We start from the raw sequence: 288,358 nt of genomic DNA on the forward strand, positions 1-288,358 counted from the left end.
TTGTTAAGATAGAGCAAAAGAATTGTTGGGTATTAATCTTATCGAAATTCATTTTATAAGCTAGGGCCGCGGTTTTATAGGAAAAGGGATTTGCGCGTTGTACATTATATAGGAATAATTCAGTTTCAGTTATATTTTGAACAGATAGGATTCTTTTAATAGTTTGCATTTGAAAATTATTTCTTTGGGTAGTTAGGTCAGAGAGACCGACCCCGCCCTCTTTGCTTGGTCTGCATATTATATTTAAGGGTAGCCAATGTTTTTTGTTGTTCCAAATAAAGTTTCCAGTGATGGTTTTGAGTTTATTTATGTCCGAATTAGAAATATTAATACATGGCAGATAATACCACAATTTGCTTAATTCATTGTTACAAAGTAGTGCTCTACTTTTATATGATAAATTTTCAATAATGTTAGATTTTGAAGATAATTTAGTTTCGAAGGTGTTAATGAAATTTTCTAAAGTTTGTTTTTGCCAATTTTCGAAGGGTGAAAACACTAAACCGAGAATTTTTATGCTTTTATTTGACCAGGATAGATTAAGAGGGCTGTCTTTCCTAGCCGACCAGGCACCAAGCCATAGTCCGTTGCTTTTTTTGATATTAAAAAGTGCGTTACTGACCTCACAGTACCGTGATATTTCATTTTCGAGTATAGAGAAACCCTTGTTTTCAGTTATTAATAAGTTTAGGTCATCGGCGAAACAAAGACAAACAAGGGGGGAGGTTAACATTGGTGGTCGAAAGCTATAATCCGATAGCGATCGACGGCAGTGGCATAGAAACGGTTCTAGCGATAAGATAAATAGGAGACTAGATAGGGGGTCACCCTGTCTAATCCCGGATTTTACTTGAAATTTTGAAGTAAGAGTGTTATTAATTTTGAGTCGGGCCGAGGCATTATAGTAGCTTAATTTGATATAGTTAAAAAGTTGACCAGAGATACCAATATGGGAAAGAGTGTTAAGGAGGTAGTCGTGATCGACACGATCAAACGCTTTGGTCTGATCGAGCGAAACGAAGGCTAGTTGTTCGTCAGGATTATCGGATATATAATCTAAAATGTCCCTAATACTATTAATATTACTATGGATTGTTCTGTTTGGTAAGGAGTAAGTTTGATTTTCATGAATTATTTCTTGTAAAGAGGGGGATAATTTTAGGGAAAAACATTTTGAGAGTAGTTTGCTATCATTGTTTTGTAAGTAAATCGGGCGGAAATTTTGTAAGTCACTGGGGTCACCATTTTTATAAATTAACGTAATAATGGAGGTAGTAAAACTTTGGGGAAGTGTGTTGTAGAGCATAGACGCTTGAAATACTGTATAGAAAATTTCTCGAATTGTGGGCCATATAAATTGCAGTAGTTCGTTTGTAATGCCATCTGATCCCGGTGATTTATTTAGACTTAAGGTCTTAACTACTTTATCTATTACTTCGATACTCAAATTACTGTTGCTATATATTCGGTTTTGGTCATTTAGTTGGGGAAGAATTTTAACGTAATTAGGAATTTTGTTAGGGTCGATTGTTGATTTTTCATATAATTTTGAGTAGAATTTTGTGGCTTCCTGGAATAATTCTAAATCATTCGAAGTTTGATCACCGTTAGATTTTCTTATTGATTTAATTGAATTTATGCTTTTTTTAGAATATTCTAGGTTGAAAAGGTATTTAGAAGGGGTGTTAGTGAGGACTTGGTGATTAATTTTGCACCGTATGATGCTGGCTTCTGACTTTTTGGTTTCGAGAGAGTGTAGGTGAGTTTCTAAAATTTTACTGTCGGCATCAGACAGATTGGGATCTAGTAATTTATTTTGTAGTTTGGAGATTTCGTTATCGATGTTTTTACTTGATTTAAAAGAGTATTCCTTAACAAATGTTTTAATTTTGGATTTAAAAACATCCCACCAATTTATGCAATTTTCGCAGAAACCGGGGAACGATTTCGTTTCATTCTCGAGAAATTGATTAAAAAGACGTGTGAATGGGCTGTCGTTTAATAAAGAATTATTGAAAGCCCATATATCTGATACATTTTTAAATTTTTGATCGTTGGTAGGGAATTTTAAGGTCAGTATGACCGGTTTGTGATCTGATTGCGACCCTCCGTGTAGGACCCTCACCTCCTGTATAAATGGTACAAGCGATGGGGATACATACAAACGGTCGAGTCTAGCTTGCATAGATTTGTCCGCCTGGTTAGTCCAGGTCATATTATAATTATTATTACTTGAAGAAACGTCGTGTAAAGTAAGAGTTTGAATTAAGATTGATTGATAGTTCGCGAGAAAGTAATTATATTCTATAACTATAGAATTATATTCTATAACTATAGAATTATATTCTATAACTATAGAATTATATTCTATAACTATAGAATTATATTCTATAACTATAGAATTATATTCTATAACTATAGAATTATATTCTATAACTATATAATTATATTCTATAACTATAGAATTATATTCTATAACTATAGAATTATATTCTATAACTATAGAATTATATTCTATAACTATAGAATTATATTCTATAACTATAGAATTATATTCTATAACTATATAATTATATTCTATAACTATAGAATTATATTCTATAACTATAGAATTATATTCTATAACTATAGAATTATATTCTATAACTATAGAATTATATTCTATAACTTTATAATTATATTCTATAACTATAGAATTATATTCTATAACTATAGAATTATATTCTATAACTATAGAATTATATTCTATAACTATAGAATTATATTCTATAACTATAGAATTATATTCTATAACTATATAATTATATTCTATAACTATAGAATTATATTCTATAACTATATAATTATATTCCATCGCTATATAATTATATTCTATAACTATATAATTATATTCTATAACTATATAATTATATTCCATCGCTATATAATTATATTCTATAACAATATAATTATAATTATAATTATATTCCATAACTTAATATAATATATATATATATAGAAACTGTCCTTGGCCTTACTCCTGAACCATTATTCTGTAGTGGTTTTAGGCAATCGAGTCGGGTACCGAGTATCTGAAAACATATATAGGATCCTTGGCTCACCACAAACGAACCCAGGATTTTAGGCTTAGCTTAATTTATTTATCATGGAGAAAAGAACTGACAAGGAGACTACCCGAGGTGATTACCACCGATTTTGTTGAAACTAGGTGGGTAGGTAGACCTTATGGTAACATGAAATTTCACTAAGGGAAAAGTTGCAATGGGCATTAGTTTTTCCATGGCAACCCAAAATGTTTTTGACAACACAGTACGTCTATTTTCCATTTTTCCTATTGAAAATAGCATGGGAATCTGAGCACTTCTAAAAAAAAAAAAAATTGAATATTTCAAAACCAAAAAAATAGATCAAAATTGACAACTGAAATTAATTTATGATATTTTGATGAATTCTGGTCAATTTGGTCAAATAATGAAAAAATTGATCAGAATCGGTAAAAATGGAAACAAGTCGGCCAAGGCCGTAATATTAGTTCCACATGGATGAATTAATTAATTATTCTCTAAGCCTTGGCGCGTGTTAAAAGGCTTAAGCATAACGTTAGACGTTACTAATAACTACATTCAGTTTCAAAGTAATATCTCAAATCGCACGCGAATAGCGTTAAAATTGGGCCAGAAAAATTTAAGCCTTGGTTAAATTAAAATGAAGTCTGGTAAAATATCCGCAATGACCATCCTAATAACTACATTCAGTTTCAAAGTTATATCTCAAATCGCACCCGAATAGCGTTAAAATTAGGCCAAAACAAGCTGAGCTTTGGTTAAATTAAAATTAAGTCTGGTAAAATATCCGCAATGACCATCCTAATAACTACATCCAGTTTCAAAGTTATATCTCAAATCGCACCCGAATAGAGTGTCCCACTTATTTGTTACTTCTGGCCATACGCGGCTTCGATAAGTAAGTGTCACACTTATTTGTTACTTCTGGCCATATGCGGCTTCAATAAGTAAGTGTCACACTTATTTGTTACTTCTGGTCATACGCGGCTTCGATACGTAAATCACGCACTCTAAGTGTCACACTTATTTATATCTTCTGGCCATACACGGCTTCGATAAGTAAGTTACGCACTCTGCGTAAGGCAAAAACGAACGTCAGCGGTAATGTGGTTTATGCGGCGCCCATGGGCCCCTAATTTTTCTAGGTCACCGAAACCTGGCAAACCATTAGAGCTAAAGTAAATACGTAATTTAAAAAAGAAATTAAATTTTTAAGTCACTCAGTTGGGTAATTATCAGCGTGCGTAAATCAACGGCCACAATCGGAAAAGGGGGGCTTTTGCGCACATTGTAGAGGTATAGCGGTTATATAGATTAAAACTTAAACGGAATTTAAAAGTCAATCGTATCCAAAATTATAAGACTGCGTATTTTGTTTTAAATGTGCCTAAGGGGGGTCGGATAGAAGGGGCTGGCAAAGCGCCGCTAACTAAATTTAACCCGTGAAACTTGGTTGTGCAGATAGTGGAAACCATGTTAAGCATTCTTAGAAAACACGGCGGGGTTATGTCACCCCGTTCAAAAGATATGGAAGATGTTGCAAATGTGGACGACGACGAGGACGACGAAGAGGACGACGACGCCGACACTTCACAACATTCTAACGAAAACAATGCGGCTGTCCCATGGCAAAACCTATTAACCAACACGATCGTAATTTTGAGATATTTGACTTTTTCAAAACCTAAGTTATAAGATTTTAACGTGGTTTTTAATGCGAAAATTATAAAATCCAAAACCATTTCTTAAGTCATAAATAGTTAAAGGAAAAGTCCAGGTTTGGTAAAACTTGGGTCTATTTGAAAGATCATGTTTAAATAAACTCAAAAATATCAGTCGTAAAATTGTATCTTTTTTTAATGACGAGAAATTAATTTTTAAACGAGCGAAATTTACCGCCAAGCGATCTGCCATTTTTTGTTTCGGGGTGAGGTTTTAGGACTTTAATCACGCGCTGCCCGCGCTATAACAGGTTTTAACAGCGCTCTGTTCCCCGCGCGCGCTTTCTCCGCGTGCGGTCTGTGGAGGGAAGGCGAAAGAAAATGGCAGCTCGCTTGGCGGTAAATTTCGCTCGTTTAAAAATTAATTTCTCGTCATTAAAAAAAGATACAATTTTGCGACTGATATTTTTCAGTATATTTAAACATGATCTTTCAAATAGACCCAAGTTTTACCCAACCTGGACTTTTCCTTTAAATATTTATGACTTTTACCTGAAACTTTTACAGTTCTCTTGTACAAGCCTTAGTAATACTGATGCCTAAAAATCTAATTTTTCAAAAATTTGGTGGTTAGAAGGTTTTGCCATGGGGCAGCCGAATAGTCCCACTCTATATATACATATAGATGTGGAACTAAAAAGCGAAATATAAAGATAAAAAAGTTGTATTTGCCAACATATCGCCAAATCGACGATAATAAATGAATTATAACAATAAATGAATTGTAACAAAATTAATAAAATGGAATTAAGTTGTTTTGAATTTGATCAAAATTAATAATTTTAATTAAAATTGGTCAAAATTGGTATAATTTGATTAACTTTGATTTATTGCCTAAAATCGGGTATAACTAGATAAAACCATATGTAAAATAATTACTCAAAAATGCAAAAATGCTTATAATCCTTGCTCTATTGAAAAGGTTACCATGGAAATGAAATCATGTGATCGCGAGGCACGAACTCAACTTGACATGGGCAAAGCCAGAAACGCGCGAGGAATTCTCACTAACTTCCGTTTCCAATCAGTAAAGTTGATGACGCGTATTTCGTCACGGAATTGTAAGTGACGTAATTTACGTCATATCCCGTGAACAAGGTTTCATTAACGAAATTGCTTTTATGGCATACTTATGAGTGATTATGTTACATATGATAAAACTGATATATTTTATCAAATTTTGGATAAAATTTGATCAATTTGATCAATGTGATTAAAAATTGATCAGAATCAATAAAATGGAGAAATGCGAAAGATAACGTTTAAAAAATGTAATATTGACCATTTTATCATCAAATTGATTTTAGTAAATTAGTTTTATCAAAATTGATAAAATGGAAATAATTTGATCAAAATTGATTTTAGTAAATTAGTTTTATCAAAATTGATAAAATGGAAATAATTTGATCAAAATTGATTTTAGTAAATTAGTTTTATCAAAATTGATAAAATGGAAATAATTTGATCAAAATTGATTTTAGTAAATTAGTTTTATCAAAATTGACAAAATGGAAATAATTTGATCAAAATTGATTTTAGTAAATTAGTTTTATCAAAATTGATAAAATGGAAATAATTTGATCAAAATTGATTTTAGTAAATTAGTTTTATCAAAATTGATAAAATGGAAATAATTTGATCAAAATTGATTTTAGTAAATTAGTTTTATCAAAATTGATAAAATGGAAATAATTTGATCAAAATTGATTTTAGTAAATTAGTTTTATCAAAATTGATAAAATGGAAATAATTTGATGAAAATTGATTTTAGTAAATTAGTTTTATCAAAATTGATAAAATGGAAATAATTTGATGAAAATTGATTTTAGTAAATTAGTTTTATCAAAATTGATAAAATTGAAATAATTTGATCAAAATTGATAAAATGGAAATAATTTGATCAAAATTGATAAAATGGAAATAATTTGATCAAAATTGATTTTAGTAAACTAGTTTTATCAAAATTGATAAAATGGAAATAATTTGATCAAAATTGATTTTAGTAAACTAGTTTTATCAAAATTGATAAAATGGAAATAATTTGATCAAAATTGATAAAATGGAAATAATTTGATCAAAATTGATTTTAGTAAACTAGTTTTATCAAAATTGATAAAATGGAAATAATTTGATCAAAATTGATTTTAGTAAATTAGTTTTATCAAAATTGATAAAATGGAAATAATTTGATCAAAATTGATTGGGGGAATCCATAGCTTGACCACCTGAGGAGGGGACCCGTTAGGGGAAAGAAATTTCAAAAGTGGAGGCATATGTAGTACTGGTAGTACGGCCGTGGTGGCCGCCACACAGGAGATTGTCGTGAAAGAGTGTATACCCCGACAGAATATTTATTTTTGTTTTATTACATTTCTTTTATATAAAGGATCCGATTTGTCGGTAAGCGCGGAAACTTAACTTTCCTCGGCCATTTTCGCGACTAACGAATGCATGGATTTTGCAGAAAAACCGCGAGAGGCGCATTTATACAAAATAAATTCGGCAAATATATGGTTCTGCTTTTTTTTATGGCAGATAGCGCATGCGCAGTCGTTCTTTTAAATCTATTAGATAATCTACCCCCCTGCATGGTCACTGGCGTTGCCCTTTAACAATTCATAGATAAGTTGACTGATTAACTGTATTATTAAACACTAAGTAACATAAGCCTAACGGCGCCGTAACCGCCAAAACGCCATCCGAACTCAAGGAGAAGAAAGCCATATACATGTAGTAATATCAGAGCATCGCGTTGAAATTATGGCGGCGGAAACACAAAATTTTGTAAAATATTCGTCGAATAGTCGAGTACCCGAACATGATGGGAAAAATAATAAGCCAGCGAAACCAACAAGGCGTCTTATTCGAGTATCCAAATATGTAAATTTTTGATACTCTGAATCGAGTTACGAGTTCGGGTATCCGACCCAAAAATATGTCCTAATATTCTGTAAACAATGGACATCCAATTTTCGAGCTACCAATTCAAGTTACCATAAATTAGTAAAAAATGTCGAACTCGACGAAATTGAACTCAACATGGTCGGGGGGGGGGGGGGGTGTTATAGAAAATCGCGTGACCATAAATATGTACAGCATGATGAAATTGAACTCAACGTGGTCGGGTGGGGGTATCGAAATTCGCGTGACCGTAAATATGTGCAGCATGACGAAATTGAACTCACCGTCACACCGTGGTCAGGTGGGGAATTCACATCTACTACTAGGTGGCTCTATGTAAAATAAAAAATTTAATATTTCCCCCTAGGCAAATAGGAAGTTTTAGAACCCATAGCAAAAATTTAACACGCGGATGACAAGAAACTGACACAGTTGTGTTATAAACGTATGCCACTAATAACTAAGGTTATTTGTAAAAATGTAAACACCAATGTATGAATTCCGTTTTTTTAATTATTTTTGAACACCATGGAAGGGTACATACACTTATAAGATTCTGTTTTGTTCACATTAATGTTCTCCACAAACAAAAAAAAACAATAAACATTTTTCTAACTGTATATTATTAAAAATATCAAAGAACCTTTTCATCCTCTTTTATTCCACTATCTAAATAAAGGGGTTTTGGTGACTTTAAAAATTGCACAGAAAAAGTTTTTTTTTGCATAACTTGCAAATGCAAAATACTAAACAGGTAAGAAAAGACATTGGTGTCATTCCAAAACAAATAAAATAATAATAATAAATCTATAATTTCTAGCATAGTTATAAAATACGCACAAATAAAAAGTATGGCTGATGATATTTTATTATCTTTTTAATATTTTTTTACTTTGTTTCAAAACAAAAATCTAAATAAACTGGGCTATTTAAAATGTTTGTGTGATGTACAAAATGAATAATACATACTTTACACCCAATATATAAATGCTAATTAGTAATTAATATAATTTGAAAATTATGACATTCAAAAAGAAAATCGCAATAAGAGTCTTAAATGGAAATCATTCATTTTAGGGTATTACTTTTTAGCTTGTCCTTGGATTGATCAGATTCCATTTAGTCTCAAAGCCAAAGCCCAAAATTACAAGTAAATTTATATACGTAAAATTACATCAAATAAATTTCAAATAGATTCATATAGTTGTTAAAAACTTATAATTACAGAAGTTCTCGGAGAACGAAACTTTTTTTTAAATTATGTTTAAATCTGGTTAAAATATCTGGTAAATAACATTACTATAAATGATATTTCCAAGATATATTGAGCCATAAATACTACTTAAATTTCCTAGGTTGAAAAATTCTGTTTTTAGATAAAGCGACATTTCTACGTCAATAACACATTATCTGGCCGATAAACTGCATGGTAGGCATTTCGAAGAAGCGCGTATGGAAAGCAAGACTCTAATAGGTCCATTGTCAGGAAAGGTGATTCCTGCACAATCAAATCTAGTAGTAAATAAACCGACTCGCGGTTACGCACCGCTTCTCTGTCCGTTTCTTGGCCTAAACGTAACAAACTGGATGAAGCAAGGGCCAGAAACTCTTTCAGCCTTTCCTCAGTGTCCCCATGACCGCATATTGTAAATAGCGCTCCGGCGATCCCATTTACGGCGAGAGCAAGGCAGTGAATATTGTTTGTGTGACCTTAAAAATGATTAAATTTGTTTGACATGTATAAAATTAGGTTCAATAACTATTTGGAGCAAGAGATCAACCGATGGTTTCAAAAACCAATCAATTTAATGGATATAAGAGGTTAGAAAGAAATTCTGAAAAAATTGACGCCAGTCCAGGTACCATATTTCAAAGGATGCTATCAACAGCACAAAGAAACATTCAAGCTATAAAGATATGATAACAAGTTTGACAGGCCCATTTACTGAGGCTGCCAAAAAGGTCAAACCACTACACAATATGTAATACCAAAACAAAATTAATAGACAGGTTAACCCTGTACTAAAAAATGAGTATTGGTGTGGAGTTTATTGGTGAAATCTCTACACACCTATATTCAACAGGGATTGATGGTTGAAAAACATATAGAATTTTGGTCTTCATGGACAAGGTTTCAATTTTAATTCCCCATTTAAAAAAATATATTTAAAGTTTATACCAACCTTCTAAGGCTGCTTTATAGTAGGAACCCTCATTTCGGGCTAGTTTAGGTAGAGAAACGGCAACAAAAACCATCAAAAGGCAAGTTATCTGATATTCGTCCTCTCCAAGTTCTGTTTAAAAAAATATATTATAGACAATAACATAAGTAACATTATAACTTAAGTATGGCACTGAACCATTTGGGTTAATCGCAGAGCGATTGCGAAGTCGGAAGTCACGTAACCCAAACTCGCCCCTTTTTTCTCACTCTGCTGGAGAAATTACTGGCAAAATAGTTTGATGGCTATAAATATGGGCGAAAACGCGTTCAAGTCGTTAATTTGAGAATAACTAATATAATCGTAAATTCAATAGTCAGTAGCTTTGTCAGTCTTTAGCCACATAATGATTTACATGGTCATTGGCGAAACAGACTATCATTAAAGAAGTTAACATTGTGAGAATAGGAAGTGTCATACTTATGTATATTATATTACTTATGACAATAATAATATCTTGCAAATAAAAATCCAAAATAAAAGAACACTTACCAGCTTTTTGGGACCGAAGAGCTGCAACTAAGGCAGGATCAACTTTGCAAGGCAAACCAGCGGCTGAAGCCATTTCACTAACAACCTGTTTAGAAAACAATAATTTTATTAAAAATTCACCAAAATCTAGTCACATTTCATCATAAAAAGCAACGCAACCATTACTATTTATACAAGTTAATGAATAAGTAATTAAATTAAGCAAATAAAAACACTTAAGCAAAGACATATTTGTTTGTTAGTTACAACGTATCAGACAAATTCGAAAATAAAACAAAATTTCTCTTGAAAACAAAGTCTAACCTGATGCCGAACATTTTCCAACTATATTTTAATTATTAAAAGTTGGAAAAACGAGTAGAAAAAGATAGTGAAAATGAAGAAATAATAGAGAAACCAACCCCAAAGGAAATGAGAAAAAACAACGTTAAATAAAGACAGTAGTGTGGTATTATTAAACTAAACCTACCATGGAGTCACCATTGGGAACGTTGTGCTTAAAGTCAGTCACGGAACTTAATAGAAATGGAATTCTGTCGCTTAGAACCTGAATGGTAACAAACCAGTAATTAGCCTGAAAAGTCACAATTTGATCAACATGAAAACTTACGTCATTGAGTGCATCTTGGGCCAGTGAACGAAAACCTAAAATGACTCCAATGATAGTCATTCGTTGGAGAACATTATCTACATCTGTAATATTATATAACTGGTTTAGTTTTAAGTTTAAAATGTTAACAATTAATTTATTCATTTACTTAATCTTATTAACATGCATTAAAAGAACGGAATTTAAGATTTAAGTGATAGAGAAAGAAATGAAGAGAAAAACAAGCGTCTTACTTTGAGCCGTTTTAGGTCCTGAAGACAAATATCGAAAGCAAAAACAGAAATATATATGCAAAAGTTAGGCTACTTTTAGTAATTTTAGTAAATTTAATTTAATAGGTATTCTAGACTGAGAAAAAAAAATTGTTAGAGAATAATAAAATTAGTCGAAGAAGAGTAGTGCAAGCTTAAAAAGTCAAAAGAAAATTATCACATGTAAACGAATAAGAAGTATTAATCTCACTAAGCTTCTAGCATTGGGTATTAATAATATTAAAAATATCTTACGCAAAAGCCTTTTAAATAACTCCCTCATTAGTTCTGGTTTGTCGTAATTAGAACGCAACGTATTCAGAAGATCCTTATTCATTAACACCAGTTTCTAAGTTAAAGAAATTAAGGCATAAAAAACAGTGGAAATACTCAAAATAATTTGAAATGAAATAGACGTACTTTTAATTCTGTGACTTGACTAGTAATGTACCACATCAGACTTTCATTTAAATATTTCATTCCATAAGGACCAATTAATTCAGCGAGTGCCCTTAATTCTGAATAAAAATATATATTATTCCTCTTTATTTTGAAAATAACCATTCAGAGTTGCCAAAAAATTTTTAGATTCTATTTCCCTGACTATTTAAAGAGATTTTCACTGACTTCCTAAGGTCAAAATTTCTATTTTATATTTTACTTTTATCAGAAGTTAATAAATATGTACACTTAAATTAAAAAAAAGGTTATTGCAATGTTGAAAAAATTAGACAACTTTCACGGAAATAAATGATAATTATAGAATATGTCATAGATCTAAAGTGAAATTACCTTCAAAAAGTGTCAAGATAAAATTTTATCCTCTGACTTTTCCCTGAGTTTTTACAAATTCTTAAAATTCCCTGACCTTTTATGCCCAATTTTAAGTTCCCAGAATTTTTACAAACTTTTAAATTCCTCGACTTTTCCCTGATGTGTGGCAACCCTGCCGTTAATAAATTCCCTTACCATTGATATCAGAGTATTCTTCAGCACTGAATGGCATTTGAGCCTCTGAAATCAGCGTAATAAAAGCACAATGGTTACGAGAGTAGCAAATATGGCCACTGCTAACTCGTCTGAGTAAAACCTCAGAATACCAATTGGTGTACAAAGCGGTTATCGTTTTCTCTCCGTGACTGTCCTGGGCTTGAGTTTGCTGAAGTAACACATTGTTGAATACTCGAGTGACATCAATGTGTACTGTCAAAATTTAATATGGTTATCAAATCGTCCGTCGTAGACAATCAATGACGAATGAAGTTTACCATAATTTTCTATACTCTGTAGAACATTCATATAGGACCTGACACTTGTTAAAAGTTCAGAGGGTTTGGCAATTTCATTGTTTTCTGGGTTGTACATGACCATTCCAACTAATGCTCTAGTCAAGATACATTACACATTAAGTATAGAATCACGAGTATATTTAGCATAGAAATTGATTACTTGTTAAATCGGCTCTCTAAATGCTGTGTTAAATATTCCCGAGGGGCAAAAGTGTGGTCCCAAACGTGAATCGTATTACAATAATTGATAGCATGGCAGAGTTCAGTCAACGCCATGTGTAACTTGTCCATCCTGCGAGAAAGAAACGTAATAACGAATATAGTGACAGAATACACTAAAAAAAAGATTCAAGTCATACGTCGTAAGCTCTTCTCTAGATCTACGGTAACTTTCAAGCCCTGGTTTATCTGGTTCCTGGATTACTTTATTCTTCTTATCCCTCTTCTTTTTATTTACAACACTGGCAATTTGCGGCGCACAGTGCTTTGGTAAGAGCTGTGAAGAATGTTCAATATAATTAAGAATTAAAATGATACAGAGAAATGATTTGAGATAAATTACTTTGTCACTCATCATGCACTGCTCATCACATATTGTTGTGATGATGTTTTTTGCTTCTTTGGACATTTCCTCCAAGAAAGCGTTAACCATGGTTAAACTTCGGTCACCGATATGATGCCTCTGCGGGGAACAAAGCTTGGATTTTAGGTGGAAAGCAGAGTGTTGGTGGTTTAATGTCGCCATATTTACCTCTTCAGGGCAGAGTTCATGGGTGCAACTCATAAAATGAGCGCATATTAATGGAAATGCCACAATGTAGCGGGTTTGGGCGGGAAATTCCAGGCACATATGGAATTGTTCTTCAAACTGTTTGCTGAAAAAACTGATGAAGAAAATGTGGTTCAAACTCTAACGGTCAGGTCATTAATTTTATTTTACAAAAATTACCAAAAAATTGACAGCTCTGAGGTTTCAGTCAACATTTGATCCAAATAGTCAACCATTTTTGTGTGGAAGACTATCGTATTCATCATTATTGCCAAATTCCGATGATCGTGAAGATTGAGGGAATATTTACTGACACTCGTGTATGCCTAGTAAAACATTTAAAACAATTAACTTGAAATGTATAAATATTTTAAAACCAAAATATATTCAAAGACAATTGCAACATTTAAGCCCTTATGAATTGGTCTAGAGTTTATACACTGATACAGGTATACCCTGAACCATGCTACACAAATTACAAGTACACCATCACACAAAAAGAAGTATCGCAACTGCCTTAGAATTGAGTTAGAGAATAGGAGAGAGTAAGAAGCGTACCATTAAGCCCTCAAAAATGAAGCGGATAAAAGAGTTAATACATCAACAATAAGACAAGAAGCAACATCAAAGCTCACCAACGGAGATAATTTTAGAGATTATATTACCTGCAAACGAAACCAGTCCAGTCTCAATCCACGAAAATCAAAAACTTCATTTTCCTCAACTACAAATAATGAAAATGTGATTAAGTAAAATACTCATTCTTTATAAATGTAATAATGAACTTACTTTGCTTTACGCTTAAATTAGCTACAGTATTGTAAATCGAAGACAAGATGTCCGAGTCATCTTCAGGCATAACAGAAACATTCTGAATCAACTCGTTTAACATCAAAGCGTCATATCCATACAAATACTGAATGTAATATCTTTGGATAACTTGGTTGTACTTTCTGACTAAGGCTGAAACGTTACAAAAAGGATGTTTAAAATCATTGGATGATGGCTAGATAATGATAAAAATTGCTAAACTCACATCGTAATTCTTCGATATGGAATAGAAGCTCCGGCAACTGTCTATCAATTAGATCTTCAACTTGACTTCTTCCCTTTGTTTGCCTCGGTGGTAGATTTTCAGAATGGCGGAGTAACCAATGAATTTCATCTCTCGCGAGAGCCAGTCCCATGAACACCAATAAAGCCTATATCAATTTAGAGACATTTAACGTAATAATAAAGAAGTTGATGGCGAAGCAATGAATACACACTTTAGGACCTAAAAGACCAGGTTGATCAGTCAAAATTAAACCCAATTCTTTCAAAGCAGTCCTCAAAAATTTTCTTCTTTCTCGATGTAAGAGTGTCCTAATATATGAACAAAGTTTAGCAACAATATTGGGTGAAGTAAACTACAACAGCATTATTGTTTATTTTATTTTTTGGCTTTATCCTTGTAGATCTTGTCATGCAGATAGTGGGTATATTTATTTAAGATTTAATTTTTTAAATTAATTTAAACGTTTTGAAAATTTTGGGATTTTTCACATTTTTGGTTGTAATTCTTTTCATGGTGTGTTTGCCGACACCACAGTTAATAATAATCAGCTAGGCTAATACCAAAGGCACCACATTAGGCCCAAGTCATCGAGCAACTTATAATGCCTTAAGCAGGTGGTCGGGTTACAATGCGTAGGAGGGTGGTGGAAAGCACTTCATGCCATGTGAGCCAACAGCTCCCTACACTCACTATTACCATTAACCTCTCAAAGTTTTTACGGAAAGGGGAAACCAAAGAAATTGGGGGAAACCCCTTGAACCAGTGGGGAGAGAACTTGCAAACTCTACGCAGAAGAAGTGGTTCCGAGATTTTCACCCAGTGCCATAAGCTGGAATCAAACACGGCTCCTCTTGCTGCGAGGCGAAAGTGCTAACCACTCCGCCACCCCACATTCGTTTAGTTACTATTGTTTTGCTTCGGGTTATTAAATGCTTTGAAACTGTACTTTTCCTTCTCAATTAATGGGGCCATAAAGGCTATTCTTAAAAATTTCAGTAGATATGATTTCACTAGTTACGATTCCAGATGGACTAACGATATAATATAAGTTTGGGGCAGCATGAGAGGGTTCTTCTGTCAATCTGTACTATGCTTCATTTTATTATGTTGCTCCGATCGGTGCCTACGTCATTTTTCAAACAATATTTATGATTTCTAGCAAAATTTTTAAAAAGAGTGTGGTGTCGGGTAATTCACAACAGAAAGAATTGCAATAAAAAACGTAAAAGTTCTAAATAAAAAGGCTTTATTTGCGGCCAAAAAAAATACCCTCTAAATCTCCTTGTTAAATTCTATCGTATCCGCCGAAAAAAATAAGGCAGCTGTACTTTAATTTTCCCAAAATATTTTATACGAAAATTGTAAAGAATAGGATGACACTTACGCAGTTTGTAGAACATAATTATAGGATTCTTTTATTTCAGCAGACTTTTTATTGTACCTGTTCAAAAAAAATTTTACAATTAGCGAGTTCCAAGACACAATTAATACAATTATATTTGTTACCCTTTGATTCCCTCAAAAAACTGTTGAATATAGGAATGAATTAGAATGACTTCGTCTCGGAAAAGAGTGACGACCCAACCACCACTCAACGCTTTGGAAAACAAATCTGCAGCTTGCGGTTGCGACAGTGACTGATGGATCAACATTAAACCAACTATTAGGAATAAAACTCCCAATATTAGCATAAAACAGCAAAATCAAACAGGTAATTGTAAAAACACGTACATATAATCCACCTTTCCATAGCTTCCAATGACAAATACTCGCACGATATCTACATAAACAACCAAATTTAGTGGCTATAGAAACTACAATGATGAAATTAAGACAATATACCGTATCAGTCTGTGCTGGATTGAGCATTTGGGCTGGATTAGCTACTAAACTAAGCATTTGCCCTTTCCTCCAGTCATCGGCAGTTACGTTTCGTCGTGGAAAAACTTGTTGTAGTGACATAATTGCTTGGTATAACAATTTGGCATGAGGTATAAATTCTTCAGAAAGTTTTTTCATAGGTGGATCATAGTCAACTATCAGTTGTCCAAGGCGTGGAAAGCTACTATCGCTGTATAAGATATGATTTGTCAAATTCTATAGATTACTTGTACAGTCACATAATCGGATACCTACCTTTGTCCATGAGTCATTTCATGAGCAGTATTAAAAAGTCCTAAAACTGCTTTTCTATCTTCTACTTGTGATAAAAGGATCATCAAAGAAACATAGGTAACAGTTAGGTCCAAATAGCCCTTTGTCAAATCAAAATTAACAGACTAAAAAGGAAATTTAAAATGTTATAATTGGATAATAAACTACTACCAAAATGAAAGTAATTATTACAATATCTAACTGCACTTGACAAGCATCCATGGTAGTTAAGAGCTCACAAACATGATCCTGATATGTATGATATTATTAATTAATTTATCTTTGGATTAGGATTACTTTATATCATACCTTAAAATCTAATAGATCAACAAATGTGTAGTAATAAAGAGAAAGTGATTTCATGATATCTTGTCTGATACCATAAACTGCATTTAGTTGGCTCTATGTATTATTTGGAACATCAAAAGTCATATAAAAGAGTAAAAATAATTAATTACTTACACTCGTTCCTCTAGAATCAACATTAGGAAACCTTCTAATGACATGTTTGATGGCAGATTCTAAGCTTTTGTCAGATAAAAAGGATGGCTTGGACTTGCTATCACCACATGCTTTTTTAATGTTGTAAATACGCGTTAGCATACCAAACCCACGGTCATTTAATATTGTCAGTTTCTCTGCGAGTTTTTGTTGGCTTGGTTGTAATGAACGAGACATCATTGTAATGTTGTCTCAAAAAAGGTCAATGAAAAGCTAATCGTTGTAATTGGGTAATAATGGGTGTGTCATCACGTACATTTTTGAAGCATCACGTTAAAAATTTCTATAACATGACAAATCGAGACTACTGGAACGCAAATAGTGAACACAGGGCAAAGCAAGTAAGCAACCAACTTGACCAAGGCCCGATTATTTTTTAAATACTAATAGAAAATGAACTACTATCTACCACTTCAGTCTATTAAAATTTCAGCTTTCAATAAATTATAATAAAACTAAACGGCCACTGAATTTAAGACAAACTATATCGGAATATATTCTTTTGGACAGAAAGCATAATTTTTTCATGAAAGCTACAAAAATTATCAACCATCCATGATCCTAAACTTGTTTTTCTTTTAAATGAAAATGGAGACTATGGTAACATGGTAACAACCGAAAGCCTAAAACACCAAACCGCATAAGCCTAATAGAGTTAAAAGTTAAAACTACAGACTGAAATGAATTTATTTATTATTACATGATCCTAGTGGAAATAATAAATTCATTACAAGACTCATTTGAAAATTTGCATTGGCCCATGATAAAAGTTACCTATCTTGAAACAATAAAGTCTACAGGGTGAGTGCGGTTTCATCCAAAGACTATAAGACTATATAGTCTTTGGTTTCATCAGTAGCTGCTGAACGCATGAAACCCCGCCCTCGAAATTGGGGTAATTTTCAGACTTGTAAATAGCGGCAGTCCACGCGTCAAAAACCCATGAAAAAAATCACGGGACTCCTAAAAAAATGTCTGTAGAAGGGGGTAAAGAGTCCACGGGACTCCCTAAAATTATATCGTTAGCTGTGTAAAAAGAGGGAAAATTTCGAGAATTAAATAAAAAGTTGAATTTTTTCTCTCTTTGAGGCATATGTATAATGTATACTGACCGCCACTATTTCAGCTCTCCGAATATTAGTCGGACTCCCCACGGACTCCACGGAGCTAGAGCTCCCCTATCTACTTATCTGTGAGGCCTATAGAAATTTACAATGACCAATGAAAAATTTGGAAAACTTGGGCCTACCAGGGAAAAACCTCTTTCAACTTAAACAGGTGTGGCCCGTGTGGGGAATAATTTCCATACTTCGTTAGTCTAAGATTAACGAACTATGGAAATTATTAGTCCATAATTAATAGTCTTGCTCTGTATTCCATTAGGCACAGTAATAATACAGTGCCATTGAAGACCAAAATTTTGCTTTATTAAAATGAATAAAGGTAGAAAACAAAAATTTAAGCTCTATGGGTTTGGAATGAAGACTTTAATGGTTAAATTAATTGTGATCATATTTACGAGCATTTTAATTTACCGGATCACGATTATATATGACAATAGAGTAATGGCACTCCGTAGCTTTGACCGTGGTCGCCATTTTGGTCGCGATTTTTTATCTATAGGAAAAAGCATGGGTGACGTGCAGTGACGTCACACTGCCATTACTCTATATGTAAACTTTGATGCTGTAGTTCAATTACTGACTGTCTCTTTTATAATTACAATAAAAATTTTATAGGCTTTGCCTGGTTAGGTGCCATTTATTTTCGAATATAATATGGAGGAATAAAGAGATATTAAAGAACTTATAAATTTAAACAAGGGGGGGGGGCGAAGAAAGAGGAAAGAGTCCTGGACTCGTCGAAAAAATAGATCGGCGGAGGGGTCCGGGTCCAGTGGACTCTCTTAAAAATATACACTATTTACAAGTCTTTCACCTGGCGTCATGTGTATTCCGAAAAAATAGTTTTATCTTTCGTATGTGGATGTCATCAGGTGAAAGTGAACCTGACTTCGAAGCAATTACTCAGAGAGATAAACTCCACAGCATGATCATCCGGTAACTCCTGTAGACTGGTCCAAGAAAGATCTGAAAAATCGAATGCACTAAACCAGAAAAGAGCGCAGTGAGTTCCCAGATTAGAACATACATGGATCATAAGCCACGATAAATCTAATTTGTCTAATCAGTATGGTCACACTGGTACGGTTACTGATAAATGCTTCAAAACCATTGGGCGGATTGGTTGGTTATGAATTTTTATTTGGAATTTGTCTGATTTCTATGGTTTGAACATATTGGCTGGATGTGTATCCAAGGTACTAATGATTATCATCCCAGAATCCGTTGAGGATTGGGAAAAAAGTAAAATTTACGTGTAAACAGTATTGTGGACGAGGAAATATTTAGCTTTCTAAATCTAATTTTGTTGTTTGGTGTCTAAGGCTTTTAGGTAACACCATAAACTCTTTTAAATTTTTACACAATCAGTGCAAACCATAGACATGTGACATATGGTGCACCGTGCAAACTCTTAGCCGATAAATGGTTGGTGTATATTTTCTGGTTATATTTTCTGCTTTGCTTCCACCTTCCATTGAAAAATCCTCAGAAGTTTGAACCTTCGTAGCCTTCTAATTTCAATTTAATATAATAAAGCCAAGAAAATGTCACTATATGATGGATTGGGCCTGGATTCAAAAGAGAAAGACCACAGAGACCAAAAATCTGACCAGCTAGGTTAATAAACTTGCAATTTATGATGACACAATATTTGATAATGTATTATTTTTATATATAAAGCTGGCTGGTCCTCTGGGATAAAATTACTTCAGTCACAACTTCAGCTTAAAAAAGCAGCCTTAACACAAGCAAAAGTAAATGCTTTTGTCAATAATAAAATTTTACAAATTGAAAACAATATGAATTTATTCTAATAGCGCGATCAATCCCGAAAAGGTGGTACAGTTCTAGCACCGGTTCTTGATCTGAAATCTAGAAGAGATGAAATTGATGAAATGCCACCACCTCCGGTTGTTATTCCAAAAGGAAGAGATAGCATTACGACTTCTGGCACGTCAATGTTGGGCGGTGATTGGGATCTTCGTTTGGAATATGATCCTCTTTGGCCCAATGATTATGAAAAAATAATAAGGGAAAGACGCGAAAAGAAAGAACGAGACAGAGAGGAGGATAAGAGAAGGGATGCTGAAGAAAGGGATAGCCATAGAAGTAGTAGAAGAAACAGGGAGAGACATGAACGACCGAAAGAATTAGAGGCCAGAAAGACATCTGACGATGAAGAAATGGAAAGAGAAAGAACAAGACGAGCTCCTAATGCTGGTGCCGCCATCGCACCTCCTCCCTCTTTAGCCGAAACAATTACAGAAAAAGAACCTAGGTCTTCCTCCCCTCCAAGTTTCTCTGGTCTGATACCAACTATTGGTAGCTCAGTGGCAGCCAGAATCATGGCAAAATATGGTTTCAAAGAAGGGCAAGGATTGGGTAAACAAGAGCAAGGAATGAGTCAAGCCTTGCAGGTGGAAAAAACCAGCAAACGTGGAGGAAAGATAATACACGAGAAAGATATACCTAAAGGTTATTATCATCCATTTCATAAAGTCCAAATATAAAAATTTATTATGTAAAATATTTCTCAATTTCAGTTGATACCCCACCTCCCCAGCCTTTAACTCCAGAATATGTTCCACCAGAATCTCCATCATCTCAAAGTCCTCCTTCCGCTTCTCAACCTGATATAACGACTATATTAAAGAACCCATCTAAAGTGGTCTTACTGAGGGTAAATTTGTTTTAAGTTGCTGGAAATACCATTTTTTATCTTTGTAAACCAACCTCTTGTGGATATGTATATAGAACATGGTTGGACCTGGAGAAGTCGATGAAGACTTGGAACCGGAAACCAAAGAAGAATGTGGCAAATATGGGGAAGTTCATAAATGTCTCATCTTTGAAATTCCCGGTGGAAATATATCAGATGAGGATGCTGTTAGAATTTTCGTGGAATTCAAGAGAGTGGAATCAGCTATTAAAGGTAACATACAATTTGAATTTAAAATAAAATAAAATTACGTAATAAAAAGACTGGATACTTCATGGCTAAAATTTATATATTTTTATTTACATGGGCGAGCTTTCGGACCGTGGTCCCTTTTCATTAATTTGTAATCCTCGGCTTGAAAAGGGACCACGGTCCGAAAGCTCGCCCATGTAAATAAAAATATATAAATTTTAGCCATGAAGTATCCAGTCTTTTTATTACGTAATTTTATTTTATTTTAAATTCTAAAGCCATGGCAGGTAAAACCTTTCAAATTTTAAAATACAATTTGAATGTTTTGTTTAATAATTTTGAGATTTTTATTGAGAATGTTAAGGAATTTAGATTTTGAGGTCAAAATTTGTTTATTTTAATTTTACTTTTGGCTACAATATTCTCAAAACCAAACTCAACATTAGAAATGACAGTTTAATGTCCATTTCTACTTATGATTTTTTTTAAAAGCAATTTAATGGGATATTATGCTAAAATCAAAGTGAGATTAATTAATTAATCTTAATTTGCACAGCTCACTGTTTAACAGTAGTTGTAATATTAATGTTTAAAAGCCAATTGGCCATTTTATTGGAATCTGTTGAATCTTGGTACTAAAAATATCCTCCAAAACAAAGTGAATCTAAAGGTTTATGAAAATATTTTTGTTCAGCTGTGGTGGACCTAAATGGTCGCTACTTTGGTGGACGCATTGTAAAGGCCGGGTTTTACGATGTGGACAAGTTTAAGAGGCTCGAACTGATGGAATGAAATTCATGCGCTTCACATTACATTCAATATCATAAATTCATTCGCTTCGCAATTCATTCAATATCATTTCCCATTTATATTTAAACTCATGATGGTTATGAACAATAAAAAACCATTTTGTTTATACGTACTCCATGAATGAATTATTCTTTAGCTCTCTTTAAAGCTTATTCTTTGATTGACACTGAATGCCAATTATGCAAGTTGATTTCAATATATTTGTCCCCCCCCCCCCCCCACATTGTATAAAAATAAAATTTGTCAATACAACTTGATTATTAACCCTCGATCAGTCTCCCCACAATATGGATCCATAATACCTCTTTCTTTATAATCAACATTTGGTTTATTTGGCTCTTTAGTAATTATATTTTTACATAAACATTGTGGCACCACTTTCTCAGAGTTATGTGTAGTGAGAAAGAAAGGGAAATATATCAAGTTCTTCCTCATTTTTTTAAGTTTTACCTCACTCGCGCAGACTTATACAAAAAATTCCTGAAAAGAAAGATGATTTTTTGGTTGAGCTTTCTGTATTTTATTATACAAATACCACCAGGGTTTTTTCTTCTCCATATGGGTAAAAGGAAGCCTTTGACCATTTATTTATCGCAGCTTTTCCCCGCAATGTTAGTAGGAAACAAAACCATTCGTTGACAGCCATTTAACATAATCATCTTTTTAATACCTCGCTACTCTGTTCTTTAAGAGGATGCGTTAACATTTTCCAAATATCAATTGGTATAGTAATGAAATTCATAAATATGCGACAGCACTATGCCCATCCACCATGAGCTTAAAATATTGTTTACAACTTTTTTGATTACTATCCCCTTGATAAAATCAAACCAAATAAATGTGGCGTCCCAATTTATTAAACTGTCTAACAATGTTTTTGATTTCACTAAGTGTTTGTATTTGTTTTTGTTTTTTTTTGTAACTTGGCACTGCGTAACCCCGATATATTTTTTCTCTATTTAATACCCAAATCCTTTTGGGTGTTTGGGAGTGTTCGGTAAATAACTTGGGCTCGGCCACATTACGCACGGCGACATAATATATCCCTACTTTAATTCTTTAAATATAAAGGCATATTTGGTTTAAAAACAGTGGTTATTTATTTAAAGGATGTGGTTTCTCGGATTTTGATATGATGTTGGCCTTTTATTAGTGTTTTCCTAGTTGGTAAAATTATTTAGCATATTCCGGCGTGCTGGTACATTTTTCCTTTTTCATAATGTACCGAATGCTTGTCCAGATTCTCATATATATCATTGACTGAGAGAAAAGGACTTTCATTGCTCCTTCCTTAAATGGTCATATAGCCTTTCATATTACGACGTCAAGATTCTGTGCAGGGTTGTGCATTCGTCGACGTTACATATTGCGTTAAGTTTACTGGCTCGCCTTCCATTAATATAGAATGAAGGCAGCCACGGAAGAGGTCGTAATAAGGCTTTGGAAGGCCTGGTGGAAGGTTGGAATTCCCACCTATTCAACATAAATAAAATATTAGCTATAAATATAAATTATAAATCATTGTAGCTACCAATCCCCACTTGCTAAAGTTGTAGATAATAACGCCGCTGAGTAGCGTTTATACCACTTTTACCGCAATTCAGGATCCGAATTACACATTTACTTCGCTACCCACATAGGACAAAAAAATAACACTATTTCCTCTTACGTACAAGAAATGCTACGTTAGTATTTGGGGATGCGGTTACTCCTCGTTCATTAAACAAACCTATCCACAGTATTCCATCGGTGTTTAGCTCGGTTGCTCCTGGCTCGGACATTTTACCAACTGGAGGACTATTATCCACTTGAAGGGTGGCAATTCTCTTGTTTCTTAATTGAAAAAATTAGTCTCAATACCTACATTACGTAAGTGTAAAACTTAATACCTGTTAATGGACACTACGTGCCAGAGACCATCGTCAATTTTAACGGGGTTCCTAATGACGAGAAGGTCTCTTTGCTTCCCCAGATTCAGACTGAGCTCGACGTAACCCCCGTTGACGGCCAGCGAGAGATAGTCGGCTCTGACCGTTGTACCTTTATGCGTCCATAACAAAAGGCCATTTGAGCTTGTTGTGCGGAATCGTATATCGAAGCGATTTGTACTTTGAGCGTCTCTGAAACGGTATTGTTATACCTAATTAGCGTGGTTAAAATTCTTGATTCCGCAATCCACTTTAAACCATCGTTCAAACCCGGCAAAATGTATTTACTTATCCGTTACCTGTCTTTTTCTTTCATAGAGAAAGACAGCTTTATAGCACCATCAAGCGAGATGGAGTAGTCCCTCCCACCATTCTGAATATCTTTGGTAAAGACGAAAGGTTTCAGCCGGTTATCAGCGCTTACCGGCTCTAAATTATCTGAAGCTTACATTTTTCGCATTTGAGGCCGCTATAATTTAGTGGACATCGGCAGTAATATTCGTTCAACTCGGGTACGCAGACACCGTCGTTGAGACAGGGTCTCTCCCCACATGGTGGCCCGGTGAACTTTCCGAGTTGATGAACCTCGTGAGCCCTGGACCGTAAGGCGTCCCAGATATCACCATTGACAATCAGTCTTTGGAGGGCCCCACTGAGTCCGGTTACAATACCAGAATGGGGGTTAACCATACTTAAATGTTTGAAACCGCCCAAATACAGTGGTTGATCCAAATTCAGCTCGCTCAAAGGTGTTTTAGACTCCCCCGTCACAACGGGACCGTCGTTCACTTGTAGAGTTCCCTTACGACTTATCCTGGTAACTAAAACGGTGTGCCATTCTTCCAGCGTCACTGGGCTTGGACTCCTGTAAGAATCACGTTTATTATCATTCAAATCAAAGATAATTTAAGCAGTGACGGATTAACTACCACCCGGGTCCCTAAGCTCAAGCTTTATTTGGGCCCCTTGACCTTGCTATGGATTGGTCTCGGATGGAACCCTTACCTTTTGGGCCAGCTCCAGGCCCCTGGGCTTAATTCTACTCATCCTATTTGTTAATCCGCCACCGAATATAGAGCTCATGGCCTAGATTCGAATACAAAGCTTTCTGGTTGACGGTTTGGCAACGAAGCATTTACCCATTTCCCGCTTTATTGGTTGGTGTAGTACGGTATCTATAGATTATTACCATGGTAACTGTGGAGTTAATTTTTTCGGAGTTACAACAGGAAGTTGGTAAACCCTATTGACTAAGCGCGAGGGAGGTTTTTCGAATCTGGGGTAAGAGGTTGATATTATCTTTATTCAAATTAACGCTGCAAACGAATAATAGTGCCGACAGGCGGCGCAACTTACGTTAGCACCACCAAGCCACTGAAAATAACAAATTATTTGATCAGTAATCGTACAATTGCGCCATTTTGAATAGGTACGGTACGTACGAAAGGTTGGCGATACCGCTTCCCAGATCGTATCTGAACTGAACGAATCCGTCCACTAGATTCACCGATATGAAATCCCCTCTGCCAGAGGCGAGTTGTCCGTTGTACATCAACATCCCGGTTTTGGAATGGGCCAGAAACCAAATTTCGATGCCGAATGATTGGCCGACATTTTGGAGGGTCGGGAGTTTGAGATAGGCTTGTCCGTCGAAATAAGGGGTGAACACTTCTTGAAACTCCCTGTGATCTGGTTCGATTAAAACTAACGTTACGGGGTAGGTTTATGGACGTACAACACGAACGCGGCTTATCTTACGATGATCGCATATTTTTCCTTGGGGCCCTTTAGAACAACCGCAATCGTAACTTCCGTCTTTTCGGGACGTGCATTTTGAACCCTTGGCACACGGATTGCTCGAGCACGGATCCTTTTGAATCTCACATTGATTTCCTGAATTTAAAACACGTTTATATTCTTCAACCCTTCTCATTCCTTAAAATTGTCATTATTACCGGTATATCCCAAATTACAAAGGCACTTGTAACTATCTTGAGTATCGACGCAAGATCCTCCGTTCATGCATGGAAGACTGGTGCATGGCGAATCCGCGCATTCTCCTGTAAAAGAATCGCGTTTTAAATCCGGAAATTATTTCGGTCATCCGCGCCAAATCTCACTTATTTTCTCGGCTCCGATGATATCTTTGGATTCGGGTAAACTGAGTTTCATGTCTTTACTGCCGATCCTCAGCCGTCTTATGCAGCCCACCAATCCATTCTTGGTGCCGATGTTTTCGAATATCCTGCGGGTACAAAGTGGACCCGATATAAAAACCCCGTTGTTGATCCTTCCCATTTCTTATCGCGGCTATCTATCGCTGGCGCCATAAAAAAAGAATGACGCGTTATAGACTCGTACGTTTTGCTCTCGATGGGAACATATCCAAGGAAAAGACTCTGCCCCAAATCCAGGGACTTGAGAACGCCCTCGCTCCGGCCGGAAACGTCGATTTTCCCGTCTAGGGTCAGGGTTCCGTCTCTCAGATATCGCTTAGCAACCAGTTTGTGGAATCTCCCCGTCTGCAACCGGTGAGGCGAACGGAGCACCACCGGACCGCTGCCCAGATTGTACCTTGAAAAGCGAAAAATGTTTTAACGCTAACGCTCAACTTGACTGCGTGACCTAGACGATTCTACCCGTTTCGCGAAGGGTGGTTTTTACCCAATCCTCAACTTTGCCTTTAACCCCTAATCATTTCTACTCCTCGAATAAGAATGCCGAGTATTTGGGGGAAATTTCGATTGAGAAATTTGTACCGGAATTCGACGTATCCATTTTTAATGGCCAGCGAGACGAAGTCGCCGATGCCGGACTGCGTTTGTCCGTTGTAGAGTAGAATGCCGTCGTTGGCGTACGATTTAAATTCCAGTTCGAGGGAGAGGCGGGTGTACGCGTGCAGTCGCTGCAACTCCAAATAGGATCGTCCGGAGAAGCCCGGTGTTTCGAATTGCAAGGCTAGATAGAAAACGATTACTTTTGGCGCGTGTTTTCGATCGGATGGAGGGCGAATATTACCGTGTATGGATGTATTACCATCGATTGAAGGCCTTGCCGTCGTGGGCCCCGTGCTCAGGAATAGACCTTCTGATAAGCCGAACGTAATGTCCCTCGTTGATCGCGATTCGTACTGTTCCGACGTGGATTTCTGTATCGTAGAGCGTCGTACGGGGCCGACAGTCGGTTCTACACCGTCTGAAGTGTCAAGTTAGGCGTCAAATACACGTTTTAAGTAGACACTTACAGCGTATGGAACGAGGGACTTCCGTGATTGACTTAAAGGGGCTCCAAAGTTCGGTGGCAAAATGTGTGTTAAGTCGGTAAAGTGCGAAATTTACGGTTGACTCTGCCCGCCTCTGCCAAGGCCGAGTGAATTGTTGGGGGGAAGGAAAAGCATGCTCAATTTTCTTTTTTATTGCCACCGAGCTTTGGAGCCCCTTTAATTTCCTTTTGTAAAACCATAAGTCTACAATTAATTCCATAAGTGTGTCAGTTAGTCGAAATAATTACTGATAACTATGTTTCGATTGACATCAAACCCGAAAATATTAGCGCCTCAAGCGATAAAAATACGCGTCTTTAAAACAAATTATACACGCCAGTCCTACGCCGCGACACAGAACCCTTCGCTCGCTCACTAATAGCGTTTTCCATTTGATTGCTCGAGATTCGCTCTGAATCTGTCTCTGACGTCATAGATCTCGCCCCAATCGACTAGAGTAAAAAAGCAAATGGAACATTCCATGAACATGCTTGTAATTTGAATTTTCGCGTCTTGGTCTGCTATTTTGCCAAAAAATCTAAAAGGAACACACGAAAATTTGCTCCGATCTCGATCGCGATCCGTTGATCTGTCGAAATCGGCAGATCGGTTTTGGGCGATCTCGGAGCACCCGAGAGCGTGAAATGGAACACGCGAAACTTGATCGGAGCAGTTCCGAGTACGCTAATGGAACATAAAATGTTGATCAGAGCGATCTAGAGTGCTCGAGAGCAGTCAAATGGAAAACGCTATAAAATGATGAGGCAAAGAACACTTATTACGCCTAATAACTTCGTGTCAAGTACACCAAAAATATAAGGTAATTCTAGAAATTACTCTCAGTAAAAATTGAACACGCAAAAGATTGAGAGCTGACACAGTTATGAAATATATTTATCAACTTTGGGTCATGGACAAAACACAAAATGTTTTAAAATAATTACGCTGAAGATTTCCTTCGTTCCAAGAACATCCGTGGAGCGGGAATATCGGCTCTTACCTATTTTGCACAATCCGAAGGCGCGAATGTTAATTTGCTTCTGGTACCTGCAGCTGAATATTCTTAGTTGACATTCGGAAGTGTAGGCGACACCATCGGAGCCGCAGACGGGATTTTTGGGTTCGGGATTACAGCGTATGTCGCAGACGCATTGAGATTTCCCGTGGCCTCTCTCCTGACATATGGCTCCGAAGCGACATCTCAACTGAGAGCATGTACCAGGAACCGGATAGGCTATTGACGCTGCGCCGCAAATTCCAGGGTTGCCGGCCAAGGAAGAAACCAGAACGGAAAGAAATCCTTAATTCTACAATCAAAATTCTACCACAACCGCCCTGCGCTTTCAAGCCGACACTTGGACTCAAAACATCCTCAATAATAGAATGAAGGGTAACTTTTCCAGCCTAGACTCCGATCCTGGGGCGAGAAAGAGGGGGGGGGGGGAGCCCCCATTTCCCAATATCCTCAGACTTATACGTGGCACTTTATTAGCGCCGTTTTTAATTAGAGGGTTTCGGCTTAAAAGTAATTACAAGTTCGTTTAATTTGTAAGGGGGCTCTCGCCTTTTGGTTTCTCGCATCGACGCTTCTCATTGGTTAGTTTTTTGCCGTTTCCCTCCCCCCTCTTTTCACCCCCCGTCCATAAACGGCAATCGCTCGCGCGTCCTACTTTTCAAACCCTTAATCGATTTTGGAGGAAAAAAATAAATCGTGGGTGGCTGGGAAGTCGGATATATATGTACCAAAAACAATTTTTGGGGAAAGCCGTACAGCGCCACTCTTCCAAACTCGCGACGGGAAGGAGAGTTAGTTCACGCTGGAGAAAAAAGGTGGCGCTTTTTGGTCCATTAAAAGCGCATTGGGAAATTTGGAGCCAGTCCAAGATCTTGGGGCTGCCTCCTTCGGCCCTAATCGTTAAGGCGTGTTTTAATTAATAACACCTCACGGGCTGCCATTAACGAGATTCGAATAACCCAACTGCGATGAGCCCGGCTGAACGAAAGACGACTTCGCTCCCTTTTTCGGCTACCGGGATTGCCGGCTAAATCTTCTCGTCCCCCTCTTCCGCCGGAAACGGACTTGGACAGACCCATTTAATATCTAAGAAGGATGGGGAAGGAAGGATGGATGCGGCAGCCTTCCAGACTCGAGCTTCCGCTGATAAATGGGACGCGGTCTCTACTCTACTCCGGGATGAGGATGGAGAAAAGGGAGGCAGCATCCATCCCGAATATCTTTCGGTGAGGTTCGCCGCTCATCCGAGGGGATGATTTTTCCGTCGGTTCGTTTTAAGGAGCATTTTTGCGAGAGGTAGGGATGAATGACGCTACTTACCGTCCGTACATCCGTCGTTCGTGAGAACTGTTCCAGACGGACAAATATCGCATTTCATGCCTTGAATTCCGTGGCGGCAGACGCATCTTCCGGTCATCTGCTCGCAATCGTCCCGTACCGATCCTTGTTTATTGCAGGCGCAAGCTACGAATATAACAGATATCATACGCGAATGTTCTTCGTAGTATAGTTTATTTTCGTATGAAATCCTATAATTTTGATAATTTGCCCATTTCAGATCCCAACACTCACAATGTCAGTGAAATTGCTAGATTTAACTTTAGGATAAATTACTATATAAAAGTCATTCTAGTCTATACTTTGGTTATTGTTAACTAGTTGTTATTGTTAACTAGTTGTTATTGTTAACTAGTTGTTATTGTTAACTAGTATAGTTTTGTGATAAAACGGTTAAATAGTTTAATAATCAGCTGGGCTAATATCCAAGGCACCACTTTAGGCCCTAGTCATCTAGCGACTTTTAATGCCTTTAAACAGTTGGCCGGGTATGTTGTAATTGAAAATCCAAGATTTATTTCACTAAATATGGATTTTATTTTTAAATGCATAAAGTTAGTAAATTAAATAGCATATATAGTCCTATAAAATCCTATAATTTCGAAAAAATAGTTCTATAAAATCCTATAATTTTGAAAAAATAGTTCTTAATTTTGAAAAAATAGTCCTATAAAGTCCTATATTTTTAGAAATATAATCCTAATTCTCCTATTAAAAAATTGAAGATTTGAGTGGGGGCCCTGTACGCGTTTCTAGCGAATATCATTATCAGTATAGACATAAGTAACATAATGTAGATAAATATGGCACAGAAAGAATGTGGTTAATGATAGTCTGTCGTAAAATAGGAAGTTCCCGAACAGGAAACTCGTCCCTTCCTACCCTTTCCGTTGGCAAAATAGTTGGCTAGTTTGATGGCGAGAAATACGAGCGTTCACGCGTTTAGGTTTGAAATTCGAAAAAAACTAACTTCCGAAATGGAACCAGTGTTTATAATAGTTATTTTTATCTTCCGGTTCAATAATTCATCATTATTTTCCACTTATGGTATAGAGAGAAGAACGCTTCTATCGTAATATCAGAAGTAAATGAACCGAAGTTATTGAAATAGCGCTCAGAATGGGAGGGCGTTTTCCTTATGAAAATGATGAGAAAATCGAGTCAAATAAAAGCTAATTTCCATCCCCGTCTTTTGACGTGATAAATTGCACTTGAGAATTGTTGGTATAGCTATTTATATGTATAAATAATGGTTTCATAAAAACAAAAACTTTTTTTCGGGCTAGGAGCGCGCAAAATTTCAAATTCGAGGTAAAATTGTAACTTCATAAGGAAAACGCCTCCAACATGGGGAGTATAGCAGTCTGATAACTTTGGTTCATTTACTTCTGGTAATATTTAATGTCGGCATATTTTATCAGAGCTTCGCGCGGGCGTTTTCCGTGGCCGTTCTATTTTACGTCATCGGAATCAATCCATTTGGGCATCTAATTGAATGAAACAATGGCTCCGCGTCCTGTTATTTTGGGGAACGCCATTCCGTTTTCCGCTAATTAAATAGTTTATCTGGTAATTAAAAGCGCTGCTAGAGAGAGAAAGACTGCGGTTCGCCCTCGACATTAGGCCATCAAAATTGTGGCGGCCGCGATTTTGATTAGATTAGACCCAAAGAGGCATTCGCAACAATAGTCTATCCCTAATTCGAAACTGAAAAGATAAACTCTTTAATTTCGGCAGCCGTTCTTTCCAGACGGCCTTTCGCGGGATTTGACTGAATCCTAATTAGACTAGCCCAAAATGTATATTTACTTTATAAACAAAGTGGCCCTAACCTTACTCGAACGTTTCTAAAGGGCCGCGGTAAGGGTGGGAGGGGGGGGGGGGCTTATCCTATCGTCCTAAAAGCTTGGCGCAACGAAAATCACCGACTTTAATTCAATATATATCGGAAAAGAAAACTGGCCGGGAAAAAAAAGGGGAAAGTTGTTGTTAAAACGAGATAAAACAACGGACGGAAAGAAGTCCAATCGAATTTTTCGTAGAACACCAGACGTTAAACCAATTGTGTCTAAGTTCGTTAGAACTAAGTGATCATTGGTTAACGAGCGGCGAAGATAAGCTCGGGGATGGGGTAAAGTCTATTCGTGTTCGAATAAAATCCCCTTATCCGGCGGCTTAGTTCAGTTTATATAATATGGAAGGCGCCATAGATTCGTTTCAAAGATCCGCGAGGGTAACTTTTCTGCCAGTGGCAGTTCAAAGGCAATAAGTCGGGCTGACGCGTTTTATCCGTATGTCTGTCCGGGCGTTGTAATTTTGGAAATTAACTTACGGGAACAACCGTTGTTTCCGTCGGCAATTTTATGAAGACCCCAGTAGCCCGGCTCGCAGCGATCGCATTTCAGGCCGCCCACTCCGGTTTTGCAGTGGCATTGTTTGGTCGTCGGGTGGCAGGTCTCGGCCACGGAACCTAAACGATTGCACAGACAGTCGCCTGTCGAAGAGAGAGAGAGAGAACCATGTTTAATCGCGTTAAATATACTCTAGGGCTTATACCAATTAGTTATTGAAGACGAATCGAGCGAAGTGAGCGAAGCTTCGTCAATTGAAGCGTAACGCTATTGCTCAAATGTAATGAACCTTTGCACACATACCGAATTCTGTTTTTTGAAATATATGAACGGAGATATTTGACGTCAAAGTTCATAAACTTAAGCCTACCACATCCTCGCTACGTTACTGGTTGGCTCTCATCGTTTGTATTTTGTAAAAAAATGTAGGCTTAGCAAGAATAAAATATTGTTATTTCTTCTAAAAATATTTCAGCTACATTTCACAACTTCTATTCCAGCTTAGGTGTTCCCGTTCCGTCCTAGTTTGCGAATGCGTACAATGGATGCGAACTTACTGGGGCAGCCAGCGTTGGTGGGGCCCAAGGCCGCCGTGAAACCGTCGGGGCAACAGCCGAATTCGCTCTCCATGCATTCCCTGGCTTCCACTCCTGCAAGTGCACCCAAAGTTAATATCAATATTGGTGTACGCGGCTGTCGCTAATTCCCACATATTAAATTAGGTAGTTAAGGGTTAGCTAATGGACGAGGCCCCTACGTTGTAATGTCACTAATTTAGAAAGTATGTCTAATACGATTATTTTCCAGGGAAAAGGCCTATTTTGGGAGAAAACCGCTTGAAGTCGCCTGAAAGCGCAAATCACGTAATACGAATTACGTGGTTTCAGATTTAAGCAGCGTTCAGACTATGTGAAAATATGACGTTTGCGTCGATCGTGTCGGTTCTTTCGATTTCTTACACCGTTCATACTTCTCAACAGAGACTTCATATTTTCGCACGTGTCGTTTACATTTTTTCATTTAGTTTCGGACTGCCTAGATGGGGTCTCGGTTTAAAGCTCAAAACGTTCATAGCAGACAATTAGCCTTATGCCTCATCAGCGCTGACTCTAGGTAGTGGCGACCTTTAGAACCATCGAAATACCATAACCAATCATAAAAATTATTTCAATTTTTCCGCCGTTATTACTGAGCTCTGATTGGATGAACAATCACTTTTTATGTTAATCTCCGTGCAAGGTTGGTTCCTTTCTGAACAGTGAAATGAACGAACCGACGCGACCTACATAACCGAAACGACACGACCAATGCTAACGTAATATTTTCACATAGTCTGAACGCTGCTTTAGAGAGTTAATTAAATTTTATTTCGAATTCTGATACCAGTGTCGAAAAACCGGCAGTCTTTTATCGCCAAATTTAAATATCTTTAAAGCGAGGTCTAACATTTTTTTAAATAAATATTTTTCGGAAATGAACACCAAAAGGTTACGTGGTTTTTGCTTTCAGGCGACGTTATGACTCCTTTTTTTAAAGCCACTTTCGTCGAGAGATAATTACTAAACAAGGCTACTATGGTCGGTTTCGTCTATATGATGACGTTGACCCGTTCCGTCCGCCGCGAAGGTCAACAAGAAGTAGAAGCCCTCAACCCTGATAGAAAGCTTACGCCGAAATCCCGATTACCTCTGTTTCCGTCTTCCCGGCAACATTTGGCGAAGGAAGAGGATTTGTGACAATAACTGTCCATGGGGCAGGGCTGAGATTTGGGACCGTCTCCGCAGAAGTATTCCTTCCCCGTGACTGGGTCCCTCAAAGGACGATCTCCGTCGCAAGGTGTCACTTTGAGCTCTGTCGCGTGCGAGGAGAAGAAAGGAGGCGAGATCGGAAAGAGAAGAGATATAAGATTATGATATTTATATTCCGTGGCTGGAGACACTCTAGACGTCTTTTTTCAAAAGGACGGTACCCGTTATAAGGGAATTACGGGTGTCGGGGGGTCGAGTGATAAGAATGGAACGGGGCTTACTATCGCATCTGTCTATCTGCACGATTCGGATCATTTTCTGTTGCTTGCACGATTCCTCTTGCAGTTTGCATTCGTTGGAGTAGAGACGTCCGTCCGACCCGCAAACCGGGTCCGTCAGCCTCTCGCATTGGAAGTGGCAAACGCAGTGAGACCCTCCTTCGGAGTCCATGTCGCACACTCCACCGAAACGGCAAATCGCGTCCTTGCAAGATCGAGTGCCTGAAAGACATTCAAATAGCGCCTTTTAAATCGATAATTCGCCATTTCGCTTCTCTCATCGATCAAACGAAGGCGTTAAGTACAAGCTCTATCCGCGGGGTATAGCGTAATTTAATTTTTGAAATACGTAATTGGAATCCGAATAAACTTAAGGCCCCTGGTAGGAAACTGTCGAGTAGCGTACCTGACCGCGGGAGTTTTGTCCTATTGGCGACTTATTCGCCTTTTGAAGGTTTTCCAAAGTTGGCTCTTCCGAAGATACGCGCGTTTTTCGGTATACTTATAGAGTCTTTCTGTTTGTTTAAAAATAAAGCAATTACCGGGGAACAATACGCGGCCTGTTTTGGGAAGTCCTTTTACTTTATACTCTTTGTTCGGGCCCCGCAGCGCCCTACAGAGGCTGCTTTTCGAGATAAAGAGGACTTTTGTACGTCGGTCGGGCCTCGGACAAACGAAAGGGAAAAGGTGAATGGGAGATCTCCCGGTGAAGGGATGAATGGCCGAGTAAAGTAGGTCCGTGAAGTTGAGAGACGCTTAGAAGCCGAGACAGAGAGAGATTGCGTTGGCGGGTAACGATGGAAGGAAGAATGTACGCTTACCTGGGCCTATGGGCAGACCGGGAACTTCCTCGCACTCTCCGTAGAACAAAGCGCTGAATTCGTCGTTTTTCAAGCAAGACGCTTTCCTCATCTCGCATTCGTTCGCGTAGGTAGAGCCGTCGCTCGCGCAAACCGGTTCGTACGTCTCGGGACACTCTTTGGGACAGACGCACCGACCGTTTTCGCAGCGAGCTTTGTACTTGCAATGCACGTTCTGACACAGATCTGGCAATTCAAATAAACCACTCGAATAACGATCAATTATTAAAAAGCCCTTTAATCTGGCAGAGATAGGTTACGTTCGACCTAGCTGTGCCGGATTCGGTTCTATCGACGGATGAGGAGTTTCGAGGGAAAGATTTTCTTCGGACACGGAGAGGAAGAGATAGAGAGGGAATTGGAAAGGGTGAGTTTTACCGCAGGGTCCTTGCGAAGCGACGATTATGTTAACCTGTCGCTTGCAAGCGGCCACTTTGAGAGAGCACTCGTTGGGGTAGGTGATGGCGTCGCTCCCGCAAACCGGTGCCTCGTGCTGGACCATTAGTACAAAGAGAAAAAAGAAACGGATGAGGACAAAAAAGAATCACTCTACCCCGTGTACTGTCACAATCAGATCGAGACCGACCAACTGAAGAATAGTCGAGGGAGGAACTCATTTAGTTAAGTAGGCTTTGGTGGTCGCCCACCCCGCGCTATCCTCAATGCCATTGTTTCTTAGCCCGCTCCCTTCGTTCTGGGGAAGGAGCGCCTAACGACATTCACTCGAAGACCCATTCGCACTATTTCAGTCGCGACGGTAATTCCGCTCCCCCCCCCCCCCTTCGCTGTCGGTTCGGTCAAAAACTAATCTGGCTTCTATTTCGAACGATCAAACGTAATGAGACCCCTTTACGACCTAATCCGGGCAGCGTTGCCAGACGTACGATAATTATCGTACACGTCGATAATTTCGATCTCGTTTTTGGGACGTACGATACTTTCAATGGCGTACTATAAAGTACGCATTTTTCGATAATTCCGCTTGCGCGTACGATAATTTTAAACGTAAGTTTTCAATGCGTTGAGTTTAAAGTGTTATTAAAAAAATTATTTAACAAGTTTAACGTCAGTATTTCACAGAAAATTCAAATTTAACGCCAGCTTTCAGGCGTACGATAATGTATTTTTGAAATCGATAATGTTTTGGCTCTGGTACGATAATTTTAGTTTCAGGAACTGGCAACGCTGATCCGGGTCCTTTTGAGGCCGCGAAAGTAACGAAAGACACAGCCGATATCCAGACTAAGGAAGTCTACGTTGATTGTTAAATAATTCTTCATAAAGAACTCATTTCCCCTCGTCAAATTAATGGCCTCGGAACCCAACACCCTTTTAAGTCCAGAAATGAAGTTAAGTTAATTTAATTTCTGTACCGAAGATTAAATCCCAAAGTGACGGCGCTTTTATTTCATTATTTCGTAAGTAATTTAAGCTCGGGCTTAGGAAATGAACACGTAAAAAAAAAAACGGGTCCCGACTCGAAATATCATTTAGTTATCCCCCCCCCCCCCAATCCGTTCGATTTAGTCGATTGCCGTTCTACATCGAAGCTATTCGTCCATTACAACTCCTAAAAATCTTTAATGGTTGTTATAGTAGACGTATACGTTACGGAGTGGCGCGCGACTGTCGAAAGCCGGTTATGATAGGATTACGGACGAGATGGCCTACCTTATCGCAGGAGGTCGGGCACACGCATTTGGCTTTTTCCTCCGCCAGCACCCCTTCGGCCGTCTCGCAGATGGCGTAGTAATCGCAGTGCTTGCTGCCGCAGCCACCTTTTAAAACAATTAAGGGAAAGGTCGTTCGTTAGTGCAAGCCCGGCTTGGCGCTAATTAATAACGATCACGGCCCATCTTCCATCCTCATCCCGTTTTCCACTAAATAGACGCTCCCCGATTTATAAGCCCCGAAATAGAGAGGCCCTGTTTCCCCGAAGGATCGCCTTTCCCGGAATATAGTCACTGGCCCAATAGGAAATCGGAAGACGTATTACTCGTTCGTATACGCCTGCCCTGCCTCCATTCGTTTGAAGTGACAGTTATTGTCGGGCACCTCTGACCCTTTAAAGCTTTTAACCCTACTCAAATCACCCCCTCTTTTTAATAAACGACTGATTGTTTTTCGTTTTGGGGAGGGGGATACCCCGAAAGGAAAAGGGGAAAATAATGGTTTCGGTCCTTATTTTAGTCAGATTACGTTTTGCTTGGGGAGGGGGGGGGATCGGTCAAAAGTCGATTTTAGAATTTCGTTATTGGGGGGGGGGCGCATCCGGGGGAGGGGGTATCTAATAATTCAGTCAAAAGCTTCGCGGCTCAGCAGACATCCCTCTCTAACGAAGTAGGCTTAGCCATCGGGACTTTTCCCATATTGGACCCACTATGAATCTTTAATAGAATAACCTTGTATTACATTAATTATGCTCTCGTAAAAGGTAGTATCCTGGTTGTAGGGTGCGCTTGATAGGGAGTGATATTAGAGGTTTATTACTGACGCTATCGCCGATAGAGCTTCTGGGAATGCGGGGTTTCAAACATAAATTAGCCTAAATATACCTGGATGTTTTGAGAATATTGTACAATATGATAATACATTGGAGAGAAGTATATATTTATCCAGTGTCAGTCAAGGGGGGGGTCGAAGTATGTGAATGTTTAGAGGGGGGCCCAAGGGGGAGGGGTCCGGACCCGGTAAACCCCCCTTTTCTACGGAACTGTATTTCACCATACTGCTAACGTTACTTCCATTGGGTTGGGAATAAATAGAGGTACAACTAAATCTGACTGGCGCGGGACCAATTTCGTTCAATAAGGAGAGTCTAGGAGACTTATTCAACTTTATCGTTCTACCGTGGCGGCATCTGTCGTTAGTAGTGGCAACTATATTGCAATTGAATATTTTCGCGAATCTGATGCGAAATTGAAACGTATGATTACTCGTAGCAAACAAACCTTTGAAGTTGTTTAAAAATAATTTTATTCTGTCAACACGATCCTTTTTAACTCAAGTTACGGTGAGTTAGCTAATAATTATTTATTTTTAGCCATGTAACTTTACAAAATATAGATGGCGCTACCGCCTAATTATAAAGAGGAATTTCGTACAGTCTTATCAGAACAGGTCCCACGTAACCATGGCAACCGAAATCGTAATTGTAATTCTAGCAGTATTATTCCCAATTCAATGTTTACTTCGCTGGCTCCCACTGATTTTTCTAAATAACTTAAATAGGTAACTATCCTTAATGTAGTGTATTTTTAAAGTTTTTCTTCACTGCGTAATTTGCGTCGTACCTACGTTATTTTAAAAGCCTCTAGCACTGGAAATTTCTTAAATTAATTTCTAGCATTTTAGTTCAATATTTCCGTCCACTAGGTTCGCTAGCATCCGGATCCCATTAACTAAACAACAGCGAGGTCACAACTTCCAAGAGTCAATATCCTCAAATCAAATTACGCCGTTGCTAAGTGCAAAATCCCAGAATTTAAGAAAATAAATGTTTTAATATAAATTATTGTTTTGTCTTAATGGAAATGGTTAAACCGAACTTTTGGAAATCCCCTCATTAGGTCCAGAATCAGACAATCATTATTTGTATTGCAGTTCATAGGTTTTTATTCCTAACTTGAACCAGAATCGAACAGCCATCTTTGTGAATCAAAAATAAAGAACCAAGTCATCGCGTCGTTAAAATTTATAATAACGTAGGCAACGGTACGTGTTTCATTTTTACGGTGTAAGAAAATAATAATAATAATCAGCTAGGCTAATACCCAAGGCACCACCTTAAGCCTAAGTCATCGAGCGACTTTTGAAGCCATTAATTCAGGTGGCCGGGTTACAATGCGTAGGAGGGTGGTGGCAAGCCCTTCATGCCACGCGAGCCAACAACTCCCTACACTCACTATTACCGTTAACCTCGGTTAACCGTTTTTATGGAAGGGGAAACCGAAGAGCTCGGGGGAAAACCCCTTAAACCAGTGAGGAGAGAACTAGCCAACTCAACGCGGAAGAATTTTTTCCGAGTAATCACCCAGGGCCACAAGCTAGGATTGAAACCGGCGCCTCTCGCTGCGAGGCGAAGGTGCTAACCACTCCGCCACCCCACTTAAATGTAACCTGTATCGTTAGGACAAACCATTCTTGGCGTTTCTAGGGTTTTTATATCACAACCAGCGCTATAAAAGAACCTTTTTGGGGTACTGAGCTCCGTAAATTTAATGAATAAACAGAGGATTCGCGTCGCTCGAATGGCGTTTGGCACTCGGATTTAAGGCGGACGTATTTGCCGGGCACTTACTGCAAAGTCCTTCGCTCTTGACGGTAATTTCTTTGGCGGTCAGGCAGGATTCTCTTCTTAATTTGCATTCGTTGGTGTAGGATACTCCGTCAGATCCGCAAACGGGCAGGAATTCTTCGGAGCAGCTCGGGCATTCGCAAACCGCTTGACCTCGACTGACCACGCACACGGCTCCGTAGTCGCATTCCTTTCCTACGCACGGACCCTCTTCACCTGCAACACGACAAAACCAGCGTCATTATCATTCGATCCGGAGAATACGCTCTATATACGGTATGTATTTATATTGCCAATGTTCTCCGTTCCGTTTCTCCGGATTCTCAACTTTCTAAAGACGGCTAATCGCTTTCTCTAAAGACGGCTAACGGAACTTTTGACAGCGACGTATCGCCCCCTCTTCGCGAACACCCGTAACTTCGAATTGATTAACTTGTCGTCTATCTCGACGGGCTTCAACGATACAATCATTGACGAAGGTATTTGTAATTAAATATCCCTCATTCCAATAGCGTTGAGATTAAAATACGAGCCGACAAAGTGTAACAGTATCCTATTTTTTTTACTTTGCAGATTAAGTAACGTTTAATTAATTGTAATTTGCGAAATTGTGTCCTACCAAGATTATGTTGACACTTTCCGGCTGTACCATGGTCTAGTTTTACACCTGTCACGAAAAGGGGTTAGGTAAACAGTCACCCGCGTGTATTACAATCGCGTTGAAAGACGTAGCTTTAAGCTAGGAGCAACAAACGCAGCACCACAAACAAGGATAACGCAACCCGTTAAAAGTCGTGGATTTTCTTGCGTACAATTTTCATTGATTAGACGCTATAGCGCCTGCTGCCGTCGGAAGATGATAATTCGGAAATTGTCTTCCCACCGCCCGTAAAACGTTCAGCTTAAAGGTTCGTCCAATGAAATTTGTACACAACACTGCCTTAGCGTGTTTAAAGGCTAGCTGCGTTCTCCTTGTGTTTGTTGCTCCTAGCTTTAAGGAACCAATGAGATTTCGGTCGATTTGATTGCCGTTTAAGGGGAAGTGCATACTGGCAGTCCGTCAGGTGGATTGTTAGAAATGCTTAAAATGTAATTCTCCAAAATTGTAAAAAAATACATTATTGGTCCTAGTGTAGCGTTCACTGAATCTCAGTTATACGATTTTATTATTGACCGAGAACCGACACGTATATAAGCTTTGTCGAACTCAAATGTTTTCTAGCGAATTTCATCGAAAGAACCCTTCTATACGTTTTATAAACTTTACCCCGTCTACAAGTATCCGTCACACTGTCCTTCGAGAGACGAATTGCCCGTATCGACCGAGAATGTCGGAAATAAAGGATGGCATTCAATTCGGGAAATCCTTTGTTTCCATTTAACTTATTCATTTCGTCCGGAACGAAATATCCATTATTCCGCGAAAAAGTTTCCGACGTAACGTATAAACTCAATCCTTTGGACTTACTATTTTGCTATTTGATGGGACGATCCGTTTGTTTAGTTTTGTAAACAGATTTCCCCCCAAAAATGTTGTATCTTTTTAATATAAATTCAAGGCGGGCTTATTACGGCGTTCCAAGAAATACTTCTAGGATGGCTCCAGCAACGCGAAAAGCCATTTATCCAGTTCCATTTTTCGATAAATTCGGATTTTTCATTTCGTTTTCTATCTCATTCTATCAATAAAATATCCTTTTTAAATCGGGATTGTCCCAGTGGCTCCCACTTTTACTCGTCTCCCGAGTGCCCTGTGGCTTTTGCGTTGTTGGAGCTCCGCGTGGGAGGACAAATCCTTAAAAATTCGCTTTTTACCAATCGATTTGTATCTCGCGGGGGAGGATGGGATAAAGAGATTACCGCAAGCGCCTCGGAAAGCGACGGTGATCGAGACTTTCTTGATGCACGAGAATCTCCTGAGTTCGCACTCGCTGTCGTAGGTCAGTCCGTTGGAGCCGCACACTGGTCGCATGACCGGTTCGCACGGAGGTGGACACAGACACGTCGGACTGCCGTAGCGGTCAATATCACATTCGTGGCTCGGACTGCAGTCTGAATTTTCGCAAGGGTTTCCGCCCTTTGATAACAGGCGAAACGCTGTAAAGATAAATACAGATACTAAATGGAATTGTATTAAATACCTTTCTTTGCGCCTTATTCAACCTCATAATAATCTCGATGATCCTGAATTCTAGGCAGTCTTACCCAGAGATACATACACTCTAAAGATTTATATAGAGTGTATGTATCTCTGGGTAAGACCATAAGCCTATAACCTCTAAGTTTGAAACGCGCATAGCGCCCTTTGTACCACCACTGGACGGGCGAAAAAGAAGAAATCAGGCGATAGTATCGGCACCTGGTAGAGATAAATTGAAGCTTCTTCCTTCCCCCTTTCTCTCTCTACGCACCTCTCTCTTACCAAATCAGCTGGCATCATGCATTGCGGGACGCGTTAAGTTTCTCTTTTCCGCCACCGGGTGGATTTAGCGCTGTACTTTCGCCAGTCGTTTGCTTGAACCAACACTGCCTTTCGATTCAAACTTAGGGTTGTTAGGCTTATGGTAAGACATACAGAATTCACGATCCGGCATTGGATAAATCTCTTTTTCTTCCAGAGTGTATGGACCTGTAATAAGTTGCGTGTCTAGGTTCTGAAAACCAGGGGGTAGGCCAAGTATGCTAGGGCTTACTCTGAAAATTAAAAGCCCCCATACCAAAGGCACTCGTAAAATTAAAAATAAGCCAAAACCTCAGGGGTTTGCTTTTAAACTCCTTAAAATTTTACGGAAAATTTTACAGGAAGCAAAGACATTGAAATTTTAAGTATTTTGCTTACCTAATGAAATAAAATGGGACCCCAAAAACCTTCTAAGGGGGTCCAAAAAATTAAATAGGGGGGTGGTACTATACTTGTTCTACCTAACCCAAAACTTTTTCCGCTGCCATTGCTGATAATATGCCGTAATCGGTGTACAAACCTGTTCCTTTGACTGAACTAAAGTAATTACTGATTACCTAATTAGCACCTTTAACCAGTATAAAGATTTTTAGAAAGTTGCCTGCTGAATTTATTTGGGGGGTGCCAATGCCTTGATACTAAAAATCCTAATTTTTAACTACCACTCCTGAAATTAGTAATTATACCGAAACTTACTTTATTTTGATATTTTTAAATTGTGAATTTCGACTTCGATGGAAACAGAATATTTTATTAAAAATACAAGTAACCGATGTTATATGATATTAGTTGGTAGTTGAGTAATCGATTTTTTTGGGTTGGTCGGGTTGGGATGCTCAAGTATTCATTTGGGGGCGCTGAGCATCCTCAATATACGGGCCAAGGAATGCCACCGACTTATTGGTTACGGAATTGGTTTTTAGTGAATGAATTATTCAAAACAACAATTTATTACCTTATTTTAAATTTATTTGGTAACCTGTTGTTTGTTTTTAATTAAATATATTTTTCAATCTTTGTCATCTTATTTTTAAATTATTTGTTATTGGTGTATTTTTTCGAATACGCTTTTGTTTCATTTTTATTCAAATATTTTGTATTCTTCATATCTGATTTTTAAATCAGTTCTTGCCCCAGTCGGTGTCAGCTAAGCTTTCTATTATTTGCAAAAAATATATTAATTATTTTAACGCCCGAAGGTTATGATAAAATAAAATAAAAATTTCACTAATTGTACAATAAAAGTTCTATCGGCTGCTTCATCAGGTCTCTCAACTTTAATATAATGCACGGATGTTCAGATAGTTGTTAAAAACGTGTACGTGTACGTCTAGATTGGACGAATTATAGTCGTACGAGTAGCCATTTCGTGAATAGACAGGAAATCTAGCTACAGAAAACTTGAAGAGGAGGTGCAGACTGTAGACAGAAAGGTACGTCAACACTACTGCCAGTTCCCCATACATGTTTTCGGGCGCCGGCTTAACCTCTTACGTAACTTACCGGAAGCACAGTCTCCGCTGTAGATGATACGGAGGCTTCTTCTGGATTTGCACGCCTCGACCCTGAGCGCGCATTCGTTGGAGTAGGTCTTGCCGTCCGAGCCGCAAACGGGTTTGACCTCGGCCGAGCAAATGGCGTTGCAACGACAAATCGGGTTTCGGTTGTCGTCCAACTGGCACACCTGCGACGCCGGACATTGGATGCCATCGCACGGATCTGTCGTAAAAGGAAACAAAAACAACAAACTTTAGCGATCCCCATTTAATACCGTTCTTCATCATTTGCGCTCCGCGGATTTTACTCCCTTAATCCGCGCCTCCCCCTATCCTCGTTGCCCCCCCTCCTTACACTGCGTTGCTAGGAAATGAGAAACCTCATCCCCCCCTCTGCGTAGGAGATATCCATCATCCGCAGATCAGACTTTCGCCTGAGGGATATGTTGGCCGGCCGCTCGAAGCTAGCGCCAGATATCATAAAGAGTTTGACGCTTCATATTTTATCGTGTCTTTTGGCTTAAAATGGATTCCTCTCGTTCTCTCTTCTCGCGTCTGTTTATGGATCGAATTTTTGGCCTACTCTACGGCCTTTGCCGCGGGGTGGCGCTCGTTGGGCCTTGGATAAAGGTAGAACTAACATATACCCATTGTGAAGCAGTTTCGTCTATTGTTAAACCCGTAGTTTAGTGAGTATGGCAAGCCATTCAGAAAAAAATATAAGCCTAACTTTCAAAATGTAGACCTACTTATTCGAAATGTATTGCTACCTTTTTCGAAATATAGGGCGATCTTTTTAGATATATAGGCCTACCTTTCTCTAAATATAGCCCCACCTTTTTCGAAATATATATCTAAAAAGGTAGCCTTCTACCTCTAAAAAAGGTAGCCTTCTATATCTAAAAAGGTAGCCTTCTACCTCTAAAAAAGGTAGCCTTCTATATCTAAAAAGGTAGCCTTCTACCTCTAAAAAGGTAAGCCTATATTTTGAAAGTTAGCCCTTTATATCTGAAAAGGTAGGTGTATTTTTTAAAAGGTAAGCTTATATTAAGAATTTTGCCCTGAATGGCTCGCCATAAGTGAACATTGATAGGATACGTCGCACCACGTTTGACCAAAAAACCAGGTTTAACAACACCTTCCATACTTTGGTGTATGTTAGTGTTATATTCTTGATGACCCTAAAAAATTAACAAACACTTTTATGGCCTGTATAGGTTTTCATTGTAAAACGGCCACAAAATTACCCTTAAATGTAGCATTTTACGGTACTTTCATTGGGTTTACCCTAATTTAACCATTATTTTTGGAATACCTACATAAATATAAAGTATGTGTCCACCAAGTTAACATATGTGGCAACTTAAAAAATTCCAGGTATGTAAAGGGTTTCATCTTGGTAGTAAGTAGGCCTATCGTTGAGCACACGGGTGTTATACGAAAGTGAAACACTTCCATATACATTGATTCAACTTTAAAATATGATTAACTGATTGCGCACTTTCATTATTACACTTATATTAAATAATTTTGACATTTCTTTCCATAGACACAATGTAATCATCTACATATATGATATTCTCAACTTCTATTCCTCAACCAAGCAAGACACCTTCTCTAAGACGGCTTGTCATGAAAATAAATTTCCCGCTTGCAGTGTTGTATTAACAAAAGACCGCGGAGAATAACGCAGGCGGGTAACCAAAAAAAGCGAGATGGTCGCGCTTCTTATGAATATTTAATCAATCTCACTTAATCTTTATATCATCTTTAATTTAAAGAAGCGACTAGGCAGACCTCCTTTTCTTACATTTATATCGTCCAGGCCTCCCCGACTGCCGCATCCGAAACCTTTTTATTTTCGACATAAATCCTTTAAAATCCTACCAGCTATCCATTTTTAACCGCTAGATGGCAAGGCGTACGAATTTAATCTAGTTTTGCATTTAAATGAAAATGTTGAAGAATCGTATTGGATGATATACCCTATTCCAAAATATTTAAAAAAAAGGTAATACAATACTCGGAAGAAATGCTAGTTTAGTCCTATGTTTCCAAATCAATTTCTGACGCTGCTTTATTTTGGTGCATTTAAAGTTTGAACAAGTTGATTAAGCGTACGCTAAAATGCATTTCACATTCAATAGGTCAAATAGATAAATTGATGGAAATTATTCCATAATTCTTATATTTTAATATGATACAATAAAATAATACAACTTCATTTTCTTTAATTTTAGCGTATTGACAACAATTGGTTAGAAACGAACTGAGAAAGTTTGAAAAAAAAATACACGCAAAGATTATTTTACAGTTTCTACGCTGATCTATATTTATAAATTTATCCTCTAAGACTATTATTTATCGGTAAAATCCTAAAGAGCTATCATGTTTATGAGAAAAAAAAATTACAATTGTAATTCCAATAAATGATTGGAAAATGACTACAAGCCCTGTATAAAAAAATCCAACAAATTTCTTCTGGGTGCATTCATTTTTAATTAGAATGTTTTGAAACGTCACTCAAATGCGTGAGCAGACGAACTCCTAATTATATGGCTATACTACGCATGCCCAATTTTATTCAAAACTCACTGGAAATCGAACGTGTGAACCAACAGATTTCCAAACGCTAACAATCGCAGCGAGATCGAATCGAGGAAAAACGTTTTCGAGGGTACTTGTGAACGTGACTTAAAGGGGAACGGTCAAGCTTTAACCAGTTAGACAGCCCTATAGCCCGTTAAAAACTAAAATTTATGGCGAAAACCGCATAAAAAAATATTAAGTGGTTAATTTTTAAAAAAATAAAGAAATTTCGGGAAATTGAAAAGCGCGCGTCCGCCGCGACACCTGGTGAGAAATCGGTGATACAGAAAACAACGTAAAAGCGCGCGCTGCTGACGACGCAAAAATTTGTTTTGCACGCGCGGCACGTTCCTGTTATACGAGACCTAAGCCTAAATTGCGCGATTTTAAAAGTTAGAATAGTTCGCAAATCGCTCACTAAGGTGCTGCTGGCGCTGGCGATACACCTTAAGATGGCGGCTGAAATTCAACCCCAAATACTTGGCGTTATTTTGCGTTTCAACTTTTTAGGCCAAAAACTATTTTTTCAAGACAAAATAAGGTACGTGTAAGTATATTGAACGTCTTGTTGATCTTTTGATATGCAAATAAGGCGATATTTGGAAAAGCTTGGCCGTTCCCCTTTAAGTTATATTGGTTCTAAAGCGTTAACTGAAATTTGGATCATAAGCGATTCGGAAGTAAATCGTCAGTATATACGATTTATCATAATATATCATATTATCCTAAGTAAGCTATTATAAGAACAACTACACGGGGCATAAATGCATTACTAACGCTGAACTAAAATCGCGTAGATATGTAGTAAAACCCATATTTCGACCCCACAAAAAATCTATATGAATCATTTTTTCATCAAGAAATGCTCTCCTAAGCTATATAAGTCTCGATATCGACGTTAAATATTTTCTGACGCCCGAACTCGAAGGTCACCAACGTCGCAAACTTCACTCTCCTCTCTGTCCTTGACAGCGCTGCCGGGTGATTTAGTACGGGTCTAATAAGACGGAGGAAGGATATAAGCGACGCGAGGAAAGTAACCCGAGGGGGTAAAAATAAATTGTCGGTTTTACTAAAAATATGATTAAATTGTTGTCAAAGTAGGTGATAGATGAGCCTATTATAATATACGTCTTTCACTTGTTGGTGCCAGGCTTCGAGCCCCTTTAATGCTGATTTATTTGAAAAAGGGTATTTTTAAGAGGAATTTTGGAGACTTTAATAATGCCTATTTTCCGCCCTCTCCTTTCCCCCACTTTTCTCTCACAATTTTTTATATTTTTTAAATGAAATATTTAAGATGGAAGGAAACTAGACCTACGAAGCTTCGCGTCGATGTGCGACGGCCGAAATTTGACACTTACGAAATTGATTGAGATAAGGACAACTAATCACTTGAAAATCTATTTCGCTCTTTTTTTTCCTACGCTGCTCCCCCCCCCCCCTCCAACCTTTTTATTCTTTTATTCTTTATCATTATATGTTTATTAAATTGAATTGATGAATTGGTATCGGCTGTAAAGGCGCCACTAGTTGTGATGGGTTTTTTGAGGTCGCGTTTTAACCTGGCCCTTTTCAAGAACTTATTTAGGGCACCGAGAATGTATAAGTGTAATAAAACAAACTTATCAAGATGTCACGGACATTTAAGTACACACAATCCACCCGATGTATTAAATATGTTTTAAATATTAAATTTAAATTTTAACACATTTTCAATTATCTTGTACATTAACTTAATAATCCCAAAGGCATTTTATCTAAAATGAATTTTTTGAGTTACCTAGTTTTGGAAATAATGTAGCGAAACGTGAACGCGTTGAACGCACTCAATGCTTTTTGGAGTTAGGTGGCGCCTATATCAATTGGTACGAAATTCAAATATCACAATAGTGCGTACGTTTGTGGTGGGGGTCCGCAAATTGGACAGAAATCTCACTTAAATTTAAAATTTCTTAATGCAACCGAAAACATAGTTCACACATGGTCAGTACTAACTAAAAATATAAGTTTCAACCAAGTCGGTCTTAATTAAAAAAAATTGTAGATTTAATGTCGCAAAAAATAACTCAAATGGGCAAATAACCAACTTGTGGGCCCCCTATCTTCAAAATTCATAACGGGCTACCGAGGGAATGATATTTCCTTTCGATTGAGATATCCCTGGCCCTTCTAAGTCTAATTCATGGAGAGTTATGTGGAATACGGCGGCGGCGGCGTCATCGGCTACACTGTACGTGAGCCCAGTACAAAAAAAAACCCCTTAGGGATTGTGTGTAAAAATCAGTTAAAATTGGAACTGTAACGCTATCTGTCGCGAACTTTTAAAATACTTCATCTTCATACAATAATTGAGAATTTACCAAATAATTTGCTATTTATGATTAATTAAATTAATTAATTTGTTAATTAAACGGTTAAATTAATAATTAAATAGAACTTCTGCGTACCTAATTATACGCTTTAATCGAAAGATAATATAAAGCTTCTTAGCACCGATACAAGATGGCGCTATGCAATTACGAAGATGGGCTGTTAACTATTAAGAACGGCTATTCGTATGGTAGACGTTATCAGTTAGTTAAATACGTTCTTGCCCTTTTTTTACGTTAAGTCGAAATAAGGAGATAATGGCTCATTAAGAATAGAAGGCGATTGATAAAAGTGGTTGCATTTTTAAAGCACATTGACAGCACTTCGGAGTTAGCTTGTAACCTGGAAGCATTGACAAAGTTTCTAACTTTTCTATAGTCTATACGACGACCGCTAAATTGACTTTATACACCTTTATTTGGAACTTATTTTGGATTTATAGAACGGTCAAACGTAATGTTATGGCTCGAAACGTAAAGTACATTGTACAGTTTGACCATAAACTATATATCCTTTCTTTGAAGCACTCCATCTAGTAAGAGCCCTTTGGAAGTTACTACAGCGGAATCCACGAATTCTTCAAGAACAGAAATAAAAAAAGTTAAGGAAGTTTTCATCAAAGTGAACGACGGTTGGACTTTGGCTGGGTACTGGCTCATTTAGTGGTTCTCAGGAACTCCGAAATCGCGGACGTTCAGCCTTAGATAATCAAATATCTTTCTACGCGTAGAAAGTCAAAACGGTGGCGTTACGGAACAACGTCGAACGCCTAGCATTAAGTACGGAAAAGGGGTGAAGGAGAATAAAGGAATGCGGCACAGCGTCGTTTTTACCTGTATCACTACCTTTCGGGAATGGCGTGGCGGGAGGGTGGTGGACGTTAACGGGATCGAAAAACTAATAACTCCAGTGTGCCTTCGAGTCCTTTTCCGACTTGACAGTTAGCTCAAAGGCGATATTCTAAGTAAAGTCTACGCGGTAAATTGTCAACACCAAGTATCTGTAATACGAAGTAAAAGTGGTGGGTTAAAGCCATTATTATATTCTCGGTGAAAATCATATTAGGGAAGCTCTTCAACCTACTTTCGCCTCCCACCCTATAGGGCCTTTGATTTTATAACCCTGCCCCGGCTATCCTTTTTTACACACAATCCCTAAGGGATTTGTGTCTACTGGACTCACGTACAGTGTAGCCGATTCCGCCGTATTCCACATAACTCTTCGACAATTAAGTCTAGAAGGGTCAGTGATAAGTTAATCGAAAGCATACATATCCTCGGTTTTGTATTTTTAGTTATTACTGATCATTACAGAACTATTTGTTCGGTTGCATTCAGAATTTTTAATTTTAAGTGAGATTTATGGTCAATTCGCGAAACCCAAAAACCCGCGTACACACTATTGTTATATTGGAATTTCTTATCAATATATACAGGTGCCATCTAACTCGTTCGCGTTTCGCTACCTTATTTCCAAAACCAGGTAACTTAAAAAATGTGGTTTCTCTAAAAATTAATTTAAATTAACGCGTTCTTGTTTCGCTACCTTATTTCCAAAACCAGGTAACTCGAAAAATTCATTTTCAATCAAATTCCTCTTGCTCTATTAAGGTAATGTACAAGATGATTGAAAATGTGTTAAAAATTAAATTTAATATTTAGAATACATTTAATACATCGTGGGGATTGTGTGTACTTAAATGTCCTTGACATCTTGTTCCCTCTCTCTCTCTTTTTAAAAACGCGATGAAAAGAGAGTGGTTTTCGAGAGCGTAAATTTGCTTGTAAAAGAAGCGAGTAGGATGCGGCGATTTTTGGAGTCCCTCTTTGAACCCATATTGTTTCGTTTATAGCGACCCCTCCCTCTCTCGAAACGGTCTGGAATAAGACCTATTTCGCTAGATTAGCCCATTTTTTGGGGAAGTTCTTCTTCGGAGAAGCTCCTCCGATGAAAAAAGAGATGAGGGTTGCAAAACAAACACGAAGAAATGAATTGCTTCGGTGCAACCCACCGGGAAATGAAAGGACGTGCAAAGAGTGGAAAGATGAAACACTTTAGCGAAGGAGGGAGGGGTGGAAACATTCCCGGAAAATTCCCTTCTTAATCATCCCCCCCATCCGTGTGAAAATTTTATGTGCAAACGAAGCTTTCTTATTAAGGCCTTTCAATTTCTCTATTTCATTCGGAGCCTCGGAGGTAGTTCTGCTCGTGAAACTTTGGTCTATAAAAGGCCAACGTTAAAGTTCATTACCGAACTCTTTTACTGAAGTCGGCGTGGCATCAAAGATGGCGTTGGAATTATACTCTCATAATTTTAAATTTAATAATAAATTTTGTTTCCAAAGATAGAGCGACCCTTGGAAATCTTCAAACTGGCTCCAAGGGTTTAAAAGGAGAGTATATAAAGAGGTCTTCGTCGCTGTCTGTTCTTGGAATATGTGCGTCCTCTATCTACGGGATTGGATGTGAAATTTTAAAACGTGATTTTAGGAATAAATTAATGTTAACTAAAAATTAGGAACTAAATTAATATTAAATAAAAATTAAGAACTAAATTAATATTAAATAAAAATTAAGAACTAAATTCATATTAAATAGAAATTAAGAACTAAATTAATATTAAATAAAAATTAAGAACTAAACTAATATTAAATAGAAATAAAGAACTAAATTAACATTAAATCAAAATTAAGAATTCAATTAATATAAAATAAAAATTAGAAACTCAATAAAATAAATAAAATTTAAGAATTAAATAAAATTTAAGAATTAAATAAAATTTAAGAATTAAATAAAATTTAAGAATTAAATAAAATTTAAGAATTAAATAAAATTTAAGAATTAAATAAAATTTAAGAATTAAATAAAATTTAAGAATTAAATAAAATTTAAGAATTAAATAAAATTTAAGAATTAAATAAAATTTAAGAATTAAATAAAATTTAAGAATTAAATAAAATTTAAGAATTAAATAAAATTTAAGAATTAAATAAAATTTAAGAATTAAATAAAATTTAAGAATTAAATAAAATTTAAGAATTAAATAAAATTTAAGAATTAAATAAAATTTAAGAATTAAATAAAATTTAAGAATTAAATAAAATTTAAGAATTAAATAAAATTTAAGAATTAAATAAAATTTAAGAATTAAATAAAATTTAAGAATTAAATAAAATTTAAGAATTAAATAAAATTTAAGAATTAAATAAAATTTAAGAATTAAATAAAATTTAAGAATTAAATAAAATTTAAGAATTAAATAAAATTTAAGAATTAAATAAAATTTAAGAATTAAATAAAATTTAAGAATTAAATAAAATTTAAGAATTAAATAAAATTTAAGAATTAAATAAAATTTAAGAATTAAATAAAATTTAAGAATTAAATAAAATTTAAGAATTAAATAAAATTTAAGAATTAAATAAAATTTAAGAATTAAATAAAATTTAAGAATTAAATAAAATTTAAGAATTAAATAAAATTTAAGAATTAAATAAAATTTAAGAATTAAATAAAATTTAAGAATTAAATAAAATTTAAGAATTAAATAAAATTTAAGAATTAAATAAAATTTAAGAATTAAATAAAATTTAAGAATTAAATAAAATTTAAGAATTAAATAAAATTTAAGAATTAAATAAAATTTAAGAATTAAATAAAATTTAAGAATTAAATAAAATTTAAGAATTAAATAAAATTTAAGAATTAAATAAAATTTAAGAATTAAATAAAATTTAAGAATTAATTTATCGCCATGTTCGTTTTCACGAATGTACATGTCGACAGCGGCGGACTATGCTTTACATTTCGCCAACTTGTTTATATAGAATTAGCCAACTTGATGTCCCATCCTAATAAGTTTGATGAATTTTTGAAGAAGCTCGCTCTCCTCCCCATCTCTTCCTTTTTTCTTTAAAGTGGATTTTATTATTAATGAAGCCTTCGTAATTTTAAAATCGTTATTTTTGCAACGTGTCATATTAGCGTATAGCGTCATAGTGAACGCTGTCCCTTTAAATCCGCGATATGCTTTTGACTTTTTCCCCCCGGCGGGAATCGCGAAACCAGGGTTTCGTTAATTTGGTGCTTGACTAACATTTTGATGGGTAGTTTACTTTTATAAATGACAAAATGATTGACATTGAATGATGGAGTGTTAATGGGATACGAGCTCTTTCACTTTCCAACATTTTAATATTAATAATGATGTTTGCGCTACTAGTCGTGGATTTTACCCATTTAAGGGACCATGAAATTGCATATTTATAACGGATTTTCTAATTTTACAAATTTCTGCCATCAGGTTTAACAGAAGATCGTGGTAACTGACGAGAGTTTCGTTACAACCAAGTTCTAGCGCGTGTTAGCAGGTGATTTTTCGATTTAGAATATTCTCGTCACCATCATTTCCACCTTATTTCAATGGGATGTTTCCTTTCGGCTGTTCTCGGACTAAAAGTGTACTCTTTTTACCCTAAATCGTTTCATGAATTCGGCTGTTCTGGGGATGAGATTTACTCTGGCCCGTATTCAATTCGCTTGTTCCGAAGTATTAGGGCTATTTCTACTAGTCCTCAAAAGCAGGAGTAAAGAGAGTAAAGTTTTAAATACGTCCGATTATTCAAATTTATCTTCGGAAATGACCACCAAATGCCTGGGCTGGGAAAATTAGGTGCTTTCTTTTGGCTGGTTCCGGGATTTCCGAGTAGGGTGAGAAGAGTAATCCTATGACGTCATTTTACTCCGATTCTGTGCAGTGGCGAAAAGTTCGAGTCAGGGTAAAAACCGAGGTGCTAGTCACTCCACGTAATCGGTGTACACGCTCGTAACTTTGACTGTAATAATCAGCTAGCCTAATACCCAAGGCACCACCTTAGACCCAAGTCATCTAGCGACTTTTAATGTCTAATGAGAGTACGCGTACTCTTTAAAGCCTGTACCTTTAACCTAGGAGCAACAAACACAGCAATTAGCTTTAACTGTGTTTAGTACGCGTAATCGGTGTACAGTCTACAGGTTAGCCCCTCGGTAAAAACGTTTTCCCAAAAATGTCTGCCTGTGGCCATTTTAACTAATAAATTCTGGATAAGCGGACGCTTTTATCAGTTTACACTCTTTACTCCCGCTTTTGAGGAGGACTGAAAAAGTGAAGCCTCAATACTCGAACATAGTTCACAAGCGAGTAGTTTAATTAACGAAAATTGCGTACACCGTTTGTTCCAGATCAAGCGAAAAGTATCACCTTTGTGAAATTTTATTGATGAGGACATGCGCGGATTTTTTAATAGAAGGAGTTAATCGAAATATGGAAAACCATTTGGCATACCCCTAGATAAACACAGTTCGTAATAAACCGATGTATAGCGCGTAATTATAACTAGTTAACATCAAAAGAAGCGTATCAAAATGAATTCGGCCAATAATCTGCGCTTAAACACGCAAATACCCTATTTTAATTTAAAAAATTTTTCTTCCCTGTCGTAACGAGCGTTTATTTTATCTCATCGTTACGCACGAGGTGAAATCCCTTGGATAAATAAAGCCTACAGGAGTAGCGATTGGCTGGGAAGTTTGGTTTTATCAGTGGCTTCCAGACGGATGTAGCCGGGAACCCCACCCATTCGATTTTCCTTGGCCGCCGAAAATGTTTTTGACCACTTCAAACACCGATTTTCTCGGCTACGATTTAAAAAAAATAATTAAAATGTGAAACAGAGAAAATCCCATGCTTTTTTAAATGGAGATTTTTTTTATTTAAGTGGTCAAAAACATTTTCGGTTGCCATGACAAATCAAATGGGTAATGCAACGTCTCCTTTTGGGAAATTTCATATATCATATAGTTCTACATTACGCCCAAATTTGAACAAAACCTCGGGTACTCCCCTTGTTAGTTTTCCGTTCCGTATATAGATGTCGCCAGAATAAAACAACCGGGAATTCGGTTTGCATCCGTTCGCTACTCCTGTAGGCGTTATTACTCCAAGGAAAAACGAAGGATATTTCATTAATCAGGGAGACGGAATATGTAATCTAAAATTTATCGGAGCGAAATTAGTAAAATAATGTCCGAGCCGTACCACTGGCAGATGTTACTAGCGTAAAATATTATTTCATTATATGGCTCTCCTTAAGCCTCGTCCTATCATAACAGAGAGCCCTAAATGTAAAAGTCCCTCGATGGATGAAAGCTCGCAGCTGCCGGCTCGTTCATTTATCGCTACTAGACCCCGTTGTCGTTCTCGCTCCAAAGGGTAAAGAAACGAGCGCCATCTACCTTGGAACAAAAGGTGTGGTTCTCAGGATATAATTAAAATGTTAGTGGGGCCGGAGCGCTCCTCCTCCCCCTACCCTTTTACTCACGGAATTACCGAGCCGAGTGAAAATGCTCGTTCATTTAAACTTTTAAAAGGGTGAGCCATCTTCGGTCGGACCTCGTCGGGCTATTGCCCTTTTCTCTCTGGCATTCTCTTTTGCATCTTAAGATTGATGTCCGAGATATTTCGGTCCGTTGACCAATCGTCCACTTCTTTGTCTTTCTAGGTCCCGCCACTTGTTTGTTATTATATATCTCTGTTCTTACGCGCTCTCGCTCTCTCTCTCTCGCTCTGTTATTCTACTCCGTTATTTGTGTCGCCATCTCCCGGGACGTAGCGACAGTTCTCTCCGAGAGAAAAGAGATTACTTCTTCTCACTCTATTAATCTCTTTTTCCGCAAATTTACATTTTTAGGTGCTAGATCTCCTCGCTAAGAAAAGTGTTGGTCCCGGTTTCACCCCCGACGGGGGGAGGGTCACAAGTTATCGCGATCGCTATGAGCGCTCTTCGCGTCGTCGCCATAGTGATGGTTTAAAAAAAATATCCTACGCTATTTTATTCGCAAAAATATCCTACACTATTTTATTCGCAAAAATATCCTACACTATTTTATTCGCAAAAATATCCTACACTATTTTATTCGCAAAAAATATCCTACACTATTTTATTCGCAAAAATATCCTACACTATTTAATTCGCAAAAATATCCTACACTATTTAATTCGCAAAAACATCCTACACTATTTTATTCGCAAAAATATCCTACACTATTTAATTCGCAAAAACATCCTACACTATTTTATTCGCAAAAATATCCTACACTATTTTATTCGCAAAAATATCCTACACTATTTTATTCGCAAAAATATCCTACACTATTTTATTCGCAAAAATATCCTACACTATTTTATTCGCAAAAATATCCTACACTATTGTATTCGCAAAAATATCCTACACTATTTTATTCGCAAAAATATCCTACACTATTTTATTCGCAAAAATATCCTACACTATTTAATTCGCAAAAATATCCTACACTATTTTATTCGCAAAAATATCCTACACTATTTTATTCGCAAAAATATCCTACACTATTTTATTCGCAAAAATATCCTACACTATTTAATTCGCAAAAATATCCCACACTGTTATATTCGCAAAAATATTCTACACTATTTTATTCGCAAAAATATCCTACACTATTTTATTCGCAAAAATATCCTACACTATTTTATTCGCAAAAATATCCTACACTATTTAATTCGCAAAAATATCCTACACTATTTTATTCGCAAAAATATCCTACACTATTTAATTCGCAAAAATATCCTACACTATTTTATTCGCAAAAATATCCTACACTATTTAATTCGCAAAAATATCCTACACTATTTTATTCGCAAAAATATCCTACACTATTTTATTCGCAAAAATATCCTACACTATTTTATTCGCAAAAATATCCTACACTATTTAATTCGCAAAAATATCCCACACTGTTATATTCGCAAAAATATTCTACACTATTTTATTCGCAAAAATATCCTACACTATTTAATTCGCAAAAATATCCTACACTATTTAATTCGCAAAAATATCCTACACTATTTTATTCGCAAAAATATCCTACACTATTTTATTCGCAAAAATATCCTACACTATTTTATTCGCAAAAATATCCTACACTATTTAATTCGCAAAAATATCCCACACTGTTATATTCGCAAAAATATTCTACACTATTTTATTCGCAAAAATATCCTACACTATTTAATTCGCAAAAATATCCTACACTATTTAATTCGCAAAAATATCCCACACTGTTATATTCGCAAAAATATCCTACACTATTTTATTCGCAAAAATATCCTACACTATTGTATTCGCAAAAATATCCTACACTATTTTATTCGCAAAAATATCCTACACTATTTTATTCGCAAAAATATCCTACACTATTTAATTCGCAAAAATATCCTACACTATTTTATTCGCAAAAATATCCTACACTATTTTATTCGCAAAAATATCCTACACTATTTTATTCGCAAAAATATCCTACACTATTTAATTCGCAAAAATATCCCACACTGTTATATTCGCAAAAATATTCTACACTATTTTATTCGCAAAAATATCCTACACTATTTTATTCGCAAAAATATCCTACACTATTTTATTCGCAAAAATATCCTACACTATTTTATTCGCAAAAATATCCTACACTATTTAATTCGCAAAAATATCCTACACTATTTTATTCGCAAAAATATCCTACACTATTTTATTCGCAAAAATATCCTACACTATTTAATTCGCAAAAATATCCTACACTATTTTATTCGCAAAAATATCCTACACTATTTTATTCGCAAAAATATCCTACACTATTTTATTCGCAAAAATATCCTACACTATTTAATTCGCAAAAATATCCCACACTGTTATATTCGCAAAAATATTCTACACTATTTTATTCGCAAAAATATCCTACACTATTTAATTCGCAAAAATATCCTACACTATTTAATTCGCAAAAATATCCTACACTATTTTATTCGCAAAAATATCCTACACTATTTTATTCGCAAAAATATCCTACACTATTTTATTCGCAAAAATATCCTACACTATTTAATTCGCAAAAATATCCCACACTGTTATATTCGCAAAAATATTCTACACTATTTTATTCGCAAAAATATCCTACACTATTTAATTCGCAAAAATATCCTACACTATTTAATTCGCAAAAATATCCCACACTGTTATATTCGCAAAAATATTCTACACTATTTTATTCGCAAAAATATCCTACACTATTTTATTCGCAAAAATATCCTACACTATTTTATTCGCAAAAATATCCTACACTATTGTATTCGCAAAAATATCCTACACTATTTTATTCGCAAAAATATCCTACACTATTTAATTCGCAAAAATATCCTACACTATTTTATTCGCAAAAATATCCTACACTATTTTATTCGCAAAAATATCCTACACTATTTTATTCGCAAAAATATCCTACACTATTTAATTCGCAAAAATATCCCACACTGTTATATTCGCAAAAATATTCTACACTATTTTATTCGCAAAAATATCCTACACTATTTTATTCGCAAAAATATTCTACACTATTTTATTCGCAAAAATATCCTACACTATTTAATTCGCAAAAATATCCTACACTATTTAATTCGCAAAAATATCCCACACTGTTATATTCGCAAAAATATTCTACACTATTTTATTCGCAAAAATATCCTACACTATTTTATTCGCAAAAATATCCTACACTATTTTATTCGCAAAAATATCCTACACTATTTAATTCGCAAAAATATCCTACACTATTTAATTCGCAAAAATATCCCACACTGTTATATTCGCAAAAATATTCTACACTATTTTATTCGCAAAAATATCCTACACTATTTTATTCGCAAAAATATCCTACACTATTTTATTCGCAAAAATATCCTACACTATTTTATTCGCAAAAATATCCTACACTATTTAATTCGCAAAAATATCCCACACTGTTATATTCGCAAAAATATTCTACACTATTTTATTCGCAAAAATATCCTACACTATTTTATTCGCAAAAATATCCTACACTATTTTATTCGCAAAAATATCCTACACTATTTAATTCGCAAAAATATCCCACACTGTTATATTCGCAAAAATATCCTACACTATTTTATTCGCAAAAATATCCTACACTATTTTATTCGCAAAAATATCCTACACTATTTTATTCGCAAAAATATCCTACACTGTTTTATTCGCAAAAATATCCTACACTATTTTATTCGCAAAAATATCCGTCGGTATTTTTCAAAGTGAAGATTTATGTATTTTTAATTAAATGACTTTTTTTCAAAGGGCGGGTAGCGGCAATTACAGTGACTTCGTGGTACTTCAGTCATCGTCTCATTATACCTCTCGAACCAAATCATTGCTACCGGAATTTGTCGTTTATGGCGTGTAAAGAACTTTTTTTATTCGTCAGAAATCGTGACTGTATTACGATGTTTGTATACTAAAATTCGAACGCTACATCTATTTTGGGCGAAATTGAAAACATGTCTCTCGGAATAAGTTGGTAAACATCTTTTACTACTGGCGTATTTGCTCACTCGCTGAAAATATCAAGTTTTTTCCTCGCTTTTCGGATGAACCTAAATTCTGTCGAATGTTTACAGAGGTGTAAACAAGTACCAATATTTGTATCTTTACGCTCTATATTTTTAATTAGATGTCATTTTTAATGAATTTTATCTCTTAGTTTCCGTAAACACGTACAGTAGTCTATCTATAATTCTGTTGCGCAATTTTTGAATTACGTCTTCAAAGATACGTGTATAAAAGAACAGATTTTTTTCGTTCGTTTTCAGTTCGGAACGCAAATCGGCTTAAGAAAGATAAATCTAAAACCCCGAATGGACCTAATGTTATTCTTATATTCTTCGGGTATTATATCACGCATCATTTTGAAAGGACAAGGACAGCTTAAAGGCTTAGAGTTGAAATTTAAATACAGAAAGCGGTTGGAAATTCCATTAAACAATCAAGAAATTCGATTAAAGATCATGCGAAACAGAGTGAACCACTGTAGAGAGGGCTTAAGTATTTCTTATACGGCGTTTAACGTATGTCCTTCTAGTATCCTTTATATTATTCTGGTCTAAAGCTGGGGCCATACGTTTTCGGGGATAAACTTGGGAGAAAAGGTTCGAGTCCGAGCCCAAGAAAGCTGTTACCACTTTAGATAACTGTAGGTTTTCGTGGAAAGACTTGGGAGAAGGGTTCAAATTCGGACACCAGAGTCTTTATTACTTACTATAAGTAAACCTGAAAGAAGGGTTTGAATGTTGACTCAAGAGAGCAATTATAAAGTAGAATAACTGTATGTTTATCCTGGAAGAAGGGTTCGAATCTTGTTTTGAAAGAGCCGTTATAAATTAGAATAACTGTATATTTCCGGGGTAAACCAGGGAGCAGGGCTCTAATTCGGGCCCTAGAAAGCCGTTATAACCTGAGATAACTGGGTTTTCGGGGATAAACTTGGAAGCAGGGTTCTAATCCGGGCCCTAGAAAGCCGTTATCACCTGAGATAACTGGGTTTTCGGGGATAAACTTGGGAGCATGGTTCTAATCCGGGCCTTAGAAAGCCGTTATCACCTGAGATAACTGGGGTTTCGGGGATAAACTTGGGAGCAGGGTTCTAATCCGTGCCCTAGAAAGCCGTTATCACCTGAGATAACTGGGTTTTCGGGGATAAACTTGGGAGCATGGTTCTAATCCAGGCCCTAGAAAGCCGTTATCACCTGAGATAACTGGGTTTCCGGGGTAAACTTGGGAGCAGGGTTCTAATCCGTGCCCTAGAAAGCCGTTATCACCTGAGATAACTGGGTTTTCGGGGATAAACTTGGGAGCATGGTTCTAATCCAGGCCCTAGAAAGCCGTTATCACCTGAGATAACTGGGTTTCCGGGGTAAACTTGGGAGCAGGGTTCTAATTCGGGCACTAGGAAGCCGTTATAACCTGAGATAACTGGGTTTTCGGGGATAAACTTGGGAGCAGGGTTCTAATTCGGGCACTAGGAAGCCGTTATAACCTGAGATAACTGGGTTTTCGGGGATAAACTTGGGAGCAGGGTTCTAATCCGGGCCCTAGAAAGCCGTTATCACCTGAGATAACTGGGTTTTCGGGGATAAACTTGGGAGCAGGGTTCTAATCCGGGCCCTAGAAAGCCGTTATCACCTGAGATAACTGGGTTTTCGGGGATAAACTTGGGAGCATGGTTATAATCCGGGCCCTATAAAGCCGTTATCACCTAAGATAACTGGGTTTCGGGTATAAACTTGGGAGTAGGGTGCGATCCGAACACAAGGCAGTCGTTATTACCTACAATAACTATACGTTTTAGGAGCTAATATTGAAAGAAGGGTTTGAATGTCGACTTAAGAGAGCCGTTGTAAGTTAAAATTAGGACCCAAGAGAGAAGTTATTAGTTGGTATAACTATACGTTTTCATGCATAAATGTGGGAGAAGGGTTCAATTCCGGACCCACGGCCAAGAGAGCCGTTATAAGTTAAGGTAACTATACTGTTTCAGGCAGACACTTAAGAAAATGGTTCGAAACGAGATCCCTAGTCTGCGCGGGTCCACGTAATGTTCCGGATTGCACCCCTTTCTGGTCCGGCTTGCGGTAAGTCAGGACAAAGTCGACGACAGTCAGGGCTAGGTCGAGAAATGATAATTGCAATCGCGGGTACCAAATGAGAGTTCAGTCAACGATGCGGGACGAAGACAGGAAGAGTAAATCCTCTTTGCACGGCAATCTGCCCTTCAACGAACTCTCGACTAAGCCTAGGTCTTAACTGTAGTCGTCGTGGGAGTGCAGAAACATATAAAAAGGAGAGGGGAGGTTCGCGGCGTATATTCAAAAGAGATGAGGGTGGTAAATTTTTAAATGAGACTGTCGCCTGGTTGGGTTTGATAAAAATGATCTTTGCAAAAGCAACGATGCGAGAATATAAAGCCTTCTCTTCATTCTCTCTCGCGATTTTTTCTTGGAAGATGAGGATGGGACGGAGAAGAGGGGACAGTGGGTGGTATAAGTTTAGTTTTTCTTTTAAAAGAAGATAAAAGCGAGGATGGGAGATAGAGTTGGTTCTTGTTTGTTTAAATAATTGAATGAAGAGCTCCTGAATTTTTAACTACTTCGTAATTAACGCTTTATAAAACTTGTCGTGAAGTTTCCAGCCGCTTTTCGTTTTGCGGTACGATGGATTATCGCCCAGTGCTCCTAAAAAGAAAATTACGTTTGGGACATCTTTCGCTATTTTAACGAGTGTTTATAATAAACATTCTAGAATAAACAGTATTCGCTAATACCTTACAACACTATGGATTTACTTCGCTAAAGTTATTCATCTTAATTAGTGTTTAGCGAGTAATTGAAATTTCTTTAAGATAATGGGTATTTTGGGCCCAAAAATAACTGGTCTGAAAATTAAAGATACTGAGTACGTTATCACATACCCGTCCTGTGAAATTAATTTATTATACCTGAATTTTCTCTTGGTAGGTTCGCCCTGAAAGGAATTTAGTCTTTTTTTCTATTTTTTAAACATAAAAAACGGTAAAATGGTTTATCGGTTTAAGTGTGATTTTTTTGTTTTCTTTGGAAATTTTTACCTTATCGCCTTACCCAAAATTCCACTTGGTTCTTCGAAGGGGAATAAAGAAGAAAAAAGAGTGAATTTGGTTTACCGGTAATCCGGTATGTTGAGAACCTCTAAAATTAATTACGCGGCTAGAAATCGCGGACGAAATGTAGCGGAAATATTTTACTCGCACTTTCCAGGCCTCATTAAATTTTAGAATCTTTTAAAGATTTTTTTCACAGCCCTCGTCCGTCAGCTACGTTTACCAGTAAACTGCTTTCGTCCGCGCCGGAAACCTCATAAGGACATTTACGTATTTTCAAAGCTCTTTCAACGACGGGATATTCGGGTCAGAAATTTTGAATAAATAGTTTACGATCCAGAATTTCGCTGATTGGGTATTTTGCGTTTTATCGGCTGATTATTAATTTCTTACAAATCCCGTACACCCTAGAGAAAAATTTACTTAATCAATATTGAAATCAACTTGAAAATCATGAAATATGGGTGAAACTCAGTTGAAAAATATCAAAATCAGTCTAAAAAAACCGAAAATCGTGCTCTAAAATCTCAAAACAGCTTATTATTTCTGAAATCACTTTGAGATTCAAAATCGGAGAAGCTCGAGGGGGGGGGGGTGCAAATCAGAATGATTAAACTTGAAGAAGACGGACCCGTGAAAACTTCTGCACGGTCCTGGGGGTGTCACAAAACACTGCCGCCGCCCCGGGGACCCAGCCTTCTTAAGCCGCCACTGCGATAAATAACAGGGACACGTTATGCATTTTGAACTGATGCACATTTTTAAGATTTATGCATTTAATTGTTTCACATTATTAAAAGTTAAAAAGTTTTTTTATTGGTTTTCAATGTTTTCAAAGATTAAACTTAATATATCATATAGGTACTTCGTATTTTTTCAATACAAAATGTTTGGCCAGTTTTTTAAAAGTATACAAATTTAAAATATCGGATAGACCAATAGAATTAAAAACATTAATGCCGTTATATAATATAGAATTTAGTTTTAAAGTACGATATTTATTATAAGTCTCTGATTCCGAATATTATAATGTGTATCGATACATCGATACCAAACGCCCCTTTTGACGCAATAAGCATTACAGAAATTACCGCGATGTCGGTCTAGAACGAACTCGTCTTATTAATGGAGCTTTCTCCTTTTAATTAATCTCGAGTTTTCTCGGAAGGGGAACTTTAAAAATTTATTGGTTCTTCCGTCGAAAAGGCTAGAGAAGCTCAGAATGATTTAGTGACAAAAGTCGGACTCTACTTGTTGTATAAGGTCGACTGACTTTCTGGCAAGATTTGTCTCTCCAACTTAAAGTGTAAAGTTCCATACTAATGACGGATCATCTAATTTCTAATTTCTGCCGCTAGGTTTAACAGAAACTAGGAGTTAAAAAAGGTCGTAGTGCGTGTCAGCAGACGATTTGTTAAGTAATTGCGTAGTGGCAAAACGAACATTGGCAAATTTTTGTTTGAAACTATTTATTTAGTTACTGGGGTTAGACAAGTTCACTGAGAAACGTAGCGTAGTGCGAACTTATCTTCACTCTTCCGTTCAAATTAATGAAATTTCGTTCCGAATGAGGCTTTTTATCCGGGGTAGAGATAGAATGAAAAATGGGATGTTTCCTACAAAAAATTAAAATACAAATAACACGATCTAATAAAATTCGCTCGGTTGACTCCGAACTTAACTAGTCTCTTTAATTTGTGAATTCACAATTTCAGTGATGGATTCATCGAAGTATTATTTTTTTAATATAAGAATTGCTTCTACAAAACCGTAGTTGAGTTGGTATTTTTGGAGAACGGCAACTACGACTATATATACACTGAGACAAAAGGAACGTATAGTTATCGTCCGCGCTAGAGATAAAGTAATGGTCGCTATGATGAACAACCAAACCCTTGGACAGAGCTATTAAATTAAAAATACCATTTGTCATCTTCAACCCGCCTTAAAACGTAAGAAACGGTCGAAATAGGGTATTTTTTTAAATTTGAGGGTGGGGTGGATTTTGGTGTTTTTTAAACCCCCGGCACTGCCAGTAGGGGGCGTGGGTAGCGCGAGTCAACAACTTGTCCTGCCTCCATATGTCATTCTCGATTACCGCCGCAGCGAAGACAAAAGAAGGAGAAAATATACGAGAAATATGGACTACTCGAGATAACCGTTTTTGAAATACGGCCCTAGATGGCGCTACCCGCCTTGTTATTCCTCGCCCCGATACTATATATATTTTTTATTATTGTTGTTTTGACAGGCATCCAGTAGGGCTGAGGAGAAAGTGCGTTTCTCGGGCGGGGCGCTCTACTCCTTTCGCCTTCTGCTTTTCGCCCTGACCTACATTACTTCCGACGAATTATAATGATTGCCGATTCGGCGATTAACGTTTAGGTAATATCTCATTTTCTTTTAAGAGGATTACTAAACTACCGGAATATGACCATTTTTCATTTAGAAAATTAGGTTTCGCTTAGATTATATTTTTTAGTTTATAATATATAAATTTATTAGGTAATAATTTATCATTTTATTAGGTTATAATTTATAATTTTATTAGTTTATATTTTATAATTTTATTAGGATATAATTTATAATTTTATTAGGCTATAATTTATATTTTTATTAGGTTATAATTTATAATTTTATTAGGTTATAATTTATCATTTTATTAGACTATAGTTTATAATTTTATTAGACTATAATTTATATTTTTATTACTATATAATTTATAATATTATTAGGCTATAATTTGTATAATATTATTGGGCTATAATTTGTATAATATTATTGGGCTATAATTTTTATAATATTATTGGGCTATAATTTGTATAATATTATTGGGCTATAATTTTTATAATATTATTGGGCTATAATTTTTATAATATTATTGGGCTATAATTTGTATAATATTATTGGGCTATAATTTGTATAATATTATTGGGCTATAATTTTTATAATATTATTGGGCTATAATTTTTATAATATTATTGGGCTATAATTTCTATAATATTATTAGGCTATACTTTAATAAGGTTATAATTTATATTTTTTTCTATATAATTTATAATATTATTAGGCTATAATTTAATTAGGTTATAATTAGAAAGAACTATGCGTTAATTGGTTAATTAAGTCCAGTATATTATATTAAGCCGTAATTTTGTTTGTAACAACAGATCAACAACCTCTTTTGAGGCTTCCAAAACGAAGCCATCCCTCGAGGGCCGAGGTCGCTGTTCAGGGAGAAGCTAACATTTAGGGGATCAAATCCTGGCGCGTTCTTCGTTCTCCATCGGTAGCAACGCGGGCGACTCGTATATCTTTCTCTCGAGAGTATCTTTCGGACGAAACATAGACCGAGGCTTAGCGGGTGACGTACTAATACAAATATATATAGATATATATATATATCATAAAAAAGAGTGTGTGAAATGGCGTCATCGACGCGGTAATAAGAAAGTGTGACTGGCTTGTTGTTGTCTCCGTATGATTTACGCGACTCCTTATCACACGGAAAGAGAGCGAAAGTGAGAGGAGCTGGCCGCTTTGCCTCTTCCAATTTTCGGAAAGTTTCGCTCTTTCTTGTTCGCTTGCAGAAACTGACAACAAAACGTTTCGTGATGTATCTTGGCATCCATTCCTATATCTAAGGCTTCAAAAAACTTCCATTCTTTTCTTTATATCGTTCGGCCTCCCTCCTCGGCCATCCAGTTCCCACTCTCCAGAAGGATAACTACGACTCCTCGTTTTCCCACTACACTACTACTATACCTACGTACTTTGCTCTTTCGTTGCCAAACTACTCCGAGCGTGGTTGAAGTTTAGGATGTTTTTCCCCTTCTTTCTCGTATAGCTTTTGTTTCATAACCTATCTCGAATTTCGGAGAGCGCACTCGCTATTTTCTCCCGGTGTTTTCTACTTTTTGTTGCGAGGATGGGTTATAGGGATCAGGGGAAAAGTAGAAGCGAGGCGGCAGCGAGATGAAAGAAAATTGAAGTGATCCCCGAAGGATGAGAGATGGAAGGGACAATTTCACTCGCTGGTGGTCACTTTCTCTTCTTGAAAATGTAACCTCCATTTTTCAGCCGAAATGGCGAAATTAGATATCTGTTGACAATTTAGTTTTTAGTCTGAAGTATAAACTGGCTGGTTTCTTTTTGTAAATATATTTGCGAAAGTTTATTGGAAGTTTTAGAGTATATAGCGTAGCTTCGATGCGAATTTTATTTATCCCGCGGGACACGCTTTTCCCTCGGCGGTTTTCTTATTTTCCCGAGTAAGCGGAAGATCTGGAAATACGTATATTTATTCTAAAAAATAAACGAAAAAGGTCAAAATAAATATATATTAAAGCTTTTTCTTCGCGTTATAGACTGATTCGCTAATTTTTCCGGTGGCAAAGTTTTGACCATAATTTAAATATAAGATGAGAGTGTGAAATTGTACTCATTAAGCGGATACATTTTTAAAACAACGTACTATTTTCAGATAAATATCGATATCTCAAGGTCGTGTTAATATTAAATTTATAATATTGCTATATATTGAAAACCTCTGACTAGTCATTTAGAAATTACCAAATTATATTGTGCTTTTATCGCTGTAATTAGTTTCATAAATAACCATGATAGCAGTGTTACCCGGTCATGGTTTTGCCCAGTGTTCCTAAAAAGCCTCCTTTTTGTAGAAAAGTCCAGGCCAGTAGCAAATAGTGGAAAATTGGCAAAAAGTGGAAAATTGGCAAATAGTGGAAAATTGGCAAAAAGTGGCTAATAAAGAAAAATTGCATTTCAAAGCTTAAAAAAGTAATTGGAATTAAATGTTGAAGAAGTGTATTATAAAAATGTCTTAGTTGACACTGAACTTACAAGGTTAGAATTAGTTATTCCAAAATAATTAACCGACTATTCTAATGTTAATTAGAATCTGACCATTGCTATGCATATATATATGCCTTAAAATAATTTTTATTATTTTATAATTTTCTGTGGTAAAAATATTTACTATTTTATTCACTTTTGTCCGGACAGGAAATTTCCACTATTTTCCACACTATTGTCCACCTGGTATTTTTGACCTCGGAACACTGCGCGAAACAAAGTCTATACCCGCGTGACTGCGTGCATTATGGGAATTTATATCGTGTAGTGCGAACGCAACCTGGTCGTTCAAGTCAATTAATACATTAATTAATTAAATCCCATTTCGATATTACGGAATTGGGTTATAGACAATTTCGATTAGGCGTATTTGACTCCTTTGTCAATTTATTGCTGTTTTGAAATTCATTAATCATATTAACCTAATTTTCTTTACTATTACTACTGCCGCTCACCATGTCGACTTTATCCAATACAAATTCGTCGGAGACCCGGAACTTGATACGTTGAAAATATTCGCGTAGAGCTAGACTACGATGTGGAACAATTTATACGTCTTCTATAATATTATTCGGTTTGCCATCATTTATATTTTAGCAGACATTTTGTATATAAATGAGACGAAACTAATTTTGGCTTCTAAGTAAATCCCCCCCCCTTTTTCTCCCGTTAATTAATGACGCTGGCGAAAGATCTAATTACAGTAGCCCGCCCAACGGAGATTTAAATAATATAATATGCTTGAATAATTAACTCTCCCAATCGAAAACTTCCGAGAACGTGACGATATTCTCCAAAAGTGTTTGATGAAATGAAATTATTAAAATAATTTTTAATTGGTAATTTTTCTAATGGAAATTCAAACTCAAACGTTACCGGAGCTCCCTCTTTCGTGTATTTATTTAAAGGAAAAGTCCAGGTTGGGTAAAACTTGGGTCTATTTGAAAGATCATGTTTAAATAAACTCAAAAATATCAGTCGTAAAATTGTATCTTTTTTTAATGACGAGAAATTAATTTTAAACGAGCGAAATTTACCCGCTAAGTGAGCTGCCATTTTCTTTCGCCTTCCCTCCGCAGACCGCACGTGGAACAAGCGCGCGCGGGGAACAGAGCGCTGTTATAGCGCGAACAGCGCGTGATTAAAGTCCTAAAACGTCACCGCGAAACAAAATGGCAGATCGCTTGGCGGGTAAATTTGGCTCGTTTAAAAATTAATTTCTCGTCATTAAAAAAAGATACAATTTTACGACTGATATTTTTGAGTTTATTTAAACATGATCTTTCAAATAGACCCAAGTTTTACCAACCAGGGGCGTGATTCTACTCTTATCGTTAGCTACTTAACGAAAAATTATAATTTCCATGGAGCCAACGAAAATTTTCTTTCGTTAACTCCTAACGATAAGAGTAGAATCACGCCCCTGGACTTTTCCTTTAAAATGGAATTTTTTGTAGCGCGTCGTTCCTAGAATTACATTTTCCTTTAAAAAGGAAATCGCGGGTCAGTATTACGTGCCATTAACGCCAAAGCGGGGACGAGCCAATTAAGACATAGGTTTAAAGTATATCTCGACCGTCGCTGTACTGTCAACTGAATCGTAACTCGACTTTAAAATTTTATTAGTCTCTTTTCTAGACTTATTCATCTCGAAAAATCAAAAGTAAACTTTTGCCGAGACTTTTGCAAGTTTCCGAGGGACTCATCCTTTAATAAAAAATAAAAAAGTTTGCTAAATTATTTACGGCACTTCAAAGTACACTTTTATTTTATTTTTTTAATATTTATTTACTTGAGTCAACTATATTATTTTTGCTAACTTCTTTGATATCATCCGTATATTTATATTTCGTATATTTACCTTAATTTAAGAGCCATAAAACGGAATATTACAGGAAAATAACATTTTATCGGTAATGGTAAAACTCTATAGATAAACATCGATGTAAATTACGTTATTTATACGAACTGCTTTTGTAGGAATTTTTAAAGGCGGGGGGATTTTCACAGAGACTGAATTTAAGAAATATTTTAGGTTTTGGAGGAAGCTATGGATCTTATTTTTCTCCATTTCAATTCCCATTTTTTGGCAGTGTTGGGCATTTTCGTCAAAGAGCCGCTCAGCTCATTCACCGCTCGCACTCGCTAGCATAATATCCGCTCACGCTTACGCATTTTTGAGCGGTAAAATAAGCGCTCTTCTCTTTCCGCTCTTTTTGGAGCTGTAAAATAAGCGCTCCTCTCTTTACGCTCTTTTTGGAGCGGTAAAATCAGCGCTCCTATCTTTCCGCTCTTTTTTGAGCCGTAAAATCAGCACTCTTCTCTTGCCGCTCTTTTTGGAGCGGTAAAATAAGCGCTCTTCTCTTTTCGCTCTTTTTTGAGCGCTGAAATTGGCGCTCCTCTCATTTTCGTTTCGCGCTCTTTTAAAAAACATTTTTCCGCTCATAATAACAACAGCGCTCACAATGAGAGGAGCGGTGCCCATCACTGTTTTTTTGTACCTTTAAGGCGAACCCTCATTTTTTAGCGAAGCGTATACGTTAACTCAATATTTGCTTAAAGGTTGGCCGAGGTGCCGCCTTGAGAATATCGGATGAGAATTGGGTTCTTCCAAAGTGCCGCACGCGAGAGCCCACAGATAAATATATCTTTAAATATTTCCTTATCGTGGATTTTTTTGCCTCTTTTGGAGCCATTAAAAACAGCGAAACAAATTTCGTATGCCAAGTCCCCTTTTCCCCTTTTGGATCAGCGCCTGTTCCTGATTCGCGGGTGTTGGCGGTGTCGCCGTCTTTCACTCGATTGCCAGGTCCACGCGCCGAATATAGCAGCGTCCGAGCTGTAATATCGCGAATCTCACCCGATTCTTCAATTGAAAGGTAGGAAAAGATAATTTACATTTTAACGGATGAAAACTTACGTTCGCACTGACTGTTGTTAAAATTCTAAGATACGTTTCCTAAGCACGCACTCTATGAACTGAAAAATGCAAATGCTGCCGACAATTATAGTAGTCCTTATAGATGGTATTAATCCCGTCAAGGACGAATAAATTAGCAGTTTATTTGATTATTTTCCTGATTGACAGACAATAATGATTCGCAATTAAGAATGCATTTCTTTTATTAATTTATTTTCTTAATAATTTACACTACACCTTTCACTATAGAGTCTTTTGGATTCTGCTCAAAAGTAGCGGCGATTGGTGTAAAATTTCATTCTAAAATTATATCCTAAAGGAAGCAAACCCAAATCCGATCGATAATTACAATCGACAATATGTTATATTGATCCAATTACAATGTATGAAATTCAATTTTATTCCAATTTTATCCAAATTATTTGACACAAACAGAATGAATTCCAGTTGGGTTCCATTCATTTTCGTAAGGTTAGAAAGGAAACTGAACAATTGTTCCCCTTTGTAGTGTGCTATGCAAATTCGTCTACTGTTTCAAATTGGGTTGGCGCTCGCGAGACAAATAAAACTTTAACGAATTATTCGCCGGAGCATTTAGGTTGCACTCTGACGTCCCCTTCGTTTTATTGTCTAAATTCACGGAAAAGGGAATAATTTACGCCAAACACTATTTCTCCGTAGTGTAGCGGAGAAGAATACTTTTAAGGCCACGTGCAAATACGTTCGCAGACTGCGACTTAAAAGCAGTCGAGTATAACGGCGATTCGCTCGTACATAAAAAAAAGTATGGGCTAGTCGGGCAAGAAGAAATATAAGTATACTTGTATGTAGATGGGACACTGTCCCGGAGAGCAACAACGGGGGAGGTAGGGTGGTGAATTTGGGTCACAGCGCGTGTGTTGGTATGTTCTGAATCTTTTATGGCCGGGACGTATCGATTTTATTCGCTGCGCTGGTGTATAAACCACATTCCACTGATCGCGAAAGAAATATCACAAAAAATATCCTCAGAAAACACACCCCCAAGATAGAGAGAGAGAGAGAGAGAGCCGGGGAAAAAGAAATAGTCTGAAATTTATTTTTTCTTCTGTCCTCTCTTCTCGTTCGATTTTTGTCTATCGTCTCGTGGGTTTCTCTCTTTTATATATATTTTCTATTTCGGAAGAAATCATCTGCTTGGGACATTACCGTCCGTTTCTCCGCTTTCTTTCGATAGAGATGAGATATAGTCCGAGTCGGAGATTACCAAACAGCTCGCTCAATACTGTCGAGGTGCTAAAGACGGGGCACTCCCCGCCTTTAACGGCGCTGGCCATTAAACCTCGGTTCGAACTTAGTAACGGAGCGATGCCGAATAAAGAAGAAAGGGAATGGGGAGAAAGTTTTGCAGAAAATGCCCTCGTTTGTTTAGCATTAGTGGTTTTATTTTTTTTAACGCGCGTTGGTACGTTAGGGGGGTATGGTATGGGAATTTTGGGTCCCTCAGCACGTTTTCGGGGCAATTGTACATCAAACGTGCCCTCTTGACGCCGCCCCTTTCTTCGTATCCCTCAACTGGGTAGCGCGAATATCGTTTTTACAAATCCTTCCTTACCAATTCGATTGAGTCTAGCGTTAGTGAACCGTTATGTTTTGCTTTTGTTTTGGCTGAAATTGTTTCCGCGACGTTGTTTAAAGGTAGATTTTTTCCAGTTTTATATCGGTCCATCTGGAGTCTCCGTCGTCTCTTTTTGAGTAAGCGATTACCGTTGAGATACGAGCGATTTGAGAATCTCCGTATTCGGAGTGCGTGAATGAAATTAGAGGGTGGATCCTCTCTTTTAGACGAAAAGAAGGGAATTTAAAGGGGCGACGCCCTGTTCTTAAGACGTAAACCTAGAAGCGAGAGTTTCCACGCCACCAGATTTTGCAACGTATACCTACTTCCTTTCCTCCACTTCAAAAAGAAACCGAAAGATGATTGCCCGAACGTGATTACTTTCCGTTTTCGAGTCCCGTTCGCACCGCTGACGAAATTGTTTCGTCATTGGGAAGCAAAACCATTTAGCATTCCATCTTAAGACGTAAAATAGCGTTTCCTTAAACGAGACTAGTCTATTTTAAAGCTTTGTCAGACGCGTAAACGAGTTATCCAGTTTTGAATTCGCACCGAGGCCTAGGTCTCTATTCGGGAATCAGTCGGGGTAAATTCGTGTGTATTAAAGTTGGGCCCGCGAGCGTGGTTTCGCTCGACGAAGACGTTATATACCGCGAACTAAAATATCCGTTTATTGGAGTGGAGCGAGTCTATCTCGGAAGGCTTCCTTGATGTATTACGGGACAGTTGAATATCGGAAAATTCCCATAGAAACCGGACAATTTCATTTTGAACTCAATTTTGGAATTTCCTTTCATCCGGCTGCTGGGCCGAGTTCTAGTTACGTTTCCTCCTTCGAGGCATTAGGTTCGGGTTCTTCTTCGAGTTTTCAAAAGACCTTGTTAGTATAGGGTGATATCTTCACAAATAAAAATTAATGAGGTGTATTGGGGCCGTATATTTTAAACTTCCCTTTATATTTTGTTTGAGGGTAGATAGAAAATTAAGTTACCTCCACCGCGAGTCCACAATCGCGCCGTTTCATTTCGGATCAAATGAAGTGCGGTTTGTAAGTTTCCTTCGTTGAAAATTCCCATTGAGACCAAACTTCGGAAGAGCCCTTTTGCTATAAAGTTTGTATACTTTCCAAAATTGCCCGTTGGCTCGTTAATTATTTACAATATTTTCGTGGGTATATATTATTAGAAGCGTTGCATTTTTCTTTTAGATAGACTTACATCGATCGTTTAACGTTATTCGCTGGGCAAACCTTCGGGACGAAAAATATCATACAGTGTTTTTGAAAAACTATTACATCGGGAAAATATGATAAATAAATATTTTACATTTTACAGATTGCATATTTTCAGCTATGTTTTAATGTATTCTTCCATGGTTTGGAACAAGCCTCGAGCTTGCGAAGGTACATGTTTCATTTTTACGGAAATGGGGAATCAAAATTGGATCAAAAATTGGACAGATCCAACGGGGATAAAAATATAACTTGATCCAAATTGGATCAAAAATTGGACCGAGCCAAAGGGGATAAAACTATTACTTGATCCAAATTGGAACGAAAATTGGACAGATCCAACGGGGATAAAACTATTACTTGATCCAAATTGGAAAAAAATTGGACAGATCCAACGGGGATAAAACTATTACTTGATCCAAATTGGATCAAAAATTGGACAGATCCAACTGGCATCAAACTATTACTTGATCCAAATTGGATCAAACTATTACTTGAATCAAATTGGATTAAGAATTGGACAGATCAAACGGGGATCAAACGTTTACTTGACCCAAATTGGATCAAAAATTGGACATATCAAGTGGGAATCAAACTATTACTTGATCCAAATTGGATCCAATGTTAGTATAAATTATTTGATGCACATTGGATCAAACGGGGATCAAATTATTATTTGATCAACATAGGATCAAACAACCTAAACGGGGATCAAACTATTATTTGATACACATTGGATCACACGCGTCGATCAAACTATTATTTGATCCACATTGGATCACATGGCGATCAAACTATTATTTGATCCACATTGGATCACATGGCGATCAAACTATTATTTGATCCACATTGGATCACACTGCGATCAAACTATTATTTGATCCACATTGGATCACACGGGACTCAAACTATTATTGGATCCACATTGGATAACACGGCGATCAAACTATTATTTGATCCACATTGGATCACACGGCGATCAAACTATTATTTGATCCACATTGGATCACACGGGGATCAAACTATTATTTGATCCACATTGGATCACACGGCGATCAAACTATTATTTGATCCACATTGGATCACACGGGGATCAAACTATTATTTGATCCACATTGGATCACACGGGGATCAAACTATTATTTGATCCACATTGGATCACACGGCGATCAAACTATTATTTGATCCACATTGGATCACACGGGGATCAAACTATTATTTGATCCACATTGGATCACACGGGGATCAAACTATTATTTGATCCACATTGGATCACACGGCGATCAAACTATTATTTGATCCACATTGGATCACACGGGGATCAAACTATTATTTGATTCACATTGGATCACACGGGGATAAAACTATTATTTGACCCACATTGGATCAAACGAGGATCAAACTATTATGTGACCCACATTGGATCAAACTATTATTTGACCCACATGGGATCAAACGAGGATCAAACTATTATTTGACCCACATTGGATCAAACGGGGAGTAAAGTATTACTTCATCGAAATTGGATCTAATGTTGATATAAATTACTTGATCCACGGGGATCAAATAACGCTTGGAAAATTCTGATGCAGTGTCTATGTACATCTGAATACCGTAATAAAATAAGGTAAGATGATCTGAAATAGTGTAGGCGAAGTAATAAATTTCGTTTTGCTCACTAGTAGGAATAGCGCGTAATACCTTGTCAGAATAGTTAAAAAAAAATGAACAACAGGTTGAGCTATTATCAAAACTTCAACTGTGTAGCTGTATATCCAATGCATTGATGAAGTAGAAGGGTGGACATTTTAAAGAAAGCAAAGCGATGTCTTGGTTTTCTCATTTTTAAGTTTCGAACAATCTTTAACTGATTCACACGTTAAGCTTTGTCACAGGTATGGCTTCTGAAACATGTTATTAAAAAAGATTCTAGTTAAGTTAATTATAATCTGAATTATTAAGATTAAGTGTAAAATTTACAACTCAACTTCCTCTAATTTGATAAAATTAGGATCAAACTTTGATCCAATTTTGATAAATTTGTTGAAATTATATGAAACCAGCCACAGTAAGGCCATATTCTTAATTGCATGAAATCTTGATTTTCTTTCGTTATCTGCCACCGGGTGAAAACTCGGAATAGCCCCTTCTGCGTAGAGTTTTCAAGTTATCTCCCCACTGCTTAAAGGGGTTTCCCATCGAGTTCTTCGATTTCCCCTTTCCTTAAAAACTTGTAGAGGTTAACGGTAATAGTAAGTTTGATCAAGTGATTTTAGCTCGGATTTTCGTAAGGATAGAAAACGTATAAGTAGCTTTATAGCGTACAATCTACACTCGTAATATTTTAAAAATAATTAAAAAAATTATAATAAAAATAATTACCATAACATGGTAAAATGTCACCCTTTTAAATTAGAAATGAGGACAGCCCTGGCTTAGACTGATACGTATGTCATATGAAATATCTTATTTACTTCCGTACACAAAAAATATCTTGGATTTAAAGAATTCCGCGGCAATCTGAGAGTATATTCCGTAAAACCGAAGTGAATCCGATACCCTACGAGACTGAAATATTGTAACATTTTAAGAATAAAGTTCAAAGCGTGGAAGGGGAAAATTTTCGTATATATTGGCGAAAATGTTATTTTTGACGCTGTTCATATTTTGGGCTTTTCTCCCAGTTTTCTGTCAGCATCTGTTTCGCCTATCCTCGCTCCGTTTTTTTTTTTGGGCCCGTTTTTCTTTCATCGCGAATAGTCGTTCGATATTTTATTTTCGTCTACTACAAAATACAAATAGGGTTTCTCTCTTTCCTCCGTTCCTTTCGCTCCGTCTGTTTCTATAAGTGGGGAGCAGCCCGCGCCGCAATTGGAACGAGCCTACCAGGAGGATCCAACGGCAATATTAGATTCCCGACTACATTAGACCGCGGCGAAGGGATCCATTGTTGATTATATTATCGGTTCTTGACCCAACTGCGCGTTTCTCCTCAAACTATAGTTGGTTTCACCTTGATTCATTATTACATTGAATATCGTACGAAAAATAATTATTATCACAAGCAGGAATCCATATCTCTACTTGGAATGCTTATCGCGGCAAAGTTTCGTCCCGATGTGGCTGACGGTTTATTTGACGTCACTATGTTAACTTAACAAACCACGACGTGAAAGGGGAGCGCGCGCAAAGGGGATTTTTTCTCTCGTAGGCGGGGCCAAAGCCGTCAGAGTGATCTTACCATACGCGATACGCCAGGATAAGCATTCCAAGTAGAGGTGTGGATTCCTGTCACAAGTATATAATACGTGCTAAGTATTCATCTAGATTATAAACACGAAACCTTCACGTTGGTAGGCACGAGGTTGTTTTCAATAGAAGATATTTTTCTAATAAACCGCGGATTTGTACACTCAATTTCGGTTTAAAATTTACATATTAGGCTTTCCGTTGCTACTCAACGCGTTTTGAAATTTTTATTGTTTAGGCTTAGTTTCTCTTTTCCGTGTAACAGTCGCAAGCCAGATTTCCCGCACGGTACTGAGGAATTCCCATTAGAACAAAACTGGTCTACCGTTGGAATTTCTGGCTATTTCAATTTATTTTATTAAATTTAGTTTTTTACTGGAAGATCTATTTGATCCGAGTTTTGCGTCTTTATGTTCGCTTGAAGACCTATCAGTACGAGCTATTTGTAAGTTTTAAAATTTCTTCAAATTTGTTTAGGGTTTATCTTTTTTATCAATTTTAATTATGGACTAATCTATTTATTCGCGTATATTATCATCCTTAACATTTACCGGCCGTGTTACTCCGCCTAACGATGTAAAATGTAGAAAAAAAATTGTTTAGGCATATTTACTTAGTTATAAACCGTATTTTCCCGATTTAATAGTTTTAGAATCTTACTATAGTGAGTTGCAGGCTAGGAAAGGCAAAATATATAGTACAATCGGCACAAGGATACCTCAGATCGTTTCCGGTCATTCCACCGCGCGAAATTTGAATTTGGCCATTTTACGGTCAAATTCGAAGTTTGCTCTTTTTGTCGTCTTTTAGCGCCATCTAGAGACCGAAATTGGAATCTTTATTTGTAAATTTCGTAATTGTGGTGGTGAGCAAATTTAAAAGATAAGGCATTCCTATCATTCTTAAATTTAAAATAGTATTTATAATTATTTAATTTTGTTAATTTATTTCTACGTCTTACCAGTTAAATCGGCAGTTTCTTTTAAAATAGTTACCACGCTTTCTTTGGGGTAACGTTGTCTTAATGAGCTATAGACGTTTAAAATTATGTTTTTATCTTTACTTTTTAACAATAAACCTTTATCGTGCTTTTTATAGTAACCTCTTGGGCTATTTAAAATATTTGGAGCTTCAATTATCGAACCTTCTTAACTGCATTCAGTAATTAAACTCATGACAACATGAAATTAAAAAATTGATTCTAATTTCGGTTCCTAGATGGCGCGAAAAAACGATGAAACTCACGAAATTTGAAATTGACCGTAAAGTGGTCAAATTTAAATTACGCGCGGTCGACTGGCCGGAAATGGTCTGAGGTATCCTAGCGCCGACTGTACTATATATTTTGTCTTTCTTAGCCTGCAACTGACTATACTTGATGTATTTTTGGCCCGCAATATTATTTCCTCAGAAATGTATTTTGAAACCCACGAAGGTACATGTTTCGAGCGAATACCAAATTCAAATATTCAAATATTTTTTATTATAAAAATTGTGTGTTTTTTTTGTTACAATTTCTTTAGAGGGCCAAGTCATCATGCGGCTTATAAACCTCTTTTTACGAGTTTACAAAATAAGAGATTAGAGATATTTGGTTAGTTAACAAGTATATTAGAAAAAAAACCTATGCTTTAAAACATAAAAAACATAGATATATAATGTACGTCTATACAAAACTATGCTTTATACATAGATATACAGGGTGTTTCAAAAGGTTATTCAAAAATTATATGGAGTTGTAGGGGGTGAGTGGAGAAGTATGCCCGTTTTCCTCCCATTTTCCTACGATGAGTTAAAAGAGCGCCAGAGACCTTCAAAGTGTGTCCTACTAGCCCCTGGAAGTAGGCTGCGACAAGCGCAAAACCAAGCAGCAGGGAAACGTGAACATTAAGGTTTGGGTTCGTGCGATAGGAAAAGGACTTTGTAAACAAATCGAGGTAACCAGCGTAAAAAAGTAAACTTAAACAGTATTCAAAGTCCCCGCTGCTTGGTTTTGCGCTCGTTGCAGCCTACTTCCAGGGGCTAGTAGGCCACACTTTGAAGCTCTCTGGCGCTCTTTTAACTCCTCGTAGGAAAATGAGAAAAAAACAGGCATACTTCTCAACTCACCCCCTACAACTTCTTAAACTTTGTGCACAACCTTTTGAAATACCCTGTATAATGTACGTTTGTTATTATTAAATATAGGAATTATTTATAGCCAGCGTTTCTACTCGGAGGTATTTTTAAAATAAGTAGAATTACTCGTAAAAGCAATTGTAAGCGCCGCGCCGTTAGGGTGAAAAAGGAATCTCACGTAGCTATCCGAGCTCTCGAAGAAATCGTTTGTTTAAGAAAAATCAAATAACAATCGATTTTTTTTATTTAAATCGGATTTTTTTAATTTATTGATTTTTTATAATTAATGTACCTTAAATTATATAATTAACTGATATTTTACTTTTATCAGTTAGAGGAAATTTTATTTAAATTTAACTACTATTTCATATTTTAGTTTTAAGAACCTATTTTTCCCCATTTTTTACTCCCCCATTGAAATACATTGTGTGATATAAATCAACGATTTTTCAATAAAAATAACTTGATTTAAATCTTGATTTTAATCACGATTTAAATCAATTTGATTTAAAACGGCCAACCCTGAATCTCTCTATTTATGCAAGTTTCCCCTGGTTCCTATTTTCTTTTGAAACGTCCACAATTCCCCCGTGTTGATATAAACGAGGTCTTCACGTTCTTTTTTTATACCTGGCACGAATCGGATGTTCACCTCATATAGGTTGATAGCGATTTCCTGCTCTCTGATTACGCCAGTTTTTCTCAAGGTAAGGGTGCGGGGGGGTGATAGAAACCAGCCTTTCTTCTCTTCCTTCCCCGCATCCCTCTCTGATATGAAGGAAAAGCCCTCCTTTCCGGCGTCTGAGAAAAGCGGAGTAGTTGCCAGTCAGGAGTATTAGTACCGCCTTTTCTTTTTTCTCGCTCGCGCGGGAGTTTTCAGTTTTGCCGTGCCGTAACTGCAGAGGGAGCTGCTGGGTATCAATCATTTCCGCGCACGGAAACGCGTGTAAATGCCCAGAACGGTTTCGCTTACCAATCAAACCCGCCAGTCTCTTATCTTCTTTTTCTCGTACTATATCCACTCTCCGCCGGGATAGCGTTAGTAATTTGTAGCTCAAATTTAAGAGGCTGTGACTCGAATTTGTACGATCGCTTGGGAAAACTTTCAACAATTCTGTATATTTTCGAATATATAGCAGTTTTCAAACACGCCACGTTAAAGAGGTTAAAACAAAGGCTTTGAAACTTTTCAGAGGAATTGCGGAACGCTTTGACAGTACTACAAGCTTTGGCGTAACTCCGTAGATGCTTAACCTCTCATCTCCGCGTACCCATACGTGCTTATTGTACCAGACATCCTTTAAGTCGCTAAGATTATGGAGGCAAAATTTGTTTCTACGGTGACGGTGATGCCGCCCGTACGCGTGGAAAAAGGACTTCACTAACTTTCAGCAGTGGCGTAGCTAGGGGGGCGGGTCGTTGGGGGTGACACCCGACCGTGAAAAATTAAAACCTACACAAACTAGAGAAATTCGAAAAAACGTTTTTACACGTTTTGACTAGTAAGTAGCACACCATGATATCCGCACCGGGTGCCACCCATGCTATCTACGCCACTGACTTTCAGAGGTGTATTAATTATTCTTGTGTATTATTATCGTAAATTATCAAATATTATCCTGTATTTCCTAAATATTTCCTGCATTGCCCAAATATTATTGTGTATTCCTGTCACCAAATAATATCGTGTGTTATCAAACACGATCTTGTTTTACCCATCACTCTCGTGTATTACCAATCTTTCTCTTGTATTACCAAGCTCCAAATCATGTATTATCAAGTATTTTCTTGTATTATCAAGTATTTTCTTGTATTATCAAGTATTTTCTTGTATTATCAAGTATTTTCTTGTATTATCAAGTATTTTCTTGTATTATCAAGTATTTTCTTGTATTATCAAGTATTTTCTTGTATTATCAAGTATTTTCTTGTATTATCAAGTATTTTCTTGTATTATCAAGTATTTTCTTGTATTATCAAGTATTTTCTTGTATTATCAAGTATTTTCTTGTATTATCAAGTATTTTCTTGTATTATCAAGTATTTTCTTCTATTATCAAGTATTTTCTTGTATTATCAAGTATTTTCTTGTATTATCAAGTATTTTCTTGTATTATCAAGTATTTTCTTGTATTATCAAGTATTTTCTTGTATTATCAAGTATTTTCTTGTATTATCAAGTATTTTCTTGTATTATCAAGTATTTTCTTGTATTATCAAGTATTTTCTTGTATTATCAAGTATTTTCTTGTATTATCAAGTATTTTCTTGTATTATCAAGTATTTTCTTGTATTATCAAGTATTTTCTTGTATTATCAAGTATTTTCTTGTATTATCAAGTATTTTCTTGTATTATCAAGTATTTTCTTGTATTATCAAGTATTTTCTTGTATTATCAAGTATTTTCTTGTATTATCAAGTATTTTCTTGTATTATCAAGTATTTTCTTGTATTATCAAGTATTTTCTTGTATTATCAAGTATTTTCTTGTATTATCAAGTATTTTCTTGTATTATCAAGTATTTTCTTGTATTATCAAGTATTTTCTTGTATTATCAAGTATTTTCTTGTATTATCAAGTATTTTCTTGTATTATCAAGTATTTTCTTGTATTATCAAGTATTTTCTTGTATTATCAAGTATTTTCTTGTATTATCAAGTATTTTCTTGTATTATCAAGTATTTTCTTGTATTATCAAGTATTTTCTTGTATTATCAAGTATTTTCTTGTATTATCAAGTATTTTCTTGTATTATCAAGTATTTTCTTGTATTATCAAGTATTTTCTTGTATTATCAAGTATTTTCTTGTATTATCAAGTATTTTCTTGTATTATCAAGTATTTTCTTGTATTATCAAGTATTTTCTTGTATTATCAAGTATTTTCTTGTATTATCAAGTATTTTCTTGTATTATCAAGTATTTTCTTGTATTATCAAGTATTTTCTTGTATTATCAAGTATTTTCTTGTATTATCAAGTATTTTCTTGTATTATCAAGTATTTCCTTGTATTATCAAGTATTTTCTTGTATTATCAAGTATTTTCTTGTATTATCAAGTATTTTCGCGTATAATCAAGTATTTTCGCGTATAATCAAGTATTTTCGCGTATTACCAAGCTCCAAATCCTGTATCATCAAGTATTTTCTTGTATTATCAAGTATATTCTTGTATTTTCATGTATTTTCGTGTATTATCAAGTATTTTCTTGAACTACCAAGCACCCTCGTGCATTATAAAGTATTTTCGTGTATTATCAAGCAATCTCGTCTATTACCAAACACTTTCGTGCATTACCAAACACTCTCGTGCATTAAAAAACACTCTCGTGCATTACCAAACACTCTCGTGCATTAAAAAACACTCTCGTGCATTACCAAACACTCTCGTGCATTACCAAACACTCTCGTGCATTACCAAACACACTCGTGCATTTCCAAACACTCTCGTGCATTATCAAGCAATCTCGTGTATTACCAAACACTCTCGTGCATTAAAAAACACTCTCGTGCATTACCAAACACACTCGTGCATTACCAAACACTCTCGTGCATACCAAACACTCTCGTGCATTACCAAACACTCTCGTGCATTATAATTTTTTTTGTATTACCAAATACTCTCGTGTATTATAAAGTATTTTCTGGTATTACTAAACACTCTGGTATATTATAAATTATTTCCGTGTATTATCAAGTGTTTCGTGGCTAACTCATTCGCCTCGCAGCAAGAGGAGCCATGCAAGTTTGGTTCCAGCTTGTGACACTGTGTGGAAACTCTGAACAACTCCACCTGTGTTGAGTTTGAAGAAGGTTTTCCTTAGTGGTTCGATTTCCTTTTCCATAACACAATATTCCCCTATATTACAAAATATTCTCCTGTATTACCAAGTATTCTCCTGTATTATAAAGTATTCTCCTGGATTACGAAATATTCTCCTGTATTACAAAATATTCTCCTGTATTACCAAGTATTCTCCTGTATTATAAAGTATTCTCCTGGATTACGAAATATTCTCCTGTATTACTAAATATTCTCCTGTATTACAAAATATTCTCCTGGATTACGAAATATTCTCCTGTATTACTAAATATTCTCCTGTATTACAAAATATTCTCCTGTATTACCAAGTATTCTCCTGTATTATAAAGTATTCTCCTGCATTACGAAATATTCTCCTGTATTACAAAATATTCTCCTGTATTACCAAGTATTCTCCTGTATTATAAAGTATTCTCCTGGATTACGAAATATTCTCCTGTATTACTAAATATTCTCCTGTATTACAAAAATATTATCCTGTATTACAAAATATTCTCCGGTATTACGAAATATATTCTGTATAACAAAATACTATCCTGTATTACGAAGTATTATCCTGCATTACTAAGTATTATCCTGCATTACGAAGTATTATCCTGCATTACGAAGTATTATCCTGCATTACGAAGTATTCTCCTGCATTACGAAGTATTCTCCTGCATTACGAAGTATTCTCCTGCATTACGAAGTATTCTCCTGCATTACGAAGTATTCTCCTGCATTACGAAGTATTCTCCTGCATTACGAAGTATTCTCCTGCATTACGAAGTATTCTCCTGCATTACGAAGTATTCTCCTGCATTACGAAGTATTCTCCGGTATTATACAAAGTATTCTCCGGTATTATACGAAGTATTCTCCGGTATTATACGAAATATTCTCCTGTATTACGAAGTATTCTACAGACTCTTGTATTACAAAGTATTTTCGTGTATTATCAAATATTATACTATTATTATTTATTATCGTGTATTATAAAATATTATAGTATTATTATTTATTATCGTATATTATCAAATATTATAGTATTAATATTTATTATCGTGTATTATCAAATATTATCGTGTATTAATATTTATTATCGTGTATTATCAAATATTATCGTGTATTAATAAATATTATCGTGTATTATCAAATATTATCGTGTATTATCAAATATTATCGTGTATTATCAAATATTATCGTGTTTTATCAAATATTATCGTGTATTATCAAATATTATAGTATTATTATTTATTATCGTGGAAAATCAAATATTATTGTCTATTATCAAATATTATTGTCTATTATCAAATATTATTGTCTATTATCAAATATTATTGTCTACTATCAAATATTATTGTCTATTATCAAATATTATTGTCTATTATCAAATATTATTGTCTATTATCAAATATTATTGTCTATTATCAAATATTATTGTCTATTATCAAATATTATTGTCTATTATCAAATATTATTGTCTATTATCAAATATTATTTATTACGAGTATTCTCCTAATATCCTGTATTAAGAAGAATTCTCCTGTATTGTGAAATATTTCCGTATAGTCATCGTGAATTACCAAAATATTATCGTGTGGTACCAAATGGTTTTATTTATAATAATTTTGCATTATCACGTAATTGTAATATAATTATCATTGATATTCTCGTTATACTAATAACTGTGTAATATAAAAAAGGAACTATTTCAGTATTAACAAAAAACCCGAATCCGGTATAATCTCGAAATAATATTGTAATAGCGCGTAATATGTATTCCGGAATAATATTGTAATAGCGCGTAATATGTATTCCGGTGTCGAGTAGTTAACCTCTCGAAATGATCGTTTGAGGAAACCCGCTTCCTCTCCGCCGATAGGCGTCGCTCACGTCCGGATTTCGTAGGTCGCGTTTTGACCGAAGTTTCGCATCTGTATAACTGCAAGATCTCTGATTGTATCCGATCCGCGGACAATAAGCCTTTCTATACAGTCATTTCGCTTGCCGAACTTGTTTTAATGTATCGCTTACGTCACGAGATACGTAGGAGTTCAGTTCTGTTTTGAAGGTTAGATCTTTATAAAAAGGGCGACTCGTCGAATTTTAATTCGTGTCTCGTTCAACTTGTTAAAATGTTCCACGCGCTCTTTAATATTTTAGCGTAAAAGGCTCGCGCGTTTTTTTTTATTTCGGGGATCACGTGCGAAATCGCTCGAGCCCATTTACGGTAAAATATCAAGACGCGCGTGGAACCATTTAACATAAGACATAAATAGCGTTTATGATAGCGTCTATTGGCTATCATATTGAAACGTCACTTCTACGTCACGAGTGACGCGCCCGATACATCTAAATCAGAAGGCCAATGTTACTTTATAGAAAGGCCTATTTGGTTTTATGGGAACATGACGGAGATTGGTACAAAATATATAAAAATTGGATAAAATAATTTATTATGATTTGATTTATATAATTTGAGACCATAAGCTTAGAGCACGTAATTTAATATATAAATAATTAAATTAACACTTTTTGGCGTTTAATATTGACGGTAAATTTAATTTAAACGCGAGATAAATAAATTGAATTTCAATGCTCCGAGGTCATACGCCAAGCAAAAATGTTATTTCTTCATGGGAAATATCCAGATTGCGAAAGATATATTACCACCCTAAGCCTGTAATATTCCCTTAAAAAAGCCCGTTTCATATCAGTACCAATTTTTAAATATTTATCCCGTACAGAAATTTCCCACCAAAACAAGAAGCGAACGTATTACAAACGTCTGAACTTTTCAATTCGAGGTTTGAAAACCGCGGCCATATATCAGCGTACGCTTTTCATCCTTCTTTATCTACGTGTACTTCTCGGAGGATAACCCACTAATTTACATATTTCCCCGCTTTCAAAAGCATTCTTGGAACCCGTCCGCGGTGGTTATATCATATTCCCGTTGCGATTCATTTCTGACCAGTTTTCTGATGTTGTCAGATTCCCCTGGGAAGGTCCGTCGTGTGCTGAGAGATATTGCGGCGGTTCTGGACGCGGGACCTGACAAAGCAAACATTCCTTTGCTGGTTTATGTTAATGCGTTCAAATTATTGACTGAAGAGTCCCTGGAAGAGTGGTAATCGCCGCGTAATCACGTGCTTTACTCTCTCTCTCTCTCTCTCTCGTTGGGGAAACTTTGAATACCACCATTAATAATTCATGGGCGAAGCGCTCATATTTAAATTATTTGCATTGTAAATATCGGAAATCCAGTTTACAGCCGAGATTTTTCTACCCATTACGAGCGCCACAAATTTTGCTCTTAAGGAGCCTCTAAAAGGGGTTATTTTGTCAATCAATAGTTGAGACGAAAACATCTTGGAGTCGATCTATAGTCTATCGTGTCCATGAAACTAGTGTACTCATTATCGCCGAAATATTTTTTTAAATACGTAAAAAACCTAAAACAATTACATTCATTTTTTTAAAGGGAATATAACCTGCAAAGCAATCTTTATGGAAGACCCCTTAAACTTTTCTGTACAATGGCACCTTAGACCAAGAAACACAGGGACGTCACGCGGTAGATATTTCGAACCCGAAGCTTCGTTGCGGCTGCATATTTCCAATTTATCTCGCGCTGTGTCGCTAGTAGCGAAGGTGTGTCAAATTTTTATTGGCTATTTGAGTCACGTGCACAGCCCTACAATCTGTCAGCACGTGCCTGCAACAGCGTGGCTCCAAAAAACGAAATTGCTGGTATGTTTTTTTAATATTTGTGTCCCTAAAATATTAAAAAAATATTAAATAATTTAAAAATATGTAACTCTTAGCTGATTATTTTTTTTCAAGTTCTTTAAAAAACGTTATTTTTATCTCTCATGGATGGCGCCTATTGACTATCTGATGAGCGGGACGTCACTGTGTTTCTTGGTCTAAGATGGCACCGAAGCCAAAGGTAAGAGCGGCAACGTAGGTGTTCCACACCAAACACCTAAGGTTATATTCCCTTTAATGCTAACTTCCTAAAATCCGTAAATTATTTAACAAATCGAATAATTGCGAAATTTAAATTAAACTAGATTTAAAAAATAAATTATTAAGTAGTTGTTATTCTTAATAAATTTGCTTGAAACGTACACTTCTAACTAGGGTTGCCGATAAGAACTGTAGGAACCGGAAGCGAACCGAAATTACTATACTAGACGTTTAACCAACTGCAGACGAAATTTTCTAATAACACTACCGCCATCTCTAGATTCGCTGTTGAAGCACCATTTAGCAGACCAAAATTTCTAGAATATAGAGAACTTTGGTAATTACTAGTTCAGACATGATTAATATATTGATGGGACCACGTATTAGTCTGACACGCGCTAGTGGCCACGACAGAGTGGGATCTGCTTAATATACAGTTTAGGCAACTCATGAAAATGCGTAAAGTGAACGTCTAAGTCTCTCTCACACGTTTGGTTCGAAATTTTGTTAAGCAAAAACGTTTTCACTTCTTACCATCTGGCGCCATCTGCATTTCCAATAGAGTACTAATTTAGTTAACACGACGTGTTGCTTGTTACCCGCTTTTACTAATTTTAAACTTTGTAACTTTACATATTTTTAATTACCATTTCAATCCAAAACTTTTACTGTAACTTAAATAATTATCTAAGCCTATATACGTCTGCTTTTTCAAATGCCGGAATTATATTTCCAAAATACAATACACGTTCGCTGTACCGCATTTTCGTGAGTTGAAAAGCTAACGAAATAGAGCTAAGTTAACTCGCCCCCTAACCCCGTTCTATCCAGTATTCGTAGTCGTAAAATAGACGTAATTTACGAAAAGGGGTATTCAGTAACCGCTGTCAGTCAATTAAATTGATTTTCTGTCCGTAATAATGTAAAGAAAGATAATAACAGACTGCGCCATGTTATAAGAAATAAGATTGGCACTCGTGGGAAAAACCCTTCTGTTTCCTTTTACGGCTTCCAGTCGCTCTTTCTCTCTCAGGCCACTTTTTTTTACAAATTGATAGAACAGCGGCAATTACGTTTAGGTCTTCTTCTTTATAATCTTTCAGCGCGATAAAATTGGCCAGTCGAAATCGATTCCCTCAGTGCGGAGAAGGGGCCATCCCATTTCCCCTTTTTTTATCTCTCTCTCTCGCTTGTATGAGGGTTTTTCTCCTTATTTCAGCACGCGAAATAAAGAATATTAATAGCCGGTTTTATTGCGTTTTATATTACTCGCTCTTTCATTCTTTCGCTGCAATGTCCTTTTTTTTCTTCTCTCCGCTGCCGTGTACTGAAGCAACAAATTTTATGGAGCCTATGAATTTTTGAAAAACCTCCGGCTTATACCGATATATTTTCGCTATTTTAAGGGAGCGTTGCGGAGGTAACCGACCATTACGATATTTTTGACTATTTCTTTTTATATTACTCTTTCGATCCTAATAAAGTGAAAAAAGGGGGAGGGGGATACAGTGTGACCGCATTTCCATACCATTTAAATGAGGTTTTAGTAGGATGGCCCAGCGGAGTTGCTCTAACAAGGAGAGAACCCGAGGTGTTTATTGCCGATTTTGTTCAAAGTCAGGCGTAATGTAGACCGATTTGAGATATGAAATTTCCCAAAAGGACACGTTGCACTACCCATTCGATTTGACATGGCAACCGAAAATGTTTTTGATCACTTAAACCAAAAGTAAGATTTTTTCCTTATTTTAACCAAAAATGTTCCAATTTACCCAAACTAATATCGTATTCCATTTGATTGCTCAAGATGCACTCTGAATCTGTCTCTGACGTCATAGATCTCGCCCCAATCGACTAGAGTAAAACCGCAAATGGAACATTCCATGAACATATTCCCGCGCTTTGTTGTTTTTCGTCTGCTTGTAATTTGAATTTTCGCATCTTGGTCTGCCATTCTGCCAAAAAATCTAAAAGGAACACGCGAAAATTGGCCCCGATCTCGATCTCGATCCGTTGATCTGTCGAAATCGGCAGGTCGGTTTTGGGTTATCTCGGAGCACCCGAGAGCGTGAAACAGAACACGCGAAACTTGATTGGAGCAGATCCGAGCACGCTAATGGAACATAAAATGTTGATCAGAGCGATCTAGAGTGCTCGAGAGCAGTAAAATGGTAAACGCTATTAATGAAATTTATCTAAATGCGATCCAAAATACCCATTTCGTGATTTGAAAATTTTTAAATGGGAAAATCCCACGCTTTTTTAAATGGAGATTTTTTTGTTTTAAGTTGTCAAACACATTTTCGGTTGCCATGGCAAATCAAATGGGTAGTGCAACGTCTCCTTTTGGGAAATTTCATATCTCATATAGGTCTACATTATACGCCCAACTTTGAACAAAATTGGCGATAAACACCTCGGGTACTCTCCTTGTAAGTTGATCCTGGATAGAAAAAGCGCTTTATGTCCTGGCCAACTTGTGTTTTTATAGCTAGGCAATTTTGTAATTTCTTCATTAATCAGGTCCCAGATTATTATCGATCCTCAGCTAGATCGAGACTAAGCAAATTTGTCTTCTTAATTAGAAACGAGTTGAGTATTTGGTCGAACTCTCTCTCTCAGATCGGAATTCTTTTGTTCTCGGAATAATAATATTGGTTCACTAAAAAAACTACTATAGAGGGGAAAAATTTAATGGAAAAAGTTCAGATAACGAAAGAAAGATGGGAAAAATCCCCGGGCTAACTTGAAAACAATTCAAACGAATCGCGAATAAACGTTACTTTTTTTTCGCTTAAAGGGGTCTTTTTCTTCCGGTCGGGGAATATACCACGTCGAAGACTCGAAGCTAAGGATGAAAAAGAGATGGTCTCTAGCTTACGTACAATACGGTCGTTTCATCTTCCTTACCAGTATACAAATTGTATAGTCATTGATCCTTAGTTTTTGAGAACCATCGGGGACAAATATTACTTACGGTAAGATATCTTAAAATTGTCAAGCCCGTAACGTGCTGTTGTAGTATTTTATGGTCAGTTTTTAGTAAGTTTATCTTCGAGCATTTAATTTATTGGGATGATTTTCAATTTAAATGGGCTACGTGTTTTTAATAACTGTATCGCTTATCGCAACGTGAGACGTCATCGGTAAAGTTAAAAATATCTAAATTTGGAGGCGGCCAAGAAATAAGAATAATACACAGAAAAAAATGTGTTCAGATATTGAACACAATACATGAACACCATCATGCATCACTTTTCTGCTCATGTTCAAAACCGAGAACGTGTTCAATTAGAAATATGATTAGGTTTTGAACGTGTTCAAGTGGAAATATGTTCGGGTTTTGAACGTGTTTATTATGCCATGTGTTAAGGGTTAAATAGTGTTCTAAATGTAATGTGTTCAGGTTTTGTACATGAGTTACTGGAAATGTTCAGCTTGTGAACATATTGAAAATCTCCAGACCCTTATACTGTTGTAAAAACCCTTTAAATTGAATATTTATTAATATTAAAAGACTAGTTACAAAACGAAGCTCTTGGATGGTCTTAAACCTAGTTAACTGTTCAAAACTATTTTACTTTCCAGTTAATATAGCCTAAATTATTAGATCAGGGGTTTTCTACACTTTAAAATAGTAGTCACTAACACTTGTAAGTGAAACTTTAGGCCGTGGCGGGAAATAGTAATAATTTTTGCATTTATTCTGTATTTGTAAATTTCTAGTACAATAGTAGGGAGCTTTTGGCTCGCGTGGCTTGAAGGGCTTGCCACCACCCTCCTACGCATTGTAACCCGGCCACCTGAATTAATGGCTTCAAAAGTCGCTTGATGACTTAGGCCTAAGGTGGTGCCTTGGGTATTAGCCTAGCTGATTATTATTTATTATTAGTTTCTAAAACTATTTTTAAGTTTAAACAAGTAAGTAATTAAACAAAAACTTACCAAACTTTGCTATGCGAATTTTTGCCGCGAATTCTGAAACTTTCTAGATAAGAGGCCAGAAATCGTGGTAAAGCCGAATGTAGATTCTATCGCTATTGAACACGAATTCATAGATCATGTCCTTGAATTAACATGTTCACAGAACAAGTGTTCAGGTTTTGTGTTTAGGATATCAATTTTCATCAATTTCGAAGAGAATAACACTAGGAGAATGGCAATGTGTTCACAATAGAACACATTTTAGTCTTCGTAACATTTTCAAGTGTTCAAATTCTAATCGTGTTTACGTATAGAACATTTAAATGTGTTCAAAACCTAAACACAATTTTTTCTGTGTAATAATCAGCTAGGCTAATAGGCAAGGCACCACCTTAGGCCTAATTCACCAAGCGGCTTTTAAAGCCATTAATTCAGGTGGCCTGGTTACAATGCGTAGGAGGGTGGTGGCAAGCGAGCCAACAGCTAACTACACTAACTAACCTCAACAAGTTTTTATGGAAGGGGAAAACGAATAGCTCGCGGGAAGACCCCTTAAACCAGTGGGGAGAGAACTTGCAAACTCTACGCGGAAGGAGTTGTTCAGAGAAAATGATATGGAAGTCAGACTTGTAGTTGAGACCGACTAGGACGTACTGTTGGTCTGTGGGTAAAATATATTGATAAAATGCTTAGAGCATGTTTATTTTTTGTATCTCAATTTTCATGGGTTGACATTTAGCCGACGTTACGCCATGGTAAAGGGCTAGTTTTTTAATCAATCTTAGCTTCACAGTAATAACAACAGATTTCAGTTGAACACTTCAATCCCGATGAACTCCTGACAGTACCCAAACGTCAATGTGTAATCGTGAAACTACATTATGCCTAACCCATCTTGTTTATTTCTTTTCTATTTCGTTCAACAATTTTCAGTTTCCCCCAGTCGCTGGCGAGCAATACACTACCTTTAAAAGATATATACGCTGTACCATTTTCACGCTGGATCATCGCGGGGGCCACTATTCGGGGTCTTTCATTACCCTCAGAAAGGTTATCGAAAACGAAGCCGTTAGGTCTCTCCGAAACGACCAAAGACGGGGCGAATATGGCTTTCAACCTGGAACGAAGCGTGAAAACTTTTCGGGGACGGGGGTATTTTTCTTTATCATGCACGCGCGCGCGAGATATAGAAACAAAGACAAAAAAACAAAGCGACGAGGAAAATGGGTTAGAAAGAAGCACCTTATTCTCGCGGGACTTGGTCAGTCGTGAGGAACGAACAACATCCTTAGATTAGGCAGAAACACAGTCGTGCATAGATACCGAGCTATTTCAAACTCCCCCCTTCTCCCCCCTCCCCAGTCTTTCTATCTTTGGAATTTTTCTTATTTCTTTCTCTTCGCGAAAAAAACCGAATCGGGCATACTGTTTTAGAAGGGAAAAGAAAGTTGAGATGGCAAAAAAATATAATGCATTCCTGAAAAGGGGAAGGCAACTATTTCCATTTGTACTAATGCAGCGTTGACCCTCCCCCGCCTTTCCCTCCTATTGATTCTTATTTAACCACCCACGAGTCCCCCTATCCACCGTTTTCTCCACTTTGCCAAAAAACTCTTCTTTAGCCCCCCAGCCCTATTTCTTATGCCTCCTTCGCGGGCCACCTTTTTCCGTATTTCCATCTTCTTTTATCCGAGCCAAATTTAGAGTCTAGTTCGAACCTTTGTCGTTGTAACTATCGAAGGATGTAGGCTGATACGAAGTAAACCGTACCTTATCTCCGGTCTAGGATCGCGTTATTCGCTAAAGCTTCGGCCCCAAATCTACTCTTTCGCTGGTTTTTTGCACCTTATTTTCTCCATTAGAAAACATTCCTTCTGCAATTCCGCCTCCTCTTTCCCCCCTTCCTTGGAAACGTTTTTCTTTCATTCTTGGTTTTTTCTCTCCTTCGCTCAGTTTCTCTTTTTGGAACTAAAACATATTGTATTTTCTCGTTTGCTTAAAAATAGTGAGCTCTGAGAGGGAAAAAGTGAAATTAAAGGTGAGCTTGACAGTTATTTGGAGACCGATCTGCCGGGTTCGCTGCTACTGGGATTTAAAAATGGCAGGGAAATGAAAATAATTACCAAAAAGCTTTAACTGGACCAACGCGGTTTTCTGACAGTTTTTCCATTTCTTGACATTTAATTAACTGGAGTTGAGGACCCGATTTTTTTATTTCTCCGGCTTCCTAGAGCGAACTCTTCTTTTCCGTTTTCCCCCTCCCCTCCCGTTCGTTTCCCGCCCCTTCCGCACTCTCATTTACGCTCAAAATAATGAGTTGAGAGAGGGAGACGTTTTCCACCCTCTCAACTTCTTTCGCTATTTATATACTTTAATGGAATACGGGCTCTTTCGTTTTCTAAATGAGAAAACATCATATTTTATTAATGTTTTTTATATATATGGTGCTGCTATTGATAGTTCTCTATTAAAATGGTATATGTGTATCAGTATCAGTATAAGTATAAGCAAGAACGTATTTATGTCCCCAAGAACCTTGAAAGTTAACATTGGCAGATGCTGTTGTAATTTGAGAATAGCCACGCCTTAAAATCTGCAGCAGCACCATATTTATGTCCCCAGCAACCTTGAAAGATTGCATTGGCAAATGTGGTTTTACTTTGAGAATGGCCACACCTAAAAATCTGCAGCAGTACCATATTTATGTCCCCAAGAACCTTGAAAGATAACATTGGCAAATGTGGTTTTACTTTGAGAATGGCCACACCTAAAAATCTGCAGCAGCACCATATTTATGTCCCCAGGAACTTTGAAAGATTGCATTGGCAAATGTGGTTTTACTTTGAGAATGGCCACACCTAAAAATCTGCAGCAGCACCATATTTATGTCCCCAGGAACCTTGAAAGATTGCATTGGCAAATGTGGTTTTACTTTGAGAATGGCCACACCTAAAAATCTGCAGCAGTACCATATTTATGTCCCCAAGAACCTTGAAAGATAACATTGGCAGATGCTGTTGTAATTAGAGAATAGCCACGCCTTAAAATCTGCAGCAGCCCCATATTTATGTCCCCAAGAACCTTGAAAGATAACATTGGCAAATGTGGTTTTACTTTGAGAATGGCCACACCTAAAAATCTGCAGCAGCACCATATTTAGGTCCCCAGGAACCTTGAAAGATTGCATTGGCAAATGTGGTTTTACTTTGAGAATGGCCACACCTAAAAATCTGCAGCAGCACCATATTTATGTCCCCAGGAACCTTGAAAGATTGCATTGGCAAATGTGGTTTTACTTTGAGAATGGCCACACCTAAAAATCTGCAGCAGTACCATATTTATGTCCCCAAGAACCTTGAAAGATAACATTGGCAGATGCTGTTGTAATTAGAGAATAGCCACGCCTTAAAATCTGCAGCAGCCCCATATTTATGTCCCCAAGAACCTTGAAAGATAACATTGGCAGATGCTGTTGTAATTAGAGAATAGCCACGCCTTAAAATCTGCAGCAGCCCCATATTTATGTCCCCAAGAACCTTGAAAGATAACATTGGCAGATGCTGTTGTAATTAGAGAATAGCCACGCCTAAAAATCTGCAGCAGCCCCATATTTATGTCCCCAAGAACCTTGAAAGATCGCATTGGCAGACGCTGTTGTAATTTGAGAATGGCCACGCCTAAGTCTCTGCAGCAGCACCATATTAATGCCCCCAAGAACCTTGAAATATAACATTGGCAGATGCTGTTGTAATTTGAGAATGGCCACGCCTTAAAATCTGCAGCAGCCCCATATTTATGTCCCCAAGAACCTTGAAAGATAACATTGGCAGATGCTGTTGTAATTAGAGAATAGCCACGCCTAAAAATCTGCAGCAGCCCCATATTTATGTCCCCAAGAACCTTGAAAGATCGCATTGGCAGACGCTGTTGTAATTTGAGAATGGCCACGCCTAAGTCTCTGCAGCAGCACCATATTAATGCCCCCAAGAACCTTGAAAGATAACATTGGCAGATGCTGTTGTAATTAGAGAATAGCCACGCCTTAAAATCTGCAGCAGCCCCATATTTATGTCCCCAAGAACCTTGAAAGATAACATTGGCAGATGCTGTTGTAATTAGAGAATAGCCACGCCTAAAAATCTGCAGCAGCCCCATATTTATGTCCCCAAGAACCTTGAAAGATCGCATTGGCAGACGCTGTTGTAATTTGAGAATGGCCACGCCTAAGTCTCTGCAGCAGCACCATATTAATGCCCCCAAGAACCTTGAAATATAACATTGGCAGATGCTGTTGTAATTTGAGAATGGCCACAGGGTGGAAGCCTCAGCCGTGGTCCAGCTTCGGTACTTCTCCTAGTACACCAGAGCGCTGCGGGTTGAACACTTCTACAGGCGCTGGTACTCCACAAATAGACCAATGGCATAATTAGAAGCGCATCTTTATCCAATCGCCCGAAAAATCATTTGTAAGATGCGCTTCTAATTCTCCCATTGGTCTATTTTTAGACTAGGAAAAGTATCGAGGCTGGAACACGGCTGAGGCTTCCAATTATCCCATTGGTCTATTTTTGGCCTACCAGAGCCTGTAGAAGTGTTCCACCCGCAGTACTCTGGTGTACTAGGAGAAGTACCGAGGCTCGACCGCGACTGAGGCGCCCTTCCGCCCTGTATATCATGCCCAGCTCCCCACCCACCAATATCAACAGTAAATAGCTTCAATGGCAAAGCCTTTGATACCAAATATATTATTGTAATAAATTTTAACAATAATATACAATGAAATATTACTCTTTTCAAGGGAAATCGTGAGAAGATATTACGTTACATTATTTACATCCCATGAGAAGAACCATCAACATTTTAAGTAATAATTCTCAATTTAACGGGAAGATTTCTTAAAATCTTAACGCGCTCCGGAGTACGTCAAAATAATAAAAATTCTTCTTGAGAATAGAGCTTTCTTCAATTCAATTAATTAGATAAAAACTTATTAATTCTGAGAATTCGTAGTGTTTTGACGCACTCCAGCGACGATAGCAATGGACATTTATTTAGTGTATGTCCTTTACGATAATTGGGCGAATAAAAAACATATTCGCATAACTAACTCGCTTAGGGGAAGTGTGACAATCGGGCATTTTGAGATCAAATAGTAAGAAATTGCGCCGTCAGAGTTTGACACTATAGACGGTGACGTAACACGTTAGCTGCAAAGAACAAATATAATTTTATCGGACTGCTGTATGTGTTTCCGGATGTTGTAATAAAAGACAGGGAAATGGGAGAGTAAGTTTACGCACGCGAAATTCCCGGGTCACGCGACCACCGCACCGTTTCTTTCCTAATGCGTGGCCTCGCTCTCTTAACCACCGGCGAAGTTGTTGTTTCGTTGCGTTTTAATGTCACTACGCATTCCACGCATAGACGCATTATGTTAATCAAATTACTGTTTTATTGAAGACAATCGGCTTAATATACCCACTAACCTATTTCAGTTACTGCCAACTAGGAGCAACAAACATAAGGAGAACGCAGCTAGCCTTTAAACACGCTAACGTAGTGTCGTGTACAAATTTCATTGGGCGAGCCTTTATGCTGAACGTTTTACGGAAAGGGGGAAGACAGTTTACGAATTTTCCCCTTCCGACGGCAGCAGGTGTTAATACCTCTAACCAATGAAAACTGTACGCAAGAAAATGCACAACTTTTGACGGGCTGCGTTCTCCTTGTGTGGGCCTTGGGGTGCCGTGTTTGTTGCTCCTAGCTGGCCATTAGCGGGTTTCCTGGGTTTTTTAAAAAACGCGATACATTTTTGAGTTAACAAAGAATATAATAATAATAATAATAATCAGCTAGGCTAATACCCAAGTCGCGATAATATAGTCGCGATAGGGGCGTGGTTTTATTACGAGGTGAACAGGTTGCTGCCCACATATGGTTGTACTTGAAGTATCTAAGTAATAAGCGACGGGTGGTTCCTTCGTTCGTCAACGTCATTCTGAAACGACGTTTTCTGCGATTTAAAATTCTTCGCTTCTGCGTTTTGGGCTTTAATTATATGATTAAATCGTACGGTATAAGTTCTCAAAGTCTGTGCTGTTCGTTTTCGGATTAACCCTGTAAGGTATTTTATTAAAAAATCGTGAACTTGACGAAAACGCGCGATTTGCAAAGCAAAAGAGCTAGTTTTCTTCCATATTTGACTCTTTGGAGGGAGCGTTTGGATTTGTGTATCGGAAAGTACGATATCGAATCTAGGACATTTTTGTGTCTGATTTTGAATTAACCTATTAGTTATTTTACAAACTAATCTTAAAGATTTAAGTACAATTTTCGAAAATAGCGGAAAAGCAGCCTCCAGCGTAAAAATACAGTAGAACGCCCGTATTATCTTGCCGTGATATTTTTTATACTCAGTCAAAGATAGCTATGATGGAAACTCAATGGGGAGGTCTCGGAAGAGTACAGATTTATAAGCTTCCTACCATTGGCTTCAGTACCTGCCTTTGCCTCGCCGCCTATACTCAATGAAATTTCCAGCTCTCTCTCTTGCTCTCTTATTATTTTTCGCCTAGAATTCGCGAGCCAAAAGCTGACTTACAATTGTTATCAGGACTCGGGAGAGTACAGATTTATTATTATCTGCTTTTGTCTTATTCGCGGTTACCTAGGTTTCGGTAGATCTAGTAGAATGCATAAAATAAAACTATGAAGCGTTATTCTTAGGGATTTGGAGTGATGAAATTAGCTTAACTCTAGTTCAAAATTCATTAGAGCCTCGCTTCATTTTATTAGAAATGTTTTCCGGTTTGCTAGAAATTTCGACACTAAAAAAGGCCTGTGTAATGGCAATAGATTGCTAACGAACGACTTGAAAGATAACCTTATATTAGCGGAAATTTGAACAGGTTCACACAAGGGAGAAGTGCTATTCATTTCGCGAGTTGACCTTTAGTTTACCTCTGATTCAAATATGCCCTTTGATCTAAAGAGAAGGCCATTTCCGGTTCGAGTTGCGTTCGCAATAACTATCAAGGGTCAAACATTCGGAAGCGTTTTAATATATTTACCAGAACCAGTGTTCGTTCGTTCATGGCCAAATATACGCAGCGTTTCCCAGAATTACCTCCGAGTAAAACGTTGAGGTTAAAATACTTGATACAGACTTCAGCGCTCGCTCTTGAAGATAAAAACTAATATAAAAAAACGTTGTATATAAAGAAACTTTGTGAGCAATGTGAGTAAACAAATACCATTATGCTAGAGCAAAACTTAGAAAACCACCGTTGGTTGAAGAAAAAGACCAACAGTTGTTGGGGAAAAATAGAAAAAGACTACCAATTGTTGGTCTGGTGGGTCATTCCATTATCTTTGGCGCATGGCTTTGGCCATTCGGAATCTTGGCACTATCGTAAATTAATTTTATTCCGTCAATTTGAGCCAAGTGAAAACTCATTGATTATAAGAAAATAATTCTAAACTATGTAAACATTTTAAATTATAACAATAACTGTATTGTACGCGATTTTTGTGTTTTTGTACTATATTCTATTGCTTGTGCTGTTCAATAAATATATGATTATAATTTTGATAATTTTTGTTAGTTTTAATCTCCAAAGCAACTAGCTGATAATAACAAATAGAATACATAAAGATGATATACTTTTGATATAATTATCTACGAACGCGCGAGCGTAAAAGATATCTGCTGTATAGCGACCGCCATGAAGAATTTCACTATAAATTGCAATGATCTGCTCACATATAGGGCGCCTTGGATGCATTCGCTTGACACCTTGCCGGCTTCCACCAAGAATGTATTGAAGTTACTAAGAATATTTCAGCATAGCATTAACCCCTGGTATCATCCTCACAGCTTTTGTTTAGAAAGTTCGTCTGCATTTAAGGCGCATTTAAGGGGCATTCAAGGTCATACCATATAGCAAACTTGAATGGGAAAGCAGACGAATTTAAGCTACAAAGGTTGCGAAGATGGGAATCAGAATCCTGTAGTCCAATATTCTTAGTCACTTCAATACATCCTTGCTTCCACTGATTTATCAATTCATTATTATAGTGATTTACGAAAACAATTTCATAGTTTTTTTTTTTATAAAATTCCTGCGGAGTGTTATTTGAATAAATTTTGGGTATGCTTCCGCGGTTTGGCGGTATAACTGAATCGAGCCAGGGATGGTACACCGTACATGTTCAATTTTTAAGTCCTAAATGGATCCTGTTCACTTTTGGCGATACTACAAATCTTCATAACGATCTATCTTTAAATTTGGGAACGTAACCGGTATACGCTATCACTTTAATGCCGCTTTAATTAAAATTAATTACGAAAGTTGGGCGTAAAAATCCATTAATTTTTCCCCAAACTAGAAAAGGTTACGTATTATATATTATCTATCTCGGGGCTCTTAGCGGAATATTATTCCCGAACGTTTAATTACAGCCGTTGCTTTCCGGAACGTGTACCGAAAGAATGGCACATTGTAACCGCCTCTTTGAAGTCGCGACGATTTTTTTTTCGCCCAGTTGCCATTACGGAGGGTAAAAATTGGATAGAGTCAATCCAAGCCGCAGTTGTTAAAATTCTATTAGAGAGGAAAGAGGGAGAGTTATTCCGTTGCGCGCGGTATTAAAGCGAAACGCGCTTCGGTTGAGAAATGAGGAAACAAAGTCATATTTCGTTTCTGCCGACGTGAAATGAATCGCTAATCGGAAAATGGAATAACTCTACCGATATACCACGCGTATCCGCGGGTCTAGCTGCTAAGGCCATCCTTAACGTATAGCCTATGTGGTAGATTGGTCGTGTTTTAACATATTACGCCATGCCTGTCCGCTTGTTACTATATCATCATAAGAGTCGAGTTTTGGCGTTTGGTCTAAAATACCGACCACGGTAATTAAAATCAACTTGAAGGCTATTATAAAATTAAAAATTACTACTTAAAGCGCGTCACAACTTGTTTGGTCGTCCATACGGAGCTCGCTGTAAAAAAGGAAAGTACAAAATCCCACCTTCTAAGGTGTTTTTAGCTTGAGTCATTTGTCGTGTCCTGTTGGAAAAATAAATTACGTATACCACTCCCAAACACGTTTATTAAGAATAATCAACAGACGTTCTTTTCATATTTTCGTCTTATTTTGCTACAATATAAAATATGGCTATTACGATTTCGCGAAATAATATTGCTCGCCAAGACTTGGTTCCCTTCGTATTTATTCAAATCATCTCTAATCCAGTTCCAAACCCTTTGTACCAGATTTTATTTTTACAATGAGGCATTATCAGATTTAGTTGGAACAATTGCTCAGTTTTACCCCGTGTGAAGCTAAAAAACTGTCGGAGTCGCTGTCTTCGTATAAACATAGGTTTTGTTTACATTTCTGAGTAATTAGTCAGTTTTAGAATTATTTCGCGTAGGAGAATTGCGGTTGTAGTGCAAGAAATGGATAGTCATCTTGAAATTAAGAAATTTGGCGAATATAAGATGACGCTACGTACTACTTGTTAGCGGTGATACGGCCAGTTCTTGTACTCTTGAAGACGCGGCATGATACCTGTTAGTGTTCAAGACACGGGGTAGTACTTGTTGGGGTTTACTAGATGGTAATAGTTTAGGTTAAAAACACGTAATGATAGTTTTGAGAACATACTATGGTACTTAGTATTTGTACTGTTGAGGACGTGGACTTAATTTTTTCGGACAACGATATTTCTTGATGTATGCAACTATCAATTCGTGAACTCAAGATTAAATGTACCGTCCCGTGTCCTCAACAACTCAAGTACAAAGGTTTTACTTGAACTTATCAACTTCCAAACCGCAAATTCAACAGTATAAGTACTAACCTGCGTTTTAAATTGTAAAAGTACTTAGTTATCATCAGAGCTAATTAGTATCAACTTTTTCCCTTAATTTAAAAGTCATAGCTTTTATACGTTAAATATTATAATTATATCATTCTAAAAAATTTAACTGAAACATTTTTTTGCGCGTCTTTTAAAACTACCATCATCATCCCAGCCTGGATTGGGCAAAATAAATTTAATTAACTTCAAAAGATAGTGTTGAGTGTAAGAGCTTATGTGAATCTTTTGTAATTTTCATCGAAATCGTCGTTGGAGAAATTATAAAGATTCTCTAAAATCTGTGAAATTCTCAACTTCCTTTCCGCGTCTGACTGCTTTTTAGTGTGCGTTATTTAAAACACCCCACGAACGAACCCGTTCTCCGCTTAATTCAAAGTGAAGTGTCGTTGTATTTTTCTGAAATATTCCATTTTAAGCGTTAATTCTCCGTGCTTACGATATCACCTTTCTTGGTTTCCTTTCTTCTCTAGGAGTCGGAAGAGCAGAATTGCGAGAAAAGAGGATTATAATGGGCCTTTTTTCCCAGAGAATATGCTTTGGCGAATTGTCCGAGCTGGGTAGCGCCAACCTGCATGTTTGTTCCCTTTTCTCGCTTCTTAAGAGCTTAGTAGGAGAATGAGCGCGACTAAAAAGTGGATTCCCCGTCTTTCTAGAAATGCCTGTCATCCCATTCGACACTGACGCTTTCTTCTCTATTTTTTGGATAAAAATAAAGCTCTCGGAGTTATAAATATCCCGACTGCTGATACGTCGGTGATAACATTTCTATACTTGGCTTATTTACTTTCTCCGTTTTTTGAAAGGTTAGAAAAGTTTCGAGAATTTTCTCTGGAATCCGATTTTATCTACGTTTTTCTATTTTGAAACCGCTCAATTTGTAAATAGAAAAATGTCCCTTTAGGGGATTTACATTTCAGAGGGAATAAACTTGTAGGCTGTATATTTTCACATAGAACATGCGATACATTTCCGATAAAAACACGTTTAAAACTTGAACACATGACCTTATGAACACATGACTTTAAAAACATTGATAGGATGAACACCTTGAAACCATGAACACATGACATTAGGAGCACGTTGAAAGCATGAACACATGACATTATGAACCCGTTGAAATGACGAACACAAGACATAACATGTACATGTTGAAAGGATGAACACATGATATTATGAACATGTTGAAATGGTGAACACATTACATTATGAAAATGTTGAAAGGGTGAAAACATGACATTATGAACATGTTGAAAGGATGATCACATGACATTATGAACTTGTTGAAAGGATGAACACATGACATTATGAACTTGTTGAAAGGATGAACACATGACATTATGAGAATATTGAAAGCATGAACACATGACATTATGAACTTGTTGAAAGGATGAACACATGACATTATGAGAATGTTGAATGCATGAACACATGACATTATGAACATGTTGAGAGGATGATCACAAGAAATTTCATGAATATGTTGAAAGGGTTAACACATTTACGTTTGAACACGTTCTTATTTATCAACATGTCTAGGTGGGTGTTGAATGATAGTGTTCAGAGATTTTGCTCAATTTCAGAACACATTTTTTGTGAGAAGGTCGATTGTTCGTATCTTAGCTAGTGACGTAACTAGGTCAATGCACCCAATGCGGGCCCACCAGCTCAGCCATCCGTCACGATTGGTGAATTCGGCTGTCCCATTGCAAAACCTAGTAAAGGCAATTTTATTAAATTTTAGATATTTCAGTTTCTTTATTGTGATTAACATAATTTGTTATGGTAACGTAAGTTTTATTTTCGGGTGTAATTAATCCAGGCATTTTTGGGGTTTGAATTTTTTTCAGTAGGTGTACCATTTGCCCATAGTGCGGCAAGCATTTTTACGAACCTTGCCATTTGCCTATGTACTGAGATTTACTAATAACACAAAATTTTCAAAATTGGTGTTTACTAGGTTTTGCCATGAGACAGCGAAATTGTAAGTAGCGCCCATTTTCCCATTGCGTCGTAATTTTTCTAGCAACGCCACTGAATAACAAAGCAATATTTTAAATTGAATATTTACACAATCAATGAAATATCGTCATTTCACTGCAAACAATGGTTTTATTAAAGATTTAACCAATAAATAATTTAGGTTTCGCAATCATATCTAGGATGGTTGTAGGAACGTGGGATGGATTTTCCAAAATCACCTCCTTCAAGCAAGGATAATATTAAACTGCGTACCCTAGATTCTAATTCATAAAGCTTTACGATTGAGGGTTTGGTAACGAAGCGATTTGCTGCGATTACCCATTTCCGGATCGAGACCTCCGAAAAATCAGCCTCCTTCGGTTGCTGTAGGCTGCTATCTATCGTTAGCTACCATGGCAACTAAGGGGCTTCATTTTCGGAGCTCTAGCGGGAAGTGGATAAACAAAATTAATGCAGTGAATTTGAATCTAGGTTACGAATTCTATATTATCTTTGGGCTTCCATTGGCCAAAACTAGCGAAATCGATTTTTTAAATATTTGTGATGGAGGTTAAATTTAAAAATAAGAATAAAATTAAAAACATTGCTACTTCATGGTTTTAATTTTAATTTTAATTTTAAACTTCTAGAGCTTTCCCACCGTGATCCTTCGTCAACCATGCCATTGAAAGTGAGTGTCTTTACAATATATTTTTATTGTTTTATTATACTGTTTGTTTTAACAATTTATTGAAAAAATCTTTCACTGAAGTAGCAGTGCTTTTAATATTAACAACGAGTAATATACATAAGACCTTTTTTCCCCTTTAGACAGAGCCAAGTCACAGCCAACGTGAGAAGTTCATTAACTGCGGGGTTTTCATTTGCTAAAAAAAACGATTTGCCATTTTCAAACACAAAAGATCTGCTTAGCCGACGTAAATCCATCAATTAGATGACCTTTTCGCTTTGGTCACTGGGTGGCTTTTACTTAACTAAAAAGGCTAACTGGTACGAGGGACAATCTTGCTCATAAAATACTTAAAATAATTTAAATAAAAATTATTATTTAAAAGCGTTTTATTTAGTTAAAAGAATCTAACTAAATAAAAGTCTTTTAAATTGTCAAGTCAAATTCACGTATCTTTTAATAATATAATACCGAAACTACTGGTAAATAATTTTTAATGTCGCTGTAATATAGCGCTAAATCATTACGAATGCGCACCTACAAAATAACATTAGAGATTAATTAAACTTAAATCTATTAAATTAAATCTATTAAAATAAATCTATTAAAATAAATCTATTAAAATAAATCTATTAAAATAAATCTATTAAAATAAATCTATTAAATTAAATCTATTAAAATAAATCTATTAAATTAAATCTATTAAAATAAATCTATTAAAATAAATCGATTAAAATAAATCTATTAAAATAAATCTATTAAAATAAATCGATTAAAATAAATCGATTAAAATAAATCTATTAAAATAAATCTATTAAAATAAATCGATTAAAATAAATCGATTAAAATAAATCTATTAAAATAAATCTATTAAAATAAATCTATTAAAATAAATCTATTAAAATAAATCAATTAAATGAAATCTATTAAAATAAATCTATTAAATTAAATCTATTATATTAAATCTATTAAATTAAATCTATTAAATTAAATATATTAAATTAAATATATTAAATTAAATATATTAAATTAAATCTATTAAATTAAATCTATTAAATTAAATCTATTAAATTAAATCTATTAAATTAAATCTATTAAAATAAATCTATTAAAATAAATCTATTAAAATAAATCTATTAAAATAAATCTATTAAATTAAATCTATTAAATTAAATCTATTAAATTAAATCTTTTAAATTAAATCTATTAAATTAAATCTATTAAATTAAATCTATTAAATTAAATCTATTATGGTGATATGTTAGGGTTATACCTTCCGGTAATGTTACGAGGATAAATTTACGAGGATTTTCCTTTCAGGTGACGAATAGTGGTTATTTAAATTGTTTTAAAAGAAAAGGCAATACAAGCGTTATATAAGTGAGTTTACCATGGAAATATTGAAATTATTATCTTTTCTAGTTGTATATTTTTTTAAGGTGACATCAACTAACTAAGAGTAGAGCCTAGCGGCGCCGATCCAACGCTGCAATCGCCGATATTTTCTATGGCGCCGAACCGCCACCGCCGATTCATTTACTCTTCGGCGCGCCGCCGACGCCGCTGCCGATAAATTTTGTTCCCGCCGCCGAAATTTTTTGAGTTTTGCTGCGTAACTTCTTTCGAAAACATTAATTTTTTTTTTTTAAATTTTCAAAAGGGGATAGACATTTTTTCCCCTTCACACCGCCGCCACCGAAAAAAATCAACGCCGCCGAGGATTTTTGAAAAATCGGCGTGTCCACCGCCGCCGGGTGTTTTTCGCCAAACGCCGCCGCCGTCCGAAATTAAATCGCCGCTATGCTCTAACTAAGAGGGTAATGTAAAATTAATTATTTGATAAATAAAGCGCTTTTCTCGGGTGAGCGGCCCTAATTGAATTTGAAATGTGAGGCAGTCCGAATGAAAGTAGTAATTAGTTGTGAAAAAGGAGGTCCAGCGACTAATTTCATTTCATTTAATCTGAAATAAAACTTTCAGTTTTCTCAATTCTCAGTCATTCCCTCTCTGCAATATTAAGATAGAGCGAGCGGAAAGTGAAGAAGAAGAAGTGGTGCGAAGACGCGTAAATTTCCGTTTGTTTTTCAATTAAAAGACGGAACACGACAAACGAAATTCGAGGCTGCGACGGAAGCTTCCTTTAATTAGATTGGCGCAACCCCGACGACGACTCCCGTTATTCGCAACGTTTTTAATCATTGTTCCAGACGCGAGTAGTTTGTCTCCATTTAGTCAATCGAAGAAAGATGAAACCTCCGCGAAAATGAACGCGCGCTGCCGTTCCAAATCAAATAAAAGACCTGTTTTCCGTTATTTATTAAAATGAACATTAAATCTGTTACATTAAATTTGTTACAATAATTCTATTAAATTAAATCTATTAAACAAAATCTATTAAACAAAATCTATTAAACAAAATCTATTAAATAAAATCTATTAAATAAAATCTATTAAATAAAATCTATTAAATAAAATCTATTAAATAAAATCTATTAAATAAAATCTATTAAATAAAATCTATTAAATAAAATCTATTAAATAAAATCTATTAAATAAAATCTATTAAATAAAATCTATTAAATAAAATCTATTAAATAAAATCTATTATATAAAATCCATTAAACAAAATCTATTAAACAAAATATATTAAATAAAATATATGAAATAAAATCTATTAAACAAAATCTATTAAACAAAATCAGTTAAAAAATCTATTAAACAAAATCTATTAAATAAAATCTATTAAATTAAATCTATTAAATAAAATCTATTAAATTAAATCTATCTATTAAATCAAATCTATTGTGGTGATATGTTGGGATATACCTTTCGGTAATGGTACGAGCTAAGCTTCCTCTTTTGCAATATAATCATCCGGAAGCGGTCACCCAAAAGCAATAGGATTCGTACGCTTCCTGGTAGCTACACTTTCCATTCCTTTCCCATTTTTTCTTTGACTAAATCGTCGCAGCTCTCGAAATAACTAGGCACTCAGTCCTTTTTTTCGCTCGTTCGTTCTTCCTTTCGTCCAATTAATTTTGCCCTTGTACTTTCGCGCGCCGAAGAGGATCGAATTTTACAGTTTTCCTCATTAAAGACGCATTATATCTGAGAGCGCGATTTTCAAACGTCTTTAAGCGAAAGCAAAATGAGGAATAAAGTTAACTTGGTGAAACTTTATACGCGGAATTCGACTCTTTTGTTTATGATCGCTTTCTTGGCGTTAGGCCTAGGTCGTTAAATTTTCCTCCCTTATACCGCTAGAAAATGTATTAAATGCTCGAAAAGTTTAAAACTTGAAATGATCGACGTAGAAAATTAATCCCATCCACCCCAGCGTTCTCTTTTGATTCTAAACATTTATATTTGCATTTTCGAAACATTTTCCGTGCCAATATAAAGGACCAATATAATCCCCGCCTTACAATTGGTCATAAAATATGGAAATAGTTTAACATCCGGCCACTTCCGTATCTTTATGTACGCGGATACTTAAACGATATGAATTTTAATGTTGGACATCCTTCCTCCTGCGAGGCCAATTCCCTGTTGTCTAGTGTGTCCCGGGTTTATTTCGCTGGATTTCAACGCCCGGTTCCTATAAATATACTCATCTATGGTTGAAATGCTAAAATCGCGTATCTGTTTGGGTTGGACTCTTTGATATGTATGTTTGTTAACGGTTAAATTCACCGCGGAATATTATATTGCTAATTCAATAACGAAATAACCTATGGATGATTGAGAGCCTCGCGAATTTAACATGGCTATAGCAGTATCTTTTTATTCAGAGGTCAGCGCACACTCTTTTTTACGTGCAACTCGTTCGTCAGTTTCCAGACGAGACAAAATTATTATTCTGCTCTTTTGCGACATTTATACTGGTATATACAAAACTACATATAAGATATTATAAAAAACAAATTATTTATTTTGCCAATATAATTATTTTGTCTAATTAATTATTTATAATAATATATTAAAATTTTAACAGAATTTGTATAATAGATTAAATACACTCAGAAGTGAACATCCTCTATTCAGACTACCATAATTTACGTTCTAAAATTCATGTTACTTCTATTAGCGGTCGGTAGATGGCACGACGAGACACAGTGTTCTGCCGTGCAAAGCACAAAAGCATTAACGACCTAAACCAAAATATGGAGAAAACCCGCGAAATTCAAACTTTCTTTGCCTTAAGATACCCCAACTTACTTCTTTCAAGTTTATATAGTAGACTTGGATTTTTCAACTCAAATTATATTCTGGTACTAAACAATTTACGGGCCAAACGATATTTCAGAAATATAAAAAAAAAATACTTTTTACCACGTATATGTTGGACTATTTATGTCTTAAAACGCGAAAAAATGCGTCTTGATTTGACTTTTAAAGAAAATAAACACATTAATGCGTTTTTGGTTTGAAAATAATTCAAAAACCTAAAATAATGCGTTTTGCAACAAGTCATTTCTCCAAGAACAAAAATTTTAATTTCGAAAATTAGTTCAAAATTGAATTTAACGTATAAAATAAGGTGAAATAAAACCAAAATCTGTAAATCAAAAATTTGGTCGTTAATGCTTTTGTGCTTTGCACGGCAGAGATATGTTTGCTCTCTATGTATCCTCACACCAAGAGCCGTTCCTTTTGAGGAACGGATTGTAATTTGTCATACCACAGAGATAAAATTTGCTGTAGGTCAAAAGTGTCTTACATAAATTTTTACCGTCTGATGAGAAACAGTAATTTAATTGCGTTAATACTAATTGTAATAAGTTTTCAGTAACCTTGAAGATATTGTTGAAGGTCATTAAAAATTTCTTATTCAATGCCTCCATACTCGAGCAGTTTCCTAAAAGGTTCAAAAAATGTTTGAGAAAGATATGACCAAACATTTTGGCCTAATTTTGTTTTCGATAACAGATTTCGACTCGATTTCACTTAACACTTGGCCTTTTTTTTCCACACGAAGAGTTGCCGAGATTTCGATGGTTAAGAAACCTGCTCGTAATTCCTAAACAAATCTCTTTACTTCAACAAAATACGTCATTTTTCATTATTAAAGGTGGGCAAGATTAATATTTTAATTTAGTTTGGTTTAATCAAAAATATATGTACGAAAATTATTAGATGTACACGATTTTTTAATAACCATATACAATATTGAAAAATGCAGTTTGCGTGGTTAACATAGCCCAAAAATGTATAGGACAAATATAAAAAAAATTATTATTTTTGTGAATTTTGTGAAGCCTGGAAATTGTCGGCATTATGTTTAAACCATTAAACTGTAAAACACTTTTTTACCTCTCCGAGGGGGACTATGCAAATGAAGGCTTTACAATTTATAGCATTATACAGGGCACGAATTATTAAGTTTAATAATTAAATTTTCGAGACACACTAAATTACTAACATAAACGTATAGGAATTTTTATGACATTTAAAGAAATTAAAGGATAATATAGGGTCAGTCCCCCTATTATCGGACAACTTATAGAAAATTCATTTTTAAACTAAGGTAAACAGCAGAGAGCCTTTTTTAAACCTCAGAACTATGGAATATGGAACATTATTGACTAGATGCTTTTGAAATTGTTTTTAAAAAAATATGTAAATTAGTGCTAAATTGAAAAATTAATTGGCTAGTACGAGTACCTATTATCGGACATTTGGATAATGAATCGGACACCACTGGTCCTTTTATCGGACGATGTACGTTTGGTTCGGACACTAGGAGCTAAGAACCGGACACATGAACTTAAGTTTCGGACACCGGTGCCTTTCAACCGGACAAAGGGCCCTTAAGACCGGACATTGTCTACATTTCCACTGGTTCTGACTTCATCTAGCGTGTTTCGGGCCCTGTTAATAATAGAGCTTCGATACTGGTCCTAGACATCACCGGGTTTCATTGCGGGCCCTCTTAATAAATGAGCTTCTTTAAGGCCCTGTACAACATCGGGCTTCGCTGCGGGCCCTATTAATAATAGCTCTTCATACCGATATCATGGGAACTCGTTACGAGCCCCGGTATCAGCAGAACTTTTTATGGGCCCCTGATATCATCAAACCTCGCTACGGGCCCTAGAAAGCTTTGAGCATCGTTGAAGGCCCCAGATTTTATCGAACCTTGTTATCGGGCCCCAGAAATCAATTAAATCGTTAAGGGCCCCACATAGCATTAAACCTCATTACGGGCCCCAGATAGCATCAAACCTCATTACGGGCCCCAGAGAGCATCAAACCTCATTACGGGCCCCAGATAGCATCAAACCTCATTACGGGCCCCAGATAGCATAAAACCTAATTACCAACCCCAGATATCAATTAACCTCGTTACGGGCTCTAGAAGGCATTGGTCCTATATTTTGGCCCCTAGACATCATCGAGCCTCGATAATTCACCTCGGATTACAGGTATTTCGATGTAAAATGATCTGGTTCACACTTCTCAGTTGTAACTAATCTAATCGTTCTAGTAATAACTTTTAATGACCTTGTCGACTTGGTTCAAGGTCATTGTATTTTCGTTATTCAGTGACCCCCTAAGCGAGCTATGCCACATGAAGAGCTTAGTTTTTTCGTGAATTTCAATATCTCTCGTGGTAGTGTCCTAAAGTTAAACAAATACCAAATATTCTAGAGGGAGGTCGTTATCTGGGGGGTTTCACCCCTCTGACGTCGGAAAATATCCTCCCCCCTTATTTAACTTTATTTAATGAATCGGTTCCCGTTTATTTTCCCTTGTTTATAATATTTTTACGTTAAATCCTTATTTCCCTGAACTAATATTCATGATAGATGTCTCACAGGCAATCCGAAAATTAGTGTAAGACGTGTCCGATAATAGGGTTTTAATTACAATACGTAATCGAATTGTTTCTTTGCAATAAGAAAACGCAAAGCCATTTTTACTATAAACATTTATAGTGAAATATTCAGTCTTTTCATTGATACCAAGAATGTATAATTAACAACTACTAAAGCACTTGAAAATAATATCCAAAAACCGGAGGGAAAATAATTTCCTCTCCCCCTTCTTAATTTAAAACAAAGAAAACTTAGTGACCCCGGTTCGATGCTGCTTTCTTCTTGCTACAGAGGCCGGCGCCCCTGTTAACTATTCTGAAATATAAATGGAGATACAACCTATAGAAAATGTATTTTGTTTGGTTTTTCTTTCACGGGATTTTTTGTGTATAATATTAAAAAGAATTCTGTCCGATAATAGGAGTGTCCGATAATAGGAGTGTCCGATAAAAGGGGGACTGACCCTAAAACTGTAGGATTTTAATCGCTAGGCTGCCTGGGTTAAATACTGAAAGAAATAGCCTTTTAATTCCGATATAGCGAAATAAAAATCTAATATTGCGATTTGCTGTGGAAAGTGAGTTCCCTTATTTTTTAAATTTGATATGGCGTTTAATCGTACCGCATTTCTCGCTTGCTTGATAAACATTAAATCGGGGACAGAAAGCAACGTTGAATTACAATGCGCGAGGTTAAGCGCCGATAAGGTGGAAGATATGCGCTCGCTGCTATAGCCCCTACTCCCTAATATCGATAATTCTTGACAATTATAACGTTTTCTCCCGCTACGACTTCCCTCGTGTCGCAACCGACGAAGCATCGAGAATACAAATGAAAGGATAAAAACTCCTCCCATCACCTCGCTAACGCGTTCGATACGACCGACGCAGACTTGACCGTCATCCACGCTTTTCGCGGAATTGTCAAATGAATTCGTGTAAAAACCTCTATAACTCGCACGTTCATACACGCGGTTGGAATTTTATTATTTGCTCTTGTTATTTGAGGGCCTTTTATATTTATGGATCGAAATTTATTACGTGCCTAAGAATGAGGGGGAGGGGGGGGGGGCAGTTTGGTAATTTCGAGGCCCATGGAGAAGGTATCTCTAGCGTAAAGGTTTTGGATGTAATTTTAATTAGCTCCTCCTTCTAATGGAAGAATCGTTAATTTCCATTTGTTTCCCTCGTTTGGGAACCAGGTGGCGCGACGAACAACGTTTGTACGCTGCTCGAGACTAGCGTTGGTCTGTGTCACGAATTCCTACCACGGAATTTCCTAAAATTAGTTCAGTTGAGGGAAATCAAATGATTTATTTGTTTCGTGAGCTCGTATACGCTACGGTTTTGTTGCGCCCAAAGTAATTTAGTCCCTCTCTCTGAATTTTGCCAAACGACGTGATTTAATGTAATCGAATTTGGGCAAATTTTATGTATTTTCATTTACAAAGTCGTTATGGAAGAAATTATTACACTACTGTGTGAAATTTCGTTGTGCTAAATTATACACAATTTTCGTATGGGTGAAATGGATATTGTTGACGACTTTTTTAATTAAATTAGAAGGTGTCGAAAAGAGTCAGTTATCTTTAATAGTGGAACACTTCTCGAGACGTCTTATAAGCTTTTGAGATTATTTACAATAAAAGTTCCGCGTGAAATTTATTTAAAAGTTCAAATACCGCAAAACGCATGTAGGAAAAAACTTTAAATATCATTTTTTAACATTACTTTTATTTAGAATAAAATTAATCTCTCTTAATAAATGTACAGATTCTTAGGGGCTAACCACTTCTGAAAATTATGTACACCTAGTACAGAGAGACAGCCTTTGGTAGTACATAGTACTCTTTTTAGTACAGTCAAAGCTACAGGCTTGTACACCGATTACGCGTAGTGATCAGATTCTTCACGGGCGAAAACTGTCTCCTTAAAATTTTACTTTATTACGAACTCGACCCTATACAGGAATTTTAATGATAATTTTAGTGCGAATTAAGGCCCGCGCGTTTGTTGAGGTCCCGTCGGTGTAAACTTCAGGTAAACAAAACACGGGGCAGGTTGTATAATTAGAATTTTAATAGATTTCCTCCGAGGAATTTAATAAGAGTCATCTCCTCATTCTCGTGTTTATTTTATTCGATAATTACAACTAAAAGTGGCCGCCGAATAAAGACAAATTTTACAAAATTTCGTCTAATAATTGAAACGAAAATGAGGGCTTTAAGGGGGAAGACTACAGTGGACATTGTCTACTTTCGCGCTATTTCAAGCTGAACTCTTTTAATTTTGTAATTAAACTTATAAAATTAATATTTAAGTGTAGAACAGCCTCTTGTTTAGTGCTTAAAATAATTTTGACAATTTTAAATTTAAAAGTAATTAAGTTATTACCTTTTAATTCGGACCCCCGGAGCTAAACAAGTTGGGCAAGCGCCAAAACTACCCTTTAGTTAGGACCTTATATCTCGTTAACTATTAATATTATAATTATCAAAATGATTTTAAGCACTAGAGGAAGGTTCAGCCTAATAAGAAAAATATAATTAAATTATGTAATTGTTAAAACAAAAACGTTCAGCTTGAACGAAAAAGAGGCTTTTACTGTATTCTTCCCCCTTAACTCTTTTTTTTGGTAATATTCTTTTCAGAATCGCGTTTAACACACAATTGGATATACGTTAAGCGCATCTTGATTCCATATTCGAGATCCAGCAGATAGTAGAACTTTTCAGGGGTATATCGAATCTAGGCCACGATCCGAAGAAAAATGAGAAAGTCGGAGGAAAAAACTTATTATTAAAAAGTAAGGGGAATTAAATCTTCAGAAAAGTACCTCTTCTTGCCAAGTTTACTACCGCGGGCGTTTTTAGAAAACTCTTTAACCACGTTAAGGAAGAATGTAGAGGTGTTTTTTGAGCCGAAACGTTTTTCAGTCGCCTATATAGATAGTCGACGTATATTTTAAGTAATTCCAAGTATTTTTTTTTGTCATAGGGACGTCCGTGCTCGGTTAGATAGAATTAAGTTTTTCCCGGGATATACCTTTTCTTCTCTCGATTCATTCCTCCTCTGTACTCTACGAAACGGTGCTGCGGAAAAAGGCGAAATTTCTCTTCCGAACTCTCTTTTATTAAATCAAACCGACTCTCCCGTTTCTGGCAGTGAGGGGCAGCGCGCGCCAAAGGGTTAACGGGAGCTGCGGAGGAAAAAAGAACGGATGCGAGATGGAGGAAGCGCGAGAGCAGAGGATGGAGTGGAGACGTCGGGGGTAGAAATGGACTCCGGTGGCCTTTAAACTAGGAATATTGTGAAAAATCTTGGCCACTCGCCAATTCCTTTTCCGTTTCTTCCCTTCGATTTTCTCTATCTCTTTGGGCTTCTCCTTCTCGGCATGGCCCGCGTGGGATCCCCCCGGCCCCACACTCGGATGTTTCCCCGATGATCCTGAGGCCTACAAAATGGACGACTCAACTCGGAGGCGATTGTAAGGGAGGCCCGAAAATTGTATTTAAATGTAGATCTCGGGTTGTTGGGTGTTAAACGTATCGTCTATTTGTATCATTTTGCTAGCGAAATATTTTATTCCGCGTAGTTGTATCGATCCACGAGCGGATTTCGCTTTCCTTCGCTGACCATTTAAGCCTTTGCCAGGAAAATGTTTTAAAGAAATTGGGTCATCTCATTTTACTAATCAATTTTTCCACGTTTAATTTAGAGATAATTAAACCCGTAATTTCTTAAAGAAAGGATTAAAGCTCCTTGCAAATTTTAAACGTAAATTTATCCCTTTTTGTTTAAACTTACAAACGTTGTTTATAAGTAGTATTTGTTTCATATTGGTCCTTGACAGAGAATATGGTAAGATCATTCTGCATTGGGGGATTTTTTCTGGGTCAATAATGGAAAAGAGCTGGTAACAGCCGAACTTTTACTATTTTCTCTTTTATAACGCGAATGAAAAATATGGAAAACTTTATGTTATTTAATATTTTTATGAAATTATTTTTTACTACATTTGCATTTCAAAGAAAATTAATTTTATTATTTGTATTAAATATGCAATGTTCCGTCTTTCATCTTATCCGTTTTTATTCGAGTTCCTTCATTGTCGGAATCTAAATTGAATTTTTCATTACCGTTACACTATAATCTAAGTTTAGAATTTCAAAGCGTGGGAAAAAATCTCGTGTCGCTCGCTTCCCAATAACAAAAAATTAATCTTTATAATATTAAAGAGAAACGCGATTTCGTGACCTGAGAGGTCGTCGCGAGCTACGAAATAAAATAAAATGGAGTTTCCTGGTTTTAAAATCTTTTTGCGAGTTTCAAATTGGAAAGGTCACGAATCGAATTCTTTTATTTTTTTACACTCTTTTTCTTTAAAGTTTTGTTCTTCCTCCATCTAGTTTTTCCGCTAATACAAATTCTCGGGTAACAGATACTTTTGTCTAGCAATTTTCCTTTCTCCGAGCTCGAGATAAAAAGCATTTGAAAGAAAAAAATATTTAATCTTCGGCGCGAGCCATTAGCCGAATTTCTGACCTCGTATTAGATCTAAAATTGCAGCTACAACGGGAATAGACGATCAACAGCCAGTAGAGATGGACGCCTAAGAGAGGGTAGAGTTTATACGTTACGGAATAGGCCTTGAGCGCGGCACTCGGATAAGGCCACGTTTAATTCGTTGTCGGCGACTAGTGGTATTTGCGCGTGGGAGAATGATGAGAGGGAACGAGTGAACCCAAAAAAAAAGGAACTGAAATGCATTAGTTCGACGAAGGGGAAAATCAAAGATTCAAATTTATCTTTCCTCCTCTTTTAATCATGATTGTAAGGAAAGGAATTTGCTCCTCCAATCATAATTAGATGGCCGCCCAACGAAATTACCTCAGCCTCACGCGAACAAAAGAACCGGAAGAAGGAAAACACTCAAATATTAGTGCCTCTCTTAACATTCTAACCACTCCATACTATAGATAACTGTCGAGTGTAATTATTTTGCTGAAACAAGTTACCAATACTCTTTAAATTGTTATTTGGATAAATTTGACAAATATGAAGCCCCAGAAGTCGAAAATTTGCGATTTGATTTCTAGATGTTACGACTGATTTTCGCCCTGATTTCGGAAATTTCAAGTTGATTGCGAGGATATTTTGGCGCCCGGAGAAAAACACACAAATTGGCCCGTTGCGAGTTTAATATATAATCTAACATATTCATTTTACATGTAAAACTTTGGGCACCCTTTTGGCGCCCCCCTCTCGCTACGCCTTTGCCTTTTTGTATACAGCTTATACATTCTACAATCCCACGCACTGCCTTAACATCTCGTATAACAAATTCTTAGGGATTTCAATAAATTTTGTATAAATTTCACTAGTTTTCTTAAATTTGGGTGGGGGCTCCTGCTCCCAAAGGGTCTCTCCTCTACCTAAAAATGTTTTGGGACTCATCCCCCTCCCAGGAAATAATCCTGGGTGCGCCACTGTAACGAAGAAAAAATTGTATCGACGTTCTAAGATGAAAGACAACGAGTGGGGAATTAGTGGTTTGCATCGAGGGGCGGACGAAGCGGAAGAAAGATGAAAGGGCACTCTGCTATTAAGTGCATTATGACTAATCCTTTTAAGGGTGTATCACCCAATACTTGATCCGCGTATATCGTAAGAACCCCGCGTCATTGGCGAACGAATTCTTTCATTCGCTTCAGTTCATTCATTCGAGGCAATATGCCAAACGGTGCTGATGGGAAACGCGCGTCTTTCCGAATTATTCCCTTTCACATTAACCTGGATTTTACCCCGTCTGTTTGCAAATAGTGTCATCCATTACTTAGAAGGCTTGAGGGTCCCCGCTATAAAATACAAACATATCGATCTTTATCGGTCTACGACCAAGGGGATAAAGGTCATAGGTCGTATATCCGTCACTCCGACATACGCGATATACGAATTAAATTTGATAACGTTGAAAAATAAATCTCAAATCGCGGAATTTTTGCCTTTATTTATGGAGCTAGCGTTTAATCAACCGTTTAAATGGGGCCAACGACGCTTTACCATCCACTGACTAGCGCTTTACGTTCCTGGCGTTCTAATAACATTATCGCGGCTCATTTATCTTGTCAGTAAGGTTTTAATGTCGGCCGGCCTTTCATCCTTAACGCGTTTTCAAGGTGTCGCAAATTGTAGCCACCACCGCTTTGAATGCAAATTCGAGCAATTTATTCGCGATACAGAAGCCGTCGCGGGCTAGTTTAAGCGGACGACAGACTGGAATGAAAGTGGGGGGAGCAAATGGTATAAATATTTAAACGATAGTTATCTCGGGAGCTTAATCTTACAGAAACCAAATGGGAGATGACGTTAGGTTATAAGCGGAACGACGATGTGCCCATCTACCGGATTCCCTTTACTGTAAAGGCAATAAGATATTCCGAAAACTTGACGACCGTGTCTCGTCGAGACCACTAACGCGGACTATACCTCGCTACCCGCCTTCGCCCTCGCTGCCAACTCATCCGCGGGGAGCGCGATGTCCCTTCCACCCCCGCCCAGCTTTCGTATTGATTTAACCCACCTTGGCTGATGACAACTTTTTATGGGCTCCTTTTTTAGCTTTTTTAAGTTTGCAATTTTCGCATCACCATTACATGGTAAATTGACGTTGCTTTTCCCCGTAGCGTGCGCCTGGCGCCCATTCTCGGGTGATCCCAGGAGCGCCCGTACGGGAAACTCCCCCGTTCCGTTCGGGCAATTCTCGGTGTATCGCGGGCAATCGTTTCCCGTACGGAATGGGAATTATAGGCCCTTACGGACGGAGAAGATTATTTCCAAAGAAAATAGTAAACGTTCCCTTTACACGTATGGCCTTCTCGCGGAAAGGATACGCTCGCGTTACTCGATCAACTTTCCTGACAATTTCTTTGCCAGGTATTTTTATTTGCAACTTAAACGACCCCCGTAAATTTCGCGACTGGATACTAAAGTCGAAAAGTGTAACTTTCCCCATTAGGAATGCCTCGCGGGAGTATATATATTAGGGTTAATAACCTTCTTCGGGAACGTATTCCCGGAACGTCCAAGGCGCCAAAACTCGCAATCCTAACTACACTCGCATTTTTAAAACTATTAATATGTTGGCTAAAATGACGCCCTCTTGAGCGGAATTAAACTAGTCTAGTATCTTATTATTTTGGACATTTTCCTTTTTTTTTGGAGATTTTGAATTTTTGAAAATACTTAATTTGAAGGATTTTCCATGTAAAGTTTAAGGGGGAAGAATACAGTAAAAGCCTCTTTTTCGTTCAAGCTGAACGTTTTTGTTTTAACAATTACATAATTTAATTATATTTTTCTTATTAGGCTGAACCATCCTCTAGTGCTTAAAATAATTTTGATAATTCTAATATTAATAGTTAACGAGATATAAGGTCCTAACTAAAGGGTAGTTTTGGCGCTTGCCCAACTTGTTTAGCTCCGGGGGTCCGAATTAAAACGTAATAATTTAATTACTTTTAAATTTAAAATTTTCAAAATTATTTTAAGCACTAAACAAGAGGCTGTTCTACACTTAAATATTAATTTTATAAGTTTAAATATAAAATTAAAAGAGTTCAGCTTGAAATAGCGCGAAATTTTGGAATTTTGGATTTGTGGATTTTTATTAAGTTTTGTATGATATTTTGGAATATTTTCGATAAAATGTAACAGGGGGTACGAGATTTAGAATTTTTGAAAATACTTAATTTGAAGGATTTTCCATCGTTTATGGGCGACAAAGTTTTCGAATTTTATAGTTGTGGATTTTTTGTTCGATATTTTGGAATATTTAATAATATTAAGTAATAATTAGCTAGGCTTATACCCAAGGCACGACCTAAAGCCCCATTTTCATGCTCGCTGTTAGCTTCCGCCACTCGCAAGCGTGAAAATAAAGCTAAAATATCTGTTTGAAACAGATCGACGCGGAAAGTGAAAAAGTGTATAGCTGAAGCGGATTTTGACGATTTTACCAGCTACCAGCGAGCATGAAAATGAGGCTTTAGGCCTAAGTCATCAAGCGACTTTTAAAGCCTTTTAATTCAGGTGGCCGGGTTACAACGCGTATGAGGGTGGTGGAAAGCCCTTCATGCCACGCGAGCCAACAGCTCCCTACACTAACTATTACCGTTAACTTCGACAAGTTTTTATTTTCGTTAAAATATAACAGGGCTGATTAGAAGAATTCGTTTTATTATACTTATATTAAAGGCTTTAAATTGTTCCCACTGTCTGAGAATGTCGTACAAGTACAAAATGAAGCTTCAATCGAATGTATCGCTTCGTAAGAGCTCAACCGCAATAGCGCAATAAGTCGTGGCGAAAGGGCCTGTAAAAAAGATGGATAGAAAAAAGGTAAAAATAATCTAACTTGTCGAGAAGGAGCAACTAGGGAGGCCAATCGCTGCGCGGAAACGTCGCCGAGACTTGGGGGAGCGATAAGCTTTGCCCTTCCGCCTTTCGCCGACATTAAAGATTTGCAGAACCTTCGCTTTTTCTTCTTGCCTTTCTTTTCCGGCCAATGACCAACGCTGTATCGCCTAGCCCTAGCGACGCTACGTAATACACTTTGTTATATTGTTTCCTTCGGTTATCAACGCCAAAAACGGCGCGAAATAATAAAATATTTTGTCGTACTCGCTCCGGGATGTTAATGGTTTTCGTTTCTGCCTCGAATACGAGTACCAAACCAGAACGAATCTAACCATTGTCGCGATTTTAAGGGGTTTTTTTGGGTCAGAAACCGTTTCTATAAGCGTACACGTCGTAAACTTTACTCCGTATTTAGGCTTCGATAGAACAGTCCCGTCAATTTTCCCAAAGTGTAGAATCGAATTAGGGTGCTTCCATTTTGGGCCTTTGCATGGTCCCCAATTTTTATCCCCATAAAAGGTATCGATCTTTACGTTTCCTTTTTTATTGGAACTTTTTAAGTAATTAGTTTAAAAAGCCGACGGGGGGAGAGAGGGAGCTCTTTCCATACTACCAAAGCCGTCGGCTTACCAGGGATTAATAGCGTAGAATTGGGGTAGATTTCGTATTCTTTCGAACGCTTTCAGGTAAGAGCGTTGGAAGAAAATAGCGCGCGTGGGCCGATTTTCTCGCCATAAAGTCTTTTCCCTTTTCGTCCGTTTTTGGGCTTTCGCACCTCTTTTAAGTTTAATAATGGAGGAAATTTGGCCTTCTCTATTATTTAAAGTTGAATAAGTGCGCCATTGTTCGCCTTCCTCGTTTTCCGAGGCCATTACTTTCTCTAATATTGGCGCCGTATTTAAGAGGCCTTCGTTAATTATTTACAACCTCATATAACCATAATAGCCACGATTAAAAGATAAGTTCCCTTAAAAATAACCAATATAAGCACAAAGGAAATACAAGCAATTGCAGTTGCCATACACTCTAAAAAAATAAAAATGTGCGCGAACCATATCCAAAATTGTACATATACCTCGAATATGTAGGTCTCGGCGTTCGGATTAGAAATTTTCCGTTCATTTCTTTTATATCCTTATCCGAAAATTATCCGAATAAAAACTTATTTGTTGCATATTAAATTGTATAATAGTCCCGAATAATATCCATAAATAAACAATTAATTTATTTTCTATGATTAATTGAAATTTTGGCGGTTAATATATCCATTTCCCCGAGCTCTACGAATATGGGACAATTTTTTCAATTTTGAATAATATTTGTACCTAAAAACCATATTTAACATTCTGGACGATTTGGTGTTCAAATCTCTGTATTAATTTCGTTCAATTTTGGATTAGAAACGATTCTATTAGTCCTAATCTCTCCAACGTCGCTATTGTTCGTATTTCTTCAGGTAGTGTTGTAGTCAAGAGACTGTTGCAGTGTCGTAGCCAGAAATCCTTCAAGGGAGGGGTTCAAACTATGTAAAATAGGTGAGGGCGTTTGGACACAGAAACCCTCCCCTTGTCTACGCCACTGGTATGTAGTTCCCACTCACCTTTAACCTATCCATTTCTTAGAATTGAAATAAGACCTATAATTATTTTGTTTAAATTAGTAGAAATGTAATTTTAAACTGAATTTAAAACTAAATTTCGATTTTCTTTTAATGATCATTCGCAAACGCATTTTCGAACTTTCGCCTCGCAGCGAGAGAAGTCGGTTTCGATCCCAGCTTGTGGCATTGGCTGAAAACTTGGCACGACTCCTTCCGCGTTAGTTTGCAAGTTGTCTACCCGTTGGTTAAAAACTTGTTGAGGTTAACGCTAATAGTATATGTAGAGAACTGGATGATAAAATTACCGAATAAGTATAGATTAGTCCATTATGAAAAGGGATAATAAAGCTAAACCCTAAACAAATTTGAAGAAATTTAAAAACTTACTAATAGCTCGTACCAATAGGTCTTCGAGCAAACATAAAGACGTGAAACTCGGACCAAATAGATCTTCGAGTTTTTCACTCTTCAAATTTGTTCAGGGTTTAGCTTTATTATCCCTTTTCATAATGGACTAATCTATACTTATTTGGTAATTTTATCATCCTTTACAATGCAGTCTATAGGTGGTTCCTTTTAACTTAACATTATGTAGAGAACTGTTGGCGTGGCACGAAGGGCTTGCCACCACCCTATTACGCGTTATGACCTGGCCACCTGAATTAATGGCATTAAAAGTCGCTCGATGACCTAGGCCTAAGGTGGTGCCTCGGGATTATTACTATTAAATCAATGAATGAAAAGTTCTAATGTTGATCCAATGTTGAGCGTAATGGTTTGTGTAATAGTGGACAAAAATACGCCCTGTTTCAGTGACAGCACTTTGGATCATTTATCGTCCAAATTTGAAGAAAATTTTCTAAAAGTCCTATATATGATTATCCTGAAAGTACTCGCGTTTATATTCAACCATTTTGCTTCCTAACAATGTTATTTCTAACTTCATTTATGTATGTCATAAACTCCTAACGCGCCGTCCATATCGTACTGTCGTTGCGTATAGTTATGGGTATCTTAACATATGCGGTAGTAAATTTCAAGAAAGTCAGCATTAGTCGAAGCGGGGAATTGTTAGAGGCGTTGTTCGGTCGTAAACACATATTCGCTCGTCTGCCCTTTTCTATAAATAGCTCCCTCTAGCGTCGTGTTATGGTGGACGACCCTATTTTCGCAGATTTATATTCGCAATAATGCTGCTACGCGTTATTAAAATAATTTTTATATCGTTCGGTAAATTATCACAAAGGTCACCGCGATAGTAGCTCATAGAGTTGACATTTTTACTTTGGCCTTTCCCCTTACTTTTTGGTTATTACCGCTGGTATACGCTTTTTGCGTAATTATAGGAAGCGATATTTAATGACGATTTTTTTAAGTCTATTACAGAATTGGACCATAGAGAGTTTCGAAATAGACATTAATATTTTATTTTTCGCCTCCTAAAATTATCCCTTTTTTCAATGGGCATCATTTCCTAAAACAATAAAATTACTTTATCCGAAAGATATTTAGATTTAAGTCTATTTTTGACCTATTTGCGCCTGTAGAAGTATTCAACTCTCGCGACGCTGGTGTCCAGGGACGAGAAAACATCCAGGGGCTCGAACTTTTACAATTTGCTTGTACCTTAGCTGAGAAACTAAGTTAGGCAATACGGATGATATACTAAAGTCCCCGTTATCCAACTACTTTGAAGCGAAACTATCAGGTAACTGGCCAACCCCTTTTATTAGGAAAAGTTTTGGCAAAGTGCGTTATCTCTCAATGAAATTGGATCTGTGGCGATACTTTGTCTCGTTCAGCAGCCAGCGCCGCGGCGCGGATGTCAGAGTAGCCACTTCCCTCGCTCTTCTATTAAGCAAACTTCTTCCCCTCCCTTTACTCCACACAGAGCGCCATCCAGTGACAAAGATATATAAAGCCCTCTCGCAAACAAAACCCTTCTCCGTCCCGTATATCTGCCATTCGAGAAAAAGGTGGATACGCGTCTATAGAAATATATATTTCGTGGTTTCCGCGTTCTATATATATTCTCGTTTTTATATCGTCAAAACCCCTTTAGCCTAATCCGAGGCTGGATAAGCGGGGAGCGCTTACAACAACAAGAACGGAAGCCCAAAAACAATCATCATTATCCGCTATCATTCTAACTAAACGTCAGATTAACGCGAGGGGAACCAAGAGCCTCGTTCTTTTGGTCTTCACTCATCTCCTATATTTCCTATCGGAGTTGAACTTACGTAGCTCCTCCGGTTTTGAGTTAACCCCACTGTTTGCCGTTTCTATTCGTCTATACAGTTTGTACCGTCTGCTATACCGTTGATACCATTGTCGGATGGGTTGGAGTTTCCGCTATAGACAGCGGGATCGCTACAAGGGCCTTAAAGCGTAAAACTTGGCAGCTCGCCTCCTAAATCTGTCTCCTTTAGTTTCGTGTTTATACCGTAGAGGTGCGCTGTTATCGTCCAATTACGTTGATTGCTCCTCGGAATGTATATGGCGTCCTCCACTTTCCGGAATATACGAGCCGAGGCTTAAACACCGGTACCGTAGCCTCGGCTGTATAGTATTGTCGGTACGCGTACCCATAGAAGGCTTCCCTCATGAATAGGTAACATGCTGGAACAAATGAGCCAGCACTTGAATGCTAAGTGCTAAAAGGTAATTTTTTACAACTTTTTTTTTCTATCCGCGGCGATTTCCTTCACCTTTGCCTCTCTTTGATTTTAAGCACCCCCTCTTTTTTAGGTGGCACGCGTTATTTCAGCGCTCCCTGGCGTCGTGTCTAACAACCTCTTTGGCTAGGCTTAAATTCCCCTTAGCGTGCCCGCGTTAAGCCTCGGTCTTTCCCGGGCTACTAGGCTAGAGGCGCAATCTAGTGACCGTTCGGAAGATTAATAGAGGCGTATTATGGCGGCTTTTAGAAAACGACGTATACAGCGCGCGTAAGTGGGGACCCGGGTCCCCTCGTTTTCAAAACAGTCGAGAATGTCCCTCTGAGCCGAATACCGAGACTAGAGAATGAAGTAGCGCCCCGAGAGCAGACGCGGAACGAGTGTTAGATCAAGATTATCGGAATTAATACGCCTTGTTTCGCTTATGACGTATTTTTAAGTCATTGCCAGCTAGGAGCAATAAACGCAGCACCCCAGCACACAAGGAGAACGCAATCCGTCAAAAGTCGTGGATTTTCTCGCGTACAGTTTTCATTGGTTAGACGCTTTAGCGCCTGCTGCCGTCGGAAGGGGAAAATTTGGAAATTGTCTTCCCCCTTTCCGTAAAACGTTCAGCGTAAAGACTCGTCCAATGAAATTTGTACGCAACATTGCGTTATTGTTTTTAAAGGCTAGCCGCGTTATCCTTGCGTTTGTTGCTCCTAGTGGCCAGCCTGCCCCCGCCGTCCGTTTCGTCATTCCTTCCCTCGTGATCGTAATAGCGTGGCCAGACGTTCAACGCGACTTGGTCACGTATCCTTTTCCGTACTGAGAAAAAGGGCGAAGTCGAGCGCAACGAAACAACGGCGTACCTCCTCCGGGGTTTAAATCAGTAATAAGCCAAATTTATAACTCTTTTATTGGTCGGAGGCGTCGCGGCTGGCCCCGGGTTTGTTTGGGAGGCTTTGCTGGTCGCCAACTGATACGCCGTCTTTCCCCCGTCTCTTTAATTCGATTTTCTAATCCTTTCAATTACGGCCGACAACCTTTCTCTCTTTTATTCCTCCTCGTGACGCGGATGTCATTCTTATTTCGACGGAATACGTAAGCCCAATTCTCGAAAGAGGGCTTAAGTACGATTTCGTATCCGAAACTCGTACCGAAGTACTTTGGCTTACGCCAGGGTTCATAAATTTTAACTGGCGCCAGTCGCGATACAAGAGCGTAAAAATATATCATTTTCTCTTTATGTCGTCCGCGAACGACTGGTTTTGGAAATTTTTAATTTAACGTATCTTTTTATAACTATCTTCCGCTAAGTTTCCACTAGCGCGCGTTATAATGTATTTTATTTTACGCGATTAAAAATTTTGTACGTGCCAAAGTTGAGTTAAAGGTCGTTACTGGAAACCAAACTTTACTAGTAAAACATATTCCTTGAGCGTTTTAATTTAGTATTATTTCCCGCGCGGTTTTTATCGTAAATTAGAAAAAGATCGTTTTTAATTTTCCAAAAACCATAATATTAGTACATTTTTCCCGAGCCTAATTCCTTATCGATCCATCAAATTTTTAACAGCGTCATTTCTTTTTCGATTAATTTTACTCCCCGCTAATTACCTATTTGGCTTCGTAATTTACCTTAATTACTTACTGATATAAAAACGAGGCTCTACTTTCCGGTACACTGTTATCGCTTCGAAAACTCGTACATCTACCACCCACCACCGTGGGTTAATTTTGTCAAGCCTTTAAGAATTTTATACAATGCATTCTCGCTCGAATAGGGAGGGAGGGTTACGAAGCTCAATAAAGAGTCTATTCTTAGGCAATTATATTAAAACTAATTTGAAATCTAAAATCAAATCCCAAAGCGGGTTGTCTGCCATTAGTTATTTAAATACGCGAGTTGGAAACCCAACACGGACCGAACTCGGTATACAATTCCGAGTCGTTGATATACTTGACGCGCGTAATATCAGCAACTTCGCGAAAGGGCCTCCCTTCAGAATCGCGTACGGACTGTACCCTCCTTCGTACTTTGGCCTAAATTGTCCAGAATTACGCGCTAGAGTATAAAACGTTTTAAATATTCCCGTCTCTCTTGTATTAATGAAGGGGAGTCGAGATAAGCAAATATTGAAACTCCCTAACGCGAGCCAAAGCTTTTCCGACGGATACGCGCCCGGTATGGAGCGATTTACGCGGTACGAAGCTACCGTAAACGTGAGTCATTAATCCCCCGGACGATCCAAAGGTTAAGCGCTCTACCCTGCCTTACATTGGTATATAAATTCCGTCCCCCCCTCCCTTCATCTTGCTATGGTTGGCTCATAATTTTGGAGTCCGAAATGCTTTTCCACTTTATTTCACTCTCTATTACCAAGATTCCAGATACTTTCTCTTCCTGTTATTCTCAAGTACAAGCGCCTAAAATGGATCGACTTAGGTTCTCCTAAAACTTAAAAATTTTAGGGTGTTGAATACTTAATTCCGAATTTAAGTATTACAATTTTAGAAATGGCTTTTACCGGATTCGCCTGGCCTAAATTCTCCATTCTATTCAAGTTTCGCACTTCCGTTAATTTTCAAAATTTAAATGTAGAGCTAATTAGTTTCGCGTCCCCACAAGGCTTTGTGGAAATCGGAGTCGCTTTGGCCAGAGTTTTGCGTGCTACGAAAGGAGTCGTCTATCTTTAACTATGCCGCGCTACGATAATATCATCCAAAACGTTGGATTTATTTTTGCCGCAACGTCTCAAAATAGCTGGCGCGTTTATTAATTAATTATGCAAATATTATGTCGTTCAGGTTCGCGACGTCTGTAGGAAATGTGACGCAATGTTGGAATTTCCCATTTACATACGTTAGGTCAAAAGAGGTCACGTCTTTAGGAGTGTTCCGAACGCCAGGCAGATTAACTTCCAGGTGTATAAGGTATACTTATACACCTGGAAGTTAATCTGCCAGTCAAATCAATTTTCAGGTGTTTAAGATGTATAGAAATATCCCGACCACCGACCAAATCAATTTCCAGGTGTTTAAGATGTACAGAAATATTCCGACCGCTGACCAAATCAATTTCCAGGTTTATAAGATGTACAGAAATATTCCGACGGCTAACCAAATCAATTTCCAGGTGTATAAGGTCGACCAAAATCACAAAATTAATTTCCAGGGGTATGAGATGTATAAGGTGTATAGCAAGGTGTACAGAAATGTTCCGACGGCCGACTAAAATCACCAAATTAATTTCCAGGGGTATGAGATGTATAAGGTGTATAGCAAGGTGTACAGAAATGTTCCGACGGCCGACTAAAATCACCAAATTAATTTCCAGGGGTATGAGATGTATAAGGTGTATAGCAAGGTGTACAGAAATGTTCCGACGGCCGACCAAAATCACTAAATTAATTTCCAAGTGTATAAGGTGTATAGAAATGTTCCAACCGCCAAACAAATTTATTTGCAGATGCATAAGGTGAATAAAAATGTTCCGACGGCCAACCAAATCAATTTCAAGGTGTACAGTTTATTAAATAGTTTTTTAAATATTTGAAATGGAAAATAAATATTTAAAAAAATTTCTTCGTATTCATTTAAAAACTTTTATTTTGTATGGCAATTATATTTGACGACGCAACAAAGCATCCAGTTTGGGCTGCTCAGTTGAGTGTCTAAACGAGGGATTAGATCTGGGGAGCGCGTCGGTGCGGATTTAGCGTCCTTTCGCTGATAATCAGAAGGAGGCGCTGTAGGCCATTCTTCGGAGGATTCGTAATGATCCCCGCGAGGGAACCTTCTCTTTCCGCGCCCTCGTTTTATTTATTTGGATGTTTTTCTTCTTCTTAAGCGAACCTTTCCTTTCCATAGCGGAGACAATACTCTTAAAAGCGGCGCAGATCGTAATTCCGCCTTCTATATACGTCCCAAATTGGACGTCGCAGCGGCACGCCAGTTGTAAACTTTACTTTATAGGCACGCTTCGGCACGCTTTAAGCTATTTACCCCTAGTCCATACCGACATCCACCCGTACCACCTGATAGTCGCGCCCATGTCGTACAGACGCTAACTTGACCCCGTCTTTGTACTACGACGCCCCGTGTTGGGTGAGTCGTCGCCTGTCGCTATAATTTCGACTAAATCGACAGAAAGCGAAGCCCAGACTGGCGACACTTCTTTATTTATATTGCGAATCGTATTGTTTCGCCGTTGGGCCTTTCCTTGTCTCTGCCTCCTCCGTCTATTCTTAAAAGTTTCCTCGGCTCCATTCTTTTCTCTTTTCCTCCGAGATGGTTCCTCTTTTATCCGACTACTAATGAATCGTATTTCAAAACATTCCTTAATTTACGTTTTCTTCTCTTTTTTTTCTGTTTTGATTTTCCCCAATTTCCTTCGCGTTTCTTTCAATCAGGCGTTTTATATATCGCTACCGTAAATTTTATTAAAGATACGTAGTTACTGAAAATTAGAATGGAAAGTCTAAATTCTTTCTATTTCCAAATGAATAAAGATGTCAGCGATTTTTAAGAACCCAAATCGTTCTTTATTTTTTGGGTAATGTTTTTAGCCCACGGTGTAAATTATTTATTTTTTATTTTTATATCCCTCAAGGTAAAGTTTTTTTATCAGCTAGGCTAATACCCAAGGCACCACCTTAGGCCCAAGTCATCTTGCGACTATTAATGTCTATAAACTGGTGGACGGATTACAATGCGTAGGAAACCCCTTCATGCCACGAGAGCCAACAGCTCCTTATTACCGGTAACCTCAACAAGTTTTTATAGAAAGAGGAAACCGAAGAGCTTGGGGAAAACCCTTTCAGCCAGTGGGGAGAGAACTTGCAAACTCAACGTGGAAGGATTGGTTCCGAGTTTTCACCTAGTGCCACAAGCTGGAATCGAACGTGGCTCCTCTCACTGCGAGGCGAAATTGCTAAGCCCTTCCTTCCTTCCTCTGACGTGGGCGCTGACGTCAAGCCTGACCTCTCTCGCTCTTTCCGAAGCGCGTTGTGTATTTCGGATTGTCGAGGACGAAAATATGTCCTTCTATCTCTCTCGCAACGTGTTGATATTCGTATGGACCGAAATAAACCGACCAATAAAAAATAGCACGGAATTTCTCTGTTCGGTTCTATCATTGAACTGACTGAGCTGTCGTACGTTTCGAAACGCGCGGTGAATCTGGTCCAGTTTGCCCAAATCGATATTTTCCATGTTGATTGCGTTAGTATATTAACGGGTGTCGTTGCGCCGAGTGTTTTGTACGAATTCGCGTGTATACGTGTAATTGCGCGCGACGCCGGGGAACATCTGTTCCATTGTCCTTCTCTCCGCGAGGTGCAGCCTGCACTCGGATCGAGGCGTCGACCAAATGGACCTGTTTTCATTTGCCTTTAATTCTCGAGAATAGCGAAATCGATATATGTATGACGGCGAATATTAGCATTCCGTATAGCGCCAGAGAAGCTTGTCCGAAGGCGTGGATCAGCCGCGGTCGCCTTCTTGTGTTTTCGGAATTCAAGCCGTGTTCATTTTGATCATGTAATTCCTTGATTAAAGCGTGCTTCCGACTTTTTTCGGGGTGTTTTGCGAGTAAGCCAACGATCGCGCAAAGCGGTGGAACCTTCGAGTTTCGTACACTCTTAAAAACGTTGGGTTAAATGATTTTGGTTATTTCATTTTTAACTACTTTTTGAGTCAAAAATAACCCAAATGTAGTTGAAAATCTTGAAACGCAAAATTTGGGTTAAGCAAAATTAGGTGGTTTTTAAGATAATATAATAGCAACCCAAAATTGGGTCATACTACCAAATTTAAAGTTCCCACGCGCCAAAGACGATATGAGCATCGGAAATGTGTCCATCGAACTTGTAGTCTTTGGAAGACTGGAAATTATAAATTTTGCACCATTCTTGCATCGTTTCCAAGAGTGCTTGAAAGGATTCTTAATTTTTTATTCTAACGGTATAGAATATTTTTAATTTAATTTACTATTTATAATTTAAATTTTTCCAATATTTAAAATTTATTTTTTTTATGTTGTGTTGATATTTCAGCGGAAGAACGTAATGATCTCCCTTGTTTAAAATTATTGCAAATTGCCAAGGCCCTACGATATTCTTTCCAGTGTGATCAAATTAATAAACCAAATTAATTGTTAATTTATAACCCAAAATTGAGTCATATATCAACCATATTTTGGGTAACTTATAAATTTGACCCAAAATATCGTTATTAAAATAACCCATTTTGGGTGAAAACTAGAACAACCCAATATTTTGTTTGGTTAAATACTGACCCAACAATGGGTAAAAAAACAACCCAATTTGGGTCAAAAACAACCCAATATTTTTAAGAGTGTATACTTTTCTTTTTCGCCAGTTTAAAGTTACCCCTAACTTCGCTTGACATTAGCTTTTGAAATTGAATCGCGACTTTCAAAAATGTCAACGTCGTTCTCTATTCGGAGTAGCTTAGGTTTAACAATTTACTTTAAAATTTTGGATTTCAATCGAGGCTTAAAGAAATTTGAACCCGCGGTGATAAAAACAAATTTATATATTAAATATATTTCAATAGGTAACCGTGGGTTGGAAACTTATAGGTATAGTATGTAAACTGAAATGGCGTTCTCTTTTAAAAGACCGAAAACTAAACTGAAACTTTATTAAAAAACCGGCCTGCCTAAAACGTAGAGTACTAATCAGTCGATATGAGGTGGAAATTAATCACGGAGCTTTAAGCGTAGCGCAAAGGGAGAAAAGAGATTTTAGAAAATGATTTCAGAGAGTAACCTAAATGCTTTTACGAATATTAAGTGCAATTTTCTCGGTTGATCCAGGCCAATTTGAAGTAGACCAATGAATTTATTTTGCAGACCACTCAGACTCTTTTAGTTACAGCGATTGCTCCTACTTTCAACCAATAATTGGCGTTATAGTGTAAGTAGAGTAAAGCTGCCAAGATATTATTACGAAAAATAGCAAAAAGTGTTCGGTTTTCGCCACACATGTATAACGGTTAAAGATATTGAATAATTATATAAATGCCGAGTATATTTGAAATAAGTGTATTTGAAATAAATTCGAAATAAGTGTATAAGAAACAAATTCGAAATAAATGACTTTTGAAATAAATTCGAAATATGTGACTTTTGAAATAAATTCGAAATATGTGACTTTTGAAATAAATTCGAAATATGTGACTTTTGAAATAAATTCGAAATAAGTGTATAAGAAACAAATTCGAAATAAGTGACTTTTGAAATAAATTCGAAATAAGTGTATAAGAAATAAATTCGAAAAAGTGACTTTTGAAATAAATTCGAAATAAGTGACTTTTGAAATAAATTCGAAATAAGTGACTTTTGAAATAAATTCGAAATATGTGACTTTTGAAATAAATTCGAAATATGTGACTTTTGAAATAAATTCGAAATAAGTGTATAAGAAACAAATTCGAAATAAGTGACTTTTGAAATAAATTCGAAATAAGTGTATAAGAAATAAATTCGAAAAAGTGACTTTTGAAATAAATTCGAAATAAGTGACTTTTGAAATAAATTCGAAATAAGTGACTTTTGAAATAAATTCGAAATAAGTGACTTTTGAAATAAATTCGAAATAAGTGACTTTTGAAATAAATTCGAAATAAGTGACTTTTGAAATAAATTCGAAATAAGTGACTTTTGAAATAAATTCGAAATAAGTGACTTTTGAAATAAATTCGAAATAAGTGACTTTTGAAATAAATTCGAAATAAGTGACTTTTGAAATAAATTCGAAATAAGTGACTTTTGAAATAAATTCGAAATAAGTGACTTTTGAAATAAATTCGAAATAAGTGACTTTTGAAATAAATTCGAAATAAGTGACTTTTGAAATAAATTCGAAATAAGTGACTTTTGAAATAAATTCGAAATAAGTGACTTTTGAAATAAATTCGAAATAAGTGACTTTTGAAATAAATTCGAAATAAGTGACTTTTGAAATAAATTCGAAATAAGTGACTTTTGAAATAACTTTGAAATAAGGGACTTTTGAAATAAATTTTAAATAAGTGACTTTTGAAATGAATTCGAAATAACTAAATAAGTGACTTTTGAAATAAATTGTAAATAACTAAATAAGTGACTTTTGAAATAAATTGTAAATAACTAAATAAGTTACTTTTGAAATAAATTGTAAATAACTAAATAAGTTACTTTTGAAATAAATTGTAAATAACTAAATAAGTTACTTTTGAAATAAATTGTAAATAACTAAATAAGTTACTTTTGAAATAAATTGTAAATAACTAAATAAGTTACTTTTGAAATAAATTGTAAATAACTAAATAAGTGACTTTTGAAATAAATTGTAAATTACTAAATAAGTTACTTTTGAAATGAATTCGAAATAAGAATCTTAGTTTATAACTTATTTTTAACACCTATATAGCCATTATTAAATTATGATTATTTTCATAAATTTTTTATTGCTTGAATTTTACAACAACGAAATTAATTTTTGAAACGTATTTCATAAAAATATACAAAATTCAAGAGACCCGTGCCTCGAATAGTCTATTGTATTTTCCAAATGGCGAGTAATCATTTGCTACACCGTCTAATTAAATATACATTACCACCAATCAACGGGTAGTTTCGATCGAGGTTAGGAACGGGGTACAGGCTGTTCAGCCTATCACTTTTTTATATTATCAGAGCGCGTGTTTCATTTCATTCTAAAGGAAATTGTACCGGACACGGAATTCATCAATTTGTTCCAATGGCGCGTTTATTTTATATTTATTGACGCACACCGGTCTATTTTAAAACCGAAAAACAGCCCGAGTTCGCGGTCGAGAAAAATGTAATTTTCTTTCTTTATTGGAATCGTCCGAGCTGGCGTTGTCGAACGGGATAACCCTAATTACCCGCGAGTCTGGTATATATTCTTCTCTATTTCGTTGTCGACAAAGAAGAAAGTGTAGCGGCCATTTTACCTTCCGCGTCACCTCTATCATCAATTGAGTTTCGCTTTTCCAAAGTAATATACGCCGCGAAAAGGAGCCGGATACGACGTTACACGTTTCTTTGGTCTATTATATTGGGAATCGAAACTGCTTCTTTGTTATTAGTCCCGCGATGTATCGCCTCCCGACATTAGCCGCGCGCTCGAGGAGCTCCCAGTAGGCCACGGTGGCCGCATTTTATATACTTTGTTCGGGAGCGCCAGGAGATAGTGGGGATTTAGTTTACGCGTTGATTTTACTGTCGTCCCCGTTCCGCAGTCTATTGGGCTTTTAACCCTTCCTTTTACGACCTAGCTTCGATATAAATTACCTATAGAAGTTACAATTTGCGCGTAAAAATGAGAGTTCGGGGGTATAAAGTTTACGTACGTATATTCTTCTTGTAGAAAAGCGAATGCATTTTATATTGAAGGGGTACATTTTAATATCGGCTTGGTAAATTTTTACCATTAAATTGAATTAAAATTGCATCGAGTTCAATGTTGTTTAAGCGAAAACTCTTCGCTTTACGTACTTTATTCACGAAGGTTTGCTTTATATAAACTGCTTTGCCTCGTTTTTTCAGATCGGGTTTTAAAGGATTTATATTATATCTAAACCGTAATTAGAAATATTTACGACCAATTTTTTCAATCTTTTCCATACAAATATACAAACATATCTAGTAGAGCCCAATATATTCTAAGTATAAATACGTGTAATTTCACACGCGTAAAGAGAAAATATTCGGATAGAAAATGAAAGGTAACTCACCGCATCTGCCTTCGAACTTGACTCGAATGTCCTTCATTTCCTTGCAGGCGTTCCTCCTGAGTTCGCAAATATTAGGGTAATCCTGTCCGTCAGATCCACAAACGGGTCTGGATCCTTTACTGTCCCCGTAAGTGGCGCACCTTTCGGGGCAGACGCAATCGGCCAGTCGTCCCTCTTTGGATGGTCGGCACTCGGCGCCGAAGTGGCACGCCTTGTCCCGGCACGGGTCCGCGTGACCTGGCGGAAATTTATAACAAGCTTTGGTCAGTGTGGCCAAACAGCCCAAACCCACCACCGAAATGGCTAGAATCTGGGAGCGATAGTTCGTCGACCCTTCGGCCGACCGACGAGTCCTTCTCCCCGTAAACCTCATCTTCCAAATCGACGTCGCGACCACCGACGCTCGACTCGAACTATACCGAATAACGGGACGCGTTTCGCGACACTTTAAACGTTTATTTCGCTATTACTACTTCAAATTGAACCCTAACCAGTCAATTACGCCGAACTGTCCGTCCGGATTTGTTCGCTGAACGCTAGTCCGATTGGTCATGATAACCCGTTCGCTTCCTCCTCTTATTCCGCTCTCACGTTTCCCGGAAAAGCGCTCTCTCGGTCCTCCTTATTATTCTTCGTATACTTGGTCGTATCTATAACGGGTTTGAGAGAAACGGGGCTTTCCTGGTTGAAAGGACGCTGGTATTAAGCTCGGTGCCGCGTATATAAAAACAGGGCCGAATCCTCCTCGAGCCGGGTTAGTTATTTCTCCATTTATACCGTGGCATAAAAATCCTGAAAGCGTCGGAGCGATGATGAGATGCCAGGAAATATCCCCCCTCTCTCACTCGGTCCGAAAACTAGGCCTTCCTCTTTCACTCTTCTCTCTCTCTCTCTCTCTCTTGTACGTATACGAACTGTATAGTTATAGCCGAGGCCTCGCTAAGCCTTACGTCGATGCTCGTGCTCCGAAAAGGGGATGAAAATCTTCTCTATATTCGATTCGGGCCTAAACTGCGAAGCTCCTTTCCCCCTTCTCGCTCTCCTCGTAGCGAAGAGTCGCTTCCAAAAGGGGGAGGGCGAAGGGGATCAGTCTACGCTGGTACTCCACCTACCCATCGATTACGGAGAAACTCGAAAGGGAAGCTGAGGAAGAGAGTTTTAGGCGAGGGCAGCGGCTATTCGGAGAGGTTCGCGGCAGCTCCCTGAGAATTCGGCATCGCCGGCCACTCTGCCGCAGCCCGTACAAAAACATCGGCGCCTCCGTCTTCTCCTTTCTTCTTCTTCTCCGTCCGCCTGTCCTCCTCGCGGCCGCCTTTCCTCGCTAGTTCTTTTATTTCGTGGATGCTGTCTCGCTTACATCCATTACCGCGGGACCCACACACCCCTCGGGCCACTAGCGAAGAACGTATTTCGGGAGTCGCTCCTTAGACTTCCGCCAAGTCCCGCCTATCGACGCTTTCCGAAACGCGTCTCGCGGCTGATAACCTCGCGGGACGGCGATCCAAAGTTTTCTCGCCAGAAAGTACTGATTATTCTACTTTATTATTATTACCATCGACGGTTCTGTTTGTATAATAATTACGCCGTTTACGCCGCCAGAAAATGGACTTTTGAAGTGGGGGGAAAATGAGAAAAAGTCACCCCTTTTTTACGAGCGTGTTTGCTCTTGAAAGACGAGACAATTCTAATAATCGTGAGAAGCCGTTTCACCACCGCGCGCACCAGAGACGAGGTTTTCCCCGACAAGAAACGAACGAGAAATAGGCTCGCTTTAACGATCAAGATTACGTTGAACGAGGAGGTTTTAATCCACGGCTATCCGTCAAGCGGCTCATTCGCGAGTAAACAGTCGTCGCGACGCGATTTTCACCCCGAAATAACCTTCTCCAGTCTCTATTTCCTCGCTAAAGTTTTTCTCCCGACTCGGTCTCCGTTACCAGCAGCGAGGGATGCGGATCAACGGAGCAAAGGGAAACTCGCGAAGAGAGAAGAGACTAAGGATGAAGTATTCGCTTTCGGACCATTAGGAACACCGTGTAGACACATTTGGCTATGGTCGACGAGCGTGGACGAAAACTCGGACTCGGCCGCGCGGAATTCGCGTTATAATACCAAGAATGAAACTGGGCAAAACGCTGTCGGGATGATCGCCGAGGAATGGGGGAACCGAAGGGGGGAGGAGATGCGGGAAAAAAGCATTCCGCGCCTGCGCGTCCCGATCCATTCTCTCTCTTCTCCGAGGAAAGAGAGCGCCAGCTGAGCTCCCGTCTCTCTCTCTCTCTCTCTCGCTCTCTCTCTCTCTCTCTCTCTCTCTCTCTCTCTCTCTCTCTCTCTCTCTCTCTCTCTCTCTCTCTCTCTCTCTCTCTCTCTCTGATTCTGGCGGCACGGTGACATCTGTCGGAGAGACTGGCCTTTAACTCTCCACCCACCTCCTCACCTACATTATAGCACACGCGTCTTCATCCCCATCGCTTCCCACACTCATCGGTAATCTAGTTTGGAGAAAGGGAATTTTAGGCAGATGCATTATGTAAAGGAGAGAGAATATACCGGAGCTCGCGAACCGTATACGTTCGTATCACGCGCGCAATCTCCGAATCTATTTGGTTAAATTTTCAATATCGGTGCCTTTTGAAATTTCTCGCCATTCTTTTGTTTTCTAGCGTACGTGTTCTACTCCGCCGACCAGATAACGTCGGTGGTCGACCGTGCGCGCCCTTAACTATATCACTCGAACGGCTTGAAAGAATATTGCCACATTTTCGAGGATAATTAAATTACCGGACATAAAAGGATGTCGTAATTACAATATTATTTTGTTGATTTATGGGAATGCGGTAGAGCGATATTCATTCCGTATAGCTCCAACCGATATAGCGTCACTAATCGCGTCCTTAAAATCGTTAAGCTCGTCCGAAATTACGCTGTAAATTGGGTTAAACACCTTTAAATTAAATTATAAATTTTCCAATTCATTATAGTCGATGTCGTTAGGGGTTAAAAGCTCGATATAATTTCCAATACTGATCGGAACATATTGGGGACGTGATAGGGCGAGTCTGCCGAATCGTTGATATATTCCGGCTAATAGGCGGCGCTACTGAAAAAGGTCGAATGACCAAATATACCGGTTGTATCAAATAACGGTACGGGAATTCGCATCCCGCGAAATGAACATTGAGGAAAACTTCGGTAAAAAATGCATTTGGGTCGGTGCAATAACGCGAAATAATTATAGAAACGTGTTATGACCGGTTTAAAAGGGACAACGGTTGTGTGGAAATAAATGAGCAGTCCAGCCCTTCTTTTGTGGCGTCCGTCCCTGACACCGGGGCTTATTGCTCGAGACTGGGATAGAATCGTCGATTTGCTCTCGTTGTCCGCGAGTGAGTGAGTGTGAGAGAGAGCTGGAGAGAATGCGGGGAATCAGCCCGGGAATTATGCTAGAATAAATTTAGGTTCGCACTGCATCAGGGCTCTCCGATCTATTGGAATCTGCTAAAGGGTAGCGACCCTCTTTTTCCTGATATTTTATTCAGCGCTATCGTTATCCCAAAACTAACTTGAGGGGAGTTTTCGCTTCACTTGACTTCGGTTCGTGAAGGTTGGAATCTGGTAGGGGGGCCAAAGAAAGCCGGGTCTTATAAAGGTGGCGCTGGGGAGGCGTGGGTGGCTTTTGTAACGTCGGATAGAGGGAGCATCCGTGTAGAGGTTCTTCGCTCCGTTCAATCTCTGGGCTCTCATTTATTTTACACCCGAGACAGTCTCATTTCCAAGCGATGCGCGTTCTCTCTCTTTCTAGGTATATAATTGGCTTTCCATACGGAAATGGCTAACGGAGAATTTCAGATTCCAAACGTATTACATTCCCCTTTTTCTACTCTTTTTATTTTATTTTCCCCTTTTTTGACCTCCTTTTAACCTCTCTGCCGTGTATCTAAATTAGTCACTTGTTTGGGCGGGATCTATATCGGCCAATTAATATATTTGGCGGCTCTTTTTATGGTTTCATTATAAAGACATTTATATCGACCCTTTTACGCTCGTCAAAATATTTTCGTTTTCTCGGTTTGGTTTGTAAAGTCAATCCATATCCGGAAATTTAGTTTGCGGTAAAACGTCTTATTGTATTAATTTCACATTTGTAATATCGGGATTTATTGCAAATTCGTTGTCTTTGTTACGTCTATTTTTGATCTACCAGCGCCTGTAGAAGTGTTCCAAGCGTTACACAAGGAGGTACAGCGTGAAGTATACCACCAGGGGTATAGTCGTAAATTTTAAGTTTACGTATAATAGCATAATGATAATAGACCTTTCCATAAAATGTTCGTTACGGTAAGAGGGGGAAGGAAAACTGTTTTTGCAAGGATGATTTAGATCAACGTTATGTATATTACTCCTTGTTTTTAACCTCTTGAGCTCGTTATGCGTGCTACAAAACACGGTGGATTAAAATTAATCCAAGTGATAGTGTTAAATTTGTTATATCAAATGTTTAAAGTATAAAAGTATTTCGTTTTCTTAACTAGTCATAAGAGAAGAGGATTTAAATATTTAAAATAACGAAACATTTAGTACGGTTTTGATGAGGTTTAACAGTTTATAGCCTTGTGAACTAAGGTTTAACATTTCATTGACCGTCATAGTAGTGTATCAGGTAAAGATTGTTGTATGTCATAAAATACTAGCTAATAAATATCTAAGTATTATCAATACTTTCACAGAGTTGATATGAGTATTGCAATAATAATTTATTTAATTAGTATCGGAAATAAATTAAAATCAGTTTGAACTCGGATGTCCCTAAGCCTAACCCGAGCTCCGTGTAAAATGTTTGGGGAAAATGCAAAAAATACAGCCAATTTATTGTTTAGTTTTAGCGAAATTGGTGGTGTGTGACGTAGAAAAAACAGTGAAAGGACGTAGAAATATTTAATTTTTATTCATTTACGGTTAACGTAAACTAACTCTTAACGTAAATTATAGGAAGATCCTTTAAATTTAATAAGGTACTCTATAATTTCAATTAGGCTTAATGGGGTTTTAACTCGTCGGAACTTCTTGGGAGTTTATGTACGGTACTTGGGAAAATTTTGAACGTGGATAAGTTTTAAGCGTTGAGTGAAGTGAAAGAGATTTCTCCCTCGCTTCCTCGCTCCGTCAACGCGTCCCTATCTCGTTCTATCGGCCATCCAGAAGCGGAGGAACTCGCCCCTGATTTGAGGCGGGAAATCTTTCGTCGTAAATTACGTTATCGTTCGCGAGATTAACCGAGAAATTGTCAAGACTGTGGTTTTGCGACGGCTTATCCGCGTTTACCATCGATCCGAATCGCCAGTGACCGACGAGGACAAGAGCGGGGTCCAGCGCCGCGATCGCGGACCAGAGAGTGAGACTCGCGGGTTCTGGGTCATTCATTATTCGACACTCGAATGACGACGGACTTTCCTAACGACGTTAGCTCTTAACGAATCATAAATTTGGTTTAAATCTTCGTTCCATATTCGTCATCCGAGACTCGACGAGAAGCACCCGGGTGTCGACAGTTTGGCGTATTTTTCCCACTCATAAAATTAGGATTCCTTCCACCCATCCTCCTACTAGAGTCCTACTCTGGGGATTGAAATCTGATTTCTCGCGGTATAAAGACTTACGGTTAAAATCTCGTCTTTTTTTTTTGGTATTCCGTAAATATTTGGCGCGAAAAGGGTAAACAGTCTTACGGCGTTATTTATTGATATCGCGCGAAACACACCTGCTCTTGTCAGTCGACCAAACGAATCCTTTCGGGGGTTGTCCTCTGGAGAGTTGGCAAGCTCATTTCTACGGTAATGCGGGTTAGGGAAAACACGTCGACTCTAATCCTGATCAAGTATAGAAACTTCTTGAAGTAGAAATCACGGGGGAGATGGGGATTCATTTCGTATATTTGTAACTGGGATCTTTATCGACAGAAGAAAGGAGCCTAAAAAGGTTTGGGAAGAAAGTGAAGAATATGCACCTTCTCTGAGAGAGAGAGAGAGAGAGAGAGAGAGAGAGAGAGAGAGAGAGAGAGAGAGAGAGAGAGAGAGAGAAAGAGACAGAAGAGTGTTTGTTCTTAAGGCCTCCAGAGTTCGTCGTAAGGTTAGGACTCTAGACGCGTGCACTGACGTTGAATGATCATGATGAATGTGGAAGACAGCGGGGACCGGAAGCGTTAACCCTTTTTCCCTTTTCCGTATCTTAAAGGGGGGGGGGAGGGGGCGCTGCTGTCAACTCACCGCGTTTTTATTGTCCCCCCACCCACCACTTTTGCTTTCTGAAAAGGCCGGGTGACGATAATGTAGGTCAAATAACCCTTTTTTAGTTTTGTCATCGAGAAAATTATCCCTCGTTTTATTTGTTTGACTTGATACGCGCGCGGACAGCTCGGATAATTTCGACGTTAACTCGACCTCCTATTAATTTCTAACCACAAATATGTACTTTATCGCGACCGTGCCACCAGCTGTTACTTAGAAACCATACTAAAAATCAGAGTCGCCTATATACAACGTTTTTTTTTTGTTCGAGGTAGTGGATTATTATGCCACAATCACCCGCTAGGGGGCTATGTATCCCGGTGTATACCGCGATATAAAATCTCATTATCTGGGTTATTGCGGCTCGTCTACTTTCGTCCTCGCCAACGAAAACCTAATGAACTAATTTGCTCATTCCATAAGCCGAAGAGCGTTATACTGGGTGGAGATATTTTTAACCCTCGCTACGGGACGAGTTTATCTCTCTTGGCAAGTTATCATGCCTAATTACTATCTAATTAGAGTTATCCTTGTCCTTTTAATGAGAATTTAAGTAGGGAACGAGACTACGGTGTTAATTTTAAAACCATTCTCCTTCATTATCGAGTTCGTTGCGATTTAAAATGATTTAAAACGTGACACGCGTTCTCCAACATTATATACATAACCCGACGCGCTAACGACTTCTACCCGAATTCTACCCCCCTTTCCCATCCCCCTTCAACTTTTAATCACCTTACATGGACGTCCGCGTTTGTACTTTGTAGCCAGTTCGACGTTTGCCGGAGAGAAGCCGGAAGACACTCGTTAAATCCCTCATTCCTACCCCGGCTCACTCGCCCCCTTTTCCCATTTCGTCACGAAGATTTGTTTTCGGCGGCTAAATAATCCATGGGGGGGGGGGTGTCCGCTATCGAAATCAACTTAATCGAGATGGCCCCCTCCCTGCCTTCCCTGGCGTCACGGCCCTTAATCCCCGGTCAGGGGTGTGGCCTTCAGACGGTAACGATCAGCATCAAAATCGTTTCCAATCGTTTTTGCTCGCTGTTAAGTACGATCGACGTTAAAAAAGTACCGGGTAGACTATAGCCAGAGCGGACTTTACCTCCATACACGTTATAAATTTGACTGTTAGGTGATGGCGAATCTCGACTCTTAATAGATTTTACGCTGGGAGGTAATGAGGGTCTTCCTCTCCATTAAGTAGCTTCCTATTTAAGCAAACAACAAATTGATGGACGTTATTCCTATTTGCGTGTATGGAGGCTAACCAATTTTTTTTAGGTCTCATTCTCATCTTTAATTGACGCGACGAAAGTTATGGATCGCGTTCGGTTGTGAGTTGTAAATTATACTAGAAATAAATTAATATATTTCCCCTTTTAAAAATTACAGCTTTCGCGTAAAATATGCCTAATTGATTAAATTTCGGTTGGTTTGTGGTTGGCCACATGAGACGATGTTTAGAAATTCCTTCGAGCCCTGTTCGTGTTCGCACCCGAATCGAATCTTTGATAATATCTGTTAAGTATTTATTTGAGATAAAATGATAAATCCAGGGATTAGCCTGAGTAAAAATGGTTTAACCATTAAGAAAAATTAGCACGTTCTTAGGGCATCAAAATATTTTGAAAATAAAAAAATAGGAAAACGTTTTTCAAATTACTTCTAATTTGAATTAGTAAATTACTTCTATTTTGAAAAGGTAAGTTACTTCTATTTTGAATTTAGTAAATTACTTCTATGTTCATTTCGTAAATTACTTCTATTTTGATTTATTAAATTACTTCGATGTTCATTTAGTAAATTACTTCTATGTTCATTTAGTAAATTACTTCTACGTTCATTTCGTAAATTACGTCTATGTTCATTTCGTAAATCACTTCTATGTTCATTTAGTTAATTGCTTCTATGTTCATTTAGTTAATTGCTTCTATGTTCATTTAGTAAATTGCGTTTATGTCCATTTAGTAAATTACTTCTATGTTCATTTCGTAAACTAATTATATGTTCATTTAGTAAATTACTTCTATGTTCATTTCGTAAATTACTTCTATGTTCATTTCGTAAATTACTTTTATGTTCATTTCGTAAATTACTTCTATGTTCATTTCGTAAATTACGTCTATGTTCATTTCGTAAATTACTTCTATGTTCATTTAGTAAATTACTTCTATGTTCATTTCGTAAATTACTTCTACGTTCATTTCGTAAATTACGTCTATGTTCATTTCGTAAATCACTTCTATGTTCATTTAGTTAATTGCTTCTATGTTCATTTAGTTAATTGCTTCTATGTTCATTTAGTTAATTGCTTCAATGTTCATTTAGTAAATTACTTCTAAGGCTATCGAGACGAATATCGAATACCCAATAATTTTCTAATCGAATACCGAGACGAATAGTAGTTTTTGAACCAAATACCGAATAGTGAGGGTTAATACAAATATTACCTTATCGAATATTCGTCGAATAATAGGCCCGAATATTCGTCGAATACTATACCGAATATTCGTCGAATACTATGCCGAATATTCATCGAATAATAGGCCTGAATATTCGTCGAATAATATGCCGAATATTGACCCAAATATTAATTAAAAATTAATATCTAAATGGTAGATTTGTATCAGTTTAAAGTACCATTGAGCATCCCAAAATAAAAAATATATTTTATTTTAAAATATCACTAGAGTACCCAATCTTTGGTACTACAATATTGAAGTATATCTCGATATTAAATAATAACATCACATTTTAAGGTACTTTTTGTAATTTTTAAAAATATCAGGTACATTTTACTTTCTGAAAAGAACTTTTTTTTTAAATTTTGATGATGTCACTTTAAGTTTTAACTTTAAGTAGATTTTGATGAAAAATGACTAGCTGACAAGCTTTCTCGTTTAGCTGTTAAGATGTTTCCACCAGCTGAAAAGAGTCTTTCAGTTCACTACTCGCCGAAGAAGCAGGTGCAGCTAGGTAGTTTTTAGCTAAACAAGCTAGTATTGGGAACCTTTTTTCATTGTGGAATGTCTGTCTATGGCTCCCCAAGTTAAACAGCTATTTCATCAGTTGACCCATACCTAGCTTCGTTTGGGGTAGCAGTTCTTTCTTTCAATTCATCCCACAAACTACTTTGTTTTGGAACTTCCACTGAAGTACTTAGTTGAGACTCTGCCTCCGATGAGTTGTCTGGTTCGTTTTGTTGGTCTTCATGTCTTCTTTGCATATGTATATCTACTTCTTTTTTAAGAATAGAAACGGCCATAGTCTTTTCCTTGGCATAGAAAGGAACACTTTTGAACCTGGGGTCGACCAGCATTGATATTTTGAATATTGAGGAACTCTTATAGTTTGGAAAACGTGACTTCAATTTCGCAGCAAAACACTTGGCGTACGGGTGAGATGTATTCAATTTTTCCAATTCCTTCTTTAGACAGTATAGCGCAGGGAAAACCGTTGATCGTGTAGGGAACTGGTCACCTGAAAGCTCCCGAGTTGCTTCTTCAAAGGGTGATAGAATTGAAACCAGCTTTTTTAAGGCGCTCCACTCTGAAGAGGTTAAATTATCAATTTCAGTTGTTAACAGCGCTGCTCCAACTGGCACTTTGTTTTCTAGAAGGATTCGGAGCATAAACAAGGAACTGTTCCATCTAGTAACGATGTCTTGTATTCGACATCTCTTGGGAATACAATATTCTTCTTGAGCTATATTCAACGTTTTCAGAGCCTTGTCAGTTGCCACTATGATTGAAGTGTCAAACAATAATTCTGCATTTACTCATAATAATTTCGGTGTCTGCGATATTTTTTTTTCATTTCCTTCATCGTATCTTCGATGACAAGTTGCAAAGTATGTGAAAAGCGGGGAATACTTTTGAAGCCAGATCTAGCAATGCCAGCACTCATGTTTGGTGCGTTATCTGTCAATGCATAAACGATGACTAAGTTATAGTCAATTTCGTAACTTTTCAAACATCATCAGGCTTTCTTTTAAGTTTTCACCAGTGTGAGCTTCGTTGTAATGAATGCGTGCCAAGGAAACATTTTTTGGGATAAAGTCCTTATTTATGTAGTGTAAGGTAACCGAGAGAAAGCTGTTCGATGACCTTGATTTGCAAAAGTCCGATGTAATTCCAATAGCTTCAATTCCTTGGGGTAAGTCTTTAGATATTATGGATTTTACTGCAAGCTCTGTGTTGTTGTACAAATCAGGAATTACTTTCCTAGAAAAATGATGCCTACTAGGAATGACGTATCGTGGTTCACAAGCTTTCAAAACTCCTTTGAATCCAAGATTTTCCACTACTGAATACGGTTCAAAGTCGAGGGCCATCATTATGCCAATTGACTTACAAGTTAGTGATATTCAAAGCCTTAGGGTCGTTCTTTCGAAAGGCTGTTTTTAATCTTACAACTTCTTCTAGGGATAGTTGTTTCTTTAAAGGTTGTGCTTTAAGACTTCGTTTATTTTCGTACTCTTCGTATTCTTTCTTGTGTTTCAGTTTTAAATGATTTATCATACCTGAGGTTGAACCACTTTTCCTTTTGATTATTATAGTGCATAGGTTACAGATGGCCTCTACCCCACGTTGTTTGAAAAATTCCCAAACTGGACTTAATTTTATTCTTTTTATACATAGTGTCTCCACTGTGCTATCAGAAGGTTCAGCTTCGTCATTAGATTCCAAACTACTTTGACTAGCGTTTGAGCTGTAATCACTACCATTGTCGTTTTCTGCAGAGGCCTGAGTACTGGAACATGCTACATTAACTTCACCATTATCCTCAAGATTCATTTTTGGACCAGAATTTAGCTAATTAAAATAAGCTTAATTAACTTATGACAATAATTTTACTTTATTAGAAATGAAAAACCAAAATAAAAAGACTACAAACCAAAACTAAAACTATTCTGAGTAGTCTACCTTTACTTTAAAAAAACTGAAGGGAGAATAGTTTTAGATTTAGTTTTGTTTTTTAATTTTTCGTTTTTTATACTAGACTAGTTGTTGTTTCTGAGTCATGATCTCTATTTTTTTAATAAAATAAAAATTGGTCCTAAGTTAATACGCTCGAGTTAATAGAACTTATTTTCATACTCAAATTCGGCGGAGAAAACTGACCAATGACAACGATCTTTTATATAAAATTTCCGTTTAGATTTTGAATTTACTTTAACTAAGCGCCGCCGTCCTATCCATCAAACGCCAATTTCTGATAGCTCTACCGTAGTAATACCCCCCTCCCCACAAAAAAAATAGGTTCGGCCTTCACCGTCTCCCCATAGCTTTCTATGGGGTGGTAAAGGCCTATTCAAGAGGCGGAAATAAGATACTATATTTTCCGAATACCTTCCGAATATTCGCCGAATATTTAACGAATAATAAGGACCGAATAATAAAAATGCTATTCAATATTCGATCAAATACAAAAAAAAGGCGTGAAGCTAATATCGAGACGGTTATTCGTCTCGATATTCTACCGAATTATTCGGTTAATTTGGTTATTCGCCCAGTCTATTTACTTCTATGTCCATTTCGTAAATTACTTCTATGTCCATTTCGTAAATTTCTTCTATGTTCAATTCGTAAATTACTTCTATGTTCATTTAGTAAATTACTTCTATGTTCATTTCGTAAATTACTTCTATGTTCATTTAGTAAATTACTTCTATGTTCATTTCGTAAATTACTTCTATGTTCATTTCTGAAATTACTTCTATGTTCATTTCGTAAATTACTTCTATGTTCATTTCGTAAATTTGCTTCTATGTTCATTTAGTAAATTACTTCTATGTTCATTTAGTAAATTACTTCTATGTTCATTTCGTAAATTACTTCTATGTTCATTTCTGAAATTACTTCTATGTTCATTTCGTAAATTACTTCTATGTTCATTTCGTAAATTTGCTTCTATGTTCATTTAGTAAATTACTTCTATGTTCATTTAGTAAATTACTTCTATGTTCATTTCGTAAATTTGCTTCTATGTTCATTTAGTAAATTACTTCTATGTTCATTTAGTAAATTACTTCTATGTTCATTTCGTAAATTACTTCTATGTTCATTTCGTAAATTACTTCTATGTTCATTTCGTAAATTACTTCTATGTTCATTTCGTAAATTTGCTTCTATGTTCATTTAGTAAATTACTTCTATGTTCATTTAGTAAATTACTTCTACGTTCATTTAGTAAATTACTTACATTTTGAATTAGATATGTGTAGGACTAAAAGTGCTTAGGTTTTAATCAAGTGTAAATAATATATGGAAATTCCATGTTACGTTGTATTGACCCAAATTGTTCACCTTATATTTCTAGATGCGTGATTTTTTTCTAACCGCGGGAATATCTAAATGTGGTTAAACTTGTAGTGGAAGTTAAATTTTACTTTCATTTGCACTACTCCGTAATTTTTTTGGTATTTATTTAATTTAAATTGGCGGGTCGTAGCTTCGGTGCCGGCACGCCCCCCCCCCCCCCCCCCTTTGCGGGATAGAGAAGGCCTAGTGGCAGCTCATGCATATTAATACGTTTCTTCTTCATAAGTGACAGCTAGGCTATGGGACCGCGTGGTCCCAGGAGTGAGGGGGGCATAATTACCTCACCCCCAACCCCATCACATGAGTGTCTTTTTTTTTGGGTGCCTTCATCCAGAAGCCGAATTTATCGGAAGTTAAAATTTATAGAGCGCATCTGACGGAATTAACCCTGAAGTCCCCGAAGCGAGTATCTATTTTGTTCGTCTTCGGTAATCGAGCCGCTTCTAGCTTACTTCCTAAGAAGAACTTCTTGAAAATGTAAAAGATATTTGGGGGGTGTATAGTCTACAATATAAATAATCGGGCCACAGGAAAAACGGGGATCCAACGTGGTCGAGCGCTTTCCTGATAAGGGATTTTTAAAATTTAAATATCCCTAAATTGAAAACAGCGAAATGGGAAGAGATCTCCGGCGGTAAATTCCCAATGTCGCGATGTGAAAAATAAGGGCTGATCACTGTTTCCTTTTAGCCCTCCCCATTTCTGTCGCTCACAAATTTCGCCAGAAGACGTACGTTAGGAGTAAAGTTTACACTGTCACCCGTAAGGATGGTCCTTTTGATTGGGGGGGGGGGGTTCTCTCTAATTTAAAGCGAAATTTCGGAAGAGAGAGTGGAATCAGATATAGATGGCGCTGGCATTTTAATGGGAAGAAGGAGAGCTTGAAAATGCGCCGCTCTTGTTAATGGACTGTCGCCTTTCCCCAGTATTGATTTATAAGGAGCAAAGAGAAGCAAATAGGACAACAAGGCCTTTTCTCAAACCCGACCAATTCTCCGTCTCTCTTAATACGGATCTATCCGACCTTATTCTCCCCTAGAATTTCCCTCGTTAGAAGAGACAACGTATCTAAAAGGATCCCAGTTTGTCTATCGCGTTTGTACCGACGTATTCGTTGTAAATGGGAGAACGCGTAATTTTAATTATCAATAAACAAAGATGTTGATATATTCACGCGGTAGGTTCGTGGCATACCACGCGTCGCTGGCTCAATTTGCCCCGGGGCAAAGGACCAAAGTGGTTGGCAATCACTTTCGTCCTTAGCCCTTTGTCAAATTGAAGAGATTTGTAAATTTTAGCGCGCTGTTTTAATTATTATCGATATTACCCAAATGCCCGCTAATGTTTGAGTCCAATTTGTACTTTTATTCGTGTCCTTTCAATTGGCTTCGCGAGCGGGTTGTATTGAAGGAATCATGCTATTCACTTCAGGAATTTCTATTAATTTACGGTATACAAATATAGAATTGTAAAATTTTTATTTCAAAAGACTCGAAATTTCTTTAAAAAAGTCTGAAAAAATGGACTTAACCTACGTTGCCCCTTGGTTCAGCTGCGCTTCCCTGAAACATGCCAGTGTATTGTAAGTTGGAGCGTGGAGAAAAAGAGCCCCGTAGTGGGGAATTAATATTAGCTGCAGTGAAGGCGGATAATGAAAGTTAGCAACTAAATTTCCGCGTTGGTCCCAAAGAGGGGTAGTGGCGTGACTAACAAGGAGACATCCCGAGGTGTTACACACCGATTTCGTTCAAACTCGGGGGATTGGTAGACCTTCATGTATCATGAAAAATCCTAAAGGGAATTTATTCAATGGGCAACCGTTTTGCCATGGCAACGAAAAGAAATTTTGACAACACAAAATGTTAAATTTTCCCATTAAAAATAACATGGGATTTTTACCTCAAATTGACCAAAAGTTGATCAATTTTGATGTTTTTTTTATTAATTTTTATCTATTTTTGAAATTTTTGGCATTTTCGAAATTTATAAATTTGTTAAAATTTTTCACAGGGGGGTCCTAGGAATTGGTCAGAATCCCATGTTATTTTCAATGGGAAAATTTCCATTTGATGTTGTCCAAAATATTTTTCGTTGCCATGGCAAAACGGTTGCCCATTGAATAAATTCCCTTTAGGATTTTTCATGATACATGAAGGTATACCAATCCCCCGAGTTTGAACAAAATCGGTGGATTACACTTCGGGATGTCTCCTTCTAAGAGTGGTGTAATCCGCTTCACCATACTTAATAATCCATAAGGGAACATTAATCGTTTTGGTACTAATGTTACGTGTAATTTGTAAATAATAAATTATAGACTATTTCGGCTAGTGTAATTCTAAGAATCTAGGTAATACTTAAGGTTTTTGTATTTTAATAGCATTAATTCAGGTGGTCGGGTTACATTGCGTAGGAGGGTGGTGGCAAGCCCTTCATGCCACGCGAGCCAACAGCTCCTTACGCTTACTATTACCGTTAACCCCAACAAAGGGAAACCGAATAACTCGAGGGAAAACCCATTTAATCAGTCAGGAGATAACTGGCAAACTCAACACGGAAGGAGTAACTCCGAGTTTTCACCAAATGCCACAAGCTGCTGGGATCGAACCCGGCTCCTCTTTTAAACGTTTAAAAAGAGACACGCGTGGACAAAAATATTAAAACTTTATTTTGGGTGGAAAATCAAAATTTTTTGAAACATTTAAATTGATTATTTGAAAAAGCATATTATTTATAATTCGTATTCAAATTTATTTGATTGTAAAAATAAAAATTGTTTACAATTGATATAAGGGCTAAGTCATCCAGTGTGACTTGCAAGCCCTGTACTTTAATTATATTATTTTAAGACGATTGAGGAATTATATTTCTTATCAAATTCAGTTCAATTACTCTATTAATATTTTGTTATTTTAAAGCAAATTGCGGTATCTCGATGGAACATAGAAGTCGTTGTCGGTAGAGAGCTCGACCAGATTTTTATAAAATAAATCTTAAGCCGAGTTCCCACTTGACGAATTTTCGAGACTTTCGCGACGAATTTAATTTTCGTCGTAGCTTTGAGCTTCACTAAATTTCAATCCATTTTTCGCTAAGTGGGAACAAGCCTTTATTTTTTCACGTACCTTCGCAGGCTGTTGGAGCCAAACCGCGAATGTGTAGACCGCATCACGGCTCCAAAGTTACCGAGTCTAATACTTCGCTCAAAAATGTAAAATTTGGAAATTACACAGCGTAGGGATATTAAATAACCATATTTTATCTATCAAATAGTATTAAAAAAATCAATATATAATAGGGCTGTGCGAGTACTCGAACATCATCGATTACTCGGCATTTTGAGGTCGAGTACTCGAACAAGTATTTGGAAAATACTCAAAAAATTGCATAGTCGGGTACTCGATTACCCGAATAAGCTGCTCTCTAAACTCGTTGAGTATTTGTTTTTTCTATCCTCGTCGGTGATGGGCACTCTCCTCTCACCGTGAGATCAGTGAAAGCAATTGAGAGGAGGTGAGATGCTCTAAGCGTGATATGAGTTTCCAAGCTATGAATTTAAGTGAAAGGAGAGTGAGTGGAAATAAGATTTTTCAAAAGAATGTATTTGGAGTGTGAGCGAGGTCAATTTAATTAGTGAAATGCGATGAGAGGAGATCAGCTAAAAAGTTAGTTTGCGGTGGTGAGAGGAGGTGAGTTTGAGTTTAGAGGTAAGAAAACCAAAACAAAGGAAATATAAAAACATAATTATGTAACTTTGGCCAATAACAAAGCCCAAACGTACAATAACATAATATGCTGACGTTAGAAGGCTATTAAGAAGTTAAAGACAGTAAATCTAATGTGGCCACCGGCCAGTGATGGTCGTTGTTCTACCCCTGTGAGAACAGTGTGAGAATCTGAGAGGAGGTGAGATGCGCGAAACTTCAAAAGGAGAGGAACGTGAGAGGAGTTTCACAAAGTATGCATTTCAGGGAGAGGAGATTGAAAGGAGATATTTTATGACTTCCATAACCGGAAAAGAGCGTGAGATGAGATCAGATTTTTCAACAAAACTAGTGGGAGTGTGCGTGAGGTTAGATTAATTAGCGAAATTCGATGAGAGGAGAGGATCAAGTACTTGATAACCCGAATCGTTAAAAATATTACTCGAGGTTTTTTTAGTTACTCGACTCGAATAAGAGAAAGTTTCCCCTTAATCAAGTACTCGATTACTCTACTCGACTTCGATATTACTCGACTCGAATACTCGATGAAAAACAATTTGATACTCGATTACTCTACTCGACTTCGATATTACTCGACTCGAATTCTCGATGAAAAACAATTTGATACTCGATAACCGACTCGATTTCCTAAAACCACTAATCGCACAGCCATAATATATGAAGGTCTTCACCCTGCACTATTTTTTCTTCCTTAATGTTTAGGAAAGAATCAGCCAACACCCTGCACATCAACGAGGAATAAAAACTTATTTAACTTTGTGGAAAAATCCGGGGTAATCCTCGTGTAGGAAGAAACTGAATCCCGCACTTTTCATCTCTGGCCCACCACCATTTCAATAAAAACGTGGCACGAGCGGTCGTTTAAAATGTATTTTAAAACCTTATTTTGACGGTAAATTCCTTTCTTCTCCAACACCACCTTTTTCGGGTCAGTGTACCCCAGCGCGCACCCAAAAAAAAAACAATTTTGCCAAAGTAGGAGTAGAAGCGTTGGGGCCATTTCTCAATCTAGACGAGATTTAGAGAGAGTGAACGAAAGCGCGGGATCCGGCTTTTATGGGGACAGACGCGTCGAATAGAAATAGATCTCGCTTCCTCCTTTTGTGTTACTTATCTTTAAGCGGGCGGCGGCGGGCCTAGGTGATTCTCTATGCATAACACGGGTCCCTCGCTATCAAAGCAAGGTGATTGTCGAAGAGACTTTCCTATGGACCGTCGACCGACATTTTTTACTTTGCCTTCCATCCTTCCCCGACTCGACTCGAGGTCGTAAAAATTTCTTGAAAGTTTTTTCCACCTACTCTCTCTCTCTCTCTCTCTCTCTCTCTCTCTCTCAGCCGGCCTTTATTTTTGCAACGACGTTCGCTGGCGGACTAGAATAGATGGCTTAAGCATTTTTTTGCCCATTTTCGCTCTCGGCTGCCACGCGGCCCACCAGCCTATCAGAATATAAGCAAAAAAAAGAGGATGTGCTATAGAAATATTCACATCACAATGAGAGGGGCCGAGGAGGGGTTATATATGTATTAAATAGAGACTGGCCGCGTGAGAGAGGGGGAAATTTTATCCCGACTCCTCCCTCCTTCTTCCCAAAAACGTAGTGGGAGATAGGCCAGAACAAATGGTCCCTTACGAAGACGCGCTAGTCTACCCTCGACCCCTCTCGTACGTACTTCTCTCCGTAGAGTGCCAACATCATTTTAGTCCTAATTAAGCTATATCGCGTATATGAACGGGTCTCCACCCTTCGTATTTCAAGGCGTTCCATTTTTCCCCGTCGTGGCGCCCTGGTCGTGATCAAATTAAACGGAGATCTTTGACTGTCTATGGACCCAATCGCCAATTGCGGACGGAGAAACAAACATTTACAGGGAAGTTGTTACAATGATTTATTTATATTACTTCTATACGTTTTGATAGAAATGGATTAAATATTTCCTCCTTCCGCGTTGAGTTTGCAAGTTCTCTCCCCACTCTTCCCCTTCCCATAAAAACTTGTTAAGGTTAACGATAATAGTTAGTGTAGGCATGGACACTGTATGGACACCCTCCTACGCATTGTAACCAGCTTTAAATGTCGCTTGATGACTTATTATTATTATTATTATATTTACTATTTTTTTTACAATTAAAACCACTTCTACTAACTTCTTAAGCAACGACTCATGTAAAAAATATAAACAGAAATTCAACTCACGATAAATTCGGTATAAAAAAGAAACAATAAAATATATTTTTCCTTGTTTTAGGTAATGTTACGCATATTTTGCTTTATAATCACTTGTTCATACTTTAAGGAGACCAATAATCATTTTGAGCAATTATTGTTACTTAAAGCAAATGTTCCTAAATAGAGTATTTTTAATTTTAAAATACTAAAATAAAGTATTTTATTTTAAATACTTTCCCAAAAAGTATTTAGTATTTATTTTAAATACTTTTTCCAAAGAGTATTTAGTATTTTATTTTAAATACTTTTTCCAAAGAGTATTTAGTATTTTATTTTAAATACTTTTTCCAAAGAGTATTTAGTATTTTATTTTAAATACTTTTCCAAAGAGTATTTAGTATTTTATTTTAAATACCTTTTCCAAAGAGTATTTAGTATTTTTTTTAAATACTTATTTTAGCAAGTATTTAGTATTTTTTTTAAATACTTATTTTAGCAAGAATTTAGTATTTTTTTTAAATACTTATTCTAGCAAGTATTTAGTATTTTACCGAACACTGGTGACTCAGTACTTACATTATATTATAGAAAACTCACAAGCCCGAAAAAACTTTCACGATTGGGGATATTTGAAACTGACACCATTTCAGGTTTTTCCACCTTAGTGGAAGATAGCTTCTCTAATTTTTTTAAAAATGGCCAACTTAAAATGATTGCATCTTAATGTGATTATATAATTATTTTGTCAATGTAATATAATTTTCTATATGTATATTTTTCAACCCAAGTTGGTATTAGCACATTGAACGAAATTAAATTTTTGATGAAACCAAATAGATGAAGGTATTTAGATTTATTGATTTAGTAGTGTTTAACAATTTAAAATATCTTTAAGTCTCACATTGTAGTTATCATTAAATTTGATTTAAAAATGTCTTATCTGGAGACAGACACGGAGTTGCCGCGCGTAAGACGGTCTGTGAACGCGTGCTTCTTGGGCTTCTATCTGGAAAACAGCGGGTCGAGAGATTTTTGGGCAAAACCCTTAGATTAAGATAGATGAGAGGGAGCTTCTGTGTTGTATAGAAGCGTTCGGCCACGCTCTTTCCATTTCTCGGCCTTCCTTCACCCCGAAGGTGCATTTTAGGGTTCTTTTTCCCCCTCCCTTCGTTTCTTTCCCTCCTTGAGAGTTATAGTGAAAACGGCCTATGCCCACCCAGCAAGAAATGTCCGAACTCGAGAATTTCAACGCAAAATCCCAGGGATAAAATACCAGATGGAAGATTAAATATACTTTTGCTGATGGTAAGAGGGTCTGGGCGCTGTCTGAAATCCCGAAGGAGTAAAAATAATACAAGTATATTCCATATAGTTTCATTCAAATTATATTCCATAGAAATCTTCACTAACTTAACGGTGAAAATACGTTAAAAGTGAACTTTGAAAACCGTATAAATTTCGGTTTTAAGGAAAATATTTCGCAGTGGATTTCCCAAAATAAAACCGATCAAAGTTACCGATAATCCAATCATGGAACGAAAGCACCTTACTTCGACAAAAAAAAATATCAAATTCGATACGGCTTTATATGGGAAAATATTCGTCCCGTATAGAGTGAGGAAGATCTACGACGTATAAAGCGTTTTGTTTGACCCACTCAACATTCCATCAACGCTTGTTTCTGTCGTACGTTTTTGCTTATATAAAGTTCGCCGTACCGGAGATATTTTCATATTTTTCCCGCCGTGGCCTAAACGTGAGGATATTAAAGGATGAGACCGAGGCCCATAAATTCTGCCTCTTTCGCTCGTATTATATTTTAGCTCCCGCTGACCGAATGGTATAAAAGTCCTATAAATCGTCTTTTATTTCGCGAGACGCAAATTGGAAATGTAGGGAAATTTTTAGGGCTTAAACCCGTGTTTTGCCATCATTTTTTCGTTAGCGCCCCTTTCCACCCCCCCCCCTCCTCCTCAGGTCCACCTTATTTTATTTCTCGGTTGATATTTGGCTTTTTGGGTGTTCCTTACAGCATCGTCCGTTGCTCAGCCAGGCTGCCAAATCGCCAGAGAAAGTTCTTTCTTCCATTCCAATGATTTTTATAGCAACGGCATTTTGTCGACGCGGAGCTAAAAATACGGAGTTCGTGTTTTGGATGGCAAAATGTCGCTTTTACGTTAACCGAGGGACCCCGAATACTACAGTCTAGATTGACGTCAATCGACAGCGTGGTCGAAGGCGGGAAGCGGTGAAAAAAAAATGGCCATTCTATTGGCTCCCACGTCACGCGAATTTTGTCGAGCCATTCCTTTACGGTGAGCCTCCTTTCGCTGGATTTGTCGTTGAACTTGCATCCTATATCGAAGATAAAGATATTCCATCTATGAGAGGTGTGTTATTGTTTTGTTTCGGTTTTCCCATTTCCCTGGGAATAGCTGTAAGGCGCAGTGTAAGGGAAAACGTAACTTTCGCGGCGTATGCGAGAAAAACAATTAGAGTTGAAATTGGTACGTAAGACGTTCCGCGGAAGATTGTCCGGAGGTTTTTGCTTTAATTAATCGTACCAAGTAAGTATTTATTTATGCTTAGGAAGCAGGTTGCTCAAAAAGCATTTTGAAAATGCAAAATGACAAATGCAAAATGAAAAATACCTGTTTGCATTTTGATTTAGAAAAAGTATTTTTCGTTTTACATTTTGCATTTTTAGTTTCTAGGAAACGATTTTGTATTTTACATTTTGCAATTTTGAGTTAGAAAAAGTATTTTTCGTTTTACATTTTGCATTTTGAGTTTCTAGGAAACGATTTTGTATTTTACATTTTGCAATTTTGAGTTAGAAAAAGTATTTTTCGTTTTACATTTTGCATTTTGAGTTTCTAGGAAACGATTTTGTATTTTACATTTTGCAATTTTGAGTTAGAAAAAGTATTTTTCGTTTTACATTTTGCATTTTGATTCTCTAGGAAACTAATTTGCATTTTACATTTTGCATGATATTTGGCATTTTACATTTGGCATTTTGTGGGTTTGAAATGTGGAAAAACATTTTCAAAATACTTTTCAAAATGTTTTTACTCTGGTACCATCATCGCCGCTCTTGTAGAGAAAGTTCGTCTGCTATTTTACTCACAAGTAATGATAGATGGCGATACTCAGTTACTCACTTACTCAGAAGCAGACGAACATTCGTACAGTGCCACCGCTTTATTTCCCACGCTGGCTTCGAGGATGGTATTGAAATCTCTACGTAATTATTATTAATTAAAATTAATAATTTATTCATTAGTAATTAATTATTAATAATTAAAATATAAATAATTAAAAGTAAACAGAGTCCATTTGTTAAAATGTTTTGCATTTTAAAAAACCATTTTCAAAATGCATTTTGTATTTTTATTTTGAGCTGCAAAAACCATTTTACATTTTACATTTTGCAATTAGAAAAACCAATTTTCAAAATGCATCTTGTATTTTGCATTTTGAGTTATGGAGATAGTATTTTGCATTTTACATTTTGCATTTTGCATTTTTAGTTATAGGGAGCTAACACTCCGTAGCTTTGGCTTTGGCCGCCATGTTGGGTTGAATTTTTTTTCAATAGGAAAAAGAATGGGTGACGTCGTGAGACGTAGAACTGTTAGCTGGGTCCCTATAGAGAAAGTATTTTGCATTTTACATTTTTCATTTAGGGTTATGGAGAAAGTATTTTGAATTTTACATTTTTCATTTAGGGTTATGGAGAAAGTATTTTGCATTTTACATTTTTCATTTAGGGTTATGGAGAAAGTATTTTGCATTTTACATTTTGCATTTTTAGTTATGGAGAAAGTATTTTGCATTTTGAGTTATGGAGAAAGTATTTTGCATTTTGCATTTTTAGTTATAGAGAAAGTATTTTGCATTTTACATTTTTCATTTTCGGTTATGGAGGAAGTATTTGGCATTTTACATTTTGCATTTTGGGTTATGGAGAAAGTATTTTGCATTTTGCATTTTGAGTTATAGAGAAAGTATTTTGCATTTTGGGTTATGGAGAATGTATTTTGCATTTTACATGACGAATTTTGAGTTATAGAGAAAGTATTTGGCATTTTACATTTTGCATTTTGAGTTATGGAGTATGTATTTTGCATTTTACATTTTGCATTTGGCATTTTGAGTTATGGAGAAAGTGAATATGGGGGCAGGAAAATACGTCACCGGCATCAATCGCGTCGGAAGACGTATGTTTTAGGGAAGCAATGAGATAAGGGTCCGATTTGATGCCTATGGGATATTTCTCTTGACCAGCGCGGTTCCTTCGGCAATGGCTGGTCGTAACGAAGGGCTGGAGAGGAAATCGTGAAGTTCCATTTCCTTCGTCATGAAACGTCCAAATTCCCCACTTCAACTAATAACCATAGCGCGCCGTAAGTAACGTAATTTTGGACGGCACCGCCGGAGTCGCGTTTCGCTTCTTAATTCAATAAATCTTCCAACATTTCGAAGTCGCTGGTGACTGAAATACGAAACTTTATTGACCAAGCCCATCCCGCCTGTCAGCGAGAATGAAGCCTATCAATTTTATAAGATTCGCGTTATCTCTCTATTCCTCCTAATTTGGCGAGTGTGCGCTACAAACTTTAATTAGATACGATACCTTAGTTTCCCTATTCGAAACGCAGGTGGCGCTACGGTCTGCGCCTTTCGGAAAAGCCCTGGGCGTTTGAGCGAGAAAACGCCAGGGGGCGTGGTGGGGGGAGACGAGTCCGGATAGTTCCAATTTTTATTTATTGAAACTCGATAAATTTCTCGAGGAAGCCCGGAGTTAAGCTTATGAGCCCCTTGCTAATTTATCTACTCGCTGGTCCCCTTTTTATAATCTTCTTTTTTTCAGAGTTGCGCTGCTGGCGAAGCAATCAATAGGGCCTACAGTACGACTTAACGGGAAGCCCAGCCTCCGCAGCGCTGCCCTCAGCCTGTTATGTGGAATTAATACCATCGGCCGCCGTTGCGGATCGCTGGTCCCTTCCCTCTCTCGCTCCCTTTCATCCGCGCTGTACTTGAGTCGTCTGCTTCAGATGAGATTTCCTCCAGTTATTACTTATACCGACGATATGAAGTGGAGTTTTTTTGGGTCTACATTGTTTTCTCGCTATAGACGGCTATAGCGATACTCCGCAATGTATACTTTTTTTTCCTTTACGGACACGCTTATGTTTCGAAGTTGCGGTGAACGGTTTTTCTGGAAAGTCCTATTCGGACCGACCAACTCACAAGGAGACTACCCGAGGTGTTACACACCGATTTTGTTCAAACTCGGGGCATTGGTAGACCTTCATGTAACTTGAAAAATCCTAAAGGGATTTTATTCAATGGGCAACGGTTTTGCCATGGCAACGAAAAATGTTTTTGACAACTTAAAATGGAAATTTTCCCATTGAAAATAACATGGGATTTTGACCGATTCCAAGGGTCCCCCCTGTGAAACATTTTACAAAATTGAAAAAAAAATTAAAATACCAAAATTATAAAAAAAATTGATAAAAATTGACGAAAAAAATCAAAATTGGTCGCATTTTTATCAATTTTTTAAATTTTTTTCACAGGGAAATCGGTCAAAATCCCATGTTATTTTATGTTGTCAAAAACATTTTTCGTTGCCATGGCAAACCCCTTGCCCATTGAATCGCGCATTGAATAAAATCCCTTTAGGATTTTTCAAGTTACATGAAGGTCTACCAATCCCCCGAGTTTGAACCAAATCGGTGTGTACACCTCGGGTAGTCTCCTTGTCAGTTTTCGATACGACTTTCGTAAAACACAAGGGGAGTGCCAACGTTTTAACGAGAGCGGAGGCAAAAACAATATTATAAACGCAACCTTGTTAAATAGGCTGCGTCCGAAAAAATGTCGAGACAAAGGTGTCGCGTGTTTAGCCAACTTGTCAGGTTGACTAAAATTGCGGTACCGTAAGAGTTTGTCAATGGCAAATAAGTATAATGAGTGAAATACCATACTCTGCGGAAAGTCTACCCTGAGAAAAAGTAGCGGGGCAAAGTCGCCCCTGTACAACATTTTACGTTTATCGTTGACAAGCTACGTAAAAAATAAGAAGAGGTAAATTACCTCTAATAATAGTAATAATAATAATCAGCTAGGCTAATAACTAAGGCACCACCTTAGACCCAAGTCATCTAGCGACTTTGAATGCCTTTAAACAGTTGGCCGGGTTACAATGCGTAAGAGGGTGCCACGCTAGCCAACAGCTCCTTACAAGGGCTGTGCGAGTACTCGAACATCATAAGTAATTGGAGAATACTCGTCAATTACCGAGTACCAAAAAATTGCATATTCGGGTACCAGATTACGTCGATTACTCAAATAAGCTGCTCTCTAAACTCGTCAAGTATTTGTTTTTTTTTTATCCTCGTAGCTTCAAAGTTCAAAGAGGGGTTTTTACAACTTTTTGGGGGCCATAATCGGTACCTACAAAGTTGTGGAAACTGTGGTTCATTTAAATTAAAGGAATATTTTTCAGCATTTATACTCCTTTTAAATTTATTTTCATAGTTACCTGAATAAAACCAGCTCCTAATCAAATACTCAATAACCCGACTTGTAAAAAATATTACTCGAGGTTTTTTTTTAGTTACTCGACCCGAATAAGAGAAAGTTTCCCCTTAATCAAGTACTCGATTACTCGACTCAACTTTAATATTACTCGACTCAAATACTCGATGAAAACAAATTTGATACTCGATAACCGACTCGATTGCCTAAAACCACTTTTCGCATAGCCCTAGGGAGACTAATTATTACCGTTAACTGTGGACAATGGACATTACTCCCAATACACGCCACATTGGCTTAGCTAGTTTAAAATAAGGGATAATTTTCGATTTTTCCGGGATTTTGAAGTAGGATAAGAAGAGGAACCCTATTGCGTCATTTTACTCCGATTCTGCGCTGGCGAAAAGATTGAGTCAGGGTAAAAACGTTTTCCCAAAAATGTCTGCTGTGGCCATTTTACCAAATATATTCTGAGGATTTTATCAGCTTACTCGCTTAACACCTCCTTTTCAGGAGGATTGAAAGGTGTAAGCCCCAATACTCTGACCTTGACTAATAGTTGACGGTATAGAGTAATTCTCTCCACCAGAACAAGCGAATAGTTTCATTTAGCGTAAAAAGTGTACACCTTTTGTTCCAGAAAAAGTGTAATTTTCATTTATTTTATTCAATCTAATGAAGAAGTACAAAAATCAGGTGATATAAATATTCGGATCTAAGTAGGGCTGTGGGAGTAGTGGTTTTAGGCAATCGAGTCGGGTATCGAGTACGTTTTATTTTTCATTGAGTATTCGAGTCGGGTATCGAGTACGATTTTTTCATTGAGTATTCGACTCGAGTAAAATTGAAGTCAAGTCTAGTAATCGAGTGCTTGATTAAGAGGAAATTTTATCTTATTCGAGTCAAGTAATTCAGAAAAAACCTCGAGTAATATTTTTAATGAGTCGTGTTATCGAGTTCTTGATTAGGAGCTGGTTTTATTCAAGTGATTAGGAAAATATTCCTTTAATTTAAATGAAACACAGTTTTCAAAACTTTAGTAACTTTATAATGACTAGTGGGATATAAAAGACTAGTACACTAGGCTACTAGCTTAATTATAGTAATTAATAATAAAATAACAATACAGTACATATTGTTTTAATTATTAATGTAACGTCTGTCCGTTGTTAGGAAGTTAAAACTCTTGAGTCCCAACGCCAGCCGAAATTCGAACTCATGAAGAGACGTCAAAATGACACTCCAAAACCAAAAACTGAATAATATTGTTTGGAGAAAAACCGCGCAGGCACACTACGTATTAAAAACCATGATCCATCCCTAAGGTACCATTTATTATTGCCACCCTGAAAAGTGTCAAAAACCCTCTTTGAACTTTTTATCAGCTAGGCTAATACCCAAGGCACCACCTTAAGCCTAAGTCATCTTAAAACCATTAATTCAGGTGGCCGGCGTAGGAGGGTGGTGGCAAGCTCTTCATGCCACACGAGCCAACAACTCCTTACGCTAACTATTACCGTTAACCTCTACAAGTTTTTTATGGAAGGGGAAACCGAAGAGCTCGGGGAAAACCCCCTTAAACCAGAGAACTTGCAAATTCAACGCAGAAGGAGTTTTCCGCGTTTTCACCCAGGGTCACAAGCTGGGGCGAGGCGAAAGTGCTAACCACTCCACCATCCCACTTACAATATTAGAGCAGCTTATTCGAGTAATCGAGTACCCGACTATGCAATTTTTTGATACTCGATAACCGACGAGTATTTTCCACCTCCTCTCACCACAGCAAACTAACTTTTTAGCTGATCTCCTCTCATCGCATTTCCCTAATAAAATTGACCTCGCTCACACTCCAAATACATTCTTTGAAAAATCTTATTTCCACTCACTCTCCTCTCACTTAAATTCATAGCTTGGAAACTCATCTCACGCTCCTCTCCATTGGAAGCTTAGAGCATCTCACCTCCTCTCAATTGCTCTCACTGATCTCACGGTGAGAGGAGAGTGCCCATCACCGACGAGGATAGATAGCAGCTTATTCGGGTAATCGAGTACCCGACTATGCAATTTTTTGGTACTCGATAATCGTCGAGTATTTTCCAATTACTTGTTCGAGTACTCGACCTCAAAAATGCCGAGTAATCGATGATGTTCGAGTACTCGCGCAGCCCTAGATCTAAGGCTTTATCACAAACAGCGACCGTCTTTCAAAAGTTCACCAAAAAACTCTTGTTCGTTCCAGATTTTGGCGCGCGTGTACGTCCCTTCCAACAACGGATTATTTTTCAAACATATTGCTCCGTTAAAAATCAACTAGTGAGTGAAAGAGAGAAGGGATAAAAACGGCACTTTTTACGGGTGATAACGAATTGGCCGAGCGCCTTAATGAATGGCCACTTAATCGTTTGGGGGGGACGAAACAAAGAGGGGGGCGCCTCTTTTTCATTCATTTTTTTATGTACTGACTACGTACTGTAGGGGGCTTTGCTTGTTTTATTAGTTTTCCGGTTTGGCCCGGGTTTAGAAATTGATTAACTAACCTACGCGCGGGGGTGGTTGCAATAAATACGACCAGAAAAATTGCGAAGGGGAGGGGAGGGTGAAGTTTTATTACATCGAATGGCCTGGTTTTTTTAGAAGGTTACTTTCTTTTTATTGTTCCCGTTGTGTATTTCCCGTCAACGGATCACAGCAAGAAATAACACCGATTTATCTGTAGGTTTAAATCGATGGGGGATTTGGTATGTTTTCGTTCATCGCGTTACTTACGGTACAAACTATAATGTCATAATAATGGTTGATTTCACGTCGTTAATTCGGTTTCCGATTAATATACCAAACGGTCGGTCTGTTTTCTTATTGATATTAATATATATTAATTATATTATTATTTCGAGACGATGATGATGATTTGATGGATATTAATTACGTCAAAATCGACGATCCTTTTAAGCTGGTTTCACAATCGATGGAAAATTAGCAGCGTAAAGTTGAACGTTAGCGGTATATCGAATGGGAATCAATTTTCAGCTCGGCGTTTATTATGGTCTTTCCGGCATATTTTCCGTCGAGTGTGAAACCAACTTTTTACGCAGCATGAATGAATGAATATTTATTTACTAATTGCTCTTTGTTATCAACAAATCTCTTTTACATCAGGGAGGAAACCATTTAAATGTTTTCACGAGTGCCATAAATTTACCATGGTCAAAACATTTTTAAAATAAGTTTGCCAAAAAATTATACAGGGATTTTCAAAAGGTTATGCAAAAATTTGAAGGAGGTGAAGGCGGTGAGTTGAGAAGTATGCCGGTTTTTCCCCCATTTACCTACGATGAGTGAAAAGAGCGCCAGAGAGCTTCAAAGTGTGTCCTACTAGCCCCTGGAAGTAGGCTGCAACAAGCGTAAAACCAAGCAGCAGGGAAACACGAACATTAAGGTTTGGGTTCGTGTGATTGGTAAAAAAGGACTTTGTAAACAAAACGAGGTAACCAGCGCACAAAAGTAAACTTGAACAGTATTTAAAGTCCTTGCTGCTTGGTTTGGCGCTTGTTGCAGCCTACTTCCAGGGGCTAGTAGGACACACTTGGAAACTTTCTGTCACTCTTTTAACTCATCGTAGGAAAATGGGAAAAAAACAGGCATACTTCTCAACTCACCCCTACAACTCCTTAAAGGTTTTGCATAACCTTTTGAAACACCCTGTATTTAAACAAAAATAGAAGAACCAAAAAGCAAAAATCAAAAACTAGACTAATTACAATATGTACAGTTAAACCAAAAGGAGGACATTTACAAGTGAGTTATCGTTTGGCACTAAGGCAACCTTTTAGTTCTCACGCCATCCAAACGGCTCAAAATTATTTTCGTCACAAGCATGTCTTGCCATTTCGAACTCCCCGCTCAAGCAATCGTCCCAATTGTCCAGTTCGTTTGCGTAGATGTATTCCGTACGAACATCTTCGAATCTCGGACATTCAACCAGGACATGCCGAATGTCTTCTTCTGACCCGCCACAGAGCGGCCACTCCGGGTTCTCTCCGCAGATGTCCGCTAGCCTCGCGGCGGTTTAAAGCGCTCCCGTTCGAGCGAGAAAGAAAAGGTGGCTGGCTCTGTCGTTATTGTAGCGAGCCACTGTCTTGACTTTCTGCTATTCAAGGAGAGACTCCGGTGTTTGTCGATCTCTTGACGCCACTTCACGTTGGAGTTTTCCCGAATCGCTTTGTCCACAACTTTGATCCAATCAGCCACCATCTTCATCTATCCGCGGGAGGGACCGTAACCGTAAGCCCGATCCATGGCTTCAACACGTTTGATCCACGTGCTGAGCCCCTCGGATCCACGTGGTTTGAAGACCCGTTGTCCGTAGATATCGGTTAAATTGGTTCATGGTACGTTGACCCAGGTGAGACAATTTACCAAGCCATCTCGCCTTTTATCGCCGCCTTCGCTGCCAGGAAATTTCGCCCCACTGCGGCTTACCCACGGAAAATTGCGCTTGTTCAAGTTTTCGGTTTGTTGGTTCCTTAAAACAAAGGACATCGTTCGCGTACGTAAGACTAGGTACAGCAACTGCCTTCCAGATAGTACGCGTGACAGTGTACTGGTTGTAGAAATGCGAGTCTTTTCGTTTGATGCGCCCTGAAGGTGACCGGATTTTGATCGAATCTAGGTTTCATACGGCTTTAGATAGTCAATCAACGTACACAAAGAAAGCCTAGGTGACTGGATTTTTATCAAATCTAGGCTTCATACGGCTCTAGATAGTCAATCAACGTACACAAAAGGACTCCTCGGTGACCGGATTTTTATCAAATCTAGGTTTCATACGGCTCTAGATAGTCAATCAACGTACACAAAGAGACTCCTAGGTAAACGATCTGAGTAGCGAATTGAACCGGCGAGTCCTGTTGGTACAACGGTTGGAATAAGGTGTTTTAGTTATTATCGCCTGAGAACTGGATAATTTTAAATTTTTCGCTTCCAAACACGAGCCCGTTGTCTGTAGGGAACGAGCCGCAGAAATCTAGAAGGCTTTGAAGATCTTCCACAGTCTCAGATATTGTATTCACATCGTCCGCGAAAAATTGGCCGAGGAGGTATAAGAAATTTCAGTTCGAGACGGTTGTTGAAGATGAACCGCAGAGTGCACGATCGAGCGCTTCCAGGTATAGGGCAACCCTGTTTCAGGCCCACTTTGGATTGAATACCAGGACGTTGAAATAGCCCCGAACCAGTATCTATAGTTCGTTGAGGCGTATATGACACGAAGATGATCGAAGAATTTCGAGGGGATGCTAAAGCTTAACAAAAGTCTTCCTCGGGATATTTCGGTTCACGCTATCACAATCCTTTCTTAGATCTAAGAAGGCGACGTAGAGGGACCTCTTTTCAGTTCAAGCAATTTCTATCAGTTGCGTAAGCGTGAAAATGTTGTCCGACCGTCTTCAATCCTTGCGAAAGCCATTTGTTAGCTTTCCTATAACGCCATTTTCTTCCCCTACGCCATAATTATATATAATATTGTTACATAAGTGTGATACTTCCTATTCTTCGCGTGCAAAGGTTTTACTAAGAGCTATTCACAAGACAGACTGCATTACGGGCTTCGTCGACGTTTTGCGTCCGCTTGCTAACGTGTCACGCGTAGCCATTGACTCCGTTTCTAGCTCTCAGTAAAATAATCCCCAAAGTGACAAACTTATGAAACAATATTATAAACTTATGCTACGCGTACCAGATGGTTCTTCAGAATTGTTAGATAGAGCTTGGACAAGCATTGCGAGATGGTGAGTTTAGTTTTCCTGCGCCTTTGAAAATAAATCAAGGTGGGGTGGCGGAGTGGTTAGCACTATCGCCTCGCAGCAAGAAGAGCCGGGTTCGATCCCAGCTTGTGGCACTGGGTTAGAACTCGGAACAACTCCTTCAAGTTTGCAAGTTCTCTCCCCACTGGTTTAAGGGGTTTCCCCCGAGCTTTTCGGTTCCACCTTCCATAATAACTTGTTGAGATTAACGGTTATAGTGAGTGTAGGGAGTTGTTGGCTCGCGTGGCATAAAGGGCTTGTCGCCACCCTTAAACGCATTGTAACCCGGCCAACCCGGCCACCTGAATTAATGGCTTTATATGTCGCTTGATGACTTAGGCCTAAGGTGGTGCCAAGGGTATTAGCCTGGCTTATTATTATTATTTCAGTGGCCGACCAGCTTTCGGGAATTGAATTTTATACTAGGATAGCATTGAAATAAAAACCTACGAGATGCGACTGGAACAGCGCTTAATAATTCATTAGAAATCTGGTCTTCGCCTAGAGGGAGAGATTTAATAACTACATTCAGTTCGTCAAAAGAAATCGTTTCCAAGAAGATAACTTCAGCGTTAGCGTTAAGGTTGTGGAGATCGTGTTTGGCTTGGGCTATCTTATCCCGGGTGACTAGTGAAACGTGAAGTGGATTTAAGTTGGATTCCTCGTTGGCTACGAATTGTTCTATTCGTTTCCAGATCCATCTTTCAAAGAGTCCACTGCACTGGTTTACTGGAGATGAATTGGTCGTTTTTGAATAGCTTCCAAAACGTTTTCGCAGTCAAATTTCCCGTAGACTTAATATCTAACTCAGTTTTAGAATTGAACTCTTTGATTTTGTAAGCTACTAAGTGTTTTACTTTTACACCGGTGTTCTTAAAAAAGCACCCTATCAGGAGTATGGTGGCGATAAATATTATATATTATTAATATATGTAATTGCAATTCCATAACGTAGTTTTATATCGCAATTTTGCCTGGACAAACGCATTAAGAAATTGTAGTGAATTATTTGTAGTATAGGTGGGCGTGAAAATCCGCCCAAAAGACTCGGCTAAAATAGATTTTTTGTAGTGGAATTACGTATATGGAAAAAACGTCCAGCGCGTCCATTTACACTACATTAAGGCTGGTACTTCAATAATTTTGTCCAAAACTCGAAGTGGAGAATCGTGCACGAAATAAAATTCCCATAAACAGCCACGCCCGTCTTTTTTTGCCGCAATGATTACGAATGGCCCTTCTTCTCCACTGTTTAACGTTCGTCCTTTTTTCGAAAGAGGACCCCTTTTTACTTCTTTCTTTTTGGCGGCGTTTCCGGCCCTGGCCTTTTGTGTTTATTGAATTGTTACCGGCGAGAGACGCTCGCTTGAACTAATAAGATTTATGGGAAGAAGGAATGGATACCGGCAGCGAGGACGGTTGCTGTTGAATAGCGAGGTCTGATGTCCCACCATCTCACCCCTATAAAGCTTTTAGGAGCTGATAAACTTTACCGGAAATTTCACTCGAGAAGCGAGAAGAGAGTGAAGTTTACGAGTCGCTCAGTCGCGTACTGAAACGGCGCTGCGCGTTTGTAGGAAAAAAAGGGGTTTTCGTGGTCGTGTGGGCATTTACAAGGTTAGATCACGCGGGGAAGCTAGAGGGCTTAAGACGATAACAAGGTTTTTTTTTCGCCCGCATCTGTAAGGTGCGGGCTATTGTGGTACCAGCAAACCGCGAGCACACTTTGGCCCTCTCTTTTTTCATACTTCGATTAAAGCTTTTACTTTGACCTTAGACTAACAAGGAGAGTACCCGAAGTGTTTATTGCCGATTTAGTTCAAAGTCGGCCATAATGTAGACCTATATGAGATATCAAATTTCCCAAAAGGAGACGTTCAATTCAATTCAAATTATTTTATTATCTTTAGACATTTTTGTACTACCCATTCGATTTGCCATGGCAACCGAAAATGTTTGACCACTTACAACCAAAATAAGATTTTTTCCTTATTTTACCCAAAATTTGTTACAAATTTACACTAAAAATGTTTCAATTTACCCAGACTTGATGAAATTTACCTAAATGTGGTCCAAATTACACATTTCGTTATTTTCAAAAATTATCAAAAATTTTCGTAGCTAGGACCCTGTGAAACCGAGAAAATCCCATGCTTTTTTAAATGGAGATTTTATTGTTTTAAGTGATCAAAAACATTTTTGGTTGCCATAGCAAATCGAATGGGTAGTGCAACGTCTCCTTTTGGGAAATTTCATATCTCATATAGGTCTACATTACGGCCGACTTCGAACAAAATCGGCAATAAACACCTCGGGTACTCTCCTTGTAAGAAACACAGGGACGTCGCACGGTAGATATTTCGCGCCCGAAGCTTCGTTGCGGCTGCCTATTTCCTATTTATCTCGCGCTGTGTCGCTAGTAGCGAAGGTGAGTCAATTTGTATTGGCTATTTGAGTCACGTGCACAGCCCTACAATCTGTCAGCACGTGCCTGCAACAGCGTGGCTCCAAAAAACGAAATTTCTGGTATGTTTTTTTTATATTTGTATCCCTAAAATATAAAATAATTTAAAAGTATGTAACTCTTAGCTGATTAATTTTTTTCAAGTTCTTTAAAAAACCTTACTTTTATCTCTCATGAATGGCGCCTATTGACTATCTGTATCACCTAACTCCCCTCTCCCTACCGCAGCCGCAACAAAGCCCCGCCGCAAAATAAAACGTTGGGTATTCTATGAGCGAGACGTCCCTGTGTTTCTTGGTCTAAGCTTTGACATACCACTGTTTCTGTTTGCGTGATATTCCCGATTTGGTCTCGCCCACAATATTTATAAGTATATTATTAGCCTAAATATTCGGTCAAAGCAACCAAAAGAACAGCGCGTCAGCTGCCCTGCGGATTCAAAGCGGTAGAGTATTTTAAACATCGCTCTCTAATCGACCTGAAACGTCCAAAATAAACGTAGTCGACACGAAAGGCGACCAAAAGTTTCAAGGCGCCTTGTACTACTACGAATCTACAACAGATTTTCACAGACATAACTGTTAATAAGTGGAATGCGTTATTTAAAGAAGATTAAAAGTCCACTAACTGTACAATAAAACGTTTTGTTAAACGCTGTAGTGTACAAGTGCTGTGTCCAATTTTTAATAAAACGTTTTATTGTACAATTAGTTGAATTTCAATATTATTTTGGCGTATTTCATGTGCAAGTTTCACTTTTATCTTAATTAACAAATGGAATACTGATATTAAACAGCCAAATCGTCAATAAGGGTTTGTAGTGTGTTGGGACAGGTATAAAGGCTGGTGAACACTTATTTTCTACTTCATTGTTAGATGCGTTTTTTTATTATATTATGTTTTCTTAACCCTCCCCACTGATTGAAGGGGTTTCCCTCCGAGATCTTCGGTTTCCCCTTCCATAGAAACTCGTTGAAGAAATATAATAGTAATTGTAGGTAGCTATTGGCTCGTGTGGCAAGAAGGGGTGGTTACGGCTGTTTATTCCCATTCGACCGAAATCCCATTCGACCGAAAGAATTTTAAAATGTAGCCCAATTGGCGGGCTGATTTGGTATTTTATTTATAAGGTATGTACTATCGAAGATCCATGTTTAGGTTAGGTTAGGTTAGGTTAGGTTAGGTTAGAGTTGGTTAAGTTTACTATTTCAGTTTTGGTTCAGTTACTTTTCTTGACTATTTGAAGATAAAAATATAATTCATGCTCATTCCATTTTATTTTCAAATAAATGCATAGTACAAAGATATTAAAATGGCATAGCTAAATAAATACCCTCCTTTATTAGCTATCCGCTCCATTGCAAACGACTTCAGTAACTAAATTGAAAACATAGCAAAAACCAATTTATATAGCAGCGTTCGGTCGAATGAGACACATAAAAGCGTTCGGTCGAATGGGACACATAAAAACCGCACGTTTCGGCGGAATTCGGTCGAATGGGACACCTCAAAAACCGCCTTCGGTCGAATGGGATTTTGGTCGAATGGGACTAAAGCGTTACCGCACCCTCATACGCATTAAAGCCCGGCCACCTGAATTAAAAATATTAAAAGTCGCTATAATCGATATGGAATTTCTGACATGGTAAAACAAACTTAGCTGGATTTCTTAAAGGCTATGCTATATACAGAAATTTAAGTACTCATAATGAATTCTGCATAAAAATTTACTTTAGAAAAATAACCTTTTAGGTGAGATCAATAAAAAATTGCAGAATAACGTGGAAAAACCTAAAAATGCTTATATCTCAAAACAACGTTTTCGTCTTTAGTCGGTTTTACCTTTGCACAGCCGATTTGGGCCTAAGGTTGTGCATAACCCATTATAATCGACTGATTGGCGTTTCAAAAGTTTAAAAATTACAAGGACCTTTTTTCCGGAAAAAATTCCGTATTTTTCCGAAAAAAGAAATAAAAATTCATTCCATGATTAGCAAATTTAAATTTCGCCGCATTTTCACCTCATTTTTTTCGAATCTAAAAGTAAAACTAAACCTCTTAGTGAGAGCGCATGGTTACAAAATATACCCGAATTGTTCGAAAATGGTATACACCTCTGAAAATTGATATACACGTGCCTTGAACTATACTCTCGACTACCTAAATTTTATTTTTCAAAAAAACCGACTGGAAAAACTTTTATAAGCAAAAAACGCCCTTGCTGCCGAGGACGCGCGCATCTTAGTTTAATGGTGTTTTTAAAATATATTGTTCTAAGTTGAACCACATCTCCGCAACTTTAAAAATAAAAAATGGTAAATCGCGTGTAGCTCGCGTGGTAAAGGTGGTAAAGTTATGAATTTTTTATGGTAATACGTGTCACAGTGCTACTTAAAACCTGATATGGAACCACATCGAGGTATTTTTTTTACTCTACGTTTTTAACGATTTTTCGTTTTTCTCCATAGGGAAAAATGGCATATCAGGTTTTAAGTAGTACTATGACACGTATCACCATAAACAATTTCATAACTTTTCCACCTTTACCACCCGAGATACACGCGATTTACCATTTTTCCCTATGGAGAACAATGAAAAATGGTAAAAAACGTCAAGTAAAAAAAATACCTCGATGTGGTTCCATATCAGGTTTTAAGTAGCACTGTGACACGTATTACCATAAAGAAATTCATAACTTTACCACATTTACCACGCGAGCTACACGTGATTTACCATTTTTTATTCCTAAAGTTGCGGAGATGCGGTGCAACTTAGAACAGTGTATTTTGAAACACAAATAAACTAAGATGCGCGCGTCCTCGGCAGCAAGGGCGTTTTTTGCTTATAAAAGTTTTTCCAGTCGGTTTTTTTTGAAAAATAAAATTTAGGTAGTCAAGAGTATAGTTCAAGGCACGTGTATATTAATTTTCAGAGCTGTATACCAATTTCGAACAATTTATCACCATGCGCTCTCACTATCTAGACTAGTCTAGAATAAAAGCCCTTAAAAAGTAATATATGTTTCAATTTAATTAGAGGCACTTTAAGTGAGAGCTCATGGTGATAAATTGTTCGAAATTGGTATAAAGCCCTGAAAATTGATATACACGTACCTTGAACTATACTCTATACTACCTAATTTTTATTTTTTACAAAAAACCTACTGGGAAAAAGTTTAAAAGCAAAAACACGTTTGTTGCCTAGGAGGCGCGCATCTTCGTTTGTGATTGTTTAAAAAAGGAATGTGTTACGTTGCACCGCATCTCGACAACTTTACGAATAAAAAATGGTAAATCGCGTGTAGCTCGCGTGGTAAAGATGATAAAGTTATGATTTTTTTCATGGTGATACGTGTCATAGTACTACGTAAAACCTGATATGGAACCACATCGATATATATTTTTCACTTGACGTTTTTTACGATTTTACCTTTTTCTCTATAGGGAAAAATCGTAAATCACGTGTAGCTCGGGTGGTAAAGATGATAAAGTTATGAATTTTTTTATGGTGATACGTGTCATAGTACTACGCGAGTTACCATTTTTTATTCGTATAGTTGCTGAGATACGGTGCAACGCAGAATATTTAATTTTAAAACACCCTGAAACGAAGATGCACGCGTCCTCTGCAACAAGCGGGTTTTTTGCTTATAAACGTTTTTGCAGTAGGTATTTTTGAAAAATAAAAATTAGGTAGTCCAGAGTATAATTCAAGGCACGTGTATACCAATTTTCAGAGCTATATATACCAATCCCGAATAATTCGGGTGTTTTTTGTAACCATGCTCTCTCACTATTTGTTTTAATATGAATCACGAGAGGCTTCACGTGGCGGTCTAGTCACCATGGACACAGATTCGAAGGACGCTGATCCACGTTTTAGAAGAGGGCGCTGTTGACACTCAGAAATGAAGTATTCCAAACATTCATTTGAAAAACAAACACTTGATATTTTAACGATGTTTACGCACGCTTTAAACGCAGGGTCTAATAAGTATTAACACTTTAATTACATTGATTAAAAGCATTCAAACTCATGGTTACAATATAAGGAATTAAATTTTATTATTTTACATGACTGAAGTTTTAAAAACGTTTAATTAAAATTTATTTTTAAAATATTAAAATTTTACAGCTAGCTTTCGGACTAGTGTTTTAAGTCGTAAAATTTTCCGGAAAATGACCGAGGTCTTTTTTTCCGGAAAATTTTCCGAATTTTTCCGAAAAAAATTAAAAAGTTTTAATTCCATGTATAGTCTAATATTATTTGCAAATTTAAATAAAGCGGCATTTTCGCCTCACTTTTACGAATCTAAAAGTAAAACTAAACCTCTAGACTAGCTTTAAACTGATTAACAATGAAACACTTTTAATGATTTGTAGTATTTTTACTGTTATTAGACATTTAATAGCGATAAAAAAAAGAAAAAACCCTTAAAAAGTAATTTATGTTTTAATTTTTTATTTTTCCGAAAAATTAACAACACTATTTCGAACCGTTGTTCTTTATAAGGCTACATGTCAACGTAGCCCGATGAAGAACTACGGTTCGAAAGCTAGCTGTAAAATTTTAATATTTTAAAAATAACTTTAAATTAAACTTCAGTCATGTAGTATCGTGTCTCCGCATAAAATAATAAAATTTAATGAACACTTTGTATTTCTTTAAAAATAAACCACTGTTATTTGGCCTTCAGTCAGTCACCGGCCAACAATATTTAGTCTTAAGTAACTACCATAATTATCGTTAGTTGTAAATAGAATTAAGACTAAGTATTGTTTGAATTTAATTTAATATCGTAAGAAAGTTCACCTATTGTTTGGTTTCTTCTATCCCGTTTTTTTTTCTTTCTGTAAGTTCTCTTTAACACCCCAACTTATTCTTTTTGTTCGTCTTTCTAGGGTCGCTATATATATATCTTATAGCGTATATCGAGCACGCGATTTCTCTCCGCTAATCAGTGTAGAAATTGCAATCCTCTTCTATCTCACCCTCCAGTGGTGGCTCTTTTCTCCTTTGTGTAATGCCGACCCCTCTTCTCTCTCCGCTCCTAATGACTCTCCTCCGCCGCGTGCACCACCGCGCTAAGTCTCGTTAAGTCGAGACTTCTTGAGCCTCAGTTCGGAAAAATATCTTCCGTAGAGAAACTAGTCGCTTCTCTTTTAGCGGCTTAGAGCGCGCATTTTCACGGCCTTTTCTTACCAAGTTTTAAAAATGAACTTTTCCTTTATTTCGTTTTTTGGACCCCTCCTTTCCTTTTAAATCTTACAAATCAGAAAATGTTCCCTAATATATTTGCCTCTACTCCCTATGTAACGTTTTTTAACGGCACGCCGAAAAACGTACGAGAAGAAAGAATATATATTATTGTTTTTTGACTCACGCTTAAATGTAATTAACGTGAAGCGATTGCTATTGGCTTTACGTAGGCGTCGAAATGGTAAAATAAAGATCATAGTGTGAACAGGGCCGGATTTTTTAGGCACTTTTTTCAAACGTTTTATTAAAAATGAGGCCGTAATAGTTCCTTATTTGGTACTCGACACATTGCTTATGTTCCGTCTATTAATTTGAATATTTGCCTTTTTTTTAAAAAATATTAGCCATATAAGAGTAATTTTAAAATTATACGAAATTAATTTAATTTGTTTTATTCTTGGTCAATGCTTTTCCGTGCTTGGTCAGTTAAATAATTCCTATAGTTTTTTTATAAAGTATCGTGGTTTAGAGGTTAACGGTAATAATTAGTGTAGGGAGCTGTTGGTTCGCGTGGCCTGAAGGGCTTGCCACCACACTCCTACGCATTGTAACCCGGCCACCTGTTTAATGGCATTATAAGTCGCTAGGTGGTGCCTTGGGTATTAGCTTAGCTGATTATTGTTATTATTATTCGTTTTAATGTGGCTCCTCGTGGCCTTCTTGTTTGAATGTGGCTCTGACGTCACAGTCTCTTACTTTTACAAGTCTACGAGCGCGCCCTACAGTCCACAGAGGAATATAGCTTTTTATAGCGCACGTTTGAAGAATAAACTAATAGTGCTGTATATTATACAGGGTGTTAACTAAAAAACGATACAGAGCTAATTACTCAAAATGTGTTTTAGGTAAGAATTTGAAATTTGCAGGTTACATAGAGGGTGCAGGGGGACAAATGACAATAACGGTTCTCGATTTAAAATTTGAATGACCTTGAAGACCTGGTTCAAGGTCATTGAAATTTCCATTGTCATTTGTCCCCCTGCACCCTCTATGTAACCTGCAAATTTCAAATTATTACATAAAACACATTTTGAGTAATTAGCTCTGTATCGTTTTTTAGTTAACACCCTGTATATTTTATTTATTTTATTCATTTTGTTTTATAGAAACAACTTTTGTATCGTAAGGTGAAGCATCTAAAGTGTCTATTGGGCCGCCTTGTTTTTCCCTCGAACCTTCTTCACCTTGGGCATTTTTGGCACATGTAGGGGGCACCACCCATTCCAATTTCATATCCCACACACAGAGACACCGATGAGGAGAAGGCAGATTCTTCTAAGCCACTGCCCATCACTTGTCTCTTCCTTAACAAGAATCCACATTTTTTTTTTCATTATTTCAACATTCAATGTTTTTCTTTTTGGCCGCTCATTTCTTTTCGTAGCGCGCTCTCGCTCTGGCTCCGCTCGGTATGGTTTCTTTCGCATTATATTCGTTTCGTTCTCGCGTCGTTCATTTTTAACGGTCGGTTATAAAACGTATTGACGTCTGTGAAAATAACTCCAGTTCGAACGGCGCTTTACACTGAGTACTAAGCCGCACTCGACGTTACGTCTCCTTGCGGACGAGGGTCAAGTATCGCCGGTGCCATACGTAGACGAGTTCGGATACCGAAATGAGGCTTGAGGCCAGAAAAAAGAACTTTTTTCGCTTTCTCTCTCGTTGTTTCATTACGAAATAAAAGAAAATCTTTTTCTCGCCGTTTGCTTGTATATCGATTCCCCGTCGACGTTAGATTGAAGTTAGACGATAGAGCAGTCACTACTGGGTTAACGTTAGTCGCGATTCCGTAACGCGAGGCTAAGTGGATTTGGCGCGCGAAAATGTAGAGATCGTTAAGGATTTGCGCGGAACGTCTACTTTGTAGTAGTAGTAGTAGTAGTGGGGCGAGAATAGAGAGGACTTGAATCGTTGATCATTTATCGCATCTCGGGGGCTCCGTCGTCACGTTTAACTGTCATCACGGTCTGTAGAGGCGTATGACCGCGGGCGGTACAGTTTATTTCAAAAGTTATCGGCTTTTGCTCGAGGTGAGAGAGACTGTGGCTTTGACGTTCTATGTATTTTACCTTTCCTTTTTTGTCCCAATAGTTTTTGAGGTGGTCATTGAGGGCGCTTATATCTGACACGGAAAGTTCCTCGACGTATTTACACTTCTCGTTCTCTCTCTCTTTCCGTGACGAAAATGTTTTTGACCACAAGTGTATCCGCCTCAACTCCACCCAATCCAACACCCCCCTTTCGTACTTTACCGATAAAAAATAGCGACTAAATATTAGTCCTACGATTTCGTGTTGAAAGTTTATTGACTCTAAATATTAATATTAATTTAATATTGATCTTTCGTACGTAAGATCGTACGTAGCGGTAAAAAACGAAAAATGATAAATAACTGAAAAACCTCAAATTTCTATGGAACATTCATTGTGTAAAATTGAATGACCTTGAACCATGTCTTCAAGGTCATTCAAAAACTATCTCGAGAACCGTTGGGTTTACGGATTTGGTTCCAATTAGAAAGTTGTTGCTCGCCATATTATTAGTTCAAAATAACTTTGATTTGACCAACTTTGACCAATCAGAATCCGAGAAATTGAATGTTAATAAACTCAGTGTTTTATAATAAATAATCTGATTAGTTTTAATGTGACTAAAGCAAATAAATACTGAATAGTTTCCAATTACGCCACCGTTGGCTACGATACATGCTTGAGCTCGTTTAACGACGGAGTTCAATTATTCTACAACTTGTTGTAACGACAACCAATCTTACAGAAATCGGGTTCATTCGACAGAGAGAAATTAAAGCGAAGACCGTAAAACGCAAGGTGTTACAAGCACCCCCAATTTCGCCTCTTCAAACTCTTTATTTTTTGGTCTTAACCCTATTTACTCCACGACAATCCAAGCAATATGGTTAACCCTCTATACAAAGTACAAACCGGAAAAACATTGAGAAGCGGTTGCGACGTATATAAAATAAAAACACGGCTACATCAGTGCCTCCTTTTTTACGTCGTTTTTTACGCAGATGGCCAGCGGGGGGGCCAATCACCACCCTTTTTTATCCCGCCCCTTTTTCACTCGGTTCCAATATAAGAAAAGGTCTCGCTACACTAGGATTAATTTTAGCCTATAGTACCGAGCAGATAATAGTCGCTGATAATAAAACCGAAAGAGGGCGCTTGGAACGTCATTCTCGACAGCGTGACCGTAACTGAAGAAGCGGGTAAAGTCCGCGTGGTTGGAATAAATCTCGATTGAGGTACCGCGCGCTGGAATGTATCCCTTCTTTCCTTGATGAGCTAGTGGCGCCCTCTCCCCTGAGAAGGGGAATTTCCCCTATTGTTTAATCTAGGAGCGTCTTTCTTTTGGGGGGCAGTCCCTCAACCCCAGAAATTTGTTTTTGGGGAGTGGTGCGCTGCCCTCCAGAGTTTGAAGAAGCTTCCCCCCATTGTACTCGCACCACCCTTTTTCTCTTTTGTACTAGTACTCTTTCTTTATTGTAGGGTATAAGTTTTTTTTACCGCCCGGGCACGTTTTTTATATTTTCGATTTTTAGTCGGCTTTTCTTATATCAAGTAATGTAACTAATTTTTTTTTTCCCTATTACAAACTCTTAAAAAATAACTAAACCTCGGGGTATGTTGGTAATTTCCGATTTTCTCAATATTTTTTTATAAATATGTAAATAAGTTCAAAGAAATATAAATATAAATATTTACAATAAGTGTTTTGAAAAATTTTGGTAAAAATATCCTATGTAAAAATTACAAATTTTATATTATATATTTAGTATCCTTTCTAATATGTTACGAGATTTATAAATTTTATATAGAGTTTTTGTAAAAATAAAGCGGTTTCATATACTTTCAAAGTTAGGTCTATTTTTGACCTACCAGCGCCTGTAAAAGTGTTCCAACCGCCGTGGCTCTGTGTGCGAGAAGAAGGACCCTACCAGGGGCCTTGACTCGAAAAGCGCTTTTATTCCCTAAGAGATCAAAATTCCCTTCTTTTCTCTTTCTCACTGTGACGGTGAGCTTTTAAGTTAAATCCTATATAGTACATCCCCGTCGTTTATCCTTTAAAACTAAAATCTCTAAACAAACTATCAAGATTTACTTTATATATATAAGTATATAAAAAAATATATATAAATTTTTATTTTTATTTTCGAAGCACCAAAAAAATATATAAATATATCATCCTACCTGTAGTATTTCGATGTCTTCCAAAGCCCAAGTCTATATGAAAAAAGTAGAACCACGCCGATATGGAATTGGCGGAAAATGGTGGGGGGTGGGGAAAGGGAATAAAGAAAAAATGAAAAAGTCTCAATAAATAACTCGATATTTTGGCCCGGAGAATAAGCACTAAAAATACACGTAGGTCGATATTATTTGAAAGAGAAAATTTATATATTGTCTGTAAAATAATGGGTATTATCGTCTATGATAAATAGTAAGGCTCCAAAGGCTACGAGAAAGAAAAAACTCCATCCTCCATGAAGGTTTTTTTAAATATATTTTAAGTCGGTCGCTGCTCTAAGGATTTTTTCGGATGTATGAAATTCGACTGCTTTCGGAGTGAAATCGGCGATTTTTTAACGTACGACTGTATTTGATAATTTATAACTATTTCCTTGATTTTTTTCTCTGGTCCTTTCTTATTTTGGTATAATTCGATTTCTCGATACTTGTACGCGGAAAAAAGGCGATCTCCGAGGTGACTATAAGGGGGCAGAGAATCAACGCTATAGTTATCCATCATTTTATAGTTTTCTTCAGATTTTCTTACGTTTCTTTTTTGCTTTCCTAATGGCGCCGGGTGTTGGGCGCAAAGGCGTAACGCGAGGTAACGTTTCCGCTAAACTAAAGCTAAATCCAATTCTCTAAACAGCCGTTTATTTATCCTCGTTTCGCCCATCGTTTTTGCCAATATCGAGTATTGATTTCTAGACCATTAGTTTTGCTGAACCAATTGCGTTATTAGACATGTGCCCTGCATGTATCGCTTTGCCGTATATTTTTAGTTTTTATATTTTATTTTCATCGAAATGTATAAACAATGATGTGGATAACGGACGTTTCCAGTTTGCGAGTTAATATTCATTCTATATGTATGATTTTACAAATCAAATTTAAGAAGAAGAAATTCATAGACTATCGTCTGATTGTCTACGGGGTTGAAACGCCATAAATAATTAATAACAACGCGGTGTTGTCTTGACAACAGTGGCGTTACTAAGGGAAATATCACTGTAGGGCTCACAGTCAATAGTGCTAAAAAATATAGAAGATTATAGGATTCAAACTTCCATATTATAGGATATTTATAAGACTATATTTCCAATTTAAAGGAGTTAAAAAGGAGTCACAACAACATAAGACAGATTCTAAAAGAAATTTCAAATTATGCTAGGGTCATTACTTTTCAAAAAATTAAAAATAAAATTAAATATATTTGTTGTGTGTAAATCTTTTTAAAATTTTATCAGTTGGGTTTTAATCGAATGTTAAAAATATTTGAAATATTGGATAAAAAATGGAAAAATAGAATTTTATAGGAAAGTTTCAGAATATCAGGAAAATATAGGAATTATAGGATTGCTGGAAGCCCTGCTGACTGTGTCATCCCCCCCCCCCCCCCCCCCTCGGAATATACCTACCAGATCATAAAGGAACATTAATTGATACGTGAAGGAAAGAGAAGGAGAGCGAACTTCGTCTTTGATGTATTAAAATTGATTTTTTAAATTCGACGCTAGCGCCTTCTACCCGTCAATTGTGATCGCAGCTAAAAAATTCAAAAATTGGGAAAGCAGACCAAAAATACATAGCTCCATCCTATTATCTCGTGGATATAATAATTTTAGCAGTGTTGGCATCCACTTTTCAAGAAATGGGCTGAGGTGACTCTCCTTATCTTTCCTCCATGATAGATGTTTCTATTTATGAAATACAATAAGTAGGAAGTAAAAATATAAAACGTTTCTCTTACGTCAGAATATGGAGCTATATTAGCTGCGAGCTGTTGGCTCGCGTGGCGTGAAGGGATTGTCACCATCCGGTCATCTGTATTAAAAGTCGCTAGATGACTTGGGACTAGGGTGGTGCCTAGCTGATTATTATTATTTTTGCCAATTAGGATGATTTTGTTGAAATTGGAAATTTTGGGTGGTTTTTGGAACTGTGGTGATTTCCGGAATTTTGTTTTGGTTTATTATAATTTTGATTATTTTTAGCAAGTTTTTAGGATTTTTGGGTGGTATTGGCAGTTATTTGAAATATGGTTCGGTTTTTACTTTTTTTAAACTTTTTGAAAGATTTTGATATTTTGGTTTTGGAATTTGGGGAGTTTGGCCCGTTTTTGACTATTGGATAACGCAGAAAAAAAAACATTTTATTCGGGTTTGGACTGCCTAAAGCCAATAGTGGTTTTACTCAAACATTACACCAGAATTTTGCACCAATTGGGGCCAAAATCTAGTAATATCAGCTAGTTATCTAGTTTATTTATTACTATTAAATTGATTCCATGGTTATACTACTTGATTTATTATCATTAAATTTATTCCATGGTTATACTACTTGATTTATTATCATTAAATTGATTCCATGGTTATACTACTTGATTTATTATCATTAAATTGATTCCATGGTTATACTACTTGATTTATTATCAATAAATTGATTACATGGTTATACTACTTGATTTATTATCATTAAATTGATTCCATGGTTATACTACTTGATTTATTATCATTAAATTGATTCCATGGTTATACTACTTGATTTATTATCATTAAATTGATTCCATGGTTATAATACTTGATTTATTATCATTATATTGATTTCACGATTATAATACTTTATTTATAACCATTAAAATTATTTCACGATTGTAATATTTATGTTTATAACCATTATATTATTTCACGATTGTAATATTTATGCTTATAACCATTATATTATTTCACGATAATGATACTTTATTTATAACCATTAAATTGATCAATTTAATAGTTTTAAATAAAGTATCATAATTGTTAAATCAATATAATGGTTATAAACATAAATATTACAATCCATTATATTGATTTCACGATTATAATACTTTATTTATAACCATTAAATTGGTTTAACTGTTATAATACTTATATTTATAACCATTAAATTGATTTCACGATTATAGTACTTATGTTTATAAGCATTAAATATATTTCCACGATTATAATACCTATATTTATAACCATTATATTGATTTCACGATTATAATACTTTATTTATAACCATTAAATTGGTTTAACTGTTATAATACTTATATTTATAACCATTAAATTGATTTCACGATTATAGTACTTATGTTTATAAGCATTAAATATATTTCCACGATTATAATACCTATATTTATAACCATTAAATTGATTTGTAGCTGAAAAAATATAAACTACTCACATTTTTTAGTTTATCTTTAAAAAATATTATTTATAACCATTTAACTTTTTCGGTAATTGGATCGTTAATCGTTCAATCTAATCAAAATAGGGCACCCTAAAACCTTTTTTGGACACAATTAAGTCCCTTTCCAAATAGCTTTTTCTCTCTAAAAAGCGCTAACACGTCCTATCCCCCCCCCCCTCGTCCGCCTGGTCTCCTCTCTGCCCCTTCAATCTTCTTCGGCCTCATCTGATATTACTCCCTCTTAATTATCCTAATTTTTTAGGTCCAGGCTCCCAAATTAATTTAATTAAAAGGTAGCACGCGCGTCTCTTCGGCCCTCATACCCTGGCCTGGTCTCCTTCGCGTGATCGAAAGTGCGTCATCCGAATAATTTCTTTTTTGGGCCCTTTTTTCCTTTGACTCTATTCAATCTTTTTCGGCGATCCGGGCTCGCCTTCAAGCTTACTTGTCAGGGAAGTCCCAAAGGGTTTCGCCACCGTTTTTGAACGGTTGTCTCGACGACGTCATCTCTGATTTCATCCGTAATATCGTTTACGACGCGTTTCCCGCGGTTGCTGATTCGGCCGCTACTTTATGGCGGAATCCTGGCAAAGGTCAGCTAATACGTAAGCCATCCTCCAGAAGCTAGCCGACCGTCTGGATTGCCCAACGACCGGATAGGGCCGTCATTGCTAGGGTTCACGCGTCTCGGAATCGCGGCGGAAGGCAACGATTGTAGCACCCTCAGGTATTATTTACGATTTATGAGTACGTGTGTTCGTACAAGACGTAGCCGTAGAAAATGGACTCGTTCAATTAACGGAAAAGGTTGAATTCGCACCACGTTCGTACGCTTAAGAAACTTCTCGCTATTCGTGATAAATCAAATTGTAGATCACGTGTCTCCATCTAACGGGGAAAAATGAAAATAATCAACATACCGTATAAATTCGTGTACGAAAATCGACCGGGTTCATACCGGCTATATATAGGCGTACTTTGATGTAAGGGCCTCCGAGAGCAGACCCGGGCCCCGGGAAAATAAAAGTTCCGGGCCCCAAGAGAGTCGTTACTATGTATACCTGAGATAGCTATACTTTTTAGAAACCCGAGAGAAATATACTTCGTTTGTTCAAGTATTTGGTACCGGCTTTCCTCCTCTCCGGTCGGGCCTGTTTGATGAAGAAATTATCTCCGCTTAAACCAGTGTTGCTTCATTCTAATTAATATAAAAAGAGATTTTCAGTTTCTTCTAGAAAAACTGATTACTAGAGACGGGGATAAAATATGCGCGGAAAAAATATACCCTCATCTCTCTCTCTATCTTTTTCCTTTTTTTAATTTCCGCCTTCTTTTCAGGATCTCAATTACGTAAGGTTGGAGATGCGGCAATTCTATTTTGGTCCGCTAGAAGGCGATGTAATCTAGAGGCGGAAACTAGCTCGTAACCAAGTTTGAAGCCCCCTTTAATTGGCTGTGGCCTGCCTGTGGCTTTAACAAGTTCTTCAAGAACGCGGAAAAAAAAGTGTTTTTCTAAAAACTGGTTGATGGCGCGCTGCTTGGGAGGTATAATTGAGATGCCTAGTCCCGCCTAGAAGGATATTGTAAGAGGCAGGGGAAAGAAGATGCGCCGACGCGATAATTCGTTGTAACGCCAAGAAAGATGGCGTATGGCCATTCTCATTTGCATCATGTCTGTTGCTCTAAGCTAGGAGCCACAAACACAGCACCCCACGCAAGGAGAATGCAACCCGTCAAAAGTCGTCTATTTACTTGTGTACAATTTTCATTGGTTAGACGCTTTAGCGCCTGCCGCCGTCGGAAGGGGAAAATTTGTAAATTGTCTTCCCCCTTTCCGTAAAACCATGAAGGAAGCACGTGACTGATACTGCGTTCAGTCAATAGGAGCGGACATCTCCATAGAAGAGGAGGGGTTCAAAAATCAAGTGGCTCTGCCGAACGGCGGAGACACCAACTGAGTCTAAGCGGACGAATTTTCGTGAAAATTGTTTTTTCTCTCTAATGCTTTTCCAACGGGAATTTAAAAATCATTGCGCAATACCGAGGCCTAGCACAAATACAGGTCCCAAAGGCGGGGAATTCATTTCCTCGCCTTAAAATTTTCGTCGATTTTAAAAGTAGATTACGAGCGAAATAATTAAGGGAAAATTATGAAAGTAGTCTTAAATAAAACCTGGAAACTTACTAAAAATCATATGAAAAATTCAAAGTTGAGTATAAACACTAAAATTATTAAAAAGTCTCCGAATTGCAACACAGTTAGGAAAACAAATTCCCGTTGGAAAAGCATTAGGGAGAAAAAACCATTTTCACGAAAATTCGTCCGCTTAGACTCAGTTCGTGTCTCCGCCGTTCGGCAGAGCCACTTGATTTTTGAACCCCTCCTCTTCTATGGAGATGTCCGCTCCTATTGACTGAACGCAGTATCAGTCACGTGCTTCCTCCATGGTAAAACGTTCAGCGTAAAGGCTCGTCCAATGAAATTTGTACGCAACTCTACGTTAGCGTGTTTAAAGGCTAGTTGCGTTCTCCTTGTGTTTGTTGCTCCTAGGTTTTAAAAGGGACCTAAAACTTACGCACACTCTAGATGAAACTGTAACTGACGGTTGCGGTTGGCAAATAGGCCTTAGTTAGTGGGCCCGGACCCCTGTATAACAATTATTTCGTGCCCCCCAGAGAGCAGTTATAACTGGAGATAACTGTACATTTTTAAAGATAATAGTGGGAGTTGAGACAGACAGGCTGCACGGGCCATGGTAATTTTGACTGTTCCATGACAAAACCTAGTAATCGAATAATAGAGTTTTTATTTTGATTTCATTACTTCTTATGGTAATGAAAGAGGAACATACTGGTTTATCTCATCGACGATTTTTTGAGAAGTTGTTATTTTTACTGTAGGTCAGGCACGAACTGATCAGGTCGGCTGGTCGCCGATCCCCGAGGGCCCCCGGCTCGAGGGGGCCCCAAATTTCTTAAATTAAATTTTAATAATAAATAGATTTTTATTCCATACCCCCACACCGCCCTGTAAGGGGGCCCCTCTTCAGTCTCTATCCGAGGGCCCCCAAGGGAGCCAGTCCGGGCCTGCTGTAGGTGTACAATTCGCATTTGCACTTGAATTTACTAACTAACATTATTAAAAATTGGCGTTTACTAGGTTTAGCCAATTTGTACTTAATTGCCGCTTTTCTCAACGGGCCTGAGATCCTCTAATACTCGACCCCATTTCCTCGATGCATTTGACTTTCCCTTTAAGCTATCGTACTGTTCTTAGCTATATTTTTATACCGTTGTAAAATGCAATTTTCTAAAAAAATCTCAAATCTCTGATAACTCTAGGCCCTAATTAAAGATAATCTAAATAACGTTGTTTTACTAAAAGCTTCCATACGAAAATATCGCAGAGGCTTACGCCAACATTTTTCATTCTTCGATATTGCTTTCGTCCTCGACCGCTAGAGGGTCCCAGTTTCGTTATAATTTAGTAAATGACATTTAGGACGTCCAGCCGAGGGATTAAAGAGGTTTTTACCTCCTTTTTTTTTTGGTAAAAGCTAATTATAGGAAGGGCTTTTTATTGCTCCTTTTATTATTGTTTTTTTAATCTACGGTTAGAGTTTAGCTGGTACTTTAGGCTATGGGAAATATGTAGGTGAAGTTTGCGAGGTAGGAGTGAGCTGCGAGAGCGCGAAAGGTAAAAACTAGGAGCGGTAATACTTCTACAGGAATGACAAGTATTCGACGCGTTTTCCCAACTTTTCCCTGGCGAATCACGGTTCAAATATAGTCCACGACGGCAGATGTTGGTCGAGCTGAGCTTTCTTTTTTCATTACTTTTTATTACTCTTTGGAGGTATAAGCGTGGCCGACTAGCGACTGCCCCGACTATAATTTCAGAGAGAACTTGAGAGAAAAAAAGTACCAAAAAACGATTAGGCCCAATTTTCTTACGTGCGACTGAATGAGAGAGCTTTTGCCACATTTAATAATATTTTGGAGGTGCTCTGCCGGGAAAAAAAACGGTGGGCCACGGATTTTGGAAGTTTTTGAGTTCCTCGCGATTGAATACCTTTGCCCTTTTCGATTTGAAAACTGCGTAGAAGCGGCTATGGGCTAGTCTGAGAACAAAAAAAATCCACATTGCTTTTTTTTACTTAAAAAAAACCCCGAACTTTATACTTTTGCCAGGTTTGTGTTTGGCCTTATTGGAATGAGTATTTTTAGTTTCACACCGAAATATATTTTGCGTGAAACTATTGTTTTACCCGATATATGTTGTTGTTGTCGTAATTTGCGATACTTTCGATAATTATCGATTAGAACAACCTATTAACCCTTCTGCGGAACACTTATGGGGCACCTATTTACCTGCCAAGCCAAAACTAATTAGTCACGTTTTGGCGGCGCTTTTACGAGAACCCCGCCTGCAATTTCGGAGAACCATTACTCCCTTAAGTGACCTCGAGAAATATCTATTTTGGGTGGTGGTTTTGAGTACATTTAGGTCCTCCACTTTCACATTCCTAAAAAAAGTAGCGTAGTCATACAGAAACATTTTATATTTCTTTTCGTCCAGGCCTGACAAGTGAGAAGGGAAGCCCGTACAAATTCCCCGCGTTTGAGCCCTTCTACTATACTTCTCCCGCGAAACATTGTTAATTAGAAAAATAGGGTAGCTCTTGGGGCCCGAAAGTATTGTTTTTCCAGGGTCCGGGCCCGCTCTCGGTGGCCCTGTTTTTGTCTAATAAATATCAAATCAATCCATTTTATCAGGTGTGTGTTTTTTATTGAATATGGTAAATTTCCAGGTTTTGGTATTATATTTGATTTATACTCAGTTGCAGCTTAAGAAAGGCAAAATATCTAGTACATTTGGCGGGAATAAACTAGAACAAATTTCCGGTAAATCGGCGTCGGAAATTTCGATTTTGGTCTGTTTACGGTTGAATTTCTAAGTATACCCTCACGTGTTATATATTTTGGATAATATCGTCTATTGTGTTATATTTTTAAATATAAATCTTAAGTATATAAGATTTATAAACAGTTGTAATAATTTATTTTTAGTACTTCAAGTGAGACGTATCTAAAGAACTTCCGTTTGGTGAGTCCAAGGTAAGTATAGAACGGGTAATGCCAACATTAGTCCAGTGTTCCTAAAGCCACCTTTTTAAAGAAAACTTCTAGCCAGTGGTTAATAATGGCTAATATGACTAATAATGGCTAATAATGGCCAGAGGGGAGATATTGCATTTAAAATGTTAAAAATGACTAGTTTGATAGTATTACTTATATGATTATTAGTTATATATGTTATTAAAAATATTACAAAAATAGTTCATTTTGAAAATATTTTTTTAAGTGTTTTAACAAAAAAGTTGGTCTTGTGTAGACTGCGTATTTCACTTTTTGTTACGTTTATTCTAAATCACTGTCGGTACTGTCTTCCAAACAATGATCCTTTTCACGGAGTAGCTTCCGGTTTACTAGCAGACAAATCCAAACTACGTAAAAATCAGTTAAAAATATCCCAATCATTTTATTGCCAAAGTATCCCAAATTCTTGCAACTTTAGGCGGAATGTTCGTCAAATTAGCCCAATTTGGCTATTTTACATTTATGCAATGATAATTTTTTTGTCAGTCAAAATTATATTAGGCATTATTAGCCACTATTGGCCACCAAATGGACTTTTGTCCAGGCCGTTAAAAACCATTATTTACCACCATTATTGGCCACTGGCTTTTACCACCTCGGAACACTGAACATTACCACGTTGACGTACATAAACGTGCAATTTGATGATTGTTTATTTACATTTCTAAAATGGAATAATATAACACGTGTAGGAACCTTTCGGAATTCAACAGAAAATATGCGAAATTCTCAATTCCCGCCGCCGATTTACCGTAAATTCGGGCTAGTATCGTTCCGCCAAATGTACTAGATATTTGACCTTTCCTCGCTTGCAACTGAGTATAGAACATTTTTTTTGTTAATTGAAATACCAATTGGGGCAATCAGGGCTCAATAAATTGGGTATTTGATATCTCAAAGCTTTACGTTGAGAATAATAAATAATATATCAATAGAAAAACGCAAAGCCCTCGCGGTCTTAGGCAATTTGAGGCCCAGAAAACTGGGCATTTGCTTTCTCTAAAATCGTTAGGGCTTGAAATGTAAATGATACATCAATAGAAATGAAATAAACAGCCCCCACTGATGTAATATAAATTTGAACAATGAAGAGACGATAAAATTGTGGCGCGTACAAAATCTATAAAGGGGGACACGGGCTGCGGAAAAGCTCAGTTAAAGGAATGAATTAATAAATTCAATTCAATTAAATGGAAAAAATTAAGCCTTGGCCATTATCAATCGATATGAAATATCAAGGCGTGGCGATTACAATACCAATTTATGATAATAGGGGATGTATTTGAAATATTTGAATCCGCTAAAGCACGAAATGTTAATTTTACGTTAATCGATAGCCTGCTAAGACCCGCCTTTTTTAAATCTAGGTTTTTTTACGAGACTGGGCAAATATTGACGTGAAACGTTTAGTACGACTTGGTGGACTTGTTTTCGGCAAATCCCTTTTGAGCGCTTACAGCGTCGTCCGTATGAACGGTATAGCGCCTGTGCGCCGCTATTTTCGCGGAATACGGTTATAGGAAACTCATTTTTCAATTGACGAAATCGATTGCATTCTGAGCTTTGCGAAACAGATGTAGATGATATACGGATCATCCTCGTTGTACATCTCCTAATTTTAAGCCTTTAACAACATACCATAATATTATACCCGCTTTGCAAGGTAACGAGTCTGGTTTAGAGCACAACGTTACTAATTATCGCTAAAAAAGCGATGAATATACAGGGTGTTTCAAACGGTTATGCACAAATTTTTAAGAGTTGTATAGGGGGTGAGTTGAGAAGTATGCCTGTTTTTTCCTCATTTTCCTACGATGAGTTAAAAGAGCGCCAGAGAGCTTCAAAGTGTGGCCTACTAGCCCCTGAAAATAGGCTGCAACAAGCGCAAAACCAAGCAGCGGGGAAACGCGAACATTAAGGTTTGGGGTAGGTACATTTGTTCGAATTTTAATCGTCCGAACGGCGGAACAAATGTTCGAATTTTATTCGTCCGAACCGCCGAAATAACAAATGTTTCAATTGTTCGAATTGGACAACTTGTTTGTTTCATTCGTCCGAATTGGTAGCATCACATTCGGACAAATGATCATTCGGACATTTGTACCACCGCTCGGACGAATGAAATTCGAACAAATGTACCCAAATCTAATGTTTGGACTTTGTAAACCAATCGAGGTAACCAGAGTAAAAAGGTAACTTAAACAGTATTTAAAGTCCCTGCAAATATTTGAAACACCCTGTATATAATATTATGATCTTTCAGACGTATCTTAAGTTTGTTTATTTCGCCAAACTTTAGACATTGTTTTGGGTGACGTTAATTTAAAATATGAAAATATAGGCTATAACGGGTTGAGGGAAAGGACGCGCAGTCGCTAGAAAGAACGGGACATTTTCGACGAGAGGCGCATCGAAAGAGAAAGAGAAGTTGGAGAATTTCTCCTTCGACTACAGCGCCATTTTTAATCCTACCGGTCGCTCGGGGTCTTAATCGCGTACCCCCCTCCCTCCGCGCGTCTTAAGGCCGCCAATGGAAAAGTTGAAAGGCGGAAAAAGGCCCTTCTTAACATCTTTAATATATAATTTGAACGGACCTCGGAGCGAACTTAGGGCCACTCGTAGCGTACGCGATAATATAAACCCGCCTCTGGCCAATGTATATTTTTGTTCGCATTAGAGAGACTTTCGGGCTCGCTCGAGCGCTTTTGAGCGTATTATTACAGCGACATCTATGGGGAGAAAGAAAGGGGGAGAATTCTTCCGCGGACGTGAGCGAGAGTTATTAGAAGATGAAGCCTTCACTTTCCCCGCCTTTTTCTCCGCAGAAAATTAAAGAGAACCCGATTTAATATGGTAATGAGAATTTTTTCTTATTATTCGTCAAACCTCGCGCCTCGTGGCTTCCTCTTGTTTTTTATCCCGAATTTAAAACGTTCGCCTTTTCGCGTCACGGAGATGGGATGGCTCGTACTCGAAGAAACGTTGTTATCAGAATAGTTATTATCGTCAAAATGTTCTTCGCCTTGTCCACCCCTTTTACGTAACGGCTAAAGAGCTGACGGAAATTTCTCTCTTCTGGTTGTGCCGGTAATTTGCGGCGCTGGAACTAATTTGCAGCCTCGTTTTTCGCCGTTTGCGAAAGTCGCGTCGCGAGAACGTTAATTGAATAATGCGCGGGCTGCCCTTTTTCCCAGAGCCCTAATCCTACGTTACCGAATAATTTAGACAAAAGTAAAGGGTTTCGTAAAGTTTGCGTTTCATTGGAGTCGCGAATGTCCGGTTAAATCTTCCAAACAACGCGTGAAAAAAAAAACGATTATGTCGTTTTTCTTAATTTTTTATTATTATTTTTAATGGCGGAAACGCGTGATATCTAGTTAACGAGGGGGGACGAATTATTTCGCCCCCTTTTCTGTATTGAGAGGGGAGCGCATGATTTCGTAGGCTCCGCTCTGGTTGGAACTCGAGATGGCTAACGATTACTGTCCACGACGCTGCCACTCCTAGATTTGACTAGAATTGGCTTGTACGGAGCCCTTCGCGCGGATCTATTATACGAAGGCGAAGAAACACCTGCGGTATTTCCCGCACGCGTATACGTATGTGTCGGTATTAATGTAATGTTCGCTCGCGAAGCTACGGAATGGAGGCGGCCCTTTTCCAAAAGATCGTTATCTCTTCATACATAGTCACGTATGATGAAACCGGAAACTCGCGTTAGAGTCTGCGTAAAGATGTTTAATCGAAATCGGTTCAATTTGCCCCCGGGAAATTAGACCCTCAAATATACGCCTGTGCCGAGTGTATTCCTATATCTAGAGAAATATCATTAGGATAACGCGTTATAGTTGATCGAGCCCCTGCTGAACGGCTTTGAAAAATTAATTAATTATGTTATAATTAACGTATACATACTTTATTATGTTTTTTTTCGAATTTTTCTAGTAGAAGGCTCGGATGAAAATACTCAATAAGTATGTAAATTCGTACGCTCTGCAGGGGCCTCACGCCACTGCTTCTAGATTTCGTAACTAATAGACGGCTTAGTAGTAGGCCAGACTATGTAGAATATCAGGCGGAGTGAGAATTTAGGTACACCTAACGGGAGTAACTTTTAACCCCCTTGGTCTACGCCACTGAGTGTGTTATTTCTTCTAAAGCAGCGTTGCCAGTTCCTGAAACTAAAATTATCTTACCAGAGTCAAAAAATTATCGATTTCAGAAAAACATTATCCTACGCTTGAAAACTGGCGGTAAATTTGAATTTTGTGTGAAATATTGACGTTGAACTTATGAAATCAAAATTTTTAATAACACCGATTGAAAACTCACGTTTACAAGTAACAGTTTTAACTGGTTTTCAGTCAATTTAAAAAATTTCCGTACATTATCGTACGCGCAAGCTGAATTAATAGTTAGTGTATGGAGCTATTGACTCGCGTGGCATGAAGGGCTTGCCACAACCCTTAAACGCATTGTAACCCGGACGCCTGAATTAATGGCTTTAAAAGTCGCTTGATGACTTAGACCTAAGGTGGTGCTTTGGGTATTAACCTAGCTGATTATTATTATTATTAATTATCGAAAAATGGTTACTGTATATAGTATACCTTTGAAAATATCGTACATCCTACAAATTAGCTCGAAATTATCGACGTGTACGATAATTATCGTACGTCTGGCAACGCTGTAATCTAAAGGTATATAATAATTATACACCGAAATCTAAATTATAAATTATTTTAAGGTATTCTAGCTATTTAATAGTTGTTTTTCTTTATTTGTAATGGTATAATTATTTTTCTACGGTAAATCAATAAATAAATTAGCTTAATTTGTAAGAATATTTTTTTAGTTTTAAAATTCATTTTACACGTAATTTAATGGGTGGGGTTTTACCAGATGTTACCCATCGCTACGAAACAATTTCATAACAGCCCGAATGGATTTGTAGGTCAAATATTTTTGATAATTATAATAGGGCCTTCCAGAAGTACCTAACTGCAAATGGTATTCGCTTACATGTATCTCTGCTTTTTGAAATTGCTCTTCGGTAGAAAAATATTTTAGTGACCTTCTAAAACTATAACTAGGCGGAGTAATACATGCCGTATATATTTAGCTGTGACGCGGATTACGCTTCCATTTTGCAAACTGGTACGAACCTGATAAGGTACACGTTCTATTTTTACGTCCTAATATGAAAGCATTTCTAGTTATAGATTTATTATATACTTTTAACCTTACACATTTAAAAACTATTGAAGCAAGATATGGGGAAGATGTACGTGTTTTTCAAATCCTAGATGGATACTTCTCTTGTTATATTATATACTTCTGGTCCTACACATTTAATGAAACTCTGTCAAGTCCCTTCGAAACTGCGAAGATCGAGGGGCAGGTCACTTCCATTTTGTGTGCATCTTAATCATAGTAAAATGATTAAATCATGGTAATCGTGATTAAATCAGGGTAATCAAGATTAGAAAATCTAATCACGATTTAAACTAGATTTAATCATTCTAATCATGATCTAATCTTTTTATTCAGGATTTAATCATTTAAACGAGATTTAATCATTCTAATCATGATCTAATCTTTTGAATTAAATTTAACCATTTTAATTAGATTTAATCATTTTAATCACGATTTAATCAATATAATAGAGAATTTATCATTAAAATCAAAACTAAAGTACGATTTAATCATACTAATCACGATTTAATCAATATAATAGAGAATTTATCATTAAAATCAAAACTAAAGTACGATTTAATCATACTAATCACGATTTAATCAATATAATAGAGAATTTATCATTAAAATCAAAACTAAAGTACGATTTAATCATACTAATCACGATTTAATCAATATAATAGAGAATTTATCATTAAAATCAAAACTAAAGTACGATTTAATCATACTAATCACGATTTAATCAATATAATAGAGAATTTATCATTAAAATCAAAACTAAAGTACGATTTAATCATACTAATCACGATATAATTTTTTTAATCAGGATTTAATCATTTTAATCAGATTTAATCATGATTAAATCAGATTTAAACATTCTAATCATGATTAAACGTGATTTAATCAACTTAATCGTTATTAAATTGAATTTAATCAAATAATCACGATTAAATCGGATTTAATCTTTTGAGGGGTGTGTCGTTAATCAAGGAAGTGACCTGCCCCTCGGCGAAGATACGTGTTTCGTTTTAGTGGATACTTCTGTTTTAAGATATATATCGCGTACTTTTGACCCTAAATATTAAAAAATGATCGAAGCAAGAGATCTGGAGAGTACATCTAAATAAATAATTCTCTCGTCAGAGATATATTTATATACTTTAGACCGTACATTAAAAACCCCGAATGATACGAATATAAATAAACTAGTGCAGTACAATGTGGGTTAGGGATGTGCGATTAGTCGTTTTAGGTAATCGAGTCGGTTATCGAGTATCAAATTGTTTTTCATCGAGTATTCGAGTCGAGGAATATTGAAGTCAAGTCGAGTAATCGAGTACTTGATTAAGGGGAAACTTTCTCTTATTCGAGACGAGTTTACTAAAAAAAACCTCGAGTGATATTTTAACGAGTACTTGATTAGGAGCTGGTTTTAATCAAGTAATAAGGAAATTAAATTTAAAAGGAGTATAAAGTATCTTTCAATGCTGAAAAACATTCCTTTCATTTAAATGAACCACAGTTTCCACAACTTTGTAGGTACCAAAAAGTTGTAAAAACCGTTTTTTGAACTTTGAAGCAACGAGGATAGATATAACAAGTACTCGACGAGTTTAGAGAGCAGCTAATTCAAGTAATCGAGTTCTCGACTATGCAATTTTTGGTAGTCGATAATCAACGGGTATTTTCCAATTACTTATTCGAGGTCGAGTTCGAGTACTCGACCTCAAAAAATGGCGAGTAATCGATGATGTTCGAGTACTCGCGCAGCCCTAATGTGGGTTAATCCGTCGAATAAAGTCTTTCCATTTTGTTTACCTGTCTCGGGTGTTTTAGTGGCATTCAAAGATGGTTTCCCATCAATTTCGTCCTTATTACGAAGAAACCTTTTTCTCGTTCGCTTCGCCTCTTTTCAGGGCATACCTTTTCTTTATTGAAAATTGATTTGGTCTCGAACATATATAATTCTCGCGATTGTATTCTCGGGGGAATTGAACGGACCTAGTTTCTGCCGCTATACCAAATAGAACTGATGGGGATCCAGCACGGGCGTTGGGGAATAAATCTGAATATATTTCTTTCTTCCACCCTCGCGCGGGCTCCTTTGAATTATACCTCTATTCTATTCTCTTCTTTTCGCGATGTTCCGGAGGCCCGGGACCATGCCGCTTCTGAGTCTCCTAACTAGTGAAGGATAACTTTTCCCTGGTCTAACTTCGATCCTCCGCTCAGCCACCCCTTCAAACCGAATTTGGCTTCCGTATACGTGTATGAAAAGACGAGGTACCCTTATTCGAGCATTCTCTCGAGGCTTCATCCTATAATAAACCGCCGTAATTAGCGGGTTCAAACGTGTAAACTAAGGGAGCTAGTATAGATTCTCCTTGGAGAATTGCGTGGACCCGTTATCTGGTAATTAAGGTAGACGTCCCTGCCAAAAAGCCCCCCTCTCCCGAACTCTCCCCACCCCCTCTAGGCCGTTAGAGAGTCTTTTCTTCCTAGAAACTTACTTTGCTTATTGTTTAACACCTAAGACTACGGTAGTAACGAGGCTAGGCTTAGCGGTCAACTTGGCCCGTTATATAAGTTAGTTTACTACGCGTATATGGTTCTTACAATTTAGGTAGATAACGACTCCCAGAATGAGGACGGAGAGTAGGATGAAACTGGAGAGAAGAATAAGGAATAAGAACAGTCCCGTTTCCGGATTTCGACGTCTTTTTTTCCACCAAGGCGAAGCCGAGACGCAAACTTGCAAACTCTCGCGACAGGAAGTGACGCAACGGTTTTTGTCGTTGTTCTTTCGGTTGCCGGAAGCGGGTCCGCTGCTAGCCAGAAACTCTTCGTCGGCGCTAATCATGGCTAAGCGGCCGTAATCCGCCGCTCGCCCTCCGGCCTGGTTCTCTTTATTGGTGGATTTCTGTGAAAGGTGGACGCGGAAGTCCAAGAGCATCCCGGGGATGATCCGGAGAGGGCAACGCCAGATAAAGGCCAAGAAATGAGAAAGAAAAATAAGACATTATAGACTATTAGGAACTGGACGTTTTTTCTCTATCTTCGGGTTGGTTAAGTTTTCGCATTCTTTTCGTCCCTTATGGCGGCGCCTATCTCGCGCTGATCGTTAAGAAAGTTTCCTAAGACTTTCTTTTCCACCTGAAGAATGCAATGAGAGATCGGAAACTATTTCTTCTATTTTTCCTGGTAGGCGTTAGCGGACGTACAACTCGTTATTTTATTCTTTTTAGAGTACAGACTTTGCTTTGGTGGGCTTCATCGCTCGTTGCATTCTTTGGATGTTAATTTTTCATTATTTCATTATTACTTCTTAATAGATGATTCTGAACTATATTATCGACAGATACACGCGTAAAAGAGTTAATTATATTGGGGCGTGCTCTAGATATATTAGTAGATTGCGGCTCGCGCGATTTCGCTCGCGTTGAAAAAAAAGCGCGCATTTTAAATTTAAACTATACATTTAGAAAATGCATCGTTTCCTAACATATAAGACCCTTTTTCAAAGATACAACGTAACGTATTAGTTTAAACATTCAAAAAATGTGTCCATAACCTCAAAATATATCTTGGAAAAAATCTTATTACGTCAGGCAACTCTCGTCACGCACGCGTTTAATAATTAAAGTTAATATATCAATTAAAATTGCAAAATAAAGAAACGTACCGGCATCGTCACGTATTCCTCCGTCGATTCAACAACACCGCAATAAGGATGGTCGCGACATTTGCGACCATGATACAAAACTTTCCCGGACTCTGTCAAAAAAAATATCGCCGCGAACGTTTAAAAAATGCTTTCCGCGCGTTGATCGCGATTCAAAGAGCGCGAATTTCGCGTGTAACTGCGGAAGCGTGTATTCTCGAATGGCTGACTACAGTCGCGGCGGTTGTGGCCCGGCGTAAGTTTCCTTTTCCGAAGCCAAGCGCGCGCCCAGAAAGAACGTGTTCAAAAATTCCGATTTTGTTTGTTCCCTTTGGGTTGCTTTGTTTCGGCATGGCTGGCTCCGCCCACCCCCCGCTCGCCGCCACCCGCCACTGGCACCACTGCCCTCTTCACCGACTCCATTCGCTCTGAACTCTCCTCTCTTCTACCAAGGTTTCTTTCGGGCTCGCGCCTCTCTCTCTCTCTCTCTCTCTCTCTCTCCTCTTCATTCTCTCTCTCTTACCGCCCATTATCCCCCTACCTTGACGCGACACTGCCATCTACCGAGGAAGATGCTCGATATCAAATCGTCCCCCCCCTCTCTCTCTCCCCTTCCGCGGTCTTTGGCAATCGTTTTTTAGCGGCCTAAACGCGCGCAGCCTGTCGCCTTCCTAGGCTTACTAAATAGGACGCGAAATTAAAATCTCTTATCTTACGAATGTGGGAGTAGAGCCGGACTTAACCGCGTCTAATATACCGCGGTGAAGGCTATAGGAAGGACGACGGGTGAAAATACTTCCACGTACCACGACTGGCTCGTGTCCTCGACGGAGGGACGGGCCCTCTGAAAATTTAATGGCCCGAAATAGATTTTTTTTAATGTTGTCTCTCTTTCAAGCGCGCATCGTGGCATCGGCATACAATCACCGTTCACTGTCCGCCTGGCGAAATATATCGGAAAACCCGATGCCGTAATGTATTCCGCGATCTTCTTAGTCAAGCCCGAGAAGCCAGTCAAAGTCGACCAGCTTCCCGATAGTAAATTCCGACGAATTTGTAATCGCGTGATTTAATACTACATAGGAAACCGACACTGATGACTGCGATACCTAGAAAAGGATTCCCCTTTTCTATATCTTATATCTGGTAATCTTTACTCTCTAAACTTTAAACACGGAATAAATCTCCAGTTTGTTTATTTTAAAACTTGGCAATCTTGTCTTAGGCTGCGTGGAAGAGAAAGTGGAGGAGAGCAGTTTTGTTAGAGGATAAAGAAAAATGGAATTCAGAGCTGGCGAGCAAACTCTCCTTTCTTCCTAACTTCGCGTCGCGACCCCTGCCGTAAGCCCATTCTAGTCCGTATGATCATCAATATTGTAAGAAAAAACCGGAAAGGCGGGAGGAGGGAGGGAGAGAACCGGACTCCGGGTATCGATCTATCGATTACATTAACCACCAAAAATGATTCAATATGCTTCCGAAGAAGAGTCCCGCGCTATACTATTCAAATAAAAATAATTCGGTAGCGGCATGTGTCTGCGTATTTGCCGTTTCCCTTATCTGTTAGTCAATTTATCACTAAAACTTTTCGATGGCCTCCCCCCGCCCTCATCCCGTTCTCATCCGAACATTCCTCCGAAGGGCATCCCCCCAAATCGAAATGATTCACTAACACCCATCTCGCCCTCTTCCCAATAATTTCGAAAAACTAGGAGCTGGGGCAGACGCCCCCTCTCTTCCAATCATTTTTTTGGGGGATGCTGGAACATGGTATAAGGGGTGGGTGGTGCTGAATTACGCTTAAAGCCGCGCCGTTCTCTCGCGTCTCGACGGAAAATTTTTACTCCGGCATCAAACTCTTCCGCCCGCTAACCCCCCCTATTTGCGTCATAATGGACAGGAAGTCGCTCCGGCTCACGAAAATTGTCATTCATTTTTGCGTACTCCCCCCTCCCCCATTAGGTTCTTCCTAGAGTCGGTGGTCTTATCACGGTGCGGTTTATATATAGCCGGGGATAGAGGTAAAGTCTGCGAATCTCTTCAATGAGAAATATACGCTTATACGCCACTCGTCTATATCGCAGTTTTATTCGACAGGCTTTCGCGAATTTGCTAAAATTTCGTCCTCTTTTATGTAAAGATCGATTCCAAAGCCGTCGCGCGCCTAACCCGGAGGGAAATGTCATTTTGAAGCCGTTCGAGGACTAATATTAAAAATATATATAACTTTTCCATTTTTTTTCTAAGCGACGGGGAAATGTTTCCTTGTCTATCGTAATTGTCATCGTGGCGAGTGGAATTTTATAATCATTTCGAGTGAAATTTCACTTCCACTTTTATCTACGAAGTAGATAGAATGATTGTTATTCGGCGTATTCCTTCACGCGACCTCCGTCCCTTTAGTCAATATTCCATTCTTCTATGATTTATAGTGTTATTTCGGTAGAAATGAGAACGGTACACGGTGTTGTAATTATGTCAATTTATGCGGGTCAACCGTGCCGTTCACCTTGTATAGAACTATTTAGCGTGTGTGTTTACGTTGAAGTCTTTTTATACCTCTACGTTTTCGCTCGTTGCATAAAGAGGTTTTGTTTGGAAATTGCTTTCATTATTGTTGAATTTATCGTTAATTATGAATTTATAGTTTATTATTAATTTATCTGAAGAATTTACACTTGATTGTGAATTTATCTGAAGAATTTAAACTTAATTATGAATTTATAGGCAGAATTTATAGTTAATTATGAATTTGAAAATAAGAAATATTAGTTAATTATGAAATTGTCTGAAGAATCTATAGTTAATTGTGAATTTATCAAAAGAATTTATTCTTGATTGTGAATTTATCTGAAGAAATTATACTTCATTATGAATTTATCTGAAGAATTTATATATAATTATGAATTTATCTAAAAAAATTATACATAATTATGAACTTATCTGAAGAATTTATAGATAAATATGAATTTATCTGAAGAATTTATAGTTAATTATGAATTTATCTGAAGAATTTATACTTAATTGGAAAATTTATCTGAAGAATTTATACTTAATTGGAAAATTTATCTGAAGAATTTATACTTAATTGGAAAATTTATCTGAAGAAATTATACTTAATTATGAATTTATCTTAAGAATTTATAGTTAATTATGAATTTCTATAAAACATTTGTGGTTATTGATAAATTTCTATAAAACATTTGTGGTTAATTATAAATTTCTATAAAACATTTGAAGTTAATTATAAATTTCTATAAAACATTTGTAGTTAATTATAAATTTCTATAAAACATTTGTAGTTAATTATAAATTTGTATAAAACATTTGTAGTTGATTATCAATTTGTATAAAACATTTGTGGTTAATTATAAATTTCTATAAAACATTTGTGGTTAATTATAAATTTCTATAAAACATTTATGGTTAATTATAATTTTTTTGCAAATAATATGGTTAATTATAAATTTGTTAGCAAATAATATGGTTAATTATAAATTTGTTTGCAAATAATATGGTTAATTATAAATTTGTTTGCAAATATGTTTAATTATAAATTTATCAGTATTTATAAATTTCTAGAACGAATTTATATTTCATTATAAATGACCGTTATGCTTTCAATCGGTGTTCTGGGAGAAGATAGCTACCAGGGGAAAGGTTTTCTCGGGATGCACTGGCGAGTAATATTCCGTGAGCAAAGGCAGGCTCTCTCCAGTGTACAATTAAAATGGTTAATATAATCTGAACATATTTTATTATTAGTATGGAAGTAAACTAAAACTCTAATAGGGTCGGCCATATTCTCTAATTACTACTACGAAAAATTGGTTTTTAATTATAAAATTAAAATTAAAAAAAATATTCGAAGCAAAATGCGAAGAAGAACGTATGCAGAATTATACTTCGAAGAATTTATGGTGAATTATACTACGAAGAACGTATGCAGAATTATACTTCGAAGAATTTATGGTGAATTATACTACGAAGAACGTATGCAGAATTATACGTCGAAGAATTTATGGTGAATTATACTACGAAGAACGTATTCAGAATTATACGTCGAAGAATTTATGGTGAATTATACTACGAAGAACGTATGCAGAATTATACTTCGAAGAATTTATGGGGAATTATACTACGAAGAACGTATGCAGAATTATACTTCGAAGAATTTATGGTGAATTATACTACGAAGAACGTATGCAGAATTATACTTCGAAGAATTTATGGTGAATTATACTACGAAGAACGTATGCAGAATTATACGTCGAAGAATTTATGGTGAATTATACTACGAAGAACGTATGCAGAATTATACTTCGAAGAATTTATGGTGAATTATACTACGAAGAACGTATGCAGAATTATACTTCGAAGAATTTATGGTGAATTATACTACGAAGAACGTATGCAGAATTATACTTCGAAGAATTTATGGTGAATTATACTACGAAGCACGTACGGTGAATTATACTACGAAGAACGTACGGTGAATTATACTAACTCTCATGATCTGTAACGCCAAGAAATACTTGTTATAAATAAAAAAAAGTAAAAAAGAAGAAGGCTTCGGTTATAACAAGCCGGCCCAGGCCGTAATATTAGTTCCACATCAGTGTATTTGAGTGGGCAAACCCATACACGCTTAGTAGACACAGGTTGGCAAACCAATACAAAAGCTGTTGAGGCCATATGATTTCCTAGCGTTTGATATATAATTTACCATCCTATGTGAAAGAGTGGCCACCGCCCACCCTCAGGATACCAGGGTGGGCAAACCAATACAAAAGCTGTTCAGGCCATGTGATTTTATATTATCTCGGTGATTAAATTAGTATTTTCTTAGAGCAGATATTTAATATGGATTATTAACAACTGCATAAATCATAATGTACTGAGAATATGGCAAGACGGAGATTCTGTCCCCATGGTCGCATACTTTTCAGCTTAAGGGCCTGTGGCCAAAGCCCTAGCCAAAGTGCTAACCCATTGAATTTAACATGTTTGATTCTAGCAAAGCAGACTTTTGCAACACGCCCTAAGTTCGACTGCTTTGGATTTTTTGGTCTCACTCTTTCAAGTAGACGCTAGCGTAGACGATTCCAATCTTTTACTTTTATTGTTCTAGGAGACCAAATTGTTTTTTTCGATAGCTCTCCCTTTAAAGGGGTTGGTCGGAGGGGGCGGAAATTAACGGCACTGCGTGTGCGTCAAAGAGCTCTATCGAATGAGACGAACTTGTTTATTTCGGTATTTTTCCCTTTAAGGGGGTTGGTCGGAGGGGGCGGAAATTAACGGCACTGCGTGCGCGTCAAAAAGCTCTATCGAATGAGACCAACTTGTTTTTTTCGGTCACTTTCCCTTTAAGGGGGCTGGTCGGAGGGGGCGAAATTATCGGCACTGCGTGCGCGTCGAAGAGTTCTATCGAATGAGACCAAATCTCTGGACCAACTATACCAACTATACAAGTTCGCCAAGAAGGCGATAATATTATTTTGTGCCACATATAAACGACTTCGATAAGAAAGTGCCACACTTATTTATTACTTCTGACCATACACGGTTTCGATAAGAAAATGCCACACTTATTTATTACTTCTGACCATACACGGTTTCGATAAGAAAGTGCCACACTTATTTATTACTTTTGACCATACTCGGTTTCGATAAGGGGGTAGAAATTGGGGCGGGGGGGGGCGAAGTTTGAGGTTAACTTGACCCTAAAACGCCGTAAATATACGTAAAATAACGCGGAAAAACGAACGGGAATTGCGACAACTTAACTTGACAAATCCCCCCGCGTTGCAAAGAAAGATTAGAAGTTCCGAGTAAAATTTTTATAGATCGTTGTGACATGGTTGGTAAAGGCGTCGGTATTAGAGATAACGCGGCCAGCGGCTAGCTAGGTTCGAGTCCCGGCGCCGCCACTAAAATAATTGATATAATTTATTTTTCGCAGCTCCATCTACCGTGTCATTGCTTTTCCACGACAAACAAACAAATGACAGTAGCATGGTTGGTAGTGGACTGACGAATTGGATTGTATTGTAATGTAATGATTTCAATAAAATATATATAAAATCTATATCACAAAGTCTGATTTATTTATTTCGCTCTTACTCTTCATGATGGAAGCGAGTACGGTTGAAGCTTCTGTCGTGGTTGGTCTAACTCATTCGTATTTCAAATCACCAAAAGTGTTGACGAGAGTGTTAATAGTTTTCATTATTATCATTATCAAAGCGACAGAGTTAGTATTTCAGTATTATACCAACAGCAACAGTATATCCAAGTAATGGATAAGCTTAAGGAATTGTACTCTAACGTCTCCAAACCTGGTTCTTTAGGCGGTATTAAATCGTTGTATCGCGCCGCCAGGTCACGTGGAATAAAAGTTAAGGTAAAAGAAGTCCAAGATTTTTTGAAATATCAAGATACGTACACTCTACACAAACCGGCGAGACGAATATTTGAACGGAATCGAACAATCGTGTACGCTATCGACGGACAATGGCCAGCTGATTTAACGACTTACAGAATCTATCCCGTCAAAATAAAGGGTTCAGGTATTGGTTATGTTGTATCGACGTGTTTAGTAAATTTGCTTTTGCGATTCCGGTTACTTCACTGGAAACAATACCAGAAAGTATATCAATATTTTGAAAGAACTTGTCGACATCTCGACGCCTATAACAATAGTTATCATAGCCTCATAGGTCAATCAAATGCAAACCAGTTGCCGTCACGACTAGAAATTCTTATACAGTTTGGGGAACTTTATACGGCACCTCTAACCCTCCTATTCGAAATAGGAGACATTGTTAGAATAAGTAAAAACCAAAAGACCTTCGAAAAAGGTTATCTGGCTAACTGGACTTAAGGATTATTCCGCGTTGTGGGAAGTATATCCAGAATCCCGCCAGTATATAAACTAGAGGATCTAAACTCCGAGCTCATTTCGGGCGTTTTCTACAAGGAGGAACTACAGAAAGTTGGAAAAGACCTACAGAACTCCATTTTTATAATAGAGAAAATTTTGAAAACCAGACGTACATCTGACGGTCATATTGAGAAATGAGTCTGTTGGAAAGGTTATCCACCCTCATTTGACAGTTGGGTAAAGAAATCGTCATATTATGAGTTTTTATATTACGCTTCCTTCGGACTCATCGTCGAGTTTCTTCCTTTTGAAATAAAAAGAGAAAATTTCGTACTTATCTATCGGAATGAGTTCAACTCAACGCTCCTCACGAGCTCGGTTTGGCGGAGATCAGCTATCCAAGAACGTGGAGCGATTTAAGTCAAAACTGCTTATTAACTCTTTCAAAGAACAATGAGCGCAAGTTTCCGATTTTTATTGATATACCTAAAGGCTATTACGGAAGCGTTACGGATCTCTGGGAGATAATGGAATTTGAATTTGATAGAAAACGAACTACTGTTCTAAACGCTACTGGAAAATGGAGTATCACTCACTATTTCGGGACCGTTATACTGGGTTTCACGAGAAATTCAAAGGCTGATTTTTCAATTACCAGAAAGGAATCTTTATCGCCATTTACGGTTGATATTTAGATGCAGGCATCCATTCCTTGTTCGTATACTCTGACTTCATCTAAAATAGGTCCGTAGGTGATTGTAACGCGCCCCTTTTAAGTATTCTGAGTGTTCAAGGAAAAGATGGAGATTGAAGACACGGTGGATAAGGAGTTTATCAAACCTCCTTACATTCCAGTATCTTCAAACAGATTTCAAACCATCGAAACACGCTTATTTTCTGAAATGGGCGAACCCGTTCAGTTTGAAATGTGAAAAGCACAGGTAACGTTACATATCAGACCGCGACGCTTGTGGACTTCCCTATAAAACAATACACGTATACGTTCATTCTCCATTTTTGTGTTGGATATCGCACGATACGCACCATGAAAACTTTGTCCCGAGAAGGTGAGACGAACTACGACCGATACTACTTAAACCCGGTGAAGTTTGGTTCGAACCGCGAAATCGACTATGAGAACTATTACAGATCGCAAATGGGCAACGGTTCAATTCCATTTGATCAGGAGCTCCGCACTCAACAAGGTTACAGCATCGACAAATAACACGCTACCTGAGAGCAAAAGTCAAGTAAGTCGAGATACGTGACTATTGAAAGAAATTCAAAATAAGAATCCTGGAGTGTTTTTAAATTAAGGTGACTCAGTACAAAATTTTCATTATATTTTCACTGTATTTTAAGCAATTTTCATTTTGAACTTAAAACTGCTTTTTCTCAAATAGGGGTTTTCAGATTTGCTTGACTCTTGCTCTAATGTAGCGCACATAGGGACTCATAAGGTAAGCCAAACTCCCGGCATGGAAATTTCCCCGGAACGGTCACGCTAAACGACTGGAAAATATAGGACAATATGGCTGTCTTCTAGCTCTCTGTTTATTTACGAAAAATTTAAATTATTTACGTATAATGACTGTAAAAAAGTGTTTTTATGGCGACTGCAAGAATGATTCAAGGCGCAAAGTTGAGGGAATTAAATACTATAGGTTTCCAAACCATAAAAAAAAAACAATTTACAAAATTTGAAACGTGGTTATTGAACAGCGGTTGGGACTTGGCCTATTTTGATAAATTCGACTACAAGGAGAGTGCCAAATATGTTTGCTCACAACATTTCATAGCACAATCTGGACCAACTATTTTAAATCCACATCTAGTTCCACTAATTGGAACGGTAATTAATCAGTCTGTTTATAATATTTCACATATTAGGTTTTCAAAATCGTTGTTAAGAATATCTGAAAAAAAAACCTATTAGCAAAGGCCTAGAAGTCATAAGCAATTATCAAAAACAAATATTCTAAACACAAGGCTAGAAAGATTCATTTCATTTTCTAACTATTCCAAATATATTATTACTTACACAAAATTAATTAATCCTGTATCAAAATTACTCAAAAAACATTTTTTACCTTTTATTAGGTTTGGACGTTGCCATTTTGTCCTAAATTTCTTATTCCAGAGAGCCGCGCTAGAGGCTTGGAGGAATAAAACAAGTATACAGGAGTTGCGGAGTGCTGCGAAATCGGTTTCGTCAGTGACCGTGAACTCGCGCGAGAAGGAGGGGTTCAAACGCGACTAGCGCCAACTGCATTCGGAATTTGGCAACTATTCTCATTTTATAGCATTGTTTTCGCTTCATCTGGTTTGTTTTATTCCTCCAAACAAATACGAGTCATTTTGGAAAAAGGCGCAAGGAATTTAGAAATGTTTCAAAACAAACCAGACGACGCGAAAACAATGCTATAAAATGAGAATAGTTGCAAAATTCCGTATGCAGTTGGCGCTAGTCGCGTTTGAACCCCTCCGTCTCGCGCGAGTTCACGGTCACTGACGAAACCGATTTCGCAGCTCTCCGCAACTCCTGTAAGTTTTATTCCTCCAAGCTAGAGGGCGCGTCGTTAGTTAGGCTAGACAGAAAAGGGCAAACATTTCTATGCTTGCCTTATGAGTCCCTATGTTATTTGTCGATGGTTACAGTCTTCGAAATATTATCGCTTCCACTTTCAGGCGCGCTATTCCGATATTAAAAAAGGCGCAATTTTCTTGGGAAAAAGTACATAAAAACTGGAGCTAAAGTAACAGACGACGTGGCGACCGGGGTCCCTATAAGAAGTTCTCTGAAAAATCACGGTACGACTGCGGGGAAGGAAACGTTTTTAGAATTAAAGGATATGGTGCAACGTAAAATGTCTGGAAATGGTATTAAAAGAAAGCGTGGAACGATTCCACTTGTCAGTTCAGTCGTGGCTAAGAAGAGGAGAAGACGCGTACCGAAACACTCCGACATATTCGCGAAATTATGGCTCTTATTCATCATCAGTCCGGAAGATGTACTAACTCGGAATTACGAGTGGAGAATGGGTGGAATTCAATCCCGTGTCTAATGCCGACGAAAATTCTTTCATTTCGATATTCCTGGAAACTCGGAAACGTATTTGGACTTGTCTATGACACTTCTTCACGTGCAAGTTAAAATGATTAAATCCGATGGAACCACTCCCGACTACGACAAAGAAACCGTGGGTCCTGTGAATATGTTTTTACATAGTTTGTTCAGCGAAGTACATTTGATCATGAACGAACGGTCGGTTACTTCGTCCGCTCAAAATTACGCTTATAAAAGCATGATTCAAACATAACTTTCGGTGGACTGGACCGGCCAAGAAAAGTTTTTTTTACAAGTGCTATTTCCTATAAAGACACCGGCGGGATATTTGACGATTGCGATAGTAACGAAGGTCTTAAGAAAAGAATGGCATTTTCTAAAAATGGAACCGACCACACAGACATGTGTCAGCAATCACGTTAAAGGGGCTCCAAAGTTCGGTGGCAAAAAAAAAGAAAATTGAGCATGCTTTTCCTTCCCCCCAACCCCTCACTCGGCTTTGGCAGAGGCGGGCAGTGTTAACCGTAAATTTCGCACTTTACTGACTTTACGCACATTTTGCCACAGAACTTTGGAGCCCCTTTAAGCCTAGAACACACATACGTAAAAATCGAACGGAAAACCAAACTGAATCGTAAACTGGACGTCTGGCAAGCAGTGTGAAGGCTGTATTTACGGCAAGATGGCATTCGAGTAAACAAGGCCACGAAACCGGGAGAGCGTATACACTCAGACCTCTGCGGTCCATCTTCGACCGGGAAGCGTTTCTGGGCATCGTGGCCCAGCAGAAACTTCATCTGAGGCAATTTGACGTGAAGACTGCCTATCTCTATAGACGTCTGGAGGGAGAAATATGCATACGACCACCGGAAGGATTCGATAATGGGAGTGGTCAAGTCTGGCGACTTCGAAAGAGTCTTTATGGTCTCAAACAGTCTCCACGATGTAGGAATGAGAATATAGACAAGAGTCTAAGGGACTATTGTTTCAAGTCTGTCGATGGAGACCACTGCCTATATGTCTTGTCAACCAAGGAAGAATTACTGATCCTAGTCCTATACGTTGATGACGGACTAGTTGCCGGGAAAACAGAAAGAGGTTGAAACGTTCTTTTAGTACTTCGAAAAGCAGTTCGAGATCACTACAAGTCAACGATAGGACAATCAGTACATACAGCGACGTTGACTATGGAAATTGCGACAAAGCAAGACGTTCGACATCCGGAATCGTATGCTTGGTGCGATCGACCCCAGTCACTTGGGCCAGTCGAAGACGGCTCTCAGTGTCACTATTCACAATTGAGTCAGAGTTTGTTGCAGCCACAAAAGCAGCAAAAGACGTCGTATGAATCGAGGCAATGAAATGAGTCATTGGTATCCTCAATGAGAACGAGGTTCCAGTTATTCGGATCGACAACGCTGGCACGATCAAACTGATCCGCATTACGGAATTTCACCGCAAGACAAAGCACATCAGTATCCGGCAATTCTTTATCCGACAATTGGTTCACGAAAGGACTCTTGATGTGATGTACGTTCCGAGTGAAGATGAGCGGGCTGATATTAAAACGAAGCCACTACCGAGGGAAATCGTCAAGCGTCTTCGACGAATGCTAAACCTACGTCATATTCACGATAAACATGGAAAAATGCGTTTCCATGTCCTAGATGTCAGGTAACATTTACACGTTGCGATAATTTAACGCGTTCATTAAAAAAAAGAATTTATGCGCGGTTCAACGCCCCGAAGACGTCGCAGGACCTTCGAACTTAGGAGGTTATTCTACCACTCAAAACTCAGTTCCAGCTACAGAGGCCACCGTCGCAGAAGCCTGCATTGGTCACCCCGATCAAAAAGCCGTCAACGTGGACGTCGCAGCCTCGCAGGTCCTTCGAACTTAGGAAGTTCATCTACCGCTCCTGATTCCGTTCCAGCTACAGGGGCCACCGTCGCAGAAGCCCGCATTGGTAACCCCGATGAACCATCCGTCAACGTGAAAGTTGCGGGCCCCTCAAATTTAAGCGGTTCTTATAATATTCAGAAGCAACCAGGATCCTGCATTGATTATCCAACTCCTAAAAGATCCAAATCTCAAAGATGCCCTTGTCATACGTCACGCCTCTTTCCCCAACCTTCAAGCAGCCGCGAACCACTTAAAGTCCCGAACGCATCCATCGTACGTTCCGATGTTATCAACCCAGTCACCGCAAAATCTCCAGACCAAGCTGAAAGTAATCTTTGGAACAATGACGGAACCATTCAAGATTCTCTTCTGAAACGTGTCAACAATCACTGCGAGAATGTCGAAGATAGTGAAATTTTGCTGAACCAAGATGAAGACGGCCTTACCGAATTTATGACTGATTGGGATGCAACACATCTCAACCCGAACGTTACTCAACCAGCCTATTTTGATCGACCACATACAGGACCAAGAAATCCAAGCACTTGGTGACGCGGAGGGGAGTTGAAACTGACATGGGAATGTTTATCAACAAACACAGAGAAGCCCTCCATACGTACATCCGGAACAAACTTTAGGCGAAGAAAGGTATCAAGTTTTATATAACAATCGGCGCACGCTATACTCGACCGCTAGCGAACGAAGACGGGATAGCCGAATTTTTCTCTTATTTTCGCGGTTTCACCCACACGACTTTGCTGGAAGGACAAATCAACCAACAGCTAGACGAAAGTATTTTGAAAATTGTTCAGTCGATGAGCGAATTCGAAAACTGAGGAAGCGGTTGGGTTCTCGATAAAATTTTATTTCTTCAAGCGAATATTATAGCATACACACCCCTTATAGGTGGAGCCTTTATAGAATTGCCGAAGAAACTAGCTCACAAAAAAGCGCGAATAAATGTGAAGAACACCGAGGACAGCAAATGCTTTTGTGGCGTGTTTTAGCGAAATTACATCCCATGAAAGAACATTGCGAACGTGTAAACCAGTATCTCCCTTTCGAAAACGAATTAAATTTGTGAAGAATTGGGTTTCCTTTTCACTTGTCCGGGCTTGTGGGCGCTGGCGTAGAGCACTATGATGATAGACCTCCGGTGGTATGGTATTTGTTACTAGGTACACCGGGGTATAAATTCTGACACACTGGCGCCTGTCACAATTCGTGCAATCTGAAACTTAAAACACCCAAGCATATACCCGTTTTCATTCACAACTTAAATCGTTATGATTCGCACTTGATAAAAAACACATTTGGGATAACAAGGACAAGGACATTGACTGTATACCCACCAACTCTGAGACCTATATTTCATTCTCTCTCGGAAAGCTAAGTTTCGTAGACTCGTGCCGCTTTTTAAACGCTTCGTTGCAAACCATCGTTGAAAATTTGGCGAAGGACTCGCCGGATCAGTTTAAAATTTTAAACTCTGAATATTCTCCGGAGCAGGCAAATCTTTTGTTGCGGAAATAAAGGGGGTTTCTGGGTCCATACCCCCCTTGGGCCTACCTTGACTGTACTAAATTTCCACCCCCTCTCTACCACCCTCTTAACATTCACATACTTCGACCCCCCGCCCCTTGACGAATCTCTGGCTACGGGTATACCCATACGAATACATAATGTCAGAAGAAAGATTCAATGAAACTTCGCTTCCCGATAAATCAGCGTTTTAAAGCAGTCTCACCCAAGAGGAAATCAGCGATACCGACTATCAACACGCCCAAAATGTCTGGGACACGTTCGAAATTAATAATCTAGGTACGAATTTTCACTTAAATTATAGTAGAACTATTATCATTTCATATATAATTTAACAAATTGTTTTACATCCAGCTGCCGACTCCATAGCCGTAAATTACACTTTTGCTGATCTCGTCGATCCAGCTGCCGACTCCATAGCCGTAATTTACACTTTTGCTGATCTCGTCGATCCAGCTGCCGACTCCATAGCCGTAAATTACACTTTTGCTGATCTCGTCGATCCAGTTGCCGACTCCATAGCCGTAAATTACACTTTTGCTGATCTCGTCGATCCAGCTGCCGACTCCATAGCCGTAAATTACACTTTTGCTGATCTCGTCGATCCGGCGTCCGACTCCATAGCCGTAAATTACACTTTTGCTGATCTCGTCGATCCAGCTGCCGACTCCATAGCCGTAATTTACACTTTTGCTGATCTCGTCGATCCAGCTGCCGACTCCATAGCCGTAAATTACACTTTTGCTGATCTCGTCGATCCAGTTGCCGACTCCATAGCCGTAAATTACACTTTTGCTGATCTCGTCGATCCAGCTACTGACTCCATAGCCGTAAATTACACTTTTGCTGATCTCGTCGATCCAGCGGCCGACTCCATAGCCGTGAATTACACTTTTGCTGATCTCGTCAATCCAGCTGCCAACTCCATAGCCGTGAAATTCCCTTTTGCTGATCTCGTCGATCCAGCTGCCGACTCCATAGCCGTAAATTACACTTTTGCTGATCTCGTCGATCCAGCTGCCGACTCCATAGCCGTAAATTACACTTTTGCTGATCTCGTCGATCCAGCTGCCGACTCCATAGCCGTAAATTACACTTAAATTTGCTGATCTCGTCGATCCAGCTGCCGACTCCATAGCCGTGAATTACACTTTTGCTGATCTCGTCGATCCAGCTGCCGACTCCATAGCCGTGAATTACACTTTTGCTGATCTCGTCGATCCAGCTGCCGACTCCATAGCCGTGAACTCCGAGCGATTCGGCCCCAGACCCATCCTCCCGCCACTCTCGCCGCATTCTACGTCTCCCACCCAGGTTTAGTCTACTTCCCGTAGTTTCCTTTTCTAAGCCCACTTCGCCGGATTTTATCGCTGCGCCTTTACCTGACCGACGTCTTCCCGTCACCATGGCCACTCAAAATGATCTGACAGCGGCCCTGGCCCAGCTACTGGGAGCCGTTAGCCTTCGCCAACATTTGCCACATTTCAATCCGGACTCTCAGGATGTCACGGGCTGGCTAGCACTCTACAGCCAAAGTACGATCGGTCAGTCGGATATCGAGAAAATATCCTGCCTGTCGTCAGTGTGGAAAGGGAAGGCCCTGGACTGGTATTCCATCCAGCTCTCACTACACCTGGGCTGACTGGGAGATGGCGCTTAAAACTGAATTTGGGCGCTCCCATCGCTCAATTTTCAACGAGCTACTGTCACGCCACCAAAAACCAGGTGAAGATTCGATCACCTACTATAGTTATAACCTCGTGTTGTTATTGATCAAGTGTGTTTTTATTAACCGCGGTATCTGGTGTTGTCCACTAGCATGGAACTCTAATTTGTAATTATTGTAAATATGTTAATTTAATAATAAACCAGTTTTCGTTCCTTTTAACTTTCGTCTCCGTCATTGAAGCTTTGCTGAGTACTTCGTTGAATACGAACCTCAACAAAACTCTTATTAGATAACTGGAGATATTTTTAGAAGACAAAGCTTACTTCGGAAAAATTATTATTTCCGAAAACTAGAGGAAAATGCGCCATTAAGTACGGAAGTAATGCGACGCTAATTTACTCCTTAAATTAAGATGATCATTGCTCCCACTTTTTCATTTTTCAAGAAAACGTCTTATTCGCAAACTGAAGATGCAGAAACCCTTTCTGGCGGTGTGTTCATGTTACAATTAGAGAGTGTGTTTTATAAAATGACTGTAAACCATTTACAGTAATAAATGTATAACATTTTTATTGTATTGCTGTATACGATATTATTTGAATAGCTATAGAGTGTTGTCGTCTGATACGATTTTGCAAACTTGTAACGTCACAGCTGTAGTGTTAATAGTTGTCGCCATTACAGTTACCGTTTTTTATCAATAGGCCAATTACAATGGTGACGTCGCAGGGTTTCAGACGACAACACACTTTAGTTTCGTTGTGTTTGATAATTAATTACTCTTATTAATAGCAAAAAGTTACAAAAATCTTTTTTAAAGAAATAATTTTTAATAACAGAATTTTTAGTTTGAGATGTTGGATAATTAACACAGGGGGCGATCCCAACTGAATACTTGAGCATCCCCAAACCGACCGACCAAAAAAAAATTATAGATCAATTACAGAAAGATAGGATCTAAAATATTTGTATATTTATCAAAAAGGAGAATCACGATTACTAGCAAGCCACATCACAATTTAATTTCAGTAAATATTTAAAACCTTTTTACTCTCGTTTTTACTATAGTTTCGGAAATTTTGGTTTTCACGCGTTTTACTGCACCAAAAGTTGAATTATTGAAAACAAAACTATATAAATTTCGGCAATTTAATGCGAAATGTTATGAAACCTAGGAATATAAATGTTAACTGTATTCCCCCAATACGGGCTCCTCGTTGGAATCTCAGTTCGAACTGTCGTATTCAAATCGCGGAGGAGAAGCCTCCGATCGAGAAATCCACTTGTTTCTGGGAATTTTACAAGAAGGGTTAGAGCGAGAGAGAGCTGCCCCTGGCCGCCTACAAATTTCTCCTTGTGGAAAGTTTTGGGGCAGCAGCTCTTCGACTAACAATGCACTTTTCCCTTTCGGAAAATTCTATGAATTTGGTTTTACAAGCGGGTTTACGAGCCCTTTTATATTTTTACTAGATTACAAAATTATATTTTACGTTATACAGATAGATATATAGAACATTGAGGGATTTTTATACAAATTATATTTACGCGAATTATACAAATTATAAACGATCTTTTAATTCTATACTTTTAGTTCATTATTTTACAGCACGAAAGATCAACAATCCATCAAAAAATACTAAATATGGGAACGTTAGGAGGATGGAAATTATGGAAAGGAAAGGGTAGGCGGAGCCGCGGAGTGGTTAGCACTTTCGCCTCGCAGCAAGAGGATCCGAGTTCGATCCCAGCTTGTGGCACTGGGTGAAAACTCGGAACAACTCCTTCCGCGTTGAGTTTGCAAGTTCTCTCCCCACTGGTTTAAGGGGTTTTCCCTCGAGCTCTTCGGTTTCCCCTTCCCCATTCCATAAAAAAACTTGTTGAGGTTAACGGTAATATTTAGTGGCATAAAGGGCTAGCCACCACCCTCCTACGCATTGTAACCCGGCCACTAGCTGATTATTATTGGTAGGCTTGGCAACGTTAAACCATTAAACTTAATACAATATAGACATCTACCGGAAATAGTTTGAACTTAAGAAAATATTTTCGTCTGCTACTTGTTAGCACACCACGTGTTTTTATAGTTTTTACAATTAAACATGGAAAAGCGTTCAATTTAATTTTTCAAGAACACAACTATACTAAACAATGGTAAATATATATGGTTTAAGTAGATATTGGAATATTTTGCTACTAAAACCAAACATTCAGCTTCCTCCACTAATTGAAATCAGTTTCCACTACTAAACCAAAGATAAGCCCGTTACTTCTTCATATTTCGACCGTCCAGCAGAAGAAATTATATGTACACGCATATATGCCGTAAGAAGGTTAAATTTTTAGCTCGAGCTACGTTACCGTATTGGAGGAATACAGTTTTCCATTCCACGATACGGGTCATTCGTATTCCTAGTTTCAATAGAGCGTTCTATAAAATCAGTCCAAAACCGGCCAAACTTTTCATACAGACTATAGATCTAGTTCATCAGGACTAACAACATTTGTAATTCTTTGGTTTAGGAGAATTCAGCTTATGTCCTGTCTTTATATGAATATTTTAGAGACGTACCTTTTAGCATATGTAACATAATTACTCATAAGTATGCCACTAGCTCTATTTCTTCCGAGGGGCTGATCACTCCCCGTAATCGGTGTACAAGCCTGTAGCTTTGACTGCACTAAAATGATTACGTAAGTGAGTACAGATTTAGCACTACCAAAGGCTGTACTCATTTTCACATTTATGTAATCGGTGTACAGATTTTCAAAGAGTGGTTAGCCCCTCGATTTCTTCACTAACGGTTTGTTTCACAGATATTGCGTCATCCGTACCCTACGTAATATTTGATGTCATATTTGACGTCATCGAATCTCAAATGCCGATAATGCCGTCGTATAATTAGCTCAACGTCTGATCAATCCGGTCTGATAAACTGACGGGTGACGGCCATTATTTTAGTAAACAAACCGGTTTGAACAACTAAGGCTTAGGAGCTAAAATGAACTACAATATAGTGTCAAGTTCTGTTAATGTAATTAATTTGCAAATTAATTAAGTTCTCGGAAACTCACGTTCTAAAATAAATTTGCATTGTCAAATAAAAGAAGCAGGTTTATTGGAAAAAATAGTTGAAATTCAGGTTGAGCTTTTCTGGCGCATCTACAAGGTTGGAGTCTGTGCAGATTATGTTGAGCCTAGGCCTAACTCTTCTAGGCTTGGTATGGGTTTATTTATTTATTTATTTAGAAAGGAACTTTGCCAACCAAGCCGAATCCGGCTTATGCGCAGGCATTGACAGAAAGAAACAGTATAGTAAATTACCAATAAAGTAACAAAATAAAAAAGAAAATACATACAATTATATAAAAAATGAAATAATTAAAAAAAAAACACACAAATTACAGGTACGTTAGACATATAGACTAGGGATGGGATGCGAGGTGGTCTGTTACAGCAGTTCTAAATTTATGATAGTCGTTTATTGCAACAATATCCTGCGGGAGCTTATTCCAATCGTTAATTACTGAGTGGGCAAAACAATTAAGGCGTAAAGCCGTGTTGGCACGAGGTTTCTTAAGTTTAAGGGAATGACCTATAGTGCGGTTATCTGTGTCTAGCGAAAAATAATCAGAGAAACCTAGATCTAATTTGTTGTTAAAAAATTTATGGAGCAGACACAGATTATTAAGTTTGTGACGCGCTGAAACAGGTTGTAATTTAAGGGCTTTTAATCGGGCAGGAAAATTTGGTAGCTAATTTAGTGAATTTATTTTGAGCCTTTTCCAGTGCCAACTGGTCGGTGGTCAGATGCGGGGTCCAAATTGGGGAGCAATAGTCAAAAATTGGAAGGATCAAAGAGTTATAAAGCGATTTAACAAGAAGGGGCGACCGAAAATATAGATTCCGCCGCACTAAACCAGAGACCGCCCGGACACGTTTGGCAACTTTGTTAGCATGACTGGATAATTTTAGGGTAGGGTCGACCTGCACACCCATATCCCGCTCCGAAAGAGCAGTATTAAGTGGGGTACCATTTAAGGTGTAAACAAAATTAAGGTTCTTGTGGCCCAGGTGGAGGACAGAGCACTTTGCCTCATTAAAGGAAAGGCCGCGCGACCTAGCCCAGAGGGCAACCCTATCTAGGTCCGACTGAACGTCATGACAATCAGAAATAGTCCGAAGGCGATGAGAGAGCTTTGAGTCGTCAGCAAAGAGGAGAATGATCGCAATGAGCAAGGCTTCCGGTAAAGAATTGATAAGGACATTGAAGAGGAGAGGTCCGAGGACAGAACCCTGCGGAACACCCCTACCAATGTCCCCCCAGCCCGACGTCACACCACCCAGAACAACCCTCTGCCTGCGACCACACAAATAGTTTTCAATCCAGGCCAGAGCATCGCCAACAATACCCGCTGCTTTTAGGGATTCAAGGAGACAAGAGTGAGGAATGGAATCAAATGCCTTAGCAAAGTCCAGATAAATCACATCCACTGAGTAACCATCATCAAGCCATTGAGACCACAAGTTAGTAGCTTCAAGTAGGTTTGTGAGACAGGATCTCTTAGAGAGGAAACCGTGTTGGTATGGAGAGAAAAAGTTAGTAACTGTTAGGTGATCGGTAATCTGACTGTGAACAATTAGCTCACTCAATTTGGGGACTTGGTTGAGATTGCTTATAGGGCGGTATTTGCTACGATCAGTTCTGGATCCAGATTTGCGAATGGGAGTTATATTAGCTTCCTTCCAGGCTGAAGGTAATTGACATTGGGAAAAGGAGCGATCAATTAGTAAGTATAAAGGGAGAGAGAGAGCTGCTGATAGGGATTTTAACAAATACGGGTGAATACCATCTGGGCCTGGGGACTTAGAAACATTGATCCTAGTGAGAAGTCGCGATATGGTTGCTGGATCACATGTATAGCCTGTTAAACTGGGGCGAGACGCCGGCCTAGAGGAAGTAACGGGAGTTGTTAGGGATGAACTAGGGGACGAGAAAGTAACGGGAGTTGCTAGGAATGAACTAGGGGACGAGGAAGTAACGGGAGTTGATAGGGATGAACTAGGGGACGAGGAAGTAACCGACACAGGTGGAGTGACTGTGCTAGTGAAGTAATTGTTCATTAGGGAAGCGGCTTCAGTAATAGTGACAGTATAAGTACCGTCGTCTTTCTTTAACTCAGTAATACCTACTCTAGTGGAGCGGAATCTGTTAACGTGCGACCAAAAGGCTTTAGGATTGTCTTTGATACAACCTGCCAGGCTATTTTCAGATTTACGCCTTAAGTTACGACAATGGGTAGTGTGGGCATTACGAGCTATACGATATCTTTCATGCGCCGCCGCTAATGTGGTCGGAGAAACTGACTGCTTTTTAATCTTAAGGAAATTACACCAAGCCTTATTTTTAAAAGCCCGACTACGAATCGTGCGTTCGTTTGGCTTTAGCGGCTTCGGTGGTTTACGCATAGGGACAAACATATCAATACCGGTTTGTAAAATTTGCAGAAAGAGCGACCAAGAATCAGAAACGTGGGGGGACCCAAGGAACTGAGACCAGTCAATGTTAGAGAGGTAGTCATTAAAGGCGATATAATCACCCTTGAAAAAGTTCGGCCGTGGGATAAAGTGGGGACGAGCACCTTGAATTTGAACCTGAAACACTATGGTAGAATGGTCACTACGTCCCAGGGCTGCCTGCATCTCCGGGTCGGACACAAGATGATGGTCAGATGAAAGGATTAAGTCCAAGACATTATCGCGTTGGTCGAGGCCACCATTTCGGGTGGGGCTAATGACAAATTGAAACAAAGCGATGTCAGTTATACATTCGAGAAAGGTTTTAGTGAAATGACAGGCCAGGGGAGCTGGTACTAGGTTGGACCAATCAATACGGGGGTAATTAAAGTCGCCTACAATAAGTACCCTGTAACCATTATGAGTGCAAAGGTGGTGACACAGTGTAAAAAGGTGGTGAGGAGTACATGGTTATTGTATTGTGGGTTCTGAGATCTGTAAATTACAACGACAAAGGTAATTACAGACGGGGTGGCCTTGTGAGACAGAGTGACCATCAATATATCGAGGCCCTCAGTACTGGGAGTAAACGGAGACAAGTTGAGGTCGGTAAAGTGATAGACACGGGTAGATAGCGAGTTATGTACATAAAGGGCCACGCCACCGTATGAATTAATACCCCTGTCATGGCGATACAGAGAATAGTCTTTGATGGAAAGTTCACTGTCCGAGAGTTTGTTCGACCAATGAGTTTCTGTTACTGCAATAAATATCAAGTTGTACACTCTAGCCATGGTCGGTAATTCACTAAGCTTGTATAGGGAGGTCAAACCTTGGGCATTGGTAAGAAGGGCACTGGAAGTATTGTCTGGTTGACTAGTAGGTACGGAACCACTAGCTTGACGACCTGAGAGGGAAGGGACAAAGGACTGGGCATTAGGGTTGAGCGAAGTAGCTGACGAAGGACCAAAACCCGTAGGTGGGATCGAGAGACGGTATAGAAATGGGCTCACTAGGGGGTTCAGAGTCAGTGACGAGGGGTTAGGAGCTATACATGAAATATTTACAATGGGGACAGTAATTACAGAATCTACAGTGACAGGCACGGACGACAGTCGCGGCCAAATTAGTTTTTTGGAGCCGACGGGGGGGGGGGGGGTTGACGGTTAGCGACGTCCCGAGGAACAACAATGCCACTACGGATGCAGAGGCTGGTTTCCCCCTCCGCAACTCGTTTTCTTAGTTCCGTAACCGCGCGTTTACGGGCTTCCCTTTGAGCAGGAGAGCGATCAAATGTGCACAGTATCTTAATTGAGGTATCCGATGATTTCATGGTTTTAAATCCAGCTAGGAAGTGGTGTTTTGATTCTAGCGAAGGAAATTCCAATTTGGTAGGACGACAGCGAGTAGGCGCGTCACGAGCACTTAAGGACCCCAGGCGGAAGTGCTTAACCTTGGCTGCAATGGCCTGGTCCAATCCAGCATCATTAAGTAAATTTCTCACAGTTACCGCATCAGCTTCAGAATTTTCGGCCTCTTTAAGATTGTATACCATGGCGTTGAAACGCCTTGAGACCCGTTGGGAGGACAGATTAACGGAGTCTTGGACCTTTTTGGTTTTAACCTTTTCCATGTATCGAAGGTGTTCATCTAGTTCCGCAGGAACCACCGAGGATTGTAATTGTTTTTGCAACGAAGTGATTGTGCTCTCTAGGTTAGAGAGGTTTTCACTCATATTAGCGTGGTAGGAAGTCATTGTGGAAGAGAGACGACAACAGCCCCTATCCAGGTCTGCAAGACTATTGACAACAGCAGCGTGATTGGTCGTTACTGTTTCCTTGAGGTCAACCAGCTCTTTACCCTGCTCATCAACATTTTCATTTAAGGCATCTAAAAGGTTTTGGTGAGTATCAAGGGTTTGACCTTGCTCTTCAACTGCCTGTTGATAACGAACAAAATCTGATTGATGGTCTGAAAAAGTATCGCTAAAAAGCTTCAGTGTCTCGCCCAAATTGGTAATAGTAACAGTGCGGCCTGCCATGGATGCTTCCAAGTGTTCAAGTCGAGTTTTTAATAGAGTCTGATTTTCGGCAAAAGCTGTGAGTTGCGCTTGAAGGGAGCTAAGGGTGTTTGCAAGCTCACCAATACCCACAGGTGTAGATGAGCCTACAACCGAAACAGTTGTATCGTCGAAAGAGACTGTCTTAGCAGGGAGTACAGAACGGGAGTCGTTTTGACAGATCTCTTAGGGTTCTCAACCAAGAAGCCAGAGAATCGAGGTGGGGTGGGTGGAAAGTGGGTGGAAAGGTTGGCAAAATAGGGGGCAAGATACGGCTTTTTGCGCCATCTACCTAATTTTTGTGGCTTTGTTGTTTATGGAGGAAGTGGATGCTGCCGTCTTTCATTAGATAACGTAGATCCTAATTGTAAATATTTAAATTATCTTACGAGTGGCAATATTCCAAGTTTCTCGAGTAAAGCGTATATTTTTTAGGATATAATACAACTGAAATCATAGTACTAAATCAATGTAAATATAATTTTGTATCATATTTCAAACCTTAAGCCTATGCAATGATTGGCTAATATATTTCCGATTTTTGCCTTTAACATGGCCTTTTTAAACACATTCCCTAAAATAGAAAAAGAAATTGTATAAAATGATATAAAATAATTCTAAGATCTGTTAAAATAATTACAATTTTATTTTATTTTTACTTTTGAAAGTCGATTTATGTAACAATGGTCCATACTTATTTTCACCACGTGAGTGTAAAATTTGAATTTATCAACAAAAACGGCATGGCCGCTGATAATAGATGGCGTTAAATAGTCGAGGTGTCCCGTATTTTGCAGAGGCGCCTGCTGAAGTGTAGCTCATTGCAGCAGAACCAAAAAAAACCCCTCTTTTCATCTCCCGTTCTGTACTCCCTGGTCTTAGGCAATGTGGGAGGCTTTAATTTGAGAACAGTATGAGTAGGAGCACAGGAAAGACATCTCCTGGATGGTTTGACAGATTGGAGATCTGTAGGTAAGATACCCACACAGTCAATGTGATACCAAGTAAGTGGTTTGCAATGGGAGCAGGAGATCTAGTGAGTTGATTCACTGGTCGCAATGTTTCTCGGAGGATCACGCAAATTACATTTCAGGCACAATCCACGTGTTGGCGACATGATGCGAAAGTTAGTAGAACAGTAAACAAACTGTGAACCCAGGTGGGATGTGTGACCGTTAGCCGTTCCCTTAAAATAAACGCTGGTGGAATATCCCACTTCGACGACTTGTTCCATTTTCGGAAAGCAATCACTTATTCGTCATTTTCCCCAACCTTTTATTTTTCTAAATTGCTCATAATTTAACTTCATCCGCACAAACCGAGCGAGTTTATAAATTTCAATAAAGCTACATTAGGCTGACTAAAATTCCTTCTCAATTTAGAGGTTTTCCATTGGCTTAAATAAATATGTTACTAGCCAATAGTGTGACTCCCAAAATTACTAGGATGAATAAAAAGGTTAAAATCTAACGTAGTTCACCTTTTTACTGGTTCGTGGTGAAACAAACCGTTAGTGAAGATTTTTGAATGGAATAAAGATACAGTGGCATACTTATGAGTAATTATGTTACATATGCTTTTAGGAGTTGTAGGAGGGACCCTAGGTGTTGAAGTATGTTTCGGTTTAAGAATATTTTCATGGTCTAAGTTTCTTCTTAAACCCGTGGATTTGGGACTATATTTTGCTTATTTGCCATCATACATTTATTACAAAAATCATTTAAAATAAGAAAAACGGCGTGGAATGAATTGATGAAGCCTAGGCTAGCAACTACCAAAGATAATTTAAACTCGTACCCTAGATTCGAAATCAATCTCTCACGCGTTGCCGTTAGCGTTTACCCACTTCCCGCTTTAACTCAGAAAAAATTCGCTCCATGGTTTGCGCTTTATCGCAACCGATGGAGCCCGATTTTTCTGAGGTCACGTGCCGTAAAAGGGTAAACGCTTCGTAACAAAACCCTCAATGGGAAAGCTCTCAGTATTCGAATCTAGGGTACGAGTTTAAATTATCTTTGCAACTACGCTACTTCTAAAAGTCGACTGCTCTCAGTTTCTTACAGGTTTGCCAGATAAATATTTTTCTCTCACACGAAAAAGCGGGCAAATCTGCACCTCCTCCGAACTCAAAAGGGGAAAATCACACCACACCGATTTTATGGAACGCTCTATTGAAGAAATACTGAACGGTCTGAACCAGCCAATCAAAAGTGTTTCGACGGATATTTCGGGGCTACACCTGGATACACGAAAAAGAGAAAAGTGATTGGACGATATTATAACAATGGTTAAACGTCGATAGAACTGCAGTTCATGCTTACTATTTCATCGTCGTGTATCCTGCTATATTAAAAACCTATTATCAGATAGTCTTCAGGATTACTAGGTGTTTTAAAGGCTAGTGTGATATAATTTAAACAAACTAGCATTGCATCCGTTTTAAATAGCTAGTTTTACACGCTATTTAATATTCTGTTTTCAACGAAATCAAAATTTATAATTTAAAAAAAATAACAAAATAAAGCAAATTTCGTTTGGAATTATATAAAAATTTGCGTTTGGGTAAAGAGGGAAACGAGAAATAAGTAGGAAAAACTAAATCATAATCGTAATAATCAGCTAGGCTAATTCATAAGGCACCACCTTAGGCCCAAGTCATCGAGCAATTTAACCGCTGCTAGTTATTGTAATGTCTAGTCTGCGAAAAGAAGTTTATAATGCATATTATGTACTTCGGTATATAAGCTTCATTTGGCCAAAGATAATATAACTACGTACCCTAGATTGGAAATCAAGCTCCTTGCACGTAACGCAGGCTCTTACTGAGTTCCCGGCGGAAGTCGGAAAAAACTGCCTCCATGGAGCTGGCAGGGCTACCGACATATAGTTAAAACGTAAAGTTTTAGTGAAAACTGCGCCGTGGTTTTTGACTTGCGATTTTCAAGATACCAGATATTTTGGCGTTATATTGTTTTAAAACAATAATGGATCATGCCTGTAGCTCTAACAAATTTTCTAAACGAAAGAAAACTAAAGGTGAGTAATATAATTTTTTGTTATCTATTGAAATTCCTTATTTCTCACCCTGCTATGGAGCCCGAGTTTTCCGACTTCCGGCGCGAACTCAGTAAAAGCCTCACGAGAAAACGGGCTATCGAGAAACGCCGAGATTTCGAATCTAGGGTACGTATTATATTATCTTTGATTTGGCTACGCTGTTCAATGTAGTAATTATGTCTTTTTTCGTTTTTTTTTATAAGAGGAGTTTGACGCCACTCCTTATTTTAGGAACTTCAATGCGCTCAACAACTGGTCCTTCTCAACAATGGAGACTTCACTCGCTAGCCAACTCTTTGCGCGGACTTAACTCTCGTTAGTCCCCGGCAAAAAACAGAGAACGGAAACGCCGCACAAACAACAGCTGCAAATAATGAGCGCCGGACGAAAGAAAATATTCGAATTGTAAAAAATCAACATAAAGTATCCGTAAGTAAATATGTACGGCAGTGAGCGGCGGAGTATAGAAGTACAACTATCATTGCTTACATTTTTAAATATGAAATCGTGTCTCGTAACTCACGATTTAACTTGGAAATTAAGTTTTAATTTATTTTGTCCCATATAAAATATAATATCTATAGTAATTTAATTAGTTAATAGGCGCTTAAATAAATCATCCTCCCAGGAAATCGCCCAAAAAGTAATATTTCCGAGAGCCAGGACCCGCAAGTAATTGTTTATATAGTGCTTGTGAAAATAATGGTAACTTTTCAGCTGTAAACAGAACGTCGTGTTTATTTACTAGGCAGGTGTAACAGGTGCGGCCGCACAGGGCCCAGGACAAAAATGGGGGCCCATAAATAAACTTCCAAAAAAATACAATATTTTAAATTTTGCCGCGCGATTGGTTGAACCGTTCAGATGTTACTATCGAAAGTCTTTCATCGACAGATCAATTAAATACAGAATTAAATTGTGTGAAATCTTCTAACAGACTCGAGATCTAGTACCTCTAGATAATTTCGTTTAACCCATGTCTTTCTCCTATCATCATGCGATGTAACTACGCATGACCCGCTAAACGAAACTGGTGTCATGCTGGTGTTTTTTTATTGAAAGTAAGCCAAGGCTGATTATATTTTATTTTATTAAAATTTTTCAGAAATATTTTTCGTATATAGTTTTCATTTTAGAAATCAATGCCATGCGAACGCGATCTCTTGAAGGTTTAGCAGTCGCTCATTAACCATGAGGCTGAGTAAACTTGATAAAAAGGTAAAGGGCCCGAGACTAGTCTATTGAAACCTGATCTTAAAGGGGAATTGTCACCACCCTAAAATTGGTTGAAAACCATTTAAATGGATAGAGGACGTCCGAAAATGGTTATACAAAAAATTTCATGTTAATATTTCCAGTATTTGATTTATTTTTAGCAACCAAATTTCGAGTTTTATCCCCCCGACTCGATAATCTCAGAACCGCTTGGTTGAACCTAACTGCAGCGCCATCTCGTGAACGAAATATTATTTTCCCCGGTTTTATCGTTTTTCGGTCGGAACTGTCGTCTGCTACGACATTCTCCTTGGCTTTTCAACCGAGTTATACTCGTAGAATCGACGTAGATTGTAGTTTGTCGTGTTTTTAAAATGCCTTACACGCCGCACTTTCTCAAATTTTTGCCGCTTCATTCTTTTGGCGCTGCACGTAGGTTCAACCACGATTTCTTAAATTTTTGGTGCCGTTTGATGTAGTTTGCGGGAAAAGTTGCGTAACTTTTTAAATACTTTTCCAATACCTATAAATTTCAGGGACAGAATCATTAATATATTTTCTATCATTCTGTTAAAAAACCTCGTAAATTTTGGTTTTGGTGAAAATTCCCCTTTAAGCTCTAAAGCTCAAATCTAGGGGCCCAGCCCCCGGGATGCAGTTAATACCATTGAGTTGGGAATAATACTATCTAGAGCCCCCGTTCAAATTTTCCCCATAGGCATTAGTGAAGATAGGAACGAAAATCATGGGAGAGTTATCAACTACGACAAAAGCCACCTATGAGCGAAAAATGCAACTATTTATATGAAAAATTCTTCGATGGCCCCTGCTGCCACATATTAGCGACTTTGCGAACTATTATAATTTTAACTTTTGAATTGAAGAGGGAAAGCGACGCGTTTTTAAGAAAAATTTTGAAAACGCGTTTTTTTAAATTAAAGTCATGTATATCTGAAAACTCTTTATTCACACAATAAAAGTTTCTTTTGTGAGTTCTTTACTATTTTTTCATAGATTTTGAGTGAAATTTTAAGCATAATGGGTAGGAAATGCGAAAATAATGGAAGAAACAAAAAAATTCTTGGCATAAGTAGGAGCAGCACTACGACAAAAGCCACCTATGAGCGAAAACTGCAACTATTTAAATGAAAAATTCTTCGATGGCCCCTGCTGCCACATATTAGCGACTTTGCGAACTTTAACTTTTGAATTGAAGAGGGAAAGCGACGCGTTTTTAAGAAAAATTTTGAAAACGCGTTTTTTTTAAATTAAAGTCATGTATATCTGAAAACTCTTTATTCACACAATAAAAGTTTCTTTTGTGAGTTCTTTACTATTTTTTCATAGATTTTGAGTGAAATTTTAAGCATAATGGGTAGGAAATGTGAAAATAATGGAAGAAACAAAAAAAATTCTTGGCATAAGTAGGAGCAGCACTACGACAAAAGCCACCTATGAGCGAAAACTGCAACTATTTAAATGAAAAATTCTTCGATGGCCCCTGCCGCCACCTGTTAGCGACTTTGTGAACTATTATAATTTAAAGCTAAGAAACAAAACAACGAAGTTTCTTGGTAAATCATATTTCATTTTGAAATAATTTAGAGTATTTTAAAAGATTAAATTGGACTAAACCAAAATAAAGTATGTAAAAAATGAATACAAATAAATAATAATGAATATAAATAAATAAATAATGAAGAATATAAATAAGTAATAAAGAATCCAGTACATCTTGAATCATCAGTAAGTGAAACATCAGATGTGGTGTCCTTTTGTAAAATATTATTGGAACTTTCGCATAATTTAGGAATTGATGTATCATCGAGGGCTAAAATATTGGCGCAGCCAGATGCCTCCAACTTTGCCATAAAAGACCTCTTATAGGCAGACTTAAACTGAGCTACTGTGAGGTTATTGATATAGCCTCCCTGCTGTCGATAAACACTAAATGCAAGTTCTAAGTGATCTTGAGATAACTTGTAGGTAGGGAGATATCTGTATAAAGTGAAATTCTTAAAATTTGATTCTTACAACTCAACTTTAAACCTAATCAGTACTTCAATGGTCCTTTAGGCGTAACTAGAGTATCTACCAGATGTAGAATACCAGTGATGGAAACTGCAAAACCCAGAGGTCCAGTTTTTCTAGTTGGTTCTGAAATAAAGTTTCCTTCGCAATCACATAAATTTAACATCAAATCTTTCATTTTCAGGAGGCTTGTCCTTGCTCTGTCTTTGTTATAGCTATTGATTGGAGCCATGTACCCTATGGCGTATGGATTTCGTGAATTGAGGATATCAAACGCACTGAGGTAAGCAAAACGAACTTAATATCTTAACATGTGCTTATACTTACACCCTATCTCTATACCTATCCACAATTTCAATGAAGTTAACTGTTGGATCACATTTCTGAATCTCTTTGACCTTAATTTCCTTCAGAAATTTCATGGCGTTCGCTACTGAGACACTCATTGTTTGTACTCCCAATTTTGTTAAGAATAAAACTAATCAAACAACAGCCTCGATTAAAGCAATGCAAAGGAATGTTTATTCACAAAAACCTGAATGAGTATTTATACAACGAAGTTAAAAAAAGGTATAATATAAAAAAACAATGTAAACAATACGACCTATACAAAATAGATGTTCAGGGAAATATGTAAATATATTTCGTCGTCCATTGCGTCAGTCCAGTCTTTTGATTTCTCCGAATTGACAGCTTCAAAGTAAGTAGAAGGCTCTTCGATCTCTGCAACCATGGCTTCAAATAGACGTTGGGACATTTTACTTGTATGACGGTCTCGCCGCTTGATGGGATAAGGTATCTCTATCTTTGGTGCCACGTCCTCATGACCAGATGAATACATTTGGTATAAAAGGGCAAAATTTTCTATTGAATCATAACAGGCTAAAATGGCTTCCACAAGTAATAGTCAAATCTCCGAGAGTCAGGTAGTTTCAGTTTTCGATAGTCCTGAACAGGAGATGTTAATAGAGTCGGACGAATCGGATGGGGACTATATTCAAGAGGTTCGTCGCATGTCAAACATCGAACAAGTTGGAATCGAACAATCAGTGAAAGTCAAGAAAGGGGGAGTGTCTTACGAAACTAAAACTCCGAGAAAAAAAGCGAGCGACAAGGGATTATATCTAGATATCCAGATATATTCATATAAAAACATCAAACATCTTCCCCAAGATGAACTCTGGAAGGGTGATTATAAGAGGGTGAAATTCTTAGCTAACACCCTATCCATGGATGTTATTCGAATAATAAACTCAACAAACAGGCTGAAAAAATTAATTGAGCAGACGGAAGGAAAAATTGTTGTTCCACCCACGAAGGAAAGTTAAACTCATTAATTAATTATTCGTAATAGTAATTAGAATAATATTTTAGACCTGGAAACGAAATTAGAACATGGAAGACTCCGACGAATACGATTCGGACTCTCAATTAGACTTTTCATCGTTAAACAGTTTTAATTATAAAAAGTTTTATAAAATTAAAAAATTAAGCCCTAGAAATTCAAAAAAGTGGAAATGTAAACAACTGGACATTGACCTAGAACTAATATACTTAAACGAAATCCCCACACATTTATTTTTTACAGTATTTGAAAAGATTCTGTCCAAAATTATCAAATACGTAAGACAAGAAGCACCCGGTTTCGATTTCCTCAGATTTGCAATTCAATCGGAAAATTTAGAACATCCAATTAACATTAAATTTATTAAAATTGATCAGTTAACTGTTTCGCGAATATTTAACCATATAGCTCGCGTTGCTCAATCAAAAAAAGATTTCTTACTAGATGGAGAAATTAAATTTAGTATAATTCTTTTGAAATCCCCACAGAAAATGGGAAAAAAAATTTTATCTCTAAAAAATAGAGATATTATCGATCTTGATGCTTTTTTAAAAACTAAAACCAATTTTTACTATATCAATAATATCGATAATTTGTGCGTAGCAAGAGCCCTTACAGTCGGAATAAAGCTCTGTGAAATTGCCGAGTACAAAAAGAATAAACTTCCATTAACAACCGTTCTTAAAGAATATCGAACCTTAACATTCTTTCGTAGTAAATTACAAACTAAAGCCGCTAAGAAATTACACGATGATGTAGGAATTGCTCGAGGCGCTGTAGAAATTGGTGATATAGCTAAATTTCAATCATATTTAGCCCCAAAGTATCAGATAATAATATTTAACGCAACGGAAAATTTTCAAATTTATTTCAAGGGTTTTCCTCCTGCCGAACACAAAATTCTACTTGTAAAAATTGGCACGCACGTTCATTTAGCTAAAAATCTTCATTCCATTTGGGGCGGTGTAGCTTCATGTTTAAATTGCGAAAAAATTTTTTATTCCACCACACATAGAAACAAGCACCACTGTTTTGACACTAGAAATATTAAATGTAAAAGATGTTTAGGTCGAGAATTTCACGAAATTTTAGAAATTCCGTTAATTCGTTGTAAACTTTGCAATAGATATTTAAAACAAGGGGAATGTTATAGTTTTCACCTAAAAAATGAAACTTGCAAGCTTTTCCACAGATGCGAAAAATGCTGTGTTCAATTTGAAACTTCAAAAACTCACAAATGTGAAACAGCTTGCGAATCTTGTAAAATCGATCATCCTCCAAACCAACATTATGTTAAACAGTCGACATTTAAAAAGAATCCAAGATCCTATGTATATTTCGATATTGAAACCATAATCGAGAATAATGTGCATAAACCCATGCTCTTAGTGGCCCAAAGTGAAATTTTAAATCAGCCTGTGGAAACCACGGTTTTTGAAGGACAATATTGTGTAAATAACTTTCTCAATTTTTTGTTTCAACATGAAACTATTTTACTTATGGATGGGAAACGAAAGCGAAAAACAATTAGGCCGAAATTTACCAACCTCATCGTAATGGCCCATAATCTAAGATCTTTCGACGGAATGTTTATTATTTCTAAATTAATTAATCATGTCATTCCCGAGGTTATTTACGATGGAGCCAAGATACTCACTATTTATATTAAAGGGGTAGACATTCGTTTTGTAGATTCTTTGAACTATGTTAGTGCTCCTTTAAGACATTTTCCTAAAATGTTTTCTTTGCCTCAATCTAAAGGATATTTTCCCTATATTTTTTGGACGAAAGACACTTTGAACTATTCAGGTAAAATTCCGGACGAAAAATACTTTGAACCCCATAAAATGAAAGAATTTGAATACCGAGAATTTAAAAATTGGTATTCACACAAACAGCTCGAACCGGTCTATTGTATTAAATCAGAATCCAGAGCGTATTGTCTTTTAGATTGTAATTTATTACGCTTAGCTATGCAGAAATTTCGCATCTTATATAAAGAACTAATTGAAATTGATATCAGTAATTATGGGGGTATTTCTCTTTCCGGGGCACTTAATAATGTATTTATTGACAAGTTTTTAGAACCATATACACTATGTACTATTCCTGCTATCGGTTTGGCAAGTAGACAGAATCAAAGCGAGATTGCATTAAAATATTTATCTTGGTACGAGAAGGAAAATAATTTAATTTTGCAAACTGTCAGAAGTTCAGGGGGAGAACAGTCTGTAGGACCGTATTTTGTAGATGGTTACTGTGAAAATCCACCCATAGTAATTGATGTAATGGGTGATTTCTGGCACGGTTGTCCAAAACATTTTTCTGGCTCGAGCTTTAATTCAATTGTCGGAAAAACATTCAAAGAAATTAGAGAAAGGGAATTAGACCGAAAAGAATTTATTGAACAAAATTTACCAAACCATACATATATTCAAATTTTTGAATGTGAGATATTAGAACTGTTGAGAAAAAATGTCGAGGCGAAAGCATTTTTTAATACAATTAAAATCATTCCTAAAATTAACCCTAGAGATTCGCTAGTAGGTGGCCGTGTAGAAACAATCAAGCTGTATCATGAAGTAGAGCCCTTACTTGGAGAACAAATCCGATATTTTGACTTTTGTAGTCTGTATGCCTATTGTTTACAAAAAAATGGAATACGGTTGTAAAAATGTTAAAGTTATCACACACAATTTTGATTATGCCCCAGACGCGTATTTTGGAATAATTAGTTGTCGAATACTCCCCCCCAGAGACCTCTACTTACCCGTTCTTCCATACCGATTTAATAAAAAACTTTATTATCCTTTATGCGGAAGTTGTGTAATAAATAATGACAGCAAATGTACCCACAGTATTGACGAACGCGCTATAACGGTAGTCTTACCCTCGGTGGAAATCTACTATTCAATAAAAGAATGTAACTACAAACTATTAGAAATTTTCGAAGTATATCACTATAGTATTACAACAAATTTTTTCAAACCATATATAGACATTTTTTTTAGAGCAAAAGTTAAAAATTCAGGATTTCCACCCAATATTAAAACATATCAAGAGCAAAAAGAGTATTTAGACGCGATATACGAAGCTGATGGAGTAAGGTTAGAGCCTGAGGAAATTGTTGATAACCCATCCTTAAGAACTTCCGCGAAATTGGCGCAAAATTCGTTATATGGCAGAATGGCGTTAAGAATGGACAAATCATCAACTAAAATTATTCATAGATACTCCCAATTCACCGAGATTATAGCAGACACATCGAATAAATTAACAGACTTTCATTTAATCAACAACGATGTTGCCATGGTAAGCTATAAAAAAAAAGTGAGCTTGCACCAACTTTTCGCAAAGGTAACGTTATAGTGGCTTCCTTTGTCACCAGTTACGGTCGTATTCATCTGCATAAGCTAATTAATAGGCTGGGGAAGCGTGTAATTTATTATGACACGGACGGAATAAAATTTACACATAAACCACACGAGTGGCTACCCCCCCTTGGTGGTAATTTAGGTGAACTTACGTGCGAGACTCCGAATTCATATATCACAAAATTCGTATCAACTGGACCAAAAAGCTACAGCTATAAACTTGAAAATAATCGGACAATTATAAAACTTAAAGGAATAACTCTTACCAGGGAAAACTCAGACATCATACATTTCGACGCCTTCAAACAAATGATTTTTGTGCCAAATACCGAGTTTAAGGTGAAAATTCCCTTTAACGTAATAAAAGATAAGTACAAAATGCTTTTACGTGTTGGCAACTTAAGTAAAACTTTCAAAAAGACTTTTTGTAAACGTGTGCTACAAGATAATATTTCCAGTGTTCCCTATGGATATTTAGAATGTGAAAATGGCGAATTGTAAAATAAAGTTGTCTTTTAATTATAAATCTAAAAAACATGTAACAAAAAAACTTGCAAAACAGGTGTCATTTAACCACATAGTTATAGTAAATGAAATCTCTTCCGAAAATCGAGTAAATACTTTATTTTTAAATAACCTAAGATTTAAACTTTTAACTTCCAAAATTGAATTTTTACTAAAAAACGGGAATTAATTATTTTTTGGTGAAGGAGATATTATGATTTTATTTTTTATTCAAAATGTTATTTTTGTATGTTATTTTGAAACTTTATATAACTGGTGAAGGGATGGTTTTGATAAGAAACATTAAACTTTAATAAAATAATTTTTTAAATTTAAAATGTGTTTATTTTTTCATATATTCTATAAAACAGACAATGTACTAACAAAATACGTAGTATGTTGTTTTTGTTTAAACAGTAATGTCTTATATAAAATTTCTTTCACCGTTTCGAATGATGGTATCAGGCCCTACAATGTCGGGCAAGTCAGCATGGGCGAACTCACTAATTAGATGGAGGAATGAATTAATTGATAAACCTCCTATTAAAATTATTTATTGTTATTCGGTTTGGCAATCAGGTTACCACGATTTATCTCAGTTTTTAACCGATATAGAGTTTATTCAAGGACTTCCGCCAATGGACAGCGAGTTCTGGGAATCAAATAGAAATTCTTTACTTATTATTGACGATTTAGCAGACGAACTTTACAAAAATGATCAAATTGCGAAATTAGTTACCGTAGACAGTCATCATTATGAAATTTCAGTTGTATTAATCTCACAAACCCTATTTCCTCGAGGCAAACAATCTCGTTTAATCTCTCTTAATATGTCATATCTAAATCTGTTTAAATCTCCTCGAGATCTAAGTCAAATCCAATATCTGGCCAATCAAATATCTCCAAATAATACAAAAATAATTAAATTAGCCTACGATATGGCTACTGGAGAACCTTACAATTCACTATTTATAGACACATCTGTAACCACTCCAGATAGCTTACGATTAAGATCGTACACATTTAATCAAAACGGACCACAAATGGTAGTTTTTTCCAATAATAAATAATTTACTATATTATTATCAAGTTCATTAAAGAAAATGACACCAAAAAAGACAGTACGTAAAAAAACTACTCCTATTGCAAATCCCTCTGACAGGTTTAAAACACACTATCCATATTTAAATTTATTGTATAAATCTAAAGGAGGGGTACGTAAAAATTTATTAGCTAACAGTTCTCCAAAGCAATTAAAAGCCTTACAAAGCGTTTGCAAAAACTTGAAAGGTGGTGGAATTATATTATCTAAAGCCAAAAAAAAACAACTTTCTAAATATAAAAAAACAATACGCTTCTTAGCCAGTCCGAAAATTTCGCAAAAAAAGAAGCGTGCTCTAATAATTCAGAAAGGTACGGGATTCTTCATACCGGCTTTATTAGGCTCTATTGTTCCTTTAATTGCCAATTTATTCAATAAAAGATAAAATGAAAAAAATGATTTTAGTTCCCGCCTCGAGTGTCGGACAAATATCTCAAGAAAATAAACAGCTTGTTTCTCCCCAGGAAACGTATTATAACTTATTAGATAATGAGTTGCAAAATATATTAACTTCTAATTTAAACAGCCGCTCTAAATTGCGAGAATTTCTAAAAATACTGAGCGAGGCCCGGGAAATGAGAAAAGCGATACCGGTACCTAAAGTTGAAATTACAAACTTTCAAGCCCCCGGACCTGTTGCTCCATTAAATTCCCCGTTCACCTCGCAAATTTATTCACCCTTCAAAACGCCCGAGGGAGTTAACGCTGGCGACGCTGCCGAGGTTCGTTTAAATACTATGACACGCAAAATGAAAGAATATCTCAGCGAGAGAGAAAACGATCAGAGTAGAAAATTCCCGAGTCTCTTAAAAAATGTAGAATCTTGGAAGAGGAAAGCATCTACGCCGATTGTTAAGCAACAAAAGACAATTACCGATGATAGAATGCGTAAACGATTAAGTCGAGAAAATGAAATATTTGAAGAATACTTAGAAAATACCGATATTGGAAGTCAATTAAGCCAGGAAGAGGATTGGGATCGAGAGCTGTCTTTGGAGGAGGGTGCTGTCGGTGGCGTTCCAATATCGCCGCAAAAAAAATTAAAATTACCATCCCCCCCAAAAAAATCGCCGAGGCCTAAAAGACAGACCCGCCCTCCTTCTCGTTGGCAAGAATAATAAAAAATGTGTAAAAATAATTATGTGTGAAATAAATAAACATTTTTTTTTATTTTAAACAAATTGATTTATTTCGTTTCCACTCTTTCATCAAATGAATACATATATTCAACAACGCTAAACTATCATTTCTTTTTAAATCGAAATTATACAATTCGTTAATTATTTTACTGTAAGAAATCCCCATACATCTCGAGGTTAGAAAATAAATCACATGTGGTCCGCAATTTTGGCTTTTATTTGATTGAAATTTATGAGTATTGTGTCGAATACGCTTGCTATATCGCTCTAGCAAAAATCCATAGTCACGATGTGATCTTCCTAGAGAACAAAAAAAGTCCAGAGTGTCGCCCGATTTGTAAACAGCCGTCCAATGAGACCCTGGAAGCGTATCGGGATCGGTGTTGATTACGAAACAATATGATTTTTTTTTAATTGGAACTTTTGGTAATCTATTAGCGGGAAACACTCCGATAAATTTATCTCTCGAACGGGGGTCACACTTAAGTATAGCTTGGATTTGATTAGTATTCATCTTTCACGTCACTGTCAAAATGCATAATTTCTCATATTGATCTTTTGTTAAGTTGATTCCTCTGATAGATGGTTTTAAACTACCGTCTTCTTTTTTAAAATGTCGCACGTCAAAAGTTTCGTTACATTTTACAAGGTACGTGTCTCTTCCTAAATTGAAGGCTTTGTCGCAAATTCCAATATCTAAGCTGTATTCTGGACTTCTTTTTTTAAATTTCATCGCGGAGGAAACTATTGTTGCGCTCACTCCAAATATTACAATCGCGAGACCCAGGAGAATGTGTACTTTACCCATGGATAACAAATTGTTGAATAAAGACTGTAGCGCTCTACACTTGAATTTTAACTATTTCTTGAGCGTAAAAAGCTCCTTTAATTATATTGCCGGTCAAATCTTTCACAATATACATACAGGGATCTCTCGTAATTACTCTATGAATTTCAAATATTTCGGCTGTAAACGTTCCCCTGTATGATTTATCAAATGTTGTTTTTGCAACGGCTAATCGAACTTTATCCCCAATTTTTAAACTTGCCTTTCCAATCATACTAAGATTGCCATAGTTTTTTTCCCAAATTGCCGATTCATTGTTTGTATTGACATCTTTAGGGGCGATTCCCGTTGTTGAATGTTTTCGAGCGTTATAAGCTTTTGCAATTAATGGTAGTTTATTAAGATAGTGTAAATCGCCGGTCTTGGTAATTATTTTAAAAATTTTTGATTTTACCGTGCGAACGAGTCTCTCGATCATAGAAGCTTTTTTCTCGGAGTACGTGAGGTAATGGTGGATGTTATAACGTTTTAAGAGAGCGCGAAATGGGGCGTTTCGAAATTCTGTCCCTGCGTCGGTACATAAATTAAGGGGTACTCGTTTTTTGAAAATCTCTCTAAAGGCCTTCACAATCTCGCTCGAGGTTTTATTTTTAATTGGCAGAATGAAAGCGAATTTGCTTAGAATGTCCTGAACTAATAACGTATAGCGGTACTTTTTATTAAAAGTTTGTAAAATAGGGAGGTCTAATAAATCGGCCATAAATGTCTCATCAATCGTCGTTACATATAATTTGTTACGTTTAAAATTTAACCTCCTAGCTTTGTGTTGTGTGTAGGTTGGTTGTTTACTGAGAAAATTTTTAATTTCTTTTTCCGAAATTTTGGGAAATTTTTTTCTTAAAGTAACACTGTCAGAATAACTGTATGGGTTTTCAACATCGTAATAAACTTTACTTAATTGTTTGTCTGTTTTTGACAACACCATCTTTAAATGTGTGGATAGAAATAATAAAAACAGATTATAGTAAAAGTTTTTATTTTAATAAATTAAATCGCATTTTAAGTTTGAAACATTTTGTACAATATCAAAATATAATTGACTTTCTACTATTAAGGGATCAAGTCCAAATTCCTTTTGGAATCTTACAACAATATGATCGTAGTTTAATTGGGGGATAGCTATTAATATCATATTTTCCACTCGGTCTTCAAAATTTGTGCTAAATCCTAGTTTACAAGAGACATCGTGAGCAATCGAAGATTTACAATGCGGATTCTCACAATTTTCGGTAATTTCAAACATTTTATCCGTAAGCTCATGTACAATTATGTCACGCATAATATTTTTTGCCGACAAAATTAAATTAATCTCCTGATCAATTGTATGTTTACAATGTTTTAATCTTTTCCACCCTGCTTGGTTGAGATTAAAACCATAATTTGTAGAATAGAAAAGATGATACAAATGGTTTTTTCCTCTGGCACAAGCACGCACATCCACGAGTTTTTCCTTTTGTCCCTTGAAACAGTCGATTTTTATCTTTGAACCTTCAAGCGGAAGCCAGGTGTGAAAACTAGCAACTTGGTCTTCAAAAAAATCAGTTATTTCCTTTTCGAATGTGAATAGAGATTGCCAGGCTTCTAAATTCAGTTCAAATTCGGCGCAAGTGTCTAGTCGGTAAATTTTGATGGATGGATTTACATATCCTAGCACCGTTACTTCTTGTTTGGGTGAGAGACTGTGAGTTCGAGACATCTTTACCACTACGATTTCGCGAAACAACTAATCAATCTTTGCCGTCGTTGATTGGTTTTATTCCGTAATATACGTAACTTGACGCTCTTGGTTAATGACAAATCGGTTTTCGTATTCTCCAATAATAATTATGTTTTGAATATTAGTTAAGGGGGAAGCAAACTTCATTACCATACGTAAACTACCATTTCGTTGAATTGAGAGGTTGTTAGAGTTTGCCGAGGAATCGTAAGTTAAATCAAACGCGAATAATGTATTACCGTTTTTATAATTTTCGTAATCAATACAATTACCAGAGTTATTTCCAATTAAATCCATTGCCGAGAATAGTGAATAATACGACCGAGTATAGAGGTTTTTATTAAAATCTGGAGTTAGAGCAGTTTCTGGTATATTCTGGTCGTCTAATGAAAGTTGTAAGAACGAGAGATTATTATGGTTAAATTGAAAGGGATTTTCTCGACTAGACCCGTTGTAAGCAGAATTGTTTACCATTCCGATTATTACACGATTTGGAATTTTACCTAAAAAAATATTTGACTTCACGAAATCGCTCGCGCCTGCTGAAATTGTCAGAGTTTTAACAACAGTTTGTGTTAGATCGTACAAAGCCCTCTGTTTGTGCAATATAGCATTATGTGCCAGCTGTAGATCTGGATTTACGATAATATGTTTAGCAGTAAGAACAGCGTCTTCGATAATTAATCTATATTTGATATTAACATCTTCTTGTGATATAATTATAAATTCATCGGAATTTTTCAAGAGTCGAATTCTTAAATTCACTTTGTTTAAAAGAAATTTGTCTATTTTACAAGAGTCTACATGAAGTCTTCCCATATATTCACAAAGTTTCGATCCCGCAATATCTTTACTTCTTTTTAAAATTCCATTATTTTTTTTATCTTTATGAACATCGTTAAACGCTAGCGTTGGGTCGCAAAACCCGTCTTCGTAATAGCCCTCGGCGGTTTTGTAAGATTGTTTGGCGCCTTTATCAAAATTTAAAACTGTTGCTAAATATGCTAAATATGGGTAGCAGTTGTTGCTAGATTGTACTAAAGTCTCATTCATAAACACGTCTATTTGGCTAAAAATAGAATGCAATGGAAGATTGCATAATGATACTTTTTTTTCGGCTGCAGGTATATCTATTAAAACACCGTTTTGTTCTTTTTTAACCCGAATTCGAATTTTAAGCATCAAGTTTGACATGTCAATATAATAATCTCCCCCGGGGATAGAAAAATCAATCTGTGTAGCATTAGACAAGGGAGCTATAGGGAAATAGTCTACAAATTTATTTCCCTCAATATTACCATTAATCAGGGGTTCGTTAAAAAGCTCCAACTCCGAACACATAGATTCAAATTGAGGCATAATGCTTTAGTCAAGAAAATCGGTTTTTGTTCTCTTGCGTTTTCTTTGCTTATTGCGTAATTTTGATTTGCGCTTCTTTACTCTTCGAGCTCCAGAGCCTTTCTGTGTATTTAATATGGTATCACCGAGACTATTTAAAAGATTTGTTCCAGCAATTTTACTATTTTTTTTTAACGACTCCTTAAAATTTTGACCAGCAACAACATCGTCCATTATCCTTTTCCCCATAACCAACCCTTGAATACCGAGTGATTTAGCTACGGGTCGAAAAAGAGGTGTTACGAATCTTGCTAAACTTTTAAAAATTGACCCAAATCCACGCCCAGTCTGATATTGACTTCCTCGAAAGATGTTATATCCGCGTCCTGTTTGAACATAATGATGATAATATCTTTCCATGATGAGCTTGTTTTAAGTGTACTTTAGACTAAGCATCCAGTCTTTTAAATATTAATTTAATAATAGTCTTGCCTGTTTTATATGGCAGGAGTTCACCGTAATCCGACCTTAAAGAAATTTCTATAGTCTGTATTTGATCGTAGAGAACTGGAAAATGGTCTAAAAAATTAAATCTTTCAACCTGTGCTCGATTTTTATTTTCGTTTAATTTGATAATTCTCAGCAGGGGGGTATTAGTGTGTCCTGTTATTATAGGTTGTATAATATTTGTATAGACATAAATTCCGGATATTCCGTGGTTGAGATCTGCGGGGTACATGCCTATTTCGTTAAAAAGAGGCCTTTCAATTTGATTATTTGAAAAACCTAACATTCGCCCGAGTTTGGGGTTATCTATTGGAAAGGTTAAAAAACTGTTTCCACCCAAACCTTTAACTGAAACTGTCGAATCTGAATTAAAATTAAACTCGAATTTAGCCCAACTCTGATGTGGCAATGATTGTTTCATTGCTAATAAAATATCATCAATAGTGTGGTACACCCCAGTTGGAATTCGACAATGGAATTTGTCTACAATATTTAGTTTATTATTTTTACCATGTTCGTAATTGTGGAAATCAATATCACGTTTTTGTCGTCGACTATTCTCAACTCTGTTTAAATCATTTCGAAAAATTATAAAATTAGCCGTATTATCTAATTCTATTCTAATTTGAAGAGGGTCTAATGCTTTGCTTTTATAAACTGAGGATATATAATCTACTTTGTACTCAATTTGTAAGAGGTCTGCTAGAGGACCGAATATTTTAATTTCCAACCCACTCATTAATTCAATTTGAAAATAATAATTTCCATTTTCTTTGAAAATAAAAAAACCCGCCTTAAGTGAGATATGAGAATCAAAATATTTTTGAAGTTCATTCAAAATTTTGAAATGAAGAGATAACGGTATAAAATTCCCGCCTAAATCTTTATCAGACTCGTAATAGTTTCGTTCAAACGTATAACTGTCATTTTCCCAGTTAGGGTGTTCGATTGGAATATTTTTATTGTACCTAAAATCTATAACCGATTCTTCATCTGACATAAATTTTTCCTCATACACTTTTAAAGGATTTTTACTGCTAATTACACCATTTTGAAATTCTGGCGCGTTTATATTAAAAATATTTGCTAATCTCCCAGTGAAGGCAATTTGTAGATCTCTAGGAAATGAAATTCTCAAGTAATGACCTCGATTTATTTCTTCTATTGCGTAACTAATTTCGTACCGATTTAAAGGGGGGAAGTTAGTCGCCTGTTGAATCTCGTTTTTTAATTGCCTATGCAAAGATAATGGGATAATATTTCCAAAATCATCTCTCTGACCTTCAAATAAAAAAGGTTGGATAATTGATACGGAATAGAAAGCCCAATCTTCCTGCTCAAATTGCGGTATTTTTGTTGTCTCAATACGTATGTCGATAAAATTAGTAGGCGAATTAAAAGTAATATTATTTAAATTATTTAACGGTCCAAATTTTTGAATACCCGTAAAATAAGTGTCTGTTGGAATTTTAAAAAGATCTGCTAATGGATTTTGAAATTTAATTTCCATTCCTACCGGTATTTCTAAATTAAAATATAAATTATCTTCATCATCGGAAGATATCGCGGTTTTTAATCCATCAAACTGTCTTGGTTTACATCGTTCTAATAAATCACGTATAATTAAGTGTAATGTGAACGGTTGAATTTCATTATTATATTGTCTTTCTCCCTCATATCTGCCCGCTTCAAAAACAATCGCGTAATTATTCCATTGTATTTGTTTAATAACAGGCTGAGATGGTGGATTAATGGGTATTGGGAGAGAACTTGGTAGAATATTTTCTTCGGAAGGATTTAAAACTTCTGGTTGGTTGACGTCTTCATTAATATTTAGAATTAAAGGTTCTGTTGGTAAAATGTTGTTTATATTTTCTTCTAGTTTAAAATTTGGCTTTTCTTCTAAATTTGTTTTTGGTTCAAGTTTTGGTTTTTCCTCTTGTTTCACTTCTGGTTTTAGTTTCGGTTTCTTGTTAATTTTCTGTTTTTTTCTCCTGGGTTGTGATTGTATTTCTTCCACGGGAATTTGTCGTGGTAAATATTTTTGTTGATATTTATTCACAACTAACGCCTTTTTAATTCGTACTTCGATAAAATTTGTTGCGTAAGTTAAAGAAATAGTTTTAGCGTGATTCGAGAGAGGATAATTAGAAAGATAATCACTGTCGACAAAATCATTTTCTCGAAATTCCAGAACAGATGCTAGGGGCGATGCTTGAGGTATTCTTACTTGTACATCTTTTTGTAACTGTATTTTTAATTTTGAACTGTCTTCGTTTTCGTCAACTTTTACCGTATTCATATGTATTTTTCCTTTAAGTGATTGATTGGCCTCAATAGTTTTAGCAAACTCGTTGAGTATATTATTTTGAAGAGATGTTCGAATATTATTCTTATTTCGATCTAGATCACCCTCGTAACGTTTTGGTGGAATTTCAATTTTAATATAATCCCATTGATTTTCTTCGGGTGAAATAACATCTGACACGTGCCCTACTTGGAAATGCGAATACTCATTTGTTATATTCGAATAAGTTTCAGGAAGAATTATTTCTGCTAATGCGCAAGACCATTTTTCATTATTAAAATTTAAAGGTTTTGCTAATTGAACTTTAAAACTAGAAGGTGTATTTTCCGGGTAAATATCGGGTGATGCGTTCGAAGGTAGAAATACTACGAAACTTGTCATCTTTATAATGACAGTTTCAGTTGGGCGACATCTCGTTTTATACTAATAAAAGATTTAGCGTGATAGATCGAAAGAATTGGGATTTGAACTTGAGACTGTTTGAATAACGTCCTGCAACGCTACCGATCTACCACGCTAAACCTTAACATGAAAGAGTTAAAATATCTATTTTTTTACGTAGGAAAAATAATCACAATATATTAGAAAACATATTTATTCACATATTTTCAATCATTTGACAAGTTTGTTCAAGATTTTCCAAAACCTCAATGGGTGTTTCAACTTGATTAAGAGTTAAAATTTGATTATTTTTACAATATTCTTGAAAAAAAATAATTGCTTCCATCTGCTCATCAGATGGCATGACAAAGTCTGGTGGAAATACAACATTTGATTTTATTGTTGAATTTAAAGTTTCTTCGGACTTAATACCAGTTGTCTTTTTTTTACGTTGAATTTTCTTTGGAGTTCCAGTACCATTAACAAACTCATTTAACCATTCTTGATGTTTTACGTTAAACTCGTTCAAATAATCAATAATTTGATCGTCTAATATTTCTTCTTTGGTTGTATATTCTGGTTTCTTTGAATGAAGACAATCGCAAACATCAATACGAATTTGATTTTTATAACTACTCGATAAGTGATCCATTAAGTGTTGTTTAAAAATTGTCTTGTCAAGACATTGTTCTTGACAAATCCAGCATTTAACATTAAAGTTTAAATTATCAAAGAAATTAAAAGCGTGTTTGCGACATGGCTCATTATAATAACAAGGATTCTCGGTAGGCGATTTGCATTTAATTTCTGGTTTCCCCATAAATAACTTCATTTTTTTAACCTTTAAAGAGCTCGATTTTTGAGACGTCTTACGCTTACACATATCCTTTGACTTTTAAATGTAAAAACAATTATTATTTATAGAAATAGTTATTATTGCAAGTTTAGACACGTTTATTAGCTGTTTAAAGTATTTTGGGTGGGGCCAAAACCGCCAAGGGTATAAAGCGAAGGTCGCGAATTCGTTTCCCCATCTCGCAAATAACTAATTAGCATTTTAAACCGCTAAAAAACGAAAAAAACGAAAAAACGATATCAGAAGTAAATAAGTGGAAGTATTTGGTGGGGTTACATATTACCGCCGATATCTCGGTTCGACCTTGTCCGATCGTGACCAAACTTGTTGGGGTGATAGACCGAGGCTTAGTGGTTGTGGACAGGTGTCAGGCGTCGAGGTCAAAGATCATCTTCAAGGTGAAATTTGAAAACAAAAATATGTTTTTCGATTTTCCAAGGACAAAAATTTTTTAATTTTTGAAAATATTTTTGGGGTGTGGGGGGGTTGTTTTGTCGGCCATCTTGGCGGCCATCTTGGATTTACATGTTCATATTTAGTTATTCTCTACTAATGCAAATTTATTTTCGAACCTGAGTCTCTAAAAACTTCATTAATTTGCAAATTAATTGCATTATATTGTAGTTCATTATAGCTCCTAAGCCTTGGTTGTTCAAACAGGTTTGTTTACAAAAAAAATGGCCGTCGGTTTATCAGACGTAGAGCTTATTGCGCGACGGCATAATCTGCATTTGAGATTCGATGACATCAAATATTACGTAGGGTACGGATCTGTGAAACAAACCGTTAGCGAAGAAATAGAGCTAGTGGCATACTTATGAGTAATTATGTTACATATGCTAGTAGTCTACTAGGGCTAGGCATTCAAAGTGGTGACGGGCTTTTGGAGAAATGGGCTCGTCAATGTCATTTTCTATTTTCTATTTTCCAGCCCAAAAAATGCCAAGATAAAATTGAATTCCCTGATTTTTCCCTGAATTTTTATAATTTCTTAAAATTCCCTGAGGTTTTAAGCCCGTTTTTAAATTCCCTGACGTTTCTCTGATTTCTCTAACGTGTGGCAAACCTGAATAAACAAAAACTCCCTTAAAATAGTTACTTCGTAATTGAGTGGAAACTTGCCAGGAAAGTTGGCTGTCCGTCGCGCATTGGGGGAAAGGGAAAGGGGGAGCTTCGGAAAGCGACTCTAGAGAAAAGATTGCTGTCCGTCGGAAGCCAGAGGATTTGGGGGAAAATGGAAGCCACGGAAAGCGACTCTAGAGAAAAGATTGCTGTCCGTCGGAAGCCAAAGGAGTTGGGGGAAAGGGGAGCTTCGGAAAGCGACTCTAGAGAAAAGATTGCTGTCCGTCGGAACCCAAAGGAGTTGGGGGAAAAGGGGAGCTTGCCCTTGGAATGACGTATATTGCCGTGTCGCGAGTTAAATCATTGGATGGTATAATATTTGACCCGCGTTTAAATATTGCGCGTCTTTTAAAAATTAACAATAAGAGTGGATTATCTGCTAAAAAACAGAACTTGAAAGGCTTAAGATCCTTTGCGGTATTACCACATAGGCCAAGTTTCAAATAAGATAAGCATTAACTGTGTATTTTATCTTTACTGTTTAATCTTTGGTAAACTAAATTATTTCTCTCGCTTTTCTTTCTTTACTTGGGTTTAATTAATATAAGCCTAATTAACCACTGGATTTGCAGCTCGCTCCGCTCAAGTCTTTGTTATTTGGGCTGAATTTTGGGCTAGTTTGAAACTCGCTGTTTTATAGTGGGCTACAAATTGAACGATTTTTTGAACAATTTGGGCATCATACCAAAAAGATTTTCTGGCAGCCCTGGTCAACGTTCCGATCCATAGGAGTCCCAGACTTGTAAATAGTGTATATTTTTAAGAGAGTCCACTGGACCCGGACCCCTCCGCCAATCTATTTTTTCGACGAGTCCAGGACTCTTCCCTCTTTCTCTAATCTCTCTTTATTCCTCCATATTATATTCGAAAATAAATGGCACCTAACCAGGCAAAGCCTAAAATTTCTTATGATAATTATAAAAGAGACAGTCAGTAATTGAACTACAGCATCAAAGTTTACATATTTTCATATATAATCGTGATTGGGTAAATTAAAATGCTCGTAAATATTATCACAATTAAAGTCTTCATTCCAAACCCATAGGGGTGGGGTGCATTTGACCGACTCCTCATTTGGCCGACTCCTCATTTGACCGACTTTTCATTTGGCCTACTGCTCATATGTCCGAATGCCCATTTGTCCGACAGCTCATTTGGTCGACTGTTCATGGAGAAAGAAAGCCGTGGCAAAACTAACCGTGTGTAACGGCTAGGAAAAAGCACAACTTTACGTCGACCAGGGCGGTACGGTAAATTTATTTCATGACTAAAAAGCACAAAACACACACGTTACAACATAGAAATCTCATCCAAGAAGCACACTAACTTTACAATTATATTTTTCAACATGCAGTAATTTGAAAATTAAATTAATGTAAAAATACTACTACATATCAGAAATCAAATCTTAAGCAATACTATCAATATTGTACTTATTTTAGTAATATTCTCATGAGTGATAAATAAATGAAATATTTAAATCCATCAATCCTTTTAAATTTTTGGAAACATTTAAAATATACTTAATTTTTTGTTACAATTGTCGTTAATCACTTTAATCAGATTGCAAAATTACTTGTATCAAATGTTGGAGAAAGTAAACTATCCTGTCTACATTTATATTTTTGTTCTATTGAACAAAAATCTCTTTCAACCTAACTTTACAGGGACAATTTAAAAATGAAAATAGCACACTGACTGTATATACCCACAGGGTAATTTGTTGTAAATGAAAGATGAAAGATTGCAAAATAAAGATAAATTTATTTTTTTCAAAAATTTTACATTAACTAAAAATTAAAACTTCCAGCCTATTTTTCTTACTAGGCATATTACTAGATGTAAATTTGTGCTTTTTCCTAGCCGTTACACACGGTTAGTTTTGCGGGGCTCAACATTTCCTCAATTGCCGTCGAAGAGACTACGTCGATTTAAAAAGTTGTGAACGGTGTGTAACGTGTGTGTTTTGTGCTTTTTAGTCATGAAATAAATTTACCGTACGGGCCTGGTCGACGTAAAGTTGTGCTTTTTCCTAGCCGTTACCACGGCCAACTTTGATTTCTCGCGCATCTCTCGCGCTACAGCGGCCATCTCATTCGTTGACGTTTCTGTGTTAACCTATGAGCAAAAGATGTGTATGACGTCAGCGCCCCTAGCGGATTATTATTTTTAGTATAGTTTTTACATTGGGGACAATATAACCACCGAGCGTGGCGCTGAACTCCTACACATTATAGTACAGTTTATAGGGGGAAAATCCTTGCTCGCGGAATTTCGACGAATGTGTTGGCCGTAGTAGCGCGAACAGCGCGTGATCAAAGTTGGCCGTGCCGTTACACACGGTTGGTTTTGCCACTGCTTTCTTTCTCCATGGTGTGACCCATGAGCTGTCTGATTTGAAGTCTGCTATAATATTTAGCATCAAAAAAATAATTAACTAAAATAATAAATTACTGTAATTATGTACGAAGTAAATTTTTTAGTACCGATCATAATCGGAATTATTTTGGGCTTTGTGTGTTATCTCCCATTGGTTATACTTTTAGGCTTAGTTACGATAGCACTAGTTGTGTTAGATTTTAAATTTGGCCTAAAATACCTGTTCTCAGACTTAACAGTAAGCATTGGTTTGCTTTCATTACTTAGTGTAAATATCTCATGATACTTTATGTTTAGGTTTACGAAAATAGCTTAAAGCATGGAGGAGATCTGGTTGCTGATGTTTTGAAAGTAATAAAAGTTAATTCATTTGTAATGCTGTTTTAACTAATAATTTGATGTAACAGGCTCATAATATCGAATACATCTTTACTCTCGCTGGTGGTCACATATCTCCAATACTCGTTGGTGCTGAAAAGAAAGGCATTAAAATTATTGACACTCGTCATGAAGTTACGGCGGTTTTTGCAGCAGATTCCACAGCCCGATTGACCGGAACGATTGGTGTCGCTGCGGTAACAGCTGGGCCTGGTCTGACAAATACAATAACTGCTGTTAAAAATTGTCAAATGGCAGAATCTCCACTACTTTTAATTGGAGGAGCTGCAGCAACTCTCTTAAAAGTATATAATTCCCCAAAATATTGTCTTAAGACAGTCTTACTAAAATCATTTTTTAATATTGTGTCAGGGCAGAGGATCGTTACAAGACATAGATCAGCTCTCTTTGTTCAAACCACTTTGTAAATACACGGCTTCTGTGTCTAAAGTTAGAGATATTATTCCAACTTTACGTAAAGCTTTAAGCATAGCCCAATCAGGCACTCCTGGTTAGATTATAATAAATTTGTATAGCTTTTGACCACTTTAGTAAATTGATAATCTTTTTATTTAGGACCAGTATTTGTTGAATTTCCAATTAATGTTCTTTATCCCTTTAAACTTGTGAAACGTGAAATGGGTGTAAAGGAAGAACCCAAAACTCTAATGCAGAAGGCTATTAAATTTTACATGGACCAACATCTCCGGAACCTTTTTGGTGATGCATTCCAAGAAATGGATGTAACACCATTACCTGTCAAAATACCAAAACATACCAAAATTCAAGGTACTTTTGTTTGTAAATTTAAATTGGATGAATCAAGACAGTTTTATTACCCTTTTTTAGCTTTTAAATGTTCCGACATGATAAGACAGTCTAAGAGGCCAGTAATTTTAGTAGGCAGCCAAGCTACTCTACCTCCAGTATCAGCAAGTGTTTTGGGTGAAAGACTCAAGAAATTAGGAGTTCCTTGCTACCTCGGTGGGATGGCTAGGGGACTTTTGGGCAGACATAGCAAAATTCAGATGAGACAAGATAGAAAAGAAGCCTTAAAAGAAGCTGATTTGGTTATATTGGCTGGTGCAGTTTGTGATTTTCGCCTTAGTTACGGAAGAATTTTGAGCAGAAAGTCCAAAATCATCTCCATAAATAGGAATAAGCAACAGTTGCTCAGAGTACGCAACTACAATACACTTCGTTAAGATTGTCATAAATAATCTCTGGTTGAAATTTAGAATTCAGACTTGTTCTGGAAACCTGCTTTAGCAGTTCAAGCTGATATTGGTTCCTTTCTGATTGAAGTAACTGATATCATTGAAAATGGATCTCCTTATACTTGTGATAAAACATGGCTTGATCACTTACGATCTAGAGAAGAAGCCAAAGAACAAAACACCAAGTAATATTTTGTCCTGGTTATCTATGGTTTTAGTGATTTTAAATTTTTGGGTTTTTTTTAAGAAAAATGGCTGATGAACCGGTTGACAAACATTTAAACCCTATCAAACTTTTAACTAATTTAGAAGAATCTTTAAGTGAAAATACCCTATTAATTGCTGATGGAGGTGATTTTGTAGGAAGTGCAGCTTACATTTTAAGGTTAGATTCCCAGTTTCTGTTGGGTGTATAGAGATTAGTTCAATTTGTGTAATTGCAGACCGAGAGGCCCATTATGTTGGTTGGATCCTGGTGCCTTTGGAACTTTGGGTGTGGGTGGTGGTTTTGCATTGGGTGCTAAGGTAATCTTTGAAATAAATGCGTTTCTTTTCTCAACTTTTTTGACAATCTGCATATTTAATTTGTTTTTGAAGCTTTGCAGGCCAGAAATGGATGTCGTAATCATTTTTGGTGATGGAAGTAGTGGTTACAGTATTATGGAATACGATACATTCCGTCGTTTCAAAGTAATTGACCATGCATATTGGTTTTGCAAATTTTGATGTCTGATTAAATCTTAATTTTGTTAGTTGCCCATTTTGTCTGTGATTGGAAATGATGCCTGTTGGCAACAAATTAACCGTGAACAGAAACCTATATTCAACTCTTCTGTGGCGTGTGAACTTGAAGTAATAGTTAAAAATATTAATTTAAAAAAATTTTATATCCATTTATTTTTCCAAATATAAATTTTTCTTTTTAGTATTCAAATTATCATTTGGTTGGTGAAGCCTTAGGAGCTACGGGATTTCTATTAGAGGCGAAAGATTCTAATGACTTGAAAACTCTCTTCCTAAAGGCAAAAGAGGAGTTGCGTAATGGCAATAGTGTTGTGGTTAACGCTTTAATTGGTAAAACTTCATTCCGAGAAGGAAGTATCTCTGTCTAATAAATGCTACATGTAATATTTCCACAATTTTGGGCATTATAATGGCCTACAATATTATATACAACTTAATTTGTACCTAAACAAAACACTTATGAAAAAAATTTATTTGTGAAATGGCAATGTTATATTTACACAAGTTGGTTTTCCTTGTTGCAATGATAAATATTTTTACAAAGTACTCAAAATAAACAAGAAATTAATGTTATTTTCCTTTGGCTTTCGGTTTATTGCCTTGTTGACCACCACCCCTTTGATTTCCTCCACCACGAGGCCCTCCTCGTCCTCCAAAACCACCTAGATTTAATATAACATCAATATACAGTTATTTAACTGTGGCTAAATAATTTTTTTTTAAATGTACCTCTTCCTCCTCCACCTCTACCACCACCACGCTGTGGCCCTCCTAATCCTCCTCGTCTGGAGTCACCTCTACCTCTTCCTTTACTGACTATATCCTCTTTAACCATGTCAATAACTTCATCAGGAATCCTAAGATATTTGATTGTGCTTCCTCGAATGTAACACTCTGGGATTCTCCAGAACTTTTCACCTTCCTTTTGAAATATAAAAGGTGTTTTATGACCATTATTAAGAAGGCATTATCTTAAATGAGAAAATTCATAGCTAGATTTAATCTCAAAAACAAGGCTTCATTATGAACCAATTCTCTCTTTTAGTCTCAACATTGAAAATACTATACGGGAACATTTTCCATCACTAAAGCTTCAAAGAATTGGTGTAATAAATTCCCTTATAGCATTAAAATAAATAAGAAAATGATTCATCAAGGGCTGTTATTTAAGAGAATAGTTATAAATCTATCTAGGTACCCTAGATGTGCAGATAACTTCTCTCAAATTAATATTCATCCAGTTATCGCAGCTCACTAAATGCCCATTGTACGTTTCTCCATTCTTTAATTCCACCAGCATAGGATGGTTTTGCGCAGTTCTTAGCAATGACAATGGTAACTAGATCACATAGTTTAATCAGTTTTGAAAATTTTATAAGGTTTAATAAAGAAAATTAAAGTAGTTACCATCTTTAACGTAGATTCTTTTCAAAAAATTCCAAAGAGTACCAAAAATTCGATAAATCTTCGGTGTTAATAATGCAGAACCTTTTTACGTAATGAAACCATAGACTAATGAACTTCATACATACAGGACAGGAAACTTCTACCGGAGAAATTTGTTAAATTTACAGTCCCTTTCTTATTAGTCCATTAAAAATGGCTTCCGTGTGATTTGTGAAATTAAGTTTTTGGCAGCGGCCTTTAAGCCGTTTAAGTCTTTTTCTAGGAAAAAAATAGTCATTCTTTAACGGTTTTTATGATGTTGGAGACTTTTATATGTACGTTCAAAGTGATATAGATCGTATTAAATATTTTCATTTGAAATGATGTAAGTACGATAGTACTCGATCGATATTTTTGACGTAAGCCTTGGCTTTTTTACGACTTCCCCGAAGTTCTCCAGTGGTAGTCGCCCAAAAGCTAAGGGAGGGAGAGGGCTGGGGATCTCCGTGTTATGACGCATCAAATGATCGAATAATTATGGTTTTCATTTACATTGATATTTGATATCTCTCAAGTTATAACAATCTGTGGGGAATGTGTGTTTTGAGTACTCAAACATATATTTATTTGGCTTCTCTTTAGAATTGAATGGTGTAATTGTACAATGTCAGTCATTTAGGTCAAGTTCAGTTTCTCCCAACTTTAATATCCTTAATACTCTTCAAAAATGGTAAATAAAAACTAATTTTTTAATGTTTTAAACGAATGCAATGGGTTTTTTTTTCAATAATCAATTTCTTTTATATATTTAAAGCAAAAATCTAGTAACTTGGAGTGCGTTAAAGTGATAGTTAGATGTCGACCCATGAATGAAAAAGAAATATCTGATGGATATGAAAGGCATTGGTTTTCCACCATTAATCAAACAACTATTTTATTGTTTTATAATTAAACTATTTGATTTACAGGGTTGTTTCAATTTCATCGGATAGAGGTGTAGTTGAGTTAACAAATCCCAGACATATGACTGAAGAGCCACCTAAACAGTTTACATTTGATGCTGTATATGATTGGAAGTACGAGATTTGCAGCCTCTTGATTGAAGTGCATCCAATTATTTTAAAATCTAATGATTCCCACGCGTTTCAGCTCAAAGCAAACTGACCTCTATGATGAAACCTTCCGGCCTCTGGTTGATTCTGTCTTAAAAGGGTTTAATGGTACAATTTTTGCCTATGGACAAACAGGAACTGGAAAAACATACACGATGGAAGGTATGTAGATTTACTTGTCAAATAATTTAAAGGCCATTTGGTAAAGATCTATTTTTCAGGCATTAATAATGATCCCGAACGTCGTGGAGTGATTCCTAACTCTTTTGATCACATATTTAGTCAGATAGCTAGGTCAACTAATCAGCAATATCTAGTCAGAACATCGTATCTTGAAATTTATCAGGAAGAAGTCCGAGATCTTTTAGCTAAGGATCAAACCAAGCATTTGGAATTGAAAGAAAAACCTGATACAGGGGTTTTCGTCAAGGTATTTATATATGATTCCTTTTTCTTAAAATAAAAACCTTGTTCCTTGACTGTATAAATTAAATTTCAATTAAATTTGAAGGATTTGTCTTCATTTGTATGTAAAAGTGTAAAAGAAATTGAGCACGTTATGACAATAGGAAATCAAAATAGATCTGTTGGGTATGTATCATGTTTTTTTTTAAATACTAAAAAATTTTATATGTATATATTACATTCTTTTTACAGAGCAACTAATATGAATATAAGAAGTTCAAGATCTCATGCAATTTTCATTATTACTTTGGAACATAGTGAAGTGAGAACACAATTTTTAAATTCATTTTGCGCATATAAAATAAATTTAAAAATTAATAAATGAAACTTTACAACGATTATCTGTACACTATAAAAAATGTTTTAGACTTTTTGTTGCGTTTGAAAACTGCGTTGTACATGCTAATATGCTGATAACAGATAATCGTTATAAAGTTTTATTTATTAACTTATAATACACTAGTTTAGAGTAATTTTTGTCGTAAATTTAAAAGCTAGGCCTAGTATGGCGCTCAAAAATTGAATTGTGAATTTTAAGATAACTCAATTAGATTTTTCCTACGTTTGACATCTTATTTTTTCCACGTGTTTCAGCTTGGTGCCGATGGCGAGCATCATATTAGGGTTGGAAAATTAAATCTAGTCGATTTAGCTGGTAGTGAAAGACAAGCTAAAACTGGTGCCATTGTGAGTATGACGAATTTGTGCTATTTGAACAAACTGTTTAAGACTAACAACTCAAAAAAATTAAGGGTGAACGACAAAGAGAAGCAATCAAAATCAATTTGTCTCTGTCTGCACTGGGAAATGTTATATCTGCTTTAGTGGATGGCAAAAGTTCTCACGTGCCATACCGAGACTCAAAACTAACACGTCTACTTCAAGACTCTTTAGGTGGTAATGCCAAAACAATAATGGTTGCTAATATTGGGCCAGCCAGTTACAATTATGACGAAACTTTAACTACTTTAAGGTAAAATATGAGGCTTTACTTGTGCATTTTGCATTTTCCTGAGTAGATTTGTTATTTTCTATTAGGTATGCAAATAGAGCTAAAAACATCAAGAATAAACCAAGAGTCAATGAAGATCCTAAAGATGCTCTTTTGAAAGAATTCCAGCAAGAGATTGCTAGATTAAAAGCTCAGTTGGCAACTAAAGAAGGGAAACATCGAAAGAGAAAGAGGCTGAAGGATGGAATGAAAGATTCGGACAGTGCTTTGGATTATGGAGATGAAGATGATAACGAAGGTGGGGATAAAAGTATCGAAGGGTCTCCTGTGAAAGTTGAACATATCGAAGACCTTAAAGATGAAGCTGACCGGCTTGAAGAAGAAAAGAAAGCGTACCTCAGTCAACAAAATCTCCTTGAACATGTAAGACATTTTCTTTTGAAAGAGAAGTGACAAAAATTGACTTAAAATGATAATGATTCACTCAGGAAAAGGATGAATTGTTAGCGGAAGTTCAGAAACGTCAGGCAGCAATTCAAAAAGAACAGGAATCGAGAGATAAACTTGCTACAAAGATTCGTTCCATGGAAAGTAAACTACTTTCTGGCGGAAAAAATATTGTTGACCATACAAATGAGCAACAAAGAGCTCTGGAGCAAAGAAGACAAGAGATTGCGGAGCAAAAGGTTGGTTTTTCCTTAATCTCTCTTTGAGAGTATCACCTTTTTTAATCATATAATCTTTGTTTTTATTAAATCTCAGAGAAGAGAAAGGGAAATAAAACAAAAGCTTGAAGAGAGGGAAGAAGAGTCAACTGAAATTCGCGAAACATACTCGTCTCTTCAACAAGAAGTTGAAATTAAAACTAAAAAACTAAAAAAAGTAATTATCACATGCTTGTTTTGGAAATTATTTCACTTTTATACTAATATTCTTGCTAAATTCTTTCAGCTATTTTCAAAACTGCAAGGCGTTAAAGGGGAGATTCAAGACTTGCAAGAAGAGCACTCCAAAGAGAGGCAAGAACTTGAACAAACTCAAAATGAACTCACCAAAGAATTAAAATTAAAGTAATATTGTATTAATTTCATCACATAAAGTTTGGAAGCATTCCCTTTTTATTTCTTCTAGGTACTTAATAATAGAAAACTTTGTTCCTCCTGAAGTGAAATCCAAAATCTTGAACCGCGTTTATTTTGATGAAGAGGATGATCAATGGAAGATGTTACCATTGAATAATAGTGGAGCTTCCACTCCTATTCACCCGATTGGGCCGTGAGTTTAACGAATGTTAGTAGTGTGGTCAAGAATTTACTCTACAATGCCTTTTACAACTCCTAGTATTCATACATCGGGATCAGCGCCTATTTCTAAAAGGCCCGTATCTTCTGCTGGTTCTAGAAGACCTGTTTCTGAGTATGCTAGAATGGCATCAGTTCTTGGTTCCAATCCTAGATATAGAGTAATGTGTTTATTATAATACACTTTGTTTAAGGTTGAAATATGAAATGGTTTGTTGTATGTTTCAGGGTGAAAATATATTGCAAGTAGAACTAGATATGCCGGGTAGGACGACTAGAGACTACGATGCACCTTCACTTGCCCCTCATGTCAGGGCAGCTTTGGATGACGCCCTTAAAGGAGAGGATGATGTGGATATCGATGCTGGGTATTTATTCTCTTATAATTAACTTGTTGTACTTTAACCAGACAGTGGAACTTCAAAATATTTTTCCAAATAGTCGCAGCATTTTCCAGTCAGAAGCCAAAATAAGAGCAACTCGAAAAGAATCCCGAATAGGTGTACTAAAAAACGGTTGCCGTCCCAAAACGTCTTCTTCAGTGGGCAGTCGCTCACACCGCACCCAGAACCAACACACTAACTCCGCACTCAATCAACGTTCCCCCCAATCAGATACGCCGGACGCCGTGAGCCATTATCCTCAATCCCGTGGACTCGTTCCCAAATAGACCAAGAGGATGATCTGGATGAAATTGAATTTGACAATAATGTCGCTTCAGTCGCATCTACTTCAAACAAAACCTCTGTCTTCTCCTCCTTTGTTGAAAATCGCAGCGATGGTTTTTGTTTCGATAAAACACTTAGTGATGACGAAAATAGTTGTCACACTGGTTTCACTTTATCTAGCAGTGGCGAAGAATCCTCTGACACTGAAGATTCGGTGCCGAAGTCATCTTCAACTGCTTCCTCAGATTGTAGCTCTGTCAGTTCTACTGCTCTGGATATGTATCCTCTTTCCGACAACCGCACAGCACCACCGCATAGTAGGCAGCGTGAAAATCACTTTCTTTTACGCCCTAGTCTCTCTTACCCAAATGCATTTGAAGTTATAGAAGATTTTGCTGAAATTACATCGGCTCTTAATCCTTTGGGCTGTTTGGACATTCCTGATTGGGAGGAAGATTTGTTCCTCCTTCGAGCAGCCTTGCTGCGATTCAGCAATGGCCTTCCCAGTGAAATGGAAGAGTACCTTCAGCGGTCTATTGGTTCTGGAGCGGAACTCGGTCAATACTCTTGGTCGTGTCCCACTAGCCAGAGCCCTTCTTTTAGTGTTTGTAGAAAAAGCAAGCTTTTATCATTGAAGCGCTCTTCGAGCACTGACAAACTTATTCGTTCCTGTCGAGTTCTTGTTCTCGGAGGAGTTTTACTTATGCTGTACGGCATCAAAGTACTCTCCCTAGTCAAATCTATTTGCACCCTCTTCCTACACATTTGCTCTCTATGGGATAACAGACCGGGTTCTTAAAGTCTGAGCAGTTAGGTGGGGAGAGGAAAAGTAAGCTATGGTGCGGACTTAACCTTTTTTCTCATTTAAAACTCTGTCTAACCCTGGACTGTATTGTTTATAACAAGGCTAAATATCGAGGAAAAAGTTTGAACTTATTTTATTACATTCCTTCAATTTTTCCTTAAAAATATTTAGCCTTGATATGTTGTTGCTTTTTAAAATGTTTTTTTATGCTAAAAGTTTATTTAAGTTAATCCACTAATGGACTTTTTAATATCACCGAGATAAATTTAATTTATTACATGATATACGACAATGGAGGAGATAAACTAAAAGTTAATCATGATTAGCATGATGGGACACGGTGTTCGGCCTTTCTATTACCCCCTTTAAATATATAAAACAGGCTCTTTTACGCTCTAGTGGCTTCTTTTGCCACTTCTTTCTCCGTATTTAAAAGAAAGAAAAACCTCAAATTTATCAGTGAAAAAAGTTAAGATTCAGTGTAAGCTAGCACGCTGTTTTTCATTTAATGTACTTAAAGGAAGTCTATTATATACATTATATATTGTGCTGTGCACATAATTGTTATTTTTTTTATATGAAAAGGTTGTGTTTTTGTTTAGTTGTAAATAAGTTTTTAATATTTATGGAAAAAACCCTTACTGTTTTTATTGATAATTTAAGTTCTATTCTGTATTTAATATAATTTTAGATTAATTTTAAATTATTTTATGAAATTGTGAGAGCCTTAAATGTACTGGAAATTGCTTCCTACCAAACATAGTAAATTGCTTAGGTTCAGACTCGTGATGGTCTTAATACTGTATTCTATTTATAATTCGTAAAATTTCCAATATTTAAAAAAATCATAGTTGCCATTTAACGTATTCTAGCAAACAAAAATAATAAACAATGACCACTCGTGTTAAGGCTCTCTGCATGATTAACTAAGTGTAAAAAATAAATAGATATAAAAAATACAAATGAGATACACGTGGAAAATGTAGTTTCACAACAATTTGAAGGCATATTCATTGTGAAATCTTATGTTGATAAAATATAAAAGGAACGAAACTCGCTTTCAGTTTTTAGAGTGATTTATTCATTTTTACCACTTCTGTTTTTAATTTTAGGTGTTTTATTAAAAAAAATGTCTCATTGATAAGTGTTCCCTAAGAATATGTACAACATTTCATTCGGTTCTTGATTCACTTTTGCCCTAGTGTTGTAACGGGAGGAACTGGGCCAACCATTCCAGGACCCATAAGATGCGGAGGTCTCATAGAAAGAGCTTGCATTTGCATCATTGGACCCATAGGTCCCATTGGTGGTCTCATCATCATGTTTGGAGGCATTGGCCCTGTTAAGATATTACTAGAAATTTGAACACTTTTGTTGATATTAGTTAAAAACGTTTTAATACCTGGTGGTCCCATCATTGGCATTGCCATACCTGGGGGCATACCCATAGGAGGTAAGCCCATTTGCATTCGTTGACCAGGTACTTGAAGATTTGGAGGGGGTGGTATCATTGCGCCACCTGGTGGTTTACCTAAAGCTCCTACAAACTGACCAGTTGGAATTTTACCAGCTTTGAAAGCGGCAGCTAAAATACAAAAATGTTAAAAATTTTCTCAGCGAAAGAAATTGGAATATGTTGATGTACTTGTAGCATCAATGAGAGATTGAGCTTGCTCTTCCATCCATTTTTGATAGTAAAACTTCACGTTTTCTTTGTGCTTACGTCCATTACAATGGGTTTTTCTTACAGATGGCTAAAAATATTTCAGTGGTTAATGCAATTTACTAATTCTTAAAACCAATTAATAATTACCGAATCATGAGTCAAGTAGGTGTCACAATAATCACAGTAATACCTATAATAAAAATACGGAAATTATAGAAATAACGTTAAACTAAAATGTTAAACATTCGTTTCAAACTTACTTTGGCATATTTTTAATTAAAAAAAATTCATGAGATTTTCTTACAAAAGCATTAGATTTTCACTTCGGGTTAACAAAGATTTGTTTCACAAAAGCAGACGCTAGATGGTGCAAACTACAATCAACAATTGAGTTTCGACTAGTATTGCTAGACCTATATATGCGGCTTCGGCAATCAGGGTTTCGCGAGACCATTTCGAATAATTTCAATAAGTAGTGGCGCCATCTAAAGCTAAGCATTCATGGTGTGAAGGCTTTCAGCCATATACACCAACCTTCATTATCCTTTTATTCTGACCCCTCCCCGTCGTATTCGTCCGACCGTTCATTATCTCCGTTACCAAAATTGTCTTGACTTTATTACAAGCCAAATTCGTAACTTGGTACAGGTAATACCATGAATCATATATGGTATGATATAGAATCCTTGCTAATACCAAAAATAAATAGACATAAACAGAAAGTCTCGCATTGGAGGCAAAGTTCGCGCCTTGTAATCTGAGAAACTACTTTAACCCCTTTCGGCGGTGCCGACCCCCTTCGCGGACCGTTACAAATTTAGGGCATTGCACGAGGTACATGCGAAAACTGGTTTTAAAAACGTCGCTCTCCGCGAAATAGCTAGCAGCTAAGTTCTTAGTTCGTAGTCTCCGGGCGCACGTGTGTACCAAAATCAAAACTTAATGTTTTAGTTTTGTGTTATAATGATGGAAAATTCTCGGAGAGTTATGGATGTTATTATTAAGAATTATGCTGAAGACGTAAACGTATTTATTTCATCCCATTTACTTAAAGGAATTATAAATCCGAATATTTCAGTGTTCGTTTCTTTCTCTTCCACAGATTTTGGATATTCAGTTACTAAGCCTAGGTCTACCTTATCAGCTTATCTACGTCTTCTAACGCTTTGCTTTTTTTTAAATATCTTCATTGTTTTCAATTTCAACGAGTTCAGTTTGAACTCCAGTCGTATGCAACTCTTTTATGTATAAATTACATTGACTTGCCTGGTTTTTAGAATTTTCTGGCATTAATGCTGTAGTTTTTTCCCGAGCCATTTAGAACTGAAAATTAAGCGGACGATCGAAAGAGCTTATAGGAAATCCCGCCAGGGTGTTTAGCATCGCGAAACACTACTTTTACAAATTTCCGACCAAAATTTTCCAATGCTTTACAGGCGATCTGATTGGGTGGCACTCAAAGGGTGGGAAGCATTGGGGGTTTGCACCTTAGATTTCATGGAAACCAAAGGGAAATGTACAGAATACCGCAAATGCGAGAATTTCTGTTTATGTCTTTTTATTTTTGCTAATACTCACGCAGGCAAGACTATTCGTAAATTGGTAGTGAGTCTAGTGACAATACTCATTCGAGTGAGAGACCAAAATAATTTAAACTCGTACCCTAGATTCAAATACTGGGATCTTTCCCATTGTCGGTTTTGTTACGAAGCGTTTACCCTTTTCCGGCACGTGACCTCAGAAAAATCGGGCTCCATCGGTTGGGGTAAGGCGCAAGCCATGGAGCGGTCCTAGGATTTTATAGAAAGGGCTATTATTTCTGAGTTCCAGCGGGAAGTGGGTAAACGCTATCGGCAACGCGCGAGAGAGTGATTTCGAATCTAGGATACGAGTTTAAATTATCTTTGGAGAGACTAACTATACTCAAGGTTCCTAGAAAAAAATTATCTTATATGTGAACAATTATACTCACACTAATAGTGTTTTCCAATGAGCTGCTCCGAGTGGTCTCGGTCCCGGATCACCCCGAAAAAAATACGTATTTCATTGGGCAAAAACGAGCGGCTTCGAGACGGATTAGGTGGTTTCTTTTCACCTGTTCCGTTTTCGGAGTATGGTAAGAAGAGTAACGCTATAACGTCATTTTACTCCGATTCTTTGGTGGCGAATAATTTAAGTCGGAGTAAAAATGTTTTTCAAGATAAATTCTGGCTAGCAGACGACAAAATTGGATATACTCTCCTAGCTTGGATTAGACAATGGAAGAAGAAAACATTTTATTAGACATAGAGGAATAGCCCGGGACGTAAAATTTGCGCGCATGGTGTGAAGGCTTTTAGCTGTATCATAGAAATCTCATAGGTAACTAGAATGCTGCCGCCTACGGCCGAGCTTGACGCCAGTTCGCCTTGAACCTTCAGCCAATGAGAGGCCGTAGAGTGGTTCCGCCAAGGAGGATAATAATCCTCTTTGGATCCGCTACTATAGCGGGAGATAGGTGACGTCATTCTCTCTGGTGACATTAAATTCTTGGCAGAACCACTCTTTGAGCTCTGATTGGCTGAGATCTGGCTATCATCTGCCACGGCGTTTGGCCCATTTGCCAGTTACACGGCAGCATTCTAGTTACCTTTGAGATTTATATGAGCTGTATACATCAATTTCCCTTCTACATTATTCTGACCCCCCCCCCGACTTTCCCCCTTTTTTTCACGCCTCGAACTGGCACTACGCTGTCGGATTTAGCGCCTTCTTCTCTCCCCCCCTCTACTATTCCTCCATGGATTAGACCAATAAATTTCAAATTGGACATTAAAACTAGTTCAAAAAATAAACCCCTGGTATCCCTACTTTCTGAATATAAGAGTGTATTTTTATACGGCAATAAATAACCTATAACCTATATTTGTGCCCCGTTTTCGCGCTTACGCAGATATAGCTTTGCATTTTCTCGCCGCTAGAGCGCCACTAGCTTAGGTTTCCATGTTTTGCTAAACCGGAATATCCCTATTCGCTAAATAAATCCTTGTTTTAGTGTGTATGTGATTTACTGTGTGCTGGTGTCTAAGGCCTTGGGTCGACACCACCGTGTACATATCACAAAAAAAATCCTTGCTCCAAGCCATAGATATAGGAAACGTATATAAAAGTCTAGATAAAATATTTAAAAGGGAGTGAATACGGAGGTGACAGCTAGCAGAAACGCGTAATTTCTGCAGGCTATCCTTATAAGGCGCTATCTATCGGTAAGAAAGCTCGTGCTCTCATCGCGAGAGCCATTGTCTCCTGCCACGGCCAACTTAGATATACTCGCGTACTCGCACATAGAGGCCAGCTAGCTTTATTTAGCGCCCATGTTAACTAGCGTATAAAAAATTTACGATTTACCTCGCTTATCGCCGTTTGGAGCGCTAGTAAGAGGGAATGCCTCTCCAATGCTATTCTATGGGGAAATATTTTTTAAAGTGGCTTACCTATTAAATAACTTTTTGTAATTTTCGCGTTGTTTTCCGAAGCTGAATTTTAAATATAATTAAAAGTGATTTTCAAAGATTATTTTAAAACCAATTTCATAATTTTAGACTGGTTTGTTCACTCACAATCTTTTTCTAAAATCGGTACAAATTTTAAGGCGGAGAAATTCACCAGAAGAGAGTTAAGCCTAATATCTGTATTTTAGCGCGAATAATGATGCGATATTTGAAACTGTAAAACTGAAAACCAAAGGGACTTATTAAAACAAATTTAAACAAGTTTAAATTAACAACTTCAACACTTACAGAAGTTTTTTTTAATTCCAGTTCGGAATAGCCTTGGATTCATAATAATATGTTATTATTAATCCAAGATTTCTGCAAGTTGACGACATTCATGGATTTTTTGACTCCCCTTACAAGGCTTAACTCTCTTCTGGTGAATTTCTCCGCCTTAAAATTTGTACCGATTTTAGAAAAAGATTGTGAGTTAAAAAATCGGTCTAAAATTATGAAATTGGTTTTAAAATAATCTTTGAAACTCACTTTTAATTATATTTAAAATTCAGCTTCGGAAAACAACGCGAAAATTACAAAAAGTTATTTAATAGGTAAGCCACTTTAAAAAATATTTCCCCATAGAATAGCATTGGAGAGGCATTCCCTCTTACTAGCGCTCCAAGCGGCGATAAGCGAGGTAAATCGTAAATTTTTTATACGCTCGTTAACATGGGCGCTAAATAAAGCTAGCTGGCTGCTGGCCTCTATGTGCGAGTACGCGAGTATATCTAAGTTGGCCGTGCTCCTGCTTAAAAATTATACTAAAAGTCACGAACAGATGGTGTCTAAAGACTACGGCCTGCGGAAAGGTCAAGCACTTAGTACTAAAATCATATGTAACATAATTACTCATAAGTATGCCACTAACTCTATTTCTTCACTAACGGTTTGTTTCACAGATATTGCGTCATCCGTACCCTACGTAATATTTGACGTCATATTTGATGTCATATTTGACGTCATCGAATCTCAAATGCCGATAATGCCGTCGTAAAATTAGCTCTACGTCAGATAAACCGACGGCCATTATTTTAGTAAACAAACCGGTTTGAATAACCAAGGCTTAGGAGCTAAAATTAACTACAATGAACTACAATATAGTGTCAAGTTCTGTTAATGTAATTAATTTGCAAATTAATGAAGTTCTCGTAGACTCACGTTCTAAAATAAATTTGCATTGTCAAATAAAAGAAGCAGGTTTATTGGAAAAAAATAGTTGAAATTCAGGTTGAGCTTTTCTGGCGCATCTACAAGGTTCAAGGACAAGTTTGACTCGTCTTTGCAGATTCTTTTGAGCCTAGGCCTAACTCTTCTAGGCTTGATATGGGATTTAATCAAAGAGTATAAAAACTACGTAACCTAGAGATATAATGACGGTCGAAAGCAGTAAAGGAATTTGTAGCAACCGGGGGGGAAGGCACTCAGTGAATTTGCACTTCAAATTTCGGTACCGTAGCGCCACTACGGCAGTTTTAAGTGGCAATCATTTTGATTTAGTTCAACATTCTTGAAAATTCCTTAAGGAATTGGTTACCTTTAGGACTTGGCAACGTTAGAGAACAAACGCCTTATTCTTCACTTTTTGAAAATAAACACCGAAACAACGAATCCACAAATTCTAACTAAAAAAATCACGAAACAGTAACCAATTACTGTCACTTTTTTGAATTGACAGATATTAGACAATTAAATATCCAAAATGCCAAATTTAGCACCTCCGCAACACCGTAACTGCCATTTTTCTCCGGTTTTATTATTTATTGTACTAAATACTGCCGTAGTGGCGCTGCGGTACCGAAATTTGAAGTGCAAATTCAATGAGTGCCTTCTCCCCCGGTTGCTACAACTTCCTTTACTGCTTTCTCCATGTTTCGACCGTCATTATATCTCTAGGTTACGTAGTTTTTATACTCTTTTTTATACTCTTTGGTAGAACCATAGAGTTGGGAATATTAATCTAGAGGTCCAATCAAAACGTCGGATTTCAGTATTTCGCGAAACAAGTTTTTAAAAATAAGAATACTGTCGTCTGCTCTCATCGGCGTCCCAAATGACGAGAAAACGTTATCATTCTACTCGTGGCGCCGTCTATCTCTCAATGGTTCGTTCAAATAAGACGCGTTTTCAGCAAAAAGATTTTTTTTCTTCAAAATAATGGATGGCGCCACGGGTCATATGATAACGTTTGCTCGTCATTTTAGAGCAGACGGCACATTCGTATTTTTCAAAAACTTGTTTCGCGAGGAGCAGATTTGATTGGATCTCTAGATTAATATTCACAACTCAATGGGTAGAACCGACACCATTAATTTTGTTTTTACTCTAAAAAAAAAAAAACATTTAAAGCTAACGCACGTGTTGTTGTTCGTGTCGTTTAAAAGTCTACAAATAGGCAGAGTTAATGAGATGGTAAGTTTAATATACCATTATCAATGGATTTAATATTAAGTAAGTCGTTTGTTTAATATTTGTGTCAATCATTTCTTTTGCTGGTAGAAACCTAACAAGATGAAGGGCAATAAACACCAAGATACCGATAGCCTCGGTCGCATTTCCCAAAAGGGATTCAACGTGTCTAAAAGAAAGGGATCAAAAACTAACAAAATCAATAAAAATAGACCAAAAGCTAAGAAAATGAACAGTCCATATAAAACAAAGCCTCCCAAAAAAGATTCCAAAACAAAATTTAAAGGGAAAGCAAAGTTTGTAAAGAAAAGTGAATTGAAAAATGAAAGCATGTTTGAAGATGACAGTGATCCACTTCGCCTTGCGTCTGACACAGAGAGTGATTTAAACACTGTTGAAACTCCTGTAAAATCGATTTTAAAAAATTCAAAACATGACAAGGAAAATGTAAAGAAAGAGGTGTCTTTTTCTCATCCAAGCGCAAAAGTCTCTTCCAAGAAAAATGACCAAAAAGAGAAGAGTAAAAAAAGGAAGTTAAATGTGGATGAGGTATCAAAATCTGAGGAAACTGAAACTAAAACTCCCAAGCTATGCGAAATGAAGAAAAAGGATCGCAAAACTCTAAGGAGAAAACAAGAAAGCAAAGTTTTTGATTTAGCTATCAAATCAAAGAAGATTTGGGAAGAAATGAGAAGGTAAGTTATGCTTATTTTCTTCATAAAATTTTACAACCACTTATAATTTTATTTTATTTATATTTGATATCCCTAGAGAGGACTGTTCAACGGAGAAAAAACAGACATTATGTAAAACATTGATGTCTATAGTGCAAGGTCATGTTAAGGAACTAATCTTTGCTCACGATACTGTGAGAGTCATCGAATGTCTAATGGCTCATGGAAATAAAGATCAAAGAAGTGCTCTTTTTGAAGAATTAAAAGGTTAACTTCACAACAATCCTGTTTGCTTTAAATTATTTTAATTGAAATCTTTGAATTCTTTTAGATTGCATAGTGCTGCTTGCAAAATCCAAATATGCCAAATTCTTTATTTTGAAAGCTTTGAAATATGGGTAATTTAAGTTTCATCGTGTTAAAAAAATACACTGTACAAAAATATTTTATTATTTTCAGATCTAAACTGGAAAGAGATACCATAATCCAATCCTTTGTTGGAACTGTCGCTAAATTAGTTAATCACAGTGTAATAATCCATTTTAAGTGTTTTACTGAAACGTAGAAAAGAAAAACATTTTAACCTTTTCTAGGAAGCCTCAAGTGTCTTGGAAGAAGCTTACAACGAATATGCAAATGCCTGTCAAAGAGCTTGTCTCGTTCAAGAGTTTTATGGACCCACCTTTGCTGTCTTCAAGGAAGAGGGAATAACTGGTCTTCACAGTGTTTTAGAGAAACATCCAGACCAGAAAGATTCCATAATGACCCATCTTAAAGAGCTTTTGATGAAACTTACTGAAAAGTAAATTCTAACTATTACCCACTTTCTTTGTCTAATTTTTTTTCATTCAACCTTTTAAATATAATAGGTTAGTTGTCAAACATAGTATAGTTCATAGCGTTCTCAAAGACTACCTTAGCCTTGCTGATGAAAAAGGTCGAGCTGAAGTAATTGAAGCTTGGCGTGAATCATTGTGCCATATTGTACATACTCGAGATGGTGCCCGTTCAGCCATGATGTGCTTATGGCATGGAACTGCCAAAGACAGAAAGGTCATCCTAAAAGGTTTCAAGACGTTGGTTTCAAAAATTGCCATGGAAGAACAGGGATCGTTGGTTTTAATGGCCTTATTTGATTGTGTTGATGATACAAAATTTGTAGAAAAAGTCATTATAAATGTAAGATCAATCTGTTGCTTTAAAATTTTCTGTTCGTTATTAATGAATGTTTTCAAATAGGAATTACTTCAAGATATGACAAAACTTGTAAATGATAATCACGGGCGTAAAGTTCTTATTTATTTACTTTGCCCTCGAGATCCACATTATTTCCACCCAGATATTGTTTCTATTTTAAGTAAAGGAGATGGTAATACACATAGTAAAAAAGAGGCACCCGTTAGACAGAAAGAGCTTGCTGCCACAGTTGGGACATTTTATTTAAAGTATGTTTCAGAAAACATTGCAATGCTTATCAAAAACAATGCTACCTGTCTTTTCACTCTCACTATTCTTCAAAAGGTTTCATGTAAGTATAATTTATTGAACATTTAACAAATTTTGAGGTGTTAATAGTTCAATGTTTTAATTTTCAGCAGATAGAACTGAAGCTTTAATCGCCCTTGCAAAGTTTATACTATCGGAGTCTTATAGGCCACCCCAAGGAAATGATTTTCACCCAATAGAACATCGAGGTTGCAATTTACTAATGAAAAAATTAATTAAAGAAGATCAACAAACACGAGATGTTGTTGATAAAGGTTTGTTTACTTCCTTTTTCTTTTATTCAGTAGAGACTTAGTGGTCTCACTCAATTTTTCATGTTTTTTTTTCATTAGTTTTTTTCAGTAATGTTTTAGCAAATCAAGCTTCTCCTGGTATCCTCAAATCTTGGATTGAATGTAACCGTGGCGCTTTTGTTTTATTAGAGTGCGTATTTACTTTCCTATTTAAGTGTTTTGTGTGATTTTTATGAGTAATGTTATCATTTTTGTTAGTCTTTTGGAAACTCAACTTTCAGCAGTTGTGGAGTTTGTGTCCAAGGAGCTAAAGGGATTTAACAAGAAACTCTCCCAACTTAAATATAAAGGTGCAGAATTACTCCTTAGGAAATTAAAGGAGGGCAATGTAAAGGAGTAGAAATTAAAAATAAAAATCTTGAAATTTAATGCCTTATTTCACACTCTTGAGCGAAATTTAAATTTTATGGATTTTAAAAGAGTACGGTCAACTTTGGATTCTGATACTGTCAAGGTTGAAGTTGGCCTTTAACATTCCAAACGGGTGGAACAGGTGGGTCGTGGGTGGTTTTCGTGCCCTGAATATTTTTCTCTTAATTACTTCCTTTCTAGCGACTAATTACTTAATTAACCGAAATTGCATCCCTTTGACTGCTTAAAGTATAAAATGCTATGACATTTAGGTCGACTGTTGAAGCTGAGTCGTGTAAAATGCATGGATAGATTAGTTTGAAGTTGACAAGGCTTAGATAGTAATCAATCCGTCATGGGGTGTTTCGCCGGGAATAATAAAGAAGTAAGTTTTGCAAAATAATGTGTCATTTATTAAAAATTTAACACATTTTTCGTTGCATATGTAGGGAGATAAAACATTTCATCCCATTAAACCACGTGGATGTACTGATATATTTTGCTTGGGCATATTTATAATTTTTTTAGGAGTGTTGATTTTATTGGGGGCATTTGCATTTGTTATCGGCAATGCTAAAAGATTAGTATCTGGTTACGATAGCTTCGGAAATATATGTGGGATGCAAAATGAGCGTTTGGGGAACCTTACATTTGCTGGAATGGATATGACTAACAAACCGTAATTAGCTAATAACATTTAAAATATAAATTTATCTGTAACCGGTGTTTTGTTTTGACTTAGGTACGTATTTTACCTGAATACCAGAGATGTAGTAGCTTCTCTAAAGATTTGTGTTGAGAAATGCCCTGATACTTATATTGATACGGAGTCAAAATTAGCAGAGTATCACTTAGAAAATGGAATCTCTCTGTGCCGTTACGATGTTAAAAGTAATACGGAATGGAGTATGCTATATCCCAAACCAACCAATAAATCACTGGCCAAACTTTCAAAGAAGCAAGATGAAAGTACAGGATTTGGTCCATGCCCTAGACTACCTATTTATCCATCGTAATATCTAACTTTCAAGTACTTCAATTACGATTGATAACCGAAATAATTTTCACCCCTAGAAAGCATATATTGAATCGTTGCGTTCCTGATGATGTAAAAAGATTAGCGAAAGATGTTTTTGTTAGTTTTTATGGATATCTAAATAGTATTGATGTGTTCCAACAAACTGTCAGTGACTTATATGCATCACGAATTGAGTTGATTTACATGGTTGTGGCTTCACTTGGTGTGTTAAGCGTATTGCTACTTATTAATTAACTTATAGGACTAATATTTTTTTGTATTTTAGTCCTTTCAATACTTATGGTCTTCATGATTCATTTCTTGGCTGCTATCGTTTCATGGTTCATTTTAGTTATCATGTCATTGGCTACGATAGCTGTTACTGTTGTTCTCTGGTGGACTTATGCCGATATAAAATATGGCCTTGATTCATTGCCTTTTGAACGACGGCTAGAAGAAACGGCAAAAAATGAACGTGCCTTTTTGACATACGCCATTATTTCAACTATTATCACTGTGAGTATAATGAAGTAACATAATTGTGCCTATTTATTTATTTAATTATTTCCCATTTTACAGGTTATTGTTTTACTTCTGGTTTTCATTCTCCGAAAAAGAGTTCGTCTTGTTGTGGCATTGTTCAAAGAATCTGGGAAATGCATTAGCGCTATGCCTTGTCTTCTCTTTCAGCCCATCTATACATTCATTTTTCTTGTTGCCTTCTTTGTGTTCTGGTTGGCTATGCTCCTTGCATTAGCCACTGCGCGTATGTATCAATTGCATTTTATTTGCTTAAACGTTGGAAATACATTATTTAAATTTATTTGTTATTTCTATTGACAGAGTATCCATCGAAAGTTGATCAAGTCCTACCTCTACCTCAAGCTATGATTGCCAATGTCACGAAGGATTTCGATCTCAAAAGTAAACCTGATGCTCCTCGTATAGCGGAATCTAGAGTATTCACTATAGTTTCATATGGCAATTCTACTTCTTGGGTTAATCATATGTGGTAATTATTATTAAAGTTGTGATTGCTCTATAGTGGTGGATTACAACCAAACCTTTTTTGGTGATTTGTCTATCTCTAATATAAAGACTTACAAGGAGACAACCAGAGGTGTTTCTCCCTGATTTTTTCCAAACTTGGGGTTAAGTAGAGCTTCATGTACCTTGAAAGCTCCTAAAGGGAAAAGTTTCAATGTCCATTCGTTTTGCTATGGCAACCAAAAGTATTTTTCACAACTCAAATTTAAACTTTCTCTACGTAAAATAGCATGGTAAAATCACGGTTTGTAAGGGTCTCCCCACTTTAACATTTTCAAAAAATTAAAATTTTGGAAAAGCAATTGGGTAAATAAAATTTCGGTAAAATCGTAGGGTTTTACAATCCGTGATTTTTTTATGCTATTTTATGTAGAGAAAGTTTAAACTTGAGTTGTGAAAAACATTTTTGGTTGCCATGGCAAAACGAATGGTCATTGAAACCTTTCGCTTTAAGAGCTTTCAAGGTATATGAAAGTCTACTTAACACACTCGGGATGTCTTCTTATTAGCTCAATGATAAATTTTTTTCACTTTTGGCTCTGGATGAAAATAGGAGCTTAGTAGGGTGACGCTAACATTTAATTTACAAAAGGCTTGAACTCAAAATTTACTGAGAATTAAAACTCTTCAAAATTTTCTTTTTCATAAATTTTCCTATGAAAGTTTAATTGACGGATTTTGAAATGACGTTTTAGCGCGCGACACTACAGCTACATGTCTTGGGCACACATCCTTTTTTGCGTGCTTTTTTGACCATATCGTGTAGATGTATTTTCATGCGCAAAATGAATTTTAAAAGCCGTCAATTGGTCGTTAATGAGGGGCATAGATAAAAAGATGATTATTGATTAACCAAAAAATTTTATAAAAAATTACTCTAAGAGGAGTTTAACATCGAAATTACTGAATTTTTTTCCATTAAATGCTGAACAAGTCTCTCTCAAATATGTAAATTAAATGTTTCACACTCTACTGACCTTTTATATTGAAATCTCTTACAAATGGTTTAAAAAAATTACAAATTAGAAAAATTCCATTTGATTTAAAAATAATTTTACTCTAACCAAATTTTAGGGGAGCTTTCGAGTACAAAAAATGTAAACAGAAAGCGACAATTTTTAATAATTAAAGTTTTTTTTTAATGAATTCTTTGAACTTGGTAAGTCTTCATATTAGTGGTAGATAGGTCAAGAACCAAATTGGGCTTAACTCTGCTTTTATTGAGCAATCACATTTGATGATTTCTCAAATAATTTTGCTTAAGGCATACAACGTTTTATATTTTTTTTAATATTATTTAATTAGGTGGTTCCATCTGGTTGCCTTAGTCTGGGTAAGCGAATTTATACTCGGATGTCAGCAAATGGTCATTGCCGGTGCGGTTGCCTCTTGGTATTTTTGTCGCGACAGAAATACACTTAGTTGTCCCATATTGAAATCAACTTGGCGTCTTATTCTGTATCATCTTGGTTCGGTTGCTCTCGGCTCGTTTTTGATTACTTTGTTCAAAATTCCTAGGATAATTTTGATGTATTTGGAGTCTAAGTAAGCTTTTGGAGTTGTAATAGTGTATACTAGCAGTCTGGAAATTTATAATCTTAATAATAATTTAGACTTGATAAATACAAGGATAACCTTATTGCAAACTGCTGCCTCAAATGTTGCCACTGCTGCCTCTATTGTTTGGAAAAGTTCGTTAAATATTTAAACCATAATGCGTACACTGTTATAGCGATAGAGTCTGTGAATTTCTGCGCAGCAGCTAGAATTGTAATTATTAGTTGAAATACCAATGGTAAAATATTTTTGTACCAATACCAATTATCTTTTCCAGGCCTTTCTAACACTGGTTGCCAATGCCTTACGTGTAGCTACTATAAATAGTGTAGGAGATTTTATTCTCTTTCTTGGAAAATGCGCAGTTGCAGCCTTAACTATACTTTTGGGAATTTTGCTGATGAAGGTTTTATAAGTTATTCCGTACAACATTGCCGTAAAAAGCACAAAAGCGTTAAGCACCAATTGGTCCAATTGTTAAAGTGGGCGCTTAATGCTTTTGTGCTTTTTACTGGATTGTAACTAAAAATGTTATTGTTCTAGCATAATGAAGAACTTCATTTCTACGCCATCCCTGTTTTTGCTGGTGGAATTTTTAGCTTCTTTGTGGCTCATTGCATTCTTTCAGTTTACGAAATGGTGATTGACACACTGTTTCTATGCTTCTGTGAGGTGAGTGTATTTGTTTTTTTCATTAATTCATAAAGACCACATTCTTAAGTGACATGATCTGAAAATTGCAATATTTTTAATTATTATCCGTAAATAGTTGTTTCTATAAAAGTGCTTAACTTGCAAAGGGTCTCGCAACTGCAGCGCGCGCTCTCTACGTTCAAGAGCTACAGCTAAGTGACCTAGACAAAACATGGTCACAAGACCTCCCGTATTTTATAGAAACATCTATTGTATTTAGCAGATAACATTTAATTAATATTTAATGTTCATACAAAAGGACTTCAACAAGAATGATGGTACACCTGGACGCGAATACTTTGCACCAAAGAGTCTCATGAAATTCATGACTGAAGATGCGAATGATGGAGCTGAAAGTACCCCATTGAGAAGTGTCCGTGCGGCTGATCTCAAATCAGAACCTGAAGGTCCTCCTGCTGAAGAAGTCCTTATTGCTGAAAAGCAGGAGTATCAAATGCTACAAGAAATACCAACAGAAAAGTCGCAAGAAGATGAAGAAAAACAAGAAAAGGAAACTGCCAAAGAAACGGGTGATATGTAAACATTCCAGTTCTTGTTTGGATCCTAACATTGAATTGCACTCAACTAAATTGGCCATATTGACAAATTAGCTATTAAGCGTAACAAATTTATCTTAAATATTTGCCTTTCTACGTGTATTTCCTAAAATTTGTCACATTTACATACAATTTTGAATAGCTATTTTAACAAAGATTAATACTTATACAATGTTAAATGTCCAATAGCTTAAAATAGCCAAGCTAACGTTTATATATACGTTTACATGTATTACAAAAAGTGAGAATGATGACAAAGCTGGGAAATTTTTTTTTTTTCCATTACATTTGATTTTCAGTAAGTCATAATCTAGACCTATTTTAGGGGGACCATTCATATAATTGTGATGTTTTAACTTTGAAAAAGATTTTAAGAAATATTTTTATGCATTTTTTTATTAAGGGGAATAATTTCCAGTATTCAAGACACTTGATAGTGTAAAAATAATTTAATTTTCATTGTCATGTCAACCATAAAGTCTTTTAAATAGCATTGAAAGCCCATTTTAAAGCCAGTTTCTTACTGTCTTATCTTAAATGATAAATTTGTTTTTAGCAGTTGTGATAAAGCTCACATTTTTATTGAATAAAATAACATTTCAATCTGCAAAATAATTTAAATTTCACTCTTCATTTTTGAGAATGTATTAGCATATTGAAATTGTTCCCCAATTTCGTATTCAGCCATATCTAGGGCTACTTCGCAACTCTCTCTGATGACTCTGATGTTATCCTTGGCATATTTTTCTAAGGCTAACATACACTCCGGGGTTGCGATTGCTCCTAAGGCTTCCGCACTTTCGTGCCTGACCATCTCATGTTCTTGGACATTTTCCAGCGATTCTATTAATTGAGGAATGCTATCCGGACTTTGTAATTGTCCTAATACAAAAGCCACTTCGTGACGAAATAGCATACTGCTAGGACATTTTAGACCTAAATTAAACGAGTTAATTATTTTATGCTCATTGATTTAAAAGTTTAATTATTAACCTTTTGCTAAAGCTATAACAGCTTCTTGATTTCCCATGTTTCTGAGGCCAAACATAGCTTGGTACCGGTCAAAGAGGGATCTGTTAGCATCAAGCAAAATTTTACCTAGGGTATTTATATCTTTATCTTTCATTGGTAAAGAAGGGGCAGGATCAACAGATCCATAAGGATTTTTAAAATTTTCTTCTTCTTCAAATGAGCTTTCCAAAAACTTAATTCTTGCTAAAGCTAGTTGGCATGTTTCTGCAACTTCAATTTCAGCATCATCTTTATATTGTTCAAGAATGGGTAATACTTCAGGTGTTCCAATTGCACCTAATGCTTCCCCTAAAAAATGATTGAGAGTTGTTAATGTACTTTATGATTCATTAAATAGGAACTTATTCATACCTGCCTCATGCCTGACCATGGGTTCTTGTTTGACGTCACTCAAAACAGAACTTAATATAGGAATTGCGTTTGGGTCTTTCATTTGACCCAAGCAATAAGCCAGTTCGTGTTTTAGAAGAGCTGAAGGATCAGTAAAACAACGTGCTATGCAAGTTATACATTCCTTCCCACCCAAATTTTTAAGCGTAAAAAGAGCCCTAAATCGTTCTTTCAGACTAGTTTTGGAATCACACAAAACGTTACCAATTTGTTCTATATATTCAGAATTTACTTGGGTCATATTACAAATTTAATTTAGTAATTTACTTGTCGAATAATTACACACGTCACATCGGCACGAAAAAATCCAAGGCTTAAAGCCGCTTAATAATTTATAATAAAAATCCCGCTAGATGACTGTACTGCATCCACGAGGTTTTTCTTCTGTTTAGTCGTCTGCTTTTTATTCGTTTCTTCAAATTAGATCGCGGTCCAAGTCTGGCTTGATTGAAAGTTGTATAAAACTATATTACTCCTTTTAGATGAGTTATATTATAATACAGGTCGACATTTATTAATTTCCTTATTTTCATAATGGTAAATATAAAGATTTTCATTGTCGTTTGTATAAAGTAGCATTTTCAATTGAGAGCTGTGGCCTTGGCACGGGGCAATTGTAAGTTTTGAGCCTCCTCCTCCTCCTCCTACTCCTCCACTTTTCTTCTATAGAGTAATGGCAGTGCTACGTCACGCAACGTCACCCTTGCTTTTTCCTATTCATAAAAAATTCGCGCCCACAATGGCGGCCATGGCCAAAGCTACGGAGTGCTACTACTCTATCAAACGGTATATCAATAATTGGTACCAGTGGCGTAGACAAGGGGGGGTGGTTTGGACACGGAAACCCCCCCTTGGGTCTACCTTTGACTGTACTAAATTTCCACCCCTTTCTCGACCCCCCTCTTAACATTCACGTACTTCGACCCCCCCCCTTGACGAATTTCTGGCTACGTCACTGATTGGTACTTTCCACTCCCAGTACCTTTCTTAATATATTGAGGTATATACTAGACATAAAATTATTTATTTTTAAAATTAACTTATTGTAATAGAAAATTGCCTTGCAATTGAAAGCAAATTTGGAGAATTTGTCTTACTTTGCCACGGATGGTGAAGATTTTCGGTGGTATTTAAAACTCAAATGTTTGAATTGTGGGGAAATATCTGATAAATGGACATATGCCTGCCTAAATGTAAATATTTAATTTAAATCTATAACCAGGTTAGCTGTTATTTTTAATTACTTAATCTCAATTTTTCCCCAGGAAAAAACACCATTAAAAGGAGGAAGAGGGGAAGCAGCTTTAGTAATAAAATGCAAATTATGTTCCAGAGAGAATTCCATTGGTAATTCTGATTTTCCAAAATTTTATGCGGTAGACTTGTTTTACGAATGAATTAATGTAATTGGTTTTTTCAAATACACTACGTCTAATTTTATCTAAAAAAGAAATTGGCACTTAAAAATAATCATATTGGGCCAGGTTTATTTATTGTATGAGAGTGATAGACCACATTTTTGCGCTAAGTGTAACGTTTTACCTAGAGCAAACTAGAGGCCGCAAAAAGACCAATCTAGGTCAATTATTTTCAAAGTGGGGTAAAGCTATAAACTAGACACCAAATTCTTGAATTTTTAGAAAGTAGCATTTTGTAAAAATATAAAATTTCTAAATTCTTTATTTAATCTTAGATATTATTCAGGAAACGCTATCTAAATATTCCATTGAAAATAATTTGGAATTTTGTACAATGGTTGCTTTTGATTGTCGTGGCTTAGAGCCAACCGATTTCTCACCCAGGGTTAGATTTTATTTTAATTTATGTATGGGATAAGCTGCAGTCATATTTATAGTTATTTTTTGTGTGTTCATATAGATTGGTTTTGTAGCAGAAGCTGAAAGCTCAAAAGCTAAGTTTAGGGATATTAACTTGGAGGAAAAGGTGAGGAGAAACACTTAAAGGGATATTTTGAAAATTAAAATTAATATATCAATGTTTATAGGAATGGGTGGAATATGACGAAAAAGGAAGTCAGAGTGTTGGCATTTACGAATTGGAACATAAATTTATAAAGTTCTAATTACTTGTGACAATGGAAAGGTGTTTCTGAAGGTAATAGGCCCATACTGCCTTTGATTTGTAAATAAGTGTATATGTTACATTTATACGTGTAAAAATTAAAAGAGTACTTTTTTCGGTAAATGCTTTGGGTTGTTTTTCTTTAATCCACTGATGTACTGTTGAAATATACCATATGACCGTTTTCCACATCCCCATATATGCTACTGATGGATTAAATAATTGAGACCACATTTGTAAGTTTGCATAAACAATCTTTAAATTCACTATGAATATATTTACATGATAAATAAATTACAAATAATTACAATGGACTAACAAAAACTGTTGGGTTTGTGGGTTTTTACGCATTGGGAATGGGAGATATTCTACTAATAATTGGCTATCTCCAGAATAGGATGTGCGAGGGAATTTTACGCCATTCTAAAGATTTTGACCTATGATTTGGAACACTTGTATATTTTTATATATATTTAGTTAAATTATCTCTTATTTTGTTTGATATGGAATGTGGGTAAGGTTGAAACTTTCTTAAATATATCACTTAAAATAGCTCTACGCGGGGGTAAAAGGATTTGAAATTGAGCCATTGGAAGAAAGGTGAAAATTTAAAGAGGGAGATAACTTTAAAATTCAATCTGGGCCGGGGACAAAAATGGCGGTAAATTTCTTTCAATACGTGGGGGAAGATGAAGGGGGGTATTAATAGGCCTTATAGTGTATTTCGTGTGTTTATGAGCAAGCGCATTCTTTGACGATCATGCCTTTCTTTCTCGTCATGACGAGTTTCGGCGGGTCACTCTGATCGAGGTGAAGAATGTTTAATGATTTTAATTTTTTGGGGGCGCAACAGGGCCTTGGCACGTTGACGGACCTCTTGCCCTGTTTACTGTTAATGATGCTCTGAATGAGAGCGTGCGTGCTGGCGTAGTTTTTGGCCTTGGAGGGGCAGCGACCCCGACAGAAGTTGGCTTCGAATTGTTTGGGTTCGTTAATCCAATCCCATCCGATGTCTTGGAAGGAAACGTTCAAGGAATAGCGACAACACAATTTCGTCTTCTTGGTGGCCGAACACTCCAGCATTTGCCCTCCGTCGCCGAGGACGTTCGGGTTCCATAAGGGGGACCTTTGCGACCCGCGCGTGTCCCGTTGTTCTCTCCCGTAACCGGAAACAGAACGTTTCGATCGCGAACCGTAGTCTTGGAAGTTGGATTCGCGCACCAAGATGTCCAGAACGCTTTCGGACTCTCGCCACTGTTGACTATTAGCGACGGAGGCCTCGACCGCCCATTGTTTATTTCTATTATTTTGGTCGTCTAACCGCGAGGAATTTGAAGAAGGAATATTAGGTGACCTTTCGCCGCCGAAACATTTGACCAGAAGTCCATAGTTGAGCAAAGGCGTCTCCAGCCAGACAGCGGCCGGTTTCGAGACGTCTACCACTAGCCAGTCGTCTGGCCGACCGCTTCCCGCAGCGCCGCCGCCGACGCTAACGCCCGACAAAAGTTTTTCTTCCACGAGTATCCTTCCGGTTAGCGCCGGTTCGTCGGCCCATTGACTAGCGTTGTAAGAGACCCAAGGCTCGGTCAACTGGTAGATGGCCAGTCGAACGGGACTGTCGGCCCCCCGCCGTCGATGAGGACTCTCTTTTTTGGCGGAATTTGACGATGGCCGCATGTCCCCGCAAGGTCGGAACAAGTGCAACTTGGCTGAACTCAAACTCCGGTTGCGACGATCTCGCTCCGGGAAGGAATCCGCCACTTGGAAAAACACGAACCGGTCGTCGCGAGGATTTTGGCGTCGGGAAGTTAGCTCTTGACCTGTAGTAAAATTAAACGATCATTTATTTATTCGTAATACGAGTACAAATAAAGTTTAGGCCTACTTATCGAGAATATAATTAGCGATAATGATACGATATAATTACGAAATTGCGAGTCGTAGACATTACGCGCGAATTGAGGTTTTTAATTTCACGATCAAAATATCCACTCTCGCGACCCTTCGGAGTTCCAATAGCCTCAATATTTCGGCGATTACCCCAAAAATTTCTCTCGGCGAAACAAGAATCCTTTTCCCTAAATACTAGCGATGGCGGAACTTGGGAATAACTTTTCCCCCAAAACCATTTTACGCGTCTTTTCGGTCTGTTTCGTTTCAGCGCGGGGAGAAAGAGAACGGAGAAGCCCGCGGCCACCTTCTTGTTACCTTTATTTCCCAAACATTAATGGAATCGGATAAGTAACGTTTTGGTTTCGACGAGGGGAAAAACTGTCTATAAGTCTTCTCTATTGTTAACATAAGAAAAGTGTCAATTTATTTATTAAGAAATTTGCTTTTGAGGGCTGGCCAATTTTGAGATTAAAACATCATGGTGATGAACTTGGTTCCGCCGGGTTATTGGTGGACGCAGAAGCGTTTGTATTTCGATAATTTCTAGCGCTAGTCTCCAGCATTTGATTGATCGTGTCGAATTTTTCAAATGATACTGAGGCCCTTTAAGTTTTGTATTCAACTTTAATAATTTTTGGGTTTTGCCGATGCCTGGACCCCGAAATACAAAAGCGTAGGATTCTTCAGTCTTCCCCAACTAAAGATCCGTAGCGCTAAAAGAAAACTCAGGGCTACAATGTGAACGAACGACCATTGTAAGGCGGAAAAGGACACCAGTACTTTTTGGAGGTTGAAACTTCATGGTGCGAATACCGGTATTTTATATCTCGGCACATGTCTACAACGTTTACTTTAACAAGAACGTACGAGGCTACCTGTCAAGTCCGCTAGTAGGATCTATTACCTAATTAAGTTTGTGATTTATAATTAAAGTATTAAAATCAAACTTAGGTTTATTAACGGGTCCTAAACGCGGTTTAATAAGCGTTATTTGAATAGAGTATTAGTTCCTAACTATATAAGAGCATCTAATTAAGTACTACTATAAGTATTAGTTTGTGTAGTACTTCTCCCTTCTGTAAACGGATCGATTCGTACGTACTCAATAACCTAAATAAATTCTTGATATTAATTATCATATCAATGTGGTTCGTAATTGTTTTAAGGTTTTCCCGAAAACATTTACTAGATAACGTCACTTCCAGTTAACGTTTAATGACATTGCGTTGTGTTCCTCTACGTTTAATTGTATGCCAATCCGTGTCAAATATTTGAAATTCGCCGTTTCACGGTTCCGTCTAGTGTTGGATTCCGCACCATTTTCCTCGGCGTCCTTGTTAATGAGTGTAAAGAAAAAATTACTATCATTGACTAGACTAAACATTTCGAACCTAGATAAGTTCTGGAACTTCTAGTTGCGCGATCAAACCACGTCAATACTTTTGGCTCGTGGGCCGTTATCCTGGTTACACCCCTCTCGAAGTCGCGTTGCCTAACGCTAACTTGTCACTTTCTAGAATATGCCAGTGCTATTTCACTCTAGGCTTAATGTCTTCATTTCGGGCCTACGGCCTTGATAAGAAACTAATGTTTACCTATAAGGAAATAATTCGAAATATGTTATTAAGGGATCATTATAATGAGTGGCTTCAAGAGACCGACACCAGGCGAGGAAAACAAATCTTGTAGCGCCATTAATTACAATAATTTTCCTAATGGTCGTACTAAAATTACATTCCAAACGCGCTCGTGATTTATTATCGCGCTGATATTTACGTGGGTGTAACGTACAAATTTCAGACAACATTTGATGTGGTTGTAGTCGCGACTCCGGTTAAGGTACTGGTTTTTCATTAAAAAAATAACCGCGATTGGGAACGTAGTTTTATTTTATAAAATATTTCGCGATATTTGGGGATTTTAATTCGAGAAAACACGTTACATCGAAAGAGAAGTCGGCAAAAAATTAATGATTAGAATCTAGGTTGTCCCCGGATCGGCTCGTAACACCGAGAAGAGATAGTTTTCAAATCTGAATCGTACACCTTGGGTTAAAAGTCTTTGAAAGCCATATTCGCCTATTCTAATTCGTGACGTTTTTAGATATATTTGCGTGTTTGGGAATTAGTAGTATCATAAGCAACATAATAACAATAAGTATGACACTACATGTTGTTTTAATGCTAATTTCCTAACCGAACCTTTTTTCGACACTGACTTGGACTCGCGCTCGAACTAATTAGCGCGTTATCGTCCATGGTAGTAGTATATTTCGCCTTAAGCATATTTAGGCACTAGGGGGCTCTATGCTGAGAACTAAACCTATATTGCGCAATAGCTTTGAAAATCAGTACAGCGATAATTTTTCCAAATTGACATATTTATTGTTTTAATGTTACTTATGTTAGTATCTAATGTATCTTTTCTAGTAGAAATAGAAACTGATTGGAAATTTGGGGAAAAAATTCAATCAAACCCCAGAGTTCCCAGACCATTGCGATTATTTCCGAATATTTAGAATTTATATTAAAAAATACATGACCAAAATTGACATATTTAGAATTGATATTAAAAATTTTAATATAAAAATACAAAGAGCAATACGACCGAAATTGGCATTGTATCACTGTTTGGGCCAAAGAAGAGGTTTGGACCCGGAGTTGGCATTTAAAATTTATCTCGATTAGCCTTTGAAAGTTGGAACACTATGGAGAAGTATAATATATTCGTTGTTAATTCATACATGCAAATTGGTAGTTTAAATTTTTAATTTCGCGGTGTTTAGTTTGTGTCGCGCATTAAAATTATACAGCGAGGAAATTTTATGGTGACTAGATGTAAATTATTATCTGTCTCGCATTTTTTTACCTTAAAAAAAACTAATAATACGCCAACAAAACCACAGAACATCGATATGTTAATTCTCGACATTAGATGGTAGATTGAGGGCTACTGTGGAACCGCGAAAGACATTATTCACGTATCAATGCCGTTGAGGCTAGTGTAAAAGAAAATGAATCCGCCGTCAAATCGGCTCTTAATTTTCGCAGTGGCGTCGCTAGGGTGTTTTAGGCGGCGCTTCAGCCACCTGTCAAATTTCGGAAGCGCCACCTAAAATTTCCGAAAAGCGCCTCCTAAAATTCCCAATTTTGCCAATTCACTTGTCGAAAAGTTTCTTCGAACTTAAAAATGGGCATCAAAAATTTAATTTTTCCTAGTCGGCCTCAATGTTTCAACTTTACAAACCTTTTCGGGAGCTCCCCCCCCCCTCCCCCATAACACTCACTAGGACGCCCCTGACCGGTGCTTATGGCTTAAGCGCCACCAGTTTTGAAATCCTGGTGACCCCACTGTAATTTTGAGAGAAAATATTTGGCATCTACCATAACGAATCCTTTGGGCCTTTTGTTAATTACTACTAGCAATGAATTTTCTCATATTTGACAATCTTCGAATGGGGGAATGGTTTCGAGACGAAAACATCCAGTTTTTATTCGCCATAACCAAACCCGTCTGTAATATTTCATTCGCGTTTTCAAAGATGAGGGGCTGTTGACGTATTCGCGAAACGAGAGTAATCTTTCGAGCGGACCACCTCAGACGTCTATTTTAAAGTGATGATAAGTGTCATTTCTCTTTCCTTCACTGCCCGTTTCAGGCTGAATATTAATGTCGAAAGTGTCAAAACAACGCCCCTCTTTATTCCGCCCACCTATAAATTATAGCCATTCCCTGTACTAGCTCTTCCTCTTCCTTTTTGGCACTAGAACCCACTTGTCTTCTTGGCTCGCGCCGCTTTTGTACCGCAGTGTACCTACTCTTATGTCTCAAAATACCACTCAACCACTTTCTGGTGTGAACCTGAACTTACGAAGGTTTTTCACGTTTTTGTTGATGCAATAGCGATTATGTTTTATCTCTTGGTTAGATCCCTCGATACATAGTTAATTTTACTTGACTAATGTAGTGGTTGAAAAAGAATGAAACTGCCAAAAACTGATTGTTAGAGGCGATGCTTTGCGTTTGAAGAATTTAAATACTTATGGTAATCTCAAAGTGAAGTGATCACATTTGACTAAATAACCTGTACATCTCCGGATTTTATTAGAGTTAAATTTTGGTTGAAGCCATTAGAGCTATATGACATTGAATGACCTTGCTATAACGCTTATCGACGCGATATTAATAACTTTGCGATACAAGTACTTCTTGAAATGTGGACACCTACTTCAGCTTTCCAAATTAAGTCGTATATGTTGATATATTCGTTACCAGAGTTAATGTATCCCTTCTAGCTTGCTCTACGGAGAATATAAGTTCAGGTACTGCGCAAGTTTCTAAAGTCTAAACTATGAAACCAAGGTCTTTCGCTATCTACAAGCCAAAAGTCGCCGTGTGAAACCATTAGTTATTCCAGACGGATTTTTCTGTTAAGCCGTGTCACAAAAGTATTTTCAATAAGCTAAGACTGTTATACCAAAGATGACGTCAATCCGTGACGTACACTGCTTCTTTTAGTACTGTCCTTGCGGTAAGTTGATTGAGGTGAATTCCGGTAGCTCCAACCCAGATGGGGGTAGTATAGTTTTGAATTTGAGAGGATTACCGTCACCTTCTGAAAGTAATAATGTATCTAGAGAAACCGAATTGTCTTGGCGCGATACTAAAGGACTCGCAGCGGGGTGCCTAACTATAATGTCGAGATAGGTCGACCTTTCTTAGTATTATAAACTCGTCTCTTCGTGGGGTTTCTCTTTCCTTGTCTTTACTATTTCATTGGATGTATTGAAAAGACCCACAGGCAGGAACGTGAGGTTGTCGGGAAGCTCTTAACCCTTCTCACGAAGTTGACCTCAAAATTATTTAGCCATAACTGGTTGATGTCGGACCATTTTTCATATTGAACGTGTCAATAAACGTGCTATTACTGCTTGAAAACCCCCGAAGCCAGTCTAAATCTTCAATTGATTGAGGATAATACGTTTAAAATTTTAAGAAATTTCAGCCTGGTGCCATCGCTTTATTTGTAGTCGAAACCTTGGAAGCAGTCTTATCCCCTTATTGTGAGCCCTGCTCCTTCCAGTTTCAAAAATGATTTTATGCAAATAAAAATGTATTCATTCGGTAATTTAAACGTGCAAAACGGAGAGCGAATTGTAAAAAGAGTCTTATGTCCAAAGTGCAGATGTTCTTAGGATACGTGATTGTTTACCAAATTAAAACGCGCCTTCCCGATCACCTTGACCCCGTCACCTAACGACAGGTGTTGATCCGATCCGAGTTATATATCCATAGAGAGTGGTTGACCTCAGGTTGATCTCGTGGCCAATTAAGGACTTTCGTTGTCGGGATTTCTTAAAATCAGTACACGTCCCGAGTAGAGAGAACGTTACGCGTAATCCGCCGGTGTAATAATAGGGAGATTTGAATTTTGAGCGCCATACACCCTGCTTCGAAAGCAATGGTATCGTCTGATCGAGCCCCTTTAGTCTCGTTGGGTGTAAAGTTGGCCTAAAAGAACGCCTCCTCGCTGCGTGGCTGAGGGGAAAGGGGTAATGGCGTGTCCGCCGGCCTTTTTCTTCTGGTAATGTTTTACTGGTCACCCTGTTCTGTATGCGCGTGGCGTCATCCGCGCCAATCGGGCTTCTTCCCCCGTCCCTCCCCCCGCCCGAATCTCTCTCTCTGATTAGCTAATAAAAGTGACGGGAGGGTCGAGAAAGGTATTAGCTACACGTTTTCCGATACAAACCGAGTCCATCTCGAAGAAGTAACGTTTAAATTTAATATTTAAGACTGGTTTAATTCGCCGGTGGTGAAAGAAAGAGAGAAGGGAAGGAGGGTGAACAACACCGCTCTAAGGTCCGACAGTCTCAGGGACCCATCGTCATCTGGTTTATCCGCCAATGGTTGGGTTAGGTCTCTTCCGATAGGCCTACGACGAGCATCCGTCCGTGGTGGCACTCGAGGATGGGTGAATACGAGCGACCGGGTTGGAAAATTGCTTTTTCCGCTACGATGCCGAAGCCAGGATAGGCGTTACTTCTCGAAAACGTGCTAATTTGTGGTATTTTTATAATCTGGACAAATTTTCCGTTCTATTTCTCGCGCTTTTTCCGATTAAAACGGAGAAAAATTGAGCTATATCGTGGATATTTTTTTGTGGGGAAAGACCGAGTTTTTTTCAAGCTTTTGCGTCTTCGGGGCTCATTGGAAACTTAACAGACTATTTCTCCCCGTTTAAATTAACTTTTCTCTCTCTCTTGACTTTTTATCGCTAAACTGGTTTCTAAAATGTATAAATGTTTTGCAAATCTTGCCCGTTTTTCTGAGAAATCACCTTGGCCCGATCCATTCTGGAGCAGACGACACGATTCGACTTCCATCTGATCGACCCCAACCAAAGGGGCTTCTCACTCGCATCCCTAACCCCTAGTAGAATCTAGGGCGTCTCATTAGAGCGCACATTTTTAATGTAATTCCTTTAAAATATACCTAATATGCTAAATATCACGCGATAATTTATTTTAATATGTGGGAATCAAATGAGAGATTTATAAAAAAAAATAATAATTTGCATAAAGCCTCGCGATTGTGAAATTAGCGTTGTACTTTCGCTACATCGGGAAACCCTTCACACATAATGAACGTCTTTAAAAATAAAACCACTTTAAATATTTTTTCCGACAAGCTTTCATTTTAAGGGCTTGATTCGGTACCTTTTTGACAGCTTATTCAGCTTATATCAGTAAAAAGTCCGTTTAAAAAAGATATTTTCTCGCAATTAAGAGAAATGTGGGACCCGAATCGCTGATTAATCAACTTCACATAAATAAATACAAAATAAATAAGTTGCCTTTGTATCGATTTGTAATTCATTTAAAAGAATCTCATTTAAATTGGTTTTTATTTAAAACAGGAGTTATTTTTTGTTTCGAATTAAGTTGTTGAGTTAAGCCTAACATTTTCAAGAGTACGCAATTAATCCGCCTCAATACAAAACTTTCAATGACGCGTTCGTGGGAACTGGAGCTGTCCCAGTTCTCACTCGGAAAACAATTTTTCCACGTTACATATCCTTCCAATTTCAATTTTGAGTAAACATAATTATTTTTGGGAAACTTATTTATAAGAATACCTAATTCAAACGAACCAAACTCAGTGGCGTACCTGGAATTTTGGTCCGGGGGACGAACACGCGTTTTCCCCTTTACTAACCGAACTACGTAAAAAAATGAGTGAACGAACCCAAATATCTTCGTTCGTAATCTAACAATTTATTTCAATAAAATAAATTTATCTTATAGCAAATAAATGAAAGAGTAATTCCAAGTCCTCCAAAACGATAGTTTTCCTAAGGAGTCGCATCGAGTGATAAATTGTCGCGGGTGGAGGGGAGGCACAGTAAATTTGACAATTTTTTCCGCGCGTTTTCGTGTGATCGAGTGTGACGAGCGGCGTGTTTTACTCGGCGTAGTGTGGAGCGACTCGTCATGTGAATGGCGATGCGCTCTAGAGTCGTTTTTCTGCCCTAAAGTGTGGCCAAGTCAGAAAAATTCCAATATGTCGTTATTTTACCAAAAAAAAGGTTCAGCCCCGGGCCCTCATTTTATGTCAGGGAAACGGGGGGGGGGGGGGGGAGGCTGAAAGATGATTAGAAAAAATTCACTATCTTTTCTACACGTTTCTCTCGAAGGCCGGTTCATATCCCCCAATTTGCCCACTTCGTACTACGTTATCAGCCCAAACCCAGCCAATTGATTGAGTGACACCTCCCATTCTTATTTCTTCCGACTTAACAGAGCTTGGCCGACTTAAACCCGCTCGTTTCGGCGTCTTAATGACTTTTTTCCCGCGAAAATTATTCAGAAATTTCGACAAAGCGCCCAGTGCGAACCCGACCCGAGACCCGTAACTAGCTTTAAAATCCGCTAAAAACCCATCGTGGAATGAAAAAGACTCGGGGTTACGTACCAATGTACACGTACAAATATTAAATCCAATGGAGAATGTTAGGAATAAATATTATATTCAAATAGAATTTGATGTCATCAACCAACCGTCTGAGGGGTGAAGCCAGTGGTGTATCTGGCTTTTTGAGCTAGTTTGACAACGCCAATTGCACTAAGCAGCGCAGAGTTGTATAAATGATTTTATAATATTGTCAATACCACCACGGTTTATTTCTTAATTACCAGAAGTATATAAGATATATTTTCACGGTAGAAGTAACCATTTAGGTCACAAACGCGAAACGCGTTCCTTCGCTGCTAAATGTAACAAATACTTTGTTTAGGGATATTTATAGATTTCTAAACTCTATTTTCTTGATGGAATAGCTATAGAAATAATATAGAATATACGCCCATAACCTTAGCATTAAACGGAGATATTTTTTCTATCATTATGATATTACCAGTGAAAATGTCGAAATTGAAACCGGCTTACTTTGTCCATGGTACAGACACCCTCGGGGTTAACTATACTAACTGTCGTGGGTTTTTAATCGCGTTTATTTTTTAAATAATTAAAAATTAATATGTTGAGAATACTGTACTACCAGTCCTTGAAATGCTAGAATGTGATAGTCTGATTCAAGGTTCTAAAGTTGGCACGCGAGACGTGAATAACTCAAGCTAGGCCGTGACAGCTTTTCTATAAATGGGTGGTAAATCCTCCAAGAACCCCTAAATTTTTAAGCGGACCTCATCGTAATACGCTGCTACCAAAGAATGATCAAGTATTAGACAGAGAGTTAGTTTGAACCGGCAGTTAAGGATTTCTGGCGATGTCTTGATAACGTACCCTTAAACCCCCGAATTAATTCTAGCCAGTGGCGTGCCCAGCGAAACTACGACGAGAATGAGGTAACTGGAAGTGCAAAAAACTGATACGATAGAAACGAGGAAATTGGAGAACCTTCCTTTTTTTTTTTTTTTTTCGTCTTCCAAATCGTTTTAGAACACCAAACCCAATTTTCGTTTCTCATCCGGCGTTAGCTGGCAGCTATAGTATCCGCGACGGATTTAATTTGCTGAAAGCCACAGCCAACATGAATGCTCGACGTCCGTTTTTAATTAGGTTGGAAAACGAAATTCGCGAGACCCCTTTTCCTGGAGGGGTCGAAACAGTCGCAATCTCCACGCGTGTCCTTTTTCAAAAATATACTTTTTTGTATCTTCTCTCTCCGATTTGACTTCTATAAACGAGATAATCGGCTTCTTTTATTTTGGCGATAGCGATACGTTGACGAAGCGGAATATTTGTAGGAATTGGGGAACCTCAAAGTGGACCGTGGACTAGTCTCGAAATTAAGGCCTCTCTCTCTCGGATCGCTCTTCCATTCTTAGACGAGGTATAATGGGCCAGGAAAAATATCTCGTAAAATATCTATGGGCTTCGCATACCAATGTATCTCGTTTCGAGCGCTTTTTCCTCGTTGAATTTAATTTATACCGACGAAAAATGCTTCGCCGTTCCTTTAAGATCGCGAGTATTTTTTACACGCTGTCTCCCGTTTGAAGTATATACTGTTAGCGCGACGGCTAATTGAGGATAAACACGAGCTCGGACAACACTTCATTAATCGGAATGAAACTGGCTCTGTTATTAGCGACGTTTGAATAATTGCGGGAGTGACGGTTGACGTGACGTCATAGCCGTCACTGACAGTCGACGAAACATCCGTCGTATCCTCGTTCTTGACGCGCTTAATGGTTTCGAGTCGTTACTAGGTGGTGTCGTCTCCTCCCCCTTTTTTGTCAACTAATTATCGTCCGGATGACGTCTTCCGAATTCGCGAACGTATCGAGTGTGAGAAAAGATATTGCTCGTTTTAATCGAGATTCCTTTCTATTTTTAAAATATTTTCCGAATATTTTAAATGCAAGGTGACCTCGAAAATATCGGCTCTGGAAATTTGTCCGATTAAAAGTCGAGTTCGTTGGAAGGACGTGAGCCGCATGCAGCCGAGAGCGGCGACGGCTTCTCGATCCGCGATGATGGCCGAAAGCGCGATCGTTCTAACAGGGCCAACGTTGTGACGTTGCTCGGGCTAAATTCCCCGCAACGAGCCTTGTCCGATTGGAAATTACGGGTTCGCCAGACCAGTTTCACGCGACTTTCTTAATTAGCGATTGTGAAGGAGAATGTATTTACGAGATTGAGACAATAAAGAACGTGAATTACCTGTGTTTCTGTAGGAATATATTCTGTAGACGCTCTCGAAGCTTCCCGGTCCACTCCAGTGGTTCCTCCTCTCGCGCGCCTCCTCCTCCTCCTCTTGCTGGCGACTCTCCTCGACGCTTCGGTGGTAGAGTTCCAGCATGCGGCGCATCTCGGATTCCGAGACGTTGGCCTTGGAAGTGTCCGGCGGCCTTTCCAGGCCCAGTTCGGCCAGCAGTCTCTGTTTGAATTCTTCGATCTCGGCTTGCAAATCGAAAAGGTCTTCGCGTTCGCCCTCTTCGAAGCCGCCGTCGATCTCTTGCAGCAATTGCCGTTGCCGGCTTCCGTGCAAAGGGGATTCTGGCGATTCCCCGTTATAGTAATTGTCGTTGGCCGACGACGATGTTGAAAAAGAGCCGGTTTGATAATCCTCCGTGTATTTGTTGTCTTCGGTGTCCTCCTCCTCGTCCTCTTCCTCCGGCGAGACGACGTTGTAATTGTCGACGACAATGTCGCGTCCCAAGGGAGACTCGAGATAATAAGAAGAATCGCTCAACGCCTTGTCAGCCGCGCCACTGTCCGGTAGCGCGGTGACTGGTTTGTCAGCCAGAGGTCGGGGCTGTTGGCTGTAGCGGGCGTAGTCGACGAGGCGTTCCGGCGCGGCGAGAGGCCACCCGGCGACGTTGGCGAGCGAAGGAGCGGGTCGGGGAACGCAGTCAGCCGGTGACGCGACGCGCCACGAGTAGAGGAGGGAGAGAAGAAGAAATGGTGGCCATCGCTGGCGCATGGCTCGCGGATCGTAGCGGAGCCAGGTGGGGCGCTTTCCTTCCTTGGTCACTCACGCGGTCCTCGGCGGATGGGCTATCTTTGGTCGCCCATGGGTAGGAGACCCACCATAGGTCTGGCGCGCTCCCTTCCGCGACAACGGTCGGAGCGATTCTGTTTGGACTACGATTTGGACGGGCGACTTTTTCGACTGAAGGCTGATCCTTTACCCCCGAGAGTCCTAGCACGCGCCGCTTGTTCCTGCTCCAAGAAAGAGAGAGAAAGAGAGAGAGAGGTGGAAATAGGCGCGCGTTCTCTTCTTGTCCACCTTTCGCCGAGTGCCTGTATACAGATATGGCTGGCAAAAAACCAGACTACCTCGCGGGTCGAGTGCGGGGGGGGGGGGCACGCGAAGGAGGCGCCTTTCGGAACGGCGACTGTAAGTTTCGGGGAGGGCGATTCCTTCGTTCTTAGCCGCGATTACGCCTTGATACCTGAGAAACGAGCCGAAGGAATCGAGTCGCGGAGAGAGACCAGGAGAGTAATAATCATTTTTCGCCAAGTTCAATTTCCCAGAGATTTTTGTCAAAAAGGCGGCCGCGCCGGGGGACGAAAGTCGATCGAGAAGTCAAGCTTTTGAATAAGCGCCGCAGTCGCGAAGGGGTCTAGCGCACTCCGGGGGGCTCTCCTCCTTTTTATCGGACCAGGAGAGCGGCTCTTCTTCATCCGAGCCGCAGCTTCCGCAAAGGCGAGTCGGACGGATGCCGAGCGTCGTGGCGACACGAGAGCGCGCTATCACTCAGCGCCGATTCCGCGCGTGGGACGTCTCGACTCGACAAATGTGAATATCTCTATTTTCTTCGCGCACCTGGACGGCGACGACTTCGTATCTCGTATCGCGGGCGTCTTCGACTTCGAAAAGGAGTTTACCAACAGTTGGTGTCGCGAACAGGAATCCCTGGACTCGGTGGCGACGAGATCGTCGGACGCGGTCTCATCTCATCTCGCATCCTTCCCGCCGAGCAACACCTTCGTTTTGTAATGCCGGGTAAATTTTGTTTCTCCCTTTTATCTCCTATCCGCGGATTGATTTTCTTTTTATTTCTTCTTCGTAACTTTCTCTGGCGCTCGCTTCCCGAGCCGCTTCTCTCAGCCCATTCACTCCGCACCGTCCGTCTCTGGCTCATTTTCAAGAAACGCGTGGTCGAAACGCGCAACGATCCAGTGACAGCGAACCGTGCCCGTGACGTCACGCTATATTTCGCGGAATCCCGGTGAGCGCGCGCGCTTTCGAACGCGGATTTCGGCGGGCTTCGTACCGGCGGCGATGCCACTTACACCGGGCCCCTCTTCCCCCCTCCCCCCGAACTCTTTATTCTAACTGGGCATTTCCGAAAGAGCCGGGCTGCCAGAAAGAAGCGGGAATATCGGCGGCTTCCGATCATTTCGTCTCTTCTCAATCGCCGCTAAAGAAAGAGGGGGTGTTCTCCTCGCGAAATAGAATGGGACCCCTCGCCGTCCCCCTCTTTGGACGAAATCGTCTTCGATCGAGGCGCTGCCGCGGGACGCTACCGGGTACCAGAGTGTCGTAAACTTCGGGACGAGTCCCCGATGAGCGGGAGAAGAGACCCTCGGAACGGGTCCCTCCAACGATAGCTTTTCTTCTTCTTGAAATATTTTTATTTCATCGTTACGTCCTCTAAGAAAAACCGAAGCCTTCGACTCTCTCAATCTCTCTACATCCCCAAATTTAATAGCGAGCCAAATCGTGGGTGGAGTCGAATTTCCCTTTTCGAGCCGTGGCGCTCTTCACTTTCTTTCTCGGAAACGTCCCGAACGCGCCGTTAAAATAGAACCCCCGAATAAACTCACCCGACAGATTTACGAAAAGTTCTCCTAAAATATAAAACTTCTTTGACGAAAGTAACGACGTCCTCGCTGTAAATCGCGTAGCAAAACGTAGGTTGTATCGAAGTTAACAGGCGCTTTCCGCGTAAACGCGCGTTCCACCGGTGATAACGGAACGCCAACGTGAATCGTAACCCTCCCCCCAAAACTATTTGTTCCTCCGATTGAACCTGAAGAAAACGGTCAATTAATCGCCGTTAACACGAGCAGCCCACCTTCGTGGCGGGAGAAGATGGCGAGGAGTACTTTGGCGGATTATCCGGGAGCTGGAAACATCCCTCAATCGCGGACCCGAGACAAGCGAGAACGATTTATCTCTTCGTTTCTTGACCGCGCGCGTAAAACGGTAGTAAAGGCGTTCCTACTACGAGAACCGTTAAACGGATAACTCTTTCGTTTGGATCCCGGTGTTTCCGAAATTGTCCTTTCCGACAGATCCCGCTATTGCTTTGGCCATTTTCGTTTTCGTCGGCGTTTAAAGCACGCCACTTCCTCGAACCGCCGCTCGTTTTCCGGCTCTCGGAAAGCCACTAGATTCATGGTGACCCTTTGGCTCCTCTCCCGATAGAACAAAAAAAGGACGTCGCGAATTGGAGAAGGTATAAAAAAGGGGGAGGGCCCAGATGGGGTTAAGAAAAATGGAATCCGTTGGCCCCGGGTTATGTACTCTCTCCGAACGGGGCGGGGTACAAACAAGGTTTAAATTAGAGTCGGGGTCATTTCTCTTACGGAACGAAGTTGGCTGGATGGCGGTGGACTACCTGGTTGGTGGAAAGAATATAGTCTTCTTCAATATCTAACTTCGCGTCCTGCTCTTGGTTAAACAAACTTAACTCGATTTTCTCCGGAAAAGATGGTAACGGTTTCCAGGATTTTGGTTATGAATCCCGCCTCGCCTCCGCTCGGGGTTAACTGGTACTTCTCTTAGAACTTTTTTCGACGGTACCTACATTCCACTCTAGTTCTCGGTTATCCTCCGTTAAATTCACGAATTTCATATTAGCTTTCGTAGTTTTGGGGATAAATTTGAAGGAAAAACCCCGCCGGTCGTACCCCCGTGTAGTTGGTTTTACTTCCCGACAAGTGTACCGTAAAAAATGTATGATTCCATTTCGACGAGAGCATTTTTCTCGGGGCCACGAGCGAAGCCGGCTCATTTTTAGGACCCTCGCGGTTAATTATTCACGAGAATTGCGCGATATTTCCTGAGCGGAATTCTAAGAAATATCAAACGTATCGGCGTAAAAGAGAAAAATAGCGATAAGCATCTCCAATCTTTTGGAAGTTGGACGCGACGATCAACGGTTTTATGGTATTTTTTCTCATCCATTTTTCTTATTTTCGGTGATTAAAAGTATCCCGATAACAGCCCCTCCCATTCATCTCGAGAACCTTGGCGGGAAAATTCACCCATTTTTATATTGTTTTATTTATTTTTTTACTTCTTCGCTATTAATTATAAGTGTCAGGGAAATTTACTCACTGTTAAGATTTTAATTTGATATTTTGTATAGTAATTTTTTGAGTTACGTTGTAATATGTGTTTTAAGTAAGGTGCGCGAATGCCAATTTATTATATTATATTTATATTCTTCTTAAATTGGTCATTTTTAATTAATGGCAGCAATTTTTAATCGCGAAAATTGTAATTAGCGGTAAAACCCAGATACTAGTAAGGTATGGAATATACCGTTAGCAGAGGCGAATAAACCAAAGTTTCCCCCATAAAGTCTTTTAATTATTAATCCTTGTTTTCAGATTTCACACGCTTTGAGATGGCTATGTCAAACCTCTACCAGTAGCCTAGACAGAAACATTGGTAGCCTGAATACTTATAAATCCCTAATTTAAACTAGTATTTAGTCTCTAAACTTTAACCCTGATGTTAAACTTTTAATATCGTTAATATTGACAAATATAATTTAAATGGCTATAATATTTTTTCCTCTGATAATTACTTAAATAGAAATGATGGTATTGTTATCTTCATACAAAATGCACATAGAAGTGAAAAAATTGATGGTAATTTTTGGGGGCCAACGGTTCAATGTTTAAAGGTCACCCTACCTAATAGCCAAACTTACAAAATTGTTGGTGTTTATAGGTCTCCAAATAATAATAATGTAGATGATTTTATAAATGATATTACCGCGAAACTTCCGGCTTTAACTAAAGGTTAAAATTTAATTTGAGTGGGGGACTTTAATATTGACATTAACTCCAACGATATAGCATTTTTAAATTATTTATTCCTTCTAAATGAATGTGGATTCCCGTCTTTTGTAAATACGCCCGCTACTGTTTATGAATCTAAAATAACTGATCACTACCCTATTTTTGTAAACATACCACTAACTGGAAGGTTTGAAATGCTGACATCGCACTATTGTGATTTTTCGCGTGCTAATAATATTAAAATATTACTAAGTATTATAAAAAAGGAAAATTGGTCTGCCGTCTTACAAGAAAATTATACTAATAAAGCCGCGGAAGAATTTATAAACATTTTTAATTACCACCTTGAAGTATCAACGATAAAGTCAAAAATCAAACTAAACCATAAAAACCATAAAATAACATCATGGATAACTAAGGGTCTGATTACTGCTATTAGCAAAAGAGATTCAATGGCCAATAAATTAAAAAATGAACCGTTTAACAATAAACTGCGAACTAGCTACAGAATATATAGGAACAATATTACGGATTTAATAAAAATAGTGAAATATAATTATTTTAAAAATAAAATTAAAGAAAATAATAATGATTCAAAACTAATCTGGCAGACCAAAATGATAAAATACGCGAATAAGTAGAATAGTCCATAGTGAAAAAGGATAAGAAAGTTAAACCCTAAACAAATTTGAAGAAATTTAAAAACTTACAAATAGCTCGTACCAATAGGTAATTGAGCCAACATAAATGCAGTCAAATATATTTGAAAAATATGTAAACCAACAACTAAAAAAATTCCTAGAAACCAATAATATTTTATCAAATAATCAATTTCGTTTTAGAAAAAATTTCAACGCATCTGTAGTTATTTATGACGTAACTAAAGAGCTTTATAATTCAGTTGATAAGAACAAAAAAGTCATAGGTATCTTTATTAATCTGGAAAAGGCGTTTGACACAGTGTCCCATCAAATAATCTCTAAAAAAGTGGCATCCGTGGTCACTCTTTGAATTGGTTTCAAAGTTATTTGCAAAATCGTTTACTCGAGTTAAATTGAATAACGCCCGATACTTTTTCTGATCTATGTAAATGAATTGCGTAACCTAAAAATTAATGGCCTTATTAGATCATTTGCTGGTGACACTTTAATTATTGGAAAATTCTCTTACAAAGTTAGTAAAATTCAGAGGGCCTTAGATGAAAGGTTACTCACTCTCAACTCTGAAAAAAATTAAATACATTTGCAAAGACTCCTAACCGATATTAAGTTTTTTAATATAAAAATTAATGAACATTTAAGTGAAGCTGATTGTAACAATATTTGTACCATAAAAGAGAGAGTTGATAATATAAAATACTTAGGTTTGATAATAGATAATAAACTAAAAAGGGATTATCACATTGACTACGTAATTAAAAAATTACGTTTGTGTTTTTATAAATTCTATAATACACACTTTTAAAAATATAGATGTAACTCCACATACGTTATATAATACTCGTTTTATTACCGATAAAAATCTGATACCCTAAATTTTTTTAAAACAATAGGACAAAAGCATGCTGTATACTTAGGCGCAAATTATATAATATTCTAAGTGTCGATATCAAAAACTGTATAAATGTTCAGTTATTGAAAAAAAATTTAAAAATTGTTACCTATTGAATTATGGTTGAGAAAATCTAACTACTTTTTATAATTAACGCATGCTCTACATTGGAAAGAATGTTTAATTTAACAAAGTATCCCGATTGTCTGTCCAATTTCAATAACGTCGTTTCATTTACTTTTGCTATTAACACTTGGGTTTTTGCCGCTAAACCACATCACGTTAAGCAATTTATATAAGCCTTGAATTTTTTCGTGGTAATATTAGATCAAGGGGGTGATTAACTGGTTATATTGTCTTAACCTTGAACGAAATGAATCCAACAGCTACAGATATCACATCGCAACCGCGTGGAAATAAACTTCACTATTAACACGGCTGTAGTAGGTGATAGAATAAATTGCAAGGTATACTGATTAAAAAAATCTTTAAAAGTTTAATTTTTATAGAAAGTCATACTTAAAATTTTGTGGTAAGTTATGTTTTTAAATATTTATATTTTTTAATATAAAAAAATAATTAGTTAAACTTCCTTAGGCATTCCAAGTGTATACCTATATAGTTTCCTGGTGATATTGATTTTAAAAGTCTCTGACTAGAAAATTGTAACCTTGGCTTACAAGTGACGCAGCCCCTATATTTTAACCACGGTCAATATCAATCGCGGAAGCGCGTTATAGAAGTTGGCAGTGCTATGACGAATTTCCGGGAACATTTTAACAAGCTAGCTAAGACCAAAACAATTTATGCTACCTCAATTATTAAGTAGAAATTCTTGTAAAAAAAATCACCGTTTATAAATATTTAACGAATTAAATTTTTCCAGTTTTTTTTTACAAGATATAGAAATATTATTAAAGTTTTAAATCTTCTGTTCCATGGTTTCATTTGAATAAAAGGACTATCCCTTTCTTGGAAATTAAAATATTCGGTTAAATATTTTATTTCCATGAAGTAACAGTCCTTTTTTCATAAATCTTTTTACTTATTCAAATGAAACAATTTATCAGAAGATATTAAACTTTAATAAAATTTCAATCTCTTGTATAAAAAAACTGGAAAAACTTAATTCGTTAAATATTTATAAACGGTGATTTTTTTACAAAAATTTCTACCTAATAATTGAGGTTTTTTTCTCTTTCTAAAGTCGAGGAATTTCTAAAACCACGTAGATTCTTTACGTAGGCCACGCTGGGTTGGCAATCTGGTTTTTATCAGCCATTGAAAATTGATGCATTCTAGTTCTTCTAGTCTTGAAATAGATAGAAAGCAGAGGATTATGGGTAGGGGGGGATCTGTGGGGGGTAGTCATAAATTCATTCATGGCACTCATTTGGAAAACCGAGCACGGAGTCGTTATCTTAATTTTGATGTTAGCTATAGTTCCACTGTATATTTCTCTCTCTAGAATTTTGTCAGTTAACGTTTGCGCAACGCGATGTAATAACGTTCAAATAAGTGCAAAATTCTCGTACTACGTTAAACGACTTTTAATTTGGACAGTTGCGTTTTCCTGAAAAAAAATCAATTTATAAATATGATTTCTTTCAGCGCGTTGTCTTCGAAATGCGACTTATAATTGGTCGAATATTACGTAATCGATGGTTTCAACCATTCATAATCGCGTTTTATAGAACCGTTATTTTATTCGCTGTTGGTAGAACTTAAATTTATTTACCGTAATTGCTGTAGGCTTCGAGCTTAATAAATATAGCGCCATCTGCCTTAATATCCGTCAACTAAATATGTTGAACTTTCAGCTGTTGCTTAGAGATAATTTTGAACGTGCAGACAGCTTTCGTATATTCCATTTTAATCTCGGTCGGTAGGCGGCGATACTTATGACCAAATTTTAAACTACGCGCGAAGCCTATAGGTAGTTGAATTGTTTTATGACGTACGAAATATACATAAATTTAATTTTTGTACATCTTCGATGTATAGAAAAATTTACCCAATATCTTTACGCGTACCTAGCCGACTGGAACTGAATAATAACAGTAATTATTAAGCTTTTAAAATTAATTGTAGTTTCGAGAATTTTACTATCATTAGTTTAAATATTTAATGTTTTATCGTTATATAATTTAAAAGTCGCTCGATGACTTGGCCTAAGGTGGTGCCTTGGGTATTAGGCTAGCTGATTATTATTCATTTATTATTATTATTGGTAATGAAATATTAATGTTTTTGAAGCAACGGGAGGGACTTGAATGGCGAAATGTGTAAATTTTCATTGAATGGAACTCTATGGTAACTTACGACAGCTTAAACCATTTATGTATCTAAATTTTGTGATATTTTATCATGCACACCGACAACGCGTAGAAGTAACTAACTTGTAAGAACTTCTCAAACCCAGGATATAAAAATTGTAATTTATTATTATTATTTATTCTAATTATTATTTTAATAATTATAAATTATAATACTTCCGTCAGCGAATGTAAATTAAAAAAATTATCTTTCCATTTTTGAATGTTGAATCAGAGTGGAGGAAAATATCAAATATTTTTCATTTTCCAGATGGCGCTACCGACAGATTTTTAAGGCATTTTCGAGAAGTATACACTCTTTTATATCCTTATTTGTGAGAGCTGCCATTTTACTACAGGTCTGATTTCTAATAGTGCATGCAAGGCCGCTTCACGCGGTCAAGTGCACGCGACGTCTCGAGCTGATGAGCACGTGCTGGCGCCCTTGCCTTTACTATTTTAAATTAGGCCCGAAATGAAATGGCCGACTTCGTAAAAGAGTGTATAAGATCGTGGTGTTTCTATAAAATAAAACAATAAAAATTATAAGTATAAAATGTTTTTATCTGCGTCACGAGCGCCAGTTATTAAAGTGCTTTATTTGCAGCGCGTGCTCTCTACCTTCAAGAGCCACAGCTAAATGACGTAGACAAAACATTATCACATGACCTCCCGTATTTTATAGAAACACCTATTAACGTAATTATTTTAATCTTCCCATCAGGGGAAAAATATATTTCATAAATGAATCGACTGATCATTGATGAATCGCTAGCGACAACCTAGTTGGAATAACTTGCCGCTAGTCATTAAGTCTCACGTGTTAGGGAATACTGTTAACTCCACTTAAACCTTTCGACATTTATTACAAGATTTCCTTTAAATTTCTACCCCGCGAGAGAGATTAAAGAAAAAAGGTCG

At 37.3% G+C, this 288,358-nt stretch overlaps 13 protein-coding genes across 18 annotated transcripts; 6 read left to right on the top strand and 7 right to left on the bottom strand.

Moving 5' to 3' along the window:
• Positions 1-8,180: 8,180 nt before the first annotated feature.
• Positions 8,181-17,569, bottom strand: Hem (Nck associated protein 1 Hem). 4 transcript variants are annotated; one of them, XM_090177366.1, is made up of 27 exons: positions 16,994-17,569; positions 16,841-16,933; positions 16,724-16,780; positions 16,514-16,656; positions 16,220-16,448; positions 16,109-16,157; positions 15,884-16,037; positions 15,762-15,818; positions 14,589-14,685; positions 14,357-14,522; positions 14,110-14,283; positions 13,986-14,044; positions 13,501-13,646; positions 13,303-13,435; positions 13,114-13,233; positions 12,911-13,047; positions 12,712-12,843; positions 12,531-12,646; positions 12,232-12,465; positions 11,683-11,780; positions 11,518-11,611; positions 11,245-11,262; positions 11,012-11,094; positions 10,871-10,948; positions 10,402-10,486; positions 9,871-9,981; positions 8,181-9,397 (listed from the first exon to the last, which is right to left on the bottom strand). In XM_090177366.1, the coding sequence occupies exons 1-27, from the start codon at positions 17,210-17,212 to the stop codon at positions 9,078-9,080; spliced, it is 3,402 nt and encodes a 1,133-aa protein (XP_090033492.1). In that variant the 5' UTR covers positions 17,213-17,569; the 3' UTR covers positions 8,181-9,077. The 4 variants fall into 4 exon arrangements, with proteins under 4 accessions (XP_090033492.1, XP_090033491.1, XP_090033494.1 ...); XM_090177365.1 differs by having other exon boundaries at positions 13,114-13,248; XM_090177368.1 differs by lacking the exon at positions 11,245-11,262.
• A 1,950-nt stretch (positions 17,570-19,519) lies between these two features.
• LOC149941337 (splicing factor 45-like) lies at positions 19,520-21,955 on the top strand. Of its 2 annotated transcripts, XM_090177377.1 has the most exons (7): positions 19,520-19,581; positions 19,693-19,773; positions 19,837-19,910; positions 19,974-20,631; positions 20,700-20,836; positions 20,911-21,088; positions 21,762-21,955. In XM_090177377.1, the coding sequence occupies exons 2-7, from the start codon at positions 19,701-19,703 to the stop codon at positions 21,857-21,859; spliced, it is 1,218 nt and encodes a 405-aa protein (XP_090033503.1). In that variant the 5' UTR covers positions 19,520-19,581; positions 19,693-19,700; the 3' UTR covers positions 21,860-21,955. The 2 variants fall into 2 exon arrangements, with proteins under 2 accessions (XP_090033503.1, XP_090033504.1); XM_090177378.1 differs by lacking the exons at positions 19,520-19,581; positions 19,693-19,773 and having other exon boundaries at positions 19,871-19,910; positions 19,993-20,631.
• A 303-nt stretch (positions 21,956-22,258) lies between these two features.
• On the bottom strand, positions 22,259-132,372 carry LOC149941338 (agrin-like). The gene is made up of 26 exons (XM_090179459.1): positions 130,916-132,372; positions 42,919-43,134; positions 40,815-41,051; positions 38,958-39,170; positions 36,329-36,435; positions 35,036-35,150; positions 34,619-34,843; positions 33,801-34,019; positions 33,458-33,622; positions 32,329-32,421; positions 31,753-31,914; positions 29,403-29,546; positions 28,068-28,310; positions 26,824-27,000; positions 26,565-26,763; positions 26,167-26,379; positions 25,926-26,050; positions 25,761-25,865; positions 25,564-25,698; positions 25,248-25,509; positions 25,162-25,179; positions 24,255-24,670; positions 24,105-24,186; positions 23,767-23,997; positions 23,607-23,710; positions 22,259-23,350 (listed from the first exon to the last, which is right to left on the bottom strand). Exons 1-26 carry the CDS (start codon positions 131,286-131,288, stop codon positions 23,202-23,204), a joined length of 4,728 nt encoding a protein of 1,575 aa, XP_090035585.1. The 5' UTR covers positions 131,289-132,372; the 3' UTR covers positions 22,259-23,201.
• An 8,782-nt stretch (positions 132,373-141,154) lies between these two features.
• On the bottom strand, positions 141,155-141,538 carry LOC149941339 (zinc finger BED domain-containing protein 4-like). The gene has a single exon (XM_090179460.1). The coding sequence runs from the start codon at positions 141,536-141,538 to the stop codon at positions 141,155-141,157; it is 384 nt and encodes a 127-aa protein (XP_090035586.1).
• A 97,348-nt stretch (positions 141,539-238,886) lies between these two features.
• Hacl (2-hydroxyacyl-CoA lyase) lies at positions 238,887-241,726 on the top strand. Its single transcript, XM_090178347.1, has 12 exons — positions 238,887-239,074; positions 239,134-239,187; positions 239,244-239,519; positions 239,587-239,725; positions 239,791-240,003; positions 240,064-240,392; positions 240,453-240,616; positions 240,679-240,816; positions 240,875-240,956; positions 241,029-241,121; positions 241,185-241,283; positions 241,358-241,726. The coding sequence occupies exons 1-12, from the start codon at positions 238,919-238,921 to the stop codon at positions 241,541-241,543; spliced, it is 1,929 nt and encodes a 642-aa protein (XP_090034473.1). The 5' UTR covers positions 238,887-238,918; the 3' UTR covers positions 241,544-241,726.
• On the bottom strand, positions 241,633-242,722 carry LOC149941341 (U6 snRNA-associated Sm-like protein LSm4). Its single transcript, XM_090178349.1, has 4 exons — positions 242,583-242,722; positions 242,374-242,514; positions 241,905-242,097; positions 241,633-241,837 (listed from the first exon to the last, which is right to left on the bottom strand). The coding sequence occupies exons 1-4, from the start codon at positions 242,583-242,585 to the stop codon at positions 241,746-241,748; spliced, it is 429 nt and encodes a 142-aa protein (XP_090034475.1). The 5' UTR covers positions 242,586-242,722; the 3' UTR covers positions 241,633-241,745.
• A 79-nt stretch (positions 242,723-242,801) lies between these two features.
• LOC149941342 (kinesin-like protein KIF3B) lies at positions 242,802-248,922 on the top strand. Its single transcript, XM_090180033.1, has 18 exons — positions 242,802-242,946; positions 243,204-243,291; positions 243,376-243,461; positions 243,530-243,637; positions 243,711-243,835; positions 243,895-244,103; positions 244,185-244,264; positions 244,331-244,400; positions 244,733-244,825; positions 244,891-245,111; positions 245,177-245,513; positions 245,579-245,776; positions 245,853-245,972; positions 246,042-246,160; positions 246,222-246,365; positions 246,432-246,552; positions 246,620-246,759; positions 246,833-248,922. Exons 2-18 carry the CDS (start codon positions 243,289-243,291, stop codon positions 247,059-247,061), a joined length of 2,403 nt encoding a protein of 800 aa, XP_090036159.1. The 5' UTR covers positions 242,802-242,946; positions 243,204-243,288; the 3' UTR covers positions 247,062-248,922.
• On the bottom strand, positions 248,923-249,877 carry snRNP-U1-C (small ribonucleoprotein particle U1 subunit C). The gene is made up of 5 exons (XM_090180034.1): positions 249,791-249,877; positions 249,678-249,720; positions 249,510-249,618; positions 249,267-249,449; positions 248,923-249,203 (listed from the first exon to the last, which is right to left on the bottom strand). Exons 1-5 carry the CDS (start codon positions 249,796-249,798, stop codon positions 249,052-249,054), a joined length of 495 nt encoding a protein of 164 aa, XP_090036160.1. The 5' UTR covers positions 249,799-249,877; the 3' UTR covers positions 248,923-249,051.
• A 5,475-nt stretch (positions 249,878-255,352) lies between these two features.
• Positions 255,353-258,311, top strand: peng (Pumilio and CPL domain-containing protein penguin). Its single transcript, XM_090178798.1, has 11 exons — positions 255,353-255,472; positions 255,560-256,164; positions 256,241-256,410; positions 256,475-256,541; positions 256,603-256,672; positions 256,737-256,945; positions 257,013-257,322; positions 257,383-257,671; positions 257,739-257,903; positions 257,982-258,072; positions 258,141-258,311. Exons 1-11 carry the CDS (start codon positions 255,470-255,472, stop codon positions 258,280-258,282), a joined length of 2,121 nt encoding a protein of 706 aa, XP_090034924.1. The 5' UTR covers positions 255,353-255,469; the 3' UTR covers positions 258,283-258,311.
• A 91-nt stretch (positions 258,312-258,402) lies between these two features.
• On the top strand, positions 258,403-263,750 carry Ctl1 (choline transporter-like protein 1). Of its 2 annotated transcripts, none has more exons than XM_090177217.1 (12): positions 258,403-258,678; positions 258,743-258,972; positions 259,036-259,305; positions 259,368-259,534; positions 259,598-259,827; positions 259,891-260,077; positions 260,155-260,323; positions 261,664-261,903; positions 261,972-262,128; positions 262,193-262,321; positions 262,459-262,587; positions 262,868-263,750. In XM_090177217.1, exons 1-12 carry the CDS (start codon positions 258,649-258,651, stop codon positions 263,147-263,149), a joined length of 2,220 nt encoding a protein of 739 aa, XP_090033343.1. In that variant the 5' UTR covers positions 258,403-258,648; the 3' UTR covers positions 263,150-263,750. The 2 variants fall into 2 exon arrangements, with proteins under 2 accessions (XP_090033343.1, XP_090033344.1); XM_090177218.1 differs by having other exon boundaries at positions 258,822-258,972.
• On the bottom strand, positions 263,608-264,915 carry nero (deoxyhypusine hydroxylase nero). The gene is made up of 3 exons (XM_090177219.1): positions 264,549-264,915; positions 264,159-264,485; positions 263,608-264,101 (listed from the first exon to the last, which is right to left on the bottom strand). The coding sequence occupies exons 1-3, from the start codon at positions 264,826-264,828 to the stop codon at positions 263,782-263,784; spliced, it is 927 nt and encodes a 308-aa protein (XP_090033345.1). The 5' UTR covers positions 264,829-264,915; the 3' UTR covers positions 263,608-263,781.
• Positions 264,916-264,941: 26 nt separating this feature from the next.
• LOC149941347 (CXXC motif containing zinc binding protein) lies at positions 264,942-266,792 on the top strand. The gene is made up of 6 exons (XM_090177220.1): positions 264,942-265,124; positions 265,640-265,780; positions 265,853-265,934; positions 266,281-266,390; positions 266,466-266,531; positions 266,593-266,792. The coding sequence occupies exons 1-6, from the start codon at positions 265,122-265,124 to the stop codon at positions 266,668-266,670; spliced, it is 480 nt and encodes a 159-aa protein (XP_090033346.1). The 5' UTR covers positions 264,942-265,121; the 3' UTR covers positions 266,671-266,792.
• A 329-nt stretch (positions 266,793-267,121) lies between these two features.
• On the bottom strand, positions 267,122-279,510 carry LOC149941348 (bone morphogenetic protein 4-like). Its single transcript, XM_090179461.1, has 2 exons — positions 278,748-279,510; positions 267,122-268,489 (listed from the first exon to the last, which is right to left on the bottom strand). Exons 1-2 carry the CDS (start codon positions 279,508-279,510, stop codon positions 267,402-267,404), a joined length of 1,851 nt encoding a protein of 616 aa, XP_090035587.1. The 3' UTR covers positions 267,122-267,401.
• Positions 279,511-288,358: the final 8,848 nt, after the last annotated feature.

This window comes from Leiobunum rupestre, chromosome 6 (genome assembly GCF_980474605.1).
Source record: "Leiobunum rupestre chromosome 6, qqLeiRupe1.1.hap1, whole genome shotgun sequence".
Lineage (NCBI taxonomy): Eukaryota > Metazoa > Arthropoda > Arachnida > Opiliones > Sclerosomatidae > Leiobunum > Leiobunum rupestre.

Excerpts from the sequence above, each read along its gene's own strand:
- Hem (XM_090177365.1), bottom strand. The coding sequence starts at position 17,212 with ATGATGTCTCGTTCATTACAACCAAGCCAACAAAAACTCGCAGAGAAA. Across the intron at positions 16,934-16,993 it reads TTGATTCTAGAGGAACGAGT|AGCCAACTAAATGCAGTTTA; the intron begins GTAAGTAATTAA and ends AATAATACATAG. Across the intron at positions 10,487-10,870 it reads TTCCCAATGGTGACTCCATG|GTTGTTAGTGAAATGGCTTC; the intron begins GTAGGTTTAGTT and ends TTTTCTAAACAG.
- LOC149941337 (XM_090177377.1), top strand. The coding sequence starts at position 19,701 with ATGTCACTATATGATGGATTGGGCCTGGATTCAAAAGAGAAAGACCAC. Across the intron at positions 20,632-20,699 it reads CGAGAAAGATATACCTAAAG|TTGATACCCCACCTCCCCAG; the intron begins GTTATTATCATC and ends TCTCAATTTCAG. Across the intron at positions 20,837-20,910 it reads CTAAAGTGGTCTTACTGAGG|AACATGGTTGGACCTGGAGA; the intron begins GTAAATTTGTTT and ends ATATGTATATAG.
- LOC149941338 (XM_090179459.1), bottom strand. The coding sequence starts at position 131,288 with ATGAGGTTTACGGGGAGAAGGACTCGTCGGTCGGCCGAAGGGTCGACG. Across the intron at positions 36,436-38,957 it reads CAAGAGCGAAGGACTTTGCA|GTGGCTGCGGCAGCAAGCAC; the intron begins GTAAGTGCCCGG and ends TTGTTTTAAAAG. Across the intron at positions 23,711-23,766 it reads CACGTAGTGTCCATTAACAG|AAACAAGAGAATTGCCACCC; the intron begins GTATTAAGTTTT and ends TTTTCAATTAAG.
- LOC149941339 (XM_090179460.1), bottom strand. The coding sequence starts at position 141,538 with ATGATGGCCCTCGACTTTGAACCGTATTCAGTAGTGGAAAATCTTGGA.
- Hacl (XM_090178347.1), top strand. The coding sequence starts at position 238,919 with ATGTACGAAGTAAATTTTTTAGTACCGATCATAATCGGAATTATTTTG. Across the intron at positions 239,726-239,790 it reads AGCCCAATCAGGCACTCCTG|GACCAGTATTTGTTGAATTT; the intron begins GTTAGATTATAA and ends CTTTTTATTTAG. Across the intron at positions 241,122-241,184 it reads ATACATTCCGTCGTTTCAAA|TTGCCCATTTTGTCTGTGAT; the intron begins GTAATTGACCAT and ends TAATTTTGTTAG.
- LOC149941341 (XM_090178349.1), bottom strand. Across the intron at positions 242,098-242,373 it reads AAGTTATCTGCACATCTAGG|GAAGGTGAAAAGTTCTGGAG; the intron begins GTACCTAGATAG and ends ATATTTCAAAAG. Across the intron at positions 241,838-241,904 it reads TAGAGGTGGAGGAGGAAGAG|GTGGTTTTGGAGGACGAGGA; the intron begins GTACATTTAAAA and ends TATTAAATCTAG.
- LOC149941342 (XM_090180033.1), top strand. Across the intron at positions 244,401-244,732 it reads TTACTTTGGAACATAGTGAA|CTTGGTGCCGATGGCGAGCA; the intron begins GTGAGAACACAA and ends CACGTGTTTCAG. Across the intron at positions 246,553-246,619 it reads GTTCCAATCCTAGATATAGA|GGTGAAAATATATTGCAAGT; the intron begins GTAATGTGTTTA and ends TGTATGTTTCAG.
- snRNP-U1-C (XM_090180034.1), bottom strand. Across the intron at positions 249,619-249,677 it reads CCTACTTGACTCATGATTCG|CCATCTGTAAGAAAAACCCA; the intron begins GTAATTATTAAT and ends AAATATTTTTAG. Across the intron at positions 249,450-249,509 it reads ATCTCTCATTGATGCTACAA|CTGCCGCTTTCAAAGCTGGT; the intron begins GTACATCAACAT and ends TTTGTATTTTAG.
- peng (XM_090178798.1), top strand. Across the intron at positions 256,542-256,602 it reads TTGAAAGCTTTGAAATATGG|ATCTAAACTGGAAAGAGATA; the intron begins GTAATTTAAGTT and ends TATTATTTTCAG. Across the intron at positions 257,672-257,738 it reads TATTCTTCAAAAGGTTTCAT|CAGATAGAACTGAAGCTTTA; the intron begins GTAAGTATAATT and ends TTTAATTTTCAG.
- Ctl1 (XM_090177217.1), top strand. The coding sequence starts at position 258,649 with ATGGGGTGTTTCGCCGGGAATAATAAAGAA. Across the intron at positions 258,679-258,742 it reads TCGCCGGGAATAATAAAGAA|GGAGATAAAACATTTCATCC; the intron begins GTAAGTTTTGCA and ends TTGCATATGTAG. Across the intron at positions 259,306-259,367 it reads AGACTACCTATTTATCCATC|AAAGCATATATTGAATCGTT; the intron begins GTAATATCTAAC and ends TTTCACCCCTAG.
- nero (XM_090177219.1), bottom strand. The coding sequence starts at position 264,828 with ATGACCCAAGTAAATTCTGAATATATAGAACAAATTGGTAACGTTTTG. Across the intron at positions 264,486-264,548 it reads CATGGTCAGGCATGAGGCAG|GGGAAGCATTAGGTGCAATT; the intron begins GTATGAATAAGT and ends ATCATTTTTTAG. Across the intron at positions 264,102-264,158 it reads TGTTATAGCTTTAGCAAAAG|GTCTAAAATGTCCTAGCAGT; the intron begins GTTAATAATTAA and ends CGTTTAATTTAG.
- LOC149941347 (XM_090177220.1), top strand. Across the intron at positions 265,781-265,852 it reads GGACATATGCCTGCCTAAAT|GAAAAAACACCATTAAAAGG; the intron begins GTAAATATTTAA and ends ATTTTTCCCCAG. Across the intron at positions 266,391-266,465 it reads CAACCGATTTCTCACCCAGG|ATTGGTTTTGTAGCAGAAGC; the intron begins GTTAGATTTTAT and ends GTGTTCATATAG.
- LOC149941348 (XM_090179461.1), bottom strand. The coding sequence starts at position 279,510 with ATGCGCCAGCGATGGCCACCATTTCTTCTTCTCTCCCTCCTCTACTCG. Across the intron at positions 268,490-278,747 it reads ATATTCCTACAGAAACACAG|GTCAAGAGCTAACTTCCCGA; the intron begins GTAATTCACGTT and ends ATTTTACTACAG.